The sequence below is a fragment of the Crotalus tigris genome, unplaced genomic scaffold (assembly GCF_016545835.1).
Source record: "Crotalus tigris isolate CLP2741 ecotype Arizona unplaced genomic scaffold, ASM1654583v1 scf7180000023617.9722795, whole genome shotgun sequence".
Lineage (NCBI taxonomy): Eukaryota > Metazoa > Chordata > Lepidosauria > Squamata > Viperidae > Crotalus > Crotalus tigris.
Genome location: NW_024100081.1, coordinates 8642097 through 8885051, shown reverse-complemented (window position 1 = coordinate 8885051; position 242955 = coordinate 8642097). Strand labels below are relative to the sequence as shown.

Here is a 242955-nt window from a genome sequence, read left to right as displayed (position 1 = left end):
TAAAGTTATTTCCCTGACATGAAGCTACGGTGCTTGAAAAGGGAAGAGGCTAGCTTTATCCCTGAGATGGCGTAAGAGTTTCCACCAATGGCAAAAACAGCCCATCCACAAGTTCAATAGAATTCCAGTCTTGCAATAAAGAAATATTTTTGATGCAATTTGAGATGCACTGCAATTAAACCTTAAATAAATCAACTTAAATGTCAAATGCTGGCATAAAATCTTATACCAGAATCAGCTTAGAACTTGTGAATGTATCATGTGGAAATGTTGTAAAAGGGTTGAAGAAAATAGATAAAAAGAGGAAAGGAATAGTTGAAATAGCAAGTTACATGGAATGATTATACAAAAGGACTATGGCAGCTAAAGACTATGGCAGATAAAGAAAAGGAAGAGAATTACACAGAAAGAGTAAAGCATGGGTGGAAAGAAAAGGAGATACTAATGATTGTTCTACTGACAGGTAGGACAACATCTTGCAGAATGAAGATAGGTAGGGAAACTAATGACTGCTACTTATTGCTCCGATAGCAATATGTTGCTGCTCATTAGGTCATTTACATTTTATTCCATACTATTTTCATTGTCCAAAATCTCCAGAAACAATTTCAGATTGACTCTTAGCTGTCCTTGCTGCTATTTCAAGATACAGACACAGGTAGTCTTTGACTTACTACCATTCAATTCATGAGTGTTCAAAGTTACAATGACATTGAAAAATGTGACCTGTGATTGGTCCTTGCATTTGCCGTCACCCTGGTCATGTGATCAGAATTCAGGTGCTTGGGAACAGGCAGGCATTCATGACGGTTGCAGGATCCAATTGTTAAAGCAAAAGATGGTTTTGAAATGCAAAAGATGACACCCACAGACTTGATAGCTTATAATAGTCGTGTATAATTGCAGCTGCTTCAGATGTCTCTTGGAGGACTTGAAAGTGTTAGTCCAGTGATGGCGAACCTTTTAGAGACCGAGTGCCCAAACTGCAACCCAAAACCCACTTATGCATCGTCGAGTGCTGGGTGGGTGTGGCCCATTGGGTGGGTGTGGCCCATTGGGTGAGCGTGGCTGCAGTGGTAACGGTAGACTGGGTGGGACTAAAAAGTTCAATCAATCAATTCCAACTTTGCAAGATCTTTTTTTCCCCCGAGAGAAGTTGAAATTGACTGATTGAACCTTTTTTTTTTTTTGCACATGGCGGCGGAGGCCTAAAGCGAAAAGGTTTTATAAAACCCAGCTGAAGGCCTAGGACTGGGTGACGGCATGCGTGCCCAGAGAGAGGGCTCTGAGTGTCGCCTCTGGTACCCGTGCCATAGGTTCACCACCACTGCCCTATATCATTTCAGACAAATGGCTGTCCAGTCTCTTCTTAAAAACTTCCAGTGTTGGAGCAGTCACAGCTTTTGGAGGAGTTGTTCCACTGGTTAATTGTTCTAACTGTCAGGAAGTTTCTCCTTAGTTCTAGGTTGCTTCTCTTTTTGATTAGTTTCCATCCATTGTTTCTTGTCCTGTCTACAGGCGCTTTGGAGAATAGTTTGACTCCCTCTTCTTTGTGCAACCCCTGAGATATTGGAACACTGCTATCATGTCACCCCTAGTCCTTTCTTCATTAAACTAGACATATCCAATTCCAGCAACTATGCCATAGGTTCTCCACCACTGTGTTAGTCAATTTTGAGGCTGTAAATTATATCAGTAGGAGGAAATCTTTTAAGTATTTCAATAAATGCATATTCCCACAGGTGGCACAATTGCAGCATGTTTTAAACATAGTGATTTATAACAACTGGTTTCATTAATTGTGGAAGTGGTTCAAGACAACTATTTTATTATAAAGTTGTTGTAAATGCAAGCTTTGTCACTGATTTAGCAGTGGCTGCCACTACACTACAGAGAAGTCAAGGGCTATATATTTATGTTCACAGCTTCTTCTCTAGAATTTTTCCTCTTGCTCTTCCAAGTTTATGGAACTTGACCAATTTCTCTGGAAGGCAGAAATATTGAACTATGTTTACATGATAGTTCTCTGTTCACCTGGGAATTACAGATCATTGCCTACACAATTTCAACCTTTACATCACTATTGGTTCCACTCCCCAATCCTTCAAAGTTATTCTGAAGTTTACCTGGAATTACAGATAGTCCTCAAGTTACGACCACAGTTGAGCCCCAAATTTATGTGGCTAGGTGAAACATTTGTTAAGTGAGTTTTGCCCCATTTTACAACCTTTCTTGCCACACCTGTTAAGTGAATCACTGCAGTTTGTTAAGTTAGTAACACGATTATTAAGGGACTCTGCCTTCCCCATTGATTTTACATGTCAGAAAATCGCAAAAGGGGATCACATGACCCCGGGACATTACAAGCATCATAAATATGAACCAGCTGCCAAGCATCTAAATTTTGATCAAGTGACCATTGGGATGCTGCAATGGTCATAAGTCACTTTTTTTCCTAAGCCATTGTAACTTTGAACGGTCACTAAATCAACTGTTGAAAGTCGAGGATTATTTTTATCTTTCTTTTCTGTGGAATTTGCAAAACTAAGAATTATTGTTTAGTCCAAATCGATCCACTGCACAATGAAGTCCTCTTTGTTGAAGGCTAGGGCTGTAATCTACCCCACTGGTCTAGTTCAGGTTGGTAGAGACATATTTTTCAACGTTAGTGTCTAGTCTAGGGCTAAGAAACATTGACATTGACCTACATTGCTCAACTGGCTTCTATGTGTAAAAGAGGATGAGAATCTGTGGCTTCCTCTTCCTAGCCCAAGGTTAAGAATAAGGAGCAACAGTTTGCCCTATTTCAGCCTACTGTAATCTGGAATAAATAAAACATCCTTCATTTTGTATTCTGTAAACGCTTACATACATATGAATTATCCATGCACTTGCTATATGCATTTGTCAAGTGATAGCAGAAAGGAAAAAATTCAAACAGTTCAAGAAGAGATTGGACACCCATTTGTCCAAAATGGTATAGGGCCTCCTGTCTGAGCAGGGGGTTGGACTAGTCATTAGAAGACCTCTAAGATCCCAACTCTGTTATTCTGTTATCCTGAAAATATGCTTAAAAGTATCATGACATGTTTATCCTTGAAAAAGCTATTAGGGCACCTGAAGTGAGGAACATGGAAGCGTTGTGAGGCAAGAGATCCTACAACTGGGGAAATGAACCATTAAAATAGCTTCACAGAACTGCAATATCTGGAAGAAATGATAAATTTTAACATGATTTTAAATTTAGTTCTCTGCAATTGGTATAGGTTCTTATATGAAAGCTACCAAATTTATAAAACTATTAGGCATAAACCATTCTCTTCTGATATAGTTGGACATTTGTCCATTAGTACTGAACCAACCATAAGCAGCTTCTAATATGTACTGGTATGTAGGAAAATATCCTTGCAATATTTCAGATATTGGCAAGACATTTAGACAAAGACAATGTTTAAATGCTACATCTAAGTAAAATGAATAAGGCATTTTGCTTTTTATGAGCAAAGTTTCTGAACAATGCATGTCCAAGTTCTGAATTATACCATGTTAATACATCTCACTTCTCCCTTAAGAACAATGACTGTATTATGAAAGAAAATGGGAATTAGCTCAAAAGTCTGTGTAAGGAATTCATCACAGCTGTTCTACCAATAGGAGGATCAAATGTTTCATTTGCCAAGAGCTTAATGCATTTTCATTCCAAAGGCAGAATTGGAGGTAATCCACAGACACAAAAAGAGCTCAGAGTTATAAAGGGGTGTAGTCCCATAGAGTTACAGTTGTGCACACACACGCACAAACAAATAGTGAGCAATACTATGAGAGAAAGAGGAAATGAACATATTTTTTTCTCTTTTTCTGGATTCATATTGTATTAAATTTCCTCCAGACCATCATTTGGGTAAAGCAGTTCAAGAAAACCTTTGTCAACCCCCAGCAGCCATTCATACATAAGAAGGCTAATGCTCTACAGTATTATTAATCAAATTCAACAGAATGTTGTTATAGCTGCAAATTCAAAAGAGCATTTTGTTCCATAACATTTATATAGATTCATATCTATACATGTACCTTTTTTCCTTATAGTGTCTTCCCCCTCTCCCTTATGTGACAATTTTTATATATGATGATGGCTGTAGAGTGTGACAGAATAAACATTCTGTGACAATTCTCATACTGATAAAGATAGTAGCTGTTATCAATCAATGTACATTGATAAAGGAGGCAAGCCTCTTCTGCTCTGCATTGCAAGAGGAAATAAACATTCACAAAGTTTTGTTGTCTTAGTTTGCCTGTGCGTATATTCTAATTTGGAAGCAGAATACAGTACTTGCTAGAATTCATATAATCTAAATCTTTCTAATCACAGCTCTTTAATTCATGTTCCTGGGATTAACTGTTTCAATCCAGACAGCAAGAAGAAAAAGCAATTGTTGGAGCCTTGGAGCAAATTCAGTTAGTAAAGAAATGAGGCAGTGTGTGTGCTTGAAATTATTTGGAACAGGGAAACAAAGAAGAAATTACACATATAAATGGATGAAAGAGATTGCGGGTGTTTCAAATCTTGACACTAAAGGTATTTTTTCTATATAGAGAAGAAAAATGAGTTTAGGTATTGTCAGAGTTGCTTTAGGTAAAAGTAGAATTGTCTTTCAAATCAGATCTGTGCAGCTTTCTGCACTGCAAGGACTCTAAGCTTGGCTCCCTCTTAATACCTCCTTCCAGTCTAATTGGAGATTCCACCAAATCTGTGTTTTATAAACCATAGTTTATCACTTAGCATGTTGTGTCAACACAACAACTATGTTGTATTCAACAATGATCAGTAAGTAAATCACTGGTTAATGCAAGGGTTCTCAAACTAGGGGGTCATAAGCATATTGGGGTGGATCACCACTTTTTAATGTATTTCATGAATTGGTGCTTTTAACACAACTAAAATGGCCAAATCACTCATTTCAACAGAGAATAACAACTGATGCCTACTGATATTGTTGATGTTTCTAACATTTCATTTTAGAGTCCAATGGTTTTGCAGCACATCTGCTGTTCTTATAGTGCTGTTGTCCATGCTTGATGTAATGAGAAGCATTATTTTTTCAGCCAGCTTGTCACAGAAACCAGTGCTGATTTGGGCTGAGAGTAAATGACTTGTTCAGGTTGAACCAGCTGGCTTCCATGCTTGACAGAGGACTAGAACTTAGATTTCCCCACTCCTAGTCCAGGACCTTCACTACTACTACCTCACCGGCTAACACCTATTGCTACTATGTCAAAGAATTATTGATAACGACAATGCATTGTCACTGATTATAGCTAGTGGGATGTGGCTTTCCTCAGAATTAATTATACACAACTAGAACTCTTTTGGGTTGGCATAGCAATTTTTTTTGGCCTGTCTATAGAATGGCATATGTCAGTGAAGGTCAGTTGTTATCTTTTTTATTTAATAACATTGTATGGTTACATTGCTGTTTTCTTTGATATAAAGATTGAAATTTAATTTTAAAGATAAGTAATATATTTTTTTCTTGCTCCACAATAATGACTGAAATAATTAGTTTTCATTTGGAGGTGTGCATGTACAAACGCCTCTATTATTTTAGGAATCAAGGAATTGGAAAGTTTAATGAGTCCCGATAATGTAACAAATGAATACAATCTTTACAGTATCTAGTTGAGTGGACAATGCTTACTTCCACTTCAAATAAAATGAATGGGGTCCTTGCAGCAGAAACTGATGAGGAGAGCAAGAAACCAGCACTCCTCAACTTGGCAGCAGATAATTTCTCGAAGCGTCCCCAGGGCTGTACTTAAGTTTTAAAATATAGCCTCCACTGTTGCCCCAGTGCCTTGATGCTATTAAAAAAATTGTTTTTAAGTTTAATTGCATAGAGACACTGGTGTGGGCATTCACATTTCCCCTAGTTTTCATTGTGGACCTTCCTCCTTGCTGGTAAAGCACTTGTCCAGAGGCAATTAGGCTCTTGAATAGAAAGAAATTTCCTTGTCTTGACATGAAACAAAATGGCATCTGCCCTCCTATAACATGCCCTTCCACTTCAGAGCATGTCAATAGAGGTATCTTTGTTCCACAGCAATTTACAGAGTTGAACCGGTGATGTCTTTATGTGAAGAACACATTTCTTCTTCTTTTACTTGTCCCCTAAAGATTCTTAATCTAGAGCTTTAGTGAGCACATTAGTCTTCTGGTATCACTGCCTCCTCAAGTCTGATCGAATGTAACGCTGGCTAATAATTCCCACAAGCGTATGCAGATAAAGATGGCTATGGAATAGCCTTTCCACCTGCAGCATCACCTGGAGACATCGGCTGGGAATTCCGAAAGTTGCTGGCTGACTCTGCCTAGAGTTCACCAGATGAGGAAGACTGACCCAGAAAATTTATGGACAGATTTAAGCAATAACATCAGTATAAAAGTGACCAGTGATGAAGTGTTGGATGTTTGGTCATTATTTATTGATTGATTGTTAGTAGAAAATCGGAAATCAGCAATCTGCTGAGCAAACGTATGCTGAAACCACATAATGCCTGATTTCTGGTGGTCTTCAGGTAGGATATTTGTCAGATGAAGACTCATACAATTCATACGTCACTGTAGGGGATGAAAAAAGTCAAAACATTTACATCATGCAAAACAGCTCAACAACCGTTTCATGGTAGCATTGCTTGAGGAGCAAATTCACAAAAATTGTTGTTTTAATAATGTTTAGATACAGTGTTTCTCAACCTTGACAATTTTAAGGCATGTGGACTTCAACTCCCAGAATTCCACAGCCAGCAATGCTAGCTGTGGAATTCTGGGAGTTGAAGTCCACATGCCTTAAAATTGTCAAGGTTGAGAAACACTGGAACTTTAGAAGATACCAGATTTGCTTGAAACATTGTCCATTTGGCAAATTAATTACAATAAACAGCCACAACCCTTCTCTTTTATTCAGACTGAATTTCAGGAAGCAAATTTAATCTCCAAAATATGCTTCCACTAAGACTTTACTTGGCACAAGATGGCAAGCATTTCTACTAATTCTAATATATTCCCTTGATTTTGTACAGAGGTCATGGTATTGTACATCTGGAAGTACAGTTGTAATTGTGACTGTGCAGTGTCTTGGCAACATATGTATGTGTCTTTGTTTTCAGCATCTGTCATCCCCTATCCTTCTGGCAAGTTTTAACTAGCAAATATGATTTCTTTTATGAACATGCAAAATATTATGAACAGAAATTTCTTTGTGTGAGCCTGTTGGGACAAGAGAATGATATGCAGACTAAGACTCAATAGAGGCTGATGTAGTTGCAAATCATTTCAACCTACCAAATTATTATTTGGAAACATTATCTAGTGCAGATTTCTCTATACACTCTAGATGTGTTTTAGAACAAATTCTGTCATCCATCATATTAGCCATAGGTGATGAGAGTCACAATAAAACACATTTGGAAGATGCCTTGTTGAAAAAGGAGGGATTTACGAAGTTTTGACATCTTTGGAAAACAACTACAAATATTATTTATTATTTATTAGGTGCACTTCCAAATTGCTTCCTGTTAATAAAAAAATAGTTTTGTAGGGACAATTGTACCTGGAGTGCCATATAAGCTCAGCAAAATAATACAGCAAATACACAAACAAAACTGTAGCAGCTTTCTTCTTTATATAGAACGACTAAAACCAGAATAATGAAAATGTACTTAGATCTGATTGCCATGGCAACCCATTCAGCTTAATTATAATTCAACAGGATTGGGAATAAGCTCTAAAAGAATCTAAGTGTATAATTCAGCAATGTGTTGAGGTTTTCAAGTATTCTCCCGTTTTTGTCATAAATGGCATTAATTGGCTCTGTAATATTTGGGTAGACAAAATAAATTAGAACACATTGAACTGACAACTGATTTTATTGACCTTTTTGATCAGTATTCTCTCTCAAGAAGCTACCACCAGTATGAATAACTTGGTTATCTGTCTTGATTAGACCATTTTGGAACAGGAATATATGTAGCCTTCAAGAATTCTTGAAATACTACACTTAGGAGGCCTAGGTAGCATAGCCAATGTGAGAAATACAAGGAGTTACAGCTGTTGAACAGCAACATCTGGAAGATCAGCAGTTCTGGCAGGCCTCTGACAAGAAAAAGCGAGACCCCTCACTTTATCATGCTTGCCATTTTTTATCTTTATTTTTTATGTTTTATTTGCTTATAATGTCTTTGTTTGATAGTTGAGAACTACCCAGAGTCATGAGAGTTAAGTGGCATACAAATTATAGTAATTATAATTAATAATCTTCCAAGGTGATTCATTATCATCTTAGTAGTTGTCATTGTCATGATACCATTTTCAGTGATTTTGAATAAAACAAATCTTGGTTATCAAACAGCAACCATGCTAATAAAATCTCACATTTGCTTTAATCTGAAAGTTTATAAAAAATCAGGAATTGACAAACACTAAGAATTTTACTACTGATATAGTAATGGAGTTTGGCCTAGAAGACACCAGAAATAACTAGTTAAAAAGAAGAAAGTGTGAATAATCAATGTGGCAATACTGGAGATAACAGAATAGAAGACAAATATAAAAAAATGGAGATGATCACAAAATATCAAGATCTGAAAATTGAAAGATTATGGCATAAACCAGTCATGGTCTATTGGCAAAACTCTTGAATGGCACTTAGAAAATATGCACATTGACAAAAATTCCACCTGTCAATTACAAAAGGCCAATTACTTCTTTGATCCCAGTAGGGATGTCCACAGGGATGGATGTCAACAGTGTCAAAATGGCAGCTACAATCAGGTGACTGAATCTTGCCCTTTTTACTTAAGCAAAATACAACAAAAAGTGCAGGCTTTGATCGTTTAGACATGTTTGCTGTTTGGATAGTGTTAATGTTCCTTCTACAGACATCTTTGATCCCAGCTGTACTCTTGGTTCTGATAGCCAAGCCCTTCACCATATATTCTGGTGTGCACTGATGCTTGTTTGATTTGCCATTGCTAGACTCTTATTTCCACAAGCCCACTTTCCAATTGAGAGCAGTCAGTCTTGAGAGCAAACCAGAAAGCTCTTGCAGAAATCTGTTCAGCTCTCCAATTCTTTAACTCTTGCTGCTAGGAAAGGACAATTTCCTTTTATCAAGTTTCTGTTTAGTTTTGGGACATCCAATGCTGATTTTGATGTTTAAGCATTTGCCATGTGAGTTGCATCTCAGTCTTAAATTCTATCATTTATTTGTTTATTATTTACTTGTATGCTTTTGCCGTTGACAAGGTGCCTGCATGATGGATAAAGGGAAGAGAAGCAAGGAGTGAAGTGAAGAAACATGCCTCATTGTAATACCAACTCTGCCCCTTATGAACCTCTGAGTATGAAGGAGCAGAGCCTGCACTGTGATGTTGCAATACACGTTCTACCATTAGGGCATCACTGTGGTTAGATGCCCAGAGCTGCTGAAGACCAATAATGGCAATTATATAAAAATAATAATCTAATATTACTTACCCAAACTGGAATGCTCACTATTTTTCCAGGTCTTTATCCTAATCCTGAAGCTCTCTTCTCTTTTGCAACCTGTACCGACAGAATCTTTCTTCATCATCGTTGATGCTGCTACTACGGCTGCTGCTGCTGCTGCTGCTGCTGCTGCTGCTGCTGCTGCAGGCTCTACCCTGAATGAGCATGATTGCCTCGGGATCCGTTTCATCCATGTTGAGGCAGAGGCAGGAGGAGTGACTTACCTTCAGTGAATCACCCCACATTTTCTCACACATGTCAGTTCCACTGGCATACATCTAGAATTCATAAATGGTCTGGTTTATAGTATCATTTACCATCAGAACCACACTGTCCTCCTTATTTTGATCTTTACATCTAGGCTATTATGAAAAAGTAAGGCGGGATGTGGCCCAGTTCAGTTGGGATAGTGGATTGGGAAACTAGTTTATTCACTCATTCAGGACCCAGAGCATAAACCATATCAGAAATTTCCTAATTGCTTTATTACGAGGCTAAAAGGATTGGAGGTGAAAAGAAGCAATTCTTACCCAACCCGTTGTTTAGAATTTTAGCCTCTCTTCTTTGTAGCTTTATAAACAGAGCTTTACCTTATAATCATACCAAGGATTTTGTCCATTTAATCCAATATTTTCATTTGATTAGTATTTTTTTCTGAAATATGTGTGGGCAACCATTGATAGCCAGGAATTGCACAGTTTAAGTTCATACTATAATATTCATCCATTTTTAGTTTCAAAATTGGGAAACAATGGCACTTATATTAGTGAATTCATCTTTGTTGCTGCTGCTTCTGCTGTTGGAGAATCTATCCTGAGTGAAGTTGACTGCCTTGGGATCTACTGCATCCTTCTCTAGACAGAAACAGGATGAGTGACTTATTTTCAGTGAATCACCCCACATGTTCTCAGGAAGATGGCTTGGGAGCTGTGTGTGGCACTGGGGCTTCACTATGTTTTCATTTTTTCTAAAATCTCTAGCAAACATTTTCCTAATTTTCCTTTTATCTAGAGATGCATGAGTTCTATCACTGAACTGACCAACACATGCATTTCTAGATCAGCCTTCCTTCCCATAACAGACATCTTCCAGATTTCTAGCTGGAGTGTTAATGATATCTCAAAATATAGTAATGCATTGCTTTTTAAACTAGTGTGATAAAATGGTACCTTGGTATACATCATTAACTGGTTCTAGGATGTACGATGAATACCAAAAACAGCGAGTACCAAACAAATTTTTCCCATAAGGAATAATGGAGTGAATCACTGATGAGTTGTAGCTTGTCCACTGAGTACCAAATAAAGCATAAGTACCGGGACAAAATTTTCATGTCAAAATGAGTTGAGTATCAAATTTAGTGAGTTTCAAAGCAGTTGAGTATTAAGGTATCACTGTAATTTCTATGCTGTATGTGCAAAATGACAGAAGATGCCCTTTGTACAACAGCAATATATTTTTTTGTTTGGAAAACATTCATTTCAGATTAACCTAATTTAAAATAAATATTGGTATATTTACTTAACATCCTCTTCCTGAGTTTAAAGTTTGGAAGTCAGACTTCAAAATTATGCACTTAATCTGCATTTTAACTTAAATGGCATTATTGGTGTATTATTTAAAAGAATGATTGGTAGCATGCATTAGCAATAGTAAAATATTTTAGAATTTAGGAGAGGGTGAATATATTAATTATATTAATTTGTTAGATAAAAGGGCTAGTCACAAGTCACTTTTTTCAGGGCAGTTTAACTTCAAACAGTAGCTAAATGAATGTTTTTAAGCTGAGGACTACTTGTATAGAAAGCCATGCAACATTTTAACATTAGGGTACTATATATGCCTCAGAAGTAGCTTACTGTACAATACATTACCTCACTGATTGGGATGCATTCATTCTTACAGTGATTTTCTCCTTTTTCATCAGTTTCCCAATCAGTCAACCAATTGCTGACACAAGTTTGATCACTTTTACAAGCTTCATACCTATAAGAGAAGACACAAAAGTAGAGGTCTTATCTGTGTTTTTACCACCTCACCCCATAATGCAACATAGAAGAATGTATTTTATTGACTATTTTTTTTTTTAAAAAAAATCAAGTCAATGCTCCTTCAGGATATGATTGGATATTATTTATAAATGTACAGGGCAGTTTAAAACAAGGACATTTTCTGGACAAGGGAAAAAAATATATACCTAAACCAAGGGTAGGCAACCTTGGCTCTGTGCTGTGCTGGCTCTGTAGCTGTGCTGGCTCAGGAATTCTGGGAGTTGAAGTCCACGAGTCATAAAAGAGCCAAGGTTGTTTACCCCTGACCTAAACCATGTGGCTTGTTACATCGACAGAATGTATGTTAATAAAGACCTGTAACTTTCCTAGGTGATAGCTATTAGATTAATAAATAGGGAAGAATAATACTGTACTTAATGACTAGAATTATGGTTAAATCCAAGTTTCCAAAGAGTGCTATTTTCTCCTCATCATTACAATGTCAACTAGGGATGAAAATATTCTAGCACCACTTTGAGGCTTATAGAGTGCACCTCATTGGTTCCATTTCTCATTCCTCAAATTCTTCCAGTGGTTTTGACCCTATAATTATTTTCACTTCTGCAGATGAGACTGCAGAAAATTGACAGGGAAGATTAAAAAAGATCACTCTGTTAGTGACATGCTCTAAAGTACTATAGGTCTTGAAAAAACACTTTGCCACAAAATGATTGATGAAACAGTTCTTTGAAAGTTTTCCACAGCTTCGCTACCTTTTTATGAAGTTTATGTTTATGTGGAGATTCTGAATGAATCCAGGAAACTATGTTTTTGTGTTAAGAACCTATAAACATAAAGTAGAATCACCTGAAAATTTAACATTCAATTAAAAAAATATGCCATTCCCAAAATCTTCAACATCTCTAGTTAAATTTTTAATTTTATTTTTTCAATATCAGACTTTTGCCAGCACCAGCTTTAAACTATAGCAAAACAAAAATTGGTAGCTTGCCATCTGATCTATGGATCAGAGCTATTATAAAACAATAACAATAGAAAGCCCACTGCATCATTTCAAAGTCTCTTTTTCTAAGAAATATAATCTTAAAATGAATGATGCATACTATTACAAGAATTGAAAATAATATTCTGTCCTGCCCTGGAAATATGCATGTGGATTTACTTCTCAATGTTTTTTTAAAAAATGCTAAGAGAAAGTTATTGGTAAAGTTAACAAGATTTTAAGAATAATGAAATTGCACAGGAAAGTTTTATTTTACCTCAAAAAATGAAGAATTAATAATAAATTTAACTGCAAATAGAATTTTAATTTTTTTAAAAAAATAGCAAAAAGGTCTACCTACCAGTCATCACAGAATCTTTCGCATATGGGAACCGAAGAAATAGCAGCTGCACGTTTGGGATTAGCCCACTTAACTGCATATGGTGAACACCTATAAAAACACTCTATTTTCTTCATGTAAGCTTCACACCTGTTTGTATGAGGAAAACATTCACTGTTATTATATGAAAAATCTCCAACAAAACAATTGGAAAATTGTTTGAGAAGTTTAACTCATTTGTTCCTTAGATTTATAATTCTGAAATTATACTGCAATCTTATTTAAGTAAATGCTAGATTTCATATTAAGGCTACATTAATGGCTTCCCCATTGACTTTGCTTGCCAGAAGGTCACAAAAGGTGATCACATGACCCTGGGACACTGAAACCGTCACAAAGATGAACCAGTTGCCAAGCGTCTGAATTTTAATCATGTGACCACAGGTATAGTGCAGTGGTTGTAAGTGTGAAAAATGGTAATAAGCCACTTTTTTCAGTGCCATTGTAACTTCGAAGGGTCACTAAATGAACTGTTGTAAGTCAAGGACTACCTTATTTGCTTTAATTCAATTGCCTTAGGGAATCTTTGGATTTTGGACAATAAAAGAATAATTATTAATATAATTGTACTTTTAGAAGAAGAATAAAAACAACATCTGGAGAACTACTTGAATATCATCAACATTAATAAAATCAGCAATCGGTCAATTGCAAAAAGCACTTTCATTTGGAACAGCTTACATTCTGTGATGCTATCTTTAAAGCCATCGAACAACATCTGCCTATCTCAGGTCCTTGAGAAAAACTCAGTAGTTAGATAAAAATGTTAAATCTAGTTTAAACATCTGGCTGACTACACAACAAACCATGTAATGTATTAAATGTACACACATCACCTAATTTCCAGGGACTCTTTCTTTATATTTGTGCTGTTGTTACAAACAGCAACTATGGCAGAAATATGGCAACTAGCATATTCCTAGAAACATATGGAAAAGAAAAAAAATAAAAGCCTACATTGAGCTAAGATTTCCACATCTGTTCCAGAAGGTAGTATGTATTTTAACAACTGGTGAATGAGCCAGTTCTTTGGTAATGTCTGCATAGCAACAGGCGGCTGGGAGGAATTAAAAAACAAAGAATTGTTAATAAAGGCTTACTTTCTAACACAATTAAAACTGTAAGTCTCTGACCTAGTTAATTACCCACAAAAGCCAAGGTTATTACAATTGGAGTTGAATTGTGGGGCACTTTTAGATGAGGAATTGTTTTGTTCCCCTTCTTCCAAATCCTATTGAAAGTGCAATTTGTCGGCCTGTTTTGACTCCTCCTAAATCTATGAAACTCTCACAGAACTGACAGCTAATTAGTTGCCTTTCCTGCCAACATCTGAGCAAGGATAGCTATCAGCCAATCACATTCAACTATTTGCCACCACATAATTGATTACTTCCTTTGCCTGTTGATTTCATACCTAAATATGCGTATCTTTCCTGTCTTAAAAAGCCTATCATCTATCCATCCACCCACCTATCCTCACCTTTCTTTATCTTACTAAAAACATTACTGTCGGCCTCAGCTGTGTGGCAGAGGTGGATGCCTATGGGCTCATCTGTAGTGACTCTGTGTGTGTGTGTGTGTGTGTGTGTGTGTGTGTGTAGCAATTTTTTTAAATTTGGAATGTACAAGGAAGTAAGAATTAAAAGAAAATAAAATAGATATGTGGAGAATCTGTAAAACAAAGAAAAGAAAAAAAATTAACAGAAAGTGGTCTGATTTTGTGACATATGGGGAAATGAAAGCTTGAATGAAAGCATTGAAGTTATGTCAGAAATTATGACTTGATAGCATCTATACTGTTGTGCGAACTTCGGAAAGTAGAAATTCCTAAGGTGGTGATAGTTGCACATTAAGTCCCAGTGAACTATGATAAAAACAACAACAACTAAAGATGAGTTTGAACAAAACATTGTGGTCCATTCGTTATTCTATTAGGGATGGGTGGATGGGTGGGAAAAGACTAAACTGTACAGAAAAACAATTGGTTTCATTTGGAGATCCATGAATGTATGAAAATAGTGACTGGTTAATATCTGCTTTGTAAAACGTCTACTTTGAATACATGTTTATTCATAGTTACATATGGAAAAATAAGAAAAAACAATGACTGGTTTAATTGTTTATGATGAAAGATTGAAAGAATTAATGAAGGAAATTAGAGTAATGAAGCGTTCTGAAAGTGGGGATTGATTATGTGCCAACAGGATGTTGCTGACTCCCAGCTACCGCATAGATTTTTCTTGGCAGACTATTGTTTAGCAGCATCAAGAATGAGCTTTGGAAAAAAATATACATGGGAGAAAAAAAAGAGGCAGTTGTGAAAGTAGCTGTTACAGGAAGAGAAAGTATAAATCCTGGATTAAAACTAGTAGATTATAGATTACTCTCTCCTCAGAATAAATGATAAGTGGACATAAGCAAGAAAGATATGGAAGCTGCTTAAAATAGGATGAAAAGAGTGATGTCACACAATGCCACAGAAAAATGCAACAATATTCTAGTACAGACATGTCAAACTTGCGACGTCACGTGACGTTGAGCAACGTATTGGGACTGTTTTGCTATTGCTGGCAATGGGATGGGCGCGGCTTCTGCGTGACATGTCTGGCCCGCGGGCCAGCAGTTTAACACCCCTGTTCTAGTAGGAAGTATGGAAAAGGACATTTGTGGCATGATGACCTGAAAGAGCCTATGGATGATGAAAAAAAATCTGCATAGCTACTACAGAAACAAGAATGAGACAAAGAAAGCAATAGTTAAGATTAAAAAAGGCAGAGAAAATGCTGAATAATTTTCATGAGAGTAAAACAATGAAAGTGGATGAAGAGGGAACAGTAGAAAGAATGGAATTAGAAATAAGTATGTTACGGGTACCATGTATTAAGTACATTGAGTGAGACCAAGAAAAAGGGCCTTTCTACAATGACTCCCTTCCTTTAGATTATCATTCCCCCAGAGATAAAATTGCCACCCACCTTGATACTTTTCTAGAGGGCCCCCAAAACATGGTTCTATCAGCAGATCTGGGAACATCAGGTTGACATGGAGCTGATCAAGAGGTTGGTGTAATTGTGCCTGCTGCTGCCATGGAGGTAGGTGAATAAGGGTTTTTCCATTGTGGAATTTTAATGTTGTCAATCACCCATATAAGAATAGAATAGAATAGAATATCTTTATTGTCATTGTGTAACTCACAACAAAATTAAGTACTGTCCACAGTGAACACTACACAAAAGTAAAAATCACAAATAAGAACATACCTTATATACACATATCCTTCACATTCTATTCACCATTGCGCTGCTCCTAATGTTGCACTTCAGTGTTGTAGTATACAGTGGTATTTAATATGGTTACAGCTCTGGGATAAAAACTATTTTTCAGCCTATTTGTCTTTGTTTTTATTATCCTGTACTGCCTGCCAGATAGTAATAGTTCAAAAGAAAAGAATATCTGGGATGAGGTGAGTCTTTAAGAATATTTTGAGCTTTCCTAAGACAACAGGAACTGTACAGTTTGCCCGGGGGAGGGGAGAGAGGGCAGCCAATAATCCTCTGGGCAATGGTAATGACCGTCTGGAACACTTTCCTATCTGCTACTCTTCAGCAAGCAAACCACACACAAATGCAATAGGTTAGAATGCTCTCTATGGAGCAGTGGTAGAAGGTCACCAGCAGTTTTTCATTCAGTTGTTGTTTCCTGAGAAGTCTCAAGAAATATAATCTCTGCTGGGCCTTCTTAACCAATGCTTTAAAATGAGCACTCAAGGTCAGGTCCTCCTTTATGTTAACACCCAGAAACCTAAAGCTGGCCACCCTCTCCACACAGTCTCTGCTGATGATCAGGGTCTGAATGTCTGATCTATTCCTCCTGTAATCTACCGTAAGCTCCTTGATCTTAGTTGTGTTGACAAGCAAATTATTGTCTCTTCACCACAAAAGCAACCGCTCCACCTCATTCCGGTAGGCAGACTCATCCCACTTGGAGATAAGCCCCACCACTGTGGTATCACCCACAAATTTAACAATAATATTGCTGGGATGAGTGGGGGTGCAGTCATAAGTGTAGAGGATGTAAAGTAGGGGGCACAGCCCTGTGGGAAGCCAGTATTAAGAATAAGGGCTGAAGAGACATAGTTGCCTAATTTAAACCCTCTGAGAGCGGCCAGACAGGAAGTTCTTAATTCAAAGGCGGATTGAATGTGAAAGTCTGTGATTGACAAGTTTAGACACCAGTGTGTATGGAAGAATTGTGTTAAATGCAGAGCTAAAATCCACAACCCCCCACTACTCCAGATGAATCATATAAATGTGTTAAATCGGTAAGTAAAGAAGTAAATAGATAAGAGAACAATTTTGTACAGTGTTTTGGGAAATGGGTGGAAAAAAATTAAGATGTACAAATGCTGTAGAAAGGTAGCGGGCAGGATCTGGTCGGTTTCCTCCTACCCTTTTGGGTCAATGGGTGTTTGGCCTTTTTTCTCCAGTTGGCACTGGAATGTACCAGCTCCCTGTTTACATATATACCTGAACTGAGCAGCACTGGCTCCCACCTCACTAGCTTTTAGTCAGTGAATTACTTATATAAAAGAAGTATGTTGAAATGATTTGATTCTAATCTATAGAGTGGATGAATGAAGGGCTAAGATGCAAAACTGGTATATGAAGTAGGTGTGAATGGGCTGAAATAAAACGAAGGTCACACGTTGTGGCTGGAGGGAGTTCATGAGATACTCAGAAAAGTGATGTGAGAAGTTTAAAAGAGCAAAATTTAACCTGTGAAGTAATGTATGGATATGTATGGAAGAACAATGGTTTACAACAGCGGTTCTCAACCTGTGGGTCGCGACCCCATTTGGGGTCAAATGACCATTTTACGGGGGTCGCCAAACAATGCGATCTGCCATTTTGTTCCCTCAGGGGGCGCCGCCGCGCATGCGCGCCGCGCATGGGGGTGGCGCGTCCTTATGACCGGGGTCGCCGTATAAAAAAGTTGAGAACCACTGGTTTACAAGGATACAAAGTAAGAAGAGATGTAGTGAATGATTTGGTGTAAACGTTTATCATTTTTCTTCTACTTCTACTTCGCCTTGAATTTCTCGCTTATTCATTTTTATTCTTTTCTATGCTTTTTATTTTTAATCCTTATAGTCCCTGTACTTTGTTATTATTTCAGCACAGAGTAATCAATTAACGCCTCGTGTGCATGCGTGTAAGGTATATACACACAACACACACACAAACACACGATGTAACTGCATCATGACATTTAGCTCACATTTGTTGCGTGAACAAATGATAAAATACAAAGTAATCCTTCAAGTCCCCCTTTTAACAAAGGCACCCACACACAGCTTGTTGGTCACATACAGTCTAATTTTGAACACAGTTTTGCAATACTTACATTTGGCATATATGGTACATTCCTGCAAGTATTTCTCTCTGGTAGGCATTGGCTTGTGACCAGCCCCTCTCAAACATGTTTGTCTCTTTCCAGTGCTAGGCATTAAGACAGCAAGGAACAGGAACACTGAAAATCGCAACATCTTGTTACTGCTACCCTTACTGCTATTCTTGTGAAGGATCCTGTATGGAAGATGACATTTCAATCATACTGGTGGCTTACGAAACATAGGGGCAACCTTCATGTGAAATGTCAGAAAATATTGCAACTAAAACGTAGTAAGTGGAACATGGTTTTCCTTCTAATGTATCCGCCTTAAACAATTAAACTGAAAATTTATTTATTTATTTATTCAATTTAAATTTTTTGTTCAAATAAATAATAAATGTGTAGGGAATTTTGCCTTTAAAGCAAATATGGCTCAAAAAGCAACCAATTATTTTCCTGCCTCACCCCTTTTCTCCTCTAACCCTTTTGCCTGAAGAAGAGTTCGAGAAATTACAAAACTTCCAATAAGTTTATAAAATGTGACATGATAAAATATGATCCCTTTAGATTTGGATTTTTTTTTCTCATGGTGAATGCAATTATTGTTGCTTTTGAGCTGAGAATATCAGCATACCTTTGTGCAATTGTTTCAATTCAAGAACTTTATTTATATGGTTTCTATGTCTCAACTGTCTATAAAGAGGACAGTGTGGACAAAGTCTCCCCATAACAGGCATGCAATATGTATACACACTGTATTTTTATCTCCTATCCCAGGGGTAAGCAATCTTGGCTCTTTTATGACTCGTGGACTTCAACTGCCAGAATTCCTGAGCCAGCCATGCTGGCTCAGGAATTCTGTGAGTTGAAGTCCACGAGTCATAAAAGAGCCAAGGTTGCTTGTTCCTGTCCTATCCTATCCCAATATGCATCCTATCTCTCAGGCCATAAGATGTAATATAAACAAATATTAGTAACTGGGGTTGAAGCAGCTTTTGCCATTGTGGGAGTGGCAAATTAATCAATGAGAACAAACTATGTACTGTACTATATTAGTATTCTGATGTCACAAATGGCAAGTTATGCTCCAGCCCAAAATGTCCACCTTGAAAAAGTTTCGTGTTCACCACTTCGTCTACCATGTAATTTTTGGAGTTTACCCTGTTGGCTTTCTATAGTTATCTTCTGATTAGCAGAATATGTATGTTGCTTTCCATTATGAATCCCACCAAATGACATAGAGAAGTCACAGACACTTGACTTCTTAATATCTCTTGAGGAATCGATGTTTCCTTTTTGGGTTCCAAACTTCCTGGCCAGTTAATGTTGTTTCACAATATACAACATAGAACAATGGGATTAGAAGGGACCTCGGAGGTCTTCTAGTCCAACCCCCTGCTCGAGCAGGAGACCCTATACCATTTCAGACAAATGGTTGTCCAGTCTCTTTTTGAAAGCCTCCAGTGTTGCTTGGATTTCTCTTTAGTTGTATTGCAACAATAAAATGTTGAAAACGTATTTTTTTCTTATCTGAGAAACTTTGAGCTGGAGTAATAAACAGTGTTGCATAATTTAAAAACTTTTCTGTATTAGAGGATACTTCAGCTGGAGTGTGTGGCATATCCTTTTGTTTATTAATTTATAATGTATAAGAATACCAGAACAAGACAACATTTTTCCAGGTGAAGGACAAATGGGCCAGAAAGCAATTTAACTGTAATCTCCAATCCCCTTTGACACAATAAATACTTTAAACATTATTGTTTCAAAACATGAATTAACTCATATTACCAATAATTAACATTTGATTTTTACAGAATGTGAAATATAGATGATTTGGTTACTGAGGACTTCAAAAGAACTAAGCATATCCCTTGCCAGTGCACTTAAACTACAATTCCAAATTGTTGACAAATGCTGTTTTTTTCCTAGTATAATTATTAACTGTGGTAGTTTTGGCATAATATGGGTGGTAACTCTATATACACATGTGTGTGTGTGTGTGTGTGTGTGCGCGCACACACACATGCACGTGCACCTCTTGTGTGCATTAGAGTAGGTATTGACTCCTGGTGCCTGCCTGGACAAAACCTTTGTAGTTTTCTTGGCAAGATTTCAGAAGGGCTTTGCCATTGCTTCTTCTTGCTAGGGCTGAGAGTGTCACTGTCCCAAGGTCACCTAGCTCGTTTTGTGCCTTAAGGCAGGACTAGAAATCAGTCTCCCAATCCTTGGCCTTGTGCCTTAATCACCCTATCAAACTGGTTCTTGTGTCCCTGTCTTATATTAATTATACTACATCATTGCTACTTGTGCATACAGCTTAGCAAACATGATCATTTATTTCCATTCACTTACTCTAAGACAGTGGTTCTCAACCTGTGGGTCGGGACCCCATTTGGGGTCGAACGACCATTTCACGGGGGTCGCCAAACAACGCAGTCCTGCCATTTTTTTCCCCTTTTCCTTAGCTGTGCTACTCCCTTTTATTCTATTGGCTTTTGAAAGCCAATAGAATAGACTCTCTTGAATAGAGTCTAATTCTATTGGCTTTCAAAAGCCAATAGGAATTGTCCAGGCTGTCTCTGCCCTGCTGAGCCCGCCAAAAGTCCCATTCTGCAAACGGTGCTGCACCAGTTGAGTAGTCCTCGACTTACGACCGGTTGAGTAGTCCTCGACTTACGACTGGTTGGGGGTCGCGGCATTAAAAAGGTTGAGAACCACTGCTCTAAGATAATATGTTCACATTTTATGGATTCTCTGAATTTTGTATTTCTTTTGTTTTGAGGAACTGTTTTTTAAACATCAGTTTAGCTCTCTTCCACACTGTTAACTGTTTTCACTTCCCAAATTCCAAGAAACAATTTGGGGCCAGCTTGTGATTATTCTCACTCCCATCATCCTTGAAACGCAACAAAACCATATGAAACCTAGTACTCTCCAACTAACCAGTTTTAACATGTGATAAATAAATAAATAAAAATAACAAACTGGTAGAAGGCCATAAAAATGATATCTGTCCCCATTCACAGTGTATTTCATTCTCTGATTAAAATATTTGTAATGCGCTGGGAGAGGGAGGATGGCTTCAAAGCTCTGGTGCCATGATGGTATCGTTCCTTTATTAAAATAGAAGACAAATTAAAGCTTGAAGTTATGATGGCTTATCTCCACCAGGAGTTACATTGTATAATACACTGTATAATGTAACAATAATGTGATTTACATTGAACAATAATGTGGTTATTTTTATTTAGCATGTTATATGTACACACCCACCCTTTATTAACTATAGTTATATGGTGCAATATGTTGTGCAAGTTCAGCTATTACATAAAGAAGATCAGTTAATGTACCATACAGTATATCATATCTGATGCCATAATGCATTAGAGGTAAAACCAGGCATGATATTATATTTAATATGTGTGTGAATGCATTTAATATGTTGATTCCTTTTCAATAGTAACAATCCGGAGCTGAATGAAGAGGAAGAATAAAGGAACAACGCCTCCAAGAAAGGAGACTAGCTGTTTACAGTATGTAAAGGTCTAACTTAAAAAGCTATTATGATACCCACTCATTTTTTCTTCCAAAAGGGAAGTTTCCATCATAAAGTGCTGAACATCGTTTCAAGTAAAGATTTTCCAAAGCAAGGATTGCAGAATTAGTACTGGTCATTGTTCTAATTAATAAGTTCCAAGGCAAATGAAGCCAAATGTAAACATTGATTTCTTACCTCTTTTGCTGGCTTTCTCCTCTGGAAGGAGATGGAGTAAAAAAAAAAAAAGTTTCTGGTCTTTTCTGTCTATTATGCCCTCTTTATATATTGATTCTCAGCAAAAAAAAAAAAAAAAAAAACCGGTTTGCAAAGTAAAGCTTCCTAGAATTTTGCAAAAGCTAACAGACTTATCTCTGGGTCATTTATAGCTGGGATGTCATTTGCTTTGTTGGATTAGAGAAAATGTCTTGACTCTAGAAACAGCCAATCAGAAACCTCTACAGAAGGCTTGAAAACTTGCAATTCATCTAATAAAATGCTACAGATAGACATTGAAAGATATTCTCATATTCAATTAGAGCTGAATTACATTGCCCATACACTAATTTCCATAAATATGTGTATAGTATAGAGTTTGAGGCTGCAGAATTGTCTTCCTTTGAAGTACAAAGCTGCAACAGGTCCCTCTTCTTCTTTTATGTTTGAAAATCTCCTTTTAGTCAAGAGTGTAAGCTGACTCAAGACAGCTTGGGAGTCAGCTTTCCTATTAATAAAATCATAATTATTAAACTTCTGGTAGGCTGCTATGTTCGATGTAACTATGCTAGTTATGCAGATGTTTGTACTTATAAAATGTCAGTTATATATTTTCATTTTTGATTCTCTGGAGTAAGACTGTAAAGGTTGGGGAGTGTCATTCTAATATATCAGGAAGATACCATATTACAAACATGCCTGCAATTTATTTTATTTAGTTATTTAGAAAATTTACATTCCTAATTTGAATGTGGAGCAAAATTTGCCCTCTTTTTGCTTGTTTTCAGCAAACAGTTTGAAATTTTATATTAAAAAAACCATAGTAGTGATTATATATATATATATAATCACAATTCTTGAAATAAAAACTTCACACAAAAAGATAAAGATTATTTAACATTTTTCTATACATTTTATAATGAATTACTAATGATCAGATAAAGTTGTGAAACAGGTAAAAACTAAGAACATCCTTGTTGTTATCAGTCCGTATTTGCTATCTGTTAATGATAAAACCACCTGTTTCTGTGAAGGCAGCAATTCCACAAAGAAAGAGAAGGAAACTATTAAATCTGCAATTTTATGTGAACCTGGGCACCAAGTTTTTGATGGCGAATAGTGATGCAGAAAACACCGTATCTAGGACTGAAGCTACAAATTATAATAATTGTATACTTATTAAAAAGAATGGTAAAGATTCTAGATTGATGGTGAAAAAACAACCTAAAAGTTTCTATGATGGAATTTATTTTATATTTATCTAACAATACCAAGCAAATTGCATGCCTTGAAATTGTGTGTGTCTACATACATAATATGATAAATAAATGTTATATGTTATTTATATGTTACTTATATGTAAGGGTGTAGGTCTATACATATGTTGTATATAGTATGTTTTAAATGTGTGTTATGTAAGTAACATTTGAGAGCAAGCAACTAAATTTCATTTTTAATGTGAGCCGTTGTGCCCACAGGAAAAAAATGACAATAAAGGTTATCTAATCTAAATCTAATCTAATCTAGATTATAGTGACAATCTTGTATAGAAATAGAAGCTTGTCACTAGACAACTGAAACAGCAATACATTAAAAATATTTTATTTTCCTTTGTTTGTTTACCAAGTTGCCACATATCAACTGGGGTTCACAAATTATATTATACTATTATACTAATAGTATAATAGTTTTATACTAACGTGTATACTAATTGTATAAATTAGCCTGTAGGTTTATGTTTTGAATCTTTTCCTATGATTCCAATATTTTTTCATATATTTTGCCACAACTAATTAACCTTTATGGACATATGTGAGATACTCAAAAATGTCTTTTATCAGTAAATGTCCCACCCCCCTCATGGAAAGTTCTTTCAAACAAGATATTGGCAAATATATTTCAAAAATGATCAGGTCAAACTGACCAGGACTATGTCACCCAGATAGTGATTATTACTAAAGCTCTGCAAATATATAGTCAACCTTTAACAATTTTCCTAGTGTTTTTTTTTTTTAAATCTATATATTGATTTCTTTCCAGGCTGAAAACTCTTCTCACCTAATAGGGAGCAAGACTGACAACTGAGAATAATGCTAAAATCAAGACCAGTCGCACAATTCTTGTTAGGAGAAGATACTATATCAAGAAATAACTAATAAGAGCATAAAATAATATATTTTTGAAGAATATGTTTCCAGATGTGGGCAAACTTTTGGGGTTAGCAGGTACTATATACAGATAGTCCTTAGCTTACAATTATTCATTTAGTGACATTTTAAAATTACAACGGCAATGAAAACAGTGACTAATGACCATTTTCACACATCTGTTATAGCATCCCCATGGTCATTTGATCAAAATTGGGTGCTTGGTACTGGCATGTATTTATGACAGTTGCACTGTCCTGGAATCATATGATCATCATTTATAACCTTCTCAGTTGGCTTCCGACAAGCCAAGTCAATGGGGGAAGCCAGGTTCACTTAATACCACATGAATCGCTGGAACACAAATTGACTGGCCAGGACCAGTGACGCGGTCCATGAGCTGGGTGCAAATGTCAGCCAAACCCATTTAAGTCATCGTTGTTTACTGGCTTTTTAGCCCTGATGATGTTTGGAGCTTCCAAATGAAAGCTTGGCAGCTTTTAGTAAAGTATATTTTTATACCTATATTCTCCTGGTGGTCGCATTTTTATTTGTAATATATATATATATATATATATATATATATATATATATACATACATACATATACATACACATACATACATACACATACATACACATACACACACACAAAGATAATTAACAAAGATTATTAGGGGACTGGAGGCTAAAACATATAAGGAATGGTTGCTGGAATTGGGTATGTCTAGTTTAACGAAGAAAAGGACGAGGGGGAACATGATAGCAGTGTTCCAATATTTCAGGGCCTGCCACAAAGAAGAGGGAGTCAAGCTATTCTCCAAGGATGGAAACTGATCAAGGTGAGAAGCAACTTAGAACTAAGGAGAAACTTTCTGACAGTTAGAACAATTAACCAATGGAACAACCTGCCTCCAGAAGCGGTGAATGCTCCAACACTGGAAGCTTTTAAGAAGAGACTGGACAGCCATTTGTCTGAAATGTGTAGGGTTCCTGCCTGAGCAGGGGGTTGGACTCAATGGCCTATATATTGTGTATATGTGTATTATGTATGTTAAGGTGACCAACTTTTTTACAACAAAAAGGAGGACACGAATTAATTGAAGAAAAAAATATTGTAAATAAAAGAAACATTGTATTTATTGCAACAATAATACAGAATACACTATAATATGATCAATGCATAATAAAAAACATTTGTAACAATAACATTTTATATTGTAATTATGCTTACATGCCTATTAATTATTTAAATGAGTACTTTTCCATTGAATGAATATTTTTTGTCAATGTATCATCTTCTAACAATATATTGGAAATATCTGAACAAGAAATATCCTTCATACTGAATTTTACGGCAAGTGCTGCAGCTAGAGTATCAACATTCAATCTCGATTTCTCACTTGTCCAAAAATCTATACGGCTGGACTACGCGGGGGTGGGCAGCAGAGGCAGGTGTTGTGAGCCAGGCGCTCCAGGATGGCCACGTAGATGCGCAGGGTGAGGTGGTGGCAGCGCAGGTCAGCACTGCGTAGACCACCAGCTGGCGCGGCACATGGAAGGTCAACTGCCCACCGCGCCCCCGCCCACAGCCGCCCCGCCAGCACTGCTGCCCTGCCATGGAGAGCCGGCCCCGCAGCTTGCAAAGCACCAGCCGAGCCAACTCCGGCCCTGAGCCGCCCCCCAGCACCACCGCCCACCCTGCGCATCCCCGTAGAGCTGGCCCCACGGCTCGCAAAGGCAAAGCACCAGCTGCTCCGGCTCCGGCCCTGCAGCTGTCCCCCCAGCCGCCCCCCAGCACCACTGCCCACCCTGCGCATCCCCGTAGAGCCGGCCCCGCGGCTCGCAAAGCACCAGCCACGCTGGCTCCGGCCCTGCAGCCATCCCCCAGCACCACCGCCTACCCTGTGCATCCCCGTGTAGAAACGAACAGGGAAGATCAAGAGAAACTTACCGCTCCAGTCTCCTCCAGCTATCTGTGGAACTAAGTAAGAGATGGTGTAGTTGGGTAGCAGTGAGGGGTGCAAAGTTCCTGCAACTTGCACGTGCAAAGTTTGCCGCCTGGGTGTTTTGGCGCGCTCAGCAGCAATTCCTATTGGCTTTCGAAAGCCAATAGGGGGAGTAGCACAGCTCAAGCAAAAGTTGAAAAAAACCATCAAAAAAAGGTCCCGGAACGCCTTCTGGGCGTTCTATGAGGGAAAAAAAGCCCTGCAGATTAGTCTTCAAATATAGAAAAAGAGGACATTTAGGAGGACATTTTCGAGGGAGGACAGAACTCACAAAAGGAGGACTGTCCTCCCAAAAGGAGAACGGTATATGGAAAAGGAGGACATTTAGGAGGACACTTTTTGAGGGAGGACAGAACTCAAAAAAGGAGGACTGTCCTCCCAAAAGGAGGACAGTTGGTCACCTTATGTATGTGTATGGGTAGATATATACTTTGAGAGCAGGCAACAGAATTTCATTTTTAATGTGGGCCAGTGTGCTCACAGCAAAAAATGACAACAAAAGTTATCCTATATTATCTTGAAATGGGGAAAAATTCACTTAACAACTGCCTTGTTTACCAATAGAAATGTTGGGCTGAATTGTGGTTGTAAGTCAAAGGCTACCTCTATAGAGATTATGACATGCTTTGTGCTTTCAGCAAAGATCTGGTACAACTAAGAAAGGCTGCTATAATCAGCACAGTCAGACCTAAAACGCTGTTTGTCAAAAGGCAAATTATTGGGAATGAGCTCTCTATCACTTTCTTTGTAGCAGAGACTAAAAGCAAACATACAAATGCAATTAATTTCTCCATAATTGCCTAGAGCATTAGAAATGGAAATTAATTTAACTTGAATTATATTAATTTCAATTAACAGCCATCTCCCCCCAAATTAATTGTCCATGGATTTAAGAGGCTGGGAGGGTGCTTTGTATCTTACCTGTAGCCATTGCCCAAACGATTTTTGGCCCCATTTTATCTTCTTAAGGAAGTATGACTGGCTTCCTGGCTGTCCTGTTTAGACTGGAACTCATGGAAAATATTTTCATCTAGATATATATATGGGAAACATTTAACCAGGTTAAAAGATGCTATCCAACAATAGCTAGACACATCTGAGATACTTTTTTAAATTGCTGTATATATAAATTATGTATGTTATTGCTTTTATAATTTTTAAGTTGTATCTTTCATTGTCATTGTTTATTTCTATGGATTATAGGTAAAAATGCTAAATTAAAGTCTGGCTAATTCTGAACAGAAGCGTATGTGTGCACTGAGATCCAATATAATACATTATATGAACAGTGTAAATATATGCATGCCTACTCAGACAGAAACCTAATTTTAAAATAAAAATTTCTTGGATTTTAGACATAAGTTAGTGGTAACACTAAGATTAGAGCATTCATTCATATTGAAGAGTGAAAACAAGACTGTTTATTCTATTAGTGCAATGCTGAAGCCCCAAAGACACTTGCAACAGCCTCAAAACTGGTTTATTAAGCTCAGTGTTGATGCTTAATGTTTGAAGTGATATAATAGGAAGTTATGAAGGAAATAATATTATATGTATTAAATCAAATTGAATTTAAATTGTATTTACTTTTTATCCAGAGATCTGGCCACATTTTGGAACATAATCCTATCCTTGGACTGCTATGATTAAATAGAAGCTCTCTCTCTCTCTCTCTCTGTTCAAAATTCTTAATAGTTGTTTTTGCCAAGCAAACAAATCTTATGATATCAATGACTTCATTTGTTGTAAAGACTGAACAAACTGCATAAAACTCAGAAGAAAATGTTAACCTTTTATGGGATTAGCAGAAAACTATTTAAGAAAGAACTATTTAAAAATGGTGATGGTCAGTTTATATGTGATAGCTCTTTGTTTTGATATGTAAGGAGCCAAACCAATTCAATAATAAAGGCAAAGTACTTCATTTACTATAACATTCCTCTCAGTTGTAGCACCAGTGGTGTGTATCTCTGCCATGGATGTTGCTGACAAGATTTCAGTTATAATGAGCTATTCTATAAATACTCCAGTGTAAAAGAATACAGGTAGTCCTTGACTTATGACCACATGCCCGAAACTAATTTCTCCATTTTTTTGGCCACGCCCCTGGCACCTGGTGATGTATAAGTGGTTGGGGGTCACCACAACATGGGGAACTGTATTACGGGGTCACGGCATTAGAAAGGTTGAGAACCACTGTCCTAACCTATTAATCTTACATTAGGACAGTAAAGACAGCAACACTGGTCAGCTGAATAAGGATCAGCAGTGGGGCAGCACAGCAAGTTGCACCAAAAAAACCTTTCCTTCCAGCTTTACCTTCCAGCTGAAATGGCATAGAGCAGAGGTCCCCAACTTTTTGGGCACCGGGGACCAGTTCCATGGAGAAAAGATTTTCCGCGGACCGGAGAGTGCGTGGTTTTGTGTCTGCCTGTATCCCACGGATGGGGCTTTGCTGTTTGTGTGGTCCAGTTGCTGGCATGCCACGGCCAGGTACCGGTCCATGGACGGGAGGTTGGAAACTCCTGGCAAAGAGTTTCCTGCCTGAGCAGGCGGTTGGAGTAGAAAACCTCCATGGTCCCTCCCAACTCTATTCTTCTGTATTTACAGAACTGGAGAATTGCACTGGCAGTGCCCTTCGGAGACACTGCTGCTCTCCACTGCTGCTATTTGGGCACGAAAGTCCTAAATAAGACTGCGTTAAGGAGAGCTTCAACATTCAGATTTAACCTTTTTTTTTTTTAGTGAATCTCTGTTACATTACGCGATCCATTTGTATTTGTATTTATACAGATCCACAGTCCCGTTACATTTTGCGAGCCAATTCAGTTGCGGACACACTCATAGTGCAATTTTTCCGCGCGCTCCCGCTCCCCCCATCCCAATCTCCCCTCTTCCCTTGGCCCCGCCTTCTCATTCCATAAGCCCCGCCTCCCTGGAGTTGGCCGCTCTCCGCCCCTTTGAGTTTCCTCGCGCGTCGGCAGCCCCTCCTCTCGCGATACGTGGCCGAGGGGGGGTGGTCTTGTCGCAGTGTCCAGCGTGCTCGCCACTGACAAGAGAGCGGAGAGAGATGCCTGCCTGGGAAGTAAACGGGGAGAGAGGCGCTCCCCAAGATCGTCTCCCCCTCCCCCCGCGGCCATGGCGGGCTGTTTAGCGCGCGAGCCCCCGCGCTGAAAAGTTGCCGCTGCCACCCCCGTCATGAGGAAGGGTCGCCCTCGGGGAGAAAAAACGGGGCCCTCGGGGCTCTCGATCCCCCGGAACCTGGAGCAACCCGCCCGGGTCCCCTTAGATGCTTCAAAGAGAAGAGCCTATGCGGCGGCAGGGAATGTGAGAGAAGCGGAAGAAGCGGGTCCAGGCAGCACCGCCTGTAGGGAGCCGCCAGAAAAGGTACTGCGGCAGCTTGGAAGGTCTTTGCGTTGGCGGGTCTGCCTCATCGTGGGACGTCGGTAGAGCGCGGGATCAAGATGGTGGGGCTTGATTATGGAGGCTTTTTACATTCGTTTTCGGGCGAGAGGGGGGGGGAGATTTCTAGGGGTACCGTGATCCCGGTTGGAGTCATCCAATGTGGACAGCCGGATGCTCCTCCGTCACTGCAAGAGGAGACGCTGGGTGGGTGGGGGGAAGAGGGCCATTGTGGTGGAGATGCTGTTCCAAGGATGCCGAGAGAGGGCATTCTCTGCTGTGGTGTCAGAAAACTCAGGGAAACTTCTGCTTGCCTCTTATGAAGCCCAAGAATAACACCGAGTCTTTTATTTATGCTAATTGCTGTAGAGGATGTTCACATTGGATCTCTTAGTGGTGGACATACCTTGCAAGATGATTTCTGTAACCTGCAAATGGCTCTGTAGTGGTAGGTCTTGTGTGTTCAGATATTTGGTCCAGATCAAAGAACATCTCAGTTAAGGGACAGGTAGGCACACATTTATGTATAGATTAATAGTTCTTCTGTTTGGTACTCTTTATTGGGAGTATAGTTTGCTCCAGTAAAAATGCTTACAAAGCACCATGTGGATGATTTATCTTCTTCTTGAAAAGCTAAAGATTAATTATACAATCGATAAATTTACACGTATTATTTAAACCTTCCTGAGGATGTTCCAGGGGATTATTTATAATTACATTATGCTTTGCCTGGGTGAGGGAGCTCAAGGTTGTATACTACAATAGCAACCTTCTCAGGTAGCTTGGATTGAGAAATAATGATTGGGCCAAAATTTCCTTGTGAGTTTAGTAGTTAATTAAGGACTTGAACCTAAATGATAATTATGCTTGCAGGACAAATACTGTAGCCTATTTGAACATCCTCTCATGTGGGCAGTAATAAACGATGTGGACTTGTGGAAAGAGCCAAAGAACCTCTCTTATAGTAGAGGATTCATTAAGAATCTTTTGAACGTATATTTTACAACATAGGTTATATTTGTACAGTATTAGCCTTGGTCCTATGCATCAGCAAGTACCATTAAATGCTTAGCTGCAGCTGATGCATGAAAAATTGATTTGATAGTGAGCTGCCCAGTTTATTAGACTTTGGCTATCACTGAATATGAAGAAGATGGAAGTGGGATAGTCCATCTTTCTTTGGAAGATTGCATTAGCTGAGAACTAATAATTTTTTAAGCCAGTGAACACTACTTCACATACAGGTAGTCCTCGATTTACAAACATTCATTTATTGATCATTCAAAGTTACAACTGTGCTAAAAACAGTGACTTATGACAGTTTTTCACACTTATGATGCAGCAGTCCCATAGTCCCATGAACAAAATTCAGAGGCTTGGCAACTGGCTCTTATTTATGATGGCTGCAATGTCCTGGAGTCATGTGATCCCCATTTGTGATCTTCTGACAAGCAGAGTTAACGGGGAAGCCCTATTCACTTAACTGTGTTACCAATTTAACTACAGTGATTTCCTAACTCTGGCAAGAAAAGTTGTAAAATGGGGCAAAACCTACTTAACAACTGTCTTGCTTAGCAACAGAAATTTTGGACTTAATTGTGGTTATAAGTTAGGACTACCTGTATTACAGGAGAAGATTGTGTCCTACATTTTAATGCCATAACGCTTATGTTAATCTGCAATGTTTGAAGAAGTGAATCAATTAAAAAATGTATGCAGTTTTAGAAGAATGTAGTTTCAGATGGACATCCTTTGTATTTGAAACAAAAACACTCTAGAAGAAATGATTACTTATTCAATTTTTTATGTTGGAATCATTAACATTTTCAGTTCTATACTTATCTTGAGATGATTGCTCATAGATAATAGCCAATATAAATTGGTTAGCAAGGAATCAGATTTCCAAATAGGTTCAGATGGATTTTATAACTAAGTAGCATGGCTACTGCTATTATTATTACATATCTTGCAATGTGTGAAGATAATCTAAAAACCTATGTATAACACCTGTCACACATAAATACTCAGATGGACTTAGTGTCAGTGATGACTCTTCCGCCATAACAAATATTTTCTATCTGCACAAATTTGAATCAACTTTCAAAAGTTATCCGTGAACTTTTTTTAATATTCAGATCATATTCCCCTTTAATTACAGTTTAATTAAACTGTTTAATTACATTAAACATTTGCTTATTTTCCTAAAAAATAGACAGGGTTTTGCAGAAATTAATTCTCTTTCTTTCTTTTAACAATCTTTGAAGGATTGTGTTCACAATGCTTGCAAAATGCTTGCTTATTTTTTGGAGAATGGGAAAAAATGGTAAGATTTTACTTTTATTTGGAAGATGATGATAAACTTATGTGTATATTTACTGGAGTGTATAGGTTCATCCAGTGGTAACTCTGAGAGGAGATCATGGGGTGTGGATGAAGCTGATTACACAAATATGACCTGTGAATGAGAGTTGTATGCAGAGATGACCCTTATGGAAAGAGTTCCATCTAAAAAAAATCTTGCTGGGAATAATTTTTATTTAGTGGGGATTTAAAGCTAAATGTGGTACAAGTAATTAAGCTTAGGTAATTAAAAGGATTGGGTTTAAGCCTACCAGCAGTTTTCATTTCTAATCAGGTAATCATTTTGAATATTGCATTCTTCCTTTGAAACATTTGCTAAATAGAATTCCATTCCCCAATGTGAAGGATTTTTTTTTTTGGGTTGGAGGATAAGGATGAAACAGAAGCTAACTCAATATAATTTCATTGGCGATAGCCTTATGCATAATTTGATATAAATTGCAAAATTTGAAAAGGTACTTTTATAATATTTCAGCTTGTTTCAGATTGCTGGTCTGCTATTGTCTCAATATGAGGGCACAACTAAAATTTATACATGTAAATTTTCAAAAATATGTTATATTTATGAAATTGCAGAAGAAAATACATCAGAAAAATTTCTCAAGTTTGATAACTTTCCTAAATAAGTCAGTTTTAGTAAAAAAGTATTGAAATTATCTTTTAAACAATTTGAGGTAATTCAGCATAATATAGAAAATCAACATTGTAATCTAGTTGAATTTTCATCAGCTAATTTTGACAGTATGTGATTAGTACACCAAACCATAAATGTCAGGGATTTTTAATGAAGATTTTAGTATATAGTGCTAGTACTGACATATTGTTCAAAAATATGTATATATGTATCTGTGTGTATTGCATTTGATGAATATTTTATGCAACTTTGGTTGTCTATTTGGGAAATAATGTAGATCTGGCTTTGGCAGGATGGGAGAAATTTGAAACATTACCACCTGCTCTGGAGACAAACAACTTTTTCTAGTCTGCCTTTTTGGCATAGGAAATTAATCAGTCATGATTTTTTATCTCAATTTACATCCAAGTTTTGGAAGGTCTTTTAAAAAAATTTGCTGGATATTCATATTCATTCCACATCTTCTCATTATCTGCAACTCAATAGGTAGATGGAAAAGGTTAACACATTTATTTGGACAGTATTTGCTGTAGGATGTCTTATATCAACAGGACACTTAGACTGATTTATTGCTCCTTGCAAAATTTGTTACTACTTCACATTCCTCCATAGACTTGTCTCCCACCCCATTGTCTGTTCTCCACAGCATCTGTCTCCACTATTCCCTATGATAATGTCATTCCACAATAGACATAAATCATTGCAATGGCTTATTTTCATATTAAACAGATATTTGGGAATAACAAATAACCTTTCTCTGCATTCAGTCTATTAAAATGAGATCTCACTGATTTCAGATGGTAAGAATCTTTCTTTCACTTGCTTTAAAATGGAATGCATCAGTCCTGCTTTATTTGGGCACACCATTGTTGGTTTCCATAAACAACTGAGTCCATGCCTTCCTCCCTCCTTCCCCATCTCTCTCTCCTTTTCTCTCTTGATAAGTTCTTCAATAAAGTACAATGATATTTATACAACATTAACAGAAAATTATTGACATTCTATTATTTAGATAACTCGGAGGGTTGAAAATAGAGAAGAGAAAAATATTGCATCGATATTAATTACAATGTAGGATGATAATTACAGAAACCTTTAATTTTCTTAGAGAGAGAGACAGGCTGCAGTTTCTCTTAAAGGAATTGTTGGATTTGGCCCAGGTTGCATGCAATGTGTGGCATACATGCATAGACAATCAGGCAATAAGATTGTGGTGACAGATTTGGTGGGGGGGTTTCACTAGGTTTCTGCTTTTCTTTTGTCTGTCCAAGACCATGGATTCAAAAGTTATTGGCCCCTTATTATACATTATTATACATTATACTTATTATTCAGTAGCCCAATAGCCTTTGGTTTATACTTGCCTGACTTCATGAATATTAATATATTATACTAGTCAATGCTTGCTTGGGAAGTTTTACCCTGTCCCTTGAATTCTGCAACTGTTGTCCCCCCCCCCCAACCGCCCCTGCTCTTAAGTCAGGTAGATGGGGAAGATGAATAAGAGGTGGAACGTAATCCAGATTTTAGGTGCAGGACTATTAGAATATTGTATTTGGTTCAATGGAAGGGCTATCCTTAATCAGATATTGTTCTAGGGAGAGAAGATTGTACTTCTGTCTGCAGTTTTAACACATGAATTACTTTCCGAACCAGCATACAGTGAACTCCAGGATAAAGGAGACATTTTGCTTCTTGCCAATCGAAACTTCAGTTGCTATTGTTGTAAGAAGCACTTTCTAGCTCCTTCTAACATCTAAATCTGTCATGTGTTGATCTTTACAAGCTGCTGAGCCTATCTTCAAGAGAGGAAGGAGTTGTCATTGATAAGTTGACGCCCACTTTCAGATGTAGGAAGGCAAAATGAAAGACTGTAGAGCAGGCCTTAGGAGTGGGTAAGGAATGATCAAACTGTTAAGGAAGGAGTTTGAGTAAAGATTGTCCTTCAGAAAAAGGAAAATGTGAAAAGCAATAGAAAATATCCTGCCTTAATTTTGTTGGAATAAGTTGAATTAGAGAGACATTCTGAGAAAGTTTTGTGTTATTCTACCCTGCAACAATAAAGAACATTCTTGGAATCCCTTTGTGTACCTTGAAGGGCTGACATCATACATACTGAGTATGTATATATATATGTGTGTGTGTGTGTGTGTTTAGAATACATTATTTAAATGTTCAAATGATCCCTAAGATCATATCTAGGAAGCAATGGGAATTCTAATTTAAAAGTTTGAGGAAACAGATACATTTTTTCTTGAGTTCTTAGGAAATCTAGAGAAATTTAGTTAGTGGGTGATTTAAAGCTTTTTACAGATTATACATGATGTATTTAATCATAATCAGAATTTCTAGAAAAAAAGCATTATTGCAGACCTATGTTTTTTCTGGAATAAAAGAGTTTAATATATAGGTCCAAGGTAAGGAGTGTGGGGGTCCCCCAACATATCCATGGGCCACTGAATCATTGGATTTTATAACAGATCTACCATAGTAAAAAAGGGAACACGATAATCTTGGTAGTGATGGAAGCTTTAACTAAGATGGCTCACTTCATAGCCTTCTGGTTCTCCCACAGCCAAAAACTCTGCTCAGCTAGTTTTAAATCTACCATTTACATGGTTTAGCCTGGCTTGGCTTCAGATTGTGGCCCACAATTCACTGCTAGGTTTTGGCAAGAGCTTTTCCAAAGTTTAGGGAATCCAGATCTACTCATCGTCCATTCATCACTTGGAGTTAGGTATTAGATGGAACCAGAAAATGGAATTCTGGAACAATATCTCGGATGTTTTATTAACTCCCAGCAAGCAGCTGTGTGGACCTCCTAGGGCAAGCTGAGTTTGCTTATAATCAAAACATAATTCCAGCCAAATGATGCTATTCATGGCTAACTATGACTTCCACCCCCAATTTTTTCCACTGACCTTATCAGCTTCTTCTGTTCCAACCTCAGATCAGCTCCTGTAGGAACTACAAGAAATTCATTGAGTTCTTCAAGATCACTTACAGAAAACTAAGGATGATTATAAATACCTTGCTGATCATCATTGCTAGGCAGACCCACTGATAGCCCTGAAGAACTTAGCACCTTGCTATCCATCACCCGTCAAAGAAATTGGATCATGGAAGCTGTTATCAACCCAGTTCCTTTATGAGTCAAGTTACCTTCTAATTTCTGAGTTCATCCTGTATTTTATCATTCCTTGCTGGTTCCTGCTGTACTTTTCAACCCTCCATACTGGCCACCACCCATTGTCGTTGAAGTAGCCTACATTCTGTACTCCTCGCTCCATTGGGAACTCCAGTATCTGATGGACTGGAAGTTTTATGGACCAGATGAGCATTCTTGGGAAGATGTCAGTGATGTTCATGATCCCTGCCTCAGGTACCTGTTCTATTGATGGTACCCAGAGAAGCCAAGGCCCCAGTCTATAAAAGAGGAGGGCCCTAAGGAAGATGATATGTCATGGCCGGCTCAGACTTGGAGGATGAAGAGAATCATCAGCTTAAGGGGATTCAGCTGGAAAGAGTTGTGTAACAATCAGGAGAGGCAGCTGGCCTCAGAAGACAAAAAAGCAGAGCTAACACTTCCCCTCCATGCAAGGGTTCGCAGCGAGGAGAGAAGGGCTAAACAAAGGCACTCAGCAAAACTTGGCCAAAAATGAATTGCCCCATCAATTCTGGTATATACTGTAGGAGCCAGTAATAACATACAAAAGATTGGGAGTTAAGGCATTGGCACAGAAAATGAAAGTTGTGTGGGAAATGGAAACAAGGTATTTCAGACGAGGAAATGACTTCTCCACACCTTTGTCATTCAATGTACTTCCTATGAATAGAACAATTGTTCTAAAATTATTTTAAATTAATTTGCTATTATTTGGAGGAATATAGGCATTTTTATTTTTTCATCGGGGGTGATATAGGACATAGGACACAGGCTTGGTGAGTTGACCTTGTAAATGGATTGTTAAATTCTAGGAGTTATAAAAATGTGGTATTAGGTATTATTTGCCAACTCTATGTATTACATTTGAACTGAAAGCTAAACCTGCTGTGTAAAATTGATTTCCATAGAAAATGGCAGAGGCAAACAGCTGGTGATTTCAGATAGCTTGTCTGAATAGAGTGGATTTAAACAATTCCATGGCACTTATCAATGTTTGTAGGTGTCTCCAAACGGTGGTATCATAAAGGCTATTTTCTATTGTATAGCATACTTTCTGTGTAATGACTTCTAAATTTTTCCTAAAATTAGGATAGTTTTTTATATTGTACAATGACAATGGTTGCTTTTATTGTCATGCTTTTGGCTGTTTTTTTCTAACTACACTGTTTTAAACATCCATTAGTTATATTTGTTTACAATTAATTTGAATTAATATATGCTACCTTCTTTGAATGATACCATGTCAGGAAAGGCATGAGCTAAGGCTTTCAAGAAATGCTGAAAATACATGCAAGTTTTGTTTAGGTACATCAGAAACAAAAGGAAGTGCAAAAATTACAGTTCTGTTGAGGTGAATTGGTAAATATGATGGCAAAAAGGCCATTTACATTTATCTTCTCTCAGAAGGAAAACAAAGCCCCAACTGGCCAGTGTTACACTTAATTCAGTATAGACAAAGAGAATGGATGGGAATATTTATTAAAGTTAAATAAATTCAAGCCTCCAGAGCCACCTCACTTGAAGAATCCATTTTGGGTCCAGAGATAAGTATTGTTCAATCTCCAGTGTTCTCTGTTTGGAGAAGTGGCTTATCTGGATTCTCTACAATCAGGGTTCTGGCAAAGATATGAGATGTATAGGTATATTAGGTAAGGTATATTAGTATATTAGTAGACTACTTTGTTGGAACCTGGATGAAATGTGCATCCATCCTGATTCTTTTAGACTTCTCAGTGGCTTTCATAGTGGTATTGACCATGGTGTCCTAGACTTCCCAAGAGGTTTGGGGGCACTGAGTTGCAGTGGTCTGCTCCTTCCTTGGTGGGAGGGCAGGAGAGATTTGCCTGATGGCCACTCCCTTGCAAAATGCTGGTATTAACCTTTAAAGCCCTACATGGCGTGTCACCTAGTTATCTGCAGGATCTTATTCTCCCATCAGAATTGGCCTGCTCAGTTAGGCTTCCTAGGAGAAACTATCAATGATGTCCAAGTTTAGGGAAGTTGAAGAGAGGAGGGAGGTTCAGCAGTGCTGTTTTTTAATGACTGCCATTCTCTAAAATGGCTTTTTCATCTCATTGGATCACAGCCTGTATTCCTTCCAGAAACTGTTTAAAACAGAACTTTTTTAGAGGGAATTTGGGCTTAGAGTCCATCTTAATTTTGTTATTCTGTGCTTTTATTATGTGTGTAGACCTTTTATTTATATAACTTTGTTTATTGTATATCAAGGACCAAGAGTCCTTGGGAATTATGAACTCAGATAATGATGATGACAAAGCCATTCCAGGGCAAGGATGGTTAGTAATTTAATATCAGTTACCATTTGTGTCCCAGTCCCCTAGATCTTGGTGACTTGGTTGACTGAAGTTTCAGTCTCTGGTTTCTGGTAAGTGCCTGTCCTTTCCATAATAAACTACATTTGTCCACAGATTTGCTCTGGAAAATACTTGGATCTGAATTGTTTTACCAAAATCAGATTGGGAGAGAGATAACTTGAAGGTGCTATGTGGCAGTTGCAAGGAAAAATTCAGGATTTTCCTCTATGTTTTTCTGCCTTGCTGCATGATAGATTCTCTTCATAGGTTCCTGGATTTTATTGCGGATTTGGATTGGAAAAACCTGGTGTCCCTGGCTTTTATGCTGGAGTACTTTTATTTTCAGTTTTTGAGGGGGCAGGAACCTGAGAATTCATGACCTCCATTGCAACTATGGGTTTTCTGAGGGAGTTTCAGCTTTGACTCAGGCAGATGATTTTATACATTTGGCTGGTCTTTGTCTCAGAACAGCTGGTCCATGATCTGAAGAAGGACTATGTTGTATGATGTCTTTGGCTATGTTTTAATCACTTCCTGATTTGCTTGAGTTTAGTCATGTTTCAAAACATTGAGTATTGAGTCGGTTCATTAAAACGCTCTGCCTCATGTTATGAATCCCACCACTTGGAATATTCTCAATATATTCAGTGCCTGGTGAGTCTCTGTAATTCACAAGTTGCCAAAGTACTGAGAAAATCACTCCTTTTCCTTTCTTCAGATTCATGGAGTTCCACGGTTTAGTGAAGATCTGTGGGAGATAAAACAGTAGAAGAGGCACTTAGAGCATTGGTGAGGGAAGACTGGATGAGAACTAGACAGAACATGTGAACCGGCTCATGTTCAAACCTATGCAGTGGTGTTCACACTCCTCCACCCATACTGTATCAGTGCCTCAGTGGCTCTGTTTAGGGTGAAGTGCTCTCCATTAGGGAATGAGTTAGAACAAGAGCTGTCCACATGAGTTATCTTGGCAATATTTGCTTAAAAAACTGCTTAAATTGGCTGCAGTCAGGACTCTGCATAAGTGGAATCTGAACAATTATTAGAAATATTTTTTTTTCAGTATTATATGAAATTCTTTTAATCTTGTGAATTCTGAAGAATTGCACAGTATACTGGATAGATTATCAATATAACATTGGGAGAAGGGGGTGATGACAGCCACCTGAAAGAGACAGTGGTTTATCTTTAGTTGAAGAGATTGTCCCTAGATCTGGCTTTATAGGTAGTTCTCGCTTAAAGATGATAATTGGGACTAGTAAATCTGTTGCTAAGCAACATAGTTGTAAAGTGCACCATTACATGACCATGCCAATTTGTGGTGGAAACTGCAGCAGTCCCAGTTGCTGTCATTAAGTGAGTCCACTGTGTAGTCACAGTGTCCCATGGTTGTGATCACCATTTGCGACTTTGTGGTGGCTTTCCCATTGAACTTTGATGGCGCAGCAGTTACAGTGCAGTACTGCAGGCCACTTTAGCTGACTGTGTTCAGCAGGTCAGCGGTTCAAATCTCACCGGCTCAAGGTTGACTCAGCCTTCCATCCTTCCGGGGTAGGTAAAATGAGGACCCAGATTGTTGGGGGCAATGTAAATATATATATACATTGCTTACTGGTGTACACCGCTTAGAGAGTGCTTGCACTTAAAGCGGTATATAAGTCTCATAAATAAATAAATAAATAAATAAATAAATTACTCAAGCTATATATTAGATAAAATGAAACTCTTACAAAACTATATTCATATAAGTTTCTTTCTTTTTAAATGGATTGAAGGGACCTCATCCAGTGAAAGTCAAACTTGCGGTTTTGAAGATTTTTCAATCTTAGTAAATAGTAAGAAAAAAAGCTCTAAAGTGAGTAAATAAATGAGATTTGGCTGAAGTTTGAGTTCCCCAAAAAGGCTACATTAATGGTTCAGAGCATGATGGAATGCTGTGACTCCCAGTTGATCATAAACAACTGTATATTTCTGCCATTGGCTCAGCTGAAGCAGCTGTCTGGAGTACCTATGGGTAATCTCAAAATCTCATCTTCATCTGGAGAGAATTTTCAGCAGTCTGAATCCTATATCCAGCTGCCTTTCAACTGTAATGTCTCCCATGGTCCATAGAACATCAGTTGCCATTTCTCACCAGAACTGATTCCAGAAAGGGGATTTTCCTAACCCTTTTCACTCAGGATTCAAATCAGGGTAAGGCACAGAAACTATGCTGTTACAGGACCTACATAGGAACCTGGGATGAAGCACATTACTCTTTGGGACTTTTCAGTGGCCTTTGATACCTTTGACCATAATATCCATCTGGACTTCCTGCAGTGTGGGATAACACAAGTCTAACTTATAATCAGCTAAAATCTAATAAAAACAATTAAAATGCCAAGCAATTTAAGGGTAAAAAGCAACACATATGAAGTGCCTAGAAAAAAATTGAGAACCAGTGTAAGATTATTCACCTTGAGTGAAATGATATTCCAATATTATGCACTAGTTAATGGCCTAATTGGCATATTTCACACCATTTGAAATTTCCAATACTTTTCATGGATGCCTTATGTACTGTATAATTCTCTTTTGCATGACAGTAAAACAGAACTCAAGAATGGCAACATTTTTCATTAGCATTGCTTGATACAATAGCTGCACTTAAAATTACTAAAATAGTTTTTTGTTAATAGTTTTTTTGTTCTTATCTATTTCTATGAGAGAATCCAGAGAGTGCAAGTCCTCATGAACTTTTGGAGAGTAAGCTTATTCTATTTCTCTTTGAACATTTTTTCTAGGATGTTGTAACAGAATCCATTTCTTTGCGCTGCCGAAAATTCAGTAATCCTGACATATTTTCATCTACTGGAAAAAGTAAACTCCAGCGACAACTGAGTCAGGATGACTGCAAGCTGCGAAGAGGTAGTTTAGCCAGCTCTTTGTCAGGTAATTTAGTGCAATTATATAATAGCTTGATTTTAAACTTTGACCAATGTAAAGTAAAGATGTAGAAACTATGACATTAAGAACTATGACTTAAAAATTATATGCCTAAAATCTGTAAGAACAATGATAGAATTAAATTAGTTTTATTCAGTATATATCAGCTTACAAATGTAATAGTCATACAATATTGCATGATTAAATCATTTGCAGATATACACAATCTAGTTTCATATCTCAAATAAAGATTTGTTGCTGCCTTGGCTGCATCTTTTAAATATTTGTGATCAAGAGCTCTTTTTTGTAAAAATTCTTAAACTGTTCCTTTAATCTCATTCATTGTATTCTATAATTGAACTGTGTTACAAATTTATGAATTAACAACTAAAATGAACTTTTTTCCTTAAAGGAAAGCAGTTGCTTCCATTATCCACAAGTATGCACAGTGGAGTGGCACACACATTAGGACAGCCATCTGGAGAAACATCAAATCTGGTCCGCATGAGAAATCAGTCATTAGGACAATCTGCTCCATCACTTACAGCTGGTTTGGTATGTTTCAATGCATTTTTTTACAATTTTATTAAAGTAGGTTATGACAGAAAAAGGCCATAGCTTCTCTATTGATTTTTTAAATTATTCTAATGGCTTATAGTGTTTTGATTTTGAAGTTATTCTTCATATTCTTAGTATATATTTGTAAAAAAGGGCACAAGAATAATTTGGCAGGGATAACTGCATGTTATTAGTCATGATGAGCACCCTGCCTGCTTTTTCCTGAAGTATTTAAAAAAATTACCTTGGATTTCTAACTTGGATTAAACTGTTTGGCAGCTGAGAGATTTAGTAGTTGATCTTACGAGATAAAAAGATCAGTGTCTGTACTTTGGCCTTTATATGTGAATTAGGCCCCTTCCTGATGTGTGTACACTTATGCTTATTTACCTAAGGCTTTGGAAAACTGTGTTTGTTTATCATTCATATAAGTAGCTCTCAATGTACGAGCGGTTGAAATTATGACAGCTTGGAAAGGGTGCTTTATGATCAGTAAAGCGCTTCTGCTTGTTGTAACATGTGGCACTGCCTCTGGGTCATGTGATCATGATCTGGTGTTTGGCAACTTGTTCGCCAGCACCCCATGCTCATTGATCCCCATTTGTGATTTTTTCTGCTGGCTTTCCCAGAAAGCCAATAGGTAAGCTAGCATGGAAGTTTGCAAGCTGTGTTATCTGCCAAAGGATTTCCCCTCCCTTCCACGTCCCTGCAATGGTGAAATCCTCCATGGATTTCATGGGCTGCAGATCTGAAGATTTGAGCCTGGTTTTGGAGTTCCCTTCCATGCATGGGGAAGCTACCTGCTTTCCTGCCGGTTGTCCTGCATGTTGTCAAGTGCCCTGCAAGTTGTTAAATGTCATGCAAGTTGTTAATAACTGTGCAGGTTGTTAAGCAGACAAAGTGAAAGAGCTGGTTTCTGAATGAGTATAAGTAGTTTTTTCTCTTCGTCAACTTAATAACCTGCACAGTCACAATGACCACAATTGGGAGAGTTGGGATTGCGATTGTTGAGTGAGTAGTCACAAGGGCATCTCGTTTAAAATCTGTTTCACTAAACGACTTGAGATTCTGGTCCCAGTTGTGGTCATAGGTTGAAAATTACCTGTAATGGAGGCCTTCTGATTTCCAACCTATAATTATGGGGAAATAAGAACATTTGGCATATAGTCATAATGCATTCCTCAGTTTGGGATACCTAATCTCATTATGGCCCCTATAAACTTCAAAAGGTATTAAAATTATTGTGTGATTGGCCCAATTTTAATGTATTCTGTGGGGTAGTTTAATGTATTCTTTCAGGTTCAGAAAAATACAAATTCTTCAGTTTACTGAAGAATTTCCTTATTAGTGTACTGAAAGTGTCCATCCAATTTAATAATGCACATCTCATTGAATGCTGAAGTTTGTCATGATTTTTAGTTGAATTCTTTAAGATGATGATGATAATAATAATAATATTATTATTATAAAGTTGGAAGGGACCTTGGAGGTCATCTAGTCCAACCCCCTGCTCAGGCAGGAAACCCTATACCATTTCAGACAAATGGCTGTCCAGTCTCTTCTTAAAAACTTCCAGTGTTGGAGCATTCACCGCTTCTGGAGGCAGGTTGTTCCACTGGTTAATTGTTCTAACTGTCAGGAAGTTTCTCCTTAGTTCTAGGTTGCTTCTCTCCTTGATTAGTTTCCATCCGTTGCTTCTTGTCCTGCCTTCAGGCGCCTTGGAAAATAGCTTGACTCCCTCTTCTTTGTGGCAGCCCCTGAGATATTGGAACACTGCTATCATGTCCTTCTCTTCGTTAAACTAGACATACCCAATTCCAGCAGCCTTTCCTTATAGATGATGCAATTTGTTTGACTAAAGCAAGATATTGAATTACAAAATTGAAAATAGAACATGAATTTGCTTTAATTTGGTCTGTTAATCATAGAATCCAGTTGATTTTAAAAATCCAAAATCATATTTAAATGTTTATGAATAATTGCGGCTGCGTAAAGAGCACAGCTCATTTTTTTCTGGAACTTACATGGGAGTTTCCTTATGATATGTCAAGCTAAGAGAGAGTGACTAGCTTAAGTTATCAAATTGAAGTGAAGCCCTGGACCACCAGTCCAAATCTAAAACTTAAACACTGCATTACATTGTTTTTGTTGCAGTACAAATTTTGACAAATTTGTACTGCAACAAGCCTGTATTTTGTTACCCACATACTAGATTTAAACTCTCCTAAAACAAATGGCACATCTAAGCGAATGCAGTGGAAATATGTAAAGTGTCACAATATTTATCTGCTCATTTTGTTTTCAAAATGGCAAACATGATGCATATCTATTAATTTTATTTTAAGATATGGTACATCTTTTAAGTATGGAGATGGCAATTCTTTTTACACATGGTATGAACCTCATGCTAGTGGTGCCATCTACTGGCCAACATACACCTTTTGGAAAAACCAGAAGAATTCTTACTGTAACAGAATTTTAAAAATAGGGTGATCTTAAGTAAGGGCTTCTTGTTGTAGCTGATGTTGGAGGAAAACCACATTAGTCAATACAGGCAGTCCTTGACTTATGACAGCAATTGATCCCAACATTTCTGTTGCTAAGTGAGACATTTGTGAGTTTTGCCCCATTATATGACCTTTCTTGCCACAGTTATAAGTGAATCACTGTAGTTGTTAGTAATCAATCAATCAAAATAGAGTTGGAAGAGACCTTGAGGACCTTCTAGTCCAGCCCGCTGCTCAAGCAGGAGACCCTCTATCTTTCAGACAAATGGCTGTCCAGTCTCTTCTTAAAAACCTCCAGTGATAAAGCACCGACAACATCTGAAGGCCAAGTTGTTCCACTGGTTAATTGTCCTCACTGTTAGAAAGTTTCTCCTTAATTCCAGGTTGCTTCTCTCCTTGATTAGTTTCCATCCATTGTTTCTTCTTCTGCCTTCTGATGCTTTGGAAAATAAATTGACACCCCCCCTCCTCCTTGTGGCAGCCTCTCAAATACTGGAATATTGCTATCATGCCCGCCCTAGAACTTCTTTTCTTTAGACTGGCCATTCCCAAATCCTGCAACTGTTTGTATGTTTTAGGCCTTTAATCATCTTAGTTGCTCTTCTTTGCACTTTTTCCGAAGTCTCAACATCTTTTTTGTAATGTGGTGACCAAAACTGGATGCAGTATTCCAGATGTGGCCTTAGTAAGGCTTTATAAAGTGGTACTAACACTTCATGTGATTGTTTCTATGCCTCTGTTTATACAACCAAGGATTGCATTAGCTTTTTTTGCTACTGCTGCACACTGCTGACTCTTGTTTAAGTGATCGTCCACTACGACTCCAAGGTCCCTCTCACAGTTACTATTTTTGAGCCACGATAATAATAATAATAATAATATAAATAAATAAATAAAGTTGGAAGGGACCTTGGAGGTCATTGAGTCCAACCAACCCCCTGCTCAGGCAGGAAACCCTACACCATTTCAGACAAATGGCTGTCCAGTCTCTTCTTAAACTGTACTTGAACATTTGGTTTTTCCTGCCCAGGTGTAAAACCTTGCTTTTCTCCACATTAAATATCATTTTGTTGAATAGGACCTATTGTTCAAGTCTGTCAAGATCTTTTTGGATTCGGAGCTTGTCTTCTGGGGTATTGGCTATTCCTGCCAGCTTAGTATCATCTGTAAATTTGATGAGATTCCCTTCTATTCCCTCATCTAAGTCATTTATGAAGATATTGATGAGTACTGGGCCTAAGACAGAACCTTGTGGTACCCTACTGCTTATTTCTCTCCATGTAGATGTAGTACTGCTCGCTGAGTACGAATCCATCTGGTGATGATGTTGTCTATCCCACATTTTTCTAGCTTATCAAGAAGTAGGTTGCCACTGCCTTTTAGTGAATGGGCCAAGTAAGTCTGATAATTGCTTTATTTGCTTACCTCTGGCAGAGCTGGCTGATCTGAAGCCATCACTTACTGTCAGAGTGGAAGAATTCTGCATTGTTTGCAGAGTTAGGCATATATGTTGATTCAGGAGTTTAATTATTGTTACATATTTATGTCATCTGTTTCAGGCAAGTGGATGGTTTTCATTTTGATACTCATGCCAGCTGGTCCAGTTCAGTATTATTGTGTACTATGAAGTACAGCACTGTATTGTGCCTTCAAAATATGTCAGAATATTAAGATAAAAGTATTCTTCAACTTTATGACTCATTATTTAATGACTGTTTGAAATTAAGACAGACCCCCATCCGAAGCTAGTTGTGATCCAATTTTGAAGTTCCAATATCAGCCCCTCCATGTTGCTTGCTAACTGGCCTTCATTTATGGCTGGTTGCAGTGCCTTATAATTACATGACCATGATTTATGATGGTTTTTCTGAAAATATTTTTCTTAACAACGCCTAATTCTCTCTTTCATGTACCATAAGGGGCAGAAACATGTTTTTGTAATTAGTGATTTTTATTCTTTTAACAAACATTTCTTGTAGGACCACATATTATCTACTACCTTCCTATCTGGCTTTGCGTATTTTAACATTTTCCTTTTATTAAAGATGTTTGTCATTCTATTAGAGTCACAACTTTTCCTCATTTATGTATAACCTAGCAATGATTTTGTTAGTCAGAACTATTTTGTTCTTCAATATATTTGTTTCCAACCTGTTTCCTTGTGCTATATCAGCTAGCTAACATTTGCTATAAAATATTCCAATTCCCATCTCCTGCTTACGTATACATGCAATAATATCCTTTACCCACACATGCCTAATGTCATCACAAGCATTCCCTATACATTTATCTATAAGTGCGTTAACTAGCCAAAGAAACATTGCACAAAATTATTTCTTGCTCAGTGCTGACCTATCTACTATCTATTTATTCTCACATATGCTTTATTTTATATTTTATACTATCATCATTGCATTTAGCAACCAACCTTTAAAACATTCATACAAAACATGTTATAACTCAGGCCCATTTACTTTATTACTTTTTTATTAACGTAACATACAATAAAATTACTTTTTTACATTCATATATTTCTCTGAGATCTGTTAAAGACCAAAAATCTGTTCTGCAGACTTTCTGTTTAACATGCGGTAACACCTTACTTCTCAGAAGTAGTCTTTTGTTCCCCTCTCAATGAGAATGCAATCAAAAACATTGCTCCCCATGGTGAATAAACTTATTCCCCTGGAGTTTCTATTTTCACTCTTCTTTTTTTTCTTTTTGTCTAATAGAACAAAAACGACACTCTTCCTACTCCGGTAGAAGAGAATATATGTAGCTCAGGGTTGAACTGTGGAGTCCTTGGTGCTCTCTGAGCTTGGTTGTTCGCTTGAAGACATTTCATTGAGGGAGTGTGGAATTTGCTTCCTGTTTACATACAGCAGCTTGCTGTTAGTGGTGGTATGGTTTGTTTTGAAAGAAAAAGACCAGGACACATCACCTCCTCCAGATTAGTAAGAATTAACACCAGACAACCATGCAGAGAATAATACTCTAATCAAGGAATTACAAAGGAAAAAAACTGTGCTGAAGATGTCACCATCCTCATTTATGACTAATTTCTCATCAATATTTTTCTTGGAAATTGACATTGATAGTATTCATTTCTTATTCACTCTTTGATGTATCACTAAATTACATTTTGATTCTCCATTCCCCCTCCTTTTAAGTTTAATGCTCATTTTCTTTTTTTATTATTATTTGCAAATATTTTCTCTATATGTATTATATAATGTTTCCTCATTTTTTTTGTAGAAATGATTTTTAATATATTCGCCATCCGCAGTCTCTTTCAAACAAGCATCCTTTTTCCTACTTCCCATTCATGTAACTCCACCTATTTCTGTGTAATACAATTATTTTCAGTCTACTTGAATACCTTCTTATGCCCAATTCATTCTCTTGTGAGATTAATACATCTTCTATTTTTTTCAGACAGGTTTTGTATTTTCTCTTGCAATAGCTCTTCTTTCACTGTGGATTCTTTCACTTCTTTCTTTTTCTTCCATGCTCATTCATTCCCACTTTTGTACTACCCTCAAAATAGCTTATTCCAGCTCTCACTACCATACCATCTTTCACTAATCTTCCCTATAAGTAATTATATCAATCAGGTTCATATTTAAATTCTTTCCTTTGGTATATCTACATATATGTAGTTATAATAATAATAATAATTTTGGTTGAAACATCTAACTGTTATACATCCACTCATTGCCAAACAGTTCAACAATATACTACAAGGAGGAGAAATTGAAAAGTGGCTAACAACTGGGAAAACCTATCTAATAATGAAAAATCCAGCAAAAGGAATAACACCAGGCAACTACAGGCCAATTATCTGCTTACCAACAACTTTCAAATTGCTGACTGGTGTGGTAGCTGATGTAGTACAATAGTATCTAATTGAAAACAATCTCTTTCCACCTGAGGAGAAAGGAAACCGCCCCAATAGCAGAGGAACAAAATATCAACTCCTAATAGACAAAATGATTTTGGAAAACTGCAAGAAAAGGAAGACCAACCTGAATGTGGCATGGATTGACTACAAAAAGGCATTTGACTCTCTGCCACATGACTGGATAATCAGGTGCCTAGAAATAACGAGTCAGTAGAAACAGAAAATTTGTGCAAAGATCGATGGCACAATGGAAGACACAGTTGCAGGTCAATGGTGAGAGACTGGAAGGGGTTAACATCAAGAGAGGAATATTTCAAGGAGATTCATTATCACCATTACTATTTGTTATTGCACTGTTTCCTCTGTCAACAATACTGAATAACTCAGGACATGGCTATCAAATATCAAAAACATCTGCCAGACTATCCCACCTCCTTTACATGGATGATCTGAAGCTGTATGGAAAAACATCATCTGAAATAGAATCGCTGCTCAACACTGTCTGTATATATAGCCAAGATATTGCAATGGAGTTTGGCTTGGACAAGTGTGCCACACTTACTATCAAACAAGGAAAAATAGTGAAAACTGAAGGAATCAAGATGCCCCACGAAAATAACATTAAGAGTCTGGATGAGGAAGAGTACTACAAATACTTGGGTATCCTTCAAGCTGACAACATCAAGCACACTGAAGTCAAGAAAAAGATTAGAGGTGAATACATCAAGAGAGTGAAGAAGATCTTAAAGTCCAAACTCAATGGAGGAAATACCATAAAGGCAATCAACACCTGGGCAATTCCAGTCATTAGATACACAGCTGGAATAGTGGACTGGACTCAAGCAGAACTAAAAGCAATGGATAGGAAGACCAGAAAAATAATGACAATGAATCATGCCCTTCATCCACGAAGTGATATTGGCAGACTTTATCTACCAAGGCAAATAGGTAGGCGTGGAATGCTGCAAGTACATCAGATGGTTGAAGGAAATGGCTTTGGAAGAATATCTAAAGGACAATGATGAAGATGCACTGAAATTAGTATATCAGGAAGGCTTACTGACTCCTGGAGAGACCAAACGAAGTACAGAATAGAGGCATGGGAAGACAAAGCACTACATGGCCAGTACATTAAAAAAAATAGCTGGGAAAACAGATAATAACAAGACCTGGCAATGGCTAATAGCAGGAAAATTGAAGAAAGAGACCGAGGGACTAATTCTGGTTGCACAAGACCAAGCCTTAAGGACAAATGCATATAAAGTCAAAATTGAGAAGACAGCAACAGACAGTAAGTGCCGCCTATGCAAAGAAGCTGAAGAAACAGTGGACCACCTGGTAAGCTGCTGCAAGAAGATCGCACAGAACTGACTACAAGCAGCAGCATGACAAAGTAGTAAAATGGTGCATTGGAAGATCTGCAAGAAATATCATTTGCCTATAAGCAAAAACTGGTGGGATCATAAAATAGAGAAAGTCATAGAAAATGATAAAATTAAACTGCTCTGGGACTTCAGAATTCAAACAGACAAGCACCTGCAACATAACACCCCAGACTTAACAATTGTCGATAAGAAAGACAAAAAAATCTGGATAGTGGACGTGGCAGTGCCTGGAGATAGCAGAATAGAAGAGAAAGAACTGGAGAAGATAACAAAATACAAAGACCTACAAATAGAAATAGAAAGACTGTGGCAAAAACAAGCAAGGGTAGAACCAAAAGTAATAGGCTCCTTAGGTGCAATCCCAAAACAACTGGAGCACCACTTGAACACCATTGGCATTGACAAATTCGCTATTAGTCAATTTCAAAAGGCGGCCTTACTAGGAACTGCTTCCATCCTGCGACAATATCTGTAATACCTTCAAACATCCACATCTGCCTATCCCAGGTCCTGGGTAAGGACTCGATAGGTAGACAAAATGCCAGATCCAGTCTGAACATCTGGCTGACTGTGCGATGATCAATAATAATAATAATAATAATAATAATAATAATAATAATAATAATAATAATAATGGGAAGGGACCTTGGAGGTCATCTAGTCCAACCCCCTGCTCAGGCAGGAAACCCTATACCATTTCAGATAAATGGCCATCCAGTCTCTTAAAAACCTCCAGTGTTGGAGCATTCACCGCTTCTGGAGGCAGGTTGTTCCACTGGTTAATTGTTCTGTTAGGAAGTTTCTCCTTAGTTTTAGGTTGCTTCTATGTTTTAAGTCATGTTGTATTCAAAACGGAAAGATACTGGACTTCTTGGGAAGTAATGTCAGACTTTGCAGATGGCTGCCTGAGAGCAGAGCAGATTGCTGTGGTAGAAAGACAAGCCAGTGAAAGGTATGGCTCCTTGGAACTTTTCTCTGGATCAAGGACAAGACCAGGATCACCTATAGGTTTGCTCCATAGAGAAGAGAGAATAAAATAATGATCTCCAGCAAGATTTGAGAGCTCTGGGAGCCAGGGGGAAATCATTCTGCCTAAGCCAGGGTTTGGTGCCTTCCTTTAGATGCTGCTTTTGCCAGTCTCCTTTTAAACTACTTTAGGAAGTTGCTTGTTATTAATTTTCTAGATGTTAAGAACCTTCTGAAAGGCAAATTTCATCATGCCGGGAAAGTTTCCTTCCATCTTGGAAGAAAGAAACTTCATGTATAATTAAGGATTAAAAAGAAAAACTTTAATTTTTAGGAAAAAGTATAAGGGGTATAAAAATGTTTATTTTGGAAAGTTAAGGGGTGAACTTGAAAGAGTATTTCCTATAGATTGTTTAAAATTTTATAAAAGAATATGTGAAGATTGTGAAACTAGCTATAAGAAATCCTCCCATGGGACAGTTTTCTTGGTTAGAAAATAAACATATGATAAGAGGGGTCTTTGAAGGTTGATTACAGGGGACTAAAGAGATTACAGTTGAAGGAGAAGAGTCTTATTAATACAGTGGAGCAATATTATTTGTCCATAAAAGAAATTAAGGCTGTTTGGGAACAGTGTACTTAGAAATTACTTTCAAGCTTATATGACACTATAAAATGGATTTAACAGAAGATACAGAAGAAGAAAAAATTTTACTGGATAAAATAGAGTTTGAGACCGATTCGAATGTGGTTTTGAAAATGGATTTTTTTTTTAAAATGTCAGACTACAACAATGATAATGAAAAAAGATGCTGTGGATCTGAAAATGGATTTTAAAATGCCAAACTGCAAGAGCGATGTGGAAAAGATGCCACAATAGATTTACATATGAAACCAGTTGATGTCTTAATAACTAAAGGGGACATACAAATAATCAGAAGAGTGATTTGGAAAGCCTTCTTATCTTGGATTTACAGATGGGACACGTTAAACTATTGAAGCTGTTTCTGAAAGAAGGCAGAGAAAAGAGAAAATGATAAGAAATAAACTTGTGGAACATTTTTCAACAAGATTAAAAATCAAGCTTTTAAAAAATAAACAGAAGGAATATAAAATAAACTTATTTCACCAGGATTAAAATATGTATATTGTGCTGTCTAGTAGTCATTAATGCAATTTTTTTTAAACCAGGACCTGATGGATGAGTACCGCATTTTTCCGTCTATAAGATGTACCCATGTGTAAGATGCTCTCCATGCAATCAGCTGTTTGGCGGAGCGCCAAACAGCTGAGCCGGCAAATTCGGCTGGCAGAAGTTCTTGCCCCCTCCCCCCTCCCATTAGTGTTAAGCCCACAGGGGCTTGACACCTGCACCAGGCAGTATGGCAACCCACAAAGGCATGCCCTGGGCTGTGGAGGTTACCATTATTTTTCCGTGTATAAGATGCACCTGATTTTTGAAGAGGGTGTTTGCAGGAAAAAAATAGCGCCTTATACATGGAAAAATACAGTATTTTGCTTTATTTCTTAGAGAATATGATGTTGGAATACAAAATGGTTTTGTTCAACTATATTATATATTTTACTATTTCTGGTAGCTTTTAATAGACTTGCTGATTAGGACTGAATGACAAAGCTTTATAATTTGCTTATTGATAAGGGATGTGATATAGGAAGAAGAGAGATTTTTAAAATTGAACTACTAGAGAAGGTATAAGTTATTGAAATTATATTTGACTGAAGGGAGAGAGAAGTAATTTTTTTATATATTCATTTTTTATTTTTTCTCTTTGCATTTCTTTTTACTTTTTATATTTTTGTAAGTTTGTATTATACTTTATTGTTGTATTTGTAAAATTTAATAAAATTATTATTAAAAAAGCCAGAAAGATACTTGCCAAACAGTCTCCATTCTCCTTCATTCTGGAATGTCTGAATGGCCCACTCTCTTTTTTGGATCTTTCTTCTTCCATTCCCACCCATTCATAATTTTCCTGAATATTCTGTCTTGCATAATTCTGATTTTTTGTTGTTTGCTTTTGTTATTTCTATTTACCGTATATGCCGGCATATTAGGCGACCTGGCGTATAAGACGACCCCCGTCTTTATAGCTGGGCCGCATTCCTAGAACGTCGTCTTATACGCCGGAAACTACCAGTATTTCCGGCGTATAAGACGACTCGGCGTATAAGACGACCCCCGTCTTTGGCGCCAATTTCAGCGCTCGCGGAAGTCGTCTTATACGCCGGCATTTACGGTAGTATTGCAAAAAAAAAAAACAATTAAACCTGCAGATTTAAGAGAAACTTATTTATACAAATTCATGTATTATGGATCAAAAGAACAATACTGTTAAATAATTTTCTGTGACCAGTGAACATACTATGTACAATGTTCTTGTTTTAAGTATTCCAATGGCAAGATAAGTTTTGGATTCAATCTTTTCTTGAAATAAAATAAATATATTTTCTTATCAAAATAAATGTGCATGATTTTATATAAATATGTACCCACCCATTCATCCATCCCCTACAAGGCAACATCCTCCCCTCTTTTTATGTGTGTGTGTTTGAGTCATTATTGACCCTTGGCAACGGCTTGGACTATTCCCTACAGTTTTCATGCAAGTTTTTTCAGAAGTGGGGTGCCATTGCCTCTTTCCTAGGTCTGAGAGAGAGTGACTGGCCTAAAGTCACCCAGCTACCTTTGTGCCTATAAGGGGCACTAGAACTCAAAGTCTCCCAGTTTCTTTTCTGGTTCCTTAATCATTACACCAAGCGTTCTCTTGTTGTTTAATTAAAATAAATATTACTGATATTGGTAAGAATTAAAGGAACTGCTACCCTTCAGCTGTTCACTACTGAATCTCTTTGCTCTCTTCCACATTGCAGTTTCTCTTGAAAAAGTGTCACATAGTAGTAATAAGAAATTTCATCATCAGTTCCATAAGAGCTGCTTTATGACCTCAATAAAGAATTCCATTTGACAGTTTTGAATGGAGATAGGTTTTCAGAGAAAACCACTGGGTCAAATTACTTATATTTACTGATGAGAATGTCACTATTATGTTGTGCATTGAGATATAAGTAATTTTGTTAATCATGCTTCCTTTCATGTTCTGCCAAGAACTGCTTTTCTTTGACCTTCTAGGGCCATCTAGGATTGCATTGATATAAGGATGAACAAAATTAACATGACTTGCAGTTAAAAAGTTGAATATTTTCCTTTTCCTAAACTAATGGATTCCGTTTACTCTGGAACCTGTCATAAGAACGGAAAATGCTTGACTTAGAGGCTTTTAAGGTAAGCTGCTTAAAAGCTTCAGTGGTTTGGCTTACGATACAGCACAGTAGTTGTCACAGATTGTTGAACCTCAGCTTATCTTTTTTTAAAGCCTGTCTCTTCATTAATATAGATAACTACTATTATTTCTCTCAAATAAGCATTTACTATTTCTAAAATCCAAATTTTATATCTTAGCGTGCAGATGCTGAAAGCCTAAAAGGATAAAGATTGTAATATAACTTCAGTCCTCAAACACGTTTCTCAGTTTTGGATTGCTAAGCTAAAAACGTCCATCACAGCCATAAAATCAAATGTTATCTTGCCTATACTCTGTCAAAAACTGTAGCACAACAAGATTCAAGAAGTTTTATTTGCAAAATAGATGGGTATAGGACTGGATTATCTGGGGGACTGCCTCTCCTTGATTTACTGCAGTGTTTCCCAAACTTGACAATTTTAAGGCATGTGGACTTCAACTCCCAGAATTCCACAGCCAGCGTTGCTGGCTGTGGAATTCTGGGAGTTGAAGTCCTCATGCCTTAAAATTGTCAAGTTTGGGAAACACTGATTTACTACCTCACCAGTACTAGCAGAGAAGGCATGTATGTTAGAGATTCCTTTGGCTAGGGATCCACGTTTGGCTGGCTCTGGGTGGCATCCATTTTCTACTGGGATGGAGCACTGTGGAATAATCTTCTCCCTGAGGTGAGATTGGCTTCATCCCTTCTGAAATTCCAAAAGTCCCTTAAGACCTGGTTATGCCAGCAGGTCTGGGGCGCATAGGGGACAGGCAAACTCGTAAGGTATCTTTGTTATTATTAACATCTCTTCATTTGTGATTTTTCTGTTTTTTGTTTGTTTTTATAGTCTTTTCAATGACGTCTTAATGTTTTTTTGCATAATTAATAATGGCAATGGTTTTTAGGTATTTACTGACTGCTTAGCTTTGTTATATGCCGCCAATTGCTTATTGGCAAGATGGTCAAGTATATAAATTAACAAACAAAATATAACATAAGTTCCCACTAAGCCTTTAAGGGTCCTGAGATCTTTTATTAAATGCACTATTGAACATGGAGCTGTAGATTCACACAGTTATAGAGGTTGAAGGACCGCCAAGGTCTCAGTGCAGGAATCCATGTTAAATCAGTTGCACAGACAAATGGTTGTCTAGCTTTTTTGAACAAAGTAAAACAGACCCCATAACTTCCTGTGGTAATTTTCCCATTGTTAAAGTTGCTCTTACAGTTAGGGCTCCCCCATCCCTGCAGTGTTCAAGTGATTTTTCTTCCTATAAATTAAGATCGTATTTTGTATCTTGTGCTCAGGCTTGGTAGAGAACCAGCCATGGTTGTCTTCTGTGTAATTCGCAAAATTCTAGACTCAAGACCCAACCTTCTGGCATCCTATGTAATAGTTGTGTGGAAGCTTCTAGTTATTTTAAGTGAATATGAGACATTCCTAATTAGCATAACTCTTAGCGTTTTAAAAGCTTGGGTTGAAGTTCATGGGACAATGAAGATTGTCCTCCACTTTATCTTTGGCAGTTTTGTTCTATATAGCATCAACTTTGTGAACTCTCAAGTTTTCTCTTTCCACTATGTATTCAAATGGACAGTGATTAATATTTATATGTATATATAAGTGTGTTTGTATGTGTGTCATATATATATGTGTGTGTGTGTTATGTATGCGTGTGGGTAGATATATACTTTCATTGGGAGCAGGCAACCATTTCATTTTTAATATGGACCAGTGTGCTCATAGTAAAAAATGACAATAATATATCTTATCATTCTGAGTAAGGATAATAAGTTATTCTGAAAATAAATAAGTGACAATACTTTGCTGGCAAATAAGTGATATTCATATTAAATACAATTATTAAGAGAAGTAATTCACTTGACTATTCTCTCTAATAGGAAATAATCCACTTAGATTATTGTACTACCTAGATCAGGCATGTCAAACATGTGGCCCACGGGCCAGATGCGGCCTGTGAAGGCCACGCCCATCCTGGTCCCCCAAAGGCAAAATAAGTCCCGATATGTCATGATATGGCCTATGATGCGATCGGGTTTGACCTAGATAGATAGGGTAGGCAAGAATGAAATTGCAAGGGACCCTGGATACTTCGGGGTAAAATTCTTAATTATTATAAAAGAAGTAATAGTTATGAGAGAATAATTATCTTAAATATATAAAAAATCATTTAGTGCCTTTTAGTTGGAATATTCAAAATGAATATGCCTTCAGATATGATTCTATACAGTTATTGTGTGTTAAGTATAGTATAGGGAAAATAATTATGAATAGTGATAGATATTGCCTAGATTCTAGCAGTAGTTAATAGTTCATTATTCTGTATTAGCTAACAAATGGTTCTGAAAAGAACAGTAATTTACAATAAAAAAACAGATGTTTATTATGTGGACTGATGATTAAATGGTTATATTTGAAAAATTTAGGATGACCTACAGGACATTTAGCACAGAATTCAGACACTGTTCTATCTTGTAGAAATAATTAACTTTGTCAAATAAATTTTCTTTTTTAAAAAAACTAAATTATACTGTTACTTCTATGCCACTTCAGTCAAATTAGAATTTTGGCATATACAGTACATATATTTATTCTGTATGTAGTTAAGTGCCCCCTTTATCAGGGAAAATGCTAAGTTTAATATTTTACAAAATGTAGTAGTGATCAATTAGCAGTATAATATTTTGCTTAAGTTTAACCCAAAAATTAAGGTGCAGCAAAATACTCATTTAACTTTACTTAAAGTTAGATGACTTAGATGACTCTGTGGTTTGCTAGATTATGAAGATATAAAATCTCTGAAGGACTCAAAGGACACAACAACTGTCTTTATTTACCTAAGAAGGTGTGCCCCAGCAAGGAAGAAAACCATTTTAAACAGAGAAGAAAAGAGAGCTACATCTGTGTTAAAATTATGATTTTACTGATAACATATTTTATACAGGATAGTATCAAGAGAACTTTCAAACCACATGTAATGATGACTTGAAAAATAAAGTTTCCTGTGATGTAAACTATTCCGTTAGAACAAGTTCTTCTTTTATTTTATTTTTCACTTAACATTTTTAAAAGATTTGTTTTCCAAGAAAAGCATACTGAGTGATTCTTTAAGAGAACCTGCCTATCTGTCTTGTCCTGAAGAGGATTTCTGAAAAGGCTATCTGAACAATATGTAACTTAAGTGCTAAAGTTTGAGTATACCTAGTTTGCATTTGTGTGGTTCATTTATCTGCAGTAATGGCCCTTATCCTCTATAGTAAGAATCCAGAGAATGGTCTTGGGTGGGTGTGGGGGCAATGGAAAGTAACCCATTTCCCCCTTACTCTCCTATCTCTTCATAGTTTGATCTGGTTGGAAGATCCCCAAACTGATTTTTTAAAATACTTTTCTGATGAGAAGACTTTGGAAAACTGTTGCCCCATAATAGAAGAGAGTGCTGTTCAAACAGAGGATGCTGATTAAATCCATGTGTGGCATAAGGGAGCTACATTTGTCTTATTTATCTTGTTTTCTTACATAGAACAATCTTTTTATTCTGTATTGGAGAACAACTTGGAACATGTTACTAATTTTCATCTGTTTGCCAGAATCATGGTAACAGTTACTTTTTTCTTTCTTTCTAAAAATGATATTTGATAAATTCCAGAACTTGTGATCACAATCTTATTGTTGGAATACATTTAATGGAAAGCTGCCATATAATTAGTGTTTCTGATCCAATAGAATGAATTGTGTTGTTTATGTTTTAATACTAGAGATAATTATAAAAATGAAAATGATAAAATATAAAAATATTTAGAAGATGTTTACATTTGATTTAAAAAACACAATATTTTTGTAATTCTTGCAGAATTTTGAATTTGACTAGTTAATACAAAACGTAATTTGATATATGGAAGACATCTTGATATCTTTGTAATGAGCTGGAGGCCATATTTCGTTTGCATAAATTATTAACATAATTTTAGAAATTTAGGCCATGCTGGGATTTGTCACAAATTTTCTCTTGCTAGTGAAATACTTAAGACAACTGTAGTGATAAAGTCCTTGTACTACTGATTGCACATAGTTTGTCAACTCAGTATTTCTAAATCAAAATACAAACTTACATAGTTCAAGTTTTTAAAGGTGTTTTAAAGCGGATGGCAGTGTTTCATTTTTGCTGATAATCCTTTGCAATCCTCATCTCCCTGCTGTGTTTGAAAAACCCTTGATCTCCAAAGCAGCCTTTGGGGATTATTGACAGATATAAGAGAAAGGAAAAATTATCACCTTCCCCTTTTCTTCAACATCGGCACAACCAGTTGAGCTTTGATCTGTGTTCAGACTTCAGAAGATTTGGATGAAACACCCAACAGCATATGCACCTATGATTTACTGCTTGCTTTTCAGTAATAATTAAATTATTATTCTACATGTTGAAAAAAACACAATATGTATTTTTCGTTAGAGAGATGCTGCTTTCTAGGTCAAGAAAAAAAATGAGCATTTAAATTAGAGAAGAACAGATGTTCTGCAGCATCTTTCTACAGTGCTTTGCTTTAAGAATAAATAATATGTCATGTCTTAAATTAATAATAGCCTTGATGAGTGAGCACAAGTACAAAATATATATACACATATACACACACACACACATGTATACATATATACACACATGCATGTTAAGGAGAAAGAGCTCAGTTGGGATACAATAATACCCATTCAGGCATTGATTTGACTTTTCCAGATTATTTGATTCAGAAAATGCCAATCAGAATGTTATGAAGCAGGATATTTGAAAGCAAGAATCTCTTCTTTTTGACAGACCTTTGAGGTAACTAAAAAGCAGAGTGACATTACAGTAATGATAAAACTGATATGAATCTGCTTCTTTTAGTTTTAGATTTTGATTACAAAAACATAGTTTTGTTGATTATTCAAGTTGTATAATTTCAGGAACAAGATAATAGCAATTTTTAAAAAAACCTAACAGGAAAGATTCAGAAGCAAACAAATTAAATATCTGAGAATCTCCCTGACAAGTTTGACATTTTAAAATCCATTTATTTATCCAGCAAACATGCATGCAAAGGTCTTGTTTCAATAAAGTATATTTAATTTACAATTTAATAAATCCTTTGAGTAATATATAATAATCTGAAAAGGTAGCTGTGTATCTATATGCCTTTTAATAATAATGTATGTGTGTCTATCTTACAGACTTATTGCTTGTACAACCAGAAACGGTCTGCAAATTTATTTATTTGAAAACTAAGGTTTAATCTGGTTATATAAGAAATTCTTCAGTTATGATGGCAATTGGGACTGGAGTTTATGTCACTAAGTGATGCGGTTGTAAAGCTTGATGTCAAATGTGATTACATTGGTTAACCAAAGCAATGCCGGTACTTCCTGTTGCTGTTGTTAACCAAATTCTACCTGATCCTAGGGGCATTCCTAGTTTGATCTGTCCCAGTTCCAAGCCTCTGTTTTTCCGAAGTAAGTGACTGTATAATAATAATAATAATAATAACAATAATAATAATAATAATAATAATAATAATAATAATAATGCCTGTAAGCAAAAACTGGTGGGATCATAAAATAGAGAAAGTCATAGAAAATGATAAAATTAAACTGCTCTGGGACTTCAGAATTCAAACAGACAAGCACCTGCAACATAACACCCCAGACTTAACAATTGTCGATAAGAAAGACAAAAAAGTCTGGATAGTGGACGTGGCAGTGCCTGGAGATAGCAGAATAGAAGAGAAAGAACTGGAGAAGATAACAAAATACAAAGACCTACAAATAGAAATAGAAAGACTGTGGCAAAAGCAAGCAAGGGTAGTACCAATAGTCATAGGCTCCTTGGGTGCAATCCCAAAACAACTGGAGCACCACTTGAACACCATTGGCATTGACAAATTCGCTATTAGTCAATTGCAAAAGGCGGCCTTATTAGGAACTGCTTCCATCCTGCGACGATATCTGTAATACCATCAAACATCCACATCTGCCTATCCCAGGTCCTGGGTAAGGACTCGATAGGTGGACAAAATGCCAAATCCAGTCTGAACATCTGGCTGACTGTGCGATGATTGATAATAATAATAATAATAATAATAATAATAATAATATTGAAAGGGACCTTGGAGGTCATCAAATCCAACCCCCTGCTCAGACAGGTAACCCCCCGACCATTTCGGACAACTGCCTCCTCTTCATCTCCCCATCCATCTCTTCCCTTTTGGCTGTCCTGCGTCTTGCCTTATGTGTAACTCTGGAGATCTTGCCCTGCAGCTCAGGGGCTTCATGGCATGTTGCAGCTCTGAAGTTGCAAGAAGCCCCTGAGCTGCAGCTACTCCAAGAATCGGAAGCTATCCCAGCCTGATAGTGTGGCAGGAAGCTGAAGCTGCCCCAGGAAGCTGCAGCCACCTGGCCCAGCCCTACAGCACAGTGTGGCATGAAGCCAGGGCCCTGGCCAACCCAACCCAGCCCCAGCCCACCTTTGTTGCCTTGCACCTTAAGGCCCTTGCTACCTTGCACTCTGCTGCCCCAGCTTATCTTTGCTGTCTTCTAGTTCCTGCTGCTGACCAAGTATGCCCAACCTGGCCCTTCTTTGGGAAGAAAGCCTTGTATGGTCAGCAGCTGCCTTTTAAAGGGCCAGGCTGGCTGTGCTTGGTCAGCAATAGAAACAAGAAGACGGCAAAGGCAGGCTGGGGGTGGTGGAATGTAGGAGGCCAAAAACACAGATAGGAGGGTGAGGAGATAGGTTGGTTGGTGGAGCTAAAACACCCCTGCAGTTGTTAGTGTGGATGGGCTGCCAAGCTCCTGAATTTTGATCATATGATTTACTGGGGTATTGCAATGGTCGTAACATCACAGGAATCCATGTACACTAAATAACTTGTTATGTGGGTATTGTACTACAGAGTTTGATTCAAGAGCTTTTGGTTAATGATGTGTGATGATTAGTTGCAATGTTAATCTGGTGAAACAGAATGGTAAAGAATGCTTTCTCCCTCCATACAGTAAAATATTTTAATGGTGTTGTTTTCTTTTATTATCACATTTCCCCCCTCTCCCCACAAAAAAGTTTAAAGGATATCTGATTAAAGTCTTTTCTCCTTTAATATAAGGCTGTTGTCTCCTGTTGGTGCTGTTGTCAATATAAGACATTAGTATAAAGATTTGATTATATATTTACAAATACACATTCCTGGATATGCTGTCATAGAGGGCATAATCCTGGAGTATAAAATTGAACCATTCATTTTGTTCACCTGTTTGACTTCATTGAGTTCAGCTAGTGAGGCTGAATTTTTAAAAAAACAGGTACCAATTTTACTTTTTATATCTTGGGGGGGGGTCTCACTTGTTTTTTATTATGTTTTTGTTATTGTTTTTCATTATTTCATTAGCTACATATATCTACTTAGTTTCAGATAGGATAGTACTCCTCTGATAATTCCCTTCCTCTGCAATAAAAATAAATTAGCAAAATAGAAATAATTCAAAAATTGGGCAATAAGATGAGTTTTCTCATAATATCTGAGACCCTATGTATTAATTTGTGCTATATTTGTGCTATATTTTGGATAGCAAAACAAGTGTATTGGTCATATTTATGGAAGTACGGAATTTTGGAATTTATTCAACTTGTCCTGATTAAAAATAAATATCTTCTTGCTAAATAGTCAAGGTAATTTTCTGAAAATTTCAAAACATGGATAAGAAAAGATGTTACTTTTGAGGAAGATAGATTAAGAATTACCCTTGGCTTGTTAGTAAGGTATTATAGTCTTATTAGATTATGTTGGTTAGATAGCTAGGCTATTTAGATTCATTATCTCTATACCTTGCACAAACAATAGCATCTTGTCTGATCATGAAGAAGAGAAGAGTTGGATTTAGGACATTACTGGGGAATCATAAGTCTGAATAATACAATAGAACTTTTGGGCACCAGGTTCAGTGGAGAAAGGTTTTTCCACAGACTGGAGAATGTGTGGTTTTATATGATGCCTGCATCCCACGGATTGGGCTTTGCTTGTTTGTACGGACTGGTTGCTGGCATGCCGTGGACTGATACCGGTCCACGGACAGGGGGTTGGGGACGCCTGCAATAGAAGTTTTAAAAAAATGAGAAAGTGCAGAAACAATTTTCAAAACCATTTTCCTACCTTGCCAAGAAAACTGATCGGGCATATCCATGTATTCACCAGTATTTGAGCTGGCTCAAGGGAATCTTTACTTACCTCTATTATATTAACCATTATAAAATGCATACAGAAAAAAGGGGTAATTGAAGAAAGTTGCAGCTAAAGTTCTGCATAACTTGTTTGCTTGTATTATTTCATCAAAAGAGAGCTGAATAAAAGTACTGAATTCTCTGTACTGTTTTTAAAAGTTCTAGGTTGTGGATCTGTTTAAAATTGGAAATGGCCTAGCTTGGATAATAGCTTAGTAACAGTATGCTCCAGCCAGAAGTTTGGCAGGATCGTTATGTCACATAAATAATTTTGTGAGATAGCATTGGAATAGAAATGTGATTTCAGCAGTAATTTTTCCATATTCTAAAAAGCCTTCTGTACCACTCAGGCCACATTCAGCAATTTCAGAACCTTGAATCCAATTTATATTAACATATGGTCATATATATTAGTTCCCTGCAGAACTTTGCTATTGTCTTTTTTTAATTTAGCATAATAAGAAAGGTGTTCTTATGGGGTAGGATAGAGAATTTAAGAGTTTACATATTTTCTATTGAATTATTAAACTGTAATTAGTAAGAATCCTAAATTTATAGTAAATACCTTGATACTTGACATTAATCTGTAGAAAGCATGGCAAATATTCTAGTTTAAACCAGATTCATCTATATCTTGTAATTTTTATTAAAATAAACGAAGGGCAAAATATTGTTTGTTTAAAAAGAATGCATCATTTTATGTACATAAAACCTGAATAAAATGTATAGCAGACTATTTCTTTGTTCTTTTTTGTGCTGCATTGTTTTACCATCCTCCAAAATAGCCCTTAGGTGATACACCTTTGAGTTGGAGTAAGATGGGCAAGAGATTTCACCATAAGCTATAAATTGATGGAAATTGAGCAGGACTCCTTAAATGAATAAACATTCCTTATGTTTGCTTAGGGATTTTTTCACTGTTTACATTGATTGATGGATTTACTTGCAAATTTACAAACACATAAACACACATGCTTCTATGTATGTGTGTAGGTGGATACCCAGTCACAATATATATCCACATAAACTATTGTTCAGTAATTTTAAGTTATAATGATAACCTGTTTTATGTTTAGGTTCTTGTCACCAAAAGTTCAGTTTTCTTTTTGGGATTTAATGTACAAGATGCAAGAAGGTCATTTTGGGGAGTTATAAAATAAGTTATGTTGGTTTTTATGTTGGTTACCTAATTTTTATGTCTAGTATCTGTGCACAGTTTCTGATTTCTGCAGATTTCATAGGATACAAAAATTTATAGAGCAGTGGAAAATATTAAAAATTGACATTTGTGTTTTAAAGAAATATAATTCTAGAAAATATGATTGTGCCATTTTGGAATGAATAAAATAGTATACTAGAATGATACAATTAATGATTGACTTATTCTACTAAAAGTATTTATGAAATTTTATGGTTCATTTTATAGTTGAATTTTTCAAGAAAATGTATATTTTATTGCAAGAAAAAAAGATTAATAAGTGTGTTAAGCAATTGAAAGATTATGCTAAGAAAGAATCTGGATCTTATGCTGTATCTTGTAAAAGTAATCCCGTTGTGAGGTAGCAACGATTTCAAATAACATTCGGTTCTGCTTCTCACACATTTCTAATATCCTTTTACAGCATGCTGTGCACTAAATAAAGAGTAATATATATGACAAAACTTACTTCACATTGCTGTTGCTTTCTTTGGGAAATAAAAATGCTGTTGCTATTTTCAAATCAATCTGGTTGTTTTCCAGAGAGCGCACTAGTTCATCATTGTATAGTGCAGTATGCAAATAAGCTGCCTCAGCTTAGATGCTCTGTTGGGTGGCTCACAAAGAATCAGTAGAGCTAATTCAGCGTTCAGTTGTTTAAAACGGCAGATGGAAGGTTATGCTGGCGAGCTATGTGTTCATTAGTTCTTTACTAAAAAGAATAGAGTGTTTCTGTGGAGGATCAGAATACCGCTAGTGAATGGGAGCTAAGCTTTATTTGCTTTTGGGTCAATATAGAATGGTGTGGCTAGCTGAGGCAACTCTTAAGACGCTTAGCAGCGACATTGGCTTAAATATGTAAATATGTAAATATCTATTCTTTTTAAGCAGCAGCAAACTGTATCTGATTGAGACACTCTGATGGCAGCTGTCCTTAAAGGAAAAGGCTTTTCGTGGACATGCTAGCAATAGACAGAAGTCTGAGATTTTGTTGCCATTATACCTTTAAGAGGTGAAATCATGTAATGAAATCAAAGCAATAGATTTTTTTTTTTTTTTACTATTGAAGGTGTTAGATATCTTCTTGAATCTATCAGAAAAAAGTATTTGTTTTTTTGGTGTGGTATGATTTGATCAGAAAATAGACTTTTGTTTTCTGGAAGTCTTATCTAAAATTACCGTGCTGGTTTTTAATAGTTTGTTTCATAATGTATCCTATGTGTGCACGTTTATTATTTAAGGCTATTCTGCAGAACATACATGGGTTAAAATCTGTATTAGTTTCTATTTTGGATATTAAATTTTATTTTATTTTTTAAAACTTCTCTCGTATGATTGCTTTGTACCACCTTCCTTTTTAAAATATAGTTTTCATGGGTTTGAAAATGAGAAGAAATATTTGGACTATGCATTGATGAAATATATTTTAAAAATAATGCATGTAGGGAAGGAGATCATAATTCAGGGTGAAAAAGCATCTATAGAACTATGAATACCACTCAACACTGGGATGGGCTTCTTTAGAGTAGCTCTCTCTGCAATAAACAGCTCTGCCAATGAATGAATTCTTACGTATTCAGAAGCACAACACGTGTTGCAAGTAATTTAGAACATAAAAGGAATATTTAGCTCTCGATATAGAGCTAAGACAAAAATAATCATGCTTATTACCATCGGGGAAAGAGAAGATGCCCTGCATATTTCAGAAAAGAGAAACAAAAGAATGCTACTGTATCTGAAGACTCCGACATCTGCTTTGTCTGTACAGAGGATAAAGGAATTTTGCATGCTGAGCTAATAAAATCCCTTTACAAATGTTGGACTTTTACATTTGTTTGATTCATAAAGGGTTTTTTAAATGTGAATTGTTCTTTTTCAGTGAAATATGTTTTGGATGTTTATTGTACATGGAAGATAAATGAAGCTGTTGTAGTTCACTGAGCCTATGTGGGAGAGCTGTTTGACTGAAGTAAGGAGAAAATATGATTGCTTTTGGCAGCTTTTCATTCTTGGATTCCTAGGTGTTTAAGCTGCACACAAATGTGTGTTTGAACAAAAACATTTCTATGCTGAAATCTAGATTCTAGTTATCACAGTTATTTGCATATAGTGTGACAGTGTCAATAAGGAAACAAATTACCTATAAATGTTGAGAGATACCAACTTTGATTTTTCATGTTGCAAGAAGCTATTTTGTATTTTTGTTGAAAAGAAGAAAACACTGAAAATAAATGAAAAAACAGTAGTAAACAGGGAGAGTATTGGAACATTTTGATAAACTAAAGTAGGCAAGAGTTGAAAATATGGATGATTCAAGCATTCTTCGAAGGAGGGGGTTACAGGTAAGAAACAATTCTGATTAGTACTTTTTGGCTGGCTTGTTTAGAATATTGTGAAAATGTGTGCTTTGTTTTAACTAGAAAACCATAGTGGTGTTATGTGTAGATTTTGAGCTTATTTATTTTAATACTGTGAATGTTCTAAATGGGGATGAATTGAAATTGCTAGTAAAATATTCAATAAATTATGTTACAGGATTTGAAAAGGAGTTCTGATGGATTTTTTAGTCAGCTCAATTGTGTCTAATCAAAAGATAATTAAATTGCAAAAACGATATGAAAATGTTTGAAGTCACATTTGTATTGAGGAATATATTAATAATGTTAATAAGAAAAATAATGTAGATAGTATGCCCTATAAATTTTTAAAAATTAAATGACTTTTCTAGTTCTCTAAAAATATAATAGCCCAGAAATCAATTTGAGATTTAGAGAAGCACAGTTTTTTTAATCTTAATGAGAGAGATGGCTGACTTAATGTCTGTCCAATTGCAAATTCCAATTACCAAATTGGCCCCTTATTTGATATAAAACTATGCTTTGATTTTTTTGGGTGCATAATTGGGGAAAGTATTATTTCAGTCATATGAATTGATGTATTTCCAGTTAAAATTTCTAGAGAGATTCCTATAAATAAATATATGTAGGGAAAATTTTAGTAAATGACAGTGTAGACCAGTGGTTCTCAACTTTCCTAATGCCGTGACCCCAACCATGTGGTCGTAAGTTGAGGACTACCTGTATTTCCCTGTGGGCGGGGCAGGAGGAGGCGCGCACGCTCCACCTCTTCTCCTGCGGCTGCACATGGGCCGTCGCCCAGCAACCGCCTTGGCCCGGGAGCGCTGTGCATGCATGGTGCTGCTCCCGGGCCGAGGTGTAGCTGGCAAGCGGCAGCGAGGGCGCAGGGCTACCACCGGCTGGGCCACCAGCTGGCCCAGCCCAAGGGAGGTAAGGCACCCACTGAGCCCCATGCGCGTCAACAACCCTCCCTGCGCCCACCACTGCCCCGCTAGCCTTACCTTGGCCACCGCATGTTCGGGGTGGTGACAGGCAGGCCCAGGTGCTCCTGGGCAGCCATGGCACGTGGTAGCGAGGGCGCAGGGCGACCACCGGCTGGGCCACCAGCTGGCCCAGCCCAAGGGAGGTAAGCCACCCGCTGGGCCCCACGCGCACCAGCAACCCTCCCTGCGCCTGCTGCTGCCCCGCTAGCCTTCCCTTGGCCACCGCATGTTCGGTGCAGCGGCAGGCAGGCTCAGGCGCTCCTGGACGGCCATGGCACTCAGCAGCGAGGGCGCAGGCCGACCACCAGCTGGGCCACCAGCTGGCCCAGCCCAAGGGAGGTAAGCCACCTACCGGGCCCCACACGCGCCAGCAACCCTCCCTGCACCTGCCGGCCTCCCACCTCCCACCCCTGGCCCTTTTTTACTTACATTTAGTAGTTGCCCAGCAGGGAGGGGTGGAAACGTCCAGAAAGCTCGCCTTAGCTGCAGACAACTTGCAGCACTGTTTGCAGACTGGGACTTTTGGTGGGCTCAGCAGGGCAGAGACAGCCTGGACAATTCCTATTGGCTTTTGAAAGCCAATAGAATTAGACTCTATTCAAGAGAGTCTATTCTAGTGGCTTTCGAAAACCAGTAGATTCTATTGGCTTTCGAACGCCAATAGAATAGAGTCTCTTGAATAGAGTCTATTCTATTGGCTTTCAAAAGCCAATAGAATAAGAGGGAGTAGCACAGCTAAGGAAAAGGGGAAAAAATGGCGGACTGCATTGTTTGGCGACCCCCATGAAATGGTCGTTCGACCCCAAATGGGATCGTGACCCACAGGTTGAGAACCGCTGGTGTAGACCAACAGAATTTACTGGAAGCATCTATCAAGTATATGTATTTTTAATGTAAAACTTTTTATAATAGAGCCAAGTTCATTGGAGCATAATTTGGTGTGAAATTATTCTATTCTCAGAGACTTTGGAACAAATATATTCAACTGGATATAGTTCTCCTGGATATTATTTGTTTCTATTAATGCAATATGTCTTTGTGGTTGTTGTACAGAAAAACTCAGTGATGAAAAACTAATGTTGAATGTTCCCTCTTTTATTAGAATCATTGTTATCTTGGAATTCTGATTAATTTTAACATAACTTGAGGTATATTAACATAGTATTAAATCCAAATTTAACTGAAGAGGCCTAGAAGAACTATATAGCAATATATATATATATGTTTGCAGGTATAGCAGAGATTTGCCATGAAGTTGAAGCTAGACCAAAAAGTGCTCTTTTAAAATTTGGAATTCATTACTATGATCTATTTGAAATAGTTTAGTCTGTCTTTTAGGGAGGCATAGAACAGGACAGAAACATGTGTAAAAACTACAGGCGTGGTCTATGTAGCATGGTAATCAATAACGTCAAAGATCTTTAATACTTGACATGCTGCAACAATTTTTTTCTAGTGGCATTATAAAAGTTCACAGTGGATGTCAAAAATGGCATTTAATTTAGCCAAGCTGGCCACTTATCAATAGTAAAAGAGGATATGTTTGGTTTTCAGAGCAGTGCTTGAAATCACTGAAACAACTAACATTCACATTCTGTAAAATGTTTCTCTTTTCAGATAAGGAAGAATGGAATCCTCACATTAGCTGATCTGGTTTATTCATTTGTATAATCTTCATAAATGTATAATTCTAGGAACAAGCAGGTTAACTTTTTAAAAAAGTGACTTCCAATGGCCACTATATCCTATATCTGCTCTTATTCTGTCTTTTTTTTTTGCATGAGATGACTATGTATTATATTGTATTGTTGCATTGGTAGTGGCTTTTCCACCTATCCTTCAAAAGCCCATTCCCTATGTCCTCTACATTACGTATCGGAACTGCTCATTAAATTTTAGTTGCATGGATCCCCAGTGTTTCAACAAATTAAACAGGTCTTGATTTCTTAACTTATTATAGCTTGGTAATCATAAAGATTTAGTCAGATCATTTATTCAAATTGCACATCTATGAGTTCCTTTGCTCATCAAATTAGGGCTTATCTCTTCCTACTTTTAAATATACAGTTGCATATGCTCATAATTCTGCCTATGTTGCTCAGACATTTAGTGTGCCTGTTCTCAAGCTCAACTCAGAAGCTTTTTCACATTTGGATACGCATGCAGGAAACAACAGGTTGTGCATTTTCTTCTCTTACAGTTTTTTAGTTGCCTGTTTAGCCTGTGTGTGTGTGTGTGTGTGTGTGCGTGCGTGTGTGTGCGTGTGTGTGTGTGTGTGTATGTTATATAGGCAGGCAGGCTTTAATGTAGGTCATGTTTTTGGAATGAGAAACCATGGCTTGCCGGTGACTTTTGAGGTGAAAATAAAATGTAAAAAGCTACTAGTCTGTTTGGATTGATTTTTTTTTAAAAAAGGGAAACCATTCAAAAAGCCAGATGTATGTACTCCATTCAGTATCAGTATAATACCTATTAAATGAAATATTTTTACAATGATGTACAAGGATGAGTTCTATGAATCTGAAATATTATTCATTTTAGTTACTGGGTTTTTGGAATCTACTAATTGTGTAATACAAGATCACACATATTCTTATTAAAATATAAATTCTAAATCTCACCAGATTGTGGTTTCAGTGTATATATTTATACACGAAGAAGAAAACAGACTATTCAGGCCTTGCTAATCATGGTGTTGAGTGTTCTATATCTTACATTCATGTGTCAGTGCAACACTTGAAAAGACAGTCAAGTTTCATGTGATAGGTACCCCTGCATTAAGAGTTCCAGGTACATGAAAGATTACATATAGAAAATTGTACATACTTGGGATTTCTTTTGCAGATCTCACATAGATGTAGGGGGTACCAGTAATGTAAGTAGTATCAGAAATAGTGATGGCAAATTTACAGTTGCAATTCTTCCTTTATGTCGGTGGTTCTCAACCTTTCTAATGCCGCGACCCCATAATACAGTTCCCCATGTTGTGGTGACCCCCAACCACTTATACATCACCGGGTGCCAGGGGTGTGGCCAAAGAAAAGGGGGAAAAATGGCGGACAGCCCTGTTTGGCGACCCCCATGAAATGGTCGTTCGACCCCAAATGGGGTCCCGACCCACAGGTTGAGAACCACTGCTTTATGTGTTAGTATATGCATGTGTATGATAGTTCAAATGGATAATGTATATCTTCCATTTATTTTTAAGTAGTTTTATATAATTCAGGCTTCCTGCATTTAGATCTTTTATTTGTTTACATCTAATAATAATTTAGTAATTTTCTGTTGGCAAATTAGTACAAGATTAATTTGAGTGGAAAACATTTGCTTTGAGGTTTATATTTTAAATGAAATGAAATATTCTCTTCGCCACTGATTTGTATATAATGTTTTTTTAAAAAAACAAAAGTGTTAGTATTTTGCTGATTATGAAGAACTGATTAAATAATATTCTTTCTTATTCTTCTGCCATTCTTAAATCTGTACTATATTGTGTCAATATGATGAGCTTTAGTAATTTTATTCAGTGTGATGAGGATAAATAGCAGTGCCTTCTGCAGAATTTGTTCTTCCAGTGTGAGAATAATGACTTGTATTCTTCATATGATCACTCAAAACACAGGATATATCACTTCTGTTAGTATCACCCCAGATGCAACTGTATCTGTTCCAGAAATCCTCAGTTTATAGTAGAAATCAATTTTCCCTCATGGCAACATAATATAATGCCAGCATACTGCAGAGCAGACGTTTTCTAATTTGCTCTGGTATACATCTCCAATACATAAGAAATCTCACTTGTCACTTTAATGAGAAGGAGCATCTCACAGCAAGGCAACATGTATTTTGCTTACTAAATCTAATGCCCAGAGGCAGGAATTGGTTATCGAATTTGATGTCATTCTTGCATTTTTTTTTAATTTTAAAAGGTCTGAAGGGATGAGGACTGCCTTATATTTGCTTTAAAAACGACTTTAAGTTTAATAGACATTATACAGAACCTCTACATTAAGGCATAATTTACATTTAAGACTTTTTCCTTGCGTATGAATATCTCCCTATATTGTTTTCAGAAGTGCCAATTCCTGTTGTTTTAATCTTCAGAAAGTGTAGCTTGTAAATTGAGGCGAACTAGCATAACTGGATCAGTGTGGCAAATCAGTTTACATTGTTCTCTGTTAACAACCACTTGTTCAGTGACTTTTGAAGTTACAACAGTGCTGAATAAGTGGTACTTATGACTGGTCCTTAACTTTCTGGCCATCCCAGCACTTCCACAGTCACATGATTGCAATCTGGGCACATGGCAGCTTTCCCACACTTACGACAGTTGCAGCATCCCATGGTGATATGATTGATTTGCAAGCTTCCCTACCAACTTCCCAAGCAAAGTCAATAGGAAAGCTGGCAGGGAGGATTGCAAGTTGCTCAGGTAATTCCCCTTTCCATGCGCCTTCCCTGAGCCTTGCTACCCTCAGGTGCACCTCCCCACCACTCACACACTTTCACATACTCTCTCACATTCGGCAGCCATCCCAAGAACACTTCCTCCTCAATTGTCTTGGCTATGAGAAAGTTAGTAACTCTGGTTTCTGTAGCATCTTTTCTTGTTTTTAATTTAATTTACAAAGGTGAGGTGGGTTTTTTTGCCTCGAATCAATAGTCGATATATCAGTGAAAACCATGTCTTGACAATCTTATACCACATGTATTCCATCCTGTTCAACAGCGGGTGCAACCTGAAAATAGCAATCACATTTTTATTGTTCCTGGGAAAGCTAACTCTCATACAACAATTTGAACACCCCAAGTTATTAGAGATAGACAAAATATCTTTCAGTGTCTCATTATAGTTCTAGCAACTTTACGATTGTTTTTTTATTTTGATTATTTGACCAAGTATATCACTCTTCTGTGAGATTGACAGTCTTCGGAAGAGAGCTTTGAGGTAAGAGTGACTGCAGAACAGTGCTTCTATTTGTACTATTTTGATAGGGTAGAGTGATATGGTATTTCATGTATTCTCCAGGAAACTTACTGGTCCTGTTGGTCATGAAATTATTCTTTTTTAGTACCAAATTTAATTTTTAGTTTAAATTTAAATCTTAATATTGACCTGTGATGAAAAATGTCTATGAAGGAGGAGGTGATGTGATGCAGCAGGTTCCCAGGATGGAGAGACCATATCCCAAGGAAGGGAAACAAGACAAGTACAGCCCAGTTTGGACCCAGATCATGGGAGGAGAAAAAGATCTAGAATAACCATTCACTAGAATCTCTAAGGATATATCCTTTGGGTTAAGGTAGTATGAGTTTAATCTGGCAAGGTTCTGTCTATATCAGTGGTTCTCAACCTTTTTAATGCCGCGACCCCCAACCGGTCGTAAGTCGAGGACTACTCAACCAGTCGTAAGTCGAGGACTACTCAACTGGTGCAGCACCGTTTGCAGAATGGGACTTTTGGCGGGCTCAGCAGGGCAGAGACAGCCTGGACAATTCCTATTGCCTTTTGAAAGCCAATAGAATTAGACTCTATTCAAGAGAGTCTATTCTATTGGCTTTCAAAAGCCAACGGAATAAAAGGGAGTAGCACAGCTAAGGAAAAGGGGAAAAAAATGGCGGACTGCATTGTTTGGCGACCCCCGTGAAATGGTCGTTCGACCCCAAATGGGGTCCCGACCCACAGGTTGAGAACCACTGGTCTATATGGTATAAGCCAGTGGTGGCGAACCTATGGCACATGTGCCAGAGGCAGCACTCAGAGCCCTCTCTGTAGGCAAGCGTGCCATGCCCCAGAGATGGCGAGGGACTGGCCCCCGCCACCCTGGCCCCGCCCACCCAGTCTGCCATGACCAGCACGGCCACACCCACCCAGCACCAGTGATAAATAAGTGGGTTTTGGGTTGCAGTTTCGGCACTGGGTCTCTAAAAGGTTCGCCATCACTGGTATAAGCAAATAAAGGATTCAATTTTGGCTGGATAGGCTAGGCCTGGCATTATCTTCTGATAGATCATCATATATGACAAGTTTGATATTCCTGTGAAAAGCTGAAATAAAAGATGAAAGTAATCCTTGAGGAGATAGGACTGAAAGTGGAAATATTGAAGGGTGTAGGATGAAGTTGAAAGTTAAAATTTCCTAGTCCTTCCCTGTCATATCAGTGGAGAAAGATTGGTAGCACTGGGTAGGAAAAGAAGGGAAGATAAAGGATCCATCCATTGCTGCATTTTCTAATATTGTAGTGAGAGAGGAGCACTTGACTGTTGCTTGTTGTACTGTTGCTTGTTTAGGGAGGCAGCACAGTTCAGCATTTTTTTTTTTTGTCAGCTCAGGGATAGACAACATGCACATAAATGTTATATGGTTTCTCACAGTCACCATAATGTCATTTATTTTGATGCAAGTATAGCATTGTTCAAGCTATTTCAGTTTGTCTGAATGGACTTCTAAATAAGATTAGATTAGGATTAGGATATTGCTGTCCTAATTAGAATTTACTGTTATAAATCCTTTTCTTTTACCTACTAGCTAATTTATTGAATAGAATAGTCCCCACTTAACTATGATAATGGGGACCAGAATTTCCATTGTTAAGCATCATGGTTATAAAGCATGGTGACTGTGCTGCTTAGTGCCGGAAATTCTGGCACTTAAGGTTGCTATTGCTAAGTAAATCCCACAATGTTGTTAAATGCAAGATCACCTGGTTGCCATTTGTGGCCTTCTGCCAGCTTTCCTCATTCATTTTGCTTGTAGGATACCAGCAAAGAACTGACACAGAATGCTGTGACTTTATAATTGCAAGTTGGGTGCTGACAGGAAGTCTGTGAGTTGTAAGTAGAAGGATTGGTTGTAAGTACTATTTGTTTGGTACCACCATAAATTCCAACAGTTGCTGAATTAGTGGTTGTTGTTAAGCAAGGATCACTTGTACTTACCTTCTTAGTAGCATCACATTGCTGACTCATATTTTGTGGTTTAGCTTATTAAAAAAGCTGTGGTTTAGCTTATTAAAAAAGCTTTGTCTTTTCCTTGTAACTCAATATTAAAATTTCAGAGCATTCTGCAAATGCTTGTAACAGAATTTGTGGTGTTAAATATCCTAAATTTGCAAAACTAAAATAATCATACCTAAGAACCTGTGAAGCTATATTTATTCTTGTAACTTGTTCCATTAATTTTCAAGTAATTGAAGTATAATTAACTAAATTCAGATCTAATATTCTGATACAAATTAATTTTTTGCCACCTGAGCTGCATTTCTTCTTTTGTTTAGTCAGTAAATTTATTTTCAAATGATTAGAGAATGTGAGTGTGTGTGTGTATATGTGTTTGTGAGTGAGAGAAAGAGAGAGAGAGAGATTAGATGTTTGGAAAAGGTAACTGCTTAATTTATCTAATTTTCATCAAACTACTCAGTGACTCATTTTCCTGATTTTTTTTTTTTTTTGCAATCAGATTATTGCAGTACTCCAGATGTTGCTTTTGCAGATAGACTCCTTCAACATTATTTGGTTTCTCAATAAGATAAAGGCTATCTGGCATATTGTTTCAGCAAAATGGAGATGATGTAAGAGAGCTTGCAAGTTTGCTCCAGTTTTGTTCTTGGAAAAGAAAATACATACTAAGAAGCATCCCATGAAAGCAGTATGTGAAACATTTTTTAGACTAGATTTAAAATCAAATTTCTTGGATAGTATCAATATGAAAATAAGAAAATAAATAGCCTTGTTTCAAAACTGCATTTTCTGATAAAACTGGACATAATACCAGTAAGATTACTATGAGGAATCCTTAGTGCTGTCTGAGCTCGGCTGTTTTCTTGCAGATGTTTTATTACCTAAAGTAGATAACATCATTAGTGCTATTAGGGAGTGGGGTTTGCTCTCAGTTTATATTCTAGTGCAGAGGTCTCCAACCTTTCTTGGTTGGCGGATTGGAGGGAAAGAGTGAGGAAGCATTTTACGCGCATGTGTGTGCACACACACACACAAATGGGGCCGCAAGCACACACGATGCAAACGGGGCAGTGCTAGCGCCTGCATGACACCTGTTTTCATGCTGTGTGGTACCTGGTTTTTGCATACCACCTGGTTTATACGTCGCATGCTGCCCGGTTTCCCCCCATTTTCACGCCATGCACTATCTGGTCTTCGTGCTGTGTGCTGCCTGGTTTCCCCCCACTTTTGCACCATGTGCTGCCTGGTTTTTGCACCATGTGCCACCTGTTTGCATAGCGGCAGTGGCCCATTTTTGCCACACAGCACCCCATTTGCATATTGGCAGCGGCACTAGCATGAGTGGAGGTGAGTGCACACACACATGTGTGTGCACTGGCTAGCCTGTTCCGCAGCCCGGTAGCCAGTAGGCCATAGCCCGGTAGTGGGCTGCGGACCACAGGTTGGGGACCCCTGTTCTAGTGATTGCCCTGTCAGTATTGGTGGGAGTGGTCTTGGAAGTTCTTTGGTTGGGTTGTTTACCGTTAGCTTTTTTGGCAGTTCCTTGATAGGGGTATTGTTTACCTCTTGATTGTTGCCTGATGTTAATCTTGATGGGTGTTTATTGCTGGTGGGGAGATGTTTTGGCCTTTTTGTTCTCTGTTTGGCTTGTTGTGATTGTTTCTTCTGCACAGTATGTAGATAATGTTTGTCTGTGTGTCTATTGATGGCTAATTTGTCAGAATGCCAGGCTACTAGAAATTCTCTAGCTTTCTTTCCCCCCCCCAACCCCGTTATCATTATTTTTTATTTAACTTATGTTCTTGAGTTTTTTTGTTTAGTATTTTTCTTATTTAAAGATAGCAAACTTACTGTTTGTTTTTAAGATCACAAACTTATTTCCAAGTGCTATATAAATAAGGCAGTGTTGTAGTTTTTTGTATCTAAAGTATATCTTGCAGTCTTACTTTTCTGCTTACTTTGTGGTCAACTTGATTATGAAAACTTTTATACAAATGATTTCATGACCTGATATAAAATGCTGTGAATTTAATCAAACACATCATGTCATAATTATGTCATATTTATCATATCAAAGGCTCAGAGTTTATTCAGAGCTTATTATTTGAGTAGAAGAGGCATAGGCAATTGTTAAAAGTTGAGATTTGTGTATCTGGGTATCTTTCATACCTTTTGCTGTTAATAGTATGGATCAAAGGGAAACTAGCACTGACTAAAATGAATACACTTAAAAGAAGAAGGGGAGACTTGTTCGATTATTGAAGTGCTAGTGATAAGAAATAGCAAAGTGTTCATTATATACACAGACACTCCTATCAATGTCCTTTCATAACCCCTAAGATTTTCTAAAAAGCCTCTTGGAAAAAAACACACCCACATATACATAGCTGTAATTTTATGGACACAGATAGACATTCTTGGTAGTTTAGTTACATTTTTAAAACTCCTCTGCTTTATATGTTTCTTAAACATAATCCAACTCTATTCCAAAAAGATTGTGACCTTTTTCTTTGGGAGTAAAAAACCCAAACATTTGTTATCTCCCTGCCCTTATAGAATATAATGGGATTTGCATATTGTTAAATAAATAATGCTTATTCTTTGCCTGATTTGTACTTTGGTACAGACACAGGATACCGTAACTTCCCAGGAGACATAAACATTAAACCAATTTATCAAAGTATGGTGTATAGACCCATATAGCAAATTCATTTTATGTTTTTTAAATCAGTAGTACTACAGTCACATACAGGTAGTCCTTGACTTACAGCCACAGTTGAGCCTAAAGATTTTGTTGCTAAGTGGGACTGGTAAGTGAGTTTTGTCCCATTTTATGACCTTTGCCACAGTGAATCACTGCAGTTGCTAAGTTAGGAAAACGGTTGTTAAGTGAATCTGGCATCCTCATTGACTTTGCTGGTCAGAAGGTCGCAAAAGGGAATCACATGACCCCGGAATACTGCAACCGTCATAAGTATGAGTCAGTTGCCGAGCTTCTGAACTCAGATCACATGACCCTGGGGATGCTGCAATGGTCATAAGTTTGAAAAATTGTCATAAGTCACATTTTTTCAGTGCCATTGTAAATTCGAATGGTTATTAAATGATCAGCTGTAAGTCGAGGATTACTTGTACTGTGATCAGATACCGGCCATTACAAGATGTAGATTTTAATAAGTTAGGCACACTAAGCTGCTATATTTCTTTGAAATTGAGTAGTATGAATCATTTCTCTTGTGGAAGTGAGAATATACTAATGTTTCAGAAAGCAGTACTATGCTTGATTAAGTTCAGAAGGTGATGGACAGGCATAATAAATAAAATATTTTCTGTGAATTTTGTTGTAACATGGAATAGAATGTTACACTTGTGGGAAATGTAAAGAAAAAAAAATGTACAGTATATTGTATTAAGAGGTGAATACAGTAAATGCATTAATAGCAAAAATCATGTTGATTTCTTATACATTGAAATGGTCTGTGAAACTCTTTCGTATGTTCAGTATTTCATATATATCACTTTGTAATATGTACAACCTGTTTTTAGCTCCAACCTGAGAAAGTAAATAAGAATACTAGCTAGATGTGAGTTTCAAGGAAGAAAAATAACAAAATAAAAGCAATACAGATAATTTGAATTGCACTCATATTAACACCTCTTGGATGGTTTCTATTTATGTTTGCAGCTGAGAGGCATAATTTTCCTGCTGGAGAAATAAAGAAAATAATATAAAGTTTTCCTCCTCCTCCCCCTTTTGGCACAGCCAACATTATTTGTGAAGTCCTTTAACCCTCCAGATCAACTTCTTAGACAATAAACATACTGTTAATATGGAAGAAGGAATATGTAAACCACCATCCCATTTTCTTTGTTTCAAATTAGATGCAACTTTATTGGAGGGAAATATGGATCCACCCTTTTACTTTAAGTTTAACATTTTAAAAAGGGTGAATGAAAAATATGTAAGAAGATAATGAAAATAGTGGATAGTTTTCTGAGTAAAGTAAATTTCAGATATGGCATAAATCCACATGTAATAGTATATATATATGGTGGGGATGTATGGTTTAGTGATGTTATAGTAGAATTTCAACCTTCAAAATCTATTTCATTCTAATATGAATAATTGTCTAATACTGTGGAGCTTTATAGCATTGCTATTACACATGGAAAAAAGATCCAAGTATTTCAATACCTTTCTAGCATTTTAAAGAGAAACAATTATTCATTTTTGCATTCAAGACTGGAGTATTGCACGACTCTCATTTGTAGTTATGCTAATTTATTGATTATCATGTTCTTAATTTGACTATTCAGCCACACTGCATACCATTATGCAGATTAAAAGTGCTAATTTTAGTGATGTAACAGGCTATCCCAACTCATAAAGTGGTTAAGCAAGGTGTATACTAGCAGCTTCTCCCCCCCCCATTTTTTAACCCTTACATTAATAATATTGCTGTAGCTTTTGCCAATCCAAACTTCCACCCTCTATCCCTCACCCATCGGCCAGTTCCAGTTTTTCTCTGCTCATATGATGCAGCTGCTGCTATTTCAGAATTGAATTATGGAGAGGTTTCAAGGAGCTTTCAAGATACTATGATAGAGTATGCCTCAAAATAAACTACCAAAACAACAAAAGTTCTGTTTTTTTCCCCAGAAGAGCTTGGTTAAGTCATCAAGTTAATGCCAGATCCATTAAACATGTGAAATTGTTCAAGGCCAAAATTCTTGGACTGCTGCTGCAGCTAATCTTTGATTAATGACAGTAATTGGGACAACAATGTCTGTTGCTAAGCAATGCAGTCATAAGCATAAAGTCATGTGATCACATCACTTAGCAGTGACAATCATTAAGCAACAATTACAAGTTGTTAAGCAAGCCCCTCTTTGTGACTTTTTGTCAGCCTCCAGCCAGAAAGTCAGTGAGAATCTGGCAGGAAGTTGCAGGTCCCAAGCGGCTTACAGGTGGTTGGCAGGAAGTTAAGTGGCTGCTGCCAGGGGTGGGAGAATATAAGTGACCATATATCCTATATCCACTGCCTCTTCCGACTCCAACTGACTTTACCAACTTCTTCCTCCCATTGTTGATGAACTATGCCCAGCCTGGCTCATTGTGAAGCTGCACTTATTTAGTCTAGCACCTAGGCCCTAGCTGATCCAGTTATAGCTGCCCTGGCACCCTGCACTCCACTGCCTTCATCTGCCCTTCATTAACTTTTTTGTTTCTGCTGCTGCTGAGGCATACCTGGCCTGTTAATAAAGTGTACCTTGTGGTCATAAATGCAGGTGGACTTCAACATGCCAGCAGCTGTAACTTTAACAACCAGGCATAAATGCCATTTGTTCAGTGTTCTCGGAAGTTCAAACAGTAACTAAAGGAATGGTCTGTGAACAAAGACTTATCTCTGTGTGGTTTTTAGATGTATATTTTCAATACCTCTCAATCCTTCAACAAATCAATATTTTTTTAAAGAAACACATCTTTATCATTTATTATTCAGTGGTTAATCTTTGTTTTTTGCCACTCTTGAAGAAGAATTAAGTGATTCAAAATATACTAGCCCTTAATCATTGATAATTCCCATTTCTGTAAAAATAATGTTATTTTTGTTATGTCCTGCTTCTAAAAATAAGCAGCTGTTAGTAATTGTTCTACCAAAAAATCATGTGCTAATTATGTGTGTACAAGAGCATTCTTGGATTTACTTTGACTCTGCTTAAAAACCAATAATGACTAGGATTAGTGGTACTTGAAAAGCAGGAGGGAGTGCATTTATAACAGGTTTCTGAATTTTTGATTAAGAAATTGCTAGTATTAAATCTGCACCTGGCTATTTAATGTATTATTATACTGTAATGCTAAAGTAAGGATAAAGAATTTATGAGTTGCTTTTGATTTTCTAGCACTGTGAAATCAGGTGTAGAAATTAGACAAAATGGCAGGATTTGAATAGTGCAGCTTTGCCCATATTCAGTTTCTTGGTTGTGAGAATGGAAGCTTTAGGAAGATTTCTTGTTCCCACTTCTATGGTTGCAACCACTCCACTAAAAGGACCCAAAATTTGGTCACACTCCTTCCTGTAATAGGATATAATCCTCCAAATGTTATTCAGCATTGCTAAACTGGGTCTGAATTGCCCTTTAAAATGTTCTTTTTGTGTTTGTACTCTAAAGCTTTTAGTAATTTTTTAATACAAAAATAAAATCAATTGTAAACATTACTTTTAGTGAATGCATTATATTGATTTTTTAAATATATAGGTTGAAAGAAAGAGAAAACTTTATACCCATCTTCTAGGTACAAAAAATAATACAAAGAACAGTTGCCAACTTTGCTGAATTGATTCTCATTAAGTCATAAGTAGAGAGCATTGTGACAGATGATCAATAAGAATTCTTCAGTAATTGGATATTAGATTTATAATATTTACTGAACTTTTTAATGCTTTGAACTTTGTTCAAATTGAATATCTTGCATTTTTCCTTTAATTTATATTGATCATAATGCATGATTCTTACAAATGCTGACTTTTATTTTTTGATTTTGGAATATTGTAGCAAGTTGTAGTTAATTCTTAATACATTTTCCTTTAAGCAGCTTGCTTTATGTAAAATATTTAACTTTAGAAATGGAAATTTAAAAACTACAGATTTGAATTGTGCTATCAACTGTCTTTTCCAAACATTTCTCAGATAAAAGATCTGCAGTACTTTAGAATTCCTAGATATTAACCATCCTACAGAATAACTAACACTGTGAAAATTCCATCAAGTGATGAATTAAACTTATTATTTATTTATTTATTTACACACAATGACCAATAGGATAAATTTAAGGGTTAACTTGGTAATTTAAGGGTAACTTTTCACTATTTAAATCGGTTCTTTTAATTGATTTATTTGCTTCTTATAGCATTCTAAGAGGAAATGCAGCTGAAAATTAGAATCAATTTCAAGTAATTTCATGGTTTCAAAATCTGAAGCAAAATCCAGAAAAACATTCAAACTGAAAACTCCTATCATACTGCAGTTAATGAGTCAATAACACAAACAGTTAAATTGTATAGTAGTCTTGATATTGTGTTAGAAAAGCTGTTTTGGATAGGTAGCCTTTTTGAAGAGAAAAGAAAAATAATTTGCACAAAAGGACAGACAAATGGCTGTTACAGAACTAGATAATAAAAGCTAAAGATGATAGTAATAAAATAAAAAAGAATTAATTCTCCCCAGTGAACCTAACTGAATACACAAATAAAATGAAAACAAAATAAGCTCAGGAGAGAAGTGCTGTAGCAGCAGCCATTGCAATCTTGCCATTATAAATATCCATATGTTTCAGCTGATTAAGAAGCACTTCTCAAATGAAGCTTTCAGAACTATTTATACCATGTGTCATCTGTCTCCTGAAAATATCAATATAGCAGCCTCTAATTTCAATCAAATTGTGTCTTTTGCAGAACATTATTTTCTGAACTGAGTTATTTATGACAATACAATTTAGGAACAATATTTTGGTTTTAAAATATTTTCTCCCTAAGGTTCACTCATCTAAATGACAGGCATTACTGTTTCGTGGCTGGAAGGGTTTTAAAGAAATCTGCATAAAGCTAGATTATATTGCTACCTGATAATGAGATTATGTTAACAGAAGGGTTTATTCTAAATGAAAATCTTCTGTGAGATAGGGATACTGATTTTCATTGAGCTGCTCCTGCCAGTCACATCCCTTTTTACAATTTCTCATACTGTACTTCAAAAATGGCAACAGTAGGAAAGAAAAATAAGAGTTATATGCCTATAGGTTTAATAGATCTGAACTGCAAATATCTATATGATCACTAGATAGCAACAAACAATTGGTTTCTTTGGTTCTTTTGCTAACAAGTTGTATGCATTCTCCTCCTCCTCCTCCTCCTCCTCCTCCTCCTCCTCCTCCTCCTCCCTTACCTTCGGGGATAGAGAGAGATACAAAGTTCTGGCTCTTGTTTTTCTGGCAGCCACAACCATTGTTAATTGATGTTGTTGTATTGTGTCTTTGATGTCGTCTCCGTCATCTTCTGGGCCTGCCTTGTGTTCTTGACTGATTATATGCATTAGATTTGCTAAATAAATCTGCTCATTAATGTGTTACCTGGCTTTGTTTGAAGATCTTTTAATAGTTTCATTTTCTGTGTAAAGGGGAAAAATATCTTTAAAATACAGTAACATAATGAATGAAATAAAGTGGGGATGAAAGAAGAGTTGAGATCTATCAAATATCTGGATGATCTTTCCAAGCTTTGATATTGTTGTTGAACAGGAGAGGAGAGACTACTGTTCAAAGAACCATTTGGCAATTGATTTGAATTGGATTTTATACTTCAACTTTTGCAGATGGAGTCAGCTGCAGATGCTTTCTAGTAAAAATGAAAGCTCTTCATAGTCCGGGAAAGGTTGAGCACGTACTGTGTAGGATTTGAATGTTGTTGTTGTTGTTGTTAATTGCGAAGTCGTGTCCGACCCATTGCGACCCTATGGACAATGTTCCTCCAGGTCAAATCCTTCCTCAAATCCTCCAGGATTTGAATACAAATGCTATAACTCCCAGCTGCAGCTACTTTTCCTGGCTTCTTCAGGTTGCTTATCCACTTTTCCTAAATCAAAGAATTTTCTTTCTGGGGGAACAGAGTGGGGGAATGGAGGAAGAAGTGCATATTAATTCATTCAAGAACTCAAAAAGGTTATGTAAAAGTTGATCAAAATCTAGTCAAGATATTTCAGTGATTCATGAAGAAATCTTAAGCAGGTCGAATTGTGTTGGACTGAGTAAGCAGATATTCATCTACTGTATGCATATTAGAACATATTTAATAATACTGGAAACTTACCAAGAATGATGAACAGTGTTAAGGAAGAAAAGAAGATATTAGGCATTTAAATCAAATCCAGAATTAATAAAGGTACTTTTACACATGTCTGCTCCGCAGATAAAATAAGATGTGGGGAACTAATAGTATTGATGCCATACTATTGACAAAAGAGGCATTGACTCTCCTTGTCTCTGTACCTTAACCAAATTCAGCTTTTTCCTTTAGCTAATTGAAAGAACTAGTGAACAAAAAAGAGACCTGAATGATGAGGCCATCACATCCAATTTTCCCTAAGAAAAACAAAACTGAAAAATTCAGATTTGGCAGTTGTCATTCAACTGCTACATATACCGTAAGATCTGCAAATAATATCTATTGAAGAGAATTTCAGAGGTTGCAATGGATACACAATATATAACCTCCTGAACCCATTGTACTCCATTGGTTTCATGTGCTTATTAAAGCCAGAAATAAAGCAGAATAATGTTATTATGATATTGTAATCCCTACCAAATATGGAGCTAAAATATCCTTAGAGTTAAGTGATATTTTTTTAATGAAATTGTAAAGGGCTATATATATTTGTCATAACTGAAATATGTAGAATCTCTCAAACTTTCATATGGACTATCTCATAATTTTAACCTTATAAAACTTCAGGTTTTCAGAGTCATTAAATTGTTTGTTTGGAAGAATATTGTACTATAGCATTTTTAAAATGAAAAACCAGTGTTGTTAGTTATATGGCGATAAGAGAGACTAAATTATAGGTAGTCCTTGACTTATGACCATAGTGGAGCCTTTACTACTAGGCCATATCACCGCTCCTGCATAGAATACCATATATCCAGTTTAAATGTTCCAGGGCAATTGCAGATTTGAAGCACTGACTGATTCTGAAGGGCTGATAGGAGTATATGACAAACAGGGAAATTGATGTGGGCAGATTACCTAGGCCAGACATGTCAAACTCATGACATCACATGACATCGCACAATGTATCGGGATAGTTTTGCCATTGCCGGCAATGGGGTGGGCGCAGCTTCTGCGTGACACATCCGGCCTACAGGCTGGCAGTTTGACACCCCTGACCTAGGCTATATTGACAAGGAATATGACTGACATGTAACAGGAAGGAAAATATTTTTGAGAGGAAGAAGTTTCTTAGAATAAGTGCAGATTAGACCATAACATAGTTACATACTTGCAGACATATAAACTTAAATAATGAAGGTAATATTCTTTCTGTTAATAGGTGAAGTGCTAAAAAAATAGATTGTACACTTGTCTCTACTGTGCCTTGATATTTGTCCCTAATTTGTGTGCCAGATTTAGGAGAGGGTACTTATTAAGCATAATTAATATATTTAATCAAATATCTATTTTTCCTACTGAATAAAATTACTGCACCAGTAAATTCTAGTTAAATAGAGTAGCCACAATTTGACAGTGAATTTTATTAGCTTCCAAAAATCTCTAGTTCTTTTATGTATACTATGTAGTAGTCAAAAGTTAGTTTATGAATAAATTTAGACAGCAATTAATATATGGCTTTCAGGTTTCCTATAGTATGCTTCATTAGCCTGGCTGACATGCTAATTTTCCTGCTGATTCCTATTCATACATATAGTATATTTAAGAAATGTTAGAAATAAATTAATTATATTTTTCTTAGTCATACCATATGCTGCAGTAGCATAAATAATAGTTCCTGAAGTTTTGCCTTTCCTTTTCTAAATATGCTGAGACTTCTGAATATCATTGTGCTATGGAAAAAAATTATTCGAGGTATGAGATCTTTTCAGCATTTTTTATTTTGCTGTTGCTATTTAAAGGCTAATCATCTGTAGAGACTTAGCAGCCAATATCAGCAAGAATTTCAAGATAAAAACTCTCTCACCTGCAAAATCTGAAAAGCTCTGAACAATTGCAGTTTCAACAGATAAGCTTACAATATTATTCCAGATTTTGAATAAGAAATAAATCAATGTTGATTTAGTTCTCAAACTGAACTTAAGGGTTTATCATATTATTACAGGATATAGTCAAAATATGGTGTTAAAAAGCCCTAGTTCACTTATTGTACCGTATATTCCGGTGTATAAGACGACTGGGCATATAAGACGACCCCCAAATTTTGAGAAGATTTTCAGGGTTCAGAAAGTCGTCTTATACGCCGGAAAATACGGTACAATATTGAATTTCTGTTTATAGATGAGCACAATAGGAGCTCCATTCCTTTGCTGCTAGAAAGTGAGTGTTGCCCACCACTGCTTCCCTAATGCTTCCTGAACTCAGCTGGTATTTTTTTCCCCATATATTTTATTGATTTTTTAAAACATAAATCACTTAATAGTTGGTAAACAGTGTGTTTGCTGGGTTTACATTTGTAAAGAAAAATTTAAAAATTTAAATGGGATTTTTGAATGCTTTGTCCTGCTGGCTGTGGAATTCTGGGAGTTGAAGTCCACATGCCTTAAAATTGTCAAGGTTGAGAAACACTGTGTTAGTGCTTATTTCTGTAAAAAAAATAGGGCTGGCCACTAGGGGGCAGATTGGTTTTAAATTCAGAGAACAGCTACCCGGTGTATAAGATGACCCCCGACTTTTGAGAATATTTTCAGGGTTTAGAAAGTCGTCTTATATGCCGGAAAATACAGTATTCAAAGGTTCTTGTTCAGCTTCTCGTCTCTTGATTAGGTTGAGATTATTTGAAATAGCTGAAAACCACTGCCACTAAGCATAGGAACTACATTATAGAGCAGTGCTCCTCAAACTCACAATTTTAAGATGGATGGACCCCAACTTCCAAAATTCCCCAGCCATAATGGGGAATTAAAATTGCTGAGGCTGAGAAACACCGCTGTAAACAGTACTTTATTATAACCAAAGGGCAAGAAAACCAAAATATAAAACCTAAAAAGTAAATTAATTTAAATATACATATCAAGTAACATGTTTGTAAAGATATAAGTTATATAACAGGAAATAAGAATGAAATGTATAATATAAAAGTACTGTCAAAAATAATTTGGATGGATCAATCCTACATGGTTCTGAAAGTCTTTTTTTAAAAAACTTACAACTGTCTCTACTTTTCTGGCAGGCTGCAGCGTAGCCAAACAACATGTTTTTAACACTCTTATGCACACACACACACACACACACACACACACACACAAAATCATTTTAGATTTTTTTTTCTTTCTTAAGCAGTTTTCCTTCCTTCCAGTTTTCCTTCCAGTCTTTCGATGTTTCTTAATTCTTCTGTAGAGAACAAGTTTGTTGGTCTTTTCTTTCTAGCATGGAAAAGGAGAATATGGGAAGGCAGCCAGTTAATAGGGGGACTGGTACTAGAACAAGACTGAAGATACTGTATACAGCAAGCCCCTAGGTTAAAGATGCCCTGGTTTAAGGATAACACATAATTTAGAACCCTATTGTAGCAAAATACGTTAATTACACAATGGTTCAAGTTCAATATTGTTTATACAGAACTATACAATAATACTGTTCTAGCTTACATAAAAATACATTTTTAATCTTCCTCTTGCATTACAGACAGACCTTGGGAACAAAACTCGCTCTTAAACTGGGAACTACCTGCACAAAGAAGATTCAAAACAGCTTTTTGTCCTTGCTTGTCTGCTCAGCTAAAGAGCTTATTGGGTGGAAATTGTTTTTGGAAGAAATATATTCTCAATGTTGTGGGTAGAAGTTGAAACTTCTTGGGTTCTGTAACAGAGTTCCTATGAAAAACACTTCTGGGCAGAGAGCACAGTATTATGGAAGGCGCAGCTTTTATATGCACAGAAGAAGAGAAGCAAATTGAGTAATGCAAGAGGGAGATTGAAAATGTATGTAATGGAGCTATCAGTCCACACTCAGATTTACACCATTCCCAGAAAGGAAAGAGAAATAAATTCTTGGATAACCCATTTAATATAAGGTCTTTCCTGGCAATCTAAGTTGGTCTTAATCCCAAAGGTTTTTTTTTTTTTTTTCCGAAGAAATAAAACAAGAAAGTCCAGTTGCCTCCTGAAAAAGCGCCTTTGGGGCAACCATAACATGGATGACTGAGAATCTCCATAGACAAGTTGGTCTTAATCATGCTTCCTGGCCAAAATCCAGATTTTTAGTCATGATAGCAAAGGGGGTTCCTTGGACTTCAAAGTATAAATTATACTACAATAATCTGAGGAAAACGTTGAAGTTAACCGAAGAGGGAAAGAATCCTCAGGGATTAGGTATTAAAATGATTTTAATAGATTTTTCAAAAATTAAAAAACAATGAAATGTTTCTTTCCATAATAAACTTTTAAAACTTGAATAGATTTAGTTTTTGAACACTGTTAATCTTTATGTTTTTTTATACAGTTGCTGAAAAGAATAACCATACCACCTAGTGGTGAAATATTATATTTACATGTAAATGTAACAAAAAAATCCCTAAAACTGAATTCTATATTCCATATTAGGGCTGTACTTGCTATGAAAATGACTTGTAAAAACTGTGTCGGATCTTATGCAAAAATAAATGCTTCTATTTACCAAAGCAAGCATGAACCTGAAAAACGATTCAGTTGCTAATTAATGAGAAATAAACTCATTAAAATTAGTGCCGCTAAAAGACTTAAGATTCATTATTTTGATTTGTTTCTACCTTGCTGTACATTTTTAAATTGTAAATCACTTTCAAAAATTATACAGTTGAGAAAGAGTATATAAATACTGATAATAAAAACGAATATTTACAAGAGTTACATTTAGAGTTTGAGCAATGTAGTCACATGCTTCAAAAAAATAACATTTTTACAATGCTATATTTAGACATATCTTCTATTTATTATTTCAGTCATTGTAAATAGCTACTCACTCATCAAGTAACTCCAATAATCTGCTCTAAATCATCTTATTGATTTTCTGTTTTTTTCTCCCACAGAAAGAGCTTAGTCTCCCTAGAAGAGGAAGCTTGTGAGTATAACTTTTTCAAAATGTTTAATTTGTAATGTGGCTTTGTATTATTTTTTCGGATTAACCCAGTTAATATTACTGCATGCTACCATTTATCATTCTCCACCACTGTTTATAATGTTGTGGAATTGAATATGGATAAATTGGAAAAGGAAAAAATGCAAACTTCTGAAATTATATGATTCACAATTAAACTATTTTACATTTTATATGCACTAGAATATAAAACGTACAAGACTTTCATGCAGATTCATGATTTAAGGATTAACTCTCATTGTGGTTGCTTAGCAGTGAAATAAAATTCTGTTTCTAATTAGGTTATATGACAGTCCTAGAATAAGCCTTAATCCTGGAATAAGAATGGCAATTGAGGATCATGATGTGAATACTGATTTTATCTTTATTATGGGAATTTAATGGATTTCTAACAGGAAAAGATACTGGTTAAGAGCAATATTGATGCTTATAAGTATGTCAAGGCAGTTGGGCCCTAGAGTTGAGGAACTGAGGCTTTCCGCACTGCAATCTCTTTATTCCTGTACATTTTTTCCTACACCATTCTCTTCACATGTTATTATATTTGTCTAACTCCTGCATGTTCTCACCTACTCAGTCTTTCCTAACCATTCTGTAGGATTTTGTACTTTGTTAACAATTTTAATAGCATCACCTTTAATAACTTTAATAGTATTAGCTTGTTTTCTTTTTTAGGACAATTGAGTATCAAATAGATACTTACAGATGTGGGCTGGGTTGGTAATGGATATATTATATGGTTTGGGTACAAAGATTGGAACATATTATGAACCCAGAGGTCTGAACATACTGTACATTCTGGTAAGAAACTTTGCTAGCCGAAGAGTTAGACAAATACACAGTATATCAGATTACCTCTTACATTGATATGTACTATTCCCCACCCCCACCCCCTGCCCCCCCCGCAGAATTACATAGTGCATACTGACTGTTAGGTGTATTAAATAAATAGAGGTGATTCAGAAGTGAATGTATCTGGGTAATTGTAGTGACTGTCAGTTTTTTCCTAATGGATACTGTGGTAATAGGAATGTTCATTACCCATTTGCCTGTTGTTGCTTTAGTCTGAAAATTCCAAGCTGACAAGAGAAAAGATGTCAGATTCATATAGAGCAAAATGGCAGAAATATTCATTGTGTTAGTAAGGGGCAAACAGTTGCAACTCAGAGGAGAGAGGAATAATTCCTTACCATAGAAACTCATAGTCATATTTCCATCTATTTTCCTATCTGGAGGTTTTGCCTAAATGTTTCAGTAATTGAAGTTTAAACTCATGAGGCTTCATCATGCTTAGGGATATAATTTTAACTACTTATTTATGTTCAAATGTGAAAATGTTTCAACACTTCGTTTCCCCCCCCCAAAAGTCCCATTGGAATTGTGATAAAAATATATATTTAACAGAAAAAGAACCATTCAGAAACTATTCTCACTTCATGCTGCATATTAATTATGGTTACTTAATTATTCTTTTTTAATATCAGTGCTTTCAAAATGGTAAGTGGGTTGTAGATGGAAAAATTGCTTTCTAGGTGAATAAATGAAAGAAAAATAAGAAACCATTTTTCCTGCAAGTCATGTGATTCTTCCTAAATTGTACAGCCAAGAAATCATTCATTTGGATACAGCTTGCTGCTATTAGACGGTATCTTCCTGCATGAGGTTTTTTTTTTTTTTTTTGCAAGTTTTGTGATGTTTCCATCTTCTGTTTTATTTCTTGTATTCAGTTCTGTTTTTTTCCTTTAGCAAAAGTGATGATTTTCAAATTTAGTTGAGGATGATACTTTTCATATTTGTTCTTGATCTCTTATATTTTCTCTGTGACAGATTGTTTCCTTGGTACAAAACCTTAGTTTTGCTTACTGAGAAATAGTTGTATTGTTTGTAATGTGTGGCCTCTGAATCACCTTCTTCCTGATATTTGTATGACTTGACCTTATTTAAATAAGCCCTCAGAGTCTGGCTAATCCTTGGGGTAGAGTGGATAATATCAAACCAGCAAACAAGCAAAGACCCATGCAAACAGTACATGAAACCACGCCCCCTTTGGTCCGTGGAAAAAACCTCTCTCCATGGAACTGGTCCCTGGTGCCCAAAAAGTTGGGGCCCTCTGACCTAGTTCCAACCCCCTGCTCAAGCAGGCGATTCTATACCATTTTTCAAACATTTGCAGTGTTAATCATTGCAATGTGGCCTCAGATTATCCTGCGTTTGATTTCAGGAGTAGAACTGCCATAGTGAACAATTTTTGATCCAAGGAAGATACATTCTCATACTAATTCAGTTTCCTCCTTGTGGATTTTAAACATCTCATGTCCATTTGCAATTGTTGTCATTATATTTGTTTTCCTGATGCTAAGACACAATCCTACTTTTTCACTTTCGTCCTTGATTTTCCAGATCATTTTTTCCAGGTCTTCCTTATTTTCAACCAATAGTGTTGTATCATCTGCATACCTCAAATTATTTATGGTTCTTCTCCCAATCTTCACTCCAACATCAGGCAGTTCCAAATCTAATTTCCACACAATCACTTGAGCATATGGATTGAACAAAAACAATGCCAAAATATAGCCGTCTCTAACTCTCATACTGACCCTGAACCAATCTGTGTCGCTATATAGTGTTCTCATGTTGTGTCCTGTGTACAGTGATCTGATAAGTCTGATCAGGTGGGTTGGGACTCAAGATCACCCAAAGATGCCCATAGCTTATTGTGTTCTATATAGTCAATCGATACAGTTTTATTGATTTTGTAATTGATAAAATCCAGATATAGATCCTTTTGATATCCACATGCCATAATTGTATTTGTTTTATTGGTGGTGGTGCTGGTGGTTCTGTTGACCTAGAAAAATCTGAACCATGGGAAAGATTAAGTCCATGGGATACAAAACTGTTTACGTGTATGCAAACTAATATTAACAAACAAGTAGTCATAATTAGAAAGAATGAATAGAATTGATACATCATGGATAGCAAATCAATTTCCTATCCAGTTAAGCCTTTAAAAAAATGTGTCCGATCTTTAGGACAATTCTTTCCCATACTTCTGAGGAAACAGTTTTTGATTCATCTTACAGAACTTGTAAGATGTAGTTTTACTGTCATATAGTTATAAAAACGTCTCTTTTTTTTCAACTCAGTTTTGGTATGATTGGGTAGATATTTTCTAAGTAAACCTCTTTTTTTGCACCTGAGATGAGACTTTGAAGACGGAACCAGAAGGAACAAAAGGTTACAATTAAGAAGAAGAACATTTAAATTTGACTTACTAATACAGAATGAAGTAAAATATTTTAATATTGGACATAATTAAGGATATTTTTGAACACTGGACCTATAACTTAATTTTAGGATGGTCAGCATCTGTTGATTTGAAAATTTTTTATAAAATAAGAACAAGTTTTTCCTGACAAGATAGAGACTGATTTAAAGTGGATTTAAAAAATGAGAATTTACAAGAAAAATATGGAAAAAGGTGTTATACTGAACATACAAAAGAAACTGCCTGTAATGTTAATAATTGCAACAGATATACTGTCAGAACTGCTATCTCATGCTTGCACTCTGCAATGAACTCTGGGCGCGCGGGGGGGGGGAAACTTGATAAGAGGAGGGAAGGCTTCACTGTTCACTGTATCTCCTTGAGACATGGTTTTGAGGTCAGTTGGCTGAGAATGGAATGCAACTGCATTACCAGCTCAAACTGAAACTTGGAATGAACAGCCATTTTGAAAACATTGTCTGATTGGGCGATGGGGGCCAGTAATGGGAAGTACCTGTGAGGAGGGGATTTTGATATACGAATTTCAGTTCTGGCTTTGCTTTACTGCAGTTCACTTGACTTCTATAAAAACTGTACCTTTTGCAACAAACGGAGCCAAGGATCATTTTTACTTAGGAGTCCAAGCTGAGGCAGGTCTGACTTATATAATAAGCAAATAAGAAACCAAGAGAATGATCTGGATAATTTTGCTATATTGGGTTTACAAAAGAGATGTGTTAAAACTTTAAAGAAATTTGTGAGAAGGGACAAAGAAAAATGAAAAGAAATCAAGTTTCTAAGACATTATTTGAAGGGACTAAAGATCAAAATAAAGATTATTAAAAGTAAAACAAAGGAATATAAAGTTGGTTTATTTAATTAAGATTGCAATAGATATGTTTTTATCTTAGGTAACCCTTAATGAACTTTTACTGATGAGGACTGAAAGATGAAGCTTTAAGGATTTGTTTGTTGATAAAAAATGGGGTATAGCCGGAATGAAAACACACACACACACACAGATTTTCTTTGGTGATTTATTGAACAAATAATTAAAAAACAGCTATGAAACTTTGTTTTTGTACATAATGATTACAGCGAGATTATTATATGCACAAATATGGAAAGACTTGGCACTACCCACCATGGAGGAATGATTAGTGATGATGATTGAACTTGCAGAGATGGCTTAATGTCTATGTTTAGGGCTGTTAGACTTTTTACATGAAATTGAAAAAATGGACATGATTTGTGATTTTTAAAAATATAAACATTTTCAAAGAAAAAAATAAAAAGCATACTTTTTTAAAAAAATAAAGTACAATACAACCAAAAGTATGAAAATAATTTAAAGTAGTTATAATTCTAATGTAATTCTAATGTTATGTAATGCAACTATTATTCAAATACATATGCATTTCCAATACATTTATATAACTATCATTTTTAACCTATTGTATTTTGTATAAACGAGTCCCATATTTTATTATATTTGTCCATGCAAAGTTACATTTATAGGCAATTCACTCAAAGGAAGATCTATGAGTACATAGCTTGTTAAACACAGATTGATTTTATTTGCAATCGCTTTATTTTGTTTATTTCTAAATGTCACACTACTATCTCAATATTGATGCAAAAGATGGATATCTTTTGCAAAATAGCAGATTACTGTACTGTATTAATTGGTCTAAGTTGGAATTGATGCCCATAGGTGAAAATCTGGTTACGTATTTAAGGAATACAAAATCCGTATTGGTCCTGAACCCATTAAATATCTAGATATGTTTATACCATAAGATATAATTCAGTTAGCAACATATAATATAAATAAAATATATAATGAAGTTTCTAAATTATTGATAGAAGGAAGACACTAAATTTTACCCTTTGGGGTAAGGTGAACACTCAAAATTTATATTCTGAGACTAATTTATATTCTGAGAGGAATTCCAGGCTATATATATCTGGTAAATATTTTCAGAAAACAAATTCTTTATTTACAAAATTTCTGTTTGGTTTTTAATTTGTGGCTTTAGTGTTTAGAAAAAAATGAAACAAAGTGAGCTTTTTTAAAAAAAAGAAACTTAAAGAAATTTTTTGAAATAAATTTAAATTAAAGGAATTAATTTCTTTAAAAAGAAATTAACACTTTTTAGCTAAGTAACCTGAAAACTGAGAGACATCATGACAGCAAGATTAATTTGTTGCCTTCTCATCCTGCTTATGGACTTCTCTATGACTTGGCTACATTGGAAATGGAGGGACAGTCATTTATTTGAAGCTGCAAATGGAGTTGTCTGTGTGGATATTAGAAGATAGATTTAATTATATGGATGAAGAGAAAATAGCAAAAAAATAGTTGAAGAGTGTGATTGATATCACATCTTTTCTTAGCAGAGTTTTAATGGCAGAAAATATTAATTGTACAATGCATTTCAGAACACTTACTATTGAGCAACTCTTATTTTATTGTGATAATAGACACTGTATCAAATAATTGAAGAATTTAGCTAGGAAGGAATATTAGGTATATTGACTTCCTTGAGTTAGTTATAAAAATAATAAATATGGAATATAATAAATAAAACAATAAAAATAAAATAATTATGGTACATGCTCAAGGTATACCCATTTATCAGAGGCATATAAATATGTACTATAATAGTTGATAGATTTACATAAATTTCTCCAGATTGTGGGCTCGAGAACACTGATCAGGCACATATATAATTACTGGTTTTCCTCTACTTTTAACAACAGTTTGGCATTACAACAGCCTTGGAAAGTGTAAAGCACTTCCAGCTGATGTAAAATACACAATTCCTCCTTCCATAGTCACATGATCTCATTTTAGGTGCTTGGCAACTGACTTACATTTACAATTAATTGCAATATCCCATAGTCACGTGACTGCAATTTGTGATATTTTTTGCCAGTTTCCAGCAAAAAGTGCCATTCAAAAGAATGGATTTGGACTGGCAACCATGTGATTTGCGTAACAACCACCATAAAAACAATTGTACAATCAGTTCTAGTCATGAGGGAGCTTTGACTTATGACCATCACAACTTACAATTAAAGTTCCATCCACTATTGCAATGGTAAGTCGAGGACTACCTTTACATTGATTTGAGTCAGCAGCTAGGACTGTTACTTAACAGCCAGGAAGAATGACTGATAAAGGAGGAAACAGAGTCTTCTTTAAAAGGATTCTGTGATCTTTTCCTCAAAAAAACATTAACATTTGAACCCTTGTTTTTTACCAGTTCATTCCTAGATTCATTTTAGGAATCGTAACTGTCAGAACACTTTTTCCATCTCCTCTAATAAAATAATTTAATAATTTAACTTTGAATTGTATATTAATAAAAGAAAACAATCTAGAATAAGAAAGGAGGCATGACATTGTCCCCCAATTAACATCCAAAAAGAGGTATCAAAAATTATCTCCAAACACGAAGAGCAGCTGCTCATAGTTTTGTTGGAAATCTGGCTCAGAGCAGTGCCCCAGTACTACTTTTACAGTGTGAGTTTTCATGTTGGTATGCAAACTTCTGCCAAATGTTTTTTGCTCATGTGCCATTTCTCCCTCTTGGTTTCTGTTTTCCTTGTGGCTTGCTGAAGTGAACAAACATTTGTCAGAGATTTGTTGAGCTGCAATGTGATTGGTGGTAGAAGTATGCTGTAGGATGGCTGTGCGATTAAAAAAAATCCAGTCCTTATTTCAGGCTTCACGGTCTTAGTACTTCAAACTGGTTGTCTAACTGTTTCTAGAGATTATAAATAAGTTTTAGACCATTTGTCTGAAAGCTTTTGGACAGCATCTGACAGTTATGAACAGAAGTTCACTGCATAGAATCTGTGATGATATTGGGCCTTGCTGAAAGCTAAGTATTGGATTTAACTGGCTCTAAGATCTCTGGTTGTTGAACAAAATCTAGTGTTTCATGCAGTGAAATGATGAAACGAAGAAGAGAGCGATTTGGAGCGCCGTCTCTACGCATTCAGTAAGACTCGTTTTGGAAAATAGATTTCCATATCTTAATTAATCTTATTGGAATATTTGTTCGTGAATGAGTGTTTTAAAACATGTTCTCACGTTCTTTAGTAGAAAAAAATATAGTTTATATACTATTAGTAATGCAAGCTATTTCCCCTAAAAGAATGCTTTCACCTTTTAAAATAAATATTCCTAATTTTTGTTAATCTTTATAATTAATGGAGGAATAATATAGAAGTAGTAAAAAAATAACCAATGCTTAACCTAATATTTTATAAAGTAAGGTGGTGTATTTGGATTTTGGTATTCATTTGCATAAATTGAATAAACATGTTGACTCTTAGGTTTTATATGTTTTAACTCATACAATCAATCATATGACTAATGATTCAAATTAAATATTTTGTATAATAAAAGAAATGGATACATCAGTATCAAGACTAAATAAACTTTATCTGCATTTTTCCCAATTCAGATCCTTCAGATAAAGTATGTCTCTCTCTCTATCACCTTTTAGAAATAAGTGAACGTCAACAATTTTGCTCACAATTGGCCAAACATTAAGAAAGGTCCTGTTGCAAATGTCATTTTTGCCCTCTGCAAGAAAATTGCTTGTGGTTTATTAACTATTTATTTGCTTAGAAAAAAGGAAATGGCATCCATTCCTTTGACAGTTCTAGGCAATTTACATGGTACAATAAAAGTGTAACTCAAATTCTATCATGATCATCACGATCAGCAACATTTTTTAAACAAATGATTGCCACACGTAATTGTAGTAAAAATGAAATTTGATTTATTTCTACTGGCAATTTGTTGCAAACTATGGGCCCAGTTATGGAGAAAACTGAATTGGTTATAGGACCAACAAAAGATATTTCATTGAAGACTCTATGGCAGGGGTATCAAACTTGCAATGTCACGTGACGTGTCACGATGTGTCGTGACTTTTTTTCCATTGCTGCAGTGGGGTGGGCCCAGTTTTGCTGTGATGCATCTGGCCTGCGGGCTGGCAGTTTAATACTCCTGCTCTATGGAGATGGGCACTTTAAAATGTCATTGAATGCAAGTAGATTTATCATTAAATGTTAGGACAATACAACGGACTCCTGCAGCAGTCTGTAAATTCCAATTCAGTATTGAAACCAATTTTAATAACTCATGCTTTCATGTGATCAAGCTTTGAGACACATATGGATTAACTGACAAGCAATGGTCTTTATATATAGCTTCAGTACTTCTTAAGGAATTTTGAAGATGAAGGTAGATCTGGTTAGGAGTGGATATATGATTGTCAGGAATATGATTTTGTTTTCTGAAAAGACAACAGATGTAAGATGATTTAGAAATTGACTCTTTCTGTTGTGGTACTTTATCAGAATCTCCTCTCCTTTCCTCTCCCACTCCCGAGGAAGTGATGTCCATCAACATGTGTTCTCCCCTACATCTGCTCCAGGTCTGCAACATCTTAAAATTCCACTTAGTGCTGATTGTGCCCTTGCAACCTCTCCTCTAGTATTTTGCCTCAATCCACAACCTCAGAGCAACCCTGGTAGTCCCTGCTACAGCAGTCCACTTCAGTGGAGGTAAGGAGGAACTTACACTGAGAGAGTTGTGATTTGGGCAACTTTTTATGTAGAATATTTAAAACTTACATATTTTAGGGCACTTTTTAGCATTCAAGATAGTATTGTATTCATATAGCTAATGATAAGGTAATGTCCAATTCATTTATCCAGTTGACCCTCTAATTTGACTTTATTTTATTTTATTATTTTAATTTTTTTTATTATTTTATTTTATTTTATTATTTTATATAATAAAATATATACTAAAGGTTTTATTGATTCACATAGTTTTGCATGTTACTTTAAAGGTATAAAATTAAAGAGGTATTTGCAGATCTGAATAACAAAAGATTAATGTAGGTATACATTGGCTTGGTCCCTTCTTCCCAAACAGAGGTTGTTATCTTTGCTATATCTGTAAAGTTTTTGAGGTTAATTCTTCTAAATGAAATAGCAGAAGTTTGTGAAAATTAATCCTAGCCTTCAGGTTTGATTCCTTCAGCTGATATGGTTTCTACCATGTGAAATGGCCAAGCAGTTTGAGGCTTACTGATCTTGTACACATAGTTTATCAAATCTTTTATACAATTTTAATGAAGGCTTTCAGTATAAATGAAGTGATTTTTGAAGTATGTTAGATGCAGTTGTATTTAACAAGGATGTTTGCAGGAGCAGTCAACAAACTCAAAATAGTGAGTGTGACTGGATAATGAAGCCCCTTCATTTTTAATGTGTTTGTTGTATGTGATACATTTAAAAGGGGGTAGGCTTTCATTGCCAGGTCATGCTGCCATTTTAATAATATTGACCTCTTCTGTAGATGACTTGGTATATAAGAATCGGCTCAGTTGAAAGGGAGTGGAAATCAGAACAATTATTTCAGGAAGTTTAATGAAGAAAATAGAACTGTACAATAATTGAACCAAGAATTTGTTTACTTTTTTAGAAAAGTGGTGGCAAATATTAAAATTAGAAACTGTTTGTGATTGACCAATAATAAAAACATGGAATTTGCTGCTGCCTTTTCTTGAATGAGAAAGGCTACTTTACTCAATTATAATATTTTGGATAAGTCTTTAGGTCACAACTATGATATAATTCATCTTTGGAATCTTAATTTAATCTCATAGATAATGCCTAATTTGCTGGCTAGGCCCATGCTATCATAGATGGAGCTGTACTATGATCGGGCAACACAACTTTCCCAAAGAGGTTGGTTTTTACTTATCTCCCATATTTTTTTTATAACTGGGGATAGGTATTCAGAAGAGGAGGAGGAACAAAGAAGGCTTGCCTATGAATATCCAAAAAGCAGGTCCGGACGCTAGCTCTTTTGTGTGAAACTTGTGTTGATACATAGTATTACATAGTTTACCTAAGTTATTTGGTCTGGACTTAGTTGTTACCTTGTCTGGATATAGTTGTTACCTTCTTTGTTTTCCTTTATTCCTTTTTTTCCAAATGAACTGTTTTATAGGTAGAGAAGGGAACTTTCCACTAAAACATTCCTCTGTGCAACATTTTTAAATCTATTTTTATTTTATTTAAAAAAAGTTTAAATACAAAAGATTTTTTTTAAAGAAACAAAGAAAAAACAAAAAACATATAAGGCATTAAAAATAAATGCATTAAAAAACTAATACATATACACATTTTAAATACTAAATTACTAATTCTATTTGCAAGTTATTAACCTTTCATCTATATACTATATTAATAACAAAATAGTTAATAGGAAGAACAATTATAATAAAAAAGACAAGATTAAAATTTCAAAACCCTCTGTTAACAAACTGTTATTGTAAACAAATCGTAGAAAATTTATCACAGCTTCTTAACTATCCCAGATCATCCCAAGAACTAACCCTGATTTGTTGAGAGTTAACAGGGTTGATACTATATAGTACAAAGCTATTGCAGAACCTAGTTGTTCTGCTTTGGATACCACGAAGCCTCCTCCCAGAAGGTAACAAAGAAAAGCAGTCATGGAGAGGATGTGTAGCATCCCAGACAATACTGCGAACCCTAATCAGGCAGTGTTTATATCAGTGGTTGTCAACCTTTCTAATGCCGTGACCCCATAATACATTCCCCATGTTGTGGTGACCCCCAAGTGGGTGTGGCCACCAATAAGAGAGAGTAGGACAGCTAGGGAAAAGGGAAAAAAATGGCGGACAGCATGGTTTGGCGACCCCCGTGAAATGGTCATTTGACCCCAAATGGGGTCCCGACCCACAGGTTGAGAACCACTGGTTTATATGCTATGTCCTGGATAGAAGGAAGTGAACTTCCAATAATCCTTTCTGCCATCCTCACCACTCTTCACAGCCTTCTTGTCCAAAACAGTAATACCTCCAAATCAAACAGCAATACAGTACGACAGGATGCTTTCAGTCGTCCCTCTACAGAAAGTGATAAAAATAGGAGAAGGAAGATGTGCTTTTCTCATAAGACATAGAAAATGTAGGCATTGCTGTGCCTGCTTCACCAGTGTCTCACTGCTAAGCGATCAAGCTAACTTGCTTGTCAGCTGCACACCTAGAAACTTAATATTCCTAACCACCTTCACAGCTGAATTGTTAATACATGGTTATGCCAGTGTTTTCTGAAATTGATCTCTTTTTGTTTTTCCTACATTTAAATCTGTTTTTATCAAACCCTCTACCTCCTTCCAGTAATACAGGGGCCTTTGATAAAATTAAAACGACTTCCTATGATGGTCTCCTTTGAATTTTAAAATGATAATAAAATGAGATTTCATTAGAGATTGTTAAATTTATGTGTAAGATCTTGGTCAGTCTGAGCTATGCTAAGAGAGATTTCTTAAATTTAGCAGCTAGAGCTGAGTTCTTGCCATCCATTTTAATTGATTCTGAACTATCTTAATTTCCAAAAGTGGAGGAATATCCCTAGTAACCCCTAACTATAAGAAATTTGCATTTCTTAGCCTGGTTAGAAGAGTGATGCAGTGGTGGTGAACCTATGGCACGCGTGCCAGAGGCGGCACTCGGAGCCCTCTCTGTGGGCATGCGCGCCATGCCCCGGAGATGACAACCATCCCTCTTCAACTAGCCGCCCGCTAACTCGCCGAGGTCCCATGTGACTGGATGCATCCCAGTATCCATGCGCTCGCTGGCCTCTGTGTGCAGGGACTGATGGTGTCAGGCAGAAGCTGCCCCGGCCCTTGCCTCACCTTGCCCTGTGACAATGGCACCTCCGCCCTGCCTTTCCTTGCCTTGCCTCACCCCGCAGGATGAGCCTCCTGCCCACCTGTCAGAGACCCCCTGGATCTCCCCCAACCCTGTCCGGTCCCCATAGGCGTCCCTCCCCATGAGCAACATTGAGGTGATCACACCCACCTTGGCCACACCCATCCAGTCTGCCATGCCCATCATAGCCATGCCCATCCAGTGGACCACGCCCACCTGGCACCCGGCAATAAATAAGTGGATTTTGGGTTGCAGTTTGGGCACTTGTCTCTAAAAGGTTCGCCATCACTGTGATAGTGTATCTCTTATTCCTATATTGGAACATAGGATTATATCCAAGTAATTTGGTGTTCTAATCTTGTATTTCAGAAGAGCATGAATATATATTGGTATTATAAGTTGTGATAAAAAAGCTCGGAGAAAACATTGCAAATATGTCAACCATTCTAGCAATGTTCACGCATAATCTTATTTAATAAAATGGAACGTAACATTTTAAAATTGTATGTTTTATTAAATGATTTTATCTATTATCAGATTATTTGTTGGGCCATTTTCTTTGCACCGCCAGCTGCCCTGTTTTTATTTCTTTTGCTCTACTATAGTGATAAACGGAAATTCATTTTTCTTTTGAATAATAGGCTGCTTGGAACAGTTGGTTGTTTCTGTCTTATGTACGATATAAATTTGATAGCTGTTTTTAGACCTGCAACTGATTATATTTAAAGCAAGATTGTAATTTGGGGAATGAGCAGAATGCACCAAACATGCTTTTCCTGTTTAAAACATTTTTAATTATCTGTTGTGTTTTATTAGGTATACTTTTTCAGTATTACTTGCCTATCTTTTATAAAATATCTTCTAAAAGTAGATAATTTCTAGACGTGGACATTTTCACTTCCTGTTATTTACATATGTATAAATTTATATTTATACATGTATAAATAATCTAAATTTATATTTATACAAATGACAAGATTTTCTTTAATATGTTAAAAATGAAAGTTAATATATGAACAATTCATAAATGTATTTATGTTGGGTTTCCACAGAATCCTGTTTAAGAAACCCTAATGTAGACCCTTAGTTCATTTATAACTTTAAGGAAAACCGGTGTAACAACTTGCCTCCAGAAGTTGTGAATGCTCCAACACTGGAACATTTTAAGAAGAGATTGGGCAATCATTTGTCTGAAATGGTATAGGGTTGCCTGCCTGAGCAGGGAGTTGGATTGGAAGACCTCCAAGGTCCCTTCCAACTCTATTATTGTATTGTATTGTATTGTATTGTATTGTATTGCATTGCATTGCATTGCATTGCATTGCATTGCATTGCATTGCATTGCATTGCATAATACCTTAAGCACATTTTTTTGCTGTTTATTCCCAAATATTTCCCCCAAAATGTTCTTAATATTGCATTTAAAATTTCTGTCATTAAATGTCGAAAGACACTCACCCTGTGAATGCCATCAAACATATCACTCTGAAGATCTTTAATATTTGAATGCAGTAAAAAACTAATTCCAAAACTGATTAAAAATTAGGTTCAACTGAGCTTTGTATCCATTTAGTCTACATTATATTTGTGGTCATAGATGATATTTTGAGAAATGTGGAATGTTTCCACTTTTACAGAATGAGAAATGGGAATATGCTTCTTCATACAAACAAATACACAGTTACATAAAAACACCCAAAAATGAATTCTGAAAACTGACAGAAAAAATCTTTTGGATTTTTTAAAGTCAAAAATGATGTCATTTTGTATCAGTGCTCTACCAGAATAGGCCAGATGAACCCTTGAAAAGAATATTTCCATAGTTAAACTACCAAAATCAAAAAGATTCTTTCTTGAATTGTCACTTTAGTAGCCTCTCTTAGAGTTTTTAGGTTGAAGTACAGTGAAGTGATCCTTCTGTATTCTTGTTTCAAGCTCTGAATGACTTTAAAGGTCACTGCATCACATTTAAGTGAACTTGGAAAGAAAACTAGGAGCCAGGGCAATTGGCAAAGCACATGTAACTTGATCATAGTGACAATCTCATTTGACCCAGAAGTAGAATATAAATGTTTGAACAAATGTGGAGACAAACATCTTTTGACTAATAATCTCATATTATATGGTGACCTACTTTTAGAGGGATGGTAAATTATAAATACTTGCCAAAGGGATGTTACAATACATATTTTTCAAAGACCATTCATAAAAAGGGCAAAGTTTTCAAAAAGAAAATTATTTTGAAAAAAAAAGATGATGGATAATTTATAATTTTCACAGAAAGTTTATATATGAAACAGGCCATTACTTGAATCATGATTCTTCTCAAATTCATGGTACATTAATTCTTGCCACTAGCAAGATGATTTGCTTCTTTCAGGAGCATAAGTACTCACTATGTCAATGTGGGGATGACAGTTCTATTTTTATTTCTGTGGCATTTTTAAAAACAAATCATTGCCATTTCTTCTTGTACGCCTCAGGCAAAATGCTGGATTCATTCTGGTTGTCTTCACCAGCAGAAGCAAAACTTCCTTCCTTCCTTTCTTCCTTCCTTCCTTCCTTCCTTCCTTCCTTCCTTCCTTCCTTCCTTCCTTCCTTCCTTCCTTCCTTCCTTCCTTCCCTCCCTCCCTCCCTCCCTCCCTCCCTCCCTCCCTCCCTCCCAAATTAATTTTAAATAAAATTATAATGATGTCATTGACTTTCCTTAGAAAAGAAGATGTCATTACATGAACATTTCTTTAGGTAGATAAAAGGCAGACAAACAGGGATGAAATCAGTGCAAAGCAAATACATTGAAAATAGGCGCCTTCCTGCCTGCATATTTGATTCACTGACATTGGTGGAACAGCTCATAATGATGCTTTGCTTTGGTTTTGTCATTTGATTGGTGGGGGGGAATGTGTTAGAACTCTGCCCCCTTTATTTACTGCTTGTAATTTGATTGTACAGTGTTTTTGTTGGTTATGAAGCCTCCAAAGATCATGTATAGTTGCTTTTGGGCATGCTAATTTGTCATTGTCAAAAATAAAAAAAGCAAACAGAATGTTAAGGCAAGCCAAAAAATAATGATGATGATATGATGAAAAATGCTTTCTTAATCTACTATTTTCACATAGTTGAGAATGCTATGGGGATGAAAGCTGATGAATGAGAAATGTAATTAAATGCAGATACGTTTTAATGAAGTTTATTTAAACTATCCAAAGCTGCTTAAGATGTTTGTCTGAAAGGGATTGAAAATATAGCTTCTTAGCTTCTCTTCTATAAGAGAGTATCGTGAAGATGTACCGTATTTTCCGGCGTATAAGACGACTTGGCGTATAAAACAACCCCCCGACTTCGGAGACAATTTGCCTGCTTTAGAAAGTCGTCTTATACGCCGGAAAATATGATACATTTATATCAATACTTAGGTTTTTTTTTAAAAAAATCAGAATTGAAGTTCTTAAAAGCTGGAAAATCTTTGTTTTAAAATGATTTTTACACTAGGCCGTATTGGATTTTGAATGATACCCTTCAGGCTACTAAAATACATAGTAGTATTTTGTAATAATAAAAGAGAAGTGGCTTGCTAATCAGGAGCTTCTCATAGTTTAAAAGTACAATATAAAGAGAAAGATGAAAGTTGTGTTGTATAGATATGTAGTTAAGTTGCTCACAGTTCATGAATAAGTCAGAGTGTATACACAGTGAATAATAATATTGGTTTAAACTACTGTGGGAACTAATTTAAGTTGTGCTGTAATAATAATTTCTCAAGATATTTACACACATTAAAAATTGGTTTCTTTTTTCTTACTTTAAATAAGTCACTCCTAATGTTTGATAATAATTACATTAATGTTATTTGCCTCAATGTAAACTAGTTGGTTTATTGGTCTGTTTCTGTACTTTTATGAAGTGCTGCAAAACACTAAAAAAATAATAATTAAGGAATACCACAGCTGCTATAAAGAACACAGCCCCATTCATTTTTTAATGTTGCCAAGTCAGCATAGTGACTAGGCAAATAGACCTTATGTTGACATTGTCACATAATATATTTGAGATCAGAAGTATCAAAACAGTTTCTTGTACCTTACTTGTCTACCTCAGGTCTGTTCAAAACTATTACATGATTGTTAGAAATATCAATTTTAGTTATAAATAATCTTAATGACCTTTTCTGGAAGTTGTAGTAAAAAAAAAAAGTCTTTACTAGAAGTCTTAAAACCACAATTACTCTTAGATAAAGTTATTCTTAGCAATATTTAAAAGATCAAAAGTATTTTAATTATTTCTCTTCTTGATGCAACAAAAGATGCAAGTCTAAACTGATATATTGCTGAAAACCAACAGCTGCGCAGCCATATTAAACAGAGATATGGAAGCTATAGCTTTAATTTTGAGATGGAAGCAATTTTTGCAAGCAGTGGTTCAACTAGCAACAGGAATAATTATGTGCTTGAAAATAGATAAGAACAAGCAAGCCTTTGGTATAAATGGTTTCTATATTCAGTAACAGTTTTAAAAATTATTTGTTTTAAAACAGATGAAATTTGTTAGTGTTCCCTGTGATACATATGTGCTATTGTCTGTAACATTGTTTCAAACAAAATAGTGTCAGATCCATCAGATTGATTCCCCCCCCCCACACACACACTGTTGGATGAGGTATAAAATTACCAGGAAAATAACAAAAACCTTAATTCTATGATACCATGGAATTGTGGTTCTGCTGAATTTGGGCTTTGTTTGATCCAAGTCCATTTATTTAACGTATTGTACAATTATTTTTAATGTGTGCTCTACTCTGTTATTTCCAATAAATAAACTGTGAATGACCCCTGCTAATCAGTCTACACTCTGTTTTCAAGAGCAAAATATATTTAGCAAAGCCCCAAAGAGGACATGAAAGAATTAAATAATCAATTGCATAATTGATATCAAAAGCACATTGCTCTTAAGATAGATAAAGATACTTAATTTAGTTAGCATATCTAAAACTTGTTGATAGGAAACTTCTTCCACAAACCTACCGCTTCTTTAAGCTAATTCAGTGGCTGCAACTTTTGATGAAATATAATATTAAGATTCTCTGCTGTCTATCTTGAAGTGCCAAGTTCTAATACGAAGAGAAGAGTTCCTTGCTATGAATAGTTTAACTGGTATTTTGTATGCATTTTGCCTCCAAATACTATTGCAGATTGTGCAGTCTTAAATGTGGTTCGGACATTTTCTCCAAAATAGAGATAATGAAATTTCACAAGATAATATAGTGGGGCACTAAGTTGTCTTGTACAAGTATGCAAGATATTATGAGATCTTTTGTTTTTATGTAAGATGTCATGAAATTTCAACCACTGGTTTTAGTGGGCATCAGGACATCTCTCATTAATGTGTGAGTGCTCTCGTACCTATAGAACTTTATTTATCTTTCCTTTAGTTTTTTTTTCTTAAAAGTAAGGTGTTCTGGGTTGGTAGCTTGAGTCCGTCTTTTTCCCTCCACACCTCGTTTCCTTTGTTATTCTTAAAAGTTAGATGTCCCAAACTCTGTTGAAAAAAACAAAACAATCTTTAGGATATGTGGGGAGTTGCTGGCTGAAAAGAGAAGGAATTAAAATAAATGTCACATTGCATGATTGCTTGTAATTTTATTTGTATTTCGAGTTTCTTGTTTGAAAGAGTGCATACACTGATCAGCATGCACTGTGTTGCATTAATCATTTCTGTTCCTGGAATCTAACCATTATTTGAAAAAAAAAAAATTTGTAAAGCAGCTTCATGTATACTCACCAATATTATTCATTGAGAGAGAATGCTCAGAGAAGGAAAGGAAAGTTAAATAAATCAAAAACAGTTAAGTAAATAGAAACAGTATATTCTATCTTTATAATGCCTGCCAAATGATGTAGTTGAGATACCATCCATTTCATTGAAACTGTGCAGAATGAGATAAGGAGTTGTGTGGTGTGGACGTTGCAATTCTACAGGTAGGCATTAAAGAAAAGTACTGGAATAACTCATAACAAGTTTCACATATGGACAAACCTCCAGGTTAATAGAGATAGAGATAGGTAGGTAGGTAGGTAGATAGAGAGATAGATAGAGAGATTGAGAGAGAAAGATAGAGAGAGAGAAAGATAGAGAGATATATATGCCTGTTATAAAACCACTCTTGGAGTATTGCATCCAGTTTTGGTTGCCACGACATTAAAAATATATTGAGTTCAGAGAAGAGCAGCAAAGATGAGTAGAGACCTGGAGCCTAAAACATATGAAGAATGGTTGCGGGAATTGGATATGTCTAGCTTAATGAAAAGAAGAACTAGGGGTGAAATGAGAGAGAGAGAGGGAGGGAGGGAGGGAGGGAGGGTGGATGGGTGGGTGGGTGGGTGGGATAGATTTGCCGGTTATAAAACCACCCTTGGAATATTGCATCAAGTTTTGGTTTCCATGACATTAAAAAGATATTGAGACTCTACAGAGAGTTCAGAGAAGAGCAGCAAAGATGAGTAGAGAGCTGGAGGCTAAAACATATGAAAAACGGTTGCAGGAATTAGATATAGTGAAATAGATATAGAGATAGAGAGTAGATAGAGATAGAGATAGATAGATAGTTAGGTAGAGAGAGAGAGATAGAGAGACAGAGTGAGAGACAGATAAATAGAGATAGAGATAGAAAGATAGAGATAGAGAGAGAGAGTGATAGAGAGATAGAGAGGGAAAGAGATATAGAGATAGATAGATAGATAGATAGATAGATAGAGATAGAGAGATATAGAGATATATTGAAATCGAGAGATAGAGAGAGAGAAAGAGAGAGATAGGGAGAGATAGAGATTGATAGAGAGAGAGAGAGAGAGGAGAGAGGGAGAGGGAGAGGGAGAGAGAAATAGAGAGAGGGAGAAATAGAGAGATAGATACCGTATATGCCGGCGTATAAGACGACTTCCGAAAGCGCTAAACTCGGAGCCAAAGACGGGGTCATCTTATATGCCGAGTCGTCTTATACGCCGGAAATACTGGTAGTTTCCGGCGTATAAGACAACGTTCTAGGAAGGCGACTCGGCGATAAAGATGGGGGTTGTCTTATATGCCGGGTCGCCTAATATGCCGGCATATACGGTAGATAGATAGATAGAGAGATAGAGAGAAAGATAGAGATAGAGAGAGATAGAGAGAGATAGAGATAGAGATAGAGAGAGATAGAGATAGAGAGATAGAGAAGAGATAGAGAGATAGATATAGATATATATAGAGAGATAGGTAGAGAGAGAGACAGGTAGACAGAGAAAGATAGAGATAGAGATAGAGAGATAGAGAGAGATAGAGATAGAGATACAGAGAGAGATAGACACAGAGAGATAGAGAGATAGAGATAGAGAGATATATATATATAGAGAGATAGAGATAGAGATAGAGAGACAGAATGAGATAGATAAATAGAGAGATAGAGATAGAGAGAGATAGAAAGATAGATAGAGAGAGAGTGATAGAGAGATAAATAGAGAGATAGAGAGGGAAAGAGATATAGAGAGATAGAGATAGAGAGATAGAGAGATAGAAATGGAGAGATAGAGATAGTGAGAGATAGAAAGATAGGGAGAGAGATTGATAGAGATAGAGAGAAAGAGATAGAGAGGGAAAGAGATATAGAGATAGAGATGGAGAGATAGAGATAGAGAGATAGAGATAGTGAGAGAGAGAGAGAGATAGGGAGAGATAGAGAGAGACAGAAGGAGATAGAGATAGAGATAAAGAGATAGATAGATAGGATAGTTAGAGAAATATAGTGATACAGATAGAGAGATATAGGAGAGAGATGGAGAGAGATAGAGAGGGAGAGATAGATAGGAGAGAGATAGAGGTAGAGAGAGGGAGAGAGAGTGATAGAGAGAGAGAGAGAGACAGAGAGAGGGAGGGAGAGAGATAGAAAGGGAGAGATAGAGAGAGATAGAAACAAAAAAAATATAAGACTGTGTCTTATTTTGTGGGACATACGGTAGCTAGGTTTGTTTAAAAACTCTGTTTAAGTAGGGACAGCCACTTTACTTCTGGTGAGTCTCAGCTTGCAGTCTGTCTTGGAAAATAGGGGTGGGAGAGGAAATGCCTGGGGTGGGAAGGTTGGATGTCTGCAAAGGAATTTCCTCCTGTTGTTGAGTTTCCCTATTCTCTTTGAACTTTAAGAGAAACTTATTCTTGTCTGCAGTGATCCCATTTCATTTGAAAAGCATATTTGTTTCTTAATCACTTCACATACTAATGAAGTGTATGATGAATAATATCTTTTGTTGGCTTTTTTCATTTTCTTTCAATTTAGTGAAAATGTATTGATGCAAAGAGGCATCTGATCTTTTTTGTAAATGTTACAATTTCATTGTCTATTCCAATTCAGACATGGTGGTTATTTATGACAAAAAGTCTCATGTATAACTTGTATAGTCATTATATAATAGTACTATTCAAGTATTACTACAATCTGTAATTAAAGAGAGCTTAACATGTTTAGAAAGTCATAGTAATGCCCATCTTACCTGACTAAAACTATTTCATTCAACTTTTGTATTCAATTTAGCATATAAGTTTTGGGAATCCTGAATCAGTACAACCATCTTATGGATGCCATAGGGCAGCTCTGTCTTTTACTTAAAGATTTGTGTTTTTATTTCAGCTGTCGAACCAGTAATAGAAAAAGCTTGATTGTAACCTCTAGCACATCTCCAACTCTTCCACGGCCACATTCTCCACTTCACGGACATGCAGGTAATAGAAAATAAGTATATTATTTGTAAATAATTTAATTTAATTTGTTAAATTAATTTCTCTTCTTTTGGAATTTAATATAATAAATAGACATGATCCCTGACTCCCAGGGATTCATTTAAATACAGATAGATGAGCAAGATTTCTTTGTTGTCTATAAATTGGGCATCGTTCAATTAAGTACCAATTTGGAAGCAGATGTTTTTAACTTTGCAAAATGTTATGAAGTAAAGGTTAAACATTTTACTCTGATAATATTTCTTTCTTGTCATTTTCAGTTCTGTGTTATATTCACACAGAAACATCTTGCTTTTCAAATATGCTTATATTGTTCACCAGTACATTTCTATAAAACATACTTTGCCTAAAATATATTATTATTGTTGTTTTTGTTGTTGTTGTTATTGGTCATGCAGCCTGATGTTTAGACTGGATTTGACATTTTTGTTTACCTTCGAGTCCTTCATAAGGACTTACAATATGTAGATGTTGTTGTATATTAAAGGTATGGTCACAGGTTGTAAGCTGTTCCAAGTAAAGCTTCTTTTGCAATTTACCGATGGAGATTTTGCCAAAGCTGACAGTCTTCAGTGGTCTTCCAGATGTGTTCGAATTGCATCCAGAGTGGCTATTGGTACTCATCTAGACCAGTGTTTCCCAAACTTGACAATTTTAAGGCATGTGGACTTCAACTCCTGATCTAGACTCTTGATGTTATTTCCATAGGGTATCTTGATTCCTTCAGTTTTTACTATTTTCCCTCTGTTGATGGTAAGGATGGCACTTTTGTCCACTCTAAATTCCATTGCAATATCTTAGTTGTATATTCGGACAGTATTCAACAGCGATTCCATTTCAGATGGTCTTTCAGATTGTCTGTGTGAAGCAGGTGGTATAGCCTGGCAGATTGTTCCCACTGCAGCATTGAATCAGACGTACTGTCAGTTCAAGAGATTAAATGCATATAGTGTACAGACTAGTTATGTATAAGGTTATTCCTGTTATCACTGCTTGAAAACAACTGCCTTCTATCTGAAAATTTGGATCAAATTCAGATTTACATACAGCTTATAGCTGAAGCAGACCAGAAATTACAGTGTTTGTATGCAGTAGAAAACAATATTTTGCTGAGAAACACTGATAAAAGAGTGATGGGAACTGATGGAAAGAGGAAGACCATAATCTCTTTCTGCTAAATATTTTAAACTGTCATCCTGAGTGCATGTCAGTAAACTTTTCATAAAATAAACTGAGATAAAACCGGCTTTCAGTTACTTTTGTGACATGTTGGCAAAAAGTGCTGCCTGCAATATGAATATGATTGAAACTGCTAACCATGTCTACACTTTATCTTCCTAAAATATATTATGTGAATGTCTCAGTTGATGAAAGTCAGGATGGGTGATGGTGATCAAGATTTGTGACAAGTGTGGTATATGGGGGAATTGCAGCTTGGACTGTAAGACAAGCAAATGATGAGCATGAATAAATCAGTAAGAAAAAAATAAAAAGAGGAAACAAGCAAGGATATAATAGATTTGAATGAAAGTGACCTACTTTTGTGGAGTAGGGTTTAGGTTTCAGGGAAGTAAAATGCAGAGTTAAAATGTATGTCAGGAAGTATTAAATGGTAGCATGTAAGTCAGAATCCATATAGTCAGGCTTCATATCAGGACATGAAACCAAGCTCTTCTCAACCTCCCAGATACTAGAAACGTATTCAGTGATTGGCTGAAAAATATGAAACTTGAAAAACTAGAATGGAACCTTTGCTGTAGAAAAAATTGATCCCTGTATACAATATGTTATTTGCCCTGGCAAATAAGTCCAAGCCTTTATGCTTTAATATTTGCTTTAATATTTAAGATCTATCCTTTTTCTTTGCATTTTGCTAAATAAACAAATATGTGGCATTTTTAATGGTCTTTGGAAGCAGCTGAATTATGTTTATGTAATGGTTCTTTCTACTTTGAGAATCATTAATTAATAGTTGATCAGAATTGTCCCTTACAATGATAGTTGAATGGTGATAATGGAAGAATCAGATATGGGAAAAATGTACAATATTATGAATGAAGGTGATGGAGGTAGAAAAAAAACGTAGCATAAATAAGTTTGGGGAGGGTAGGATGGAAGAAGAGGCTACAGAAAAAGTGGTTTTGCCAGAGATCCAAGTAGAAATGAGAAAGTGACTTAACAACAAACAGAGAAGAGGTCTGTTTGAATCTGTAATACAGGTAGTTTTTGCTTAATGCCCATTGTTCAACAACCATTGGGAAGTGTTGATGGTCCTGAAAAAATGGATTTGTGATCCATCCTTGAACTTATGACTGCTCCAACGTTGAACTTATGACTGTTTATGACTTTTCCTCTTATACTGAGAAATATTTTACGTGAGATACAATTAAAAGTTGACGTCATTAAAAAGATACTTCTCTCCTGTCACAACGTAGCACCTGTCTACCAATTTGTGTGATACATATGTTAGCACTAGATTTATTAAAAAATGAATACTGCTTAAAATACAATTCTTCTATTACAGGTATTTCATAAACATATATTGTATGTACCATCTGTTATGCATAAGGAATTTGGAGCAAGAATGATATGGGGAAAAGATCTAGGTTCTGTGAATAGAGGATTCAACCATGGATACCCAGAGTAGAGATAGAATAAAGCTATGATATTAGGGCAAGGCTAAACTCAAGAAACAGTGGTTGGAAACCAAAGAGAGACGCAACCTGGAATTAAGGAGAAACTTCCTGACAGTGAGAATAATTTACCAATGGAACAGCTTGCCTTCAGAAATCGTGGGCGCTCCATCACTGGAGGTTTTTAAGAAGAGACTAGATCAGGGGTAGGCAACCTTGGCTCTTTTATGACTCGTGGACTTCAACTCCCAGAATTCCTGAGCCAGCATGGCTGGCTCAGGAATTCTGGGAGTTGAAGTCCACGAATCATAAAAGAGCCAAGGTTGCCTACCCCTGGACTAGACAGTCACTTGTCTGAAATGGTATAGGTTCTCCTGCTCGAGCAGGGGGCTGCCATGCTCCTTTCCAGCTTCTATTCTATTCTATTCTATTCTATTCTATTCTATTCTATTCTATTCTATTCTATTCTATTCTATTCTATTCTATTCACAAGATGGCACAGGTAATATAGAAAATTCTTTCTTGCTGGATTTTTTCAGGCCATATGTGATAGCCCTAGGATAGAGAGTGGGGATTAAAGGCAAATACACATAGAAATTGTTAGAAGGCAAGGAGTAAAATACATGAGGGGTTCACTTAGAAGCACAGGTCTACAGAAGGGAAATAAGGCACACTTATTGTACTGTTTCTATGAAATAGCCTTTTATTCTCTTGGCTTCTGGTTTAAACGTTTTGGTGAGGAAGATGTATTCCATCCTGGATGTCTTATCTTCTGCTGGGTTTCTGTCAAGAATTGGAAAAGAAGTGTGGGACATTATTGTTTACTTTTAATATTTTTTTCTGGACTAGATTACTAGGGAAATCTCAGTAAAGAAAGATACATAGAATTGAAAGACATATTTGGTTGATATCTATAGGAGCAGAAGGTTAGGCTGATTATACTTTTGCTCTGCTCCAGTGTGGCTTACATTTTTACATTATGCAGATGTTTAATTTAAAGCTGATTTTATTACAAAGCTGCATAGTAATGTTCACGTTTCAAATAATATTGTGCAGGTATAGAAGGAATTAATGTTCTGTTCCTTTCAGATAAATATAAATTAATGCATATGAAACATTATTTGTAACTTCATAAGCAATACCATATACTTATGTAATAGAGTATTCTCCAGCAGGATGACTGTAGAGTCCAAATGGATGGGTTCTATGACGGCCTTCCTGCCTGGCAGACTGGGTAAAAACTTCGGCCACACCCCTTCCTTTGGGCGTGACCCCAGTTTTGACTCAGTCTCGAAGCCTGGTAGAAGTGCGAGAAGCAGCTCTCAGAACTAACTAACTTAACTTAAAAAAAAAAAAAAAAAAAAAAAAAAAAAAAAAAAAAAAAAAAAAGGGGAATCCCCTCTTCCTCCAGTTGAACGAAAATTTGTCTGGCAGCGGATAGGACTCGAGAGAGGCAGCCGGGATCGGCGGATTCGTGAGTGGGGCGTCAGGGACTAACGGGAGGCTTGGAGCCGGACCGGATCGCTCGCCCGCCGATAACCGGCCCACCGAGCAGCTGTTGGGGCGGGGGTTTCACTACCGGATTGCTCGCCGCTCTCCGGGGCCGCCAAACAGCTGAGCGGTTCGGGCGATAGAACGAGGCGCCGCTCAGCGCCAAACAGCTGAGCCGCGCGGAAAGCGTGATTGGGGCCGATAGAACGAGGCGCCGCTCAGCGCGAAACAGCTGAGCCGCGCGGAAAGCGGCTAAACCGCGGCGCCGCTCGGCATAGACCAGCGGAGCGGCGCGAGAGCCTCAGAGTCAAAGATCCGCCATTGTTTGAACCTCGTGGATTCCCGGGCTAACATTAGGAGGCGTGGTTTCTTCCCCATTCGCCATTTTGAGCGAACGGACCTTCCCGCCGTTTTCCCTTGGGGGCGGGGCCATCCGGACTCCATTCCCTTGCAGACAAAGGGGCAGCCCTTAAGCTAAAATCCGGGATTATCGCAAGAAACTGAGACAGGAGGAAGGAAGAGGGAAAAGGAAGAGAACCTTTCTGATCGTGGTCTGCTGCCACAGCCACAGACAGGGGGAGAGAGAGGTATAAACTGCACTTTCTCTGGACTAAGTGAGGAGGTGAGGAGGAGTATTTTTCTCTGACTGTTCCTATAGTGACCTTTAGTCACTGCCTTGCAGGATCTTCTGTCCAAAGACTCCTGTCTGTCCGGCCATTGTTTGTATAGGCAGAGGAGGGCTCAGCCCCAAACATCTGCATCTGATCTGCGTATCCTGTCCCCCACTCCAGGCACTACCTACTCGGGGTGTCTGGCACAATGGCAGACAATGTCTCGTATTCAGTCACACAGGTCCCTCAATTGTCCCCCCCACAGCAACAACAAAAACGCAGATCTTCTGAATCTGAGGTGGGGGGGGAAGAAGAAAGCTAAAACAAAACACCTTTCTCAGAAGGGACAGTCTAAAACGGCTGAGCGAGAGGCTTTGAGGAGACATTTGGCTTTAGAAAGACAAATTAGCAGGGCACAGAGAACCAATGCCAATGGGACAAATTCGGTTTCCCCTGTCCCAGCGGTGGCACCCAGCACAGACCCTACTGCCGAGGAAGTGCTTAAGACTTGGTCTCCTCCTGGGGAAACTGAACAGTTAGACTCCTCCAACCCCTCCTCACCAGCTTCTTCACCCGACCGCACCCCAGCGCCTCACTCTAACGACAAAGCGCAGGAGGGCATTTGGTCGGCACAATTCCATGCATTCATGCAGGATGCATTCTCCCAGTTCATGGCTTCTAAGGGACAAGTGGCCTTTCACACACCCCGTAAGGGTCGGGCTAGGCCACCCCCTACCAGCACCTCTGAAACTTCCTCTCAACTGGGAGAGGGTGACTCAGTGGACCTCGACATGTCAGACATGCCCCTCTCGGAGGACGAGGAGACGGCACCTGAGCAGGCAACGAGCTCTGGACTCTTTAACCCAGCGCTCCTAAAATCACTCCTGGTAAAGGCTGTTTCCACAGTCAACCTAACATCAGTACAGGATGAGAAGCCCTCAACAAGCAAGGAGGCCAATCCTCTGTTTGCCAAAAAGGTTCCACAAGATAAGTACATCCCATGTGCGGAGGTCTTCATGACCACGCTGGAGGAACAATGGTCCTCACTGGCAAGCCCACCGGCACCAAACAGCGCGGAAAGAAAGCTTTTCAACCTATCTCCCTCCTTCTCTAACATGTTAGAGGTTCCCACTGTCGATAACCCATTAATCTCATTATTTTCTACCTCCGCGATTCCAGGAGACATGGCGGAGGTCTTGAGGCCTGAGGAGAAGAAATTTGAACACTCACTCCGGCGTTCCCATATGGCTGCAGCCTGGGCGGCCAGAGCAGCCACTTCCTCATCTTTCTTCGCGAGGGCCAGCATCATGTGGCTGAGGGAACTGCAAGGCACGGTGCCTCCAGACCAGGTCAGAATACACCAAACATTGGCCAAGCTCCTCGCGGCCTCGCAATTTGTCTCAGACGCTTCACTGTACGCAACAAAGTATGCGGCTAGATCCATTGCGGCCACAGTGGCCTCACGTAGGCTACTATGGCTCAAAAATTGGAAGACAGACCTGAGGTCCAAATGGCGTCTTTCGACGTCCAAATACAGTGGAGTAGACCTATTTGGTTCCATTCTGGACCCACATGTCAGCGAAGGCAGAGACAAGAAAAAAATCCTAGTACACCCATCAAAGAAGTTAGACAGGAGAGGCAGTCAGGACTTCCGGAGACAGGGTTCCCGCCCAGGAAGCCCCTGGGAATGGAGGCAGCCCTTTCGATCAGGGCAATCCTGGGACTGGCCCAGAGGCTCACGATCCTTCTACCCCAGACAGGATCGAACCCAGGATCGCCAGAGCCCGGGAGCCAGGGGCCAGTTCCAGTCCAGACGCCCATATAGGGGAGCGGGAGGCAGATCCTTTAAACGCACCAAGTGACGCCAAACAGGATACTCCCATTGGGGGTCGGTTAGGAAATTTCATCAGGGTCTGGGAGCAGACCACGACCGACTCCTGGGTCCTGGAAACGATCAGACATGGCCTGACCTTAGACTTCTGCTCTCCCCCACCAAACCGGTTCATCAGATGTCCCATCTCCAGAAGAGCACACAAGACGAGGCTGATAACTTCGGCTATAGTCCACCTCCTGTCAATTCAGGCCATAGAGAAGGTACCAAAGGAGGAGGAGGGAAGAGGATTTTACTCTATCCTCTTCGTCATCCCAAAGACATCAGGAGGGTGGAGAGCAATCTTGGACCTGAAGGGCCTGAACTATTTCATAAAGTACAGGAGGTTCAAGATGCACTCCTTAAAGTCCATACTAGCCAGCGTCAGGGAAGACGATCTACTATCCTCAATAGATCTCACAGAGGCGTACCTACACATCCCCATCCACCCCAGCTACCGGAAATTCCTCAGATTTACCTACGCGGGGCGACATTACCAATACAGGGCATTACCCTTCGGACTGTCGTCAGCACCAAGGGTATTCACAAAGATCTTAGCTGTACTAGCGGCCCATCTCAGGTTGATTCCGGTTCGCGTCCAGTTTTATCTGGACGACATCTTGATTCAGTCCAGATCTCGGGAACAAGCAAGGACAGATCTCAAGACCACAATCCGAACCCTACAGGGGCACGGATTTTCGGTCAATCTAAACAAGAGCCACCTCATTCCCTCAAGGAGACTGCAACACCTGGGCGCGGTGATAGACACGTCACAGTGCAGGGTATTCCTTTCCCAGGAGCGACTGATCAGCATATCCAAGCTAATCCACCAAATTCAAAAGATCAGGAGAGTGCCCTTGCTACAACTCTCGAAGCTCCTGGGGAAGATGATATCTTGCATGGGCATCATCCCATGGGCAAGGCTCCACTCGAGGGAGTTGCAGTGGTTCCTCCTACCCTACCAGAGGAGGAACCTCAGCACCTCCAACAGGAGTGTGCTGGTACCAGCACAGGTGATGAAATCACTAAAATGGTGGCTATCCCCCATGACACTCAAGGGGAGCATATTCAGGGAACCGAACAGGGTCACGCTCACGACAGATGCGAGCCTGTTCGGATGGGGAGCCCATCTGGGGACCCAGATAGCACAGGGCCAGTGGGGTCAAAAGGACCTGTCACACAGCATCAACTGGCTAGAGCTCCGGGCCATACACCTGGCCCTCCGTCATTTCTCACACCTAGTAACGAGGAGACACGTCCTCGTGCTTACAGACAATGTAGCAGCCAAGGCACATGTAAACAAGGAGGGAGGAACGAGATCAGTGGAACTAATGAAAGAAGCATTGGTTCTGGCTCGGTGGGCAGAAGCCAATGTGAGTTCCATCAGAGCGGAACACATCTCAGGGGAAACAAACACCCAGGCGGACTCCCTGAGCAGAGCCAAGGTGGACCAGTCGGAATGGCGTCTGGACCCGGCTCTCTTCGAGGAGATCTCCCGGAGGTTCGGACAACCGCACCTAGATCTATTTGCCAACCACAAGAACACACAACTCCCCAGGTTCTTCTCCAGATTCCCGTCCCCGGGATCGGAGGGAACGGATGCTCTCAGGTGCCGGTGGCCGGCGCAACTCCTGTACGCCTTCCCACCGCTGCCACTAATACCGGCAACCATACGCAAGATGATCCTGGAGGGCGCAGAAATGGTCTGCATTGCCCCTCACTGGCCACGGCGCCCGTGGTTTGCCGACCTCGTGGACCTTTCGATATCACCTCCGTGGAGGATTCCCCCGGACAGGGTAAAACTCAGTCAGGGCAAGCTTGTACACCCAGATCCCCAGTGGCTACAACTAGCCGCTTGGCATTTGAGCGGCAAAGCTTAACTAAACAATCTTATTCTGCAGGGGTGATATCGATCATACAGGCATCACGAAGGGCGTCCACCAATAGGATTTACGACGCTACATGGAAGGGATTCTGCAGGTGGTGCGCTTCGCTTCACCTAGACCCGACCGCAGTATCTATCCCCAATATCCTAGACTACCTATTGGAGGGTCTTAATAGGGGCCTGTCAGTCAATACCATCCGCAGACAGATTTCGGCCCTCTCAACCGTACTCTCCTGCGACAACTTAACTTCCCTAGCACAACATCCAGCGATTAATGCCTTCTTAAAAGGGGCGTCTAACACAAAGCCCCCAGTCATACACAGGTACCCGTCCTGGAACCTGCCTAGGGTCCTTCTAGCCTTGACATCTGCACCCTTCGAACCTCTTGAAACATGCTCACTCCATCACCTATCACTGAAGGTAGCTTTCCTTGTGGCAATTACTTCGGCAAGGAGAATTTCAGAACTAGCAGCTCTGTCAGTAAGGAAGGATCTGTGTACCTTTTTCAAAGACAGGGTCGTTCTTAGACCAGACCCGACCTTCATCCCGAAGGTAAATAGCACCTTTCACAGATCTCAGGAACTTACGCTTCCTGATTTCTGTCCAAGACCCAAACATAAGCTAGAACACAGATGGCACAAGCTAGACGTACGGAGAGCACTGTGTTTCTACGTGAAACGCACCTCGGCTTTCCGAAAGACTGAAGCATTATTTGTGTCCTTTCAACCATCAACTATGGGAAAGAAGGTATCTTCTTCCACCATAGGCAGGTGGATCAGAGCCTGCATAGCGCAGGCCTACGTCTCACAGGATTTGCCAGCACCCACTCAGGTGACTGCCCACTCAACTCGGAGCGCAGCCACATCTGCGGCGTGGCTAACGCAAGCTCCGGTGGAAGAGATTTGCAGGGCCGCAACCTGGTCCTCACCTTCGGTTTTCATTCGACACTACCGTTTAGACTCCCTAGCAGCAGCAGACGCGGCTTTTGGCAGAAGAGTTCTTCAACAGGTCGTATCTGCTCAGAGTTCGGTAGCCTAGACATTCCCTCCCAGGGGGACATGAGGGCTTTGGTATGTCCCATCCATTTGGACTCTACAGTCATCCTGCTGGAGAAGGGGCGTTGTCTTACCTGAACGCCTTTTCTCAGCAGGATGATGTAGAGTCCAAGCCCACCCAGAGGATAGGTCTAGGCAGGGATATAATAAAGATATAATAAAGAGCTGCAATGTTAATTCCAACAAAGTTTCTCGCCTAAGTCAAAACTGGGGTCACGCCCAAAGGAAGGGGTGTGGCCGAAGTTTTTACCCAGTCTGCCAGGCAGGAAGGCCGTCATAGAACCCATCCATTTGGACTCTACATCATCCTGCTGAGAAAAGGCGTTCAGGTAAGACAACGCCCCTTTCCAGATTGGCCTAGCATAGGTCACATAGATTAGATCCTGATTAAATCATGTAATTCATAGGACTTCTAAACCATGACATTTTCCATTTGTGTTCCTCATTATTTTGTTTTTAATCATTTATTCTGGCTTCTTTCTCACCAGAAAAAGTTAGAGGAAATAGAATGGAACACAGTGATTAATAATAATAAAAACCATAAGTCTGAAAACTGTATGTTAGATTCACATTAACTATAATATAGAAATAGTTGTAATTGTGGTTCAATACCATTTTTGTATGTTTTTAAGCAGGTGGAAGTCCATTGGATAGTCCCCGAAATTTTTCTCCAAATGCACCATCTCACTTTTCCTTTGTTCCTGCCCGTAGGTATGTATGAGTGATTTTTTTCCATTAGTGTGTGTGTGTGTGTGTGTGTGTGTGTGTGTGAGAGAGAGAGAGAGAGAGAGAGAGAGAGAGAGATCACTGATTCATTAACTTTTACCATTGTTTTAAAAATAGTTTGTTTTAAAATATCACCTTTAATGTATATGTCGGATATAGGATTCCAGCGCATGTACAGATATCAGAACATTTTAGATTCAGAATTCAGATCGGACCTGAATTTTGGCAGAATTAGAATATTGCACGCTTGATGTATTTACCATTATTTAACTCAGTTCTTTTGAATTGCTATTAAATCAGTATTGAAGAATATTGTTCAAGATAGTTGTGCTGGTTGAATTTGGCTAAGGTTCTCTAATCTTGAGATATGTTCATTCTCATTCTCCAATTAATTGAGGATTTAAAAAAAAATCAGTTTGCCTTTAATCAGATATTCACAATTTGGGCCACGATGGCTCCTTTTAAAAGGAAGTCAAGTGTGTCAGTAAGTTTTCCCCTTCAGATGAACTCTGCTTCTATGTTCTTTATTGAGGCAGTAGCAAGTTTGTGGACTTTTGTTATTTTGTAATACATTCAGAAACAAATACATTGCAATATTTATTTTATTCATTAAATTTCTATGGCTGCCCATCTCTAAACGTGACTCTGGGTAGCAAACAATCTTAAAATAAATTGAAAACAAGTCCAGTCAAAAATGCAAAGTTAAAACACATAACAGTTCAGTGGCCATTTGAAGTTATGATGGCACTGAATGAATGGTGGGTACGATTTGACCTTGAAGTCTAGGTACAAATCAACTGGCTCGCACTTATGACCAATTGCAGTGCCCCGCAATTGTGTGATAGCCATTTGCAAATTTCCCTGTCAGCTTCCTCAGAAAGTTACTTGGAAGCCAGGAGGGAAAAACACGAGTCATAAGTCACTGGGATAAGTCTCACGCTTCTCCCTTGCCAGCCACTCGCACACCCCTGCACACCCTCCAAAATCTTCACCATGCCTCCCTTGCACACTCCCCAAACCTGGCTGCACTTCCTTTGACCCTCTCCAGACCTTGACTGTACTGTCAGTGAAACACTACTTCCCATCTTTTTTCCCCCAAAGAAGTTTTGGAGATCATTTTCAGCCTAGCTATATCCTTGAAAATAAAGATGATACTTTCAGTTGCACCATACCAGCTTTCCATTTTCGCTTTGATTAAAACAATATTTTAAAACGTCAGATGGAGCAGGGAGCCAGATGCAAACAAAGGGTAGTATCTATGGACTTATAGGTTTTGGGGATGAAATATTGGGGTCTTCAAATATAATGATTTTTTTCATAGTTGCTACTATTAAATTATGATGGGATGTTATAGTCATTTTATACCTTTGTTTATCTCACTAGCAGTTTTAAAAATCCCATCAGTATTGTTAGGATGTCAGGCTGCTACCATTTGTTTTGCTAAGAAAATACTACTTAGCAATAAATTTCAAGTTTAGTATTTTGTGAGCATACCTGAATTTGGTAATAATGTGAAAGCTGGGCTCTACTTATATATGCAAGGTAAAGATGAATAATTCTCAAAGCTGAGTGGTGGAATTATTTCAGTGTCAGTATAAATCTGATGGTGTACAAATCTGATTATAAATCTGTCATTAAATAATATGTTTCTTTTTCTTACACTGCAAGTTCATCCATAGAATTGTTTAGGATGTTTAAAGGGATAAAAATAACTATTTGATAAATGTTTGCAAATGCTCTGTATTTTGTTCCCATTTTTATTGCTGGTACTGTTTCTTTTACATAGCCATGGACACAGGGCAGACAGGTAAATGGTACAGCTGATGTAAGTTGTATGCAGTATGAATGGAAAGCTTTTGCATGTTGCAGTCTCAGTGAGCTCATGCTTTCATAACCCATTTAGGCATGTCAGCAACACTTCTTTTGACCAATTAGAATGAGTGACAGCTGTCAGCAACACTTCTTTTGACCAATTAGAATGAGTGACAGCTGTTTTTTTTTAAATTTATGACTTCTATTGTAAACAAAATATTGCTGTTCCTCTAAATGTTATATTACACATCTCTAGACATATCCACTTAAAAGAGAAATAAACTTTATTCAATTCAGAAGTAAACCCAGAATTAAAATACCGTAAATGCTGGCGTATAAGGCGACTTCTGCGAGCGCTGAAATCGGCGCCAAAGACGGGGGTCGTCTTATACACCGAGTCGTCTTATACGCCGGAAATACTGGTAGTTTCCGGCGTGTAAGACGACGTTCTAGGAATGCGGCCCGGCTATAAAGACGGGGGTCGTCTTATATGCCGGGTCGCCTTGTATGCCGGCATTTACGGTACTTAGGAATAATTCTGGGAGCTGTATTATATTAATTTAAATTTAAATCAACTATAAAATGTAGCCTCAAACAAATCAGTATCATGAAAACAGTCATATTGGAGCAGCAGGTTGCTATTCTGTTTTACCACAAGTGAAAGGTTTACTATCAGTAAAAATTTTTAGGAGAAGTTAGTGACTAAGGATTTTTGTACCTGAAAGAAAAAGTTACAAATCTAATAACTATTGTTAATAAGCATTCTACTGTATTTCTGCAATTGCTAAGTGAACACTGCTTGAAAATTTTCTGCCTTGGAACTGCTCCTTTCAAAGAAACAGCACTCCTTATGGTTATGTATATTGGCTAGGTGATAAGTTGATCCACTGAACAGAAGTAGTTTTTCCATATGAAAACTACAGGTGAAACATATTCCTTTTTAGTTGCTTTATATATTTCTCTGAATGATGTTTGCTTCGAAAGGGCCCTGAATTTTTGAATTGTGATTTTTAAACATAATCATGCCAAGTAATATTTAATATTTTGCACCATGTTTGTATATTTATAAATAATAATTATTTAGAGAAAATGGATCTCCCTGCAGTATCTCTTTTCAACATTTTTTAAAATATTGAAAAATTATTTACAATACATATCCTTTAAAAATACCTTGTAGACCATAAGAGCACAAGAAGATTTCTGCTTGATCAGACTATAGATGTTTTATTCAGGAATTTGGATTTTTGCATATAAAATGTAACACACAGTGCCTATTTGGGGTTTTTAACTGTAGCATGGATTTTGTAACAACATCTTAAATATTTGTGATCTTGTGCATGAAGCATGAAGGCATAAGTTAAATGTTACGTTTTTCTCCCCTAAATTTAAAAGAAAAATGGACTTGAACTTTAAGTTGTGTTTCTGTATATAGTAGATTGGATGGAAAGTTTGCTTCTGACTTAGTTAATTGGACTTTCTTTTGGAATACCTAAGAGAAAAAAGATTAACACAGCAAAAACTTTAGAAAACATTTGTTTAGAAGACACATGGTTGTTGGCACCCTTAGTATATTTTGTGTAGATATCTGCCACATTGTTCTGCTGTATTTATTCTCTGGTTCAGCACAATTTGCAAGTGGCAAATTGGATTTTTAACTACACTCTGATGGCATTTGAAACTTAAGTAGTATAAATTACATTAATCCCCTAACTCCTGCGTATGAATTATTTAAATAGGTAATGTATATTATTTAAATTTATATGGTTTTAATAACATTTTAAAATAATATTGTTTGTATCTTTTTCTAGGACAGATGGGCGGCGTTGGTCTTTGGCCTCCCTCCCTTCATCTGGATATGGAACCAACACTCCAAGTTCAACTGTTTCAGTAAGTTCATGCTCACTGTGTTGATTAATGAATGATTCCAGGTTCTTTTCCTCCTGATAGCTAATGGAATTTGAGATGTTTTGGATAAATATTTCTTTTTTTCATATTCTGTCAGAAATGTATTATTTAACTTCTCAAAACACTTTTGAAGGGAATTTCACAACCGATTCAGATTCCAAATAAAAATATATTCTGTATTTCCTTCATAATGAAGTCTCACTCATTCTGTTATATTATTCATTTAAAATATATTAACAAAAAGCACTTGACCTTTTGATCATAATCCTAGTTCAATATGTTAATTGAACTAGTTAAATACTGAAAATTTATATAAGATACAGAGAATGAAAGTACAAGCTACACTGACTCTCATGGCAAGTCAAGAAATCCTAAAACGTCTCTCATATTTATAATTTCATTTAATGATTCCTAACTTTTTATTATAAAAGGAATTTTCTTTGATTCCAGATTACCATCATGTACAGTATCCTTAACCTTCCTTTTATGGAATTTATTACAAGTGTAGCAACAATACTCTATAGAGAGTTTCTGAATAAATTATTTCTACAGTAGCTGATGCAGGCAGATGATTTTCTGCTTTTCACAGAAAATTTGTTTGTTTTTATGAAAAGTTTTGAAATAATTTAGAATCAAAGTTGCTGGTTTCTGGTCGTAGATCTGTTGTGGCATACAAAAAAACCCCCTTAAATACTTTTCAGGAATGACTTTGAATTTTGTTCTTACGCATCAAGTCTTTTTTCCTTTACTAGAATGATTACTCAAGAACAAATATAAGATACATGAACATTTGTATTTTTTTTCTCCTAGAAACAAATCATTATGTATTTTTGTAAAATATTTGCCTGTCCTTAAGTATTCTCTTGCATACATTTTGTTCTTAGTCATCTTGCTCATCTCAGGAGAAGCTACACCAGTTGCCCTATCAACCAACAGCTGATGAACTTCACTTTCTGACAAAGCACTTCAGCACTGAGAGTATCACTGACGAGGAAGGAAGGCATTCTCCAGCAATGCGGCCTCGATCTCGTAGCCTGAGGTAATCCTTAAACCCTTCATTCTTTTACTTAATTTTCTGCAGTATCCTTGCAAGAAAAATTACTTTTGTTTCACTCATTAATTGCTGCAGTATCATCATTCACATGATAGACTGCATGGTTTGTATATAATTTCAGATTCATTCCTTGACATTCACAACTAGAACTGAAAAAAACTCTTGTTTAAATTTTTGAAGAACAGCTGCCAGACTCAGTGGGCTAGATGGACCAATATAGGTCTTGCATCTACAGTATATCTACTATATTAGTCTCTTGGAATGTCTGGAAAGCCATTATTCATTACATTCATTATTTTTAGTAGTATAAATTAGATAAAGTTGAAATCAGCGCAAAGATCACTTTTAATCCCGGAATGGGACAACCTGCTATAGCCAACTCCCTGTGGCCACCTCATCGTGGCCAACTCTCCACAGCCAACTCACTGCGGGCCAATTTGCCATGGCCAGTTCGCTGCGGGACAACTCGCTGCAGGACAATTATTTAAAATAAATTTTCAATTATTTCAATTATTTAAAATAAATAAAAAATTATTTTAATTTTTGTCATTCATATTTCATTTTGTCTCTTCTTTTGCATCTGTTCTTTAATGATTTTATTCCACCGTTTCTTTGATATTTAATGATTCTATTCCACCATTTCTTTGATACTAGTGTAACTCTTGTCCCGCAGAGAATTATACTGTGGCGAGGTGGCCATGGCGAGTTGTCCCATAGAGAGTTGGCTGTGGCAAGTTGGCCGTGGGAGTTGGCCATGGCAAATTGTCATAGACCCCTTTAATCCATATTATTTTAAATTGACCTGACTATTGGGTAGGGAAAGGTTAAAGATTAGAAATATTTATTTTACCAAATTTATTATGGCCATCCACTCCAGTAGGTTGAGTGGCTTACAAAAACAAATAAGCAATTAAATACAGTTTGAAAAAGACATGTAACAAATGTGGCAGCCTGGAGTAAAAACAATCATACCAGTAAAAACACAATAAAATATACAATTGGGGCTATACAAACATACTATCCCCAGGCCTAGGAAATATTAAAATATGTCTAACGGAAACATCTTTATATTAGATCCTAAATCACTTTTTTTTGTTCTAAGGGAGAATAACCAAATATTTAAATATTGCTGAATTATTGTTGAATTCTCCATATTGACTAGAATGCCTAGGAATGAAATTCAGCAACAATGGATTTTATACATGAACTACTTTTGCCAAAATTGTATTAACTTGTTATCTACTTGTGAGAGCCAATTTCCTAGGAACAGAAAGACCCAGATTTTGGTCATCCTTTAGGCATGCAAGCTGGCTAGGTGACCTTGATTACGTTTTCTTGACCCCTTGGCTGGGAAGTAAAAAATAATTGACTAATCATATTAGTACACTGTAACTTTCAATGAAGAAACTTCAACAGCAACAACTGTATGAGCCAAAAAAAGAAGAAGATGTGGCTGTTTTCATGAGTCTGAGAAGAATGCTGCATATATTTCAAAACATGTCTTCTGAATTTAAGCTAAAGTATTATGTAGTAATTCTGCATACAAAATTTATGTAGCTAATTGGTTTATGAAATATATAATCACGCTAAAGTGGATGATATGCTCAAATAGTCATACTGCCTTATGTTACAATGCTTTACCCCTCAAATCTTTTGGTTTTTAGTCCTGGTCGTTCTCCGGTGTCCTTTGATAGTGAAATTGTGATGATGAACCATGTATACAAAGAAAGATTTCCAAAGGTAAGAAGGTACCCTGAGCAGTCTGAGGTTTTTTTTTATATCCATTTAGTAGGAATAATAAAAATATATGAAATTAAAAAATATATGATATAAAGGACCTATATTGCTAAAGCAATACTAATATTCACATTGGAATTATTTAAGCAAATTGAAGGTTTACAAAATAGTTATAAATATTTAAGATAAGAAAGCATTTTCATCAAAGAAGATGACTGGAGCTGTCTAGTGTTTAAAATGTATTTGCAAAAGGTTGTCAGTTAAGAATCAATGTGTGCCAAAATATAAATTGGATTTTATCTGGTATATAAAAATCTCTCTTAAAGTCTATTTGAAAGATAAAATATGTTTATAATTCTAGATCCCATACTTTTTAAAAACGCTTAAGCTTAAAATTTGAAGTCAAACTTTTCCATCCTTAGCAAGATAGGATGCTAAAATAAATGAAAGCTTGTAAAATATAAAAATTATATGCACTCCCATTATAGCTCTCTCACATTATAGGGTGTTTAAACTTTTCTGAAATGATGTTTTTTATCTGTAAGTTATAACTATATAATATAATATCAATAAATTTAATGTGAATGTTTACAGTGATAATAGAGAACAAAGTTCATTTATTTTCTGTAGGCAAAATTCTTAAATAGTCCAATAAGGCCCATTAATTAGGTTTAATATATTTAATTAAGCTCATATGTTGATTCATTTATAGCAAAACGGCGGTAATTATTTGACCCATTTTTAGGCCACAGCCCAAATGGAGGAACGGTTGGCTGAATTTATTGCATCGAGTGCACCTGAAAATGTGTTGCAATTAGCAGATGGGGTCCTAAGCTTTATTCATCATCAAATTATTGAGTTGGCCAGAGACTGCCTGGATAAATCACGTGAAGGACTCATTACTTCTCGGTACTTTTACGAACTGCAGGAAAATCTTGAAAAATTGCTTCAGGATGTAAGTATGTCAACAAATGATTTAACCCTTTCAGAAATGTTGGAGCTTGTTAATTTAAAATTATAGAAATTAAAGTCCAGTACTCTTGGACAAGGTGACCCTCTTGATGACCACCACAACCATAATTCCGGGCTCAGTTATGATTGTAAATCACGGGCTAGCTGTATTATCCCAGATTCATCATCATGAAGTCTTTTGCTCCCTAATTCATCTTTATATTTTATAAGTTTAAATATGAGAGAATGGGTACAATCAAGCCATATGAATTCAAATTTAATAACTTATGGGAAGAAAGAAAAAACACTTTTAAAGATGCATATGCTTGTTATTGTACAATGCTTTTATGGGTCACAGTTCATGGTTGTGCATCCAATGGACTGTAATCTACAAAGGTTCTGTGATAATAAAATTAATATTCTTGTGGTTTCAATGGAAGATTCAAAGCTGAAATTTCTCTCTGAAATTAATCCCACATCAAATCAACCACCTTTAATTGTGGTTGGCTTTCATTTATTTTCTAAAGCCTCCAGAACACAATTTGTTGATGTAAGGGCTAAAACTCAATAAGGCTGGAACCAACAGTTCTCAACTTACAGAATACTGTCAAAAGACAAGGCAAGTGTCTATTGGGTCAGAAAGGCAAGAGATAAAATTTGAGGGATTAAATTGTGCATAAATATATCAGATTAATTGGCTTCCTGGTCCAGGAGCGAGTACAGTTGGTGCTCAAGATGAATCTGTGGAAAGGGCTATGGCTGCTACCTGCTCTTTAAGCAGGAGTTATGACTCTAGGAAGACCCCCCCCCAAATTGCACACCAACTTTGACTGAGGAAGTGAGGCTCCCTGTACAGAGTTAAAGATGGAAAAATCTTGGTCTTGCCAAAGTGGAGCCAAAGCCTGTTTTTCTGCACCCAAACTTCTAGATCCTCCAGGCACCAGGAAAGGGAAAAAACTTGACAGCATCACCTCATTGGGCCAGGACTGAGTTGCACAACTGGATGTCATCAGCATACAATAATACAATAATTTCTGTGCTGATGAATGGCTTCATGTAATGTTAAATAGGAGTAGTGAAAGAGTACCTCACAAAGCAGGGATCTCAGGCTCAATCTCTTGTTCCCCTCTGAACGCTGTTTGGAACTGCCCTGGAGAAAGGAGGAGAAACACCATAACACTGCCTATCAGACCCCTAAGTTGGTCCAAAAGGATATCATGTTTTATGATATCAAAAGCTGATGAGAGATCAAGGCGGATCAGGATGGCTATACTACTGTATGCTGAGCTTGCCAAAAGTTACCAACCAGTGTGATCAATGCTATCTCAATTGGACTTGAATCCTAATTGAAAGGAGTCCAGAGAATCTGCTTCTCCCAACACTTTCTGGAGCTATAGACTAATAACTTGCCTTAAAAAATGAAGTTTGAAGACCTGTTCAATTCTGTTGGTGATGGCCAGTGATAGCGTCTTAAGAAAGAGCAGACAATTGTCTCTGTCAAGGCAGATGCAGCTATTTCCTTCTGTAGAGAAGCATTCATCATTGGATGGACCTAGTCACCTGTCACCTGTCAGGAGACTGAATTAATCAGAAGGAAGAGGGAGCTAAAGCATCAGTGGCTAAACTCAGCTCTAAGAAACTGTTCCAGTTCATCAGGTGGACAAAACTCTGATTTTGCTGCTGAAATGAGATTTTCCTGCCCTGGAATCCGAGCCTGAGGATAGAAAATGTTTAAGAGTGGCATGAGATATGTTGTCAGAGAGGTCTCCCCATTGACTTTGCTTGGTGGAAGCTAGCTGGGAAGGTTATAAATGGGGATCACATGACCCTCTCGTAAATGCATGCCAGTTGTCAAGTGGCTGAATTTTGATCATGTGGATGCTTTAACAGTTGTAAGTGTGAAAGCCGGTCATAAGTCACTTTTTTCAGAGCTATTGTATCTTTGAATGGTCAATAAGAATTGCTATAAGTCAAGGACTACCTGTAAATTGTTTTCTGAATTCGCATTAGCTAAGGAAAAGGAGAATAATATATAAGTCGAAGATTACCTGCATTCCTGTTGTGATTCAGATATAATATTTCCAAATCTTTTGAAGGATGGGCAAGAAAAAGCAAGTATTTTGGAAACATTGAAATATATTTTTCAAAGATCCTGGAACACAGGGGAACTACTAGAGGACTGGAAAAGAGCTGATGTAGTTCCCATCCTCAAAAAAGGAAAAAAAATGGATCCAGGAAATTACAGACCTATCAGCCTGGCCTCAATACCTGGGAAGATCCTGGAAAAGATAATCAAACAACGAATCAACGAACACCTAGAGGCAAACAAAGTCATTACTAAAAGCCAACATGGGTTTGTCAAAAATAGATCATGCCAGACAAATCTTATTTCATTCTTTGACCAAGTGACAAAATTAGTGGATCAGAGGAATGCTGTGGACATAATTTACTTGGACTTCAGTAAGGTATTTGATAAAGTAGATCACAACCTACTGCTGGCTGACCGGCCGTACTCAGCGAGTGGTCCTCAATGGAACTGCATCTATATGGAGGGAAGTGTATAGTGGGGGTGCCCCAGGGCTCTGTTCTTGGCCCAGTGCTCTTCAACATCTTCATCAATGATTTGGACGAAGGGATAGATGGGGAATTCATCAAATTTGCAGACGATACCAAGCTGGCAGGAATAGCCAACACTCCAGAAGACAGACTTAAGATACAGAAGGATCTGGACAGACTTGAACACTGGGCACTAACTAACAAAATGAAATTCAATGGTGAAAAAAGCAAGGTTCTACATTTAGGCAAGAAAAACCAAATGCACAAGTACAGCATAGGTGGCACCATGCTCAATAGTAGTAACTGTGAGAGGGACCTCGGAGTCCTAGTAGACAATCACCTAAATATGAGCCAGCAGTGTGCCAAAAAGGCCAACACAGTGCTAGGCTGCATTAACAGAGGGATAGAATCAAGATCACGTGAAGTATTAATACCACTTTACAATGCCTTGGTAAGGCCACACTTGGAATACTGCATCCAGTGTTGGTCACCATGATGTAAAAAAGATGTTGAGACTCTAGAAAGAGTACAGAGAAGAGCAACAAAGATGATTAGGGGACTGGAGGCTAAAACATATAAGGAACGGTTGCTAGAATTGGGTATGTCTAGTTTAACGAAGAGAAGGACAAGGGGGGACATGATAGCAGTATTCCAATATCTCAGGGGCTGCCATAAAGAAGAGGGAATCAAGCTATTTTCCAAAGCACCTGAAGGCAGGACAAGAAGCAACGGGTGGAAACTAATCAAGGATAGAAGCAACCTAGAACTAAGGAGAAACTTCCTGACAGTGAGAACAATTAATCAGTGGAACAGCCTACCTCCAGAAGCAGTAAATGCTCCAACACTGGAAGTTTTTAAGAAGAGACTGGACAGCCATTTGTCCAAAATGGTGTAGGGTTTCCTGCCTGAGCAGAGGGTTGGACTAGATGATCTCCAAGGTCCCTTCCAACTTTACTACTATTATTATTATTTATTTCTTTATTGATTTAAGTTTACTTTGCTGTTTCAACGCAAGTCATGCATTGCAACAAGTGATTATATCTTGGTTTACACACAGTTATAATGTTGGATACATATTTCTCAAGAAAATAAGGCATATTAGTTTAATTTACTTTTAAAAAGTTTTTGAGATGACTTAAATATTTTATACTTAGCAAATGAAGCCCTTTATTATTTGTATCATGAAATTAGAGGACTGTGGGGAAAACTGCATCTTATTACATCTGAGAGTTCTACTGCACTATTTATTCTCTATACAGGATAATATTCTAAATAAAAAGTCTTTTATGTTGGTAGACAACATGTCTGAGCACCTTGACTTATTCCATTAATTTTTAAAGAAAATATTTGACTGGAGAGTTTTTTCCAAAATGTTTCCTTAAAAAAAAAAAAAAGGACTTGGGAGTTAAAAATGACTTCAGTTTCTTTGGCTTTTTTCCTCTTAGCCTTCATATGCCTAGTTTCTACTTAACTAGAAATCCTAATTAGAACTGGGATTTTTAGAAAGGTTTTAACCTGGAAATATGGGTTCTTGTTTCCAGAACTCAGCTGCTTTAGACTGTATCAGCTCAATGAGAAAGTTATGACTGGAAAAGGGAGAAGAGCAATTGTAATTTCATGCCCCAGTGAGTACTGTTAGTGACAGATGAGTCTTTCACATAAGGGAATAACTTTATAATTTATCCATTTCTGCCTCCAGAATGTCATTGAAATTGGCAGCAGCCAGAGTCAATAATTCTTTTTCTCCCCCCCTCTCCTTCCAAAGTGAGTTGGGTGGGATCTGTAATATGACTTACAACCTTCAGGCAAATATATAGTATTGGGAAGTACTAATTAGTACTAAAAGGGAAGTACTAATTAGGTAGCACGCATCATGTTGAGAAAGACATAACTGTCCTTCAGTACCTTCAAAATGCAGGAAAAGTAGGATATATTTTTAGTAAAATATTTGAAGAGATATTCAGACTGATTTGTGAGAAATTAAGACAAATCATACTGATATTATTAAGTGTCCTGAAACTGCAGCCGAGTTATTTTGGATGAATGGCAGCTACAAGTATGCTTCATTACTATGTTTCTGTAGTATTCTATTATTTTTCATCCAGCTAGATATTAATGTTTTGAATAAATGACATGGTTTTTCTTGATATTTTTTCTCAGTATAAAATAGAATAATAATTAAAATTCCTTTTTAAAAATAATAATAATAATAAAAAAACTTTTGACATTACTGTTTTTTTACAATGTTTAAAGTTACTTTGTTTAATATCCAGATTTTGGAAAAAAAAGATTTACTTCTTAGAACAATCAGAACATAGAATTGACACTGAAGATATTGAAATGGCGGATAGCTTCTGCTTTGTAGTATCAGCCATCAACAGTAAGGAAACAAACTGTCAACAAATTGGTATAGTAGCTGTGAAGGCCTTGAAAAAGATATTCAAATGTCATGATATGTCTATACCTACAAAGATCCGAATTGTGCTAGTCACAGGTATTCCCTGTGACACTCTATGGAAATGAAAGTTGGATTTTAAAGAAGTAGGATAGGAAGAATATTGATGCCACTAAACTTTGGTGCCAAAGAAGATCCCTGAGAATACAGTAGCAAACAAAAAAAAATAAACCAATGGATCATTGATCAAATCAATTCAGAGTTCTCTCTTGACCAGGCTCAGATTATTCTTCTTCTGACATGTTATGCAAAGACCACAACACCAACAATAAATAAATAAATAAATAAATAAATAAATAAAAAATCTAATGCTGGGAAAAGTGGAAGAAAAGGGACGAAGATGAGTACCACCAAAATGGACAGACTCAGTTATAGTGGCAACAAGTACACCATTAAGAGATTTGAAAGAACAAATTAGGGATACATCATCATAGAGAATATGTGGTCACTAGGAAATGAAAGTGACTTGATGGCACGTAATCTAACCATTTCTCTGAACAGCTTTTTCTCAGTGGTAATGTTTTTTAATCCCTAAAAACAATGTTTCTTTCAAAATATTAATATGTTTGCTAAATGGAAAGAAAATTTAGTTATTTAGATTTCAGTTCATTTTTATAAGTTCCAAATGAAGATAATTCAAGTAGAATATTATATGATTTTCTGTGCAAAGTGAATTGCAAAATCTATATATATTTATTGTCTTAGGTTGAAAAAACTGTATATTACACCAGCTAGGAACTCTATAAAGCATTCCTGTGACATATGTAAAACTGTTATTGAATGTAAATTTTAAGAAAATTGTCTCTAGACATAAAACCAAAACCTAATAAAGCAATACACCAAATTATGTGGTTAATGTTCTATTAAAATGTTCTTTATTATTTTACCATTTTTTTAGTACTATCGATTTTTATTGCTGTTCTTCATTACTTTTAAATGACAAAGTAAAACAATTGAGCAGATAAACACCTTACCAAAAATATTGGTGTTTGAATCCAATTTCCTATTATTATTTAACACGGCAAAGTTGTCTTTAATGTTTTAATAAAAATTGGAGTCATTTTTATGTCCTTTAGGAAGCTTTTTTAGAACAATGACAAGGTACTGAAAAGAGTTTTATATATAATGAATTGCAGGAAAAGAAACCTTTAGATGTCCAGTGAATGTTATAAAAAAAGGTTCTACAATATTGCATATGAGTTGACATTATGTTTAAGATTCTCCCAATACAGAACATGAATAATGTTAATTGTGGTTGTGTCGTGCTTTAGCTATAATTAAACTACTGATGTTCACTTCAGAGGTGAAATATGCAGGATCCATTGTTTGTACATATTGTAATGCGACATTCTTTTCTTTAGGCTCACGAACGGTCAGAAAGTTCTGATGTGGCATTTGTTACCCAACTGGTAAAAAAGTTGATGATCATCATTGCACGTCCAGCGAGGTTGCTTGAATGTCTGGTAAGTACACAGAGATTTTAGGGGCTTTGTAAGATAGTAAAATCTCCCAGGGACCTGACATATGCATCCAGCAGTTTAAAATTTATATCCACTATTGAGTGTAACAAAATATATTTCCAAAAAGATTACATAAATCAGAGAACTAGTGACTGTTCTACTAAAAGACTTTATAGTTTTATGAATAATGGCCTGCTTCTGTTGCATTTGGTTTCTAGTGAATAGATCTTGCCACTTCTTAATTGTCCTTTCACACAGATTATAGCAGTCATTATAAATCAAGGAATACAATTCCGTATTTTTTACTGCTTGATAAATAAATTTGTACACTGTTGTCAGAGTTTATTCTATGATTTTGCAGCTGTCGTTCAGCTTGAAAAATAGTGCCATGTAAATTTTGGGGTTAGAGTTAGGGTTAGGGTCAATCTATGTTGATTGTGACTAATAAGGTATCTATAGAAGTAGGCAGTTGATTATAAATTTGTGTGTTTTATGACATTTTGTATTATTTCATAGAATGCTTCATTATAATTTTCTGTCATAAAATGTTTTATAAACTTAGCCAAATTTCGATTCCATGAGAGTCATAGGTCCTGGATTTTGGACTCATTTTGTAAATTAGTCCATTTAAAGAACCTTACCTGAAAAAAATTGGTACTGCGATACACCATTTCCCTCATGGTTATAGACGTGAGAGTTTAGTAGTATATAAATGCAGCATCTCACAAGTTACATGGTCCAATTATCTGGCTGTCTATTTGTTCATGCATGCATCCATGCATGCATCCATGCATCCATCCATCCATGCATCCATCCATCCATCCCCCAACTTCCTCCGGAAGCTCAAGTTGCCACGTACAGTTCTCTCACATTTTCTACTTTGTTGTCTTGGTAACTCCATAAAGTAGGTTCAGCAGTGAAATCATGACTAGCTCAAAGTCACCCTCTGAATTTCATGGCTGAATGAGGATTTGAACCTGGGCCTTATTATTTTCAGTCCAGTACAGTATATCCAACTGATAAATTATTTCAATTTTATATATTCATATAGTATATTTTATGCATAAGGAAGTTATAGCATTACATATCCACTTCTTCAAAAACCTTTTGGCCTTAAATTCCCTAGATAACTTTGTAATATTTGAACTAAAAGTTATTTTATCTATTTGAAACTAATGGGACTTAGTTACCCTTCTAATGTAGATTTTTCCCTCTCTTTGAACAGTTAGTCACTAATGTATATTTCAAATCAGTTTTGAAAAATCAGTTGCTGAACTATCTGTAAGATTATTTTTTTAAAAAAATCAAAAGCCTAATTACTTCATTTAATTATGTGCAGCTTTTTACTATATTTAAATAATAAAATAAGAATTTATCATAATTAATCTGTTTCACCTATAATGAACTGACTTGATTTTACTGGAGCTTTTTAAAAAAAGATATGTAAACTACACATCAATAAAAGCTTTGGGAATTCTACAAAGTGTGTCTGAATGTGTGTGTATTCCTCAAAAATTCTTCTTATATGAAAGTATAATTTTGAGAGCATATTTAAATTAAAAGTAGGTCAGTATGATATTCGGCTTACAATTATGCTTATTAAAAGGAATGTTTACTTATATTGCTCTCTTTGCATGTCTGTATAGAGTTCATAAAAATTGTGCTGAAACAGCTACTTTTAGTTACATGTATATATCATTAACTGTGATGTTGAAAGATATTAATTGGCCTCAAAATTGTTTTAAAATGAAAAATGAAACAATATGGGTTAAAATTTGAACAGTGATAATGTGAAGCTGGTTGTGACAGTTGTCAAATGATGTGTCAGGACCACAAAATATGGTTAGCTATGTCAATAATGTTTGGGTTTTACTTCGTGTTTTTTATAGTTCATATTCTTGTATCATGTGCCAAATTTATTCATTTAATCAGTCATTGGCTTGCTCTTGTTATTACAGTTGATTTCCTATAATAAAAAAGAGCATCTGGTTTCATTTGTCTTATTTTTGTGTACTGCTGAAGGAGAGATGAAAATTTTAATACCCTTAACTGATTATTGCAAATTATTTTTTTTTATAAAGGAGATCCTTCTTACAATGTTCAATGAAAAATTCAAAATGTAATTATAATTACATATGCTTTTTTTGGAAATAAAAAAGGATCATCCTTTCCCTCTGATCATGCTTTATGTGCCAAATGGCTGAATGCCCAAATAATACAATGCAGCCTGGAATACCTCCAAGCAGAGCAGCTTCATACAGTTACATTGCAATTTTCAAGTAACTGCTTTTTTAGTACTATAGCATACTTAAGATTATTCATGTGCCTTCAGGAAATGTTCTAGTTCTAGTGATATTTAATCCACTCTACGTAGTCTATATAAATAATACAATAGTTTTTATTTTTATTTTCTTTGTTGAATTTATTTGCCACCCATCTCAACCACAAGGTGACCCTTAAAATGTTAAAAAGAATAAAGCAATGCAACAGTATGAATATAATAAGAGTAAAACACTATAAAAATAAAAAAATATCAATTATAAAGCTAACAGATAGGGGGAGGAAGTAAACTGAACAGGGGCGGAGGTGGGATCTGTTATTAATCTATCAGCCACCTCCATCTTTTTATATTGTTTTTATATAGAATGCAGTTAATGGTTAGATCAGGGATTTTTCTGATTTTCTGTAGTTTAATATTTCTTCTACTTCTCCCAAATTCTATAGAAGAAGTACTTTACAACACAAAATGGAGTATTACACTGGATGTTATGTGCTATCTTGCTCTTTATATGGCTGTTTTTTCAAATCCCATAATACTTTTAAATTAATCGTTGAGATTGGTTTCAGTTGTGTGCCTTTCTAGCGCAACCAAATGACTCTCCTTGACCTCTCTGCTATTTTAGTAGGCAGGGTATGATGCTTTTGCATATATGTTCCACAGTTATGCAGTGCAAAATCCTCTCTCTGGAGTTGTAAGGCTAACTAAAATATGAAATATATTTTTCATTAAGAAATAAGAAAAATGTTTTCCACAATTCTGTTGTCTAATCTTTCATTACTCTTATGGGGCCTTAATGAGAAGTTTCAACTAATATCATTCTGAATTATTTTTCTAAAACACAACCATGTACGGAGAGCCAATACTAAGTTGTGTCATAAACCTTAAATCAGGTTTCATTCTAGATTTAAAAACTCACAGAAATTTAAGTTAAACTATGCATTTTATTTTCATCTTTCTTAAAATAAATTATACCTAGAGTTATAATCATTTGTTTTTGAAATCAGATTAAATATTCTCTTTCTGTATCCTTTTGCTTTAGGAGTTTGATCCCGAAGAGTTCTACCATCTGCTAGAGGCTGCTGAAGGCCATGCCAAAGAAGGGGGAGGAATTAAATGTGACATCCCTCGTTATATCATATGCCAGCTGGGCCTTACCAGGGATCCCTTGGAGGGTGAGAGCATTGTGTTCTTAGAACTATAATGAAGCAGAAAAAGAGTAGGATATCACAAATAATCTTAGTCATTCTCCTAAACATTAACTAGCACATAAAATCTAATGAGTGCATCAACTGTTAAGAATGTCTGTAAGTATTAGAGTGTCCCATTAAATTTATACAATGTGCATATGCATTTTAATTATTACTTTAATGATATAGTATATAATAGTACATATATTGCACTCTCTAAATTGCACAAAGCAGAACTCAACAAAAAGCTGGTCCTGTAGGCTGGAAAGGATGAGTCTTCTATTTCCCCTCTATTTGCAATGAATCCCTCCCAAACTGTAGGTGAAATAGCAAGAAAAAGAATTAAGATCCCTATAATTTTCCTCCTAGGGGGATGGTTCCACTGGGCTTAAATTTCCTTTTCTAGGGGAATACTGTAGTCCAACTTTTCTCATTCTCAAAGACTTTAAGATGAATGGCTTCGAACTCACAGAATTCCAGGAGTTGACATCCTTAAAGCCGCTGAGATTGAGAAACATTGCTATTCTATTCTTGACTGCTCAATTCTAGAATTAGCCCACTAATTTTATGTGTGAAGTGACCACGCGTATCCAGTCTTTCATTGATATATACCTTCTGCATTAAACAGAAATTTACATGTTGTGGACTAATTTTTCTAAATACTGTACACACATAAAAGAGAATAAATTAGTTTTTTATAGAAGAAAGTACTATTTACAGCAAAAAATAATGTCAGAGTACAATAATTTTATATTGAAGATGACAAATGGTGTTTGGTATTTTTCATTTTTGGAATTTTGCCGGGGCTTCATATGACTCATAGACTGAAATAACTACAGAAAAGGGATAAATAAAAACAGAAAAGGGAAAACATGTAACATACAAAACGCTGTATAGGACTCTGATTTTTCCAAAATGAACAGTGTAATTATTTCATTTATTTTAAACATGAAAAAAGTTTTATGAGAAAATATAGAATCTATCCTATACATCAGGGTTCTTCAAACTTGGCCCTTTTATGACTTGTGGACTTCAATTCCCAGATGCTGGTGAAGAATTCTGGGAGTTGAAATCCACAAGTAATAAAAGGGCCAAGTTTGAAGACCCCTGCTATACATTATTCAGAATAACCTTACCAACACTAAGGAGATGTATTTGCATAGTTACAAAGTAAAGTGATATAAGTTAAATACAGTGATCATCAGTGACATTTTGGTTTGGCTGAAAAGTATAAAAAATCTTGTGTGCTACTGTCTTTTCTACCCATCAGCATCCAATATAGACCTTGTGCAGAAAGTCTCACACTCTTTATACTAGTTTCTCAGGCCAAGGAAGAAGGCAGTGGCAAACTATTTTTGAAAATGCTGTAGGGAATTGTTCAGCAATTGCCAGGTGTCAAGGCTGACTCAAAGGCGCGCGCGCGCACACACACACAAAGCTATGGAGGAAGGACTGCAAATGAGCTAAGGGAGTAGGTGTATTATTCTTTGAATACCAATGATTGTATACTGTTACATCTTAAAAGCATGCTTTTCCTTTCTTTCCAGAAATGGCCCAGCTGAATAGTTGTGATAGTCCAGATACCCCAGAGACAGATGATTCTGCAGAAGGAAAGGTAGTGATTTAAAAAGCTCCATTCCATAATATAAAAACATTTCTGTACTGATATTAGCAAAGTATAAGTTGTGCACATTTTTCCCTAATGATAATTACAGTGGATATAGAACCTCTACACACCCCTGTTAAAATGCCAGGTTTTTGAGTGTAAAAAAACCAGGCCCAGATAAAGCACTTCAGAATTTTTTCCACCTTTAATATAACATATAAGCTGTTACAACATACAAGCTAGTATAACATACGCAGCCATATCCCTATTTATAAGAGGGTGTGAACACTTATACAGTAACATTATTCTAGGGCTTTTTCCCCCCTTCTTCCTCTCTAAAGATTCCAGTTTGTTTTTCAGTTGAATTGAACAAAGATGGAAAAAATTTGGTGATTTTTCTTGGTCTGATTTTTTTTTTTTTGCATCTAAAAAACCTGGCACATTAACAGGTATACAGATTTTCTATATCCACTGTAAATATCTGTTGAATAATATTACCATATATTCCGGCGTATAAGGTGACCCGGCGTATAAGACAACCCCCGTCTTCAGCGCTGAGCCACATGCCTAGAAAGTCATCTTATACGCCGGAAACTACCGTAATTTCTGGCATATAAGACGACTCAGCGTATAAGACGACCCCCGACTTTGGCGCCGATTTTAACACTTGCGAAAGTCATCTTATACGCCGGAAAGTACGGTAAGTATTATAATAGAAAATATTTAGAAAATGAATAGAAAATTAAATTTGCTAAGCAGCCATATTTCTGTTTCATAAATAGCAATAGCATTTAGACATATACAACTTCATAGTGCTTTACAGCCCTCTCTAAGCGGTTTACAGAGTCAGGATATTGCCCCCAACAATCTGGGTCCTCATTTTACCGACCTCGGAAGGATGGAAGGATGAGTCAACCTTGAGCCAGTGAGGTTCAAACTGCTGGCAGTCGGCAGAATTAGCCTGCAATACTGCATTCTAACCACTGCACTACCATGGCTCATAAAAAATCATGTTAGATTGGAATCTTGAGAAATTATTTTTATTGTCATGCACACGCACCTTTCGTCGTATCTTTCTGTAGGGAGTATGACCTTATTTAACACTAAAGTTATTACTGTTCTGGACTCTGTTGACTTCTGAATCAACAGCCATTTAATTTTGCTTAGGTTGAGTCTCAGCCTATTTCCTTAAGGAAGAGGATTATCTGTGCCTTTTTGAAGAATGGCATTCATCAGAACAGTTTCCCGTCTACTCCTTCACAGCTCGTACCACCCAGGAGGGCCAGGGATCCAGCCCACAGTAAACCAAGCACTCTGTTTTTTACTCAGCTCCTCTGGTTCAAATTCCTTCCAATTTTATTATGGAAATTGTCAGGTTAGCAAAAAAGCATGTAGCTTTGGAAGCACAATGAAATCATATTTATATTCATTTATACTTCCACAGAAGAATTGGGTTGGTGGTTAATATCAGTTATGCATTTAATAAATTAAAAGTGGAATGAAAGCTATTTTTGCTATTCTCAGAATCGGGGAGCTACTGTGCAGTCCAAGAAAACACCATCAGAAGAGGAGTTTGAAACTATTAAATTGATCAGTAATGGGGCATATGGGTAAGACTAATAAGTTTTACTAGCATTTGTTTGATGTGGGAATGCAAATATTTGTTTGTTAATATTTTTAAATGGCTGCAGAAGAGATTGTATATGCCATTTGTTTTGTAAATTGTAGGAATAAAACTGTGCATTCAGAGTGCTCAAATTCAGGAGGCAACAGTAGCTCCTCCTTCTCTGACCTTTATTTGTATTCCTGTGTTCCCAACAAGAGAAATGGTTGGCTGCCTGAAATGCCAACACCAACTTCACTTCTGCTGAGGAAATGCTCCTGAGTCACCATGAGGCCATTTCATGGCACTATTGCTGCCTCAGGAGGACTAGTCATCGTGCTAAAATCAGCCTTACCTTGACCGCTAAGCATTGATCATATCCTCCCTTCCAGTAGCCTAGCTCTCACAACCTTGGTTTATTTAGTGAAGTTTTTATAAGGAAGCAATATGGTTTGGATAGTGTAATGAGTAGACCCTAAACTGGAGATGGGTGGGAAGAGAAGCCCTATGGCAGTGGTGGCGAACCTATGGTATGGGTGCCAGAGGCGGCACTCAGAGCCTTCTCTATGGGCATGCACGCCGTCGCCCCAGTCCTAAGCCTTCAGCTGGGTTTTATAAAACCTTTTCGCTTTAGGTCTCCGCTGTCATGTGCAAAAAAAAAAAAAAAAGTTCAATCAGTCAATTTCAAAAAAAAAGATCTTGCAAAGTTGGAATTGATTGATTGAACTTTTTAGTCCCACCCAGTCTGCTGTTACCACTGCAGCCACGCCCACCCAATTGGCCACATCCACCCGGCACTCAACGATGCATAAGTGGGTTTTGGGTTGCAGTTTAGGCACTCAGTCTCTTAAAGGTTCGCCATCACTGCCCTGTGGGCAAACCTCTTATTAAAGTATAAAAAGAAAGGGCCTTCTTGATTGTACATGCTCACGTTCCTTGCAAGTTGTAAGGCACTCAGTACCAATATATGGTCACAGACCTCACTGGAGGAATCCTCCAATAAACCAACTCTCTTGATTTGGGGGAAGGGATGTATTTAAACTCAAAAGATGGCTGAATTTCTCTTTTCTCTTTTTCTTTTTTACATCTGATTAAAGCTCTTATCAATACAATATCTTAGGTCAAAATAAAACTACGAATGAAAAAATAGAAATGGAATTGGGAATCTAGAGGCTTCCTCTGAGGCAGCAGGCAACTAAATACTTGCACACTGGTTATCCCCTAATCAAGCAGATGCACCAATCCATCAATGAGTCCAATTGTCAAGCTGCAATTTTTTTTCTTTATAACTCACTTGCCAACCTCTAATTAGTTAGCTTCAAAATGACTCTCTCGATGTACCAGTTGCTGCTTCAATTCCTGCTATTTCCCCACAAAGTTCCACCACATGTTGAGCCTAAATCAGTAGCAGCAGGACCATATCTAGAAAATGTTTTGACTCAAGCTGACATCATCCCAAATTAGATGTTCTGTCCAGAGAATTGTTTATATGCAGAATGTTTTGCAAATCCCTATAAATATGGATGTGCTTCAGATTTGAAGCAGAAAAGATTATTTGGAAGGGATCTGACTGAACACATTTGATGTACCTGCTAGTTAAAGGAGGCTCTGATAGGTGCTGTAGATGCACAGCACCTTTTCTCTTTTGGATTAAATGGCTGCACATCTCTACCTGAAAATTTCTTTCAAAGAAAGGAAAGCAGCCACTTTTTTCCCCAGAGGAATACTTGGTCAAACAAAAGCATATAAAAAAATCTTAATACACGGGGAATTGATAAAAATAAAAAGAACATTTGACTATAGAAGTTATATTTGAAGTAAAAGTTACATATGAATGAAACAGATTCAATATTTTAAATTTTGTAATGCTAACTTGGTAAATAGCTTTATTTCTAAGAGTCTTTTATTCTTTCCTGGTTTCTATTTTCATTCATGATTACTTGAATCCAACATAAAATTCTTTACAATTAAAAAAAAACTTTAAAATTGAAGAAGAGCCTGGAGAACAAAGGCAAATTACTTGGTGCTAGTTAATCCTGTCCATTTTGTGAGTTCTTACTTAACTTTATGAATAGATCAATCAGGTGAAACTTCAGATGTATTCTTTCTAATCCCTTATAAAATATATTGTTCATGTGTTATCATAGTGCGGTGTTCTTGGTGCGCCACAGGAATACACGTCAACGTTTTGCAATGAAGAAGATTAATAAGCAGAACCTTATTTTAAGGAACCAAATTCAGCAAGCTTTTGTGGAGAGGGATATCCTAACTTTTGCAGAAAATCCTTTTGTGGTCAGCATGTTTTGCTCCTTTGAAACCAAGCGGCATCTTTGTATGGTCATGGAGTATGTGGAAGGTATCCAGAATTTATCCAGATACAGTAAATGTATAAATCAAAACGGTTTTCATTAGGAAGAGAGAGATTAAATATGACGATTCATTTAGGTGCTAGGATACTTTCATTATTTTCTCAGTCTAGAATTTGTTTCACATCTTTCAAAATAGAATGACTATATTGTGCTATAAAACATGCTCTGTTCTACCACATTTCAGCAGTATATGCCATATCTGTATATTTGTCTATCACTTTATTCTGAATGAAAGAGATCTTACCAACGGCAGCCAAAGCAATATGGCTGGATCTAGAATGAGCTAATTGATCCAGAAGAGGAAACAGGCACCAAATACTTCCCACTGATTTTTCCTAATTCATCACCACCAAATTATATTGCTATCTGCCTCACATTTCCCTGGTCTTCCTTCATATCAATATCTGTTTAGCATTGTATGGAAGAGTAGACAGAAATATCCTTTTTTTTGCTCCTTTCTATATTAATGTAACATTCCTCGGTTATGAACGCCTTTTGAGAATGAATTTAGAAACTGATCTGTTATTTCAAAGATAATGCATTGGACTAAAATTTTGAAAAAACTTTTGGTCCAATAAAATAACATCTAAAATTCCTGGACTAGTTTTAGTTTTTCTTTTGATTAGACACAGATAAAGATATACTGTATATAACATGATAAACTCTCAGCTTTGTATAGTCTGATAATGAACATAGAAATTATGTTTTTATTGTGATCTAGGAGGGGATTGTGCAACTCTTTTGAAGAACATTGGAGCATTGCCTGTAGATATGGCAAGAATGTATTTTGCAGAAACGGTACTGGCACTAGAATACCTTCACAATTATGGAATTGTCCACCGTGATCTAAAACCTGACAAGTATGCTTTTAACTTCTCGTATTTGTACTTGCAGTCGCACCTGTTCATTCTAAAAATATCTATAGCAACAACTTGTACTATTTTCTCTCCTCTGGAGGGGCAACCTTTCATTTTAATATTTATTCTTGAATTGCTTCTTGACAAATATTCGATTGTGATTATCTCAATAAAATTTATTGAATAGCTATTCTTTCATTAATCATGTCCTAAATTTAAAGGGAGGCATTTCAACAATAGGAAGGCTTTGATTGTCCTTGTACAAGGACACTGCATTTAATACCCAGTAAAACTGCAAGGTGAACAAGCCTATAATTTTTATCATTTTATACACACGTACTTGGTTCAAATGTTTAATGTGTGAGACTGTAAAGATAGAATTTAAATTAGATACATTTAGTAAGAATTCAAACTTTCTGGAAGAAAGCAATGAAAAATCGTTCTGTAACACTGGCAAGAAATTTACCTAGATGCAGTCATCAGAAATCAATTCAAGGGCATTTTAAAACAAAAGCTCATTGATTTAAATTATTTTTTAAAAGCATTACTAAGTTTGGGTCCAATTCAGTGTCTTTATGTAAAATTACTCAAATTTCTCAAATTAGACCCTGATTGTTTTTCTTTAAAGTGTTATTCAGCAGGTAATTCTTTTTATGGCAAGGCGTATATATATAAATAGTGACAGTTTAAGATATAAATGGGGAAATGTATGTCAAAAGTCATATTCCAGTGAAAATAATAACCTCATAGGCCATGTACTGATAATAGAACGTAATAGAATTGTCAGTAACCATGGCCAAAGACAAACTTGGGCTAGGACATAGCTAATTCTGGCTTTCTTTCTTTCATTTTTGTGTTTCTCTTTCTCCTTGTTGAAATATCTCATCACCAAGGAGGCAGACAGACCAAAAAGAAAGAAGGAAATCTTCCTTGAACAGGGTTTATGGTTGGAGGCATAGCTGAATGGGAATATTTTGTGCTTTGTAGTCACTCTTACCTAAATTGTTGCCATTGTCCAATGAGAGCTTTCTAAGCTTAATTTCTATGGGAGGCAGGTAGCATAGATGACTTCATAATCACTAGCATGCAAAATGCATAGAAATCTACATTTCAAATGTTATTCAGTGTTTACTGCATTGAAATAATCCTTTAAAGTTTTCAATATATTCTTAGGTAAGACATTTTCTACAGTAATGAGATATTAAAGTTACAGGTAGTTCTCGACTTATGACCATTCATTTAGTGGTTTTCAACAGCAATTTAAAAAAAAGGCCTTATGACTGGTTTTCACGCTTACGGTCATTGCAGCATCCCCATGGTCACGTGATTGAAATTCAGGCACTTGGCAACTGGCATGGATTTATGATAGTTGCACTGTCATATGATCACCATTTGTAACCTTCCCAGCAGGCTTCCGACAAGCAAAGTCAATGGGGGAAGCCAGATTCACTTAACAACTGCATGATTCACTTAACAATTTCAGCGATTCCCTTCACAACTCTAGCAAAAAGGTTGTAAAATGGGGCAAACCTCATCTAAAAACTGCCTTGTTTAGCAACGTAAATTTTGGGCTCAATTTGTGGTCATACGCTGAGGACTGCCTGTGTAATATTTGTTAGAAGGTGTTGATAAATAATAGCATGGTACTGTGGCATGATTAAATGTTCATAAATGGCATTATAATACTGATCTGTATACCTCTTTTTCAGTCTTCTCATAACCTCAATGGGTCACGTCAAATTGACTGATTTTGGCCTCTCCAAAATTGGCTTAATGAGTTTAACAACTAATCTGTATGAAGGTCATATTGAGAAAGATGCCAGAGAATTCTTGGATAAGCAAGTAAGCCAAAATTACAGTTTTGAAATTACTATGCATATCTGCATATATTAATTTTTTAAAACTGCCTGAAGCAAATATGTTCAACATAAGTTTTATACCTTGACCCAGAAACAGCACAGTAAAATCAAAATTTTAACTCCTTTAAGAATAGCAGTGAAAAATTCTGTTCAGTTTGGACAGATTTAAATTAATCATATCTCAAATGTTTTTGTGCCAGTATTTAATTAAAAATATTTACATTTTTTGTAATGAATAATGAACCTGTTTAAACCATTGTTTAAACATGGTTTACATATAATTTTATTGTTTGAGTTTCTTCATCCTGTGAACATTTTTTAATTTTCTTTTCAGGTATGTGGGACTCCAGAATACATTGCGCCTGAAGTAATATTGCGACAAGGTTATGGAAAGCCTGTGGACTGGTGGGCCATGGGAATAATCTTGTATGAATTTCTAGTTGGTTGTGTTCCTTTTTTTGGAGACACCCCAGAAGAGTTATTTGGGCAAGTTATCAGTGGTAAGTATCCAAGTATTAAAGGCCTGAGATATATACAATTGTATTACAAAAAAATATTAACCCAGTTGATGGCTAAATATCCATATCACCTGCAGTATATTCAGTAGCGCTGTGCCTACTGTACTTCAGAAATGATTCAGAAGTGCTTCAGATTTCTGAGGGCAGCATATTTAGCTATTCATTAAAGCATTCTATCTTTTTTTCGGATTTCCATATGAGCCTGAAAAATGTTACTGCTGCTTTATGGAATTTCAGATTTAAACTTAACACAAGTTAAAGTAGCAATGAAAACCAGTTTGGTATAAGTGATCACATCACCAGTCTAGAAACTTGGAAACCATGAGTCTTAGGCACAAAAACAGCTGAATGACCTTAGGTTAGTTCTTCCCTTCCCCTCCCCTCACCCTCTTCCTCCCTCTCCCTCTTTCCCCCCTCTCTCTTTCCCCCTCCCCTACCAAAGGAGGGAGTGGCAAACCATTTCGGAAATCTTCTCTGCCAGGTTCCCCTTATGTCCAGGCAGTCACCAAGTCAGCATTGACTTGAAGGCACAAAATAAAATAAAGTGGCAATGCTTTTTTTCTTTTTGTCCCAGGGAGAGGATCTAAACCAGGGGTGTCGAACTGCCAGCCCATGGGCCAGATGCGCCATGCCAAAACCGCGCCCACCCCATTGCTGGCGATGGAAAAAAAGTTGCGATACTTTGCGACACGTCATGTGACGTTGCGAGTTTGACACCTCTGATCTAAACTGTTTCTTTCAGGCATGCCCTTTCCAAGTATTGACTGTCCTTCAACCAACTATTTAAACTATATATCTATATATGCAATATATTTAATATTATAGCATGCATTTCATCCAGCAGTGGTTGAAAAAATAGATAATTATTTTTTCTGTACCTGGAGAATGCCTTTCATAATATCAGTTTAATTTGCTTCTGCATATCATTTGGTATATCTCTCATCAAGAGATTCTCCTGACATTGAAGACAGAGTTGTCAGTAGGACAGGAGATGAAAGCAGTATTGGGCTGTTGCAGTATAAGCTCTGCTCTTTTTTTTATACATGTCATGATATTTTGCAAACATGTGAAAGGGATGAAAGCACAACCAGGCTGTCATCATTTTGACCCAATGATCAGATCCCTCAGATACTTTTAACTGAAGATTGCTGTTGGTGGTAGTGGGGGCTTATATCTGAGGGAGGAGAAGTCGAGGGGCATGAGACATGAAAACGCTATTCTATGCATAGAATCCTGTGCAGAGTGTAATCCTGTTAATTTAATTTCTGCAGATGAAATTGTCTGGCCAGAAGGAGATGAGGCTTTACCACTAGATGCCCAGGACTTGATTGGTAAACTCCTACGACAAAACCCTTTGGAAAGACTGGGAACAGGTGCTTCATATTTATAAAAATGATTTGAGATTGACATGTAAATTTTTATTTTTTCATACTTAATATTAGGTTAGATGCCATTTTGGGTATATATATATGCCACTTCTATGCCATTTTGTCCATTTAGAGCAGGGGTGTCAAACTGCTGGCTCGTGGGCTGGATGCATCATAGCGAAACCGTGCCCCCCCATTGCCGGCAGTGGCAAAACAGTCGGGATAAGTTGCGACACGTCACGTGACGTTGTGAGTTTGACACCCCTGATTTAGAGTAAAATAGCCAAAAAAGTGTAAATTAGTTTCATAATACAGAAATATAATTGTATATGTAATCTTAGCGCCTGTTGCTTGCAGTTTTCTAACTTAGTACAGTTATTGTATTGGTGGGTCTTGTAACAAAGTTTATTTTGTTTTAGTAGAGATTAATATTGGCCAATATTTAAACATTCCTTTAAAAAATGCATTTGCTGACAAATAACTAGACAGGTTCCAGTATTTCTATCCAGTGTTCCACATACTTCCATCAGCAACAGTATTAAAATACTTTGCATTCTGCTTTGATAATTGGTCAGAACTTATGAGATTGAACATAGATTCTCATTCCTCATAATAAAAAAAATGTATAAAAACTAACTTACAATTTAAAAATTGGATATATCTGCATGCAAAATTCCTTTATTCCTTCCTTTATGGTTAAGTAATTCAGATGTCTTTGAATTTATGGTCATTATTACAACATCACCAATTTATCTCTTGTCATTATTTTGTAGAAGAAAGTGAGTGTAACATGTCTCTACTGAGCTCTGATTTTTGTTCAGATTTTAGATGAACTGTACTTGCTACTATATGAAGAACTCCTCACAACTGTTGTCATTACAGGTAGTGCTTTTGAAGTGAAACAACACAGTTTCTTCAAAGACTTAGATTGGAATGGATTACTACGGCAAAAAGCAGAATTTATCCCACAATTAGAGTCAGAAGATGATACTAGTTATTTTGACAGTAAGGAAAAATGATCAGAGATTATAATTATTTTAGCATTTTGTTTATGTTTTCATAAATATAAGAAACGTACAAGCCTATTTTTGAAAATGGACCTAAAACAGATTTAAATTTCATAGTGTCCATTTAGCCATATATAATTCTAATTGTTCCTTTAGCTATCCCATGTTAAAAGATTAATTGTATCTGGGAACTAAATAGCAATATGGGGCTAAATTTTTTAAGTAGAGAGCTTGCTCTGTGCAGATAGATTTCGTACATATGCTTGAATCCTGTGCAAAGAAGATGATATATTCTCTTTCTCTTTTTCTCTTTCTCTTTCTTTTTTTCTCTCTCTCTCTCCCATCCCACTCTTCAATATTGTTTGCTATAGGAGATGGGTGGCTAGGTTTAAATTTAAGTCAAGAATTTTGCTAAAGAACATTTCCTACTGGCTGTAGTCAATATGGATAGTGTTGAAGGATGATAAATGATAAAACCCACAGTCCAGTATATAGCCTCCATTTAGAGGGATCTATACATTGTTCTCCTTTTCCTTAGCTAATGTGAATTCAGAAAACAATTTACCGGTAGTCCTTGATTTACAACAGTTCTTAGTGACTGTTCAAAGTTACAACGGCACTGAAAAAAGTGACTTATGATCGTTTTTCATACTTACAACCATTGCAGAATCCTCATGATCATGTGATCAAAATTCAGTTGCTTGGCAATTGGTTCATATTTATGACTGTTGCAGTGTCCCAGGGTCATGTGATCAACTTTTGTGACCTGACAAGCGAAGTCAATGGGGAAGCCAGAATCACCTAAGAACCAGGATACTAACTTAACAACTGCAGTGATTCACTTAACAACTGTGACAAGAAAAGTCATAAAAGGGGCAAAATTCACTTAACAAGTGTCTTATTTAGCAATATAAATTTTGGGCTAAATTGTGGTCGTAAATTGAGGACTATCTATATTCTGTTTGGCTTGATTTGCTTTATTCAGCAGATCATACTGAGTTAAACAACCTCATGAAGCTTTTATAACTAATCAGGTAGCCTTTGGTTAATAATGACTTGTTCAGCAACTGTTAAAAGTTATAACAGCACTGAATGAGTGGTACTTACAACTAGTCCTTGAAGTTCTGGCATTACGTGATCTGAAGTTATCTGATCACGATCGGGATGCTTGGTAATTGGCTTGCATTTAACAATGTTTGCAGCATCCTGTGGTCACATGATCACCATTTGAAACCTTCCCTGCCAGCTTCCCACAAGCAAGTTAAGGGGGAAGCTGGCAGGGATAGTTTCAAATAATTCCGGTAACTTGCTCTCACACCTGCTGCTCTTTCTCCTGAGGATCTTGTACTTCTCCCCAGGATCTTGTACTCTGTAGTGTGTGCCTGCTTGCACCCACTGCACATGCCTGTGTGCCTGTGCATCCTCCCACCCTCCATAGCAGCAACACCCTGGCATGATCATGCCATACTATGGCAGCCACCTATGCACCTTCCTGCACTACATTTGCTTCTAAGTGCAGAAAATACTAATATGGTAGGCTTTCTCCTTGTACAAATACTTGAGCTCAAATCTGTTTTCTTGTTTGCAGCTCGTACTGAGCGATATCAACACTTAGATTCTGAGGAGGAGGAAGACACAAATGATGATGATCATATGAAAATTAGACAGTTTTCCTCATGTTCACCTAGATTTAGCAAGGTATGAGGTGTTCCTGAATAAATGGATTTTGAAAATTCTGATGAAAACAATTTGAAAAACTCTCTATAGTATGCTGGAAGCTCAACTTTTCAAAAGTAGGTTACCAATATGTATAATAGTGGGCTCTTTATGGAAAGGACTTGTGTCACAAGTTATATGCCACAGTTATATACGCCACACTTCCCAAACTCCCCACAATTGTGTTCTGGAGCACTACATCAAATTCACAGGGAATGGGAGGACTCACTGCAGCCAGGTCGGTGTGACTGAGTTGGCGTGGCCATCTGACTGCCAACAGGTGGGCGTGGGTGAGTGGGCGTGACTGGATTGACACGAAGGATTAGATGCAGCCCATTTGGGGCGGATGACTCAGGGCGGATGAGTGGGCATGGCCAAGTGGATGCAATCACATCGGTGTGGCTGGCTAGGGGGCGGTGAGTAGGTGTGGCCAAATAGACGCAGAACAAGTTGCTGTGGGCAGCTGGAGATGGAGCCAACTTGGCACCCCACCAAAACAAAAATCACCCAGGGACATGCTGGCAAATAGGAAGCAGGGAAGCAGAAAAATTTGAAAGGCAAAGGGTGGGTTTCCCCTCCCCCTTTAGAGAAATGCTCTTTCCTGAGCAGAGATTGAATCTATCTCTGGCAGGGAAGGGAGGGGCCGGATTCCCCCCCCCACACACACACACAATTTGGTGAAATGGAGCATTTTTTCTTGCTGCTTTCTGAGCAGAGATTTCTCTGTTATGTTTGGGGGGGCTGGTTCACTACATGGAGCATGTGAGGATGATCAGCACTGGATGCAACTTCTACATTTCTTCAGAGTTATAAATCCAGATATCTCATTGAAGCAAAGAAGGGATTCATCATTCTCTGTTTGGTCAAATCCACAGAAATGGGGAAGGGGAGGGTGGAAATGGAGGAGAAGGAGGGAGATCAACAAAAGGAGGGGGGGATAACAGAGATAACCAAATTGCAGAGGGGGGGGAATCCAACCCCTCCCTTCCCTGCCAGAGATAGCAATTTCTGCTCAGGAAGCAGCAAGAAAAAAGGAGCATTTCTTTAAAGGGGAAGGGGGAGACCCACCCTTTGCCTTTCAAATTTGCCACTTCCAAACTTGGCCACGCCTACCCAGCGCCCCCTTGCCAGCCACATCGTCGTGATTGCATCTACTTGGCCACGCCCACTCATCTGCCCCCAAGTCATCCGTCCCGAATGGGCTGCACCTAATCCTTCGCATCGACCCAGCCACGCCCACTCACCACGCCCACCTGGCAGCCCTCAGATGGCCACACCTACCCAGTCACTCCCATCTGGCTGCAGTGAGTCGTCATAGACCCAAATTCACAAGGGTACCATGGGATATTTTGAATTTTTATGATGTCATATCTTTGCAGAGTTTGGTTTTCAGCAATCTTAAAATAGAAAATGAACATTGATATCAAGATATTATGAAAGATTCTAAATATGTATTTGATAACATAGAAGATATATGTGACTTGTTCATGGAACACAAATTTTGAAATTCAGTTTAATAAGTATTCCTTGCATTCAGTAATTTAAGCGGCATACTCTCTTTGATTACCATTAGAAACTGCAGATGCAACTGAAATTATTTACACACACACACACACACACACAGACTATTTTTCTTTTGTTATATATATATGTGTTAGTAGATGCTTTACAGACTTAAAGAATATTGTGAGAAAATTAAGATTGATATTAACTGGAAAGGAGTTTTGTGAGGAAGCAAAGAGAATAAAGTGGAAACTAAACCAGTATCTTTAAGGGATGTGATGCTACCATGCTTATATTTTACACTTTGAAGAATAATACTGTATTCAAAGTGGGTGGCATGGAAGGCTCATTTGAAAGTCTTGTCTGACAATTGGGCCAGATAATTTATTAATAACTACCCTGTGATGTTGTGAATTTTTTATAATGATATTTTCATCAGTTTGATATGCAAATTAGATTCTCAGTTGAGTTCAGTCCTAGAAACATGAATTTCTTTTCTCCTTCCAATTAACTCTTTGGTGATTTAAAATCTCAGTGTAAAACACTGAGGCATGATTAAAAACGCACAGTGGTCAGTTGGGGGTATAATTTCTCTTTGAAATACCTCTTTGGGTTAGGCTTATTACTGTGGGATTTTGGTGGGGAAGTAGATTAACTATGGATCTTGAAATGTTACCAGCTGACTTATTTTCAGCATTAAACAGATAAAGTATTGCTTTCCAAAATGTCTGTTTCAAATGTTGTTTGAGCTGTTTTAAAAAGAATTCTAGGGAGCACCAGTATAAGAAAATATATTTTTAATCCAATAAATTATTACATATTTAATTATGTATGTGTGTGGTATATGTGTGTGTATGTATGTAGAAATAAATATAAATAAAATATATTAGTATTGTTCACTCTGAGAAGGTTTGGGGTTCCATTATCTTTTTATTCTTTTTCATGCCTATATGGGTTAAGTGTTTGCACAGAGCTCCATTTTGAATTTCTTAAAGCATACAGTATTGTTAATAAAAGCTCTGCTCCTGAAAGATCCATCAAATTCCTACTTTTTATTTTTTTATAGTGTTAGCACATTCATCCCTGAGATTTTGCTTAATAGAAATGATTTTTCCTTCCTAATTCAATTTATTTTATTTATTTTTCTGTTGAAACTCAACATTAAGAAAACCAAAATCATGGCATCCGGCCCTCTCAATTCCTGGCAAATAGATGGGGAAGAAATGGAGGTAGTGACAGATTTTATTTTTCTGGGCTCAAAGATCACCTCAGATGGGGACTGCAGCCAAGAAATTAAAAGACGCTTGCTCCTGCTATGGCAAATCTGAGCAGAGACATCACCCTGCCAACAAAAGTGCGTATAGTCCAGGCCATGGTTTTCCCAGTTGCAATGTACTGTGAAAGTTGGACCATAAGAAAGGCTTTGAGGCCTTTTATGGAGAAGTGTTGGACTGCAACATCAGTCCATCTGCTCTTTAGAAGGCCAGATCCTGAAGTTGAAACTCAAGTACTTTGGCCACCTAATGAGAAGGAAGGATTCATGATTGGGAAAGATTGAGGGCAATCCTGGATGGAGTCACTGAAGCAGTAGGTGTGAATTTAAATGGACTCCAGAAGATGGTAGAGGACAGGAAGACCTGGAGGAACATTGTCCATGGGGTCGCGACGGGTCGGACACGACTTCGCAATTAACAACAACAACAACAACAAATTCTTCTGTTGATTCTTCTTCAAGATTCCCAACAGTTCTCAGGCCATCAGTGTCTTCTTATAGGCATCTGACTGTCAATCAGAAGGACTCCATTTTGCGTGTTTCCCCCTGGATGGGTATAAACTATGCCCTATTTGCCTTGGTGAAGGTTACACAGCAGACATTTATTAAATGTGCACAAAATAGTTCTTTTAGTTTGCAGTTCTCTGTCTGGGAGCATGCTTGTTTCCCCAAAGTTTCTACTGTATTCCAAATAGCGTCTGGGAACAATGTTAACTCTTTGGGAGACTGATTGAATTTTCTGTTGCCCGTGAGGAAACTCTATGATTTTTACCTTTATCAAAGGTACCTCTCCATCTTGCCAACAACTAAACATCTGTGGTGACATTCCATCATTTTTTGTGGAAATAGATATCTCCATTTCTGTTTCACATGTCAGAGAAGGTCAGGACATTCCTAGGCTAGTAGAGGCTAACTTGATAGGCTCTTGTCAATGCAAGAGCAAGAATGTAGATGGTGATGATGATTTAAATTTGCACAGTGCCTGACTCTCAACAATTCTGTAAATCTAAATAGCATCCATTATCAGTGAAAGCTGTGAAGGTAAGATATAAGAGGAAATTCAGATTTCCTTTTCTGAGGAGGTGTTGCTTCAAGAGAGTACAAATAGTTTGAAATAGTTGTTTGGGTATAACTTTTGAATTATCATGTCCACTAACAGTTCTCTCTGTGTTAATGTCAAAATCTTTTGAGCCAAGGATACCATTCCGAATGCATCGTCTCCCATTGAAAATAACCTTTCTAACAGCGGTGTTGTTGGTCTTTAGAGGTTCCTTACAATGAGATCCTGCTTTTCTTATTTTTCATAGGGTCAAGGTAATCATTTGCCCAGATATTTCCTTCCTTCTGAAGTCAGTCTTAACCCTTTTCTTGGATCAAGGCGTTGTTTTGCCTCCCCCCCCCAATAATCTCTAAACACCATCACTTCATTCTTTGGAAGTTAGTTGTGTTTTCTCTCTTTGCTTCCACTGTTAAACCTCATTCCTCCAGGACCAATGTTTCTTCCTAATCTTCCAAGGTCCATTTAAAGAATGTGGTTTTATTTGTAATGGTGGTTCTTTGAATGGTCATCTGTGAGTCTACACTGTCCCCCCATCCCATTATGCTTGGTCTCAAATAACTCAAGTGTTCCTTCAGAATCTCCATGTTGGTCTTTTGGAATTGAATGGATATAGTGGCATCTGTGCCTAATTTTACTATACCTAGGGGGGCGGTATTGGTTGCTGTGCTTTAAACAATTCTGTAAACTTTAGAATAGTTTGAATAGCACTCTTCACAAGCATACAGTTTTATGTGTCTTAAATTCTCAGATTTCTTTAATTCCGGAGAATACAATTACAGATAAGTAACAGTAGCTAATCAAAAGACATAACCAAATTCAGTCCCAAAGGTGCTTTTTCAAGAGGCAACTGAACTTTCTTCCTTTTTCTTCTTCTTTGAAGACGTCTCGCTTTTTGGATGAGAAGCGAAACATCTTCAGATAAAAACAAGAAAGTCCAGTTGCCTCTTTAAAAAGCACCTTTGGGACAGCCATGACCTGGATGACTGAGAATCTCCATAGACATCCAAATTCAGTATTTAAGTTCTGAATAATTTAGTTTGCTGATCAATAGTTACATTGTACCTGTAGGTATATAGCAGCATGGAACGTCTTTCCATCCATGAAGAGAGAAAAACGCCACCACCCACCAAACGGAGCTTCAGTGAAGAAAAGGATGACAGACATGATAGCTTTGTGGGCTTGAAGAGTCGAGACCGCAGCTGGGTGATTGGATCCCCTGAAATGTGAGTTTATGTGAATATATTTTAACTGTTCTACTTATCTTTTGGGGAAAGGGATACTTTTTGGAGGGAGAAAAAAAAGCCATGTATGAATAGGTGCATTTAGCAATATATTTTAATTCACATGCTATAAAGCAGTCCATAATTTATATCACAATAAACAAAAATAATATCTTCTGCTATTAAAATTCACCTTCATTAAAATCTTTACAAAAATCTAAAATTCGTGGGTCATAGTGCAGCATCTGCTGGTTTCATTGCAGGACTTCATTCCACCAGCTTAGCCTGGTGGATTCAAATGTGATCCTAAGTCCAAGATAGTTGGTCAACCTTGGTACAGCACAAATACAGCCGTTTAAGACACAGTGCAGCAGAATTTAGAAAAATGAAATGTCAGCAATCTATTATTTGTTATATTGAACATGCTTCCTTTAATAGAATTCAGAAGATCAGTAGTTTAATAATATTTCAAGCTAAAATTCTTTATATTGTTTGCAGAAAGAATCTTAAAAGTGTTTAAGGCATTTAGACTCATTTTTCCATCCAGAGCCAGTATGCTATTGGTCATCGTCAAGGGAATTAGAGATTTCTTAAATCCCAGTAAAATCAGAATTCAGTATGCAATTTTAGTAAAACATTTAATTTGGCTTTATGGAAAAAGAGGGAGACAGGGATAAGATTAATTCGTAGAATTAGAATTTCTAATTTCTCAGTTATGGACTTATAGAGACCATCTTGCTCAAGCAAGAGCATCTGCAACAGCATCTGTGTCTTAAGCAAGGACCCAAATACTAGATTCCCCTAAGGCACAGAGCTCACTGGGTGACTTTGGACAAATAACTCACTCTCCATATAGACTATTTTATAGAGCTGTTAATTAAGGAAACTTCCCTTCACAAGCAGCTTTCCTGTAAAATGGGTCCCCAACCCATGGATCATGGTCTATTTGAAATTGGGATGTGTGAGTGGCTAGCCGGAGCATGCACATGCAACTCAACTTGTGTGAGTGGCGGGTTGGTGGGCACTCATGCGCATGCATGGTGGGCTGGCGGACACTTGTACACATGTGCGGTGGACTGGTAGATACTTGTGTGTGTCTGTGTGCAGTGGACTGGTGGACAGTCGCACCGGCTACCACTCACACAAGTTGAGCTATGTGTGTGCATGCTGGCTCGCCACTCACACAAGGGCTGTGCGCGTGCATACTGGCCCACCGCTCATGCGGCCCAGTTCCCCTCTTCCCTGGCCAGGCAGCCAAGCTGCAAAAGTTGGGGACCGCTACTGTAAAAAATAATCAAGATATAAATGTAATAAATAGTTAAATAAAATTTAAGTTCAGTCTGATTTTTTTCTTTGTCCTTACTTTCTTTCTTCATTTATTAATCCAACTTAATTACCTTTGCTTGATTTCAGTATTACCACCATTAATGAATTTAGGTTAAAACCCTGTTGTGTGCAAACTGAGTGATGGCAATGTGTTTTGTTGTTTTCTTTCAGACTGCGGAAACATATCTCGGTGTCCGAATCCTCTCATACAGAGAGTGACTCCAGCCCACCCTTAACTGTCCGTCGGCATTGTTCTGGGTTTCTTGAAATGCCTCGCTTTGCCATTTCAGCTGAGGAAGAAGGGAAAAAGAAACAGCTGGATGGGACATCTTTGCCTCTGACACAACCTCGGGAATGTCTTCCTTCTCTAATTCCAGAGCAGTCTGTTAAAAGAGAAGTCCAACTGGGTGATAACGATGGACTAAAAACTCCTTCTTCAACTGTCAGTAGTATGAGCAGTGGAACGTTTACAGGTATATGGGACTGGCAGCACTGTCTCTAATTCTTGGCCTGTGAGCATAATCTGGCCTGTCAGTTTAGACCAGGCTGGTGCAACTTTGTTGAGGGGAAAGGGCCTCATTGATAGGTAAACATCCTGGTGGGCTGCAAATATCGGAAGTGCTGTTCAATTTTTCCACAGCTAGTGGAGTGACCAAAGTGCTGAAGTGGCTCTAAATTTATCACTTAAAAAAAAAACAAAACTGGTGGGCCATACAACACACCTACTTTTGGAGGAGAGGCAAATAGAAATTCCACATGGATCTGACCTATTTTTGTTGTTGTTGTTGTTGTTGGAATGTAGGTGGGGGCATTATAGATGTCTCCGATCATTACACTCGCAGTAACAGCAGTGAAAGTCCAGACTTTATGATTCCCAAGGCTACAAGTGATCTGGCTGTGCGGCGAGCTCGACACCGGCTACTTTCAGGAGATTCCGGGGAAAAGCGGACCTCACCGCGGCCTGTCAATAAAGTGATCAAGTCCGCATCAGCTACTGCCCTCTCCCTCTTGATCCCCTCAGGTAACCTATCTGTTTCACGACTTTAAAAAAAAAAAATCAAAACAAAATAGACTATAGCTAAATGTGACAATAACCACTACTTTACATCTTTTTCTGGGTTTGTCAGGAACCACAGTATTCTACCTATGCAAATATAATATTTTGCCATGGATAGGCTTGTGCTGTCATGTAATAAGGAGTGGGATTTCACTGTGATTGTTTTATTATAGCTATGATTAGTCCATTGTAACTTTTAAATCTAATTTGTTTTGATAAATCATTTCATAATTGATTTATCAAATAATTTGTGAAATCATACACGGTAAGTCATAAATGATATGCCATTTATGATTTTACAAATTATTTTATAAATCTTTTCCAAGGATTGTGAAGTTCATATTAGCCACTTATATAGTACTATGTTGACATTGCCGATATTTATTTTATTTTTATTTATTTATTTTATTAATAAAATTTATATGCCGCCCAATCCCTAGGGACTCAATAGATATGTCTTCCTGCTGGGTGCCAATAAAATTACCAGTACTGGCTCCACTCTAGTCCCTAAGGAAAGATGATGCCATCTAAGAAAGCCCTATTATGAACTCCAAAAGCCTGGATTTTATTTAACAACAACAACAACAACAACAATAATAATAGAAAATGATAAAATTAAACTGCTCGGGGACTTCAGAATTCAAACAGACAAGCACCTGCAACATAACACCCCGGACTTAACAATTGTTGATAAGAAAGACAAAAAAGTCTGGATAGTGGACGTGGAAGTGCCTGGAGACAGCAGAATAGACGAGAAAAAACTGGAGAAGATAACAAATAGAAATAGAAAGACTGTGGCAAAAGCAAGCAAGGGTAGTACCAATAGTAATAGGCGCCTTGGGTGCAATCCTAAAACAACTGGAGCACCACTTGGACACATTGGCATTGACAAATTCGCCATTAGTCAATTTCAAAAGGCAACCTTACTAGGAACTGCCTTCATCCTGCGACGATATCTGTAGTAACATCAAACATCCACATCTGCCTATCCCAGGTCCTTGGTAAGGACTCGATAGGTAGACAAAATGCCAAATCCAGTCTGAACATCTGGCTGACTGTGCAGTGATCAACAACAACAACAACAACAACAATAATAATAATTCAGAATTACCTCCCCAAAAGATCTCAAGGCTGTCTGCAGAGTGGTATTTTTTTCATTAAGCACATAAGATATTTAAAGCTATTTACGACTTCATATATCAAAAGCTAATGTGTTTAATTTGGCTAAACAGGTAGATAACTGGCATAGCTCATTAATGGTAGATATTTGGGTTCTCAGCCTCCTCATAATTCCACCTTATACCTGCAATCTCCTTTGGTTAAAGACAGCCCAGCAATGCATTATTTAACACTAATTTAATTGCAAAATTATCAAAGCATTTTTCTAGAAAGGCTATCCCCTTTTCAAAACAGCCTTAGCTAAAGAACAAGCTAGAGAGGAAAATAGCAATTCTGCACTATTACACTCAACTGATAAAATAGACTAGGAGCACCATCAGATTATATACATGTGCTTTTAGAAGTAGGATGATCCTACCCAGAATAAGCTAGTCTCTAATTCCTGAACATAGGATTCACTAATCCGTTTTATATTGATTAATTTTCAATTTAATATTTTCATCCAATCCATAATTGTTTTCAAAAACTTTATATTTTCTCAATTTATTAATAATATCCTTGCTGAACCTACCCACCTCCCAATTTGGCAGCCAGTATACGGTCTCTGTAGGACATGGCAAGTCAGGGACCAAGCCAGGGACCAAGCTGAACTTCTCGTCATTCACAGAAATTGGTCCTGGAACTAGCAACCACAGTATTGCCTTGCTTTTAGCTTCCAATTCATTGAATTGCCACAGTGTCCAATAAAGAATGCTATCAAGAAATTGAGTGGGTAAGGTGCTGGATTAGGAGCAGGAAGTCCTGAGTTCTGTTTTAAAATGTGTCTTGTATATTTACTTTGTGTCTGAACAAAGATCTTTTATGTAGGTGCTAGTTTATAAAACATAGCATCTTGTCCAATAATTTATAGAACTAAATTTTGAATATTGCAATATTGTAATTTAGTTTGGGGTAGAAGCAGAAACAGAATATATGCCACATCACTTAATTGTTTGCTTTTAAAAGTTAGGAAAATGTTTTATCCAATCTGCAGTTCAGTTTCATTTTCTCTCCTATAGCTTCTTTGTGAATACATGTTTGTGGTTCATGACAGACTAAACCTGGTGCATTTTAATAATTCCTTAAAAATTTGAATAAGGAATTCATAGTTTAAAATATTTTATTTTTGAGCATATATTTACAAGTGAATCGCACTAGGTATAATCAAATAACAAGTTGTCTTTTTCCACAATAAGGAAGAAAAATAAAATGCAGCTTTCCTGATTGTGCAATCAAAAAAAGCTTAATTCCCCCTTGATACATTAATGCGAGTTTTATTTTCCTTTGAAAACTAGGTTTTCTAATTTGGAAGCATTTTCTATGTTCATGTAGAACACCATACCTGTTCGCCATTGGCTAGTCCAATGTCACCTCATTCTCTCTCCTCCAACCCATCTTCAAGAGACTCATCTCCAAGCCGAGACTATTCTCCTGCTGTTATGAATCCCAAACCACCAATCATCATCCATCGAGCTGGGAAGAATTATGGTTTTTCACTTCGTGCAATTAGAGTCTACATGGGGAACAGTGATATCTATTCAGTGCATCACATAGTCTGGGTATGCTTGGACTTATTGGATTTTTATGTCATGATATACAGTCATTTAGTAAGAGCCTACTTTGAAAATTAGAGCAATGTGCAGTACCTTTAACTTAATAAAAAATCTTGCTTATAACTAAGCAGTCTTTTCCAGAATTACCTCTAGAATGATGACTTCCTTTGTAAAAGAAAATATATGTAGTTGATGCATGGAAATAGCAAAGTTGAAATGTGTAGATTAATTATATTTAATTCCTTCTAAGTTGTCTTGACAGTGGCTGTCTGTTTCAGATCTCTTTATCCTTAGGCTTTTTTTTTACACATCTGCAACTAAATTTCATTTTTAATGTGTGCCATTGTGCCCATAGTAAAAAATGACAATAAAGATTGCCTGTCTGTCTGTCTGTCTAAAAGTATTACTGTCTTCTCAGTTAATTGATCAAGATTTCGAGTTTAGTTCAGCTCTGTGTTATAATTTATCTTGCATTGTTTATTGTCTTTATGAATATATGGTTATTTGCCTGGACTATTTCTCATAATGAATATTGTCTGTTATGCCATTTCCACAATTGAAGAGAAGCAAAATTAGGTTCCAAGTTCCCTATAGAAATTACTCAGGGTTTATTTAAGTAGAAAATGATCTTTGAAGCTAATTAGCAGCAATATAATCATAATAGAAAATAGAATAGTTCAGTAAATTGATTTCTGACCCTTATATGTTATGACCTTGACAAAAAATTGCATTATGCAAAGATATGGCTGCCAATAAACATAAGCCCCATGTAACAAACAGAACTACTGTATCTTATTTGTCATTTTTATATATAATTTTCTTAAGAATTTTTTTTATTACAATAGTAAAATCAAATATAAACTAAACGAAAGAAAACGAAAAAAGGAATAGAAGAGAGAGAAAAGTGAGAACATAACACAGTTGTCAGCTTCACTTTTGCAGAGCTGTCTTCAGGTCATCATACTATATCTGGAAATCAAAACTATCTTATTTGTCATTGTTGTATTTAATTGTTTATCCATGTTGATTCTGAAATTTCTATACTACTAACACAAGAGAATTCTTGAACGTTAATAGGATAAACCTCACTAACAGCAGTACACTATTTGCATGTGAAATGCCCTAAATACAATCAGAGGTGTAGTTGTTAATGTATGGCAGTGTTTCCCAAACTTGACAATTTTAAGGCATGCGGACTTCAACTCCCAGAATTCCACAGCCAGCGTTGCTGGCTGTGGAATTCTGGGAGTTGAAGTCCTCATGCCTTAAAATTGTCAAGTTTGGGAAACACTGATGTATGGAATTAGAATGTGCTTTAATACGAACAGATTATTAATGTATTGCTATTGTTATTTAGCTTTGTTCTCTGTCATTACAGCATGTAGAAGAAGGTGGTCCAGCAAGTGAGGCTGGTCTAAGGGAAGGAGACTTGATAACTCATGTGAATGGAGAGCCTGTACATGGATTGGTTCATACAGAAGTGGTAGAATTGGTCCTGAAGGTAAAGATTGAAAATTGATGCCTGATGTACAACAGGAGTGATTTGTGTCAGCTCAAATATTTAGTAAAAAAAGTGTTTCCAATAACTTCAAAGTATTTAAAATGTTTTTTCCATAGGAGGATCAGGTTACCCAGAATACCTTTTCTTACCTGATGTTGCAGTTGCAGATTATTGTGTTTTTGTGACCTCCAGAAAGATTAGTGTAATGAATATGTTTGCTCTTTGAAGAAGATTTAGAAATTGCAATAAAAAACCAGTTGCTAGATTGCTAACTGAAATATGATGATATATTATTCCAAGGCTTGATGAGGGGACCACCTCTTAGCATTTCTAGATATTTAGTGATTCAAAGCCATGAAAAGCTTTTTCTTCCTGAAAATCTAGAGGTGCTGGGAGCTAGTACAGTTCATCAAACCTTGTCACAGTATAATTATATATGACTGTATATACAGGGAATTTTTAATGGATATATGAGTACTTCCACTTTCTTCTTCATAAGGATATTCTGATTATGAAATGCTGTCAGTCATCCTTGGACCTATCAAGGAAGCATTTTCAGTGCCAAGCAACGACTTAATTTTCCAAAAGCTTTTAAATCTGGGGTTTCAGGTGGCAGCCCCAAACCAATATTGTCTGTACCATGCAGCTAAGCAGGATCAGTGCTGATTATTACTTGCATAGATTAGAAGATCAAACCATCAAGAAATGCCAGGCTTGGCTTCAGATTAGTCTGAAAAATGTGGAAACAAAGGGCCATGAGAAAATGGCAGTGGCTGGTTAATACATATTTTTAGCAAGAAAATTAGAAAGATGGAGTCACTAGGAGACAAGCATGACTTGAGGGCATATTTAACTCATTTATTTAAAGTTCTTGGGAATTTTCAAGATGTTACTGATTTTCTTGTATGGGATTTCAAGTGTTGTTTAAGTAGAAGGGTAAAAGTATTGCTAAACAAGTAGGCTATTTAAGGGAGAGGCAGTTTGGTGTAGTAGTTAAAGTGTCAGGCTAGAAATCGGGAGACTGTAAGTTCTAATCCCACCTTAGCACAAAGCCAATTGGGTGACCTTGGGCCAGTTACTTTCTAGTCTTCAAATAATATTCTTTTCTGGGAAAATGTGTATTCATTTACAAATAATAGGAAATAATAATGGCCAGTTAATAGCAGTTTAGAATATTTTATGGAATATATCCTGTTGAATAATGCCCATTGATAAGTAAACACACCATTTCTTCATGGGTTATGGTGTTCATTTAATAAACAGAACACCTGCAAGGGAATTACTTTGAGGCAGGTGCATTTTGGCCAGTTGCCTTGTCTAGATACTTGCTTTGGAAGTAGTTGAAACAGGTATTTTGAATCTTGTTCTACGATAGTTTGTGATTCTTCAGTTCTTTTGAAGAAGAAAGAAATCCAAAGATGAAAACAGGAGGTTGTATTAAAGTTAGGCATGCTGCTTGATAGAATTCCTGGTGGTTCTTGACTTGATTCTCTTAATCCAAAGTTTATATTGGATTAATAACATTTTACATTCACAATCTCTTCAGCTGTCATTCAGTTAGAAAAAACAATGTTTAATCAGTGAGAAACGTCTGAGTCAAGAAATCCCTCTAGTAGCACTTGCTAAAGACAAAATATATTTTGAAAGGAAAAGACCAGATCAAAGGAATTTAAGTCATTCAGTTACAAGCTGATACATTCCCTTGCTATCATGTCTGGCTGTAGCAAATCCTATAAAGAAATGCATTTTAAAAATTAGAATCTGTGGTTTTCTTTCTACCAGAGTGGAAATAAAGTGTCCATATCCACTACACCTTTTGAGAACACATCGATCAAATTGGGGCCCGCTCGGAAGGCCAGTTATAAATCGAAAATGGCTAGAAGAAACAAGAAGAGCAAAACAAAAGACGGGCAGGAAAGGTTAGTAAAATTGAAGTCATTCATAATAATAATTGTCAGTATGGGTAAATAAATGTCATAAGTTACAAAAATTACATAATATCAAGAATGGATTATATCCAGAGGTCCTCGAACTGTAGTTGAACGTTAACGTGCTTTCATTTTCTACTCAGTTTCTTATTATTGATGATATTTTATTAAAAATAACTCTTATTTACAACTTATATAAATAACAAACTAATGTCCCCTTATGGACCTCATATGGCTGTTTCTCTTGCTAGTGATTACCTTTATTTTTTATTTTTCCAGTAAGAAGAAGAGTTCATTATTCAGGAAAATTACCAAGCAGGCCTCCCTGCTTCACACAAGTAGAAGTTTATCTTCCCTCAACCGTTCCCTGTCATCTGGGGAAAGTGTTCCTGGCTCACCTACACACAATCTCTCTCCTCGTTCTCCAACACAGGGTTACCGCTCTACTCCTGAGCCTGCACATTTAGGTAAAAAAAAGGAACAGAAGGTGGAAGACTTGAATCAAATACTTTCAACGTGTAATGTGCTTTCTAAAACTGGAAGGTAGAGGGAGAATAAACTATCCGAATTCTCATTTCTAAGCAAGAAATGAACAAATTTGACAGCTGCAAGCTAATTGACCATTCGTGGTGGGATCTTTAAGATACCAGGAAAACATAGCCCAAGCAACTAGGTGAGGCTGGTTGCCAAGTGCAGGAAGGGTGCTCCAAGGGATTTATTAGTGTGAGATATTCAAGAAACACAAAATGTTACATATCATGAGATACTATTTAGGGTGATTTTTGCAACTTGTACTTTTAATTGCTATACTTTTTTTTTTACTTTTTTAAATACCCTATTCACTTTTTATATAAATACTATCAATATAACTTCCTCAGTATGCGAGTGAGTGAATTCATTAACAGTTAAAATTACAATATGTACCTGAATAAGTAATTCTACAAATGAGCTTCCTGGAGGAAAAGTCCTTTTGTACCCCAAAGGTTAGGATATACTGTGGAGTTTATAACGAACATAAATAAGCAGAAGAGCTATAATATGCAGCTGCCAATGAGTATATTTCTCAAAGAGTATATTTAGTGTGAGAAAAAAGAGAGACCTCCAAAAGACTGCCAATAAATAATACTGAAGTACAGTGCATTTGTGAGGGATAAAGTATGGTTGATTGCACTTTATTGTTTTGATTGCATTAGTCTTCATTTTCTAAATTCAGCCTCACAATGCTTGTGTTTTACCATTCTCCTATTTTGGTATTCACAGTTGGTGGAAATTCTTCTCAGAGCAGTTCGCCTGGTTCCAGTGTTCCCAATTCTCCAGCTAGTTCAGGGCATATCAGGCCCAGTTCATTACATGGACTAGCACCAAAACTTCAACGACAATATCGATCTCCAAGACGTAAATCAGCTGGAAATATTCCTCTTTCACCACTAGCTCATACGCCTTCACCCACTCCACAATCTACATCACCTCAGCGTTCCCCTTCGCCTTTGCCAGGGCACTCAGTTGGCAGTTCAAGCATCATGCAGTCTTTCCCTGTAAAGTTACATTCCTCCCCGCCTCTGGCCCGGCAGATTTCACGGCCGAAGAGCGCTGAACCACCAAGATCACCACTCCTGAAAAGAGTCCAGTCAGCTGAGAAACTGACCTCTTCCCTGTCTTCCTCAGAAAAAAAGCTGCCCTCTACACGTAAGCATAGCTTGGATATTTCCCATTCTGAATTCAAAAAAGACATGCTTCAGAGAGATCCGGGTCTCCAAAGTTGGCAGGAATCAATAAATGAAACATCTGGAGGTAAAGCTGGGCCAGCAGAAAAAGGGACACTCCAAAAACCTTCTTCCCGAAAACTTGGGGCCATTCGACAAGATAGGGTGGAAAGAAGAGAATCTCTACAGAAGCAGGACGCCATTACAGAAGTAGATTCTTCTGAAGATGAAACTGATGAAGGGTCAGAAGATAGTCAGGATGGGAAAAGATTGGACAGGCCACCCTTCATTAGAGAACACCAATTTTGTAATCCTTTTACTGAGGAGATGAAGCCTTGCTCCAGATTAGAAAGCAAAGATAGCATGGAAGATGATGCTTTTCTTCTGGAGGAACCAAAAATGGGCAATGTGCAGAGTGAGGTAAATCAACCACAACAAAAAGATGTGGAAAGGGCATTGGTGACTGACATAAATGAGTCCCTGTCTGAAATTTGTGCAATAGCTTCCTTTACAGGAAAACCTGAGGATTGTGAACCAATACAGTTAATATCAGAATGCAAGACAGCCTCAGAATCAATACAAGGTAAGAAAGTTGTTCAACAGGACACCTGTTTTAAGGATGCTGATGATCCTAAGGAAATACGGATTATCCAAAAAAGTATAGATGGTCCAGAGCAGATGAAGTGCCTCCCAGTAAGATTCCGACAGTTTGGTCAAGGTGACTACTCAGAAATAGCAGGTGACAAAAATAATACAAAGGAATCCGCTTCTGAAGAAGCCACCTATCTGTTATTTCATGATAAAATGCCTTTGTTAGCACTTTCTTCTTCTTCTTGCACAACTAACACAAGCTCTCTTCCATTAGTAAGCCAAATAGATTGCAAAGACACATCTCGGAATCGGGAATATCATCAGCCTTTGAAGGAGAATGCTAGTATTGACAATCTGACAAACTTTGGCAAAGCTTTTGAACAAATGTCTCCTAAAGTCGAAGAGCAAGTTTTGTCTTCTGCAGTGGGAATTTCAAAACACAAAAGTCACACAAGTGATAAAAATCTAAGTTGTCCTACAGGCAGCACAACATTTATACTCGATGCCTCAGTTGAAAGTGGAAAAACAGTTTGTCCCGCTCATTTGACAAGTGTAAGGAGTACATTAAGTGCAATGGGATTGAACATTTCCAGCTCAAGAAAAGTAGAAAAAGATAGAAAAGATAAAAGCCTGTCCAAACAAGGCTTAAAGGAGACACTACTGGAAGACCTGGGTCCAGAATCAACCAAAACATTAAATATAGGTGGTCTCGTTAAAATTTGTGATTCTCACATTACATCAGAAAGTCCACTTTCTTGGGAGTCACCAAAAAAATCACAATCTGGTATGTCTGATGCTTCTGAAATTTTGGAAGAGAGATGGCAACTACCTCTACTTGAAGATCAAGCAGATGGGAGTTGGAACATGAGGATTTCTTCTGGACCAGATGATAGTTTGAGTTCAAAAAAGGAGACTGCTCTAGTGCCAGGAAAAATCAGTGAGGCTGGAGGTCAGTCCCAAACAAAAGGCGTCTTGTTGTCAAAAGCTGATGCTGTGAAAAAGAATATAGCAGCAGCTCCATTCAGAAAGAAAGACAACATTAGTTGAACTCAAATATAAACCAAGAAACCTTTTTTTGTAGATTTGTGTTTCATATTCTCGCTTTTTTCATTGCAATTCTATTTTTGTACACAGCATTTGCCATTTGATCCCTCTTTACAGGGTATCTTTAAAGCAAAATCACCCCTCCTTTTCCTTTTAATTTGGAGCATCTTGTGCATTAACTTTTGAGCATTTTTCTCCCCCCCCTCAAAATGTTAGTGTGTTTTATTTACCATATAAGGCTGCTTGCTCGACAAAGGTACATTTTGACACTCGCTCCAAGTGTTTGTCCTTATTTGCAGACTTTAATTTCATTATGTTGATAGGGATGAAGAAATACAATTTATGGATTCTTCTACAATTCTTAATGCCACTGCACACCCTTTTTCTTACATAGTTGTTATCTCTCACAACTTTCTGTGGAGGAAGCTTTGTTAGCTTATGCAGTGATTAATATCTTTTTTAAAGGGGCTCGCCTGAGCAATCTATCAAAATAGATTTTGGATTTTGGTTTTGATCCATTTTTTCATTGCCTTAAAAATAGTATGACACTCCATCATTGGGGAATTTTTAAAGCTAGTTGCCTTACCAATATTACTTTGCTCAGAGCAAGCAAATATTTAATAAGAGGTACAAGGTACTTCCATTACTGTAGCTCTAAGTTATTAGCAGCTCCCTAGTTTTAGCAGCTCCGGAGCACAGACACTGCTGGAGACTGAACATCTGAGACCATCCCACCTTAACCTGCAGTTTGTGGCTTGGTAGCAGAAGGAGTTAACAGCAGGAAAGTTCTAATTGGATGGGAACAACTGATAGGAAGGTACTGTGTTTATTGGTCAGGGAAGGGCAGAGATAAACCACTAAAAGCAAAGTAGCCTTTATAGCTTCAGTGAGTAACTATTCAGGAAAAATCTCCAGTATCATGCTAATGAACTATATTTTAGTTGCTTGATTTACTGACATTTCCAAAATGCCTATGCTTTCTTAGAATCCTTTTGATACTTTTTGAGATTGCAGCATTGTTTGGTGCTTTTTTTTTTTAAAAAAAAATACAGCTAAATCTAGAACACTGCACTGATAATATGCATACGGTAGAGCAATAGAACATTTCAAGATTATTACTTATTATCGTTTAAAGGCAAAAGAAGGTATTTAAACCCTCCCCTGCAAAATACTTGTGAATTTAACTCATAGTCTCTTGTAACAGAATATATCTGTATGTGTGAACAGACAAAATAACTAGTTTTATAGTCTGAAAGCCTACATATGATGACGTGATCACATGGTGTATGAAATAATTCTCAAGGGCAAACCTTGTAGTTAATTATAATATAGCTTCATTATTCTGCCATATTGCAGATATCAACTCTCTTTCTGCACCATTTCTGTTTTCCAAGTCAGTATTTACTTTTTAACTGGGAACATTCTGTTTAATCTTTATTAACTTCATCATCACATTTCAGGTATTCTTGTACTCCCCCCCCCCCACAAATAATATTTAGTACATAATTTTTTATCCTTGATTTTATTTTTGGACCAATTTATTTTTAAGCTGGTATTGTTTTTAACATTAACCACTCTTAAGTGCATGATGTGTGCTTGAATGTGTGCAAAAGAAGAAATGCCCTCTGTATATGGCAGTGCTATAAAAATCCATTGACTTTTTTATATATTAACTTGAAGCTTCTGAATTTCTCCAATAATATTACTCATAACAATCTCATGAGATATGATTATCTGGTCTATCCTGCCACTTATGCATATAACCTTATGCACTGTCCTTCAGGCCATTTTAACTATCCTTTGTGTTTTACAATCCTGTCACTTTGCTGCACCGCTCTCTAATAGACAAATATATTTAGAAAAAAAAGGGATTGTTGCTAATATGAGTTGATGACTTAGCCACTTAGAACTTGAATAATGTAAACAAACAATTTACAATTTACACTATATTAATTTGAGGCCTGGGTCAGATAGTGTACTTTGTAGTATTAGTATACACAAAAACAGCCAAAGGATTTGCATCTCTAGTTTAGTCTATATAGGCTAGCATTTGTATGTCTTATCACTTAGGTATTACCTTTTGATATGCCTTTTTTTACTATAACCAGGAAACCTCTAAAAGCTGTAGAAGTCTTTTTCTTTCACCACTACTTTTCCAGCTATGGATCTATATTAATAACATTAGAGATAAAAAGAAAGGAAGTTCCATTTAGGCCCCATAGCAGGTAGGGAGTGGTGGTGGAGGGAATTGTGACAATCACAGTGCCACAGAGGGTAAAATTCAACATCTTAAAAGCCCTGGAAGAATCAAGCCTGCAGCAAGTGGCATGTAATGGATGAATAGAAACTATTGAGAGAAAGAGATTCTCTCTATTTGTGATCCAGTTAAACCATATGGTGATGACCTGGTTGGCCAAATTTCCATGTTTTATTAATATGATTTTAATAATTCTGTTTTAGGCATAGGATACATGAAATAGCCATCCTAATACACTGTTTGTCTAGTTCCTCTTTGTTTGAATATCTACAGATCACTTTTTTTTCCTCAGCCAAACTTAAAAGTTTTCATATCCAGCGGATGTATTTGACAATACTTCACAGAATCATCAGAAGGATATTTAGTGTACATATTAGACTTTTAGCCTTGCTAAAAAAAACCACTTCTGGGGAACGATGCCTAAGGTTTTGTGGTAATGGTTATGCTACAAGAATGCTCACTATACAACAGGGTACGAGGATTGACTTGTGAGGTTTTTTCCTCATTCGCACTGAATTAAGATGTGATTCGGAATTTTTTGTTTTGTTATTTCCTGTGGGGGGAAGATACATTCTTTCTCCAGCTCTGTCTTATGGACATGAAGGATAATGCTGTACTTCTAATAGATGATTTTACAACTCTGTGTGTGTTTACACTGTGTGTTGATTTTGGTTGTTTTGGAGGATGTCAACACAGTTCCATGCTGAGTTATGTTTTCAAGCTTGAAGTCTGACAAGCAGAGGGTGATGTGGAATAGAACTGTTTTAGAAACTTGAATAATTGCCACATAATATAGGTGCAATAATTTTTATCCATGTTGTACCTGCATGTTGATGTTCAAATATTCTGAAATACACTTCATTTTTTACATAAACTCGTGTTCATCTCTTGAGTGAACTACCTTTCTTCAAGTATTTTCCCGTAAAATATTGCAATAACATAACCAACAATTACCTTGTGAACACTTTGACAAAATTGATATTCACAGGCCAAGATTTTATCAACTGGTAAGTTGCCACAATGTGTATAGCAGTTGTGTTTAGATGTCTCAAATTGCTTTGGCCTTAATATGCAGCCATCCATGCTAAATTTTATTTATGATTTAGGGGGTAACATTTCTAAGCACAATAGCTTCTATCAACAGTTGCCAAATACCAAAACTTTTTGCCTCTTTTTCCACATTATGATAATCCTACTCTTCAAATATTTTTAACTTAGTTAATTCTTCTCTTTGTCAGTTCTTTTTTGGTGCTGCTGCTTTGCACGTTCCATAGTCCCAACTGCCCAACTCATGATGGGATGAGAGAGAGAGAGAGCAGCTGATCATAAAGGAAAGGCAACCATTAGATGGCAGCTAAAACAAGAAAGAATTACACTCATGGTATGCTGTCATCTAGGGGTTGTGCAGACTTGTGCACCTATTTCTGGCAACTTGTGTTAAGCAATTTTGACATGTCTTTAGTTTATCAATGCCAAAGTGATGTTAGCTCATGAAATGAGCCTGTTATTAAGAGATTTTGAAAACAAAGATATTAATATTGCTTGGATCAGCTATAACATTTCAAACAATATCTGACCATTGAAATCCCCGTTGAACGCAATGGGGCCGAGTGGTAGGATGACACAACAATGACAGCAGGAACACGAGAGAAGTGCAATACATTTTTCACTTTGATATCAGTTGCCTTCCTCCTCTGATGCTGGGATCACAACCATGTGTTTCTCAGGAGTGCTCCATAGCCTAAAGGGCTGTTCTGAAGTAGCCCTTGTTTTTCCAAATAAACTAACAATGAGTACTGTTGACACATAATGATCTCTAAAACATTGTGCTTTCTAACAAGTCAGATTTTACTGGAAACTGTGAAGCAACTTGTTTCTTTTGGGTATGGAAAGGGAATACATCCATAGTATCTTTAATTTTAAAGATGTTCCCATTATCTGCTTACAAGATCAGAGTCTGTGTTAAGTCTAATGATATTTGTACTCCTAGGATTTAAACAAACTTATCACTACCTTTTCAGAAATCATTCTGTAGAAACAGATGTGGACCTCTGGTTCATTCAGCTTAAGGGTGGGGGTTTCAAGAGAACAAGTTTTCTCCATTCCACTAGCATCGGGGGGGGGGGACGGGGATAGAGGAAACAAGACATGGGGAAAAAATCAAGAATTTGATTCACCCTGAATAAAAGTAGGTACTGTAAAGAATTCTGTTTATTTCTTTACTTGTAAGAGACTCCGCGACATTTTGCAGCAAATCCTGGCAGCCGTGTCAGAATTATGAATATTAAAATCCCCATTTCATGTTTTCACGTTAATTTTAACTTGCATGTTCTTTTGTGTTTAAATGGCTATTATAAGTATCTCCTCCACCTTTTAAAAAATTCTTGTGTTTCAATAAATGCTAAACCTCTTCATCAAAGATTATTCAAACCCTCCCCCCCCTCCCATTTTTGGATATTGACCCGAAAGCTTGAAGATATCCCAATTCTTATTTTATTTTTGTAATGCCATCAAAAACCCAATGGTTCCAAAAATTTGCCATTTTCCAGGTTATAGATTACAGCAGGCAGAGCTAATGCAAAGCTACATGCAAAGAGGTATGCTGAATCAGATTAATATGCCACTAATCCAGCCTTAAACTGTAACACACCATCCCAAGCCTTGTGTTCCTGGTAGATGGCTTGTGGTGGTGGGTGGGGAAAGGAACTTAGACCCATTAGTTCAAATGTGATATTTCATGAAATGTGTGCATTAAATCAATTAGCAAGCTGACAGCATTTGCAAGAGCAAATGCAAGAGCAGTGATGGAAGTTGTGAACCACTGAGAATTGTGTTGTAAGATACAGATCTTTTAAACAAATTTCAACCACGCTACAATGCACAGGGAGAAGTCCTAAGATGTTCGAATAAGGAAAACAACATGAAACTACTGCTGCTGTTGCTGCTGAAAATCAGGTATCATTGGTTAAGGACTACAGAAACACCTTTGATAATAATTTTGAAGTAACAGATATGTGTTCTCATTTAATATGAGGTTATTTCATGTATTTTTCTAGACCACTTTGGGCTGACTTGAGGATAACTGGCTATGTTTATTTATCTGCCACTTTCACATTTGGCGACTGGCTGAGTTTGACTCACATTTACGCCTTGTGGCCAGGAAAGACAATAAAAGGTGGGCCAGTCAGGTTTAACATGGAATATAGACAACAATAAGCAATCTGATGCCACAGATCTCATGAACCCATCTCGGATGGTAGTGCAGCTCCATAGTTAGATATTTTATATTTAATGTAATCACTCCCGCATTTACCCAAATTATACCTGCAAGGCTTAGAAAAGCCATGAATTGACTTGAGTTTATGTTCTTAAGATGTATGAGCAATTTGAAGATTTAATTTCTAAAACATGAATTGTCCATAGATTATGAGGGAAAGGCATTAAACAGCTGCAACCAATTGACTTTCTTGGCTGAGTAGGATGAAAATTGCAGGGTAGGTTGGCCATTAGAGGATGTCTATCCTGTCAGATTTTTAGCTGGATATCTTCAAAACCCGCACCACAATAATTTTTTAAAAATTATTCTGTCTATGTTAACTACTTGCATAATATTGCCCAGATGTTAATTCTGGATATACAGATGTTGATACTTCAAATTGCAGTAGGTCAGCTTCCCATTTAATGTTTATAATTAAATTCTTTAAAAATGAGCAGCAGTGAGTCTTGTAGTTACCAATGGTCATCTTCAGCAGCACCACATTATTTAAAAGCCTGCAGGAAACATGAGCCGTTTCAATTTTTCCTAGGACCAAGTATTTTTGAGCAGCCTTTGAAATATAATACCAAAAACTGCAATCTGGGAGAAAGTATGGAGATGGCAAATATAGGTGGTCCTCAGCTTAACGTCACCATTTATTTAACAACCATTGGAACTTAAGACACTGCTAAAAATTGTGACATATGACTGGTCTTTGCACTTGTGATTATTGCAGTGTGTGAGATCAAAATTCAGGCAGTGGGCAAACTGCTGCAGTGCTCTGGGTCATGTGATCATCTGTGTCCTTGGGGGCTTCTGACAAGCAAAATCAAAGGGGGAAAGCCAGGTTTGCTTAGTGGCCATGCGATCCACTTAATGACCACGGTAGTTCATTTAATGACTGCAACAAAAAAAGGTGCTAAAATGGGATATGAACTCTTTTTTTTTAAAAAAAGATTCTTTTGTTTTTAAAATAGTGACAGAAAGAAATGAAAAAGAAAAAAGAAAAGTATTTTTTTAAAAAATGAAGTAAAATATCTTAAAAGATATCATTTTAACAATAAATAGTTATAATTCTATATATATAATTATCTGATGCAATTATTCAAGTACATCCTAAATTTCTAATACATTTAAATACTTCACTTTTAACATATTATATTTTGTATAAATCCCATGTTTCATTATATTTATCATACAAAGTCTACAGGCAATCCACCACAGTTGGCAAGCACAATGAGGTCCTCAATCCACTGAGTGAAAGGGGCCATACATTTATCTTTCCAATGTGGCAATGTCAGTCCTTTGGGCATAGGAAGGGCACAGAAAATCCATTTATGTTGTCCACTTGTCAAATTCCAAGCACTAGATTTGTACTACAATATCCTTACTCCTTTTGGGAGAAAGTAGTGGATTATATAAACACGACAATAATATTGTTTTGAATTACATATGTACTACTTGGAAATTGGCTACGATTCAATTAATGACCACATTGCTTAAGGATGGAAGTTCCAATTTCAATTGTGTTAAGTTGAGGACTATGTGTATGAAACAAGTGCACTGCAAGGGATCTTCTGGTCATGTGCCTAAACTTCATGGCTAAGTTGAAGTTACAAGTATTTCTCAACCCAGTTTGGGTTTTCACAGAAGAATCCTGTTGCACAAAGTGTTCCTGGAAATGGCTTTAATGGATAGATATTTGTGTGGACGTTTTCCAGACATCAGGAATAATGCAAGCGACTAGTGTGAATCTGTAAGATCTCTGCCGTCTTTATGTGCTGTTATATGTATGATTGTAATATTGAAAAAGTAAAATAACTTAACCTGCAATCAAATCATTAATTGTAATAAAAGGAACAATTCTGTATCCTTGCAGAAGAGGGCAGTATTGTCTCATGGAAGTAAGAGTTAAGGCTACACGATTTAAAATCCAGCTGGGCCATTTCATTTATTAGGCCTAACCAAAATGCCACAAAACAGTGTTCAAACTTAAGAGTTTTGCAGAACTTGATTGATCCAGGAACAAAAAGCATGCATTGGTTCAGTCCTCCTAAAACAAAAAACTTATTTTCATCTGCATCCTCTGAATTTTCAACCACCTGATGAAACACTACAAACTCTGGAAGTCTATCCAGGAAAATCTGAAACATACAAGAGTGAATAAGAGAAAAAGAGTAGTTTATATATGATTTACTAAATTATACCGCCACATGCAAGATTGAGACTTCTTGGAAGTATTCTCCTTTCAGAATATTTCAGAAAGAAAATGAGGATTAGGGGGGGGGGGAATGTAAGAAAGATTTTAACCCCTGCCATTCTGAGCTGTGTCCTTTCCACTACTTCTTTGTCATTTGGTGTGCAATGGTTCATACTTGAAGGAATGCAATATTAAGAGAGAAGAAAAGATTGCCAATACCTTATTTTACGTGTAGGCTAACTTAAGATATAATAGCAATAGTAACAGAACTTAGACTTATGTACCGCTTCACAATGCTTTGCAGCCCTACCTAAGCGGTTTACAGAGTCAGCATATTGCCCCCAACAACCTGGGACCTCGTCTTACTGATCTCAAAAGATGGAAGGCTAAGTCAACCTTGAGCTGGTCAGGATGGAACTCCTAACGCTTGGCAGAATTAGCCTGCAATACTGCTATCTAACCACTGTGCCAACACAGCTCCTAATCATGAGCAGATAGCCATGCTTATTTTTAGAACATAATTCCACAAATAATTAAGAAATCCTGGGGAGAAAAACCCTGCTACCCGATTCTTTTATTTCTCTATCTTACTTGAAACATCTTATTTTAAATATATCTGGTTCTCATATAGGGATTTTTGTAAATACAGGTAGTCCTCAACTTACAACTCTTCGTTTAGTGACTCTTCGAAGTTACAATGGCAGTGAAAAAAGTGACTTATGACCTTTTTTCACATTTAGATGCTTGGCAACTGGTTCAAAAGTATGACAGTTGCAGTCATAATGATCCCCTTTTGCAACCTTCTGACAAGCAAAGACAAAGGGGAAGCCAGATTCACTTAACAACCTTGTTACTAATTTAACAACTGCAGTAATTCACTTAACAACTGTGGCAAGAAAAATCATAAAATGAGGGCAAAACTCACTAAACCTATGTCTCACATAATAACATTTTGGCTCAATTGTCGTAAGCCGAGTACTACCTATATTTCAGAATGCTCTGGCTTCCAATTTGAAGTCATTCTTGTGCTCCATTTTGAATGGATGATATTAACTTCAGCCATATAAAAAGTACCAAAATACTATAGAATAATTACAAGCTATTTTGTCAGAAAACTTCCTTCTTTGGTCTAGTGCAGGGGTTTTCAGACTTGGCCCTTTTAGGACTTGTGGACTTCAACTCCCAGAATTCCTCAGCCAGCAACGCTGGGAGTTGAAGTCCACAAGTCTTAAAAGGGCCAAGTTTGAAGACCTCTGGTCTAGTGATTAAAGTACTGGCCTAGAAACCATGAGATTATGAGTTCTAGTCCTGCTTTAGGCATGTAAACTAGGTGACGTTGGGCCAGTCACTCTCTCTCTCTCTTTCAGCCTAATCCACCTCACAGGATGGTTGTTGTGAGGAAAATAGAAGGAGGAAGGAAAATACATTAACTCGGTGACTTGAGTTATTTATAAACAATAATAAAGGCAGGATAAAAAATAATATGGACTGGGTTGGTGTTTCATAATATGATTTCTTTATCTTGGGGATTAGTTCTATCACATCAGTAATCTTAATTTCATCATTTCAATGATTAAGATAACTATCCATACATTTCTCATACATCCTGTTCAGACTGAATAAATTTTAATAGCTTTAATTTTTTTTTGTAGAAAAGTTAATTCTGGCTATACAGTACTGCATGAAAGTCAGACAGTAATTGGAAAAGGTGTCTGTTTTCTAATAGTGAATTTGATAAAGAATCTAGTAATAAATTTAACCAACTGGTTAACCAATGGCTTCACTGGAATTGTGGGAAACTATAGGAGAGAAGGAATTCTCTTATGTCACCTCTTCTGTGATAGTATCTAGAATGAACAGACTTGTACTATATTAATTTATATACCTACCCCCCTTCCCCCAGTTTACTGATACTTCTCTGCTTGCTCTGATTTAGCCCGCAGTATTTTCTTCCACCTCACTTCAGACCATAACATTGTAGAACAGGGGTCTTCGAACTTGGCCCTTTTATGACTTGTGGACTTCAACTCCCAGAATTCCTCAGCCAGGCTGAGGAATTCTGGGAGTTTAAGTCCACAAGTCATAAAATGGCCAAGTTCGAAGACCCCTGTTGTAGAATTTGTCACATTGTTATCTCCCCACCCTCAGGGTTACCTACTGCAGTGCCGAGGTGGCGCAGCAGTTAGAGTGCAGTACTGCAGGCCACTTTAGCTGACTGTGTTCAGCAGGTCAGCGGTTCAAATCTCACCGGCTCAAGGTTGACTCAGCCTTCCATCCTTCCGAGGTAGGTAAAATGAGGACCCAGATTGTTGGGGGCAATGTAATTATATATATATATATATATATATATATATATATATATATATATATATATATATATATATATATATATATATACATATACACACACATTGCTTACTGGTGTACACCGCTTAGAGAGTGCTTGCACTTAAAGCGGTATATAAGTCTCACAAATAAATAAAATAAATAAATGGTTGAAATACTGGGTCCAGCCATCTTGCAGTAGAGTTTGAAGTGGCCCTTAATGGTGCAGGGGATTGGTGCTTATACCTGAGGTAATAGGGTTAGGCTCTGGCAGGACAGGATGACTAACCCGTTTTCCCCATCTTCTCTTCACTTGCTTCTTCTGCCCCAGAAGCAAGAATGTGCCTCTTCTCCAGTCTCTCTGTGAAGCAGAAAACCGATGCAGCAACTGGCATCAGGAGATTTTCTCATTCCTCCTGTCTCCTCCCTGGCAATCTGCAGACAGAACCCTCTTCAATTTCATTGCCAAAGCCCTGGAGTCTACTATGACATTAGCCCCTCTGTCTGCATCCTATACTCTACTGGTTCTCCTCCAGCAGAAGGGCTCTTGAGTGTTGCCATGTTGAAGCATCCTGAGGGGAAAAAGATTGTCACAACCCCAGTGCAGAGTGTCTCACTCTTGGATGGGGGAAGATATAGCTGGGGATGTTGCTGTGCTGTGTTTGGACATTTGGCTTCCACAAGTTTAGAAAAGCAATTACAGATGCAATCAGATTAATAATTAACAGGAAAATTCACCCCCACCCTTCTTCCAAACCACCAGTTGAAGCATGTTTTGGAAACAAATGATTGAAGCAAAACAGATTTTCATTCCCAAGAGGCCCGGAAGTGTTCTACCTCCTCATTTTTCTTTTCCTACTTGCTACATTTAAAAATAAAAAATAAAAGTATCAGGCAAAATATTCTAAATAATTATGCATATATTAGTTCCTCGCATGGTGAAATGAAAGATTTTTGCCTTTAGGCACAGATTAATAATGAGATGGATAACACAGGGGGCAAAATCCCATGGCGCAACTTATTTTCATAACTTTCATTTATTTCTTCTGTAAGTGATTAATTTTTCAAGCAGCAGGAAAAAAAGAGGACCGGTTGAGGTCTCTTAGTGATGGGCCCAACCTATACTTAATTGGAAAGAGCAACAGATGTAAATGCTTTGGGGAGGGAGAGGAATCTGTGGGCCAAAGAGAAGCTTAGCAAATCCTTTCTTAGAAACTGAATTTCTGCAAAGTGGAATAAATGTTGGATTCAGCAGATAAACAAGTCACACTTCCCTTTCTTATTTCCTGCCAAAAAAGTAGCTCACACATCTTGTATAGGGTTACCAGTTATCTGAACAGATAAAGGAGGATGAAGACAAGTGAAAAGGAGGACAAATGGGGAGGGGAGAAGTATGTGGCAGAAATTGTTTCATTTTCTTGGCTTCTGTGACAAAAATTACAGCAAAAACTGCAAAAAGCCCACAGGTATATGAAAATATTTTTTTTCAGTATCGGAAAGACTGGTTTTTCAATCAAAAGGTTTTTTTCCCTACAAGTCTTCATTTTCAAGAACATGGTAAAGGTAAAAGTTTCCCCTGTGCAGTCTTGTCTGACTCTAAGGGAGGGGGTGCTCATCTCCATTAGCCAACGGAACCAGCATTGTCTGAGACACATCCATGATCATGTGGCCAGCATGACTATATGTCATAGTGGATGGAACACTGTTACCTTCTCACTTAAGTGGTATCTATTTATCTACTTGCATTTGCATGCTTTTGAACTTCTAGGGTGGCAGAGCAAGTAATGGGAGCTCCCCCTGTTGCGTGGTGCTTGGATCTTGAACCTGGGTTATCAGCTTTCCAGCTAACAAGCTCAACGTCTCTAATCCACTGAACCATAGAATCAACAATGTGCTTTTCAAATTTCACCATGGAAACACATGATGAAACATGTGATCTAAAGACTACAATGATCATAGATTTGAAGGGGCTGGCTTGAAGCAGATTGCTAGAATCAAGAAACAAATATCGTAAATCTAAGTTGTTAGAACTGTCAATGGACAAAAGAAAGAAAGGACCAGACAATTTGCAAAATTGCAATGAACAAAGCAAACAGTCCACAAACAGAACAAAAACCAAGATACTAAAAAAAACCCTGGATAATATTTGATTTTAAGCTGATACTTGCTAGATTGAGGACATGAGGCTAGAAAAGAGACACGTCCTCCTTTTGCTGGATATCTGGTAACCCTAATCTCTCTTCCAACCAAATCTTTAAAATTATTTCCTATCCTCTTTGAAATGTGTACAGTATTCTTTTATTTTCTTTGGAATGAGTACAGTATTCTTTTCACTTTCCTTCAGGCAATAGCCAGATGTCCAGGAATTGGGCAACAACATGCTATAAGCATTTGTTTTCATCTGTCTGGTGTGATGGGGACTTAACTGATTACCTGTGTCAGTTTTCAGGCACCACTTCAAGCTTCTGTCACTCTGAGTTTTTTGAAGTGGCCCTGAAATGTCACAGCAGCAGCTCCCTGCACCTGGCAGAAAAGACATATAATTACCAGTTGGGTAATTAGGACTTACGGCAGAGTCCTCAGCTGTGGGCTCCTTTCCATTATCCTTGTGATAACAGCAGGATGGCATTCACATCTTTCCAAGATTCTTGTTCTAAATGGAATGAAGGGAAACTTAAGTGATGGGTCCCAAGTGATAGCTTAGGAGGTGAGTTTCCATGAGTTCTGAATCAGAGACAGAAGGTGTGAGGACATGGGCCAAACACTGTTGACTGTCTCCAACTCCTTCCATGTTGCTCTAGAAATGTAGTCATGCTACATGGCCAGCATGAAATGCATCGGAGTATTTAGTGATTACAACTGACTTTTGCAACATGGTGTCTTCCAGATGCATGGAATGGCAACCCTTGGAATTCTGGGGGTTGGAATAGAATATATTTGGAGAGTATCGGGTTATTAGATTCTTCCCATCATTATGGATTTCAGCTGGCTATCAGAACTGGGGGAGGGGGAGTTTAGCAAGAAACACTGCTGTGAAAGAAGTAGGAGATTCATGTCTATGGACTTCCAGTTTGCCATCGCAGTGCCTGTGGACGCAGGAAGGCGAGCTCCATCTTCCGCGTCCAAATTCATCCCATTGGGGGACCCTGGAACGGGTTGAAGGTCACCCTGTAGGGGCGATGAGCAAGGAGGGGACCCCCGCTTGATCCAGGGCAGCCCTCCAAACCGGCAGAGGAAAGACTGGCCATAGCAATATGGCTCATCATTAAGCTGCTGACAGCCAAAGTCAAAATTACTATCAAGCATCTTTAAAGCAACACCGATGAAACTGGGTGAGATCTGACCTTCTCTTTAAGACTTTAAATATATTTTCCTGTAAAAGGAAATATATTTCCCCCTGTGAGGAGAGAGGGAAGGGAATTTCTACCCCACCCTCTAAGAACAGTGGCAACTGACTACCCAGGGGAAACAAAGCAACTATAAGAACAACGTTAATCTAATTGGATGCATATACTTTTGAAATCTGGGGACTAAAAGTTTTCCTATTTTTACTGGCGATGTTGGTTTTTATCTAAAAAGAAAAGAAATAAACCTTGAAAAACTATTATAAAAACTTTGGACTTAAAAACTTTTAAACATCTTGTGGTGAAGTATGGTATTACAGCTTGTTATTGACTAAAAGAGACTTGGCTTGAAGCACAGACTCTAGAAAAAACTCTTTTGATCTTGACAGAACCCACCTGTGAAAAACTCAGCTGTAAAGAAGAAACTTCAGGGTGGCATATCTGGCCTGTCTGAACTCGGAAGGTAAACCTTTACTTTCAGAGTTATATGTGGGGAATTGCTTTCCTATTTCTTTACATGAGAAGCATCTGTTCTTACACGAGATGATGGAATACTTTGGACTATAAATTCTTACTTGGCAAACAATTTCCACTATAAAGACTACCTACAACATGTGAAATAGATGTCCCATACCTAGTTATAAAAAACAAAAAAAACTATTTTTAACAGATTCATGCCTATAGAGATTCTCAAGTCATCCAGGTTATGGTTGTCCCAAAAGTGCTTTTTCAAAAGGCAACTGGACTTTGTTTTTTCCCTGTAGACTCTTTGCTTCTCATCCAAGAAGCTTCAGGGGTCAGAGATGAAGAAGCTTCTTGGATGAGAAGCGAAACATCTTCAAGGAAAAGTCCAGTTGCTTTTTGAAAAAGCACTTTTGGGACAAGTAGGAGATTCCTTTCTTGGGGACCAAAAGCCAGACATAGAAGCTATACCGGGGATGACTTAGCTGCATTAAAAAATTCAGACAAGCTTTTAAACTCTGAAAGTTGAACGATTCCTTTCTAAAACGAAACACATAAGACATATATCTTTCAAAAAAATAAAATAAAAAATCAGAACTTCTCTTCTTTCCTCTGAAAACAAATCTGGGAGCTGACAACTACATATCTGAAAGTTACCAAGATTGGGAATCATGATTTTAAAGAATAGCCTATGTGAGTTCATTGGAATTAGTGACAAAATAAAGATTCTGCATGCATCCAGAGACCCCATCTTTTACTTATACTTTGTTCTCTTATGACTGAGAACAAAGATCTGGTGGTCAACTAATAATGGCACAAGGCACATTGGAGATCTGATTCAAATGATTCCCTGTGGGATAATATAAGGGGGAAACATTAAAATCAGTAGATGACACAGTATTTACTAATCCAGTATTTAATGAAAAAAACCTTAAGAGTTGACAACTGTATTTATTCGTTGAATTCCCCTCCCCTCGTTTTCCAAAAGGTGCCCCCTTTTTAAAGTTATAACACATAAAAAGATTCATTATCATTGTTTACAGCAGGGGTCCCCAACCTATGGTCCACGGCCTGGTACTGAGATGTGGCCTATTGGCCACCGGGACCCAGGAATAGCTGGCGAGCCCCCTCCACTCATGGTATCACCACTGTGCGGGTGCTAGCAGCCCCATTTGCACATGCGTGGGGCTGCTAACACTGCCACCAGTGTCAGGCAGGTGCCAGCGGCCTGTTTGCACATGCGTGTGGGCACCAGCACACATTCAATGGGTATGCACAGCCTGCTTGTACATGCGCATGCATTCTAGTGCCGCTGTCGTGTGTGCGCTCATTTGCACATGTGGCCACGGGGCTGCGCACGCACAGATTTCTCTGCTGCTCCCTTTCCTCCCTTTTCTTTTCTGGTGTGTGTGTGTTTTTTTTAAAGAAAAGCTCTTTACCCCAAATTGCTGGTCTTTCACCAACAGGCAGATACCGTATATTGTTTGCTTTTTAACTTAGGCAGTTTTGCTTTGCAGCTGGGTGTAACAGATTGATAAATCCCAGCGCAACATACTGATCAAATGGCTGTGTTTTCCTCTACAACCACACTTCAGTACAAGACAAGTCCCAGCCAGCTTCTGCTGGGAAAGGAGAAAGGTGACAACCTTGACCTCTTGGTGACCTTCCTAACTTTGTTGGGTTTATTATATTCCATTTTTATTATTGTAGAATGTATGCAACTTAAATGTGACTGCAGAAATGATATCCTCAAGATCTAAATTATCCATCAAAGGAATGGGTGACAAAAGTGTTTGTGTGTTCGTGTGTATGCGTGTGCATGTGTGTGTATTCTTTCCAAATCATAGTTTGAAAAGGAGAGAGAAAGTTGTTACAAATTGCTCAGATCATTAGAGGGGAAGAGGACATAGAACCTCTGCTAGGTGTCCACTTTCTTCTGTCTATCTTTAAATAAAGAAAATATTACGAAAATTGTATTTTTCCATTGCATTCATTCAAAATACATTATTCTCAGTAATATTACCCACATTCTTGCATAAGGAAGCAAGCAGTGTGCAATGGTGTTTTGGGCCAAATTTAGATGAAGCAAAGGAAAAAAACAAAAAAAAACGTAAGCACCAGGACCAAATCCTCCACCCACACAAAAGTACACAAAGACTGACTCAGGATGTACCACTCATTTAAGATGATGACAAGTAGTTATAACGGTCCTGTTGTAAAGCTTATCATTTAAATTACGAAAGAGGCCTTGGCTAAACCATACATGGCACTGTGCCAGCTCTGAAAGGCTTTTGATTCTCAGTGTCTTCTCTTTCCATGAAGAATGTGTGGCCTCTGGAGTTCAGCCAGCCTACACTGAACCTGCAGCAGCTGATAAACAAGATGACCAGATGTGGAACTTGTTCGAAACAATGTATGATGCCTTTGTCTGTTTTCAAATTTCTGCTCCTTCTTTTATTGAACGAATAAAAGCTGGTGTAGTTTTTCTCTAAAAACATCTTTTAGCACAAGACAATTTACAATCTCTCAGCCAGCTTCTGTTGGGAAAGGAGGGAGGCAACCAAAACTGTTGACCCCTCACTGACCTTCCTAGCATTTCCAGCCCATCCCTGTACTGCCATTTTTGGCAGAGAGTCGGGCAGCTCCAGTTTCCCCACATCCCACAGAAAGTGCCCACCCTTTCTTTACTTCTTTCACTTTCTATTTGCTCTACTTATTCTTGCCAAAAGTTACCGTACATAGGGGGAAAAAAAAACCTTACGGTGGCTACTTCTATGTTTTTTGACATCCCAGAGCTGCTGAGAAAGAACTTACTGGCAGAAACTTTTGTAATACAGGAATCATGGAAGCTCTCTCTGGATCCTTGGATCCTTTTGGTTTGAGCAGGGTGGCCTCTTTTTAGTAACTTCACATGGCAGCATTTTAGGGAACTGAAAACCTAGCTGATTTAGGAGGAAATTCATTATACAGTAAAGCAAAGAGGCTCAATCCATAGAAAGTGTTGACACGGGCAGCTCCTTTGAAAAATGCAAGGGATGTTCCAAACATTCTTTTATTGGGCTGCGATTTACACAAGAGTAAGACTTACTGAAATCTCTGGGACTTTCTTTCGAGCAGACACATGTGGACCATTCTGCTGCTAGATGCCTCCACGATTCTTCTTTGGTTTTTGTTACAACTAATATCATTCAAAAGAATTTTTTTCAAATGTGCCCCTAGCACCCCATAAATCTACTGTAGCAGATCCTCCAGATTGATTCACAGGATTATGGGAAGATTTCCTCTGCAGAGAGCTTTTGTCTCTTTTTTTGTCAGCAATTGGACAGCATAATACAGGTAGATCTTGACTTACAATATTCTTTTAGCAATAGCAATAGCATTTAGACTTATATACCACTCCACAGTGCTTTACAGCCCTCTCTGAGTGGTTTACAGAGTCAGCATATTGCCCCGAACAATCTGGGTCCTTGTTTTACTGACCTTGGAAGGATGGAAGGCTGAGTCAACCTTGAGCGGGTGAAACTTGAACTACTGGCAGTTGGCAGAATCAGCCTGCAATACTGTATTCTAGTCACTGCGCCACCCCGGCTCAAGTGGTTTAGCAACCATTTGAAGTTACAACAGCACTGAAAAAAGTTGCTTATGACTAGACCTCACACTTACCACCGTTGCAGCATCCCCACGGCTACATGATCAAAATTCCAGCACTTGGCAACTGGCATGTATTTACTGTCGCAGCATCCTGGGGTCACATGATCACCATTTGTAACCTTCCCAACCATCTTCTGACAAGCAAAATTTAGTGACTGTGTGATTCAATTAACAACAGGTGATTCCTCTAGCAAAAAGGTTGTTAGATTGAGTATGACTGTCTTAACGACCACCTCGCTTAGCAATGGAAATTCTGATCCCAATTGTGATTGTATGTCGAGAACTACCTATGCTGAATTCAAGTCATAATATTGAGTTCCAACTAAGAAGTTCTGAAATAAATCAATTCTACTTAAAACAAAAACCTATCAGGGCATTATTGAACTTACTATTTATTTATTTATTTATTTATTTATGAGACTTATATACTGCTTTAAGTGCAAGCACTCTCTAAGCGGTGTACACCAGTCAGCTAAAGTGGCCTGCAGTACTGCACTCTAACTGCTGCGCCACCTCGGCTCAGTTATATACTATTGTGTATGCAGCTACATTATTAAAGGAAGAGTTATTACTGTATGTCTCAAACTGTTCTGGTTTAAAATTGTTTCACGTTTCTTCCATATGTGCAAAGTGCTAATGGTAACATAATTTGTTCTCTTGAATAGCTTGATGGCTTGATCATAGCTGACAAATATCTGGGATCATAGCTGCTAAATAGATGCAGTGCTATGACTACAGTTTCATGAAACCCATTGGGTTTTTATGATTCCAAGGAAAAATGTATTATCAATAACTATCATCTCCTACGATTATATCTATGTTTTTGTAACAAATTCACTGTTTCTTAGGATGACAATAATGGAAAGACAAATCTTAACACACTGTTTCAAAGCACACATATACAGACAAATGACAGGGTGCTGAGATTGCTGAAACAAAACTAGAAAACGCTATGTTGGAAGGCAAAACTTTCCACAGATGGAATCCGAAATCCATAAATAGACTTCCAAGGCTCAAAATCCTAGATTTAATGAAGAGCTATAGCTCTCTTACATAATACACAGCCACAAGATACAGTTGTGGATAATTGCTCAGTGTTTAGATTAGAATAGCAAACAATTGTCAAACTAGCTATTTTTTTCCTCTTCTGGGCTAATATTATGACTTTTTCTTTGCTTAATATTAAGAATCTTGCTTGGCATATGGATTGATCTTATTTTATAAAATGTACTTAGCTATTCATGTTGACAAGGCAAATAATTCAGGGGTATTAATATAACTGAGATGTCTCCTTTATGCAACGCTTCATTAAAAATATTTATTGAAATGTTAAATAGTCAGACTTTGCATTTAACAATTAAATTACGGAAGATAGGCAAACAATGTTGGACTTTGTCATTACAATGGAAAAAAAGAAAGTTCAGAGCTAAAGGCAATATTCTGAATACTTTATTGATGTGTTTCCATTTCTGATATGTCCAAGATCAGTCAGGTATTTTAGCAATATTAGGCAACCTCAAACATCCACATCTTTTCTTCTACTATTCAGCCCTTTAAGAGTTGGTTTTTGTCATTAAAATAAAATACAATACTCTCACACACAGTTCAATATTATGTTGAAATATAAACTATAATCCACAGTAACTGTGTTTACACAAAGCATTACAACAAAAGAAGTTAAGGGAAATGTACCCTCTGTGATGACTATTGTTTTCTTCCAGATGGGCACCCAATAATTTAGAAGCACTTCAGTTCATTTGCCATTGTAACCAAACTGGAAGCAAACTGGTTCATACATTCAGATTATTAAATCAACTGCAAAACATTGTTAACAGTTCAGGTAGTTTAAAATCTCTAACTTTAATTTTCTCCTTTTGTTTGAATGAAAGGGAAAAATGAATGATGCCCTTGAGTTGACTTTAGGTGGCTCCATTTTCATAGCAACATTATGGGAGTGCTTTGCCATGGCTGCCTTCTTTTGAGTGGAGTTTGACTACTTCATGGCCATATCTTTGTAGCTTTCTTGGCAATGGTGGTCTGTCATTAACTTCCCAGTTAGCTTGTTAAAATCAGGAAAATTGCCTGGAATGGATTAAAATCCTAGTTTAGCACTAACAACAAACTTTGAATCTATGCTACATGATTTCCTCCTTGCTGAGCTATTCATAATTGGCAAATACGGCTTTTTATGAAAGTCAATCCATACAAACCTCAAACTGTCTGTATTTTCTGACTGCTAGTTTTTGATTCCGTAACATGTGGCAATGTTATATAACAGAATATTAAGTATATTTGGTGAGGTATTGCCCAACACTGCATGCAATATTTTGGGTGCAGTCTGATTCAGCCAGAACAGAAAGGAACAATTACATCTCTTAATCTTGACCATATATTTCTGTTGATGTATCCTGGAATTGCTTTTTTGTTGTTGTTGTTGCAAGTGCATAAAAAGAGCTCATGTTCAGCTTTGATCTGGTAAGACATCTAGATCTTTTGTGCATGCAATTCTGTGCATTATGGTTTTCCCCAATAACTTTGACTTTGAGGCTATCTGCAGCTCCCTTTTTCTCAGAACATTTAAAAGAGAGGATGACAATTGCGTGTTACGTGGAAATTAAAATGTCTAAGAATGTGTTGATTCAAATAGATAACCTATGGTGTGGCTTTATGCTAGATGAAAACCTCTGGCCACTGAATTTAAGGGGCCCTTGCCAGTCTGTGGGATTAAAAAAAATGTACTTAAACAGTCTTGGAAACATAAATAATAGATGAATTTAAGAGGAAAGAGGAGTATCTTTGGCAGGATGCAGGAGACTTTGTAGATGCAACAGCCCTGCCTTCTGTCTTCCAAGAATCTCTCAAAAAGTTCCAGTCCCTGTGGATTATAACCAATACTGAACATCTGAAGCTAATTCATTACTGAAACGAACCAATTGCTCTGTTTAAACTCCTTATTGATTTATCTTTTCCTCACACTTTCAGACACATATGGCTTTCACATAATTTCAAAAAAAAAAGCAACCTATTGACTACTAGCAAACTTTAAACACGTCAATATTAATGTGGCCAAGACTGCATTTTCCACACTCCAAAACAAACAAACAAACAAACAAACAAACAAACAAACAAACACCCCCACAACAACCCCTATCAATCAACAAAACAACTAACTGGGGAAATTCCAATGAAAACAACCCAATGAAAACAGTAGAATGCTAACTAATTGAAAAATGTAAATTAAAAATTAAGGCTATCTAAAGATTTGAAGAGGTAGTTGGTTTTAAGAATATTTGACTGAATCAGTCCTTCTTAGCAGTCTTCAAAGTGAATCCCTGATGTAATTCACCAAGGATTAAATTAAGTCACATACCTTAGAATCACGATGAAGAGATTGAAAGACCACTGGGATAATCAATGGCCTTACCAGTTCATTTGTGCTCTGTAGAGTCTCAAACATTAGTGTAGTTTTGGTTCCAGGGTCAGACAAAGTTGAGGGAGAGCTTATATTATTCCGGTGAAACTCATGAAGCTACCCTGCCCAAAGTCTTGCTGGCTGGAGATCAGAACAGATCACGATCTAACCAAGATCAAGAATGATCAAGCACATTCAACACTGCAGCATGTTGTTGCAGGACCATTCTCACTCTTAATCCCTCTTAAATCTATGACACAATAAAAATGATTCTTGATAGTGCTAAACTTCAGGCATGTTCCACAGATGATTGTTTCTTTCTATAAGCACAACCAAGAGCTGTAAGTCTGGGACATCAATTGCTATATTGTCACTCCAGAGGATCAAAGGATGGATGCTTAGGGCTTTGTACCCGATTGACCTGTTCGTTGCATGTCCAAAAGCTAGGCTGTGAAGCTAACCAAAAGACCAAAGGTTTCCAAATGACAGATATCTAGAATAGCAATAGTACTCTGTTTTAGTGACTGCCATTACTCTTCCCCAGTAGCAATTTCACAATGTTTGAATAATTTATATTAGACCCAAAGGAGGGGGAGGAACAACGTTTTCTTGCAAAGCTGATGGATGAATTAAATACCCATTTCCTTTCTCCAAGATCCAAGTACTGCTTTCGTGAATTTGCACAGCAAAAGAAAAGAAAAGAAAAGAAAACGTTAGGCTTTCTTTAGTAATTTCAGCATTTTCAAACTGGCCAAATCTTGTCACCAGGTCTTTAATATTCTGCTGAAGTCTTTGCATCTCTGTTCCATCCTCTTTCTGCCAAGCCCTTGCATTTTTCACTGTAGAGCCAAAACCTAAACATTTATACAAGTGAATTCCTCTCTCAACCTTGACCATTGCTATTCAATTGGAGGCTTTGTTGCCATTTTAACTCTTTTGATTTTCTTAGGTGCTGCTGCCTAAAACTTAATGGAGTTAGCACATGTCATCAAAAGAGTTGATAGAGAAAAGGAAATGCTCTTAAATCCACAGGATCTGGATGTTCCTTGAGGACCTTGGGTTAAAATTTCTTTCAAAAGCTGCCAGTGAATATATTTAGCAGAAAGAGAGGTCTTAAAACGGTCTGCTTCTAGCTTCTTTCCTCTGCCATCTAGGGCTGGACTGCCCACATCAAGTGTTGGTTTGCTTTTGATGGAAGTTATTTGAATTTGGAGGGCTGAACTAAAAGACAGCACTGAAGCTCTGACTGTAACAGTACAAGAAGAAGCGCTAAGCACCGAATCGATAGAAGCAAAGAAGCAAAGGTCTACCACATTAGACGGGACCCAAGGTGGGGGCTGTGCAGAGACAGTCCAACCCAGAGTAGCAAGGTGTAAGATGCAGGCAAAAACAGCATACACTGAACTGTGCAAACAAGTAGCTGGGATTGTGTGCCAGAACATCTGTACAGAATATCGGCTAGACTGTCTTAAGTCTGGGTGGGTGATCCCATAAAAGGTTGTGGAAAATAAGAAAGCTAAGACTCTATGGGACTTCCAGATCCAGACAGGCAGGTCCTGGCCAATCAACTAGACAAGGAGCAGAAAATAGTGGTAGTGCCAAGTGACAGCAACTTCAGGAAGAAGGCGTATGAGAAACTAGAGGGCTGGAAGGAGGAATTGCAGAAGATGGGGAAAGTAAAAGCCAAAAAGCTGTTCCAAACTCTGAACTTTGCATTTTAAGAATTGGATAAGTTTTCAGTTCTAGGAGGTAGATAATAGGCAATTCAATTACATGTTTTCAGCAACTCTAATAATGTTGTGTTCAAGAGGGTTTGTACCTCTTGTGCTAATCCATAACACGGTGTGCTTGGTTTTAGATTAGTATGGATATAATACTAGTCACTATTGTCTGTGTCTATCCTGCAGAAAGCACAGTCCACAACACAGTCCTTTCAACAGTTCCAAGAAGGCTCTACACTCATTTATATTACTCAGGTCACTCTGAGGACACAGACAATCAGACAAACTGGCATCAACGACTCTCTAAAAGAATGCAAGTGACCAGCTTTCTGCAAGAATATAAATCCTATTCCCACTATCCAGTCAGAGCTGAAGACGCTTCTTGGATGAGAAGTGAAACAGCTTCAAAGAAAAACAGGAAGTCCAGTTGCCTCTTGAAAAAACACCTTTGGGACCAATCACTATTGCTTGTAATTCATATTCTATGATTTAGTTTTGTTTATGAATTTGACCATTTTGACTTGTGGTTCAAACAAACTACAATCTATGCAGCCTGCCAGTCAATCCTTGGAGCAGAAAAGGCTGTTACCAATTCAAAATGTAAACATGGAGTTTCTTGAGTCTCTCTTTCAGTTTGGAGGTGGGAAAATTCAATACCACATGCCTCTTTTGTCCCCCCCTCTTTTCAGGAAGATTAACTAATCAAACGAACAGTTCTGTAATATTGATCAAAGAGGACTACCGCGTACATACTGGTAGTAGCTTTTCTTCTGCTGGAAATCAAGTAAATTTTATATTTTAAGGCAGCATTTCTCAACCAGGACCCACCTGCCAGAAATTCTAACCAGCATTTTTAGTGGCAGCAGAAGATGCTAGATATTATGGTCCAATTTATATAAAGGATTACCAATTGATGAAGGCTAACTTAAGGAATAAAATTACTTGCTGGAATCCATATTGATATTTTTGTTCCTTTCTAGCACTGTGTCCTCAGTCTGTTCTGCCCCTTCAATGTTAATTATAAAACCAAAATTTCAGCATCCAAATACTAGTTTTTGATACCTAAGAGTTCCAGGTGAACTAGTAAGGTGGCTCCATTACCATTAACATCCCTTCATCTGTTGTTCTTAGTTGGCTTTATAAATTTTTAAATGTTTTTTAATATTGGTTACTGATAACAATTTTAGATATTTAGATAGAAGTTTCTTTTGTTATACACAGGACAGAGTCACTTGCTTATGAAATGGTATATAAATTAGACAAATAAATTACCATACTTATTCACTACTACTGTGTTTCCCTGAAATAAGACCTGTCTCCAAAATAAGCCCTAGCTTGATTTTTTTGGGGTGGGCCTTATATAACCTCTACCCCGAAAATAAGCCCTACTTATTTGCTAAGATGCAAGGTGAGGTGAGGTGTGGGGTGTAGGGGGCAGCTGCCCCATGCGTCCCACACCTGCTTACCATGCAGCAGTACCCTTGTTGCTGCTGCCGTTGCAAGGCATGTCGCATCATTGTTACTGCCACAGCAAGGTGCAAACTGCTGCTGGTGCTGCCGCTGCAAGGTGCATCCCACCACCATTGCCACTGCCATGAGGCATGTCCTGGTACTGTTGCCGCCACTGCGAGATGCGTCCCACCACACGACCCCCCAAAAATAAGATCTAATGCCTCTTTTGGAAGAAAAAAAATATATAAGACCAGGTCTTATTTTCGGGGAACATGGTATCTCAAAATTGCATTGATTAATATGAAATCAAAAATATTAATGGCATGTCGTAAGGTCTAGAAGTAAAGTTTATGCAAGCAAGCAAAGTTCTGAGCACCAGATGCTTCAGAAACTTGCCAGCTTCCAGATGACTGAACTTCAACTTTGTGATTCCTCCACACTGTCTGTGGAATTCTGGGAACTGGCATCAGGACATCAGGAAGGCATCCAGATTAGAAAATATACAGGCAATAAGGATCACAAGGTTATATCCTTAAGCCGGGTTGATTCTCATGGAAATGAAACTGCTTAAGAAATCTCTTTTCAGATTTCAGCCCTTCTTCTGGTATGGCCACAGTGATGTCCTGCTGTTCTCTTTTGTACTTAACATGCCCCATAATTAATGCATTTCCCAGGTTTATCCTTCTCATCTGCTCTGGGAATGCATTCTTTTCCATGGGTGGGTCTTTGAAAACATATAGTGTCTGTGATAAACCTTCAGGGAAGGAAGGAAGGAAGGAAGGAAGGAAGGAAGGAAGGAAGGAAGGAAGGAAGGAAGGAAGGAAGGAAGGAAAATCACAGTTTTGCCACTCTCCCTGAACTTGATTTGGAAGGGGATCCTGGGAAAATTAGCTGCCTAGAGTCACTATAATGAAAAAAATAGTACAGTAATAACTATAGTAATTAAACAACAGCTTGTCAATTTCTCCTGGTTAAAAAAAAAAAAAGCAATTCTAGTTTCAGATCCATTAGTGAACTTGTAAACAAGAAACAAAGAGAAACTCAACCTTTCATCTTTCCATCAGTGAAATGAGGAAAGAAGAAGCCCACATTCACCAGCTGAGGTCCCTTTAGCAAGGCCAAGCAGTCCAGTAGACCAGAAGGAACAGCAGGAGAGGGCTTTGGCCAGCGCTTGGGGTGTTCCCACTACAGTGCATAAGACTTGATTGGAGCAAATGTTTACAATGGGATCAAGTGGAGCAGGTGAATTAGACAGCATTGTGTTGCCAGTGCTGGTACAAGTTGGAAAACACAACTTTTGAAAAGTAGCAGAAAAAGATAGTAAGGTAGTGGCAGGAGGAGACGATGATGTACAATACTGTACATTCTGTACATTTCCTATTATCTTTCATATCTTTTAGCAACTGTATTTTCAGGCTTTTGTTTAAGCAGTAGTAGCACTTGGTTGACCATATTGGGCCTGGGAAGTTACATTTTGCAGCCAAGAAAACTATACCAAGATATCCATGAAGTTATCAGGAGCTAAGTCCTATTCAATGAAGACTTTTGCTTTCTCAGAGCTTAAGCAAAATAGCAAATTTCCCTGCTTTTGTCAAAATATAGCAAGTCTGATGAAACTACTGAAACACTAAAGGTGAGAGGGCTTTGGTGTAATTGTGCTTTGGTAATGCGGAAGGATGTAAGCTGGCTTTTCGTTTTCCATAACTTTCTGTCAGTCTTTAGCTCCGCTATCAGAGAAACCATACAAACTTTTGCATATCCTGCTTTTAGTTTTCAGATTTAGTTCAGCTGGAAATAATCTATTAAGAAACCAGTTTCACCTGGGCCAACCAGCAGAAAGAATAACTTGTTATGGTGTGGGAACAGAAGGGGGAATATGTATATGACTTATATACACTGTCTTTGTTTTGGGACATTTAGCAAATGTCTAACACAAATACAGCAGCAGCTTAGTTCACGTAACACATAAAGTCATGTGCTGCTTTGGTTTAGTGCTATTTACAGGAATTTTAAAAAGTGCATAATTTAGCTATTACACTTTCACAAAATATTTGCAATTATGGACATTCCTAGTTAGTACCGTAGTACCGTAGTAACATTAGTAGAACTGTCAGATCTGGGTTGTAAAAACTTTGATTGCCACTAGATGATAACAATCTAGTAGTAATCTATTGGAGCCTAGATCTGGTAGCCCTACAAGAAGGGAATAGATTCCTATCAAATGTTTAATTGCCTCCAGGGTGCTCTATCCAGCTGGACACATCTCCAAAGCACTGACTGCACTGATGGCAGCCATTAATGATCCCTCCTCCTGTTATTTTTCCTTAGGAATGCTAGAGGGCCCCAGCAGCAAAAATGGCATTGAACAGAAAAGAGCAAAATTCACTGATGCTTTGTTTTGTAAATTGTCTGCTCTTTTTTTTTTTTTTTAAATAACTTAAACTTTTAAAATTAAGCCAGTTGAGTGCAGACTAGGCACCAAGGATGAAGTCAGTTTATCTACTTCTGCTTCAGACAGTTCAACAAAACAGCTCTGGGGAAAGACTGATATATTGCATTCTAGTTTTGACAAAATGTGATCCACTGGAGAAGGAAATGGCAAAGCACTCCAGTATCTTTGCCATGAAAACCCCATGGACAGTACTAAAAGGCAAAAAGATATGATGCTGGAAGATGAGCCCCTCAGGTCGGAAGGTGTCCAATATGCTACTGGGGAAGAGCAAAGGGCTAGTACTAGTAGCACCAGAAAGAATGAAGCGACTGGGCCAAAGCTGAAAGGACGCTCAGCTGTGGATATATCTGGTGGTGAAAGGAAAGTCCGATGCTGTAAAGATTTTTTCTCCATGGGAACCTGGAATGTAAGATCCATGAATCAAGGCAAGCTAAACATAGTCAAAAAAGAGATGACAAGACTGAACATCGACATCTTAGGAATCAGCGAACTAAAATGGACAGGAATGGGTGAATTTAACTCAGATGACCATCAGGTATACTACTGTGGGCAAGAATCCCTCAGAAGAAATGGAGTAGCCTTCATAGTCAATAAAAGAATAGGAAAAGCAATACTGGGATACAATCCCCAAAATGACAGAATGATCTCAATTCGAATCCAAGGCAAACCATTCAATATCACAACAATCCAAATCTATGCCCCAACCACTGGTGCTGAAGAGGATGAAATTGACCGGTTCTATGAAGCCTTACAGCACCTTATAGAATTAACACCAAAAAATGATGTCCTTATCATCATGGGGGATTGGAATGCTAAGGTAGGAAGCCAAAAGATAACCGGAATAACAGGCAAGTTTGGCCTTGGAGTACAAAATGAAGCAGGGCACAGGCTGATAGAATTTTGTCAAGAGAATACGATGGTCATAACAAACACTCTTTTCCAACAACCCAAGAGACGGCTCTACACATGGACATCACCAGACGGTCAACATAGAAATCAGATTGACTATGTGCTCTGCAGCCAAAGATGGAGAAGCTCTATACAGTCAGTAAAAACAAGACCAGGAGCTGACTGTGGCTCAGTTCATGAGCTTCTTGTTGCAAAATTTAGGCTTAAATTGAAAAAAGTAGGGAAAAGCACTAGGCCACTCAGGTATGAACTAAATCATATTCCTGATGAATATACAATAGAGGTGACAAATAGATTTAAGGAATTAGATCTGATAGACAGAGTGCCTGAAGAACTATGGATGGAAGTTCGCAATATTGTACAAGAGGTAGCAACTAAAACCATCCCAAAGAAAAAGAAATGCAAGAAAGCAAAATGGCTGTCTGAGGAAGCTTTGCAAATAGCTGAGGAAAGAAGGGAAGCGAAAGGCAAAGGAGAAAGAGAAAGATACACCCAATTGAATGCAGAATTCCAGAGATAGCTAGAAGAGATAAGAATGCCTTCTTAAATGAACAGTGCAAAGAAATAGAAGAAAACAACAGAATAGGGAGGACCAGAGATCTCTTCAAGAAAATTGGAGATATGAAGGGAACGTTTCATGCAAAGATGGGCATGATAAAGGACCAAAATGGCAGGGACCTAACAGAGGCAGAAGAGATTAAGAAGAGATGGCAAAACTACACAGAAGAACTATACAAGAATGAGCTTAACGTCCCAGATAACCACAATGAGATGGTCACTGACCTCGAACCAGACATCCTAGAATGTGAAGTGAAATGGGCCTTAGAAAATCTGAGCAACAACAAAGCTAGTGGAGGTGACAGTATTCCAACTGAGCTATTCAAAATCTTAAAAAACAATGCAGTAAAAGTGCTACACTCAATTTGCCAGCAAATTTGGTAAACTCAACAGTGGCCACAGGATTGGAAAAGATCAATTTACATTCCAATTCCAAAGAAAGGCAATGCCAAAGAATGTTCAAACTATCGCACCATTACACTCATTTCACATGCAAGTAAAGTTATGCTTAAAATCCTACAAGCTAGACTCCAGCAGTATGTAGATCGAGAACTACCAGAAGTACAGGCAGGATTTCGAAGAGGCAGAGGAACTAGAGATCAAATTGCCAACATACGCTGGATCATGGAGAAAGCTAGGGAGTTCCAGAAAAACATCTACTTCTGCTTCATTGACTATGCTAAAGCCTTTGATTGTGTGGATCACAACAAATTGTGGCAAGTTCTTAAAGAGATGGGAGTACCAGACCATCTCATTTGTCTCTTGAGAAACCTATATGCGGGTCAAGAAGCAACAGTGAGAACTGGACACGGAACCACTGATTGGTTCAAAATTGGAAAAGGAGTCCGGCAAGGCTGTATACTGTCGCCCTGCCTATTTAACTTATATGCAGAGCACATCATGAGAAAGGCAGGGCTAGATGAATCAAAAGTTGGAATTAAGATTGCCGGGAGAAATATCAACAACCTAAGATATGCAGATGATACCACTCTAATGGCAGAAAGTGAAGAGGAACTAAAGAGCCTCTTGATGCGGGTGAAGAAGGAGAGTGCAAAAGTTGGCTTGAAACTCAACATTAAGAAAACCAAAATCATGGCATCCGGCCCTCTCAATTCCTGGCAAATAGATGGGGAAGAAATGGAGGTAGTGACAGATTTTATTTTTCTGGGCTCCAAGATCACCTCAGATGGGGACTGCAGCCAAGAAATTAAAAGACGCTTGCTCCTGGGGAGGAAAGCTATGGCAAATCTAGACAGCATACTAAAAAGCAGAGACATCACCCTGCCAACAAAAGTGCGTATAGTCCAGGCCATGGTTTTCCCAATTGCAATGTATGGCTGTGAAAGTTGGACCATAAGAAAGGCTGAGCGCCAAAGAATTGAGGCCTTTGAACTATGGTGCTGGAGAAGACTCCTGCGAGTCCCTTGGACTGCAAGGCGTTCAAACCGGTCAGTCCTAGAAGAGATCAACCCCGACTGCTCTTTAGAAGGCCAGATCCTGAAGTTGAAACTCAAATACTTTGGCCACCTAATGAGAAGGAAGGACTCACTGGAGAAGGGCCTAATGCTGGGAAAGATTGAGGGCAATAGAAGAAGGGGACGACAGAGAATGAGATGGCTGGATGGAGTCACTGAAGCAGTAGGTGTGAACTTAAATGGACTCCAGAAGATGGTAGAGGACAGGAAGACCTGGAGGAACGTTGTCCATGGGGTCGCGATGGGTCGGACACGACTTCGCAATTAACAACAACACAGTTTTGACATTGAAGTTGAAGGCTACCGTCAAACCCTTACATTATGGCCCCGATCACGTAAAATTGGGATAACTATCTCAACTATATCAGCAAAGACCTGGTCTGAGAGCTAGAAGGACGTTCTTGAAACACTCAGTTATTTGCTGCTATGGTGATCTGTAAGTCTGTAACGGGTAAGCAATTCCAGTTGGAACAGACTCTTACAAGAAATATAGTAAAATGAAAACTTATAAGTAGGTGGAACTTGTAGTGCAGCCAAACCTGCTGATGTGTCACCTTCTACGCTGGACCTTTCTGTTCTTTTCCAGGCAGATCTAAATGAGAGAACTTCATTGAATTAAGATTTGTATGTATGTTTCCTCAAAGCTGTTTTGGTGTTGCAAAGTAAACCATGGAGATCTTCACTAAACATAAACTTTGACAGACACTCCAAAGACGATGTATTTATTAATGTGACTGACTGTGTAAGCAACCATAAATTAACCTTGTATATTGACCAACCCTCAGTGAATCTGAGCAGCTGAATTATTCCCTTTGAGGCAATTCAAATAGAATAAATTGTGTTTTTCAAATTGTGACCTCCCTTTCAGGTTGTTTGCTATCTTCTTGGGCTTGATACTCACAGTTTGAGAAATCCCAGGCAAATGGTTTAAAAGTCACTCAACTCTATAAGATGCAAACTATTTAGTATGTTGGAATAATCTAGCTTATTTCTTGCCTTTTGACAGCTTGTAGCATTCAATAACATCAAAATAACTCTGTTTTCCATTTCAGCAAAACAGCAGACATAGTCAATGTGGAATAGACACAAATTTAGGCCATGTTGTTTTTCAAACACTCAGCTTGGAAGATATTTTACATGATATAATAAGGCATATAATTATGTAGTGTCAAGAGAGCTTTCTTGTAAAGGGCGTTCAGTCAATAGAACAATATTGTGAAGATTTTGTGACAAGATGCAAGAAATAAAGTCATTTGGCTAAAAACATTTTTTTTCTTTAGGGTTCTTTCCCAATCCACTGCTCCTGATGAATGTTAGGTCTGATTTTTTTTGAACTGTTAATTTCTGTGATTTTATAATAGAGAGGCTGAGTTTCTTTACTGTGTTACGTAAATTCTTTGATGTGGATTGATAGGTGAAATTTCTAATAAGTATTTATCCAATATCTAAGCTATGAAGTTGTGTGAAAGTTTATTGTATAATGTTTTAATGTGCTCTTACAGAGTTTGAATCTCCTCCCCTTTTTTCTTCTTTTCTTTAAATAAAAATTTAAGAAGACGGGACATTATTGCGTATATTTTCAAATAAGGGGGTAATATGATTATTTGGTGGAAGAATGGACTTCTGCACACATTCTTAGGCAATCATTCCTGTTGCAAGCTGAGAAGCTGAGCCTTAGGGCAAATGGGCAATTAATGATCCAGGGCTTGTCTGTGGTCCTAGAGGCAGTCCAGCCACAATTGCCCAAAATTAAGGAAATGGTTCCAGGCCATTTTGAGCAGAAAATACAAGAAACCTGTAAATCGGTATAGTAAGGCTTAACATAAGAATTCCCTCTAGAATGTAGAGAGAAAACAATGCTAATATAATGGAAAGAGGGATTTAATGTGGGATTACTAGACAATTTCAATCATGCTATAAAACAATGATTGAAGTCAGGCTCTAAGTAACATAATGCGGTCTTTGCCTTACATAAGCTTGCTGCTAGATTGCTTAGGTTCCTAGATCCCCCTAAACTGTAATGTGGTATTTTGGGTGTGATTTAGCGGTGGGTGGGTTGTAAAGCATGGAGGAGCCAGGTATTGTTTGGTGTGATATGGAAACCCGTCTTTAGAGAGAGAGGCCAGTATAGCTGGTAGATGTTTCTATATTTCCATGGGACTGAGTTGTTTCTCCTTTGGTTCAACATGTTTCTAAGCAAACTAAGACTTTTATGTAGCAAATCCTTTTGGCCATAATGAACCACAGAGTCCATTATGGGACCAAGCACTCCATTCATGTAAAATTTGATTTGATTTCAGTGGCTAAATAGATAATAGGAGTGTAGTCAAAGTTTGCAAAGATTTGCTTCATTTCAGGTCTAAAAGAGTCTATAAACATCACTAAGTCAAACACCCCAACACTACACTTTTGCTAGGAGACGCGTGTTTCCATTTCCATCACTCTGAAGATATGTATAACTTAAAGATATTTGTACTGTGTTTGTGAACACTGTTTGGCCTTAATAAAAATGCTTGATTTTACTGACCATGCCAATAATTTACTCTGCATAGTGATAAGTTGTCATAGCAATTATACGAATACAAATAATTTTTTAAAACAAGAAAATGTATAACAGAAAACCAATCACGATTGAAATTTTTCCAGCTTCCTCTTTTTTCCTTCTTCCCTTTCCAGCCTTTGCTTGAAAACGGGTTTTCATTAATGCGCTCTTTAGTAAATGAATTTATTCTCCATATTCAGAGCCAAAAGATGTGGAATAATAAAATAAAAGTAATCTGGATGGCAAGTCAATATCTTATCCTCTTCCTTATCCTTTTATTTTGAAATCCTCGGAGCACAGTTTGTGAGGCTTCTTGTGTTACCTTCTGGATCCAGAGAAAAGGCCACTCGGCAGCAAATCAGCAAAATCTGCGCATGCTTTTGATTCTATCCCTTTATTTCCTCAAGGTGGCAATCTCAACTACAGTGTTTAAGATTTCAGTACAGGTAGTTCTCGGTGTACAACCAATTAACAACTGTTTGAAGTTACAATGGAGCTCCCAATTTCATAGTTTCAATGCCCAGACACATACACCCTCATGGTCATGTGACTGCTTTTTGGGTACTTAGCAACCAGCTTGCCTCTACAGCCATTTGCAATACACTATAATCATGTGCCCATCTTTGACAGTTTTTACTGGTTTCCAATGTTTACTTCCAGTTTTTGCCAAAAAAGGCTAATGGGTATAATGGATTTACTTAACAATTGTGGTGTTCCCTTAACAACCACAGCATTTGCTTAATGACTACCTCATCAAATGTCATAAAGTTAGGTCCAGTCAGATGGTGACCCACTTAATGACTGCATTGACATACAACCATAATCCTAGGCTAATGGAAGTCATAAGTCAAAGACAACATGTGTGATCACAAAAGAATGCATAGGAGAAGGAATAGCAGAACATGGGAGCAGAGTGAAAAGAGGGATCAGCCGAGATCCCTTTATAGCCACAATCAAACTAGGTCCAACTCCCCTTGAGGGCTGTTGACCCTTATCTAACTCTAACCAGGCAGTGACAGTTAGTTGAGAAAATTTTGTTGCATAGGCTTTTAGCAATAAATCAGCTTAATTGAACTTTCATGTGTGGACCTGGTCTTTCACTCCTGACAGTATGCAGAGTTAGGATGGAAATTCCCTTTTTGATTTCCTACTGGAAATTGCATCTCTCAATTGCACCACTAGATATTCACCCCCATCTTAGATAATTTTCAGTTTTGCTGACGTACATCCCTAGCTATTGCTACACAGCTGGGGCTCCATTCCTTTTGGTAACACTGTTTGAAAGTATGGACATTTTCTCCAAACAGGTGTCTTTCATATGTGTTGGGATGATAGTTTGTTTAATTTTCAACCAATAGAAATGTAAGAGCAATAGCTCCTTACTATCCTGAGGACATGAAATTGAGGAAAATTAAACTACAGTAAAAATTATTCAGTGCAAATAGGAATTAGGCTAGCTTGAAGAAAACTTAGGATTCTTTATTCACACATTTCCTTGTTATAACAATGGAGCTCAAGAATTGTTATCTCAGTGTAAAATGACAGCAGGGGCCTGTCAGCTAGCTGGCTAAGTTTTGGTTTTAAAGAAAAGCTTTGAATTCCCCTTAATGCAATTATGCTCTTTTCTAGTGATCTCCACTAGAGGGCAATGTGATGTCTTCAGAAAAACTTTTTCAAGTTTTTTTTTTTTAAAACTTAATTTCCCATTCTTAATAGTCTTGTTCCATACACAATTTCTCCATGGGATTGAGAAATTTCAAGTGTATAGTTCTAATGTATTTTTGGTTTACTCTGAAGTAGCTCAATAAAAACTCAAATCATTTTATACTATTTGGATTTGTTTATGAATATACTGGTTGTCTACTCTAGGCACACCAAGGGCTTTTCTTCATACACGTATACAATTAAACAAACTATGTGCAAGTTTAATAAAAAAAAAGTAAATGAAAGGAAGGAAAAGATTTTTAAACAGAGGAGAAGGAAGAGGAGGAGGGGAGGAGGAAGATAACAGCAGTTGTAACCCTTCCTTCCTTCCTTCCTTCCTTCCTTCCTTCCTTCCTTCCTTCCTTCCTTCCTTCCTTCCTTCCTTCCTTCCTTCCTTCCTTCCTTCCTTCCTTCTCCAATTGAGGCGCCAGTCTTAGGCTATCGTGTCTGAGCAACAAAAATAAAAATGATGACTTGATTACAGGCTACTATAAGAGAATTTTGCAAGCCTGATTGTGCTTTCCCCTCCTATAGCTTGTCTGAGTCTCTTCAGAAAACTATCTTGTTTCTCAGGACTGAAAGAAAGTTCCATCCCTCCTTGTTTATAATACTTCGTGCCCATTTCCCACAGGCTTTTTTGACTGTCTATACCTAAGTATAACAGCACTATTGCACCAGATTAGGCTTTTTCAAGCTATACAGCAAAAAACAGATGATTGGGGAAGACAGGCAGGACATCCTGTGTCTGTTCATCCTTGGAGAGCTATCTCCCATCTCTTAAATACAGCTGGAACCTATATCCTAAAGAGATTCTGCCCCATAAAGGGATATATAACAATCTACTGGAAAACTGGTATAAACTGGCATCCTAGCTGAGCTGGTTTTGCCACTCCACACAAAGAGGAGTTTGCCTTCATACACCCCACATATATCTGGCAAGGTTTTGACTCTGAGGGATATTCCTAGACCAGGCCAGCTTTGCAGGCTTGTGTTGGCACATAGAGGACTGAGAACTAGGCTCTGTTCACAATCCAACTGGAATCCAAACTACTTATATGGCCTTCTTGTCTGGCGCAAAGGCCTGTATTTTAACTAAACAACAAATAGAGCTTTGGCAGAAAGTGGGACTGCCAATTAGTTCCAGATGTGCCTGGTGACGTATGGCTATGTGTGTGCCTCTCTTCTCATGTTGCCTTTGCTCAGCATCTGTGGCCAGAGCCTGCTTCCGATCCAAAGCCAACATCCGCCTGAAGGGACTTCTGGTATCTCATTCCTTTGCTTGGTTATTCCCAGCACAGACATTCCATGGTAGTTCCTTCTTAGTCTTTCTCTCCCCTCTCCCTTTCTCTCCTCCTCCAATTCCTCACAGCTGGCATTACTGCAAGCCTCATTTCCTGCTAGCCTGAGCTGATAGTCAAAAGCAAATGGAGGGTGTGCCTCGCTTTTACCGGCAAAACCTTGAGGAGGCTCCCTGTCCACACCAGCAACTGGTTGGGTGGTTTTATGTATACAGGTGCACAACCTTCCCACTATGTGAGAGAGTGTCAACAGCACCGGGCAAGAACAGCAACAATTCTGCTTCTGTAAAAGAGAAGAAAGAGAGTGAGGGCCAGTGGGATGCTTTGGCTCCCATTGGACAGATTAGGAATTCCCAGGGGGTTTGATGGAGGCAGGATTCTCCATGTTTGGTCTCCATTTGTGGAGTTAAAGGACTAGACCAGGGGTAGGCAACCATGGCTCTTTTACGACTCGTGGACTTCAACTCCCAGAATTCCTGAGCCAGCATGGCTGGCTCAGGAATTCTGGGAGTTGAAGTTCACGAGTCATAAAAGAGCCAAGGTTGCCTACCCCTGGACTAGACCTTGCTCTGTTTTGGAGAACATCTCCCATACGTTTTCAGAACCAGATTTTGTTTTAATCTGCTCATCATAGTGTTACTGCAGTAAGTTCTGTGTATATTAAAATGATGGGAAGTTTAGAAGAGATGCTTCCTCAGGAATTTTGGAATGATTCTAGGCCCGATATTCCTTTTCTGCCTAGGAGGTAGCCAGTTGGAGGAGAGGAAGGAAGGACAAATTGGCTGTGAGTGGAAATGGCAGAAAAATTTAAAGCAACAAAAAACATTTCAGTGTTATAGGTTCCAAGAAGCCAAGAACCAACCTCAAGAGGCAAAGGGATTTTCCCAGGGAAAAAAAGATCTCACCCTTTCAGCAGAAATATTATTTTTTTTTCCAATTCCAATCAAATATCCTAGAGTGACTAAACTGCAAATGAAAAGCTCTATTCTTAGAATCTACAGTAGGAATATACACTATAAAACACCCACATTTCTTCTGTTAAGCTGAGTGGGAAATGTAAAATAAAAATTTGCCAGGCTTTAGGAGAGGGAGTGCTAAACTAAATAGTCTAGTAGGTGTCTTCTCTAAAAACTGTTTAGTCAGCTACAGATGTTTAAGTGCTTGATGTGAAAAATAACCTTGTGCATTTCTTCAGTATAAAAAGACAAATTATTTGGTTTTGTAGTATTTACAAATCATGCCACATCAACCACATCTGTAACCTGGCACCAGAATCAATGCATTATATTAAGGGTGGTGTCTCCTTGGCTTCTCACAAAAGACGTTATTCTTCTCCAAAGAAGCAGAGCTTGCTTTAGGCGTTTAAAAAAATGGTCCAGAGCCATTTTCCATTTTTTTTTAATAGAACAAGGCATGTCATCATGTCTTCCATTGGACCAGCCCTACCTGTTCCAAAGGCACTTTCGGACCAGGATTATGTGCCAGGTGGCCTCTGTGTTCACCTATATTATTAGTGTTGGATAGTTGAACTGTTTATTTTGGTCTCATCCATGGTGTAGACTTAAAGACATTTTGAAACAAATCTTTTTCAGAGATTCTTTGTTTTTTTCAATTTACAACAATGAAAATACAGACAAAAAGTGTATAGAATAAGAAAAAACAGGAGATGCAATAAAGAAAGAAAAATAGAAAAGAAAAAAGAAAAAGAAGAATGTAATAAAGAATAAAAGAAATATATTGAAGTGACTTCTCCCTTCATCATAAGTATAAACAATTTTAGTATCATAATCTTTTCTTAAAATGCAACAAATAATATATTCTTCCCATGTCTTATGTATAAACAAATCTCTAAAGCATCACCACTTCAGTCCTGATGTCATCAAAAGTCCATTAAGGGTTACCATAGATAACAATGTATCTATTTTAACGTTGATCAAATAAACCAATTTTATATTTCTTCTTTTAACCATCTTATAAGAAACTTGGAAAACTGACAACAGGAAAAGACTTAAAAATCCGTTGAATCCTGATTTTTAGTGCCTTCTAAATAATGTCCTAGAACTTGTTTCATGTCCTGGCTTCAGTGAAGGGAGAAAATACCCACACAAATGGCATGCAAAGTGTGGGCATATGCAGTTGTTTGGGGGAAGCAGCTTGCAGAGCTGCTTTGCAGCAATGCCTACACACTGTGGAATGGGTAGAGCACTTGGGAGCAAAATATTTTCAGTGAGGGCTTGTAAAAACATCAGGGAGGTTTGTCTGGAAAGATCACAGCAGACAACCAGAGGGAGACAACACAGGAGGAGCAAGAGTGTGTGTGTGCATGATAGTTTACTAGAGGCTGAGAAGAAAGTATAGTCTGAGTCAGATGGTTGATCATCAAATACCAAACAACAGCTTGAAAAGTACTAAGGGATGGGTCAGGAACACTCCAAAGCCAAAATAAAACAAGAGTCAAGAGCAGGAATTTATGAAGCACAAAGTCAGATGCAAAAGTTGCTTCCAGTTATGAAAGGCAGACTCTGTGCACTTTAAATCCTCTCTCTTCCATGCTTGCACACCTGAGGCTTTCCTCATAATGAGGAACCAGGCTTGCTTGCAGAGTCAGCATTTTACTACTTGCTCATGAGATGCTTACTTTGCTGGAGTGCAAATTGGCAATAGGTGGAAAGGAAGTATGTGAACCCAGTATCCTTTTACATGGTCTGACTCTGCTTTAGGCAAAAAGATAAGTATTCCTCATCTCCCAGAACTTTGAATCCACTGGAGACCACCATTTTGCTGTTTCCTTTAAGGTCCAATCATCTGAAGCAGTGGCTGATCTCAAGTGGCTGATCTCAAGTCCTTTCCTTGTCCGGAGAGGCATTATTAAAGAGCCAGTTTAACTTGCTGGCTCTTTATTCTGGGGCAGTCATCTGCTGTGCTTTTTGAAGAGCTGTCTTCAATTGACTGTTTCTTCTCCAGAAGAATTCTGGGGAATTTTGAGAGTTGAAGTACATACATCTGTAAGTTGCCAGGGTTGAGAAATGCTGTTGTTATGGAAGAAACTCTTGCCTTATTCCTGTATTTCAGTCCTGTAATGAAAATAATAACTGAATATTTTAGCCTTTACACTCAAATGCCATATAAAAAGAGCAGGCTTTCAATCAGACCAGTTATCAGTCCAGCACGCCAGCATACCTATGGTCTCGCTTTCCCTTTGGTGTAGAATGGCATTCTTTATGCTGCAGTTCTGTAGCAGCTATGGACAGGAGGCTGATTTCCACTCTTTGCAGTCAAAATATTAAGTTGGCAGAGAAGAAGACAATTATGGACCATCTTAAAGTATCCCCTCCAATTACATTATCATCTTACCATCATCACAAGCTCTCAGTGGCCTAATTTGTTTAATAAAGTCCAGCCTCCAGCTAATGTGTCAGGAATTCAACTCCCCTGATTTTCAGAAAACTAGAATATCCAGAGAATTATATAGCTGAGAAGGTCATGTTCCTCATTAATATAATCATCTCCCTACTATTTATCATTAGAGTACATTAGACTGGGCTGTCAGAATGCAGGATGTTATGTTTTGTGAATTTCATTACTTTTGTTATTCTTGTTGCTCTGTAATGTATTGTTACTAAATCTTATCTACTGCAATATAGTATAACCTTGTATTATAAAACCAGATGTGGCAGATGTGGTACAGATGAATATGAACTCTGTGAACTGAGTCTCCTGAGGCTGAAAGGGGAGGGCATGGTAAGGATGAAGAGGATGAAATTTAGGAAAGCAGACATGATATAGTTATGGAGAGGAGAAACTATGTCAAGGAAACCTAGGTAAACACATGCAATTTGATGTCTGTCCTTCCTTTAGCCCAGAAACTTAAACCCAGAACACATGTGGCTAGATTGCTGGTAGCCATGGCATTAGATTGTTGCTATTAAATACCAGATCCAAGTGAAATAAGACCATGTGGTTTACAATTTGGTTGGGTATGAATGCATAAAATTGATGTGCATTGTCAGCACCAGGTTAGAGATGAGTGACAGTATTGCTCTTTCTGAAAGCTGCCCTTTCAAATTTCAGGTCATACATCAACCCGTGATCCAGGTTAGCAATGATTGGGGAGGACAATCTGGTAGGTCTTACCATGGAGGTGACAAGCTATAATGATGGTTCCCTATGACATTGGGTCGTAGGGAAAAGCTAGGAATCCTGCTTATATATTGCTCAACTTGCCACATGATAAGGATCTTCTTGGTCTCCTGGAGCACATCTTGGGGCTGGGGTAGGTGTTGAAGAAAATGCCTGGAGTGCTTTTCTGGACAAGTGCAGATTGTTGTCTTCAAGGATCATCATGTAGAAGACCAGGCTAAATTATTCAGATTTCAAAAGACAGATAAGAATAATGAGTTTAAATTACAAGAAAATAGGTTTTGGTTTGGACATTCTCCCCCCCCCCCCCAAAGATCTTAGCATAAAATCCATTCAGGAATAGAACAGATTTCCCTGGAAGATGGTGCACTCTTCTTCACCGTGAGAGCAGAGCCTGAGCATTGTGTTTAAACACATGCTGTATGGAAATCTGTTGAGGATGCTATAAAACACATGCCGTATGGACATCTGTTGAGGATGCTATAGGAGTGGATTCCAGCAAAGATTTGGACTAGAAAATGTCCAAAATCCTTCATGACCCTTACATTCTTTGATTCTATGCCTACAATTTTCAGTAGCTAGTTTCATACAATTTACTAAGAAATTTCAGTTGTCTTCATTATTGTTTAATGTAATGTTTCTCAAGAATTTTGCGAACTGAAGTCCATACCTCCTCAAGCTCTCAACGTTGAAAAACACTTGGTTAGTGCAATGTTTTAATCCCATCATTGTACTTCCATACCTCGGTAGAAAGTCAGATCCTGGTCATGTCCAACAGAGGTGGCTGATTTGTCCTAGGCTTTCTATTTTCTAAGTTGCCCTGTTGTATTTGGCCTTGGTGAAGGATTTAACAATCAACATTCATCAAGAGTCTGTGCCAATCTTAGTCTTGTTGGTATCTATATGCAAAATGAGCACCAACTTCTTGGTTTCAGCGGCAAAATTTATCTGAGGTTAGTCCGGGGTTACATCAAGCCACTGTGTGCTATAGATATGGTAATCAGATGTAAATAGTTCTAAGGATTTCAAATTATCTTATACATGTTATAAGTGCATAATTTAAATGGAGTGGCCAAATGAATTTGCACAAATGAGAATTTTTACTAGATCGTCTCTTTATCTGAGTGAAAGACAATAGTTTATTAATGACAATACTGAGATTGTATTATGCAGGCCAAACACATAGAATTTAATATTGAATTTATGAAACCGAGAACATCATCCTGTTTGCTGAGTCAACACTGGTAGAAGTCTTCACAGAAGCTGGCTTGGTTCAGTGCCTTAGTGCCATATTCCACTGGCAAGGAATGTTATAGGTATGAAAAGGCATACAGGAACATTATAAATAAGTATTGCAGGAAAAAGGGGCAGAGAAACTGAGTGATATAGTTCTCAATTTACCAAGAAAGGGTCAAAAACAAATAGGCTTGCTTCTTGTAGCAATAAAAGAATTACAGAGGGAAACATATGTAAAATGGCTAAATAATACCTTCTCAGGGCCTAGCTTCACCTCTTTGTACAAAGGCCATGTCTTTAGAGCAAGAACTGGGATATATTACTGCTGATGTGTTTGCCCCTTAACTCTTTTTCTGCACCATAGTGAATGCCGGTTGCCATTGTGACATGACTTTATTGCAAGACAGGCTTTGAAAGCTCTCTGGTGCCATGATTCCTCTAGGAGAAATGAATCTGTGACGTCCCATTCTAATGAATAAAAATAATAATTCCATTGGGGTCAGGGTTGAAAAAAGAATAAAATTCCACTTTTAACAATTAATTTTTAATCTCTAAGTCAAGTCAAAGGAAACAAGGATACCACGTTGCAACTTTATAAAATGAAATATTTTTATTGGAAATAAGTAATAATCAAATTTAAAACTCTTTTTTTAATGAGAAGGTTGACCTTACTTAGTTTTGCTTAATATGGATTTTATTTTCGAGGTAGCCACTCTCATTCCTTGTCCCACATTTAGTTTGGATCAATATTTGCTCTTAATAAGCAGCATCTCTAGAAAAGACTGACTCTTAGGATGCTGCAAATGGAATCGAAAGGCTTATAGCCCTCTCATTTAATTCTTCGTACGTAGTTTGTACACTGATCTAAAATTCAGGGAAAGCCAGTTTTTTTTTAAGTGTCAGAAGAGACATAAAGGAATTACTCCTCCTTAGTAATAGTAATATCAGTTTTAATATCAAATAGATCAGATTTTTCTGTTTCTGTCTTACATACTGTGCTGTATGTCTAAAAGTGTATTAAAATAACATTTTGACATTTTACTAATTCATGTGTTATTGCTTACAATGAATTATTTTAAATTAGGAAATATATATAAATCTATATTTCCACTTTACTTTTATAACGTAATTTTCTTAATAAACAGCTTCAACTTATCACTGAGCTTTTGCCACTGTGCAGTAAGATATATATATATCTTTTTTGGATCACCCAAAAAAGGGGGGGGGGAAGGACTCTGCTTAGCCCGAGAACCAGTGATGAGGGGATGAATGGTAATATACGCATAGGAAAGGGGAACAGGAAAAGGTTGGATACAGATGTTAAGGGTACGTTCAGAATGCAACCTAATCAGCTAGGACCGATGACGAGGTCCAAGAGCTGGATGCAAATGCTGGTTAATCTTATATAAGCCTCTCCCATTGACTAGCATCAAACCCTGACATGTCGGAAGTTTTCCGACGAAAGCTCGGTATTTATTAAAGTTTTTCCAGTTTGGATTTTTTTCCTGGTGTTAGTGTTTTAATTCTCTTTATGATGTATGTATGTATGTATGTATGTTTGTATGTATGTATGTATGTATGTATGTATGTATGTATATAATTAAAAATACAAGTAAAAATTTGACTCTTGGGAATTTCCATTTTTAAACTTTTATTTCTTAAATTTCTCTTGGTGGTCATTATTTTAATATAAATGTTTGTATGTATGTATGTATGTATGTATGTATATGTTTTCTGAGGTTTTCGCGGGTGTTTGTATGTAAATCTTTGGTTATTCGGGTTTTCTCCTGCGTAAAATTGGAAGTGTCTTGGCGACGTTTCGACGAAGTCCCATTTGTCATCTTCAGGCTGGTGTTTTCCGCTTCGTGCTTCTAGGAGATATATATATATAAAATAAAAACAAAAACGCAACTTTTGGGAGTATTCTTATTGTCAAAATAATGATCACCAAGAGAATATCTATCTAAAATAGAATTTAATCCACCAAGCTTTCGTCAAATACATTTGACATCATCAGGGTTAAAAAGCAAACGCCGGGAGAAGTCTTATATACAGTTGTTTAATGCCTATTTCCGGCTCCTGGAGCGTGTCATCGGCCCCAGCTGATCGAATTGAGTCCCAAGTACACCCCCCACATCCGCACCTATCCTCTTTCCATTGCTAATTTGCATTCTGTCATATGTTACTCCGTTAGCTGTTTCAGGGTTGGTCAGGTTGGGTGTCAGGATCTTTTCTCCTCCCCTGCTCATAATTCCCCCACCATCCCACACACACATATATACAGCAGTACAGCTTATCAAAATGTTACCTTAATAGGCTAGCTACATATTCAAATTACAGTCAATGAATATGAGTGCATTGCTGTGCCTTTCCTTAGTTAAATATTGATCAAAGTTCATTCCTCAGTTAGAAAAAAAAATTGTTGCAACATTTCCCCAAGACAGCCAGTCGACTCCCAGTTAAGCAGAAAAAGAAATGTGTTTATCCACCGCTTCACAATTCCTTGCAAATATTCTGGTTTTTGCAGGCCTAGTTTGTCTATAGTTTCCAACCCTATAAAAACATCCCAATATTGTTTGTACACCTTCTCCAATGTTGAGTTCAAATCTTTCTAAGCAAAGCTTGCCAAGTCATAAAAATATTAAATATTGGCAAATTAAAGACTGAGAAAATGGATTCATCTGTGCATTTTCCCCTGACATTTGTCTACTCAAAGAAAGAAGGAAGGGTTAGGCTTGCATGCTGGGAAGGCAGGGAGAGAACTGAATCGCTGAGGCTTTGAGGCAGAATTGGAAAGAAGCACGGGGAGCTTGGGCCATGCTGAAGGAAAAGAGGAGTGATCCCTGAATTAGACCATTTCTAGTCATGGAACAATGTAAAAGCTGAAACCACATTCACTGGTCACCTCCGACTAAATGGCTTGAATGTGGTAACAGTATCTTCTACCTCATTTGTACCATGCAAAACTCTGTACTTCTGGTCCCTCCACCCCAGTGCTGCCTGGGCTCCCTCAAGTCCCACGAGAGTGATGTCAGTCTGGCCACGCCCACCCCCAAGCAACCACAGTGCTAGGGCTTACTTTGGGGTAGGGCTTATATTAGGCCCATCCCAAAAAATCAAGCTAGGACTTATTTTCAGGGTAGGTCTTATTTTCGGGGAAACATGGTAGATAATGATTGTATCACTTATTTTTTTACAGTGTACTCCTCGCCACTGTAACTGAATCTATTCACCTTGCTGCTAGCTAGTCAATCCTCTTCTCCTTTTTCCAGTCCTGGAGTCTTTTCTAGAGAGCTAAGTCTTCTCAGAATGTGTCCAATGTAATATAATTTGAGCCTGGTCCTTTGCGCCTCTAGTGACAACTCTGGGCTGATATGCTGGATCATCCATAGTTTGTTTTCTTGGCTGCTCATGGTATTCCCAGTAATCTTCTCTAATACCAACGTTCAAAATACTCTTCCTATCCTTCTTCTTCATCGTCTACTGAACTTTATTTACAGAGCACAAACCCCCATTTGTTTTGGCCACCTCAACTAATCAACCATAGCATTCTTAGCACTTTTTGTTGCTTTATCTGTTTGAAAAGCAAATGATGGATTTCCTAGCTTTCCAATGAGTTGCTTGTTTCAATCTTCTGCTATATATTTTACTTGGCAGGACAAAGAGAAATTTAAAAGCTGTAGGGCATAGCAATAGACTCACCCAATATAGTTGTAATGTATGAATAGCGGCTAGAAGAATGAATGTTTCTCTAGTTGAGTGAAATTTTGTGTAACTGGGCAGTTCCATATCCAACGTTATAAGCAAAAAGTGAAGGGTTGGTCATACATTTAATTACAATTATATTTTGTTCTTTAATTTCATCTCCATTTTAAAAGAAAAAGTCTTGAGGTTTCTTACCTAAACTTTGCATGATTGATTTCCAGATGTAGTTTTAGTTTGCTTGGCTTCATACTCCCAGCAGCAGTTTTCCTTTAACAAATAAGACATTGAGGAAATTATTCCCCAGTAAGAAAAACACTCATGAAAGCATAAGTATATAGCTTTCATCATACTTTCCTGATGGAGGCTTACTTTTATCAGCACTATGGGTACACTGGTCATCTGCAGTTTTAATTTTACCCTTTGAAAAAAAAACCTCACCTATTCTGTTTTTAGAGGTTAGAAATGTAAAATAACGGATACTGATGTAAAGATGCAACATCTAAAGTAATCAGTCAACAGAAAGCCACTTTCCAATCTGCAGGTTGTGGTCAATTGCACATATAAGTAGTTGGAGCTTTGAGTGCACTATTGTGATCACCATCTTGACTTTTTTGTACACACATACTTTATGCACGATAGCTGACTTTTCCAGATAGAGTAGCTTTGACAGTAATTCAGCTTTGGGTTTGTAAATTCCTTCCTTTTGTGATCCACACTCAATGTGCTTGCCACCTCTCTAAAGATTGTTCCCTAGAGTTTGAGATGTTCAATACATCTTTTGATTCTTATAAATGCATGCGCAGTTCAATTGTACACTCCTGCTTTTAGTGTGAGGTTTTAAAAAATATTGGGTGAACCTTGGAATTCTTCTTCTTATTTATTTAGACATTGTTCAGATTATTTGTAGGAGTGCTGGGATTAAATTTTCTTTCTCGTACTCTCCTATATGTAGAATATATGGTCAAGTACCAGGAAAATCTGGAGATCCAGACAGTTCAAATGGGTATAAAGATTTATTGCAAGCTTAAGCTCTCTACAAGAATCTGAACTACTAACGGCAAAGGGAAATTAGTGGGAGACAAGTGTAGAAGTAATTCATGGTGGGCTGGATTTAGATCTCTTCTGGGCATGAAGGGACTCGTGATTGATGATGCGTTTGACCCCTCCCTTGGGCTCAGCCTGGTCATCCTACATATATTAAGGAAACCTACATATATTAAGGAAAGCTTGAAAGAGATGAACATGGTTTTAAAACTGGATAAAGAAACATCAATTACCTGTACTGTATTGATGATACTATTTTGATAGCTGAAAATGCAAATGATCTGCAATCTCTAGTAATTAAAGTCAGAGCCCGATCCGGGCTCCGGAGGGTTGGAAAAGGCCTCTGAAGCCTGGATCAGGGCATGGGGGGTGTCGGAAAATCACTCCCTAAAGCAGCTTCTTCTCCCCTCCCCAACTCCATAAAGGGCTTTTGACTGGAGCTGGAGCTGTGTGTGAGTTCCGGCACCTTTTTTTTTTTTTAACAAAAAAAGCACTGACTATATGTATGACAAATACTATGTGGTTTTTATTGTGTATATCGTCATATACAACAAAAGCATTTAAGCATTACCAGAGGACTACATCTTTCATAGAGCATCACTCTAAATATACCATCCTGAACTTGAATTTTTTTTTTACTTTTACCATGAAAGAATAAAAAATGTTAACTCTGTTGATTTCTCCACATTATTTGTGTTCTTTTCCATGCTTTCACCATTACTTAGGCCAGTATTTTTCAACCTTAGCAACTTTAGTATGTGTGGCCTTCAGCTCCCAAAATTCCCCACTCACCATGCTGGGTGGGGAATTCTGGGAGTTGAAGTTCACACATCTTAAAGGTGTCAAGGTTGAAAAATACTGACTTAAGCATTTGGTATACTATTGGCTAGGTCATTTGCACAGATCTCTAGTCTTGACTAATGAGCCAACATTAGAGGAAATGTGTCAATCACTAATTGGCTAATATTGTCCAGAGGTTTGATGGCTGAGTTAAGAAAACATAATTCAAAGGAAAATTGCAGGAAGGGGAACAAAAGGAGGCTAATGGCTGGAAATTTCCATGCTGTTCCACTGTGAAAAAGCCTTTCATTGAAAGGGAAAGAATAAGTGCTTTCTCCACTCAAGCTTTTTGCAAGCTCTAATTGCATTTAGCAGAGGCCATGGAGAGTTAACCAGGAAAACCTGAAAGACTGAGAGTGTTGAACCTAAACAGTCAAAACCTAAAAATGAACAACAAAACCATCAACCCAAAATTTTGTTCAATGAATCAAAACTAGTCAAAGCCTACTGAAATCCATTTCAGTTATCCTTTAATAGCAATAGCACTTAGACATATATGCTTCACTGTGCTTTACAGGCCTCTCTAAGCAGTTTACAGAGTCAGCATATTGTCCCTAACAATCTGAGTCCTCTTTTTACTGACCTTGGAAGGATGGAAAGCTGAGTCAACCTTGAGCCGGTGAGAATCGAACTGCCAAACTGCAGGCAGCCCGCAGTCAGCAGAGGTAGCCTGCAGTATTGCATTCAAACCACTGCGCCACTATGGCTTACGTTCATCAACAAACTCTGATCAGAGTTTCAACATCAAAACTTTTTTCACCTCTTCTCTTCTGACATTTCTATTGGCTTTTTTAATAGAAAGATTTATTGATCTCTTAAGCTTGCTCCCAGTTTTGAACATATTTGGTTGGTTACTGCCTAAGTATATGTGACAATTTGAGGGTGTGTGTGTGTGTATGTGTGTGGGGGGGTATCTGGCTCTATCACACCTTGACAGTCTTTTTCCAAATTAAGCCAATTGGTTTAAGTACTAAAATTTATTGTTGAGTCCTATCATAAAGTCTTAACACTTAATACTTAGCTGACATTTTAGCTGTGGATGTGTCTGCATTAGTTCTTATCCTTACTTACCCTCTTGTGGTTTTGCAACTTCTTTTTTAGGGGAATAATCTACAGAGTAAGGAAGGAAAGCCTTGATCCATCACACTACAGATCTCCTTAATAAACTTGAATCTGAACTAAACTTATAGTTTCATGAATCAATCACAATTGATGAGATCATTGTGCTAAACCACAAATGGAAGCTTTCAAAACCAATGGCTGAGTTTAAAAATTATTTAAATCAAACAAAGTACGGTACCCTTAACATTATCTGTGAAACCATTTTCCATCCTAGGCCTGATTTGAGTTTTTGTACAGCTTTAAAATGGGATGTGACACTGCATCTGTATTTTCCTAAGATTGGAACATTGATTTTGGTGAGATTTCTTTCTTAGAAGAATTGACTGTCCAAATGATGATGTAGTTTATCCAGTCTTCTGGTAGAGAAGATTTGAGAGAAAATGTCACCTAGAAATATTCAATTCCTTGGAAAATATATATGTGAAGACTGATGGCATGAAGTGGTATAATCCCACATGCTCTTCAGTATGTTTCTTATTCAGTTACTGTATCTTTGATGAATAGAGAAGTCTTCGAAACAGCATTTCGAGTTTGTATAATAGCCTTGGCAAAATTGTTAGCATGCAATTTCTTTTCTTCACATAGGACCCCCTTTAAATATATTTTGTGGACCATGGACCATGGCCATGGACCACCAAGGCTTAACTCAAGATTTAAATCATTACATTACATTTCTTCAAGCCTTCCTGCAAACCCTGTGATGACATTGCAGCCCCCCTCCCAGCTGTCCATGGACCACAGGTTGAGAATGACTACAATAGGCAATAGATATGAAAGTTCTCCTGTATCTTCCATCTAGCTCAGGGGTCCCCAAACCACAGGCCATGGCCCACTACGGGATATGGCCCACTCAGAACAGGGCTGCATGAGGTGGGCCACTAAGCCACACAGGTTGGGGACGGCTGATCTAGCTGATGAGAAGTTGAGCAGAATAGGTGTAGTGTGAGGTAAAACAGCTGAAAGCACAACATTCAGACCAGATATCCAAGTAAAGGAATTTTTACATTTTTGCAGAACATTATGAACACTCTATAGATGTTTCAAAAGCTGTATTATGTCTATTTTTAAAATTATTAATATGGTCAGAAGTTCAGAAACTTGAAATGTTTTATAAGTACAGGAACATATTTAACAGCTAAAGCCAATTTTCCTTTTAGCATAAAGATAGATATACCCATATCATTAATACATCACATCAACACATATCGCTAAAACATTAATGATACAAACAAGCTTTTGAAATTGAAATTTGAAATTACAAATAACTGATTTTACAACTCACAACTATTTTTTTTATAAAACTAAACAGAAGCTTTTGCTTGCTCTAAACAATGAGAAGACATTAAGCTCTTCACCTGAAATAATTACAATATTTGCAGGTCAGATTTGCCCACTGCCTGCCGTTGCTTCGTCACTGCCCCAAATAATTTTGCTCATCCTGTGAAATTGGCAATGTTACCTCTTTCAGAATTTGGATTAGTAGTAGCATAAATTTGGAGAACTCTCTATTTGTTCAGTGGTGTGGATATAACTGGAGGCAATACCTTAACTAGCACTGCATTCCCCTCCCCCCATCTGTTATCCTTCAGATCTATTAATTGATGTATACCATTGGAAACCAGAAGAACCTGATGATTAAGATTTCATTTAACAGCAAGTCATCTCAGGGATTCAGTCTGTCATATTTAATTAGGCCGTGCTGGGCTTGAGATCTGCTCCCTTAAAGCAACCGTGCAGTCCTGGGAGAAAGTTCCAAATCACCTTGTTATTTTTTTTCCAATCCAACAGAATGTTAGAAAGAATTTACGTCATCGATAATGTCGTCATAGATTGTTTATATAAAAAAGAGATTTACTGAGAGAAGCTGGAAAACATTTAATTTATCACTAGTACTGCCAAAGACAAATGTAAGTGGCCTCTAAAGTGGGCAAGAGATGAGTTGATGGTGAGGTCATGAAGAGTGGTCCATAGTTGGGCATCTTTGGGCTTGCAGGTAGCAGGATGTGAGGACGAGCTACTGGGCAGCCCGCTCCCTGCTTCTCTATAACAGGGGTCTTCAAATGTGGCCGCTTTAAGACTTGTGGACTTCAACTCCCAGAATTCCTCAGCCACAAGTCTTAAAGCGGCCACATTTGCAGACCCCTTCTCTATCAAGCTGTTGCCATCATTGGTCTCAGAATTGCTGCAGCAATAAAAGAAGGTAAAGTAAAACAAAACAAAACATGCCAAGTCACTGGTTCTCAAAGCTTCTAGAAACAAAGTGATGTCATCAAGAAACCAGCAGAGTATGGCCACCTTGAGATATTTTGCTTCTTAAGGACAGAGCAGTAAATTGCATTTGCAGCTCAGGAAAGACACATAGGAATAAAACCTGGCCAAGTTACTGGCGAGGTAGAAAATTGTGCAAGTATCTCTGCTCTTTCCGGACAGTCAAAACACAATCATGGTGGGGTGAATAATTAATAGCTTGCTGCACTTTCATGAAAATTGGAATGTGTTGCTGGAGGTGGTTATCTGACTCTCCAAGAGGATAGGGCTGAAGAGAGCTGTGGAAGCATTTCCTTCCAGACTATCAGGGCTGCTGAAGAAAAGGCCCTGCTCCAGTAAAGGTTATTCTCTTGTTCTCCAAAGACAGAATCTGGATCAGGGCTTCCTTTAGCTTTAAATGAAAAAGCATTCCCAGATGGATGGCATGGTAACACTTTTATTTGCCAGGCCTTACTTATAACTTAAAGAACAGAATAGTCCGTAGTGTTAACAAATGTATACCAGACAGTAATTTAGGGCTCTTCTTCACAGTAGTGTTGGCATGCATTCCTTCTCCTTAGCTGGCACAAAAAGAGTCTGACACGAAGTGCCCTGTGTGCCAAACTCTGTTTTTGCTTTCTGCTTCAGTGACGAGGCTGATCAGTGCTGTCCTTAAAGGCAACAATTGGTGGGTTTCTTCAAACTGCATTTCCTTTCCCACCACTACTGGCAGGAAAACAACCATCAATTGCTTGTTTTTAAGTTGGAGTGGAGGGTTGGGCAATGCCATGTCAATTCCCAGGGTCTTTAATCACCTTTCAACCTACCTGCCTGGCAGATTGGTGGGATAAAGGAGAGTTGTGGAGTAAAATGGAAGGGAGATCACTTAAGAAAGCTCCATCTGGACTCCTCTTCTGCTCCATTGACTGATCAATTGGCCTGTTTTAGAACACAGTTTAGCACTCAGAAATAGCTTGAGTGTCAAGTCATTGTCACAGTGGAAGGACTGCAGACAGCATCAGCCAGCCTTATTCTCATTGCAGCCTCTGCTTTTCAGCTATGCCTGAGACCTGTCACACAGGCAACAAAGGAGGAACAGATTAGCAGGACCAAAGTTCAAACAGTGTTATTAAATTAACTTATTTTAACTTGGATTATGGACTGGGCATGGGTGGCTAGCTTTTATTGAGGAAATAGGACTTCTAGATAGCTTACCCAAATATCTCTAATTTCACATAAATCTTACAGTATGAGCAGTGGATTGAAAGAATAGGATTTAAAAAAAGCAGCCCAGATCTATCACTTCTTGCTTCAGTATTAAGGGACTTCAATATACATACACTATATCTCCATGAAAGTAAATGAAGCAAGAAATTTGAGCAGTGGAAAGACAATAAGTTCTTCAGACTGCAAGTTCTAATAAGACAAAGATTAAATCCCTCAAGATTCCTTTCCCCCCAAAATGTTCAGAATCATCTCATTTCTTTCCATATCTCCAAATTAGCCGTATAGTTCTAAAAGGATTACAAACAAAATCAAACACTTATAGACCTAGCTGGACTTGAAAAATTTATAATACATAATTCAGAACTTTTGCTGGGGTTTATTTACAAATTGCTCCTGAAATACAATTCAGAAAGTCAAGGTGTGATTAAATGGATGCAGAATAGAACAGATGGTATACAGCATGGACATGTAGAAAAAAATACTAAATTTATAATGTACATTGCAAAAATGCATGGTATATTGCTAAACTATATAATTCTAAAAATTGTTAGAAATATAATAATTACATAGGATCATTTTTTAAAAATGCTTGATGGCAATACTCAAAATCTCAATAATTCTGGGAGATGATTTATAACAGAAGGAAGCAAAACCTAAAGTTTGCGTCCTTTTTCTATTAAACTTTTTCTATTAAACTTTACCAAATATCATATTTCCACAAAGTATAACAAACTCACTTTATATATATTTAGAGCTACCATGATACTTTGCAATATGTAGCCTTATATCTGATAAGAAAAATCTGATATGGAATTCAATTTGACATTGAAACTTTGCCTGGATTATAGGTAGTCCTCGTTTAGTGATCACAGTTGGGACTCGCAACTTAATTGTTAAGAAAGTGTTCATTAAATGAAATCATGACTGAGCTTATGATCTTATTTCAGCTTTCTTTTGGTCTACAGTCTTCAACTTACGACTGGCAGCTTACTAAAGTTATGACCTACCTGAAAAAGGAGACTTATGACCCAGACTTCCAAGCAGTTCCAACAATGGTTTCCCCCCCAACAGTCACATGGCTTTACTTTGGCTGCTCAACAACACAACTGCATTTTCAGAATTCTGAGGTCACATGATTGCGTTTTACAATGGTTTTGCCAAAAATCAGTTGTTTTTTGGCAAAACTGTGCCACTGTGAACAATGGGTTTGCTTGACACCCTGGCATTTGCTTAATGACTGTCCAAAAAAAGTATCATAAAATCACTGACATTTTATGACCACTACAACTTATGACCACAATGGGTAGGCTCCAATATGGTCCTAACTCAAGAAGTATCGGTACAAACCAGTGAAGGTTACAAATGTGAGGATAGGTTATAAAGTAATTTTTTCATCACCATCGTAACTGTGAACTGTTGCTAAGCCAGGCAGTTAGGTTAGGGTTACCTGCATATTTCTACATACATGGTCTTATATTGTATCTGAATGTTGAATTTCTTTTAACATAAGGTTTTGCCACTTGAGTTTATCACTTACAAAATAAGGATAGAATTTTTAACCATTTTTAATCATTTCCAATGATTTTCTTATTTACAGTTATTAGGAAGATTTAAAATGTATGATTTTGGACACTGAAATTATGTACAAATGATGAACATGCTTTTGCTAAAATGCATGAACTTCTATTGACATTTGAAAGAGAAGAAAAACTCTTGAAAATGTATGATAAAATGGGCTGAAAATGTTGGCTATATAGGTAGTCCTTGACTTACAACCACAACTGAGCTAGGCAAGACAGTTGTTAAGTGAGTTTTTACAATCTTTCCGGTCACAGTTGTTATGTGAAGTTATTAAGTTAGTTAACCTGGTTGTTAAGCGAATCTGGCTTCCCCATTGATTTTGCTTGTTAGAAGTTCTCAAAAGTGATGACATGATCCTGGGACACTGCAATTGTCACAACTACAGGCCAGTTGCCAAGTTTCCGAATTTTGATCACATGGCCATCGAGAGGCTGGCAAGTGTGAAAAACGATCATTAGTCACTTTTTTCAATGCCGTTGTAACTAAGCAAATGGTTGTAGGTCAAGACTACCAGTGTCATGGTTCTGACAGATGAAACTCTTCAAAAAACTTTGAGGCATTGTTTACGTTAAAGAATCTTTATTTGAGAAGCATAGCATTGACACTATTACAGGCGAAGCCAAAAATTGAATTCCCCTCCCCTGAGCACATAGTATCAAAGCACAATTCCCTCCTCCAATTAACAGTCTTAAATCACATTCTCCAATTAGTTTGAAATGCAGGCTTTCCCTCCAGTTCTCCAACCCACCAATTCTTATCATCTCTTATTTCAATAACCTTGGTTCACACACTAGGTCCAGTATTGTTATGTCTAGCTAAACTCTCATGCACATTCCTCCCCCCAGCATCATCTAACTCTAACTCTAACTCTAAAAGTAAAACATAAGAAGAAAATGGTTGCATCTCCAACTGTTGTCAAAGCAAAACATCCGAAGTTAGCAGTGTTGACAACCTATAGTATGAAGATGGGAAAATATGTTGTTGGTAGGATTGAAATTTATACTACGTGATAATTTGAAAGAGAATTTTTATGAAATTATGTATTGTTGGTATAGAAATAGAATGGATGGATTACATAGACTACATTAATATACAATTGAAATTAGATGTTTTTCTTTTGGGATTGATGGACAAATAGTTGGAAAAAAGTTATGGAACTTTGTTTTTGCATATAAAAATTGAAGTGATATTTTTGTATGCACTAAGATAGAAAAACTTGGCAATACCTATAACAGAGGAAGGTTTGGTGAAGATGACAGAACTCGCTGAGATCACCAAATTAATTTCTTTGATTAGAGAGAAGACAATAACTGTATTTATTGCTGACCGGAAACCCCTAATAGACTTTTTGTGGAAAACAGAAAACTTATGATTTATGGTTTTGATGATTAGATAGGATAGATTATAGAAAGAAGGACGCATATATAACCTTAGAGGAAAAGGTAAATTTATGATTGTACTTATCATTGCTATAAACAAGATGGGAATTCACTTCTTTATATATTTTTCTTTTACTATTTTTTCCTATCTTGCACTTTTAGCTTTCTCTTTGATTTCTTTTCCTTTCCCTTTTTTCCTTTTTTCCCCTTTTTATTGTTTTTTATTTTCTTTTGAATTTTTAAAATAAACTTTGTATATAAGAATGAATTTTAGATAGTAGAAATTATTATACACTTACACTGATTTATAATTTATACTGTGTTGGTTGTCATGAATTGTTCCATATTATCTTAATTTAAATCATCAGCTGAAATTTAAAACTGGCATAAGACAATTTATTAGTAGGACCAAACTAATGTTATTTGGAGGTTTTTATTTAATAAGTGTATATAATCTCCTCTGTTTTAATTTTTTGTTTTTTTATGCATTTTTTTCTGTTCCCCCCCCCTCAATTATGTCTTTAAATATAAATACTTTTTTTTTTAAAAAAGAAGAAGAATAATTCTTGCCAATCTCATCCCAGCTCCCTGTATCTTAAATTGATAAGCACTGCAAGGGAGGTAGAACTGGCAGTTAGCGTTTGGCTGGCAGCATCTGAAGTAGCCAATGGAATATTTAAAGTGGCACAGGAAAATGAAACAATGGCACATTCTAATAATAATAATAGTAGTAGTAGTAGTAGTAGTAGTAGTAGTAATAGTAATAGTAGTAATAATAATAATAATAATAATAATAATAATAATAAATATCATTTGCCTGTAAGCAAAAACTGGTGGGATCATAAAATAGAGAAAGTCATAGAAAATGATAAAATTAAACTGCTCTGGGACTTCAGAATTCCAACAGACAAGCACCTGCAACATAACACCCCAGACTTAACAATTGTCGATAAGAAAGACAAAAAAGTCTGGATAGTGGACGTGGCAGTGCCTGGAGACAGCAGAATAGACGAGAAAGAACTGGAGAAGATAACAAAATACAAAGACCTACAAATAGAAATAGAAAGACTGTGGCAAAGCAAGCAAGGGTAGTACCAATAGTCATAGGCTCCTTGGGTGCAATCCCAAAACAACTGGAGCACCACTTGAACACCATTGGCATTGACAAATTTGCGATTAGTCAATTGCAAAAGGCGGCCTTACTAGGAACTGCTTCCATCCTGTGACGATACCTGTAATACCATCAAACATCCACATCTGCCTATCCCAGGTCCTGGGTAAGGACTCGATAGGTAGACAAAATACCAAATCCAGTCTGAACATCTGGCTGACTGTGCGATGATTGAGAATAATAATAATAATAAAAAAAGCCCTTTTCAGCAGATGCTGTAACTGAGCTAGCAAAAATTGGCTCTCTTTCCCCTTTTAAATCAACCAGAGTCCTAATAATTTTTGTACAGGCAGGTCTAGCACTCTTTCCAAAGATTGCTAAACCCACTTAAAAACAAAGTCAGGTCCTCCTCGACTTGCAACTGGTGTCTTAGAGACCTTTCAAAATTCTGACAGATCTACCTGGGGGTACCCACGACCCCGTGGTCACACGACCACACTTCAGTCACGTGGCAACTGGGCTACATTTATAGCCATTGTCGGCATCTTGAAGTTACATGACCATATTTTATGACAATTTTTATGAAAACCGGCATTTACTCCTGGTTTCTGGCAAAGCTGTGCCCCTAGAAAACCATTGGTTTGCTTAATAATTGTGGTGTTTGTTTAACGACTTGGATTCACTTAATGGCCATGGAAAAAAGACTGTAAAGTCAGAAAGGTCACGAGGCTCCATTACAGTCATAACCCAAGGACTACCTCTGCCTATGTTTATTAGATGCCTCTGTAATGGTGCCTCTGAAAACTCCATATGGTGCTTTCAGGTGTTATGCAGTCAGATGCTTCAGGGGAAGTCAAGAGTCCAGTTATTCCTGCAGCACACGTCAAATGGCCAGGAAGACAGTGCTCAGCAAATGGAGAGGGCAACTCAAGTGTCTAGTAGTAGCAGTGCGGTTCTGATCCCCTGATGCTACCTTTAACACCATCCCTGAGATCTTTAATGACAACTGCAGAAGAGCTAACAATAAAATTAGGCTTTCATGGCTACGGCTTGGAGAGGAGAGGAACCAAAACCATGAGGATGTCTTTATTTTAAAGACAGCTGGTAAGGCAGCTTGACCCGCAATTGGAGGTACGCGAGGAAGGATCCAAGAGGGTTCCTTCCACTTTCCATTCTTTGCAGCTCATTGTCCCACCACGCGTGGACAGGAATGTTCCATTTTAAATCCAACAAAGTCAAGCAACAAAACAAGAAAGATGGGGAAAAAAATTCATCTTGTGAATGGGAGGTTCCCCCGTAAGTGCCACATTCTGTACTAACTGTCTAGCAGCATTAATTTAGCTGCAGATTAGAGTTATTTTGGGCAATGGTGCATCGTTGAATCTGCCACCTTTTTATCCATCATCAGAGAGAATCCTTGATTGTACTTAATTAATAATTCAGGAAAAAGCTACATGTTTTTCTATTATTTCTGTACTGGAATATATGAAGGAAAAAGGAAGCTGTTTCATTGCTCCTTTGACTAACTCAACCTTTGCTGAAATTGGGGGGAAATTGTACGATGTTAACATACAACTGCCAGTAGATGGCAGTGTTACTTAAAATAGAGAAAGGTAGGCAGACCATAATACAGCAATCTAGAAGCAGACTACTGTACAGTCTTGAAAGTTTGTAAAACTGCAGCAGCATTTGAATTCCTAATTGCTCATCAAGGATAAAACTAAAGGGGCTTTTTTTCTCTATTGTTAAAACTGTAATGAAGTTTATTCCACGGTTTCTGGAATGAAACTGGTGCTGCTGTTAACTTGGTAGGAACAGAGTGGATTGGGCACCTGATTTCTCAGTTTTTGAACCAATCATACACTGAAACTTAAGAGCGTTCCAATAAGCCAAGTCTTCTAGCTGCAGTGTTTGCACAAAACCTCATCAGGACAGCAGGACAGTTTGCTTCCTTAGCGAATATTGACAAAAATGAATGACACAAAAAATTGAACTTGACAGACTTGTACAATGGAACCGAGAGAAATCAGCATTGCTAGTTTCAGCTATTTCCACTACAGTACTTTGTTTTGTAGACCTTGATATATATTTACTCAGGAGTAAGCCTTATTCCCTTCATTCACTGATTGTACTATAATCCATAAACTATCATTGGCTTCCTTCAAAAACACACTAAAAAGTATGGCTTAGAAACCACAGTGTCAGGGTTCATACAAGGTGCCAGCCCCAAACCAGATAACTCTTACTATGACTTAACCTGAGCGTGAACTAGGTCCTTGAGTTCAGCTGCACTTATTTTTTTATTAATCCCAAATACAATCTGATGGTTGACACAGCTAGGTGATGTAATAAAATAAACTACATGTATGCTGTGTTTGCCCAAGAAAAAATATAATTATTAATATAATTTAAATATTTTTCAAAGACTGAGAACCTACCTCATAGCCCAAAAAATGTCTGAACTTACCCCCAAATTCTGCAGACGAAGCTGAGTGATGGCAGAATAAATCTGCAATAATTTCAAGGAAGTCGTGTATAATTATTCTTCAAGACAAAATACTCTGGAACAAATACCACATGTGGCCTCAAAGTTAGCAAGGCCCACCAACAGTTCTTAATGAGGTAACATAATCTATTGTCTTCTCAAGAACATTGTTTTATACTACCACATACTTTAATATTTTCTTTTCCTGGTATTAATGTCCAATACAGCCATAACTGCTTGGTGGGCATTTTCCAGAACTCAGTTTCATTTTACTACTATAAAATTGAAAGTTTGCATGAAGGTCTTTTACATTTAAAATTAAAGTTTGATATGTTTGACTTTCCTATAATTCTGGAAACAGCCCTGCCACTAATAATTCACCACAGAAGTACATTTGAAATGCTGCTGCTATTCAGATTTCAAAATATTGTATCATCATAATCCCAACTATAAGAGCAAATTACAGTAAAACTACAATATTGTACAGCATTAAGATATCAGATAACAACTAAATAATCAAAAAAAGATATACATAAGCAAAGACAATTCAAGAAGCATTTTGGTCAAACAGAATAGCTATTTAGTCTGGAAACAATGATGTAGGCACAGGAAAAAGCTTTTTTGTTTTACAAGCTGTATCTGTCAGCATTCACAAATGCTAGAAAATTGCTGTACTACAGTTGTTTGTTCATTTGTATCAAAATTGATGTAATTTTTCCTGTCTTATGTTGCAAAGCACAATAGCATCGAAAATTTAATCAGATAGTGAGATTTTCCCCCTTTCAAGTTGGTTCTCTCGCAACGTGTGAAATTTTCTTCTTTCATTCGGATAAAATTATATTATTTTAGTTTCATTAACAGCAAATTTGATTCTTAGCTACGGGGGCATTATGTACATTCTGGAAGGCAACAGTATTAAAATATTTTGCTGTGCAACAAAATCTGTTGTAGAAGGATTTGGTTTTCTTTAACATAAGTTAATAGAAACAGAAATGCATAAGTATATTTTGGACAGAAACCAAACACACCACATTATGGCTTAAAGAGCCTGGTCCCTGAGCAACTTCTCACGAACTGTAAACTTTCGTAGAGGAAAAGACGCCACCCAAACCAAAAAGATATTTAAATTCTTGTGGCTTGATTCACATTTTGGAGAAATTGTATCAATCACTTCAGCTGTAGGAGGGCTGACCATGCTGTATTTGCCCAAGAAAAATACCAATATTAACACAGAGAACAACATGCATAACGTGCTCTCTAACCAGGGTATGTGGTTTGTCATTGGGCAACACTTTACTGCTAGCTTGCATTTTAGAATTTCTATACTGAATGAAGTTCTCTATAAATTCACCTGAGCCAGACATCCCATATCTGAAAGCATCCAGATGTGTTGGACTTTACTTCACACCAGCTATATAGTCCAACACACTTGGAAGACATCTTCTCTTAACTTTTGTATAAGATGATTCATATACCCTAATAATACTGTAGATATATCAGATGTCTAGCCTTAGTGCCAGAGGGTAGCTGGATAGTGGAAAAAAATGGGCCTTCTTGATCTGAGAATCTCTAGCCTCCAAATTTTCAGACAAGGGCAACTGGGACTGGAATTTCAATCACTAAGTGATGTGGTTATATAGCATGATGTCGCATAACTGCATTGCTTAATAATTGCAGTCCTGACAGTCACCCCAGGTCTGTTAAGTGGCTACAGGTGAAAGTTCTAGGCAATGAACCTGGGGGTTGACGGGGTGTTGTGGGGTGCCATCAGGGCTTCTGGCGAGTTGGTCGGGGTCCCTAGCAGGTCAATGGGGAATGCAGATAGGCACTGTGGAGTGTGAGTGGGCTGGCGGGACCACAGGGAGGTGAAGTACTCTGAGCACATGTAGCAGTGGTAGCAGTGACTTATGGGAGTAACTTGCAATCTTCCCTACTACCTCCCCAATTGACTTTGCTTGTGGGAAGCGAAAGTAGCAAATTGTGAGTACATGACTACAGGACACTGCAGTCGTCATAAGTGCAAACCCTTGGAAAGCACCTGAATTGTGATCACATGACTGTGAGAAAGCTGCAACACATAAAACTTGAAAGAGTGGTCATAAGTGCCATGTTAAGTTATATCACTGAATAAGTGATATAACTGAATAAGTGATATAACTTAGGGATGACCTGAATATTCTAAATGCACACAGGGCCTCTGTAGGTCTTTGTAGAACATGACCAAAGAGTTCATAATATGAGATCATTACTCACTGCAAATCTCAAAGATGACAAAAATGTGTGAGAACAATAATTTGTTTCAATTATAAAGCTTGAACAAACTGTGCGTATTTATTTTTATGTATACTGTATATGTGTGCCTACAAGTCAGAATTGACTCCTGGTGACTGCTTGGGTAAGTCCCTGCAGTTTTCTTGGCAAGATTTCAGAAGTGGTTTGCCCTTGCCTGCTTTCTATGGCTGAGAGAATGTGACCGGCCCAAAGTGACCCATCTATCTTTGTGTCTAGAGTCTGATTCCCAGATTAGTGCCTTAACCACTATAACACATTGTATCTGAAAAAATTATGTTTATATTTACATTCTATGATATTGAACATGATATATCTAAAAATCTATGTTTTATGTTTTATATGTGATATATAGCATAATAAGGCACAGTACACAATTTATCAAGTATGGCATTTTAACTGAAATAATTAGAATAGATACAATGCCAAACTTTTCACAAAGTTTGCAGATTATTCTTCAAATATGCTCTCCATTAAAACATTAGAAATTATTTTTTAGAAATAATATGTTAAATGTACTACATTTTCCTCTGGTCTTCCTAAATGGCCAACATTTATTCTCATGGATTTACTCCAAACATCATTAATTGCAATGCAATATACATGTCTTCCCAGCAACAAACAACAAGCTTTAAAAATGGCTGCCATCAATCTTGCCATCTAAGAACCTGCCTTATTTTATTCATTCATTATAATTCCTACTGTGAAACAGATTTTAACTGTATATTTTATGGATGAAACATCTGCCCTGCCCGATAGACTTCCTCGCTCCTACCTATTTGCCCTCCCTTAGAAAAAGATCTTGCTTTAAAAGTTCTGAAGAACGTGAAAGCTTGCACGATGAGGTTCTGGAATTTTTTTCTTTCATGACTAGGTGGTTTGGCTATGACCATGGTTTACAATATGGTATCATGACATGTCCTTCAAGCTGATATTGACTTTAGCGAGGCTTCTTGGAGAATATTACCTAGGGGGCAGGGAATTTCAGGAGCGTAGACTCAACTGGGAAATGGAAAAACATTCTGGAAGAACACAATGGCAAATACTTCCAATGTTGCCACGATCATTGTGTCAATATTTGCCTTTAAGATTCAAGCTTGGTTTTTAGGAGAAACTACTGTGTTAAAGATAATGATGTAGGTAATACATTAATGGTAATTAATACATTAAAGTGACTTTGTGTAGAGTTTGTATATTAGTGCAAAAGCTTTTAGATCAGAATATGACCTTTCTGCCTATATGAAGTTTTTTGCTTCAGCTGTTTGTGGGAATTCGCAGTTTCCAACATACAGATCCACTTTTACAATGGATTTGTAAAAGTTTAGAGAGATACAGGTAGTCCTTGACTTACAACAGTTCATTTAGTGACCATTAAAAGTTACAATGGCACTGAAAAAAGTGAGTTATGAGCATTTTTCACACAAGCATTGCAGTGTCTCCATGATCATGTGATCAAAATTCAGATCCTTGGCAACTGACACATATTTATGACCATTGCAGTGTCTCAGGGTCATGCGATCACCTTTTGCAACCTTCTGATGGGGAAGCCAGATTCACTTAATAACCGTGTTACTAATTTAACAACAGCGGTGATTCACTTAACAACTGTAGCAAGAAAGGTCATAAAATGGGGCAAAACTCACTTAACAAATGCCTTGCTTAGGCACAGAAATTTTGGACTTAATTGTGGTCATAAGTCAAGGACTACCTGTACAGAGAATTTATAATTTTTGAGACTGTAACACCCGGTGGAATGTTACATCCTACTGTAGAAAAATTGTTTTGACTGAGTTTGTAGTTAAATCTGAAGCAAAATCAGACAAAAGATGAATAAACTGAGTTGGCAGAGGCCAAATCATCTATACTTTTTAAAGAGAGAAGTGATGTCTATGCTACTGGCTTATAGAAGTGGTATACCTCTATTGTATTTTATACAAATGTAAAGAGAATTGCGAAGACCTAGTGTCAAATAATATTTCATAGCATTAGGGAGCATCATGCCAGCCGTTTCTCATTGCATGGGGAAATGGTTGGGGCAATCTCAAACTCTTGCCTTTCCAAAGGTATCCCTTTTAAAAACAGTAAACTAGAAGCCCTATTGATTACCTTTCCTTATTTTAAAGCTTCTGCCAGTTTCTCGCTTTTTCTTGAATTCTGCCCCGCAACAACGAGATTGCTCGAATCTTTCGGAAAGTCTGTTGCATCCCTTGACCCCTTTAAGTGAAGCCTTTGAGTTGGCTTGGGTCAGTTCTGTTCTGAATTTCCTGCAGCTCTCTTCTTCAGTTTTGAGTTCAGTCTGAACTTTTCTCTTTCTAAAGGCAACTTTGCACAGCTATTAATTGTATCGATACAGCCTTGGCTGGCATACAGTTAGGAGAGGGAGAGAGAGAGAGAGAGAGAGTCTTTCACTGTGTTGCTGCCTGATGTCCTGAGCGAGTAAATTTCAAAGCTGTCACAGCGAACGGCGGGGCCCTTCCAGGCTCTGTCTTCCCTCCCGCGTCTCGGGTTCCAGCTCTGCTGTTGCCATGGCTTTCTGGCTGGTCACGAGAACAGCCACGCAGCGCTCCCGGATTTGTTCCCACCTCCCCAGTCCCCTATAGCTTTCGTTTTCTTCCAGCGTATGGAGAGCGAGAGAAAGAGGGGACGGGGTGGTGGGGGTGGGGGGGAGCGAGGCAAGCCTGCCTTGTTCACACGGAAACTGTTCCAGGGCTGTCACTCAAAAGCCGCCCGCTTTCCAAGGAGGGGGATTAATGTGGCGAGAGGCAGGCGTGTCTGGCACGTCGGCTGAACTGGGGAGGGGGTTTCGGGGGGCGAAGGGGCTGCAACGTGCAAAGCAGTCACTGGCTGGGCTGGTTGCTAAGGGCTGCAGGCAATGGGCATCAGGGATTGCGCTCAGCGATGGGCCCGCCGCCGACAGGCAGGCCGGCCAAGTTGCTAAGCAGTTTTCAACCAGAGCTGAGGAGAAAAACAAACAAACAAACAAAAAAAAAAAAACAGCTTTGGGTGCTGTGTCAGCGCTTTTTCTTCCCTTCGTGTTCCCTTCCCAGTTATATCTTGTAGGGTGTGTGTGTGTGGGGGGGGGGGGGAACGGGGAAGGAGGCTCCATTCTCCTTTCAGTCCGGAACCTACATTCTTGAGCAGACCGCCAAGGCCTACTGCATACTGGGAATTATAAACATTACCTGTTATTCGGGTTGCAGGATTATCAGTCAAAAACAAAAAACAAAACCAACCCACAGGTGCTCTTGACTTGACCCGCAGAACTGTTTAGAGTCTGAATAAGGATGTTCCCATTGTGTATTATGAACCTTGGAATGAAGTAAGTTGGGTCACTTTTAAACCGGTGTTTGAATGACTTGTGCAGATGGGAAACTTAAGTTACTTTTAAACATGGCATTTCCTGCTATCCAGGGAATAAAATAGTTTTCACTTTAAATGGGCACTATCTCTTGTCTTCTATCAAATTGGTGAAACCCAGCAACAGGACAGGTAAGGCTTTATGGATAAGTAGGGATAAATTTCACAGGAAACAAATGTTGGGCTGTTCCTCGATGTCAGATTAAAGTGCATTCCACCCATCCTTGAAGTTGCAGGAAACAGTTATATTGACTTAATGTTTGCTGCCCCATCTGGTGATCCAAGGCATAAGGCTGACAAATGATACCAGCCATATTTGTGATGTACAGCAGTGTTTCTCAACCTCAGCAACCTTAAGATGTGTGATCTTCAATTTCCAGAATTCCTCAGATAATGTGTGTGGATTTCTATCCCACGATTCCCCAGTCAGCTTCTGGAACTTAAAAGTCCAAACATCTTAAAGCCGCTGAGGCTGAGAAACACTGATGCACAAGGTGTATGGGATTGCTGAATTCCCCTAGTTTTGTGCCTGCCTTTTCATCCAAAGACTAGTGCAAAAGAACTGGGCAATCCTATTGTCCGAAACAGAATAACCATCAAAGACTGCATAAGAACTGTAGAAGAAGGGGGTCGTACCCATCCTAACCTAAATCAGCCAATAAGTGAGAGGACCATGTTACTCCCTAATTGTCATCTGCACCACTGACAGAATATGAATGAAGTGTGGCAAAACTGTGGTAGGATAAGGGGGAATGACTTCAGCTGCAAACAAGGGATCGGATGTAGGCAATGTCATGAGAATATAGACAGCTGCAGTTGTCTATAGCTGCAGTTAAATGTCAGTAAGGCAAGCCTTGTTGGTAGGTTGAGCTGAGAAAGTATTAACTCCACATTTATCTCTGCTGAAAAATAGAAACAATGAGCATAGGCAATGTTGAATTTGGATATTTTAGGTTAAATTATGATAACCCTATTTAATCATTAGGTCTTGTTAGTATAACCTAGAACATCTGACTATGAAACAGTATTAACTGAATAGTAATTGATGATGTATGCATAGAAGCATGCTTCCCTCTTTATTGCCTCTTTATCTAATGAAGTTCCTCTTGAGTCTAATGTAAATTCTGGAGAATATGTAGAAATGATTATGTTTTGTAGCAGAAATATAGAAATGCCTTGCCATTGTTTTCTTCTTGGATTTTTTTTAAAATTCCAAGTGTAATCTGTATTCCTGGGATTTCTCCTATCCAAATAAGGAGCCCATCCCAGGTCATCTCCCATCTAAGTATAGCAATTCAAAATATCTGGTATTATTCATAATAAAAATTACTTACTTAAGTTTCTTTCCCCCCCACCATTCTATATGAAGGAAAGAGTTTTGACATTAACTGGAGAAAATATGAAAAATGAAAAGCTTTCAAGCATTGCCTTTCTGCTTCTTTCTTAGCACAATCTTATGTAAGTCCTTGAGTTACTTCCATTCACTTAATAACCCTTCAAAGTTATAACCGTGCTGAAAAAAAGTCCAGTCCTTGCACTTCCATTCATTACAGTGTCCCTATGGTTACGTGATCAACATTCGATTGCTTGACAGTCAGCATGTAAGGTTGCAGCATCCTGGGGCCATTTTGTGACCTTCCCTGCTGCTTTCCAACATGCAAAGTCAATGAAGAAAGCCAAATTTGCTTAATGACCATGTGATTCACTTTATGACTAACAAAAAAGGCTGTAAAATCAGATCATTTGACCGCCTTGCTTACTGACAGAAGTTCCAGTCCCAATCATGGTTGTAAGTTGAGGGCTATTTGTCCTTCGTTTTCAGACCTTCTTACTTGCTTTAATATCACTCATATTCTCTCTTCTGTTTTTCTTGTCTCTGAAATTCATAAGCTGAAAATAATTTTAGGAAAAGTACCAGGCAAGAAAAAACAAATGTTACAGGTACAGATTAGGTAAAAACTGGCTCAGTAGCAGTAACTGTGAGAGGGATCTTGGAGTCCTAGTGGACCATCATTTGAATATGAGCTAGTAGTGTGTGGCAGCAGCCAAAAAAAGCCAGTGCAATCCTAGGCTGCATTAACAGAAAGATAGAATCAAGATCATGTGAAGTATTAGTACCGCTTTATTAAAGCCTTAATAAGATCACACTTAGAATACTGCAGCCAGTTTTGGTCACCATGTTATAAAAAAGATGTTGAGACTCTGGAAAGAGTGCAGAAAAGAGCAACAAAGTTGATTAGAGGGGTGGAGACTAAAACATGAATGGTTGCAGGAATTGGGTTTGTTTAGTCTAGAAAAAAGAAGGACAAAGTGGCATGATTAGCAGAGTTCCAGTATTTGAGGGGCTGCCATGAAGGGGGGAGTCAACCTATTTTCTAAAGCACCAGAAGGCAAGATGAGAAACGATGGAAACTAATCAGAGAGAGAAGAAACCTAGAATTAAGGAGAAATTTAATTTGAGAAAAATGAACCAGTGGAACAGCTTGACTTCAGAAGTTGTGGATGTTTCATCACTGGAGGCTTTGTCTGGAATGGTGGAGGGTCTCCTGCTTGAGCAGGGTGTTGGATTAGAAGACCTCCAAGGTCCGTTCCACCTCTCTTATTCTGTTAGTCCAGGGATAGTCAACCTTGGCTCTTTTATGACTCGTGGACTTCAACTCCCAGAATTCCTGAGCCAGTCATGCTGGCTCAGGAATTCTGGGAGTTGAAGTCCACGAGTCATAAAAGAGCCAAAGTTGCCTCCCCTGTGTTAGTCTAATAGTAATATTTCTGTGAATGTTATGCACATACATATATTCCAACATTTGTGCTACAACGAAAATTACCTTGTTACCAACAGCATGTTGTTAATGTTTTATCTTCTTTAACAGCAACATCGTTACTTTAGCTATTTTTACTCAAAAACGATTCTGTGGCGGTCAGTTCCACACGAGCAAAAGAAATATCTGCTTAATAAACAGTGTCCTATTCTCTTGCCTAGACACTTGCTCTTAATTATGGTATCTGATTTTCTCAGATGTGTGTTGTGCTTGCCTTTGATGTGTCATCCAGTCCAGCTTAGTCCAGTCCCCTTTCCCATTTTTGTTTTGTTCGCTGCTTATTTTAGCAGAAGAAAAGATTCATGAAAGTCAACTTGTCAGTTTAGGCTTTATTTATGTATTTCATTTTCTCTAAAGATTGGCCAATCAAATAAATTGCTTCCTTTTCCTCTGTTCACAACCGCATTTTAACATTCAGTGTATCGCTTAGAAAAGAACTGTTTCTAAATCAAATATTTGAATCAATCAACCTGTATATTTCATTTGACTAACATGACAACAATATTTATTAAGAGTGAAAGATTTGTTTTCCTTTCTTGAGTTTTTATAATATTATCAAGTATGCAGTTTCTCTCACACTTCAAAGAATTTGACACAGCATGGCCAATTTTCATTTCCTTGTTTTGAAAAATTCATCCCTGTGTGGTTGTGTACATAAGTTGAAAAGTAGTCAGTGGATTGTTTGAGAAAGCCTCCTTTTGAAGCTTTTCATGCTGGTGTTTTAAGTCCACAATACTTCAATGCTAAACACAGTCATTGAAGTTGAAACTCAAATACTTTGGCCACCTAATGAGAAGGAAGGACTCACTGGAGAAGGGCCTAATGCTGGGAAAGATTGAGGGCAATAGAAGAAGGGGACGACAGAGAATGAGATGGCTGGATGGAGTCACTGAAGCAGTAGGTGTGAACTTAAATGGACTCCAGAAAATGGTAGAGGACAGGAAGATCTGGAGGAACATTGTCCATGGGGTCGCGATGGGTCGGACACGACTTCGCAATTAACAACAACAACAACAACAAACACAGTCATTAGTGTGCAAGCCACATTGACTTGTGGGATCTCATTTATGAGAAAGCATGAATAGAATCACACTATTAGAAGTATGTAGCTCCAACTGATCATAATTTACCATAGAATTAATAATTGTAACTTTATGTAGAGACCAATGATTTTGGATGAAAAATTTCTTTTTTTAGATAGGCCATCTAAAATCTTGTAAAAAGACTAGTAAGCAGTAGAATAGGAAATGTGCAAAGTTGTATACCGTCTGTTTTTTTTAAAAAAGAATATATTACATCTATATAAATAATTAGCACCTGCAGTTCTATTAGAATTGATAGTGGAATTTTGAGTCTTGTTTTCCTTAAAGAAATGACTAATCAGAAGTAGTAATTTAGTCTGGTCTCTGGAATTGGAGGAAGGAAAGAGAAACTGTTTGGCATAGTTTCTTGTGAATTTTTGAAAAATATTATTTATCTTTATTGCCTTTATAGTGAAAAGATACATTTGTTTCCTCCAGAGGAAGTGCAGGTAGTCCTTGACTTACGACCACAATTTTTATTGCTAAGTGAGACATTTGTTAAGTGAGTTTTGTCCCATTTTATGACCTTTCTTGCCACAATTTTTAAATGAGTCACTGCAGTTGTTAAGATACTAACATGGTTGTTAAGTGAATCTGGCTTCCCCATTGACTTTGCTTGTCAGAAGGACACAAAAACTGTTTACATGGCCTCATAAATATGCCAAGCATCTGAATTTTGATCACATGACCGTGGGGATGCTGCAAGTCGTAAGTGTGAAAAACAGTCATAAGTGCCATTGTTCATTTTGAATGGTCAATAAATGAATTGTTGTAAGTCAAAGACTACTTGTATTATCACAATGTAAGCTCAGACAGACAATAGTTGTAAGTCAAAGACTACCTGTGTTAATCACAACGTAAGCTCAGACTAATTATGATAGGATTTCAGTCTTCACATTGGAATCCGGACATCCACCAGTGACAGCTCCAGATGCAGGTTACTGTTGGGAAATAAGGAGAGGACTGTGTTTTCTTAGTGGGCAGAATATGGACTCCAACTGACTCTGAAACATGTTCTCCGGATCTCTTGGTTTACAGTTTACAGCCAGCATGAACAATACTTTGTTGAAAAAAATTATTTATTAGCATCTGAAGTTTTCTTTGTTTATATCTTTCAATAGCCCTTTGATCTATCTTTGCTGGAATTCTCTTTACTCCTCTTGGAATTAGTGTTTCTTTTTAAAAAAATAGTAATTTGTCTGTCATTAATGGGGTTAGTAACACTGAGCACTTCACTGTAGAGAAGAAAGGGTAATATTTAAATTTAAATGGAATGAATGAATGAATGAATGAATGAATGAATGAATGAATGAATAAATAAGGACCATTTTCATGGAATGTACTGTCAGAAAGTTGCCATGGGGTCTTTAAATCCCAGCTTTGAAAGGTCTGCATGTGAACTCTATTGTAGGAATGACATTAAGATCACTGTGTTGGGACCCCAGTCCAGTAAATTCAGTGAGATTTACTCCTAAGTATGAATTTATTGCTGTTTGCTGAGACATTTTATCCTAATGTTTAAAGCAATTTTCTAAGACTTCCTTAGAAATATGTAAAATAAAATACAAAAGATAAAAATAATTGTATAAAGCTGTCCTCCCATCTCCACACAACCATTGTTGTAAATATGGGTATAACCAATGGAAAAGCAAAATTATGGATGGGACAGCAGTAACTTGCACTTACTTTCCTGTCTGTTTTTTGTGAATTACATGTGAACATTTCAGTTTTCAGCTTTTGGAAGAATTGAATGCAATTCCTATTCCATTCAAATGTTTCCTTTTGAGGGATGTATATTCAGTTAAGATCACATTTTCTACATTTCTACATTCACTTGTTGTACTGTAGATTCTAATTATATTTATTGAACCATTCCTGCTGTTTTTCATTGCTCCATAATCAATTGTTTTATTGGTTACAATGGAAACAACTTTCAGTAGTTTAGAAATAGCACGATGAAATTGTTCAAGTACATGTAAATTAGAAACCTTGATTGCATTTGCAGAGTTGTATTCTGTGGTTGCTGTACAAACATAATATAGTTGTTTGCCCTTGGAAGTGGCCAGCTGGGAATCCTTGAAATCTGTCATAACTCACCTGAATATCAAACTGGGGATTTTGAGCCAAATATTCTGCTTAGTTCAAATCAATATGTACATTTCAGTCTCTCCCCTTACTGTTTTGCTGTCCGAGGTTGTTACCTTAAAGCCTCTTCAGTTCTATATTTTTTGTTTCAGCAGCATAATGTTCTGGAAAGTTTTTGGCCTGAACCTTTTCCCCCCTTAATTGGCTTTTTATTTCTTTATTACACCGATTCTTTTCCGCATCACTCATTCTTAAAAACATTAATAAGAGCTTTGTTAAACCAAATCAAATATCTACAGTGGCACTTCTAGGCCTGAGAATTCCTGAGGTAAGAGGTCTCCCAGGTACCTCCTGACCCTGTTAGTTCTGCTGCTACCTGTTTCCATCTTGCTGCTTCCACTGCCAGTTAATCAGCAGTTAGTCTCCTTGAAAAGCCCACAAGCAAAACGTGAGCATTATGGCATTTTGGCTCAGCAACTGACATGCTACCCCTGATACTGAAGGTCATCTATAGCCATCAGTGTTACTTGCTACTGATAACCTTAAGCTGCATGGAGAATAAAAGCATGCAATCAGATAGACCAGGGATAGGCAACCTTGGCTCTTTTATGATTCGTGGACTTCAACTCCCAGAATTCCTGAGCCAGCATGACTGGCTCAGGAATTCTGGGAGTTGAAGTCCACGAGTCATAAAAGAGCCAAGGTTGCCTACCCCTGAGATAGACACTGCTAGTTATCTTGGTAGACTATATTCTAAGATGCTAAGTTGGTTGGTTTGCCACCTCTTAAATTTCCCAACTATCAGTTAGTAATCCTGCTAGAATACTTTTGTTCTGGCAGCTACCTGAGATACATAGTAGTTCTGTGCTCTTGTGTGAAGCTACTTGCCTCAAAGTGAACAAATCTTGTTTTATACCCCTACATTTCTCTCCCGCCAGCAAAATTCTGTTGGTCATGATCCTTTTGCACAACTATATCACCTTACCAGTGTTAGAAATTGGTTGACTTATGATTATTTGATGCCAAAATGAGTGAAACTAATATTCCAAGTTCTTCCTTCTATTTTATTGAGCTTCTAATTCCTGGTACATTTTGGTTTATCAGCAAATGCCAGATTAAGTTGCTTCTGTTTTCAACAATCATAGTTGGTTTCCAAAGCATCAGAAAAACTCTTGAGTCTTCTCCATTACCCTTGAGCACCTAGTCAAGGGTACCCACACCTGCTAATGCTTCTCATTTTGTCATGATTAATCTTTTTCTGTAAAGCATGACAGATGAATTAATACAAAGTTTATGTTTTGGGGAGTAAAGAGATTAACAGTTTTAATTGGGTGTAAGGGATCACTTGTATTTTCTCTTTGATTGCCAGACTTGGTGATGCTGTTTGAAAACAAAATTCTGAAATTTCTGATATTTTTGCTTGAATGTGGATATTTCCTGTGTGGTAGGGGAAGTTGGAATATGCAACTGAATGGTTTTTTTTTTAATTTTAATTGGAATGTTTTTCCAGAATATAGTTACTTGGGAGTATGCACAAGTGAGTGTAATGTGACTTTTATTATAACTGCTAAAATTGTCTTGTGAGTCTCTAAGGATAATTTCTGTTAGCATCCAGCATCCTAGTCTGTGATTGGTGCTGCTGCCTGCTTAAGAACATGTGGATAGCTTTGGCCCTCTGCAAATATTGTTGAGGGTATGAGAGGCATTTAGGGATGCTAGTAGACATCTCAATGCCATATCCCCCCCCAAAGTCATATGAGCTGAGCTCATATGAGCAAGCACTTAGACTTATACCATTAATAGCAATGAGATACAGAAATGAACATTCCAAAGAAAATATTTCTCCCCTGGCAATCAGTAATGAATGACACCAATGAAAGTTTAGATGGGAGAGTATAAAATACAGTCATTTGGAGCAGCCATTAGCAGGGGGGAGCACAGCCATGAAATATATTTGCCACTCAATATCTGCAATAGAATATAATGACATTAACATGAAATTTCAGATCGGCAAGTTAATGATGGCAACCAGGAGGGATCAAAGTCAGACTTCTTTTTCTTGTTGTGTCATATCCATTATCGGACGTTGGCGATCATGTTGGCGACCCTATTTTTGTCAGCAGTCGCACGAAAAAGTGCTGCTGAGTTTTGTCTAAACCAGTCCCTTAGATTTTGAAGCCACAATGTTCTTCTTCTACCTGGACCTCGTTTGTCTTCAATCTTTCCCTGGAGGATTAAATGGAGTATGCCGTATTTTTCTGGGTGTCGCATCACATGTCCAAAATATTCTAAGTCAGACTCCAGCAGATCAAATGTGAGAGATTTGGGGAAAAGGAGTTTTTGCAGGGTTTCTGATAGGAAGGTACAATTCATACACAAATCAATGTTTAATTTTTATTTACATTTAATCAGCCTAAGTCCCCAGCGTCTCCAGATTTTTCTTGTATTCTGACTTGCCTGTTATCTTGTTTTCTCACAATAAAAATCCAGTCCTGGACTACTGAATAACATACCAGAATGGGCAACACCTGTAAGACTTATTTTCCATTGTTTGGGGGAAGGGGGACTGATGTTTTTCTGAACAGCAAGCACTTTACCTTAATCATCTTTCCACTATGGATAATCTCACCTCAACTGTCACTATTTCTACTTTCCTGAATTTCAGAATCCAAGCAGATTTCTTCTCTCATGTAAAATAGACCTACTGTGTGAATTAAATTAAATTGGGCACCAGAATTTTGAGTTTGCAAATATTTCCTTCCTTTCCTGGCTGCAGCTCTTCTAGATTTCTTTTCCCCAAAGATCCCAAACTCCCCAAATAAAGGTAGAGTAATTGTAAATAGCATATATTTTTGGCAAACATTGGACTATATTTCTTCATGGTGCAATTGGCAACTTACATGACTGAATTCTCTTTCATTCTACAAATAAATCAATGCACACATAGAAACTATTCTGTTGTGGGGAGAATATTTGATACGATAGTTTTCTGAGGGTGATGGTGGGCAAGTTAACACCTGAGCCTTCTTTTGAATGAAGAGGAAAGCTCCAGAAGGTTTGCTACCTCAACAGCAGCATGTAATCATTTTTTATTGATGTCCTACTCCAGTATGGGCTAGGATAGGCTTAGACTATCATTAAAAGGGGTTAACTACATACTTCACTATGGTTGTGCACAGTTAAAAAAACAATTTAGAGGAAGTGCTTTGCATCACACCCAAGTGCAGACCTTCTCTGCTTTTTATTAAAGCAGCCTGGCCTTTTTCAATCATCCACACAAACATTTTCAGCTCTTAAGAAATAGTCTCTTTGATGTCATGGGTGTTTGATAAGAAAAAAAAAAAAGAATTGCACAGATGGGTTAGACTGCAAAACATCGGTTCCCCCCAAACAATGGAAAATATTAGTGGAAGATGCAACATTCTTGCTATATATTATCTAAATTACCTAAATGCCACTGTTTTAAAGAATCCACTTACAGATAATGCAAGTCTTTAAAAAACTGTAGGAGTTTTTTTTTTAAAGCTCATTTGGAGCCCTGTACAAATTTGGACTATTTTAATAAGTGAAGAAGTGCTGTGCTTGTACAAGATCTTAAACACTTCTTATGAATCATTTCAAAGCACTGATAGACCCTATTTATTATGTTAAGTCTTGTTATTGCTATCACTAGCATGGCAAATTTCAACAGCAATTCATTCTGACACATGGGCTTTTATTGCCTCATGGTTATAAGTTTTTGCTCTTAGGCACTCATTGACGCTATAGTCAATTTTGATTGGGTGTTAGATTGATAGAGCAGTAACTCAGTAATTCTGAAGAGGACACAAAGTCATCTTTAGAAGTCATGAATGATGACTGTAAAAGTTTCTAGCTTGTCTTCTGTGGAAGCCCAAGGGAACTGCATCCATACAGAAAGAGGATTGGGATCTATATGTCTGTCTGTCTGTCTGTCTGTCTGTCTGTCTACCTACCTACCTATCTATCTATCTATCTATCTATCTATCATCTATCATCATCTATCTGGTATGCTTACCCAAAAGACTTCAAGTCTGACAATTTCTTATTAAACTGATTTCAATTCAATATCACTGAATTAAGTTCTTAATTACTTGCGCTTTCATCTGTGCCCACATTTACATATATTGATTAGAGTGCACCAAAGCTGTATTGTGTCTGCCCATCATGTTAAGGAAGTGTTAACTCAGAGACTGTTGAGGCAGCTGCCCAATTTTAATAATGAAATGGGGGCAACCTTTTCTGTATGAGAGAGCTCTCTCTAGCTCACAGGGCATTTTTAAATAAAAAAAAATGAACAAATGTCATGTGCCTATACATATTGACTTTGCAATTTTGTCTTCTCTTTCTAATGCCAAAATGGCAAAGTAGGGTTTTTTTTTTAAATACATTCTGAGTGAAGGTGTGATTTCCTTTCCTTCTGAATATGTAATTTATGTTACAGTTAGGGATGCTGGTGGAATTTATTCAGCATGAACTCAAAAGAAAATTCAGCTGAATTATACTTCTTGAAGTAGTATCTGGGCTGGAAGGTAATGATTTTCTGGTAAAGTTTGACAATCATTATCATCATTATTATCTTAAAAGGGTAACAGCCAACCTAGTGCCTTGAAAATCTGGCACATATCCCCCCCAAAAAAATTTATAGTGTATCTTTGAGAGGGAGAGTGTTTTATTATCTTTCCTGGCTTCCATGGGTATTTATCTATTCCTTTAAATGGAGCCAGGCTTTCTACTTGCTTGAGGCAACTCATACCTAGGAAAAATTTAAATAAAAAGGAAAATAAATATAATTTATAAAAAGGGAAGACTTAAGTGGTCTCATGAGTACTTTTTAAAATACAGGTGGTCCTCGACACAATTGAGTACAACATTTCTGTTGCTAAGCAAGACAGTTGTTTTGCCCCATTTGATGACCTTTTTTGGCACAATTGTTAAATTAGTAACACAGTTGTTAAGTGAATCTGGTTTGTACAAGGAAAGTAATAATAGGGATACAGTTCTTATCTGCTAAAAACAACTGGTTCTTAAGTGTTGATTAAAATAGTTCTAAATAGAATAAAGCTTGCCTATCAAAATATCTTCTTGCTGATTCAAGATAAGCATTGTTGTACAAAATGTAGAAATGGATGAGAAAGAAATTATTTCATAAGGTACAAAAAAGGTAAAACTAGTTTCTTTTTAAAAATTAATGTTCATTAAAGAAGTTACTTTCAAAGTAAAAATAATTCAAAATTAAAGGAAAAAAGTAAAAGAAAAGTCATAAGTAAATAGGAAAAAAATGAAAGAAAATAGACAAAGGAAAAGAAAAAGGCAACAGGAGTGGTTTCTGATTTTCTTACTCGTAATTATAAATATATTTATATTTTATCCTTTCTAATGTTATAACATAATTTCCTTCCTTCGGTAATCTACCCTTTCTAATCATCAAATTGAAAAATCACAAGTTCATTTTTTTTTCAACAAAGAGTCCATAAGTGGTTTCCAGTCACTAATACATGCAGTAGTTCATCTATCTTTAAGCAAACAATTTTGTCACTTCTGCTGGTTCCATCACTTTTTAGCAATCATTACTCCATTGTGGTATTTCAAAGTCTTTCCATTTTATATATAAGAATGGCCTTCCATGGCTCTTTTCTAATTGTCCATGAATCCCAGCAAAAAAAGTTCTGGTTTCATAGCTAAAACAAGTTTCCACAACATCATTAATTGCAATCATTATTCTCATTTTTTTTTACTTCCTCTTAACAAATTCACTGTTCCTCCATGTGTCTGTCTAGAGTTGAATTCTCTTCATTCTTTCAGGTTGATCAAATCACCTCGAAGGTCTTATTGTACTGATCACTCATCCGGATTGGTCACTCAGTCCACTTTCATTCAGCATTCATTCTTGGTCCTGCCTCTTCTTGGTTTAATACTCAAATAAGTAATCCATACCCACTCCATTCAGCTCACCTTTATACAGGTAGTCCTTGATTTACAACAGTTCATTTAGTGACCATTCAAAGTTACAACGTCACTGAGAAAAGCAACTTATGACCATTTTTCACACTTAGGACCATTGCAGCTCCTTGTGGTAGCTTGATCAAAATTCAGACACTCGGCAACTGACTCATATTTATGACCATTGCAGGGTCCCAGGGTCATGTAAATCACCTTTTGTAAACTTCTGAAAAGCAAAGCCAGATTCACTTAACAATCATGATACTAACTTAACAACTGTAGTGATTCACTTAACAACTGTGGCAAAAATGGGGCAAAACTTGCTTAACAACTGTCTTGTTTAGCAACAGAAATTTTGGATTCAATTGTGATTGTAAGTCGAGGACTACCTGTATTTCTCCCGAAATACAGTATCCAATTTTATGTACTGAGAGAGAATGCTCTTATACACAATCATTTTTATTTATTTCAACAAAAATTTGTACTACCCACTTTTATTTAGATTGGATAAGATTCCTTGTCTTCCTACCAATATTCATGCATATTAAACATTTCTCCATTCTTTCATCCTTGCTAAGAATTCTATCAAAACATACAGCTTTGTCTACTTGCTCTAAGCTTTTCACCATTTGGTATAGCTACAAATAATTTTCTTGTCACAGGCAGCTATCTTTTATTACATTAATGTTCGAATCCATTTTCCTTGTGGCATCACACAATCTGTCTAGCATTTGCTGAAAGTCATTTGGTTTCTCAGCCAATAATACAGCATGATCTGTATATAAAGGCCCATGTACAATAATATCTCCAACCAATACACTTTTAACAATACCACAAGTATTAATTATATATTTATTCATAAATACATTCAATTACCAATACACATTATTCTTTCTTCCAGCAGTGCTAAGCTATTTACTAAGCATTCTGTTTATTTTCATGCCTGCTTTATTTCTGACACATATCACTCTTACCTCATTCAGCAACCAAGCCTCAGTTTCATCTTCAAGCAAAACATCAATTCACAGAGCTATTCACTTTCTCATATGAGTTCTTTAAATCAGCAAATGTTCAATAAGCTTTCTCTGCATTCTGCATTACTTAGGGAGCTACTGAAAAAGCTACAGTCTAATGTGCTCGTTGCCTGCTTAGCATAAAGCTGTATTGTGCTTACTAAATTTTGCTTTTGATTGCTTCTTGTACCCTTTCAATCAGGATTCTGTCAGACATCTTTTCAAGCATCAGACTAATCCTCTGTAGTTTTTGCATGGACTCCTGCCAGTTTTTAGTTTACATAGGAGAATAATAATAGCATTCTTCCAATTGTCAGCCAGAGATATAGTTTCCACATATGTTAAATAAGATGCCTGGCCATTCCATAACAAACCATGTATATATTTTTGCATTTTTCCAGTTATACTATCTAGGTCTACAATTTTATAATCATCACATTTATCATTTCCTTTTCATCATTTTTTTCCCTTGGCATGCTAACATTAATAACATATTGTGCTGGTTAGTTTTCTCTTTAGGTATTGTTATCTTCATTTACTGTTTTTGTTATGGTGATTTTTACTTGTTTTTTATTTATTATCTGCCCACAGTCATATGTTTCAGATGGGTGGCCATGTGAATTGAATAAATGAATTTGTTTCTGTTCCACCCTTCAACATATCACTTTCTGTTTTCTAAAATATTCTTTCCAGCGCTCTCTCACTTCATCTCCCTTTCATTCCAAATCTATCTACTATATTATTTTTCTCATGCATTCTTCTGCGGGGCTCCTTGCTAACCCTTCTTTGTCTATTTCCAAAATATTTGTTTTATTTGCAAAATTTGCATTTTATTTACATTCTTCATTTTCTCTGCATTTTTTAATCATGGGATCATAAAATCATAGCAAGTAAGGATTGGAAGAGAACCTGGTGATCTTCTATCCAGTCACCCCACCCCCCTGATCAACTTAAATGTCAGTCTTTGCTTGCAAGCAATTGATGGGATGTGAACAGCAACATGTTTATTTGCAAAGTGGTATTTAGATTAGAGGTCCTAACTTGCATAGAATAGGGTGAGAATACTTGGAATAAAACTGTCACTGGGCTTTGTTTGTGTTTATGGCATACCGGCCAAAATGTGCCCAAACTGACCAATAATATCATTACTCACAGAGACTTCTTTATGTGCTATAGGCTGGTAACCTAGACTACATCTTTATTTTATTTAAAAGCATGACTAAAGCTTTGGTATAAATTAAAGTCCTTCTTGAAGCTATTCAAGGACATTGTTCCCTATAAATTTAATGTGTGGAGTTTGAAGGGAAACAAGTGAGGGGAGTCTTTCAAAGGAGGAACAAGTGATCGGTCTCTCTGCTTATCTTGATCTATTGCTGCAGAACAGCAAAATACTTCTCTTCTTTTGCAGTACAGTGCAGGAGTTGTATTGGGATGTAGCCAAATGCAGTATGTTAGAATGGAATACAAGAGGCAAATACCAATAAACATAGTAAGTCTACTAACAAAAATAACCCTAAATCTGACCATGTGTTTTATGAAAAAGCTCCAAATTGTGTTTGTGGTATAGATCCCCAAGTGGGTGACAATGCCTGCATTGTTGGATTTATAGTCTTTGCTGACTCTTAGGGA

The 242955-nt window shown here is 37.3% G+C and overlaps 2 protein-coding genes across 13 annotated transcripts; one reads left to right on the top strand and one right to left on the bottom strand.

The window, feature by feature from the left end:
* Positions 1-6401: 6401 nt before the first annotated feature.
* On the bottom strand, positions 6402-22110 carry LOC120297378 (riboflavin-binding protein-like). The gene is made up of 7 exons (XM_039319943.1): positions 22066-22110; positions 18342-18523; positions 13896-13995; positions 12900-13028; positions 11419-11530; positions 9533-9822; positions 6402-6616 (listed from the first exon to the last, which is right to left on the bottom strand). Exons 2-6 carry the CDS (start codon positions 18481-18483, stop codon positions 9571-9573), a joined length of 735 nt encoding a protein of 244 aa, XP_039175877.1. The 5' UTR covers positions 18484-18523; positions 22066-22110; the 3' UTR covers positions 6402-6616; positions 9533-9570.
* A 7126-nt stretch (positions 22111-29236) lies between these two features.
* On the top strand, positions 29237-168716 carry MAST2 (microtubule associated serine/threonine kinase 2). 12 transcript variants are annotated; one of them, XM_039319745.1, is made up of 31 exons: positions 29237-29626; positions 40901-41048; positions 41455-41597; positions 87216-87247; positions 95934-96140; positions 107988-108079; positions 118278-118353; positions 120155-120175; positions 121989-122067; positions 122970-123124; positions 124804-124879; positions 125622-125831; positions 132200-132301; positions 135619-135751; positions 137314-137381; positions 138897-138982; positions 141123-141331; positions 142066-142204; positions 143911-144043; positions 144395-144560; positions 145850-145951; positions 146828-146950; positions 148541-148650; positions 153573-153727; positions 155222-155523; positions 155853-156071; positions 158598-158824; positions 160197-160319; positions 162102-162238; positions 162527-162714; positions 163508-168716. In XM_039319745.1, the coding sequence occupies exons 1-31, from the start codon at positions 29438-29440 to the stop codon at positions 165586-165588; spliced, it is 6231 nt and encodes a 2076-aa protein (XP_039175679.1). In that variant the 5' UTR covers positions 29237-29437; the 3' UTR covers positions 165589-168716. The 12 variants fall into 12 exon arrangements, with proteins under 12 accessions (XP_039175679.1, XP_039175669.1, XP_039175670.1 ...); XM_039319735.1 differs by lacking the exon at positions 95934-96140 and having other exon boundaries at positions 29238-29626; XM_039319736.1 differs by lacking the exon at positions 95934-96140 and having other exon boundaries at positions 29238-29626; positions 118275-118353; positions 122988-123124.
* The last annotated feature ends 74239 nt before the right edge of the window (positions 168717-242955 follow it).

Bases quoted from the DNA above. Each gene is read 5' to 3' on its own strand.
- LOC120297378 (XM_039319943.1), bottom strand. From the start codon at position 18,483: ATGTTGCGATTTTCAGTGTTCCTGTTCCTTGCTGTCTTAATGCCTAGC. The intron at 13,996-18,341 runs GTAAGTATTGCA...AATTCCTCCCAG, and splicing joins ATGTACCATATATGCCAAAT to CCGCCTGTTGCTATGCAGAC. The intron at 9,823-11,418 runs GTAATGTATTGT...TATGAATTCTAG, and splicing joins AATGCATCCCAATCAGTGAG to ATGTATGCCAGTGGAACTGA.
- MAST2 (XM_039319745.1), top strand. From the start codon at position 29,438: ATGAGGAAGGGTCGCCCTCGGGGAGAAAAAACGGGGCCCTCGGGGCTC. The intron at 142,205-143,910 runs GTATGCTTTTAA...CCTCTTTTTCAG, and splicing joins CGTGATCTAAAACCTGACAA to TCTTCTCATAACCTCAATGG. The intron at 160,320-162,101 runs GTAAAGATTGAA...TCTTTCTACCAG, and splicing joins TGGTAGAATTGGTCCTGAAG to AGTGGAAATAAAGTGTCCAT.